At 38.2% G+C, this 244,617-nt stretch overlaps 1 protein-coding gene across 15 annotated transcripts; it reads right to left on the bottom strand.

The window, feature by feature from the left end:
• Positions 1-25,922: 25,922 nt before the first annotated feature.
• CPNE8 (copine 8) lies at positions 25,923-223,503 on the bottom strand. 15 transcript variants are annotated; one of them, XM_036301654.1, is made up of 21 exons: positions 223,076-223,174; positions 194,731-194,771; positions 193,286-193,696; positions 191,028-191,074; positions 173,700-173,803; positions 169,311-169,350; positions 146,430-146,506; positions 132,298-132,361; positions 126,546-126,649; positions 120,143-120,247; positions 118,659-118,700; positions 96,411-96,486; positions 93,328-93,381; positions 91,955-92,016; positions 73,852-73,898; positions 66,361-66,542; positions 59,478-59,605; positions 46,303-46,405; positions 43,886-43,943; positions 38,406-38,479; positions 25,923-27,812 (listed from the first exon to the last, which is right to left on the bottom strand). In XM_036301654.1, exons 3-21 carry the CDS (start codon positions 193,326-193,328, stop codon positions 27,624-27,626), a joined length of 1,599 nt encoding a protein of 532 aa, XP_036157547.1. In that variant the 5' UTR covers positions 193,329-193,696; positions 194,731-194,771; positions 223,076-223,174; the 3' UTR covers positions 25,923-27,623. The 15 variants fall into 15 exon arrangements, 14 of the variants coding, with proteins under 14 accessions (XP_036157547.1, XP_036157551.1, XP_036157552.1 ...); XM_036301658.1 differs by lacking the exon at positions 193,286-193,696 and having other exon boundaries at positions 223,076-223,503; XM_036301659.1 differs by lacking the exon at positions 146,430-146,506 and having other exon boundaries at positions 193,563-193,696.
• Positions 223,504-244,617: the final 21,114 nt, after the last annotated feature.

Below are 244,617 nucleotides of genomic sequence, written 5' to 3'. Positions count from 1 at the left end.
TTCTATTGTATCATTTTCACTGGCTTAAAACTATTTATTATACTTATGTGTCCTAACTTATCCAGCTAAATTCTTATTTTGGTTGTTTTCAGTGTTTCTCTCCCATGATTTTTTTTTCTCATAAAAATTGCATTATATGATTTTCCATACATTCTATAAAAAGAAAATCAAAGAATACACATAAAATAATAACAAAGTAAAAAAAGAAATTTCTAGAAAATAAATAACAGCAGTAAGGAAAGGGTTAATAAATGTGAGGGGGTACCAAAGTGTTCTTTTCTCGGTGACAATGTTTTAGCTACATCGAAAGGGTTTCTTTGCTTTTTTAGAAAGGTTTGTTGGTTTGTTTATGACAGCTATGAATGGCCCAGAAAAATGAAAGAATCTTGTAATAAACCAGGACCAAATTTTTTTGCTGGCACTGTATCTTGAAATGTGACTGCTATGCTCTCAGAAAAACATTAATGTGATTGAACCATACATCACTTTCTCTATTTCTTGCTGCCTTCTTTCTGCTTTGAGATGCCCAGTGGATGGAAACTTACTGCATCCTGAGAAACATCACTTTCTCAGTCTTGGAAACATGTAGCAGTAATGATTAGGGCACCTTGGCTGAAATTATGGTAAACTTGGAACTAATTCCCCCAACTGTTCATCACACCATAAAAACTAGAGTTGCTTATTAAAGCTGGGGCAGTCTAGCACTCTGTACATCTTCCAGAACTCTCTTTCATCTCAGAAGCAATCTATTCCCATTAAACTGAGTAGACATAGAACTATAGCTAAAAACTTCCAGAAGAAGCAAAATAAAATATTTTCTAAAAAATAAAACAAGCAACAGACTAACTGCAAGGAAAAACAACACATAAACCAAGAATAATATACAATATTCAAGACAAAATTGCTAAAATAAATGAGAGGAACAATTAGTTTTCTAATGCTAATTTTCCTGGGAGGAAAAATTAATGATATTCATTGGAAACCAACTCCATCCTCTTTACAATTAAGGTTTCTTTATAAACCAATAGTAAATCCAAGTACTTAATAGCATTTTTTTTTCCTGCTCACTGTGGTGTTTATGAAGAGCAGATCTAAGATACTTTAAGTTGAAGGTAATGTACCTTTTTTCTATTTGAAGGTCCTAGTTTTATTCCCACAGATAATGGAAAGCTAAACTGCCTTCAGCTATCAGTTGGTTAACTGATTTGATTGTCTTTTAGTCCCACAAAATATTCGTGCTTACTTTCAAGTTTAATTAGGTCCCTATAGTGTTATGTGAAATAGAGGACTCCTTAAACCATGGTACACATATAATTGAACCAAGCAGGACTGAGTCTTATAATTTTTATCTGGTCAATAGAGTTCAGATGGGTTAAGTGACTTGCCAGACTGTCACACTGTCCTCCCAGTTATTCAGGAAAGCCCTCATATGGGAGATAAATCCTGACCAATTTTGATATACTAGAAACATGCACTTTAAAAGGAAAAGCATATCATATTAACCAATGGACACAGACACTGGGGCGGTGGGAGCTTGCCCAGGTGGGAATGGCTTGTGGGGGGGGGGGGCAATTGGGGAAAAATGAGACATATATAAAACTTTAGACAATAAAAAAGTGAAAAAAAAAGAGGAAAAGCAGACTACTCTAAAAGGAAGAAATAAAATTTTATATTTTTATTATTATAATTATCAAAGGAAACTTTAAGAAAATGAACTTTAAGATCAGATTCTACTAGATCAGTATATCTTGAGTCATAAGATTTGAAGAAGTATGAGATCAGAGACGTCTAATTTTACTCCTGACTGCACTTGGGGAAATTCTAAAAGTGCATCTACTATAGAGTTATCCAGAACACATTTCCTAAGAGCCTGATATTATTTGTCTGGGATCAGGTATGGACACTGGAATACAAAATCAAAATAAAAAACTTGTCATTGATTCTACTGCACAGCCATCATGGAGAATCATTGACTCTGTCATAGCAGAAGACTGTGTTGGGGAGGCATAACTAAGTCCACCCGGAAATGATGGATGGAGTTTGGGTTGGTGGATAGAATAGCAGAGCAGAAATTACACATTTCAGGCCAGCATGAGGAAAGTGTCAATGTTTTTAATATCGATACTAATAAAAGCCTAGGTGGTCCTTGCACGTGACGTCGCCACAAGATGGTCACCACAAGATGGCCACCACAAAGATATCTGTCACAAGATGGTCCCCACAAGATGGCTGCATGCACAGTGGAGGCGGGGCCCAGTGGCCGCTCTGTGCTGTGAGGCCTGCGGGTCCTGCGGCTCCATGTGGGGTGGAGGAGGCCAGTCCCGGCATCTCTGCCCCTCGCGTGGAGGAGGCAGGTCCTGTTGGAGGAGGTAGATCATGGCAGGAGAGGGCAGTTGTGGGTGATCAGGCCTGCAGGGGAGGGCAGTTGGGGCGATCAGGCCAGCAGGGAAGAGGTTATGGGGTGATCAGGCAGGCAGGCAGGTGAGCAGTTAGGAGCCAGCGGTCCCAGATCGTGAGAGGGATTCCAGATTGGAGAGGGTGCAGGCCAGGCTGAGGGACACTACCATCACCACCACCACCCCACCACCCTCACACCCCCGTACACCAATTTTGTGCACCGGGCCTCTAGTTTCCTTATAAAAAGCCATGCCAGTCACTTAGGAATTTAGGAAAATTATGCATACATATCCCATCACCAATTCCACTTCCATCTTTGATCTTGTTTAGATTTCTTGCTTTCCTCTGATTATTTATATTCATATTCTTGTTTTTTTAGGGTCTTTCATGGAGCAGTTATCAGGGCCTCTATTTGATTTCTCTCTGCATCTGTCTCACCTCCTCATACTTCAATTATGTGTATACAGTCAATCCCAGCCAAATGTTATTTAATTCTGTACCCAACTTAAGTGCTATGCTACTACAACCACCACCCACCATCCCCCTGCATCCAGGGAAATGGAATGCCCTAGCCCGTGGTCGCCAAACTGCGGCTCGTGAGCCACATGTGGCTCTTTGGCCCCTTGAGTGTGGCTCTTCCTAAGCCTTAGGAGTACCCTAATTAAGTTAATAACAATGTACCTACCTATACAGTTTAAGTTTAAAAAATTTGGCTCTCAAAAGAAATTTCAATCGTTGTCCTGTTGATATTTGGCTCTGTTGACTAATGAGTTTGCCGACCACTGCAAAGCTTAATAGGTCTCCAACTCCTTTAGCCTAATTTATTTCATGTACATATTTTTAAAAATTATTTATTATTCCCAGCTTGTGGTACCCATTTTCTTTAGACATTATTTCATTTTTATCTGGATTACCTATCTCCATACTGTTCAAAGATTAGCTCCAAATTCTCGGTTAAGTTGTTCAGTGCAGCTAGAGCTGATTGGGAAAATGCCAAAGTTGGTAGAGAAGCACTATAGATACAACCTCTAGTCTCTGGTTGGCACTTTGAAGCCTTTCTTTATTAGATAGTCTCTGATTTAAGCTCAAAATGACCCTATGACAATATCTACTATTTTCCAAAAGTACTTAGAATTTAGTTAACTGCTTATTTCAAGTAGTTTTTTTTTTTCTCTCAAAATTGCCTTTCTTGTAGATTCAGGTGATTTTATACTGACTCTTTTCCAAATGTGCTGTACATTAACTCTGAAATCTCTCCTCCAGAGCTTGGCCATATAATTATGTTGATTGCATTCGCACTTCTTTATTTCCAAAGTGCAGCAGGTAATTGTAGAGGTGCAGCTAGTCTATGCTAGGTTCAAGTTCATTTACTGTGCTAATAAAAGGTTTAACCCTTTGGTATTGGCAGCTAAGTAACTCTCTCTCTGCAGATATGCCTAAATTTTGTAGAATAAAAAAAAACTCAGCACTGAGCGCTAAATTAATATTCAAAACAGAATTATCAATGACATTTCTTTAAAGATTAAGATGCTCAGATTTGCTGCTTCCCTTTCACTTGCCACCAGACACATAGTCACTAAAGCAAACTTAATTAGAAAATAGAACATTTTATAGGACTACCAAACACAAGGAAAATCACATTTCAAATGCAAAATATTCTAGAGTCTATTAGGTATAGAAAATATGACATAGAATTTAAACAACAAGCATTTGCAAATTAATCATAGTTATAAGTGCTGAATACCAAAAATTATTTTAAAAAACAAAGCTATGAACTATTTGAACTTTCACATGCATGTGCTGTGCCCATGGAAGCATATCCTGTATAGATAGGTGTTCACACTGGATGATCTGAGTTCGCATCAACATGTAGTTTATCCTGTATTTTATTGCAGAAATCATCCAAAAGTGTATGAAGTAGAATTTTTGACAATATGCCCTAGGACCACAAATGATAAGTACCACAAAATTGGCAAATATATTTCATAAAACTTTTGGATTTGCTTGTAGATCCAACTTGACATTCAGGAGTCTGAAACTTAAAAAAAACCAAAAACTAGTTTGTCCTTCTTCTAATGGCCCAGTGTCAAACTGTACTATCTTTAACCTGATTTTTTTTTTAATTTAAAAAAGGGAAATAGAAAATGGAATAAGGGGAGAGTATAACCATATAAGACACTGAGCATATTAAAATGTCATTTGAATTAAAGAAGATTGCACTGATGTAGGGAAACACAGAGAGATTAAATTAAAAAATGGAACTAAATATGCTGTATGTGGACTTTAGCATATAAGTGTCAGTGGGAATGATGAACTATTCAATAAATATTATTAGGACAAATAGCTAGATAGTAAATAAATCTGGTTCCCCTTGTCATCTATTATATCAAAATAATTTTTCCATGGCTCAAATGTTTAAATATTAAAACATAAGTACTAGAGAGAGCAAAGAAAATAATCTTTAGGTTAAAAAGTCCCTTCTACAAGAAAGAAAGAAATGGAAGCTATAAAGGAATAAATTTTTTTTACTGCACAGTTTTAACGTTATATAGAGCAAAATACCATAAAAAACTTTTTTAATCTAGAAAAATTAACTGCACATATATAGATAAAGCACAACTTCTCTTCATATATAAAGAACTCTTCAAATTAACAATAGCTCCACAATTTCACATTTAGGGATTTATCCTAGATATGCAAACATAAATGTGTGAATTAAGTTTACTGAAACATTATTTGTAATAATAAAAATCTGTGATAAATCTAAATACCAATTAATAGGAGACAATTTATTACATTATGGTATAGCCAAACAGCTAAAAAAAATATGAAACAGGAAAATAAATTATGGCTTAGTAGCAGTTATAAATAGTGTTTATCTTTGTGTATAGATAAGATGTCCAATATATTCAATAGTAAAGAGCTTCAGAAAAAAAAAGTATATCATCAAATGTGAGTATGTATGGGAAAAGAATAGCATAGGTATTTGAATAGGTTTTGTGAAACGATATGAAATAAACTGCAAATAGTGATTACCCCAAGGAGTGGCACTTGAGGAACTGGTGACAGGAGGCAGCAATGTGCTGTTCACTATAAATCTATCTGGACTATTTTATTGCACTCAAATTTAAAACGGGGAATGAAAACACTCCAAAGGGGAGCAGACAAACACATTGGGTTCTTCTACTGTGGCCCAACGCTTAATGTCCAGATATTTTACTTCCATCCTTACTCCTGGCTGACAAGTCTCTTTGGCCTTAGGACTGCTCACAAGTTACATCAATGGAGCATGTTTTTGTAGAGATGGACCCTAATTTTAAAATTTTATTTTTTCATTAACAACTGCTGCCCAGGCAATCTAATCCAACAAGCTGATATGAAGGTAACCACAGAGTAAGGTAATTAGTTTTTGGCAAGGACATAGGCATTCACCCCGAGTGTTCAGTACAAGCTACATTTGCCAAGCATATTGCTACTGCCAAGGCTTTGCATGCAATAATAGCCTTATTCAAAATTCCTGCCCTTGAGCCAAACCAGTAGCTGCTTTGTAGCACCCTCTTGGCTGACATTGAGAACTACAAAATTTTAGAGCTGAAAAAGACCTTGAAAATAATTCAGTCTATTCTTTTTTCACCTTGTATATTGGGAGTCCAAGACTCGGTGATAGTCTTTCTGGTCACTCAGCTAGGTGATGAGGACAGACATTAAATTAATGTTTCCTCACTCCTAGTCAAGTGCCATTGACACTTGATACATGGTGGATGGAAATCCAGTAATTTTCAAAAATGTAGACAGCTAACCATTTTACCTCTTCCTTCTCCCGGCCATTATTGACAGTCTAATTGAATGGTTTTGATAAAATTTTAATTTTCACATGATGACTCATAATAACTGCACAAGCCCCATGCCATCAGAAATGTCCACAGATCTCCATTTTTTGTCAAGGATTCCTTTGAGGCACAATAGTCAAAGGCAAGGACTGTAGAATCACAGGGTCTAATTTTGAATCCTTGCACCATAACTCTGTGGCTGTGTAATTTTGGGTGTACCAAATCTCTTTGTACCTCAGTTTTCTCATATATAAAATGGGAAAAATGATAATATCATAGGGTGGTTATAAGAATTAAGTAAAATAGCACATGTATGGATTAGAAAAATACCTGGCATATGAAGAGAATTCAATAACTACTAGCTATTTCTACCACTAATACTATTATTAATACTACTAGGGGCCCGGTGCACGAAATTCGTGCACTGGGTGTGTGTGTGTGTGTGGCGGGGGAGTGTCCTTCAGCCCAGCCTGCCCCCTCTCACATACTGGGAGCCCTCAGGCATTGACCCCCATCACCCTCCAATCGCAGGATCGGCCCCTTGCCCAGGCCTGATGCCTCTGACAGAGGCGTCAGGCCTAGGCAGGGGACCCTCATTTCCCCCCATCACTGGTTCTGCCCCCAGCCCAGGCCTGATGCCTCTGGCCCAGGCATCAGGCCTGGGCAGGGGACCCCCATCACCCTCCGATCGCCTGATCAGCCCCTTGTCCAGGCCTGATGCCTCCGCCAGAGGTGTCAGGCTTGGACAGGGAACCCCCATCTCCCCCCGATCACTGGCTCTGACCCCCGCCCAGGCCTGAGGCCTCTGGCCCAGGAATCATGCCTGGGCAGGGGACGCCCATCTCCCTCTGATCGCTTGCTCCACCCCCCGCCCAAGCCTGACGCCTCTGACCCAGGCTTCAGGCCTGGGCAAGGGGACCATAATATCCCTCCAATCCCCGGCTCCGCCCCCCACCCAGGCCTGATGCCTCTGGCCCAGGCATCAGGCCTGGGCAGGGAACCCCCAGCCCCCCGCCCAGGCCTGATGCCTCGGCCAGAGGAGTTGACCCTCATCACCCTCCGATCACCAATCACCGGATCAGCCCCTTGACCAGGCCTGAGGCTTCCGGCAGAGGTGTCAGGCCTGGGCAGGGGATCCCCAGCTCCCCACGGTTGCAGGCTCCGCCCCTGCCCCTGCAGGACGCCTCTGGCCTAGGGGTCCGGCCCGGGCAGCGGGGACCCGCAGCTGCAGCGGCCGCGATCGTGGGCTCTGCTTTAGGCCCAGGCAAGGGACTCCTAGCTCCCAGGACTGCCAGCTATGACCGTGCCCAGCTCCCATTGCTGGCTCCACCCCTACTTCCTGCTATCACTGGCCAGGGCAGCAAAGCGCCTTTGCCCTGCCCCCCACCTCTTAGCTCCCCCCTGGGTTTCCAATCACTGTCAGTGGCAGGGGACTTCTTCCTGCTTTCCCTTTCGCCTCCCTGCATTGTGCCTACATATGCAAATTAGCCGCCATCTTTGTTGGCAGTTAACTGCCATCTTAGTTGACAGTTAATTTGCATATAGCCCTGATTAGCCAATGAAAAGGGTAGTGCCGTACGCCAATTACCATTTTTCTCTTTTATTAGTGTAGATTCCTAGAATTTTTACCTATTCTCCTATTGTGAGTATATGATCCAAATTTTAATCTGGATTATTGAAATGATTTCCCAGCTTTCTCTCCTGACCACAATCTTTCTTATTCTTTCTCATTATTCCCAGTGTTATTAGTATGAACTTTATGTAATGTTAAGTATGATAATGTAATTGTCCTTGTAAAACCATTCAATGGTGTTCTATCACCTGGTTAAAATCTAAACTCCTTGGCAAAACCAAGGTCATTTGTGTTTTGAGAGAGAGAATAGGCATTGTAAAACAGTGGTCCCTCCCCACCTCATGCATGATAAAATTATAAGGAAGGAAGAATGGTAACTTTTTTCACTTGATCTTTTATTTTATAGCACAGCCTTTTTTTATAATCTTATCTAATGGCATTAAAGTGTGGTCCTGTGTAAAAGCATTAAAGATATTCACATTTAGGTTCATAAGTTATTAATATATTATCTTTTAAAAATATTTTTATTGATTTCAGAGAGGAAGGGAGTGGGTGTGAGAGGTAGAAACATCAATGATGAGAGAGAATCATTGATTGGCTGCCTTCTGCATGTGCCCTTGACAAGAATCAAACCTGGGACCCTTCAGTCTGAAGGCCAACGCTCTATCCACTGAGCCAAACTGCTTAGGGCAATATATTGTCTTTTTAATTTAACTTAATTCATTGTATTTAGATTAAGTAGGTCTGAAGATAGTGCACAATAATGCTAAGATGATACTACATTTGTTTGGTTATATTGTGCATTTTATAACCTTTTTCAACAGAGTAGGAGGCTAATGGTAGCACTGAAAATCCTTAAATATTGGTCCAGAACTAGTCCAGAGCTGTCTTCTCAGATGTTGGATATGAATGGCCACTGGACATCTCCCCAAGGAGATACCACGGGTATTTTAAACTTGACAGTGAAATTTTGCTCCACCTCTTTTATTCTCTGCCCCTATACCAAGCATCAGCTTATATCCAGTTCCCCCATCAAAACCTGGGATGGACTTGTTCTTCCTCACTCACCTCAAAAGTCAATCATTTACAAATTCCTTCCTGATTGCTTTCAAAACGGTTCTCTCCTCTCCCTTCTAACAATCATTACCCTTATCATGCCTCAGGTGCTCATCATTTCTTGTCTGGATGATTGCAATGACCTCAGAAATCTCCCTGCCTCTATCCCACTTGAGTCCACCATCTCCACAGTTACCAAATACAAATATCTAAAATATAAATCTGAACCTTTTACTCCCCGGCTCAAAATCCTGATAGTCTCCTTATAAAGCTTTATGACAAAATCAAAACTCCTCAATCAAAGATGTAAGATCTTTCATAAATTTTCTCTGATCTACCTCACTCAACTTACTTCTATATCCAAAATATATTCTTTACTCCATCTATACCTAAGCAATTGTATTTCTCTGAATGCTGTGCTGCTTCATGCTTTATGCCTCTGTACCCTTAATCATTTTATCTAGAATACCTGTGTCCTTTTTCTCCTGCTACCTTCCTCATTTGCTTAACTCCTTTCTACACATCTTAAAAAGTAGTGTCATTGTCCCTCCATTTCTAAGAAGCTTAATTGACCCACCTGAATTAAAACATAGTCTGTGCTTCATTAATTCTCCTGTGAATACCCATTTATAACACATACCACGCTTTCCTAAAATTATCGTGTGGCTCCTTGAGAGTAGGGACCACATATTACTTACCTTTGTGCTCTAATGCTTTCACAGTGCCTGGCGTAGGGAAATCCCAAGGGCAGCAAGAGTGAGGGAGCAAATTCTGCAAGGAAAGAGAAGCCCGGGCACCCCTCCATTGTGAACTTAGCCTGGGCTCTGTTACTTTCAGGAAGCCAGGAAGTTTCCTTATACTGGCACCTATTTACTTACATGGACACTCATGAAATACATGTTGAATGAATGTATGCATGAATGAGTGAATGACAAGAACGGAGTTCTACTGGGGAAGCTTCATACCTTTTCCCATATCCCTGCCCCTTCCCTGGCAGCATATTTTCAGATTCAACAAGAAGGACATCCCAGAGGAAGGGTGCAATTCTAAATCCGTTATAATATAGACTATTCACAGCACGTGGAATCAGAGGATTCTAAATAGCTACATGGGTATCCCAGGGGGCTGCTGCATTTTCAATAATTCCCATAGGCAGTTGCGAGTTAAAGACAGACTCTATCTCCTTTTGCAACAGTGAAAGAAAATGGCATTTGTTTAGCCACAAAATACTGGTTCGTGGAGAGTCGTTTTGTTCCCTGTCAATACCTACCCCCTCCCACATGTAAAAATATCAAAACCTAGAAGTTTAAATTTTCTCTTATTCACCTAGTTAAATGTGCCCTATTTTTATTCACCAAAGAGGCTTAGTAAGATAAGAGTGCTTTTATAGCAATTACCCGAGGCTTGCTTTGCCACAGATAGTGGCCTATGTGAAGGAGAAAAATGTCTCACAACCGAATAGCCCATCTAAGATTTTATGAGATATCGGGACGGTTTGAAAAGGACTGTTTCTCTTTATGTACATAAATCTTCTCATACTCAGGGAAATGGATGACTTATAAACATTTTGATGGATTTTAATCACTTAAAAGAAAAAGAATCTGTGTAGAAATCTTGTTAAAATGCTAATGCAGATAAATGTTCTCTTTAACACTGATAAAGATAAGGCCCTTCGATGTTAAAAATCTGTAGCTCTGAGCCTGGCCAGTGTTGCTCAGTGGTTGCATGTTAATCTATGAATCAGGAGGTTATGGTTTGATTAGGGTTGGAGCACATGCTGGGTTGCAGGTTCAGTCCTTGGTAGGCAGCTGCGCAGGAGGCAGCTGATTAATGATTCTCTCTCATCATTGTTTCTATCTCTCGCTCCCTCTCCCTTCCTCTCTGAAATCAATAAAAACATATTTTTAAAAAATCTATAGCTCCAAAATAAAAGATGGTAAGGCATATTTGGTTAAATTTACTAAAATTACTTAAATTTAGTTACATTTACTCTCCTCCCACCTTGATTATCTAGTTTATTTTTTTTTTAATTTTTTACAGTCTACCCAAAGAGTAATGATGCTAATTATGGTTCTCTGTCATTCTCACTAAGAAGGAAGTTCCATGAGAGCAGAAATATGTTTCTATTTTTCTGTTCACTGTTGGATCACCATTACATTGTGCAACTTCATGAAAATGGTGGGTTCTTATTAAATACTAGAGGCCCAGTGCACAAAAATTTGTGCACTCGGGGGTGTCCCTCAGCCCAGCTTGTGCCCTGTCGCAGTCTGGGACCCCTCAGGGGATGACCACCTGCTGGCTTAGGCTCGCTCCCCGGGCGGTCGGGCCTAAGCTGGCAGTCAGACATCCCTCTGACAGCCCGGGAGCCCTCTGAGGATGTCCACTTGCCAGCAGGGAGCAGGCCTAAGCTGCAGTTGGACATCCTTAGTACTGCTGAGGAGGCGGGAGAGGCTCCCACCACCACCGCTGTACTGGCAGCCGTCAGCCTCACTTGTGGCTGAGTAGAGCTCCCCTTGTGGGAGCACACTGACCACCAGGGGGAAGCTCCTGCATTGAGCATCTTCCCTCTGGTGGTCAGTGTGTGTCATAGTGACCAGTCATTCCCAGTCGTTTTGCTGTTAGAGTCAATTTGCATATTACCTTTTTATTATATGGGATTTGTTAAGTAAATAACTGGTAACCATTGAACTAAAAGATATAGAAGTTAGGAGGGCAGGAAACAACCCATCCAGTAAAGTTAAAGAGGTAATGCCCTATTATCATATTCAACTCCCCCAACAGGGGGTACATGTAATAGAGCAAACAGAACATGTATAAAACTGTGCACACTAATATCTGCACTGTTGTAATTTTATTTTAGGCTAGACTATACAACGCCAAACAGGCAAGCCTATAGGAGTAAAATTTTGTTAATATATTTCTAGGAGTATTAAGTAGAATTGTCTGAGAAAATATGTTTAATATGTAAACATGTTTAACCAGAAGCAAGGAATATTTTATGACAATGGTTTCTGAGGAAAAGTATTCACTTTTGAATGTACTAGCACCTTCAACTCAGTAAGTCTTTGCTCAGTAAAATCATGCATGGGGCAGAGTCCTCGGTGGTTCAGGGGAGAGCATTCAAATTATCCTCTACCAGTCCCTTCAAAGGGGCTTTTTGTTCATCTTTGTTCGATCATCTTTATTTCTTTAAGTTGAAAATGTCATTTTTTAAAATTTAACTTTGTCATACTGAGATGAAGCAGGACCTCCTGAAGTCATTCCAGAATTTCATGCATTGTTGACTTCTGTGATCATGACATTACTTATGTAGATCATCATATTTGAAACCCTTCTACAGCATAGCCTGCATAATATATGTGGAGAAATCTCATAGCAAATTGAATTTTAAACTAAAAAGGTTTAAAGCAGAATTCTTCTTTTGGGGTGATGAATGTCAAATGTTAATAGAAGCTCTTGTTGATCACTGTCTCCATAGTAATTTATGATAAAGCCCTCTGGGTGTGCAGATGAAAATATCAGTGCCGTGTGACTCCTAAGGAGATCAAAGCAATTGCTCTATTAAATTCAGGACAGTATATAAAGTATGCTTCATTATCACAAGGCATTCATCCTATATGGATTCTGAATCTCTGGTTAAGATATTGATTTACTGAGTACCTAGCCAGTATCAGATCCTGACTGGGCTCTTAACTCAGTGGTAAAGAAAGAGAGAGGCAGGAAGGAAGTTAGGAAGGAAGGAAGGAAAAAAGGAAGTAAGGAAAGAAGGAAGGAAGGAAGGAAGGAAGGAAGGAAAGAAGGAAGGAAGGAAGGAAGGAAGGGGGAAGAAAATATATTATAATACAATGTAACAAGCGAGTTCAGGAGCACCTATCAGGGTATGTGGGGCCAGGGAGTGTGTACAAGAGTAAATAATAATTGAAAAAGAGTAGCCAGGTAAAGGGAGAGGAGACAAAAACATTTCACATTTAATGAATTGAAAGGTTGACTGGTGTGAGTGTGTGTGTATGTGTGTGTTTGAAAAGACATTAAGGAAAGGGGAGAAGGGATAAGACATGATGCTAGACATGTAAATTGGAATCCAAAGGCCATGATAACAAATTACACTTTTTTCCAAGGGCAGGAGAAACGATGATGGACTTACTAGGAGAACAACATCATCAGACCGATGAAGCTCCCAGGCTGTAGTACGCAGAGAGGATGGCAGAGATTGACAGAGAAGAAAGGGAAATGAGTTAGATGGCAGTTGTCGCCCTTCAGGTGGGAGATAATGGTGCATTCATACAGAGTGGTGGCAGTGGAAAATGAGAGAGTTGGTGGATTTAAGAGGTATTCAAGATGTAGAATAGATAGACAGGAGGGACTGAGTGACAAGACATGGGAGAAGATGAAAAAAGGATTTAAAAGTGATATCTGGATTGAACATGTGTATTACTGTTGACAGAGCTAGTATTTATTTCCTTGTTTTGGCAAAAGCAAGAACCAACATTGTTCTAACTCCAAAGTCGCAACAGGGCCTTATCCAACAGAGCAGTTTCAGCACGTGCACTTGCCTCTCTTATTAAGTCATTGATGATTCCTGGGTCGATAGCAATTCAGAACATTGCTAGGTCATGGCAAATACATAATCTGGACTTTCAATGAATAAACCTGAGGTATGAGGTATATGAAAAAGTGGTGGTGACTGAGGCTATTAAAAATCCAAAAAGAACAAGGAGGAATTTGGTGAGTTTTTATGAATAGCTTCCCATTTATTCATAAAATATGATATTAAAGATACTTTTGGGAATTCCCTTAAAATTTTGTACCAATCAGGTATGGGACCACAGATAAAAATGAATTGACTTTGTATTTACTGATATTTCAGAATACTCCATCTGCCTTAGTATTTCAATACATAGTTCAATGAAGTATTTGTTTAACACATGATTACATAACCACTTCTAGTTCATTCCAGGATTCTACAACTTGAATGTTAGGTTTAAAATGAAGCCAGAAGTTTTCAATAGCCTGATAAGAAAAGGGAAGAGGTAAAAGGAAGGAGGGTTTTTTTTAAAATTTATTTTCTAATCACAGTAGTGTATACAGTATAGTGGTTATGTGGCAGGATAATAAGAAGCTGGGAAAATTCCTGGGCAAGTATAATGAGGAAACTGAGGCAAGAAAATTAAACAAGACCAAATAGTTTGGGAAGCTTGCAGACAGCTTGTGAATCACAAGACCTTATCTTCCCCAGCCAAGGACACTTGAGAACAAATGGTTTATAGTTTTCCTTCCTAACCAGAGAACACATAGCTTAAATCACCCTGGCTTGAAAAATATAGGGCAAAGTCCCAATTAATGCCATTTGTGCCAGCTAAACCCAAGGACAGATAAAGTCTGGGGGATACAGAGGCCCGGATCTTTGAGGAGACCCTGAACATCCTGATCTACGAGACTCCCCGGGGCCCAGACCCAGCCCTCCTGGAGGCCACAGGGGGTGTAGCTGGAGGTGGTGGGATGGCCCGAGGGGAGGATGAGGAGAACCGAGAGCATCGTGTCCGCAGGATCCATGTCCGGCGCCACATCACCCATGACGAGCGTCCTCATGGCCAACAGATTGTCTTCAAGGACTGATCTTGACCTTCTCCCTGTTTTTCTTCTGCCACTGGGACCCAGTCCCTCTTTCTTTTCCTCCCCTTCCCATACCTTTGCCCCGGCTTTGCTGGCCAAGTCGTGGGTCTCCCTTGTGTCCTTTTATTGCATGGTACTTTCACTTTGGCCCTTTTCCATTCATTCTCACTTTATTGCTAATGACACGGTACATTCCAGCCCCTTCCCTCAGTCAGAGCCCTTCAGAAGGCCTACATTCATTCCCTCATTACCACTCTGGCCCTGCTATTTTCCCTTACCAGCTGGTTTAAAATGATTTAGAGTTCTCTTTTTTTAGTACATTGTACATGCCAAAGTGTCAAGCCAGCCCTTAATAATACCCTCCACATTCTGAGCTGCCTCCCAACCATTGTGCAGGGTAGTTTGCCCCCTCTTTCCCTTTCCATTCTCCCTACCTCTTTAAGTTTGTATTAGGCTGGCCTGGGCCTGCACCAGCTCAGCTGTCTTCTCAATCTGTTTCATATTATTTATTATTTTAATTTTCTATTAAATTATTGAAATAAAGTTGAATTGAGGATCTGGTAAAAAAAAAAAAAAAGTCTGGGGGATAAATAAGAAACCCCCCAAAAAGCATTTAGATGGTATCACTTGAGGGAGAATGTTAGGCAAGAAAGAGAGCTGCTAGGGCAGGAGGAGAGGAAGAGGGGAGGGAATTTATCTCACCCACTGAACAAAGAATTCAGCAGTCTTGGGACTTGTCAAGATAAAATCACCAGATGTTCTCATAAACTTTGGGAAAAGCCACAGCAATATAAAAGGGGGACCTTGAAGTCTATTCTGTATTTTAAATTTAATATAAATTTATTCTTGAAACCTATAAGGGGGGGGAGTATAAAACCCTTGAACCCCCACCAGGTGGTGTGCTCAGACTAAGTGAATTGCCTGCTTGTGCTTTTTGCCAACTGTATTCTTAATAATTTCATTTGCTTTGCTTCCTTAATAAATTCACTTGCTTTGCTTCAAGACTGCTTTCTGACACTCATCTGAATTTTTTCTCATGAGTGTGACAAGAGCCAAGAAGGGGAGAGCTCCCTCAGACTCAGGTGGCTCCCTGTTAACAGTTAGATAATCATATACTTTACAAAGTGGTCCCCCGGATATTTCAAGTACTCACCTAGCATCATATTTTTTTTTTATTAAGGAGACTATGGCTATAGCTTAAGGCATATGAAAAAAATCAGATTTAATTAATGTCATTAGAATTATTTTCTAACACTTTAAAAAGGCTATCAAGATATTTATCCCATAAGATAGCTGATAAATTTATTAGTTTGATTAATTGTGCAAAGCACAAATATTCTTTATTCTTTCATTCCTTAATTTGACAAACACCCATTGAATACTCAAGTTTAAAGACAAATAATTGTTATTTTTCTCTCAAAAAACAGAAGTGTTTTTAGAAGCCATTAACTCCATAACAGCATTATGTCATAAATAATGTGACCAAGAATGTACAGAATAGCCCTAACTGGTTTGGTTCAGTGGATAGAGCATCGGCCTAAGGACTGAAGGGTCTCGGGTTTAATTTTGGTCAAGGGCATGTACCTCGGTTGCAGGCTCAATCCCTGGCCCTGGTTGGAGCACATCTAGGAGGCAACCAATCGATGTGTCTCTCTCATAGATGTTTCTCTCTCTGTGTCTCTCTCCCTCCCTTCCACTCTCTCTAAAAATCAATGGAAAAATATCCTTGGGTGAGGATGAACCAGAATGTACAGAATAGCAAGGGGGGGGGGGAGGCTATGTTTTAATAATAAAACTTAATTAGATGAAGAAGGGAGAAGGGGCAAGTGAGAAGAATAAAAATTTTTAAGTGAGAAATCTACTAACTCAAAAGTCTGATGTTCAAGGGCACTACAAAAAGTTCCAAATAATGAAATCAAAGGTTATGTGAGGACAATGGTGGGAAATGAGCCTGAAGTAGCAGGCAGGAATCAGCCATGTTATTAAGGGCCTGCAAGCAAAGGGTTCTGATTTTATCCTGAAAGCTATGGGGAATTATTGAAGGATTTTAAGCAGAGATGTGACATAATCCAATTGACATTATATTAGGAAAGTTGGCAATCAGACACAAAGTGATAGCCAGTCTTGAGAAGATGGAGAATTGTGCTTGCAAAAATCTACCAAATACAAGATGTGCAGGTTACATTTCATGAATTACAACACGTACCTACAATGAAGAATACGCTGAGCATCTGTAGTAATCATTCTGACATTGGAGCAGATCTGTTTTTTAAAAAAGGAAGAGTCTTAGCAATGGAAAGGCAAACTGTAAAAATAATTGTAAATATATATATAAATATATGGAAAACAGTGTTTGGACTACATCCTAGGGTGTAATAAGCAACTGAAGTAAATGTTTTAAATCTAAGAAACTGCTCTTAGATTTTAATCCCCAGAAAATGCCCTGTGGTCTGTTTTATTGTTAATCTCAGACATTGAGGAAAAAATAACTAAAGGTGTATTGGGGTTTTAGTGGGCCATTCAAATAGAATTGCCCGTGTGGGACACTTCCAGGCACAGTTCTTTTCTGCTTTAACGATCTTGCAACACAAACACCTAAAGCAGCATGGTCTTAGTTTCATGTAATATTTAGCTGAGAGATAATGAATTTTTTAAGTAATCATGGAGGAACTTATAGATCAGAATCATACTAATGGCCTTCCTTATGGGCCATATGCATATGCATACAATGTTCTCTAATAATTCGATGCATTTACTCAAGTAAGTTATGACATATTAAATGTTATGAAAACATTTTTAAACAAGTGTAGCAGGAAAAACTGGCTGAAAGTGAATTAGAACAAATAGGGAAATACATGAAAAAATGTAAATCCTGTATTTTTTTCTCTTATTAGTTTATTTTTATTTATTTCACTGCTTTTTATTTAAAAATATAAGGATATATCTAAGTTGTTTATGAAACCAGTGATAATAAAGAATTACAGAGAACTGTGAAATTCTATGGAGTAGCTAATATTCCAATATAGGAAGAACAGCCCCCAGAGATGTTCCCGTGGACCACGCAACAATCCAGCCAACTTTTTATCTTGATACACTTGCTATTTGATTATGTTTGAGTTTAATAAATGTTTGTCAATCTCCTTGTAAATTCATCTTGTCCCCATATTTCTTCTGCCTCTGAACGTAGGTCAGCATGTGGCTCCTTTTGCCAGGGAACTGCCTAAGAACCCATGCCGATGCTTTGTTTTGCAGATGGCTAATAAACTCATGCCACAATTGTCTCATTACTGGTAAAAAGTGGTGGGTTTAAGAGGGAGTTTGGGTGAGCCGCTATGACTTTCAGAAATTTATTACTCCTGGCCAGTGTGGCTTAACTGGTTAGACTAGAGCATTGTCTCCTACACCAAACGGTGGCGGCTGGATTCCTGGTCAGGGCACATACCCAGGTTGTGGGTTGTATAAGAGGCAACGGACTGATGTTTCTCTCTCACATCTCTCTCCCTCTCCCTTTCTCGCTCTAAAACAGGGGTCCTCAAACTACGGCCCACGGGCCACATGCGGCCCGCCGAAAACATTTATCCGGCCCGCCGGGTGTTTTTGCCGCCCCAGTGTGCATAGGAATTTGTTCATAGTTTTTTTTTAAACTATAGTCCGGCCCTCCAACAGTCTGAGGGACAGTGAACTGGCCCCCTGTTTAAAAAGTTTGAGGACCCCTGCTCTAAAACAATAAATAAATACAATTGTTAAAAAATGTTGGCTTCTATAGATCAGAGGAGACAATAGTATTTTTCTAGACTTAAAAAAAAGTTTTGTTGAAGTATAGTTTACATACCATAAACTTCACCACTTACAAATAATTACAAATTCATTGATATTAGTGAACTTAGAGTTTTACAGCTACTAGTACCACTATAATCAGTTTTAGAATATTGTCATGTTTTGTTGTGTATTATCTGGCAAAATCAACCTTTGAGACCTTTAATGAATAGAATAAGGTAAGAGTATCAGATGAAACCTAAGCAAGGTCTACCACTGGGCTCAGAAAGTCTGAGGTTATCGGACGAATGGAGGGACTGAACCACTAAACTGGCATCCTCTTGAGGAAATTCATTCTGAAGAACTAAAGAGCCCGAATAACCAGATGTATCAAGTAACTATGTTAGCAGAGGGACCCATGCTTCTGACTCCAACCTGGTGAATGTTGCTACGCATTCATTGCTTCTTCCGCTCCCATATTTGATTCACGCCCAGTGGCTTTTTTCATGTACATACAGGGTAGGGCAAAAGTAGGCTTATAGTTGTTCCTATGGAAAATAATACAATAATTAATAAATAATAATATAAAAGAATAAACTGTGTTCTGTGTACCCACAACTAGAAACCTACTTTTGCCCTACCCTGTTTTAGGCACTAAATAGGTATTTGTTGAATGAAATTTTTTCAATAAGATAATTTGACTTACACCGAGGGACCCACCAAAGAGCAGGTTTTGAGACAATAGGGAATGTAGTACAATTTAATAGACTACATCACAGAAAGGGAAAGGGGCATTTCCATCCACTCTGCAGTAGGACACAGAGCAGCTTTGGCATATGACAGTTCCATTAATTGGCTGCAGTGGGAAACCACATTACCTGCAGAGAGATAGCAGTACCTGTGAATAAAGTTGAACTTCAGAGATGTGGTTTGGTGAAGGATCAAAGAGGCGTTATGATGAGTGTGTCATCGAATTACCCGAACATCTCAGTGTGTTTGATCAATCTGAGACCTGTGGGGAGTTAGTGACCCTGCCCTCCTCCCCCACCTCGTTCTGTACCATCCCTGCCCTTGCTCACTAGGCTGTCACCAGAGTGGCTCCTTTTTCTGGTTTTCTTCCATGACAAATAGTTTCCTCCTCAGAGCCTTTTGGCTAGCTGTTTCCTCTTTGTGAAATGTTTTCTCCTGTATCTTGGAGGTGAGTCTTTGCTTTTAGATTTCAGTCTAAAATAAGCACCCAAACACTTTTAATTATATCACTGAGTTTATTTTCTTCATTGTACTTTGAATACAATATTATATATACAGAGTGGGGTAAACATAGGTTTACAGTTGTGAATAAGTGAAGTACAATTTATTATTGTATTATTACTATTAATTATTATTATATTATTTTCCATGTGAACAACTGTAAACCTACTTTTGCCTCACTGTTGTACTTATAAATATGATATACTTATATATAAATTTATACATAGTGTATATTTAAAATATATGCAAAAATGGCTATTTTGTGTATATATAAGCATTTCTAGAAGAAGCATGACTTGAGGGAAATACTAACAAAGCAACATTGCTTGGCTTAAAGCTTTAAGGTCATCTTATAAAAATGTATTCCTAAAAACTTTCTCCAAGAGGTCATCCAGCTCTATTGCTAAATAGGCCCAGCAGGAGAAGATTTGTATCTCTAGGTCAAGCCATTCTTCAGTTGAAGAATTCTAACTTTTAAAAGATTTTGCATATTGATACAGAATATGTTTCCTTGTAACTTTATAACTAATCCTGCTTTTTTTCCCCTTTGAAATTACATAAAGTACATCTACATACCATATTTACATGTTAGTCTTTCCCAGTATTCGATGGAATATGGGTTATTGCAAATTCAATTCTTAAATGGGCATGAGAATATTGTAATGTTATGGGAAGGTGGTTTCTTGAGAGTTTATTAATATATTTAGGAAACAGTAACCAAAGCAATGACATTATCGGATGACGAACAAACAAAAATGTACCGAAGACTCTGAAATGTTTGGTTGGTCTTTGATGTTGCTGCCCTAAAAATGGGTGGGGTAGGGAGAGGGGAAGCTTAGGCACAGAACAGAGCAGATGCAATTCCAAGAAACTGGGTTTGACTGGTGGCTGGGAGGCTCAAGGCTTCATTTTGAAGTTTATTTGAACCAAAGGGTGAGGAAACATCAACCACTGTGAACAGCCCCAGGCTTTCAGAGCTATTATTTTTAATCTATATGAAAATAGTATCTTTCTATTGGCTTGCTGCTTGACATTGAGATTCAAGGAATGATTTCCATTTTAAGAGAGGAAAACAACACAGTCTGTGAAGCTATTTACAAAACAGATTCCATCAAAAAGGGATCCGAACAGTGTGAAAACTCTGTTGAGCTTCATGCTTTTTCTAAAAAAGGTAGTAGAGTGGGTGGAATTAAAAATTTTCTTTCAAGTTATAGTGTATGCTCAAGATTCTCGACTATTTCTGTATTGTCAACTCACTGGACTTTAATTTGGTTTAATGTGTATTTATTGAGTCCTGAATGTGTACCAGGCCCTGTGCTGGCTATGGAAAATCAACACAGAGATGTAGGTTCTGACCTCAGGAGGCTCACTATGGTGAGGGAAGCAGGCCTGTAAATGAGAAATATTCTGTCCAAACACGGTTGTGAGTAGGAGTGTGAGCATTGGGCCCTGTAGGAGCATACACAAAGGACATCTGTACCAGTCTGACAGGCTCAGGGAAACATCCTCAAGGAAATGATGGAGAGTGGTGGATGTGAATGAACCTACAAATAAAAGATACCATGACCCCTTGAGACACAGCTAGTAGTTCAGTGTGGCTGAAGCATGTATCAAAGCTGAGAGAGATAAAATTATAAGGGCTAGACAGATGAACAGAGAGCAGATCTTGAAATGTTCCATGTTTGCTTATAAACTAAGAAGGAAGAAAATGCAAATGAATTCTCGTTCATATTTTTTGATGTCAGGTGATAGTGTACCTATGTAAGGCCTTAGTTTTTCCTGTGCTATATTTCACCATTTCAGTAGCATGAAACTCAATAAATATTTAAATGAATGGATAAATGAATTTTGAACCTTGACTCTACTATTCCTCAAATCAGATACCCGTTAGTCAATTTCTTTTCTTGACACTTCAGTCTCCTTACGTCCTCTTCCCACAAAAATATATTATTTGTCTTTAAGGAATTTTCATTATAGAAGGGAATAGAATGTTATAGCAGTAAGACCTCCCCACTGCAAACATGGTCTACCAGTAGGGAGGAAGAATGGCTATTTGGATCTTCTACAGGCTGGAGAAAAAGAGACATTGATTCCAAGTAATTCAGGGACTGCTGGAAAGTTTTGCTGAAAGCAGCATTTGAGTTGAGGCTTGATGGATGAGCAGAATTTTGACAGGTGTGGACAGAGGTTTCATGTGAGACAGTGCTTTGTACATGATTAAATGCTAAACCAAAGTCATTACTATGGTTTAGAAAATAGTTATAGGAAATAGATGATCAAATGTAGGCAAAATTTTGAATATTTATGTATTCCTTCTTAGAAAGTTAATTGGAGTTTAGTCATCAACTGGTGGGTGGATTTCTGAACTAAAACACAAATATATAATAACTACATGTCTCCACATTTCTTCTCTACAGCCAAATTCATATTAATCAAATCCTTTTCCCTTGTTCCTAAGCAGAAGCAAGAATACATTAAAAATTGTAAATATTAGCATAGAATTTGCAGTCAACCCATCCTATTACAAAGGCAGTTGCAAAGGTCTAACCTTCTGTGCTCTTGTCCACACTATGTGCAGGCCTGAGTACTTCCCCCAGGATGGATAACCAGCACTAGGAAAGACAGTAAATGCTTGTAAGCATCATCATTTCTTCTGTCCTTGTTTACTGTCCCCACATTTACTGTTGCCTACACATCTATGCAGGTACATGCATGTGTGAAGGCATGTAATCACCTCCAACACACACGCATGCGCAACCCACTTGGAAATACACAATGCACAGGTACAATTCAAAGGTGAATATACAGAACACTCTTCCAGTACCCAAAATATAAATTCTTATTGCTTTCATTTTTAAGGTAGAATGTAGTGCAAAATCCTGTTTCAAAAGTGTTTTATTTCATTTAGTTTTGTTTTTATTTACTATAATTGGTCAAAGACAATTTCAAATGTAAGATCCTGTCATTTGTGAATTCTTTTTCTCAGACTATCCTGAGTCAGGACCTATAGCTATCAGATGCCTCAAAGCTTCATTAATCTCTTCTCCCCTGCTGCCTGCCTGCCTTTTGACCATTTCACTTCTAATTAGCCTGAGAGCAGGTGGAGAAAAAGATGTTGCTAATTTCTATTCATGCTCTTCACAGTTCTGGTTTACAGGAGGGATGAATAAATATGGGAAAAGTATTGTATGCTGCTGTTTTAAGATTTTACTGATGTCTCTCAGTCTAGATACACTGAAATTTAGGCTTATCTTGAAATATTAAGTTACTAATGTAACATTCTTAATGATCAATCTTTCCTTCAATTCACTTTTAATAACTCAACTGATGACCTGCTGATAGAGACAACAAACAAGTAACAAATGACAGGAGGATAAGAGCTTGGACACACACAGGCATGAGGACACATAACAAAGAAACTCAGACATTCACAGAACAATGGAACTCTGGGTTGTTCTCCCATTTCCCCCTATCCTCCTGGTTCTCAGATCAAGAAAATGCTAAGAGTATGTGACTGGTTTGGAGTTATGACTGAGCTAATGACCTGCCTTTTTAATAAGAAGCTAAGATTTTTCACTTGCTGACCAATCTCCCAGAAGGCCCTTGAATAGCTCAGTCTATTAAGTTCATTAAGTAATCTCCTCCCATCAAGCTTCAGAGTGTGCCCTAATTAAAATAAATTTTATTGAGAGAACCACAGGATAGTGCTGTAAGGAGTTTTAGAATTATCACCCCAATAAATGGGTGATGAAAATTAGGTTTATGTATTTAAGTGATATTTTGCCCAAATCAGTTAGTCAAGATGAAAGCTCAGGTCTTTTGACTCATTTTATGGCATGTGAAGTGAGTTATGCTCCTTCCTACTGGTGAAGCTTCTAGAAGTTTTATAACCAGCCTATTTAAAAATGCCCAGCACATATATAATCCTTTGGATTTAGATTTCAAATCATTAATTTAAAACTACTATATGTTCTCAGAAAATTAAAAAATTAAAAGTACCTATAATTCTTCATCTCTCTATACTGTCATATGATGACCTAATCCATCAATCACAGTCTTGGTAGCTCCATGTAATGTTTAGGGATTTGAAAGTTTGTTCTTAATGAATTCAAAGGGTTTTTTAGTGATTGTTGCTGTTTTATCAGAGCTCCCTACTTTAAAAAAATAAGTTTATTGATTTTTTAGAAAGAGGAAGAAGAGAGAAACATTGATGTAAGAGCCTAACATAAATCAACTGCCTCCTACACAGCCCCTACTGGGGACTGAGCTCGCAACCCAGGCATGTGCCCTGCAAGCAACCTCTAGGTGCACTGGACAACGCCCAACCAGGGCTGGGCTCCTGACTTTTTAAAAATCTTCTGGTGCAGAGTTATTTTCTAAAGTGCATGTCAAATCTGCTTATCTCTAAATTATGGAATATGTCTTTTGCTATTGTTGAAATGATGGACTAGTCAATTTTGTTAATTTTAAGTACATTCGGATTTTAATATTTTTTAAGTTTTTAAAAAATATATATTTTTATTGATTTCAGAGAGGAAGGGAGAGGGAGAGAGAGAGAGAGAGAGAGAGAGAGAGAGAGAGAGAGAGAGAGAAACAGCAATGATGACAGAGAGAATCGGCTGCCTCCTACAGGCCCTACACTGAGGCTCGAGCCCGCAACCCGGTCTTGTGCCCTTGACAGGAATTGAACCCGGGAAACTACAGTCCACAGGGAGATGCTCTATCCACTGAGCAAAACCGGTAGGGCTTTTTTTAATGTTTTAATAATAAAATTGATAACTAAATAAAAGGTGTTTTATTTAGCGTTTGTCAAAATTATTTTTGTAGAAATGTTGAGTTACCAAACTTGTTCTCTGTCAAAATAACTGAACCTGTGTTATAATTTCCATTAACTTATTTCGTAAGATGAAGATCTCTGAAAGAGGAGCTATTTTTAAGCCAACCCTGAGCATATTCCTTCCTTCATCCTTCCTCCTAATTTGTAAGGTCAATGATATCGACCTCTTTGACTAAATAGCAAATCCTATCTCTATGAAATCAGCTTATCTAAATACATTAGGAATGCTCAGCAGCCTGTTTCATGGAAATTAAATTAGTGAATAACTTTGTGATGAGAAAATCATGAGGTCATGGCCACTCTTGCTTGAAACTAAATGAGCAAATCTTTAGAACAGTTTGTTTTTGCTCTTTCCATGATAAGACCTCAGTGGCCATGTCTCTCAGATATTGGTAGTCAGAGCATCTCCAAGACACGGGAAGTAAGAGCAATGCCAGGTAATGGGATCAGGGGTGGTTTAATAAAGTGTGAAATAAGCAACAATCCTTCCTTATGAGATTTGAAGATGTTTCCTTTAAAACTGTTCAGAGTTCTGTGATATATATTAGAACACTGTTTGGAGACTTCTGTTTATTATGTTTGAATTTTTTTTTTCTTAAACTACATACAAACATTTTCAGACAGTAAAACATTTTACTGTATGAAAAGAATTGTTGGGAGTCACATCAATGTAAAAAAATAATTTTAATATAGGTATTTACCCTACTCTCCATTGGAAAAACACTTCTACTTGGCGGGCCCTTACTCTGGTTGTGAGACTGAAATCTGAGTTATGAACATTGTCAGGATGACCATCTATGAAAAGAGTAGACAGCGTAGCCCAGGCTTGGACTGCGGTTTCTCTCAATTTCCCTTTCACATCTTCCAAAGAAGCCCTTTCTAGCAGTTTTGTACTCAAGTCTTCCCTTGTCAAAGGGAAGGGAGAGCTTAAGAAAAGATCTAATGAAGAAAAGCCATTTAGAAAAACAGCAGCAACAACAACTTGGTGCAAACTCTTACATGAGTATGTTTATAAAATGTCTAATTTTTAAAAGTCACAAGTCTTTCATCTCAGCACCTCCCTATATTCTGTGGAATGAAAGTTTTTGCTGTTTTTTTTTTTCATTTTTAAATATATTTTTTATTGTTGCCGGTTTTTACATAACTTTCAGGTATTAGCACAGGCAATGAAGGAATACTGGGTGGGAAGGTGGAGTGAGGTGCACAGCAACGGCAAGTAATCTTCTGTGGCATTTGTCATTGCACAGCCCCTAACAGCAACTTTCACAACATTTAGGGAGTCATAACCAGTATTTTCACAATGGTAACAATCTCTGCTCTCGTTATGCAGTCTTGGATAAATCTCTCAGCCCCTCAGTCTTGGTTTCATCTTCTAGGCAATGGCAAGACAACACTTGGTATTTACTAATCTTACCCACAGAACTAACATCATCTAGGCTTCTGATAATTATTGACAGCCATACAAAAGATAGATTTGTAACTGAGATTTCCCCATGCGTAGCCATTTACCCCTGCTAGGCTTGGGCACACTTATTTAGGTAAGAAAAGGCACATCTTTCATTTTCGCTTATCAATTCAAAGGAAAAAATCACTGATATTTGACAAGAAAGAAAGAAAAAAATAATATTGATTTCATTTATTTTTGTTATTTTGGACTGATGAAGATACATAAAAAATATGTAGGTTAATAAACTATACTGGCATAAATATGTAAGCTCAGTGAAGGAAGTCATCAGACTCCATGTCATTATGAATAAAATTTACAGAGCAAATAGTTATCCTTTTAAAGATTTTAATACATACTTAAAAATGGACACTTTAATATTACATAATTATATAATATTGATACTGTTAGATATGTGGATGTATATATTTTTCTTTTCAGTAAAATAGTTTCATGCTTATAAAAGTCACCCTAAGTCAACTTGGGACAAAGAGAACAACATACAGTAAAAATAAACCAAGTAGTAAATATATAAGTAAGGAAAAATGTTATAAAGCAGTTACATTGTTGACACAAAAGAAAAAAATAAATAAATACACTTTTCTATTATTTGAAGGCAATTCACAATCATTTCCAGGAATTCTGTGAGAATTTAAGGCCATTTGTTCTAAAGAAATGCTTTAATTTGGACACAACATCACAAAACTGTAATTCTTGTAAAAACTGTACGTGCAAAAACTCTTCACAATTAATTGTGGACAGGCAGATTCGTATATAGGAGTAGGTTATTTCACAAATGTGTTGTGCACTAAGTCACATGGTTGTGTATATTTCACTGGGAATTTCACAAAAGAACTTCCAGCTTGTGCACCCTGTGTGGCAACGTGGAAAGGTGATAGGAAACCAGAAAGAGAGACAGTATCCCTTTGAATTAAAATATCTAGACAAGATATAGTGGAATAAAAAGTTTTAAAACTTCTGCTACATGGTTCACAGTTAAATATTTTGGGTTTTAGTCTTTCTAGATAGCATTATAATATAAAGATGCTACTTTTTACACAAACACACAGTATTTTCTGTGCATTTACAGTTCACAACGTTTTGACTTTTTAAAAATGTCTATTTAGCAGCACAAAACATAAACTGACTGCAGTCTAAATTTAGAACCCAAACTCCATGGAAAATGCATGTTCTTATAGGATACACACCTGCTAAGCTGAACTCCCATCCTTGGCCAATGCAGAGGAACTGACTACTGAGCAGATGCAGCTTCATAAAACAACTCACTCACGGAAGAAATATGAAAGTATCTTCCCTTTCCTTTGTTTGCGACTGTATTTGTCCAGACAGTCATCCAAAGAGATATTGCTCTTGTAATTATAGCTATTGCAATTTAGAAGACAAAGGATTCATTATTCAAAACTCTTATTCTTAAGAACAGTTATAAAAGTATTGAAATTTAAAAAGTAGGAACATGTAAACATTGATACAGAGAGACTGCTTCCCAATACACACAGCAGTCGAGGACAATATTTGAGTTAAAAACAGAGTTTGTGCTTTTTCCCAACAACACATTGGAAATTAGCTGTTTCTGTCCAAAAAAAAAAAAAAAAAAAAAAGGTAAAGATTCAGAGAAGACATCCATATTTTGCATTCAAACAATGTTTCTGTTGCTCATGCAACAACCATATTTACAGTTTTGGTTTAGGAAGAGAATAAGTTTGGATCCCAGAAAGCCTATTAACCAGGACTGCTGAAGCCAAGCGGAGAACGGTTCCATTCCCTGGTTCCTTACAGAGCACCAGGACCAAGCCTGACTCAGCAGTTCCAACTGACATGTAGTTAACATGAACGTTTCGAGCACAGTCATATCTGAGTCTGTAACACGTGTGTAGGTGGGGTGTACGGGGGAGGCGCCGGCGATGGCTTGATTCCTCGGGCCCTCATGTAAGAGAGAAACTGCTCAGGGATCTCAGCTAGGACATCCTTAGCCAGTCTAGCCATGCTCAGTATGTGGTTTCCGCTTCTGTCGATATAATCCCTGAAAGGCACAAACTAGAAAGCAGAGGTGAAAGAAAGTTAGTTCACAGACTCCAGCATGGTAGTTAATAGACACAAAAAATCAGCACATGTCAATATCTGGTTGTAGGAGTATCAGAGAAGCTCAGAGTTCTGGTGAGGTGGACAATAATTACTGTGCCTGGTAAAGACATTTGGTTCATTACCAACAACTATAACAGTGACCATAACTTTCTAATATAAACTTTACCTAAAAAGGGATGTAGCCCTGGTTGGTTTGGCTCAGTGGTGAGAGTGTCAGTGCATTACCAAAGGGTTGTGGATTTGATGCCTAGTCAAGGACATGTATCTAGGTTTCTGGTTCAATCCTGGTTGGGCCATGTGGGAGACAACCAATTGATGCCTCTTTCTCCCATCAATATTTCTCTCTCTCTCTCTCTCTCTCTCTCTCTCTCTCTCTCCCCCTTTCATCCTTCCCTCCCTCCCTTTCACTCTCTATAAATCAATGGAAGAAATATCCTCAAGTGAAGATTAACAACAACAACAAAATTGTGTATTTGTGTTCTATGTCCCCTGCCCCCCAATAACTCGTCTCCTTGTCCTGACATGCCTATCATGTTGCTACCTACATGTGTTTTGCAGTTCTGAGTTCTCTACCTGGCCTGACTCCCAATAGGATAGAGCACTGAACCTCTTCAGGGCTCACTTTCTGTCCAATGGAGTTAATCCATGTCTAATTCAGATTTCAAAGCACAACTACCACCCAATGCACAGAAAAAAAAAAATGTATATCGTTAAAGACTCCTAAACACATGTAAAGTATTTTTCATTAGAACTAGAGCATCAAATCATAGGGACATGAATGTGAAATTCACAGTTCGCATTAGTGGGAACTTGAAATACATAGGGCAAAAGTAGGCGGAAGCATACCTATATGACAACAATTTTCCCCTCTCTGTCTGAGGAAGAAAACTCAACTTTTAGAAAGTGTGCTAGAAAGGTGCCAGAGCTTACTCTTACCCTGAAAGTAGCTAAGTAAGAGTAAGAAAAAACTAATAGAATATCATTTTCAGCTGAGAAGTGGAGGATGTGAACTTTTGTGAAGTTGCATTACCTAACTATATGGATAAAACTTGATGTTTTTAATAAAAAAAAAATCAAAGAGGTGAAAAAAAAAGCTAAGGTCTATTTTCTCTCTGAAACTATGATTAAACAAGTGAGACAATAGGAATCAACATAGTTAAGGGTTAATGAAAAAATATGTCTAATTGTAGCTATAATTTACTTCATCCTTATTTTAAAAGGTATAGTATTTTAAAAATTAACATTTAGTAATATTAGTAAGGTTTAGTGTACATCTAATTATCTTTTAAGCTGTTTCTTAAAGGATTCATCCGCCCCCCAAAAAAATATGTAGCTAATACCTGCATTTTAGGGAAATAGTTGATACTGCCTTAAGGGAGAAGGAAATCTGGCCTTCCTTGTCTTTCCTTTACCTAGAGTTTGCCTTGTATTTTTATTTAATTCTTTACCTTTCTTCTACGCCAGGGGTATCAAACTCACTTACCTTTTCACCACTATTCTCACAAACCCTGGAATTAGATTTCCTAGGTTCAGTGGCTGGTTCTTCTACTTATTAGCTGCATGAACTTGGACAAGTTATTTTTCACTCTTTGCCTTGGTTTCCTCTTTTATAAAATGAGGATAATAATAATACCTATTTATTAGGTTATTATATAAGTAAGTTACCATGTAAAGTGCTTAAAACCATATTTAACTCATAATATGTACTATATATAATAGTTATTATTATCATTATTCATCAATTTATATTTATTTACATGTTCAATATAAATATAAAACTACCTTCTTAAAAGTTTTATATTTATGCCCTAGCTGGTTTGGCTCAGTGGATGGGGCGTCGGCCTGCGGACTGAGGGGTCCCAGGTTCGATTCTGGCCAAGGGCACATGCCTGGGTTGCAGGGCTTGATCCCCAGTGGGGGGCATGCAGGAGGCAGCCGATCAATGATTCTCTCTCATCATTGATGTTTCTATCTCTCTCTCCCTCTCCCTTCCTCTCTGAAATCAATAAAGAAATATGTTTTGTAAAAAAGTTTTATATTTACATTCTTATTAATTTGATCTCTTTCAGATTTAAGTACAATGTCAGTATTATAATCTAAAATAGTAATTCATGGTCTTTTTGTAATTTTAAAACACCTGTTAAAAAACCCTCAAGATGAAGGACCCAGTTTGCACTCTGTCTCTGGGCCTTTCTCTTCCCCTTCCCTTCTTCTCCCCCTCACCTTCCCCCAGACCCCCTGCATTACCTTGCCTTTTCCTCTCCTAAGCTCCAGGGGCCCTTCCTTTGCTTTTATTGCTGGGGTCCAACCCCAGCAGGTCCAGGGGTCCCCAAAGGTGTGGACGGAGTCGGCAAAGAAGGAATGACATGGAGGCAGTGTTCAGTTGATCAGCAGCCTAGCCAGGATCTCCAGCCAGGATCTCCAGCCAAGTTCTGGTCTGGATCTCCAGAGAGGTTCTGCTTAGGATCTCCAGCCAGGTTCTGTGTCCATGTTCCCTCGCTAGGTTCTCCAGCCAGGATCTGTCCAGGTTCTCCAGCCAGGTTCAGTCACCAGGTTCTAGTCAGGTTCTCTTGCCAATTTCTGTAGTCAGGTCAGTCCAGGATCTTTTGCCATGTTCTCTCGCTAGGTTCTGTCTCTAGGTTCTGAGGCCAGTTTCTGTCCAGGATCTTTTGCCATGTTCTCTCCAGCGAAGTTCTTCTGTCTCTAGAGAACGTTCTGTGTAGGTTCTGTGCCTAGGTTCTGTCTCTCCTGGTTCCGTATTCTAAGTTCTGTGTTCTAAGCTCTGTATTCTAAGTTCTGTGTTCTAAGTTCTGTGTCTTGCTGTCTTATTACATCTGTATTTATACCAGTTGATTCAATCCTATCAATCTCTATTACAAAGGTTAGGGCGTTTCTTATCTCCATTCCAGGGAGTAAAGATTATGTAGCTTAAGCATGATTGTTCATAGTTAAAGTGATTAATTACCTGCCTGGCACTTAGTTAAGAGGTTTTATTCCCTCCCTAACTTCAGGGGAAAATCCCTACCTGGGGAAACACCCTTTCTCAGAGACCTTGGTTAAAACACATAGTGCCAAGAAGGTGAGCAAACATATTAAGAACAGTATGCCATATATGCCAGGTCCCTTGAAACAGCAAGCATGGACCGGCTCCCGGCAAATTCCCCCTTTTTTATTTTTTAAAAGCAGGCATTAAAAAGAAAAACCCCAAATGCTCTCTTGTATCCATTTTAAGAGTAGGATTGGCGCTTTCCGCTATTACCTGAGTCCTGATCTATCACCCCAGGGAGAGCTTGCCAATCCTGCACTTTCCCGGGGTGGAAAGGCTGCAGTGGGGTTAAGGATAAGGCTCCTTGGGCCTACCTTCTCCCATGCCTTTACATTTACCTTTCCTTCCTCAGAAAAGCATGGACATACTTCTTGTATAAAACGTTCTGTCTGACTGGGAGTAACCTTAATTCCTCTGCTAGCAAGCATATGTGTTAAAAGATCAATACAGAGTCATATTTCTTTAGACTCAGTATGGCACATCTTCTTAATCTAAAGATCAATACAGAGTCTTCTTTCTTTGGACTCAGTATGGCACATCTTCTCAATCTGAGAATCAATACAGAGTCTTCTTTCTTTGGACTCAGTATGGCACATCTTCTCAATCTAAGTTCTGTACTATCCACCTTCTTACCCTACTTATCCTCTATAGGGGGGTCTGCAGTACCCTGGTGGAGTCCTATCCGTCCCGAGTGTGGGGTTCTCAATGGGGGGGAGGGGCTTACCTAGGGGAATCCTGTTCCAGGGGTTCCCAAAGGTGTGGACAGAGTCGGCGAAGACTATCCACCCTCTTCCTACGGTGGAGTCCTATCCATCCCGAGAGTGGGGCGCTTACCTAGGGGTCCCTGTTCGGGCGCCATATGCCAGAGTCCAACCCCAGCAGGTCCAGGGGTCCCCAAAGGTGTAGACGGAGTCGGCGAAGAAGGAAGGACACGGAGACAGTGTTCAGTTGATCAGCAGCCTAGCCAGGATCTCCAGCCAGGATCTCCAGCCAAGTTCTGGTCTGGATCTCCAGCGAAGTTCTGCTTCAGATCTCCAGCCAGGTTCTGTGTCCATGTTCTCTTGCTAGGTTCTCCAGCCAGGTTCAGTCCAGGTTCTCCAGCCAGGTTCAGTCACCAGGTTCTAGTCAGGTTCTCTTGCCCATTTCTGTAGTCAGGTTCAGTCTAGGATCTTTTGCCATGTTCTCTCCAGCGAAGTTCTTCTGTCTCTAGTTCTGAGTAGGTTCTGTGTTCTAAGCTCTGTATTCTAAGTTCTGTCTCTTGCTGTCTTGTTACATCTGTATTTATACCAGTTGATTCAATCCTATCAATCTCTATTACAAAGGTTAGGGCGTTTCTTATCTCCATTCCAGGGAGCAAAGATTATGTAGCTTAAGCATGATTGTTTGTAGTTAAAGTGATTAACTACCCACCTGGCACTTAGTTAAGGAGTTTTATCCCCTCCCTGACTTCAGGGAAAAAATCCCTACCTGGGGAAACAACCTTTCTCAGAGAGGAGACCTTGGTTAAAACACATAGTGCCAAGAAGGTGAGCAAACATTTTAAGAACAGTATGCCATATATGCCAGGTCCTTTGAAACAGCAAGGATGGACTGGCTCCCGGCACTTTTATAACTTGTTTCCTGGGCCTACTCAGCCCAGCTGGCTTACTTCTACTACCTCAGTGACTTTCTAAATAAACTTTCTCTTATAATTTGAAAAATGCACACACACCCAAACACCTGTTGTTTCACCTTTCCAGCAAATGCTGTAAGATGTGTTAAATTTTTATTAAATTAAAATGTATTCTTAAGAATGTTACCAATATTCTGGAATATCAAAACTAAGAACCATGATCATTGTTCTCACAATGTATACAGTTATACTTACCTAAAAATAATTTTGTAAATAACAGATAATAATATATACATATATATCAGATTTAACATGCTTGTTAGGTGGCGGCACAGATATGCCCTGAGTATTAAGGGACTGCCCCGGGTTGAAAATCACTGTAATAGCAAGTTGGGTCTCATGTGTGTTGGGTGTAGAAAAAAATGTTGAGAACTTTCTACTCATAACCTAGGTTATCTAAACCTTTTCCAAAGAGACATTCATCAACTCAGTCATGTCAGGAAGTACTCTCCTGAGAAATGAAAAATGACAAGTCACTCTTCATTTCCTCTACTTGGTACTAATGTTCAATCTTACAGTTTTCATGAAAAATATATGCCCTCTTACTTAAACTATTGCTCAAACCCTTCTACAGTCACAACTTTCCCCTTAACATCTCAGACCATTCTGTTTATAATCTCTTTTAATCACTCATTTCTGATCATCATACTTGGGGACCTCCTCTTTGGAATAATGCTCACACATTTGTGAATGGAGATCGTTGACTATTATCACAAATTAACTTGGACCCTTAAAATGCTTGGGTTAGAGGAATAAATCAATTTTCACTTGCACTAATTTATCACATTCATAAGAAGAATAGCAATAAATGCATTCCGTTCTGTAGAAATATACTATGTCCTTGATACTCTACATCTTTCTCTTAGCATCTACCCACTCTAAGGAAAATGTTTTTCACAGCTGCTCTAATGGCCAGCTTTGACTATTTATGAAAACAAGTTTAAATTAGTTTGGGTAAATGGGCTTTTAGTTGCTGTTCTGCTCAATTTTACTAGATTGTTCCTACTGTGCAGAGCTCCATTAGTGATTTTCAAGTATAAGTCTTCAAGGTTATTATTCTCCATTTAATGGAAAATATGATTTAAATACAATTTTTAAGGAAATGATAGGCTGGCGAGCATCTGCAGGCAACCAAGAGAAATGGCATTGCTTCATACACAATGGCCAATCCATAGCCCAACAAGCAAATGAATACATAGAATTTAAGAAAATAACTCATTTAAGTTTTAGGATAGACACCGTAGGATCTTATCCTGCTTACTATTTATACCATAATCATATGAGATTGAATACCAAGACAATGAATATAATCACACATACGGCTGACCACAGTGTCATATGTCAAGATCCAGCCACTATGAAATAGTGACCTAAAATGCTTTCTGACTGGATTATGCCAACATACTAACTAATAATAAAAAATGGTACTGATATTAATGCATTTATTGAGCAACTGGCCAGTGGGAGGCCTTCTGCTAAGAGATCTTACACTATTTAATTTTTATAAGCATGCTATCCATATTTTGAACTTACAGAAGAGGTAACTGAAACTTAGACAGTTTAATGAATTTACCCAACATCAGAAAGCTATAAATATGTCATTATTTAAACCCAAATTAATCTTACTCTTTTACATTAACCCTGATAGTAATATGAAAAGGAGAACAGATCCTAATAATCTTCATTACAGAGTAGGTGTATTGATTACAAAAAGAACACAGGTTTTGGAATCAGAACTTTGTTGAAAATTTGGATCTACCAATTTATGATCTAAACAGCTTTGTATAAGTTGTTTAACACCCCATCTTGGGCTTCAGTTTCCTTATTTATAAATTATTACAAGGCAAAAACTGTCCAGGATTTTTATGAAGATATAAAGTGATAGGTGAAAAAAGTAGGGGAAAAGGTGGGGAAATTAGTTCAAGTGTGTGGAGACAGGACATTACACAAGGCTGAGAAATTTCAAAATGTAGAATTTTAGTCAGCCCGGTGAGAGGAAGATTATTCCAATAAAGTGACAATAAAAAATAAGAGAAAGAACAATAGAAATGTGTGATGCAAAGATAGTTAATAGTCCTATTTGTTTAGACAAAGTGTGTGTGTGTGTGTGTGTGTGTGTGTGTGTGTTTAGCTAAAGAGGAAGATTGGAGTCAGGGCATGGAGACTCTTAAATGCTGTTTAGGATTTAGGATTTAGAATCAAAGTTATACAGAATATTTGTTAAAAATTTTAGAATTAAACACCTTAAGATTAAATCGTGACTCCAGTTCTTACTGGCTTTGTGACTACGAACAAGAGGAATTAAACTTCATTTCTTCTTTTAAAAATATGGTAATCAAAGTACCTGTCTCACAAAGTCAATTAAGGACTGAGTGAAGTAATGCTATAGCTCTTAGCTTACCTAGCACATGAAGGACTTTATAAATGATTAATTAGAATGAAGTTGGGTGCCACTTAAGATGTGACAATATAATGAAAACCCTATCTATTACCCCTAATTAGCTACTGAAATTCAGCTGCCTACTATTATTTGCAGCCTTAGAGTTTTGTCCATTTAAGAAATGTGGGCTTTTGTTTGCTGTGCATTAACTTAATTAGCCTCAACATGTAAAAAACTTGAAAGTAGTGAAAAGGTAAGAGAGACTAAATGGACCCTATTTCCTGATAGTATTTTAGCCAGCAGAGTTTATAGCATTTTGATGGCTTCGATATTTTCTGATGATGGGAGGACTGGAATTGTTATTCTTGGTTTGCCCTTGTAACTCCTATATCCCCAACTATTCAAGGAAATGTCTTTTTATTTATTTATTTACTTATTTATTTACTTATTTATCCTCACCCACGGATATGTTTTTTATTGATTTGTTTTTTAGAGAGAGTGGAAGGGAGGGAAGGGAAGGGGGGGGAGAGAGAGAGAGGAGAGAGAGAGAGAGAGAGAGAGAGAGAGAGAGAGAGAGAGAGAGAGAGAGAGAGAAATTGGTTGTCTACTGCTTGCGCCCTGATCAAACCTGCAACCAAGGTGTCCTTGACTAGGAATCAAACCCCAGACTCTCTAAGGACTGAGATCTAACCAGACAAGGCTCAAGGAAATTTCTAGTCTTTTTTTTTTTTTTTTTAAATATATTTTATTGATTTTTTTACAGAGAGGAAGAGAGAGAGATAGAGAGTTAGAAACATCAGTGAGAGAGAAACATCGATCAGCTGCCTCCTGCACATCCCCCACTGGGGAAGTGCCCACAACCCAGGTACATGCCCCTGACCGGAATCAAACCTGGGACCTTTCAGTCCGCAGGCCGACGCTCTATCCACTGAGCCAAACCGGTTTCGGCCCTAGTCTTGAATATAAGTCATCTAAAAATATTTTAGTGGATGGTAGAGGCTGAATAACTGTTGGAATGTTTTTAAAATCTTATTTAAGGAGAGAGAGAAGATGCTAATTCTTCTTAAATACAATAAGATATATAAATTTGTACCTTGCTTACTATTTTTAAAAGACCAATCACCATTTAGAAATTTCTGCATGAAATTTGAGAAAACACATCAAATCTCCTGAACTATAGGCATGTAAGCCAAGATCTCACCATCACTCACGAGGCTACTAATTGTCTGGGAACATTCTAATTTCATGTTCAGAATCTGTAATATCTCACAGTTCTTTCAGTTCAACTTTATGGGGTAAAATCTCTTGAGTGTTTAGCTAATTTCTCCAGGTCCCTTCAAAACCTTTGGGGATCTCACTATCATTTTATGGTAGTGGACTGGTCTTAAGGATTCTGAGTGTCAAACAGAGGAAACATAATTATTTGCATATATATGTATGTGTGTGTGTGTGTGTGTGTATACACACACACACACATATATAAATATATATATATTTATATATATATATATACACACTATATAGCTTATACTAATAAGTAACAAAGTATTTCATGATTTTTAATTCCTCTGAGATTCACAACATCATAAGAAAGGTAAAGATGAAAGAATTTAGAGTTTAGAGGTAATGAAACAAAAGCTTAAAGAGATTTATTGACTTGTTCAAGGTCAGAGTGCCCACGATATAATTTCATAGGTTTGAGACCTATAGCAATATTCTGTCCAATATAGGATATCCATTGAGAGACTAAATACTTTCAAGGGAATTTTTCTTTTCTATTTATAATAAGAACTGCTGGTTGTCACCAACATAAGATATTAGCCCTTTTAAAGAAAACCTTAGCAATATGGACAATCTTAAGAAATACCAAGTTTCTCATAAGCATCATTTAGACAATAGTATGAGATACAGGGTTGCCTCTGCTAACTTTGTAAAAATGCATTACACCAGCAACATAACACATTCTAAAGGACTTCAAATTCATACTTCACTTTAGTAATTTAATTTTTTGAAACTGTGAGCTAGACATTGTGGAAAGCTTTCAGATAAGGTGTAATTACTTAAACCTATAATTATGCTAATGAGGTTCAGGTGAATAATCATGTGTCTAATTATGAAAACAAAACACCATGGGATTCTTAAATAGATGACCACATTACCATGTTCCCTTTCTTAGCTGCTTTTAACCTCATCATTCATGTGTGTGTGTGTGGGCACGTGTGCTTTTTACTCTAGTAAGAACATTAGGTTAAAAAATATGTCATATTTAATTATCTTAAAAAATGTTTCTCATTGAAAATTAAATTTTGCTGACAGACTAAGAACAATGCTTTTTAAAATTTAGCCAATTAATTTTTACAAATTACTTTATGTTATATTCTCCCTGAAATTATTTTAATCATTTTTTGTTGTATTTTACTATTTCAGGAATGCATTTCATATATGTTTTCTCATTTGATCATTATAACAATGCCAGTACACTGAATTTAGAAAGCTTGTCCAAGTTTTCAAGGTTGGACAATCCAGGATTTGAACCAATTTCTGTCGAATTCCAAGTTAGATTCTCTTAATGACTGTATTATGGTGAATATATAGTTTATTAATTAAGAGAAAATGCTGAAGTTCCATTGTTTGCTCCTCCCAAACTTTCATGTCATGTGCTTCAATGGTACTGACACCTTCTTCCCTTTTCTATTTAAGAAGGTAGACTTCATAGTCTTTTTTCTCTTCTGGCACCCTAAAAATATGGAGGCTGTAATATATGCAGAACTTTAGTTGAATTAACTCCTTGTTTTCAACTATAAATTTTAATTATATATTGGTTACTAATTATTTTCTTTCAAGCCACTCCTTGAATAGTAGGCTTTAGTTAAGTATTCTTTTAAAATTTTAAGAGAATTGTGAATCATATTTTATTATTTTATATATTGTGATTTATTTATGGTTATATATTATTTACATATAATTTATATATTTATACATAATTTTAAATGTATTTCTCCACTTTCTAATCATAATCTACAAAGAAAGTATGAAAATATCTACATTTTTGGTTCATTTATACTAAATTTATCTACTCTAAATATATATCAGTTGTCTAAAAATACTTTTAGTCTTTGTTGCAGACTAAAAAATGAATATATAAGCATTATTAAAAAGTTCATTATGTTTCTAGATTCTATTTTTACCAAAACTCTCACTATTTTCTGGTAATAATAAAGAAGGTAATAATAAAATAGTAATAAAAATAAATTATTGACAGTTTATTTACATATTGTGAACCGAAAGTCCAGGGGAAAGCCTGGGTGCTTTTTCTAGGCCCTAATACTTAATAGGCATCTCATAGATTAAACAGAACCTGACACTCATCACTTCAACTTCAACTTGTTTATTTAACAAGAGCTGTTCACTATGAACAAAATAAATAATTTTCATTAAATTTCTTACCTGCACAATGTCCCTTTCGGCATATTTTCCTCTGGAGGAAACTCTTACATCATCTCCATCCAACTCAATCATTGCTTGAAAATAAAAAGAATGATTTATCCAGTGTATTTTAGCCATATACTAACTGAAACAATGTAGGCAATACAGAAATCAAGATGTATGAAGTAGCAAAACATCCTATGTAAAGTCAAAAAGCTGTTGATCCCCTGCATCTTCTCAATCATTTCTCCCACAGAACTTGATTGAGGGTACACTTCACAAATGAAGAAAACAGGCCAGCACCTCAGGTGACCCTTTGACAGATGAGAAGAGCCAGTGCAGTAGAGAGCAGGCATTAGGGGCATCTCTCCATCCCAGGGGTTCTCAAACCGGGGTCATGTGCTTACAGAACTGAGCAATCGATACTAAAACATTCAATTTTAGTTTTTCTTTCTAAACTAAGAAGCCTGGTGCTAGTCGTCATAGAATTCCCAATAACAATTTGAACTTTATTCTTTTTCAAAATGTATATTTTTATTGATTTCAGAGACGAAGGGAGACAGAGAGAGAGATAGAAGCATTAATGATGAGAGAGAATCATTGACTGGCTGCTTCCTGCATGCCCCCTACTGGGGATTGAACCCACAGCCTGGGCATGTGCCCTGACCCTGACCAGGAATTGAACCCCGTGACCACCTGGTTAATGGGACAATACCACGAAGCCACATAGGCTGGGCTGAACTTCATTCTTATCAAAACTATAACAAAGCTATATATCCATATTGCCCAATTCCCACTTTAAACATAGATTGAACAATAAAGAGACATTTGCTCTGCCCTTGGACTGCTTGGATAAAGTACGATTTTTCTGAGGCATGATTTTTTGTTGGTTAAAGGAGAATTTCAACATCACAAAGATCAGAGGGTATTTGGGAATGCTGTGATATAATGGTTCATCTGCTGATACAGTAATGTTATGCTGCAATTAAGAACATTTTCCAGAGTTTATTAGGTTTTCAGCCAGAATTCTCTAAATAATTAATTACATAAGGAATGCTAATTTGTGCTTAAAGTATGATTTTATTGCTGATAATTCATTTTGTATATACATGACATTCACTAGATTACAGAGAGCCACTTGCAATTATAATGTTTGCCTCCTAACCCTCCAAAAAACATTGTTCAATCAGAATACAATCCTCACCATTTTTTAAAGATTTTTTAAAAATATTTTTTATGTATTTCAGAGAGGAAGGGTGATAGACAGATAGAAACATCAAAGAATCATTGATCAGCGGCCTCCTGCATGCCCCTCTACCTGAAATCGAACCTGCAACTTGGGCATGTGCCCTAACCAGGAATCAAACTGTGACTCCTGATTCAGAGGTCAACACTCAACCACTGAGCCACACCAGCCAGGCTTTTGTTATTTTCTTTAGTGCGTGGATAATGCATTTGGATTAAAAACACTGTTTTACATTTTACTTTTTCTATACATGTTCATGAATCAGTTTCTGGGCTAAAGCATTGCTAGCACACATAACTGATAGCGAGCCAACACTCAGTTAATATACAATATATAATATATGTCTTGACTTAGTAAATGTATAAGGTAATTAGCTTATTTTAAAAAAAAAACACTATTTTTTTCTTTCCTACTCATTAGGAATGTTAATAAGAGAATTCATTATACTCAAATATTTTTAAGAGTTAATTCCTCTTTTTGGTTTAGGTTTGTTTTCAAAATTTTCATATTACTTTGAGACATAAATGTATATGGATGATGACATGCCACCAAAACGTCTCCTTTATTATCTAATTTACTAATTAAAGAAAATGACAGTCAGTCAGGCAATAACTGAATAACTAGAATGAGATCCTATAAAGCAGTGGTTCTCAACCTTGGCTGCGCATTAGAATCACCTGGGAATCTTTTTAAAATCCTGATTTCAGGGCCTCATCCTCCGGAAATTGTTTCTTTGTTACTAATGTTGTGGCCTCACCCCATAACAAAGAAACAGAATTTCCAGAGGATGAGGCCCAGAAATCAGGATTTTGAAAAGATTCCCAGGTGATTCTAATGTGCAGCCAAGGTTGAGAACCACTGCTATAAAGGATCTCTCACTTTCCAGCATGTGTTTTGGGTTAAAAGTCTGTATGTAGCAATACTACACTTCTGCTAGCAAGGAGAAAAGAAATAGGGGGCAGGTGGTGGGAGGGTAACGTTCTCCCTTCAGGTTTCCAGACCATCGGGTCCTCAGCAGCCTGATGTTATAAGCCCCAGGTCCCCACCAGGACTTGCCCTTGGAAAAACAATGTGAGACAGACCAGCACTACTTTCTCGCCATGGGAGATGGGACGAAGTCCGAGCCCCTTTTAGGTGTCCCCTTCTCCTAATGATCAAAGCAGGTAGCCAGATGCTGCTTCAATTTGCCTTTTTGCCTTTTTAGGATAAAGAAATCCCACCTTGAAAAATCATCTCTTAATGACGGTGCTTTTTATAAAGGAATGAAAAGTCATGGGGGGGGGGATTTAGAGATGGTTGTATACTGTTCTTATTAAAATATAAAAAAATTAAAATATAAAAATAAGAAATTTGAATACTCACTAATCTAATAGTTTATTCCTATTTTCTCAACCTTCAAAGAATGGATGGCAAAATATTACCTTTCTTGCCCATGCAAACAATGCCCTTCTGGTTAAAAATGTGTAGATGTTGGATTTAGGTGGTTACCTGATAAAATCTGCAAGTTTTATGTCACTTTTTTCCTATGTCAGTGTATATGTGTGGCATATAAAGTTACTCTATGGTAGACTTGGAAGAGCCCGGAGAAAGGCTCTTCTGATAAGACCGCTGCAATTTGCCTTGTCAATGTGGCTCAGTGGTTGAGCGTTGACCCATGAACCAGGTTTGATTCCCTGTCGGGGCATATGCCTGGGTTTCGGACTCAATCCCCTGTAGGGAGCATGTAGGAGACAGCCAATCAATGATTCTCTCTCATCATTGATGTTTCTCTCTCTCTCCTCTCTCCTCTCTTCTCTCTCTCTCTCCCCCCTCTCAATACAACATACATATATTTTTAAAAGACAGCAGCAATTTGAATGCAAGCTGGAGATGTTCTATCTTAAACATGAGTATCCTGTCCTTTTCTTCTTAGCCATGAGAGGAAAGAAAAAAAAAATCCTTTAGAGAAGCATCTACTATTCCTGGTGGAATAGCCTACTTTTCTAGGACTGGGCCTGGAAGACTTTCCACCCTATTTAAACTTCCATCATGGTGAGAGCAGGACCCCAATTCCCTGTTCAAATGTTCCCCAGAGGAAAGTTTCACTCTAATTCCCAGGATAGAATTCTATGGGGTAGGCAACTTCCCTCTTTGTCTACAATCTTCACTCACTTTTCCACATGGGAAGAGGAAGGTTTCATAGGATTACTATTAGGAGAAACTGACCTTGAGCCTCTCTTTTTTGGAGCTGCCTATCCTCAGAGTGAAGGCAATTCCTCTCTGGGGCAGGTATGGAGTAGGCCTGGAGATAAGGGTGAGGTTATTTAATCTTGGGGGGAAAAGGTAGTGAGAAGTCTACCTCTGTGCACAGGTTAATCCAAATTCTCCAATTCTGCAGTGCTAGTAATAAAACTTATATTCTAGATTCTGTTTCCTGCATATTTTTTTTTTTTTACTTCAGGAAGTAAGAGAGGAAAATGATGAATTATCACACCTCAAATCCTAATAAATAATGCACTGGGAACTACAGAAAAGAAGAAAACAAATAGCTGTCTTGTGTAGTAAGTAGAAATACGGTATATGACTAAGAAGGGTCAGTGGCTTTGTATTCAAACATTATGTGTGGGGGTTGTTGATGAACAGGTGCTAGTGTTCACCATCCCTGAGGTCATACATCTAGTGGTGGACTTCCATGGGAGTCTGGGAGACCTGAGATGTGCCCTATCTGAGGTGTATCCTTGAGAGGCAAAAGCAAATTAGTGACTGAAGAAAAAAGCATGGGTTATTATAACATAGCAATGGGTGAAGTTTGTGGATCTTGGTCTATCACTAATTAATGCAAACAATCAAGTGTACAAAGCATTAAGAAGAAAGATGTGTTTTAGGTTTCCTGACTCCAGAGAAATGTGTCATATTGATGCCTGAAAGATGATACAAACAGATGCAAATACCCAGAGACAAGAAAATATCAGCAGAAGCAGCAGCCATCAGACTAAATGACTTTTGCTTTAGAAAATGGAAGATTATAATGATGAAAGGGATGACTAGCCAAGCATAGAATGAAAGAAAGGAATTTTCAGTCACCAATATAACTTTCCCTGTGGTTCTTTACCTGCGATGGACAGATCCATACTACCCTTACAGAGAAGGCACTGGTGGTTAACAGAGAATCAATCCAGTGATAATCATACTAACATTAGTACCTGTATGCCTAAATTACCTTGTAACATACCAGAGGTTGTTCCAAATAGTCTAAAATTATTTTCATTTCCAAAATGCCAAGCTAAAGGAAGTGTTATTGTTAATCTAAAACACCTGAACCAGGTAAATGTTACGAAGTCATACCGGTGTTGTCCAGTATAAAGTTCCCTTGAAGAAATTCACCAGATAACTAGTAACAGACTATCCTGAACGAAGTTTGCCCAGATTACGAGTTACACAAACACCTGTCACTTAATTAGCATCTGAACAAGGCTTAAGCCCAAACAAAACTTCCAGTAAGTCAATTTAGCATAATTATATAAGGTCTCCTTTCAGTGGTTCTCAACCTTCCTAATGCCTTGACCCTTTAATACAGTTCCTCATGCTGTGGTGACCCCCAATTTCATTGTTACAAATTGAACATAATTAAAGCATAGTGATTAATCACAAAAACAATATGTCATTATATATATGTTTTCCGATGGTCTTAGGTGACCCCTGTGAAAGGGTTGTGACCCACAGGTTGAGAACCACTGTATGGTCAGTTCCATTTTCATTCTGTTTTCATATGACAGAACTTATGTATTTTTAAAGCTAATGTCTATCAACTACCCAGGGTCTGAAAATCCATTCCCGAAGCATACTGTGCTGTGTTAACATTTCTATTCACAACCTAATGATTTATTAATTTAGTTTTTATTCCTAAAGGTTTTTAGGAAATTCACCCAGAGAGTAATTTGCCTTGGGAACAAAAACTCAATTTATCACTCTGTAAGTCTTTAAAAAATATTATCTTTAGGTACAAACCACCTCTACTAAAATGAAAAAATACATGTTGCACGAATCTATATTAGAAAGATAATGCTCTACTCAAAAGACAATATTTTAATTTGCTCACCTAAACAAACTTCATGGTGAGATATTTATATTTATGCCTAGTGTACATGGACATTATATGCAAATCTACATGCACACTCACATTCAAAATTTTTAAAAAGAATGATAGAAATTTAAAGGCATGATGACTCAGATTAAATAAACTCCCAAGGAATACTATTGAAATTGTATTACTTACCATCAAATTCTGCTGGTCCAACACCAACTATAATTATTGACATTGGAAGTTTTGAAGCCTTCGAAAAGAATACACAATTAGTTCACAATTAAGAAATTGAGTTCTTAAGAAAAGAATTAAGATTTAAGAAAAATTTAATATCCTGTTTTTAGTTTATATTTTTCACAGATGTTCATTAAAGTAGTTTTGAAGATACTTAAAATAACTACCAGATAATATACTTAATTCCATGTCTATGCTTTCCCAACTCTGTACATATGCTGATTCAGTGGGACAGTCCTCAGCAATGACCAGCCTTGGATAATATAAAAAAATAAAAGCTTTAGCCTTAGCTATCACTTGCTACTATCAGCCAAAATCTACATAAGATGACATTGGGTATCCTTGATCTCTCTTTTTTCATGTTCTCTCTCTTCTAAAATATCTGTTAGTTGCTAAAGGGGAAAGGGTTACCATATTTATGAAACAGCAGTATTCTAGTCTACCTCATTTATAAAAAGTTATTCTTAGTATGATTAAATTATGTATTAAATATCCATGATATTGTGAGGGATACTGAATATATTATGGCAGGCTTTCTCATTATATGTATCACTTAAATGACATCATCACATTAAATACTTTAATGGTAAAAATGTAAGCTCTAGCAACAGACAGATGCAATACTATAGCAATCACATCTTTATCTATGAAGGCCATTGAATTAAAAATAATTGTTCCTCAGTGCATCATGACTGTTAATTTAAATTTAAATTAGTAAGTCCATATTTTAAAGTGCACACTAATGCCACTGATCAGAATATTAGGGAAATCAAAATTTAAAAATAAAAAAATAAATATGTGAACTTTTACTCCTCCTCTTCCTTTTCATATTTAGTTTTTCTAAGCACATGTATATAAAGTATTTGATTTTTGCCCCTATATGAACCTATTTTCTCACAACAGATACCTAATTGTATTTTTTCCATGCTATTAATAATTATGAGGTATGATAAACATTCATGCAACCCATTTTTACTAAGTGTCTACTGTGTGCCAAACATTGCTAAACCTGAATATGAAAGGGGATTAAAATCAGAAATAATTTTATTAATTACTAGAGGCGGGGTGCACGAATTTGTGCATGGGTGGGGTTACTCAGCCTGGCCGACGATTGGGATCAATCAGGGCCATCTCTCCCAGTCCTGATTGGGGCCAATCGGGGCCAGCTGGCCGGGGGGAGGGACTGCTGGAGGTTGGCCAGTGCGGGAGGTTGGCTGTGGGAGTGCACTGACCACCAGGGGGAAGCTCCTGCGCTGAGCATCTGCCCCTTGGTGGTCAGTATGTGTAATAGCAACAAGTTGACCAGTCGTTCAGTCAACCTGTCGTAATGGTCGCTTAGGCTTTTATATACATAGATAATCTAGTAAATGTAAACTTTATAGATTATAGACTAACAATGAAGACAATAAAAAACCCTCCTATCTAATAAAAAGGGAATATGCTAATTGACTGCCCTGCCCTCAAAGATGGCAGCGCCCACAGTCACAAGATGGTGGCATCCAGTCCCTTCAGGCCTGCCGGGGTGGCAGGTACGCGTGCCTGCCTCTGGAGTCCCCCAGTCTCCTCAGCACCCCAGCTGCCCAGGGCTGGCCCAAAGCGCAGGCAAGCCTTTGATGGCGGCTGCCCAGCTGATGCCCAAGGCACAGGCAAGACTCATGTTGGCTGCCTAGCCGCCCTGGGCCAGCCCGAGGTTCAGGCAAGCTTTGGATGGCGGCTGCCCAGCTGTCTGAGGCTCAGGTAACCAGGGCTGGCTGAGGCTTGTGCCGCCGGCAGTGGCAGCAGCGGAGGTGTGATGGGGAGTCGCCTTCCCGATTGCCGGATCGCCTTCTGAAGGCTCCTGATCTGTGAGAGGGGGCAGGCCGGGCTGAGAGAGCCCCCCTCCAGTGCATGAATTTTCATGCACCGGGCCTCTAGCTAACTATAACACAATTAGGAATTATAATGAGAAACATGGTTTTGAATCAAGTCCAGTTCCCATCCAGTTCTATAGAAATAGAAATTAGCAAAGTTCTCCCATAACTGAAATGTGAATATTAAGAAATATTTTGTGCAAAATTGTAAAAATGTGCACATGTACATCAAACTAATATAGATAAACATCCTCATGCACATGAAGGTAGTGCTATTACCTTTAAAAAAAATTTTTTTTGAAATAATTTTGTTACAACTCATGTTATCCACACTCTTAGCTTAGTCCTTATGGATTACTAGTAATGGTACAAATGGGTCTGAGTTGTCTGGGTAAAGTTAAAATGCAATTGGTCCCAAAGGCACGGGCATTTTGTTTCACTGTGAAGCCAACTAGACGCTAGTCTCAACCTGAGTAGCACCATGCTGTCACGTAGCCAGCCCAAGACTAAATGACTCCTACTTACGTTAACTATAGACTCCTTCGTTTGAGCCATATCTGAGATAACACCGTCTGTCACAATCAGGAGCACAAAATACTGGGAGCCATCCTTTACAGAAGAAGCATATCTGAAAGGCAAGAAGGAGGTAAAAATCACCACAGAAAATAAAACAGTTCCTCTCTATGCGATGGTTGCTAAATACACTTGGAATAGTCAACAAACCTTTTCATCTCAAGAGAGTATTTAAATATATGTTAAGAGCCTATAACATGCAAACTCTTAAATATACATTTCCCTGAAATAGCACACTAGAATAATAGCAACATTTCTGGATGCTGGCACTTGGAAATTCCTGGCTGCCTTAGAAATTTATTCACTAACAAAAGGTAAGATGAATGAGGTATGTTTAGCACAGTGGAATGGATATAACTTTTGGAAATAGACATTGTGGGTAAGCAACATATTACATATATGATCTTCAGTAAATTACTTTATCTAAACTTTATCTTACTAGTCTTAAAATTAAGATATACCTTTATATTGTTAACTAGAGGCCCAGTGCATGAAATTCGTGCACTCGTGGGGAGGGAGGGTCCCCTCAGCCTGGCCCACACCCTCTCGCAGTCCGAGACCCCTTGGGGGATGTCTGACTGATGGCTTAGGCCCACCCATGGGGAGCGGGGCTAAGCCATCAGTTGGACATCCTTAGCACTGCCACTGAGGCAGGGGAGGCTCCTGCCACCACTGCTGTGCTCGCCAGCCATGAGCCTGACTTCTGGCTGAGTGGCGTTCCCCCTGTGGGACTGCACTGATCACCAGCGGGCAGCTCCTGCATTGAGTGTCTGGCCCCTGTTGGTCAGTGCGCATCATAGCGACCAGTTGTTCCCCTGTTGAATTTGCCTATTAGTCTTTTATTATATAGGATATTGAAACCACATGTATGGTACTCAATATATAGTACAGTTCTATAAGTTAGAAATAATCATAAATGCCTTTTGTTTTGGAAGTAGACAGAGTTGATGGTTGCACAACACCAAGAATGTGTTCAATGCCATTATACTGTACACTTTAAAATGGCTACTTTTATACTATGTGAATTCACCTGAATAAAAAAAAAAAATGCAACAGAAGAAAAGCTTTTGAAACATCTAGAGTTCAAGTTCTTAACACATGTTAAATTAATAAAAGCTGGGACAAAAAGACAAAAAGAAGGAAATCTTACATTTTGGGACAGCATATATGGACCTGGAGAATATTTTGCTAAGTGATATAAACCAGTCAGAGAAAGACTAATACGATATGATTTCACTCATATGTGGAATCTAATGGACAAAACGAACTAACAAAATAGAAAGAGACTCATAGCTACAGGGAACAGATTGACAGCTGTCAGTGAAGGGAATAAGCAAAAATAAAAACTCATAGACAGACAACAGTATGGTGATTACCAGAGGGAAAGTGGGGTGGGAGGAAGTAGAAGAGGGTAAGGGGGGGGATAAATGGTGATGGAAGGAGATGTGACTTGGCATGGTGAATGCAATCCATATATATAAAAGCCTAAGTTTAGGAGACAATAAACAAGAAGACTTTGGTTGATTCTTGGAATAATCATTGAGTGAGTCATAGAAAGACTAGGTTCAAAAAAACTTCCATGGATTACCAATGAAATACCTTCACAGCCTAAAGGATACTAAGGAAGCAAGTTTGAACAGGTCGGGGACAGATCAGTAGCATAACATTTCCGGATAAAATTTCTTTCTTGGAGAGCAGAATTAACTACCATATAAACAAAAAAAAATAGTTACCACTTTGCCATAGACTAGAGAAACTAATAGTTGCTCATGCTACTGATTAAACAATTTTACAGATTAATGAAGAGATGACAGTAAGTGAGTGGCCTGTTCACCCCCTGTAAAGATAGTGCTGAACTGGTCAAAAATACTCCCATGATATTGAACATTGATCTTGGACAATAAAAATTTGTATATTTGTATTAATTTGATGGCAACACAATGAATGGAAAACATTCCAAAGCAGATATGAGCCTCTTCTATTTTACCTTAACTTTTTCCTTAATAAAAAAAGTTGATAATCTCTCTCAGGAGTTTATTTTTTAATACATTTTTATTAATTTCAGAGAGGAAGGGAGAGGGAGAGAGAGATAGAAACATCAATGATGAGAGAGAATCATTGACTGGTTGCCTTCTGCATGCCCCCTACAGGGGAAGGAGCCCGCAACCCAGGCATGTTCCCCGACCGGAAATCAAACCCAGGACCCTTCATCCGCAGGCCAACACTCCATCCACTGAGCCAAACCGGCCAGGGCATACCCATTATTCTTCCAAAAGTATTTCTTACTGACTATGCTTCAGAAACATAGGATTTTATACTTCATGTGATTGATGGAAGGCTATAAATAGTAGTGAGAAAAGTTTCTATGAGTACAACAGTAAGGCTATTATACTTTTCTTTCCCTGTGATGTTCTTAAAAATAACAAATTTCTACCAGGTTCAAAAACAATATGAAAAGTTGAGTATTATGCAATCCTGTAAAAACCACTTCAAGTGGTTTAATGGTCTGTTTTCTGTGTGTGTGTTTACTTTTAATTCTCTTTCAATGCTTCTGGTTAACCATGGAGAAAGTCTAAGTTGTTAGTATGCCTCCTCCCCACAGTTCCCCAACTTGAGGTATAATTGGTATGCAGAAAATTGCAATAAGTACTGTATATAATTTGATGAATTTGAACATATATGTACACTTGTGACCATCAAAACAATCAAGGTAAATAAATATATCCCTCACCTCTGAAAGTTTGTATCCCTTTGTGTGTGTGTTAAAACCATTTAAAATAAAATCTAGCCTCTTAAAATTTTAAGTGCATAGTATCTTATTATTAACTAGTAGAAGCCTGATGCATGAAATTTGTGCAAGAGTAGGGCTTCCTTCCCCCAGCTGCAGGCACTGACTTCCCTCTGGCACCCGGGACCCTGGCTTCCTCCAGCTGCCAGCAGGCACCCAGGACCCGGGCTTCCCTCTGGCTGCCAGCAGGCACCCAGGACCCGGGTTTCCCTCGCAGCCCCGGCTTCGTCCAGAAGGTCGTCCGAAAGGATGTCTGGTTTAATTAGCATATTATGCTTTTATTATTATAGATAGGTACTGTGCTATACAGTAGAGCTCCAGCATTTACTCATCCTGTATATATGCTCCTTTATTCCCATTGAACATCTATTCCACATAAGCTTTTTCCCAACCCCTGGTTACCACCATTCTATGTCTATTTCTATTCATTTGACTATTTTAGAGGACTCATCTAAGAGGAATCATGCAGTATTTATATTATGACTGTCTTATTTCACATACCATAATGTCTTCCAGGCCCATCCATGTTGTCACAAACAGTAGGATTTCTTTCATTTCAAAGGTAGAATATCTTATATGTACACTAGAGGCCCGGTGCACGAATTTATGCATGGGTGGGGATTGTCAGGGACAATCGGGCCGGGCTGGCTGGGAGGAGGGGCTGCAGGCGGTTGGCCAGCCAGCCCCGTCCCTTGTCAAACCTCCAGTTGAACTCTGGGTCGAGGGGAAAATTTGCATATTAGCCTTTTATTATATAGGACTAGAGGCCTGATGCACAAAATTCGTGCACTGGGGGGAAGGGTGTCCCTCAACCTGGCCTGCGCCCTCTCACAGTCCAGGAGCCTTCTGGGGATGTCCATGAGCCTGGCTTCTGGCTGAGTGGCATTCCCCACTGTGGGAGTGCACTGACCACCAGGGGCAGCTCCTGAGTTGAGTGTCTGCCCCCTGGTGGTCAGTGTGCGTCATAGCAACTGGTTGTTCTGCTGTTGGGCTGAAACCGGCTCTCCCTAGGAGTTCTGGATCACAAGAAGTTGCAGACCAGGCTGAGGGACCCCACCAGTGCACGATTGGGGCTGGGAAAGGACACAGGAGGTTGGCCAGCCAAGGAGGGACTGCGGGAGGGCTCCAGGTTGTGTCTGGCCCATCTCTCTCAGTCCCGACTGGCCGGACCCCAGCAGCAAGCTAACCTACCTGTCAGAGCATCTGCCCCCTGGTGGTCAGTGCACATCATAGCAAGCTGTTAAGCGGCTTTAGCATAATATTAGCATATTATGCTTTGGTTGGTTGAACAGCCGACTGGACGACTGGATACTTAGCATATTAGAATTTTATTATATAGGATACCACATTTTACTTATTCATTTATTTTTTGATGTTATGTTTCCATATCTTGGGTGTTGTGAATAATGATGCATGTATCTCTTTGAGATCCTGATGTCGATTGCTTTGGATATATACTCAGAAGGCAGGTTGCCAATAGCACTATTTATTTTTTTTTTCAATCTTGATATTGTTCTTCATAGCAGCTGCACCAGGTTACATTCCCCACATCCTCCATATCCTCACTAACACTTATCTTTTGACCTTTGGATAACAGCCATCCTAACAAGTGTGAAGTGATAGCAGATCATTGTGGTTTTTGATTTGCATTTTCCTGATGATTAGTAATGTTGAGTATCTTTGCATATACCTGTTGGCCATTTCTATGTCTTCTTGGAGAAATGTCTGTGCAGGTCCTTTGCCCATTTTTTAAAAATTGGGTTATTTTTCTTTAGCTATTAAGTTGTAGGATTATGTTTTAGAATTTAACCCCTTATCAGCTATATAGTTCACAAACATTTTATCACACACCAGAGGTTGCCATTTCATCTTTTTTTTTCTTTTGCTATTGAGAAGCTTTTTAGTTTGATGTAGTCCCATTTGTCTATTTATTTTTGCTTTTGTTGCTTGTGATATTGGTGTCATACCTAAGAAATACCAATTGCCAAGACCAATCAAGAAGCTTTTCCCTATGTTTTCTTGTAAGTTTTACAGTTTCAGGTCTTACATTTAAGTCTTTAACCTATTTTAAGCTCATTTCTGTGAGCTAAGATAAGGATCCAATTTCATTCTTTTTCATGTGGATATCTAGTTTTCCCAACACCATTTATTGAAGAAATTTTCCTTTCCCCATTGTATGTTCTTGGCACCCTTGTCAAAGACCAATTGGCCATCTATGTGCAGGTTTTTTTCTGGGTTCTTTTTTGTTCTGCTCCTCCATATGCCTACTTTTGTGCCAGTATCTTGCTATTTTGATTCCTTTAGTTTTGTAGTTTATTTTAAAATCAGGTGGTGTCATACCTCCAGCTTTGTTCTTGCTCAAGATTGCTTTGGCTATTTGGGATCTTTTGTGGTTCCATATAAATTATAGGATTGTTTTGCTTCTATTTCTGCAAAAAAAAAAATGCCATTGGGATTTTGATAGGTATTGCATTAAAACTTTGGGTAGTATGGGCATTTTAACAATATTAATTCTCGTGACCCATGAAGACTGGATGCTTTTCCATTTATTTGTGTCTCTGTTCATCCATATTTTATGGGTTTCAGTGTCACAGTATGTTGCCTTCTTGCTTTAGTTTATTTCTAAGTACTTTATTTTTTTGGTGTCATGTCGGTTGCATTCATTTTTCTGATAGTTTATTGTTAGGGTAAAGAAACAAAAATTATTTTTGTAGATTGCTTACGTATCCTGAAACTTGACTGAATTCATTTATTAGTTCTTTAGGTGGGTTTTTTTTTGTTCTTTGGGGGAAGGATATTTAGGGCTTTCTGCATATAGGACTATGTTATCTGGGAACAGAGATCATTTTACTTCTATCTCTATGATCTAGAGGATTTTTCTTTTTCTTACCTAATTGCTCTGGCTAGGACTTCCAATACTATGCTGAATAAAAGTGAAGAGAGTGGGCATCCTTGCCTTGTTCGAGATTTTAGAGCAGTGATGGCGAACCTATGACACGCGTGTCAGAGGTGACACGCGAACTCATTTTTTTTGGTTGATTTTTCTTTGTTAAATGGCATTTAAATATATAAAATAAATATCAAAAATATAAATCTTTGTTTTACTATGGTTGCAAATATCAAAAATTTCTATATGTGACACAGCACCAGAGTTAAGTTAGGATTTTTCAAAACGCTGACACGCTGAGCTCAAAAGTTTCGCCATCACTGTTTTAGAGGAAAAGCTTTCATTTTTTTAACATTGAGTATGATGTTAGCTGTGGGCCTTTCATTGTCGGCCTTTACTGTGTTGAGGTCAGTTTCTTCTGTACCTAATTTTTTACTATGAAAGGTTGTTGGATTTTGTCAAATGCTTTCTCTTAAGATGATCAAGTGATTTATTCCTTCATTCTGATAATGTGGCGTATCATATTTATTGATCTGAATATGTAGAACTATGGCATCCAAGGTATGAATCCTCCTTGGTTATGTGTATGATTCTTTTAATATGCTATTGCATTTAGTTTGCTAATAACATGTTGAGGATTTTTCAATCCATGTTTATCAGGGATATTGCTCTGTAGTATACTTCAGCAGGAATAAGTTTTTAAATTAAATTTATTGAGATAATATTATTCAACATTATATCAATTTCAGGTATACAACACAGTAATTCAATATCCGTATACCACTCAAAGATTAGTTTCCTTCTATCACCATATATTTGACCCCCTTTACAAATTTGCTCTCCCCTCACTTCCCTTCCCCTCTGGTGACCACCAATTTGTGGTATCAGGGATATTTTCTTTGTCTGTCTTTGGTATCAGGGTGATGTTGGCCTCATAAAATGAGTTGGGAAGGGTTCCTTTTCTATTCTTTTGAAAGAGTTTAAGCAGTATTGGTATTAATGCTTCTTTAAATAGTAAAATTCAAAAATGTAGCCACACGGTTCTGAGCTTTACTTTATTAGCAGGTTTCTGATTGCTGATTCAATCTCCTTGTTATTTGTCTATACAGGCTTTTTATTTCTTGATTTATTCTTGGTAGGTTGTATGTTTCTAGGAATTTATCCATTTCTTTTACATTGTTCAATTTGTTGGAATTTAATTGTTCATAATAGTACCTTGTGATAGTTTATTTCTATGACCTCAGTTTAATGTCTCCTCTTCCATTTCTGATTTTACCTGAGTCTTTTTTTTTCTCAGTCTAGCTAAGGGTTTGTCAATTTTATTTATCTTTCCAAAACCAAAAACAAAAAAACAGCTTAGTTTTGTCATTTTCTATTGTTTTTCTATTCTCTATTTCTTTTATTTCTATCCTAATCATTATTATTTCTTTCTTTCTGCTAACTTGTGCTTAGTTTGTTCTTCTTTTTCTAGTTCCTTGGGGTAAATTTTAGGTTAAGATTTTTTTTTTTTTTAAATATATTTTACTGATTTTTTACAGAGAGGAAGGGAGAGAGACAGAGAGCCAGAAACATCGATGAGAGAGAAACATCGATCAGCTGCCTCCCGCACATTTCCCACTGGGGATGTGCCCGCAACCCAGGTACATGCCCTTGACCAGAATCAAACCCGGGACCCTTCAGTCCGCAGGCCGACGCTCTATCCACTGAGCCAAACCGGTTTCGGCAAGATTTTTTTTCTTTTTTAAAATGTGGTGCTTGTCACTTTAAACTTCCCTCTTAATACTGTGTTTGCTGAATCCCGTTAGTCTTGGTAAGTTGTATTTTCATTTTCATTTGTTTCAAAAAATATTTTCTAATTTCCTTTTTCTTTTGACTTCTTCTTTAACCCAATGCTCATTCAAGGGTATGCTAATTCCAATTATTTGTGAGTATTCCTGATTTGTGGTTGATTGACTTGTGGTTTGTTATTGATTTGTAATTTTGTTATTGATTTATAGTTTTTTTTTTCCATTGTGCTAAAAAACAATTGATTAGAATGATTTCAATCTTCTTAAATGTGTTAAAAAATTTTTTTTGACAGCATATGATCTATCCTAGAAAATATTCCGTGTGCTTGAAAAGAATGTGTATCCTGCTTCTGTTGTGTAGAATATTCTGATATCTCTATTAAGTCCATTTTGGTCTAGAGCAGCGGTTCTCAACCTGTGGGTCGCGACCCCTTTAGGGGTTGAACGACCCTTTCACAGGGATCGCCTAAGACCATCGGAAAACACATATATAATTACATATTGTTTTTGTGATTAATCACTATGCTTTCATTATGTTCAATTTGTAACAATGAAATTGGGGGTCACCACAACATGAGGAACTGTATTAAAGGGTCGCGGCATTAGGAAGGTTGAGAACCACTGGTCTAGAGTGTTTGCTCAAGTTAGCTGTTTCCGTATCATTTTCTGTCTGGATGATCTATCCATCATTGAAAGTGGGGCAGTGAAGTCTAATATTATTGTATTGCTGTCTATTTATCATTTTAGATATGTCAATTTCTGCTTATATATTTAACTGCTGTGATACCCCAGGCATACATATTAGTAATTATTATATCTCTCTGTGAATTAACCCTTTTGAAATTTTTTATTCTTTTTAATGAAAATTGTACTTATCTAAGGTGTACAGCATTTTTCATATGTATAGTGATATGAATATGACAGTAAGCTTATTAACATGTTATCTCCTCACATAGTTCCCATATATTTTTGTGATCAGTGTACCTGAGATTTACTCTCTTAGCAAATTTCTAGTACTCAATATAGTATTAACTATAGTAATCATGTAATATGTTAGATTTCTAGACATATTTGTACTACATAAACCAAAGTTGTACCCTTTGACCAATATCTCCCCATTTTCCCTACCTCCCTACTCTTGGTAACCACCATTCTACTCTCTGTTTCTATGTATTCAACTTTTAAAAATCTCACATATAATTGAGATCATGCAAGTTTATTTTTTTTCTTTTTGTATCTGGCTCATTTTACCTAGATTTATACTTTCCGTCCTTCAGATTGATCCATATTGTTGCAAATGGCAGGTACTCCTTTTTTTAAGGCTGATTTTGTATATATACAAAAGGGTGTGTATATATATATATATATATATATATATATATATATATATATATACCACATAAATTGACGCTTTTATTTTGTAATGACCTTCTTTGTCTCCTGTGTAAGTAATTAACTTAAAGTCTATTTTGTCTGATATAAATATAGACACTCCTGCCTGCTCTCTTTCAGTTACCATTTGCAACGAATATCTTTCTTCATCCTTTCATTTTCAGCTTATGTAGGTCCTTAAATATAAGTTTAGTTTATTATAGACAAAACTAAAGACCCGATGCATGAAATTCGTGCACTTGGGAGGGTCCCTCAGCCCGGCCTGTGCCCTCTTGCAGTCCAGGAGCCCTCAGGGCACATCCAACTGATGACTTAGGGCAGTGGTCAGCAAACTGTGGCTCGCGAGCCACATGCGGCTCTTCGGCCCTTGAGTGTGGCTCTTCCACAAAATACCACGTGCGGGCGCGTGTGTACAGTGCTATTGAAACTTCGTGACCCATGCGCAGAAGTTGGTATTTTGTGGAAGAGCCACACTCACGGGGCCAAAGAGCTGCATGTGGCTCGCAAGCCGCAGTGCAAACCACTGATTAGGGAGATTGGCCTAAGCCATCAGTCTGACATCCTTAGCACTGCTGCTGAGGCAGGAGAGACTCCCACTACTGCCGCTGGGCTCGCCAGCCATGAGTCCGGCTTCTGGCTGAGTGGCACTCCCTCGTGGGAGTGTACTGACCACCAAGGGGCAGCTCCTGCGTTGAACGCCTGCCCCCTGGTGGTCAGTGTGCATCATAGCAACCGGTTCTTCCAACTTTCGGTTGATTTGCATATTAGCTTTTTATTATATAGGAGGATATAGTTGGGTCTTGCTTTTTTTTTAACCACTCACTAACTCTGTCTTTAGATTGGTGAGTTTAATCCACTTATATTTTGGGTTTTTTTAATCATTAGAAAGTATACTAAAAAGAACAGGAGAATATTTTGATACTACCAAGAGAGTTAGGGTTAGATCCTGAAGCAGACAGTAAACTAGAAATTTCTCTAAAGTTTGTTATTTTATTTTAAAATTCATAGAAATTTTGCATTTTACTTTATAATAAATATGACTTGTATTACATTTCTTAACTTTGAGAAAAATTAATGCTATAGAAAGATATACAAGATTACCATGTTCTCACTTCTGCTTAGATATACTGCTTTAAAGCTAAATTAAATTCAACATAAGAACTATTCAATCCAATTTTATATTTATTACCATAAGCATCATAAGTTAGTTATTTTAAAGTATGCATTGTTTTTTATGGTGTTTGTTCTACACGTTCTCATATTGTGGCATTTCACAAGATAATTTAATTTTAAACAAAATCATACTTTGTACTAAAAGTATTCTATGTTTATGAAAAAATAATTTAAGTGCTATAGAAATGTGTAAAGTAGAAAACAGAGGCTGATTGAGCCCGCAACCCCGTCATGTGCCCTTGACCAAAATGGCACCTGGGACCCGTCAGTCCACAGAGCCACGCTCTATCCACTGAGTCAAACCGGCTAGAAAAAACTCTTATTATTGAAAAGCTGCTATCTTTTTTCAAGTATAGGATATCTTTAATTTATATTTTAATATTATATGACAAATCTGAGGGAGAGGTTCACTTTGTCAGGATTTTGGAATTCAAACACATTTCTTTGGAGTCTTTGTCAAGTAAGTTCCTGGGATTGTTTTTGTAGACTCATAAATGGTTGGCTCAGATTTGTGGAATATTCTTTTAGCTCACAACTAGTTCTCAGGAATAGAGAGAGCAAGAAAAAAGATAAGAAACTGACTCAGAGTCATAACAAGCTAGCAATACATGAGACTTCTAATTGTATTGGAAGAGATCATTCCCCAAAAGCCTTATCTTTGTGTTTCTTTTTTTTCTCATTAAAAAATAATAATACTGAACTATTAGATCACAGACTTTTTTCTTTCTTTAAAAAGTACTTGTTTTGATTTTTAGAGAGAGAGAAAAAGAACAACAAACAAATATCAGTCTGCTGCTTCCTGTATGCCCCCAACCAGGGATAGAACCTGCAACCTGAGCACCTGCCCTGACCAGGAATTGAACCAGCAACCTTTCTGGGAATGGGATGAAGCCCAACCAACTGATCCCCATGAGCCAGGGAAATAACGGATTATTTTTAAAGAGGCTGAAACCGCTAGCTGGCAATTACACCTATGTTTGAGAATGTTAAAAGTGCTGGACCAAACATAAAAAACAGTAATAGAGCAGGGTGAAGCCCGTCAGATGTGTGGATTAAAAAACTGTGGTACATCTACACAATGGAATACTACGCTGAGATAAAAAAGAAGGAATTCTTGCCATTTGCAACAGCATGGATGGAACTGGAGAGCATTATGCTAAGTGAAATAAGCCAGTCAGAGAAAGATAAATACCACAGGATCTCACTCATTTGTGGAATATAGAGAACAACATAGACTGATGAAAAGGGACAGATCCAGAGGCGGAGAAATAGTGATCAGACTGTCAATCTCCGGAGGGAAAGTAGGGGAGGGTGGGGGTAAGGGAAAGAGATCAACCAAAGGACGTGTATGCATGCATATAAGCCAAACCAATGGACATGGACAACAGGGGGATGAGAGCATGAGGGGGGGGGGGAGGTTAATGGGGGGATGAGGACACATTTGTAATACCTTAACCAATAAAGAAACTAAAGATTAAAAATAAAATAAAAAATAAATAAATAAAATAAAATACATGGCAAAAAAAAAATAAATGGCACATCGAAATGCACCTAGAAACTTTACATCTGAAAGCTTAAATTTTGTAGTAGAGATATACCAGGACAAAAAAAAAAGTAAAATTAATTGGTAAGCACCGATGGGAACATCTATAACTAGCATGAGCTCAGACAAAATTAAGTCCAATCATTTTTCTCTTATCTTTGTATATAAAACAGTGATCTGGATGGTCGTCTGTGACAGGAAGAGAGCGTCAACTATAATTGATCTTTCATTAATATTTTGATTCTGCTTTACTTGACAGCCATAAAAAAACAGTAGGAAAATAGGGTACAGATAACACTGCTTATACAAGCTAATACAATAAGCTAAGCTGTGTTTTTCAAATTACAGGTAATGACCCATTAGTGGATTTTGAAATCAGTTTTGTGGGTCAAGACCTGCATCATAAAAAAGTAATAAGAACAAAAAAGACACCATGGAAATAAAAAGAAAATATAAGGTAAGTATTATTCCATAATCTTTTTTATGTTGTATGTTGTGATGTAAAATTTACAACTTAGTACAGGTGGTGGATAAAAATGTTCAGAAAACCTGAGTTAAAGGGTCACACTTAGAGAATCGTCATCGATGTATCATTGCCAAACTGAAATGGAGTTCCATAGTAGAGGCCCCTGGGGTCAGCCCTGGGTACGGGGTTATTTTAGCATCTTCTCTATGTCCCTGATAATGAAAAGTAGAACACACTTAAGTTGCTCATGATGTGCAAAAGGAACGTGGCAAAGTCCCAGAACCTTCAAACAGGAACTGAAGATTCACGTTGCTCTTGTGCACTGATAAACAGATCCGAAAGCAGTCATTTATTCAAATGCTGACTACATATTAGAAAGAATACAAAAGCCATACTTGTTTGACAATCTGAAAATTGGCAAGGTTTCATAAGATTTGCACTGGGCCAAGCCAAACTTGTAAGTATTTCAAAAGTGATATCTAATTTATTTTATGCACTAATGAAAAAACGATAAAGAAATGTATATGGATTTTTACATTAAAAATTTTTTTTTCAGAACATGTATTTGGAATCATACCAATTATATCCTGATCTCAATATTATGTATTATATACAGGTAGAGCTCTGGGAATTTAGAATATTAACAAGTATATTAATTTCAGAAGAGTGAAAATAATGTGCCCTATATATCACTGAAAGGAAGTCGTCTTCATGGAATTCAGTTTCTTATTACTTCTATCTACTATAGAATGCGATAGTAGATCTGAATAATTTACACAGATGAGATCATGATTAATCTTGTTATTGCTCCCATGAAGGCCTTTTCAAAGACAAGAAATTTTCTTTGGTTGAACAAATGCAGGTCCTAACATAACTCAGTGTATGTTTCTTCACTCGAGATTTTGATGTAAAAGTTTTAGCAAAGAAATTATCATGATAACTCATTGGAGACTTTCCACTCAATGTCAAAATTTACCTCAATTTCTTGGAGGAAAAAAACCTTTCATCTGCGAGGGCATTCTAACAATAATGTAATGATTTCTCTGTGATTCAGTACAATAGAATAAATACCTTGTGTACTTCCAACTTACCTTGCTACGTGGTTAATGACAGGAGCAAAGTTGGTTGGCCCATACAGCTGCACAGATTTCAGACTCCTATAATAAGCCTCCATGACGCCCTCAATGCCATCACAATAGGGGTTTTGAGGGTTCCCATTCTGTAGAACGTCACAGTAAAAAAAACAGTAAAAAATTAAGGGTCAATAAAGGTCAATTGAAAAAAGAGAATAGTACGCACTGATACCCATAAAGAATTTTTGGAAGAATATTAATTTATATATTTATAATTGCAAAAATTAAGTGGTCAATAATAGAGTACAATGCATTTTTTAGATTGTGATATGATAACATAATGTGCACAATAGTTAAAAGTAGATACATTTAACACGTTAAGCGCCCAGCCTGTTTTGTCTTCTGGACGGAAAGTAGAGTGTCAGTCACCGGTGACTGATAGGGCGCTTAACGTGTTAAAAGCAATGGCAGGAGAAGATTTTAAGTAATCTTGAGAAGCTGAGTATCACATTCTATAATTAACAGTCTTAATTTTACACAGGCCTGTGTACATGTGGAGATGAATATGTAAAAATCCTGGAAAAAAAGTAAACAAAATATTAGATAGTTAACTCTGAGTGGTTATATAATTGGGGGCTTTTATTTCACCCTTTAAACAAATCTATATTTTCAAGTTTCATGCAGTTATGTATTAAAATCAGAAAAAAATGCTATCTATGCAGTTTTCCCTTATAGAAAGAAAAGTGTAAATCATCTGCTACATGCACACCTTCAGGCCATACTTGACAACTCCAACTGGAGAAGGGGTCAGAGGGAATGTAATTTGGTGTCAGAAATATCAAAACAAGGTAAAAGAAAAAGAATCCAAGAAATATATCCATGCTGTTCAAGGGAGATGGAGCTGCCACTAAGGAGTGATTCTGAAAGACAGCACCCAGAAGGGCAACTTTAAACCTGGAGACCTGGTCTAGCCTTTCAAACCTTGGATGCTCTGTGATCAGTAGGTTTAATTCTCCTCATCCAGATTCCACAGATAACACACATAAGGCAGTGCATTCGTTACCTATTTCTATGCAGCAAATTATCCCAAAAGCTAGTGGCTCAAAACAATAAGCATTCATTATCGCACACACTTTTGGGGTGGCAGGAATCCAGGTAGCACCTTGGCCAGGAGGTTCTCACTAAAAATCTCTCATGAGTTTGCAGTCAAGATGCAGACCTGGGCATCTGAAAGGTTGACCAGAGATGGAGGATGTGCTTCTGAGAAGGCTCACGTCCACAGCTGCTGGCAGGAGTCCAACAAGAGCCCTCCAGAGGGCTACTTGAGAGTTCTCACAACATGGCAGCTAAAGTCCCCAGAATGAACAATCCAAGAGAAGGAGCAAGGAGGTAGTCCCAATGCCTTTATAAGCTAGTCTCATACATCGCACACTATTCCTTCTACTTTAATTTGTCTGCTAGAAATGAAACACTAAGTATAGTTCATGCTCAAAGGAAGGGGAATCAGGCTCCACCTTTGGAAGGGGGGAAGAGATATAAATAAAAGTTGTAAAACACTAAACAGTAACAATGTTTAAACAGCAATAATTTTAGCATGTCTGTGTTTGAACAACCACAAGGAACTGCTAATGTGTAACTAAAATTTGTTGACTTCTGTATACTGAGCTTTATATGAAAATGTTTACATACATTATGTAGTTTTTATAACCACCCTAAGAAAGTAGATAAACGAGTGTCATTTTTGTCTGCTTTACAAATAGACTGAGACACCGAGAACTTAAATACTGTACCCAAAAGCCACACAACACAAATGAAATAGCCAATATTTGAACCCATGCAGTCTAACCCCAGAGTCCAGTCTCTTCACCACACTATGCCATCACGTTATGAAACCCTGAGCATATGGAAAGCCTGGGGATCTTAGGAAACTAAGCCAGATTATTATCAACCACTTCAATGTTGCCATTTTGTGAGATAAGAATGTATACACGTTTTCCTTTTATTTTTGTTTGTTTTTTCTTCAAACTTTTTATTAACTAAACCTCATGTAAATTTTAAAAGCATAGAACTCATAAAGACCTCTTTATATTATAAAATTGGTTACAGCAGTTGATTAAATTAAAATATAAAAGTTCAATATTTAGCACAAAGCAGTTAAGGGTGGTTTTGATGTTAATCTGAGCTGACCTATTTAACCTTCATTCAGATAAAATTTTACAGTGTTCTTTTCCCTTGATAAAGTATGAAGCAATTAAAATTAAAGCTCATTATTCATTTTGGGCATTAAAATGTATAATATATCTCTCTTGAAGAATAATTCTGAGGTTTACAAACGAGGATAATTCTGAGCTTTTTGTCTTTTTAACATTTGAGTGAGAGTTTATATTTCTATAAAACTATATATTTCCTCTATTTCTCTGGAATTGAAATTACAAGGTCACCATTTTTCTCACCATTTAATTTTCTTAGTGGAAAGATTTTCTTCTTAATGACAACATTGTAATGAGTTATAAAATGATTTTTAAGTCTTTTTAAAAACTCATTTCTTAAAATAATTATGTTGGAAATTAGTTTTTGCTTGTTAAAACAAATTAAAATAAGCTTGTATCAGGATCTGGCACACAAAAATACAGGACATTTTAAAAAATAAGAGGATTCATTTTCATCTTACATTAATGAAGATGGCAAAGGATGCTCTATTTTATATTCCCTTTTCAGAGTGCCAACCAATATCTAGGAACTATGCTAAAATTGCCAAGGCATTTTTGCTGATTTTACAGCAGTTTAGGAAAAAAATTATGGATCACAAGTAAATGAAGTTACATATTCAATATCTTCCACAAAATCGTCATCTTCACAGCAAGAACTGACATATTTAGCAATATCATCATCACTAATAAAAGCAGACTTAGACTGGACACTGCAGGAGGAGCGCGATGGCGCTCCAGGCACCTTTGGCGAAAGACAGGAGGAGCATGACCGCGCTCCCCGGCCCTCAAGGGGTTAACAACTTTTCCATTTATAAAATAATGAATGTCCATTGGTGGAACACATAGAAATATACAGAACAGAATTCAAAATGAGCAATAATCCTACTGTGCAGACTTCAGTGGGGAGGGGTGTCGAGCCCTCACCCGCTTTCCCTCCATTTGGCTCCCTAAGGGATTGTAATTGGGGAGTTAGATTCAGTTCTGGGCAAGAAGCCTATGGTCCATTGTTACCTACGGCCTATAATATTCTCCAGCAGGGCCAGCACACTGACCAAATGCTCTCAGGAGCCCGGGCTTTATTCTTTGAAATGTTACCTGTGGCTGCCCAGAGACTGCTGACTGCGGGGAAAAGCTGAGAGAATTCGCCCTTTTATTCAATAAACATCTGTGGAGCTGCTATTTAATGCAAACAGTGGTAAAGACGCTTGGCTGTTAAATTGTTATGTCTAGTTTAAAGAAAAGGCACACACATAGATATTAAATTGCACAGATACCTATAAATGCCCAAATAAGTGAAAAGCATTCAAGTTCTTTTAGATAGTTAGTAGGAGAAAGTGCTCAGACAGGTGTAGCATTTCTCTGTTGATCGATGCAGAAGGATCCTTCTTGTAAGGATCACTGGCCACAGGGCTATGAGAAATACGTCCTCTGAAGCCCCACGCTATTGTATGTTCAGTTACAACTCCAGAAGGAGTCACAGAGAATCATGAAGAGATGGGAGCAATGACTCATCATTTTCACGACCCAGAGAGCTTCACGGGTGATGCTAGGACTTCTTTCCTTTCTTTTCCCACCCCCTTTTCTTATGCGACTACATCCATTCTTACACATATTTCACATGGGAAGCCTGGGTTTACCTGAGATCTTTTTGATTCAGCAAAGCTCAATTTCAGCTTTTGAGACAACCCCAAGCTCACCAAGCAGGGAGTATTTAATTTTTTAAAAGGCCTCCCTTGCCACTTGAAAGATTACATGAACTTGGTGTGGATAAAAAGATTAACGGTTGTGACTACACATCACAATTCTTACCAGGGAAACCTGAGAGTTTATGAACATGAAGTGCCATACTGACATGGGACTGAAGTTTTTGTACTTGATATTTTGGGCACTTATAGAATATATATTGCGGTTATTTATGATGAGCTTAATTCAGAATATTTTCCTACAAATCAAGACAAATGCTCCCTCATTAAAGACTTATTTAACCTTCGTCTGGCTTTTCTAAGTAAACAAAAGTGCTTTGAAAAAAATTAAAGTGATACAACAATTAAGTAATATTAAAACTGAAGTATTATCATCAGCAGCAGCATCTCATTGTTTTCATAGTCATTTGGGAGGTTATTTTTTATAAAGTTAAAGGGGTATGACTCTATCCTATAAGTATTTGAATTGAATTGAAAGAACAGTTCAAGGTGCAAATAAGAAAAAAAACCCTTCCTTAGCAGTAGTTATTGGCATATTTTTGGATACAAAGAATAAATGTAGAGATAAAAAAAAAAGAAGAAGAAGAAGAGGAGGGGATTAGAGAGAGAGAGAAAGGAAGAAAATCATACACAAGGGTGAGAGGACATTCATGGAAGGAAAAGTAATAAAGCTCATTTAGTTTAACGTAATTATTTCTTCTCTTAGGCTTAAAATAGCTCGTGACCTTTTTCCTGAGGCATTTAAGACTTAGGATCACATGAGTGATTTTCATGGTCTTATAAGATTCTGGGAAATGTTAATTCTCCAGAAACAAAATCCCAACAGATACTCATTTTTATATGACATTGGGAGTGTGGCGTGTGGCCTATTTCATGGGAGAAAGAATTAAACCCTATAGCAACCTTTTTTTCTGAAATTGTGTGGGGGATAGAATAGGAAAGCAAGAACAAATACAGCAGTAATAATATTAAAATACTGTTCTTAAAACAGTATTTTATGTTACAATAATGGTGTTAATAAAACACATTTCTGAGCAGTAGTAATACAGGTATTTTATAAAATGTGGCTTAATAGTGGTTAAGAGAATGGATTCTAAAATAGGATGATCTGGGTTCAAGTCCTGTCTGTTAAAACCCTAGTTAATCCTCTGGGCCTCTGAGCCGAGTGATATAACTTTTGGATGCAGTCTTCGTATCATATTCAACGTGAATGGCACTTGCTACAGTGGAATAATGTGAGAGGTATGATATCTCTACCACACAGAAGTTTTATGAAGATTGAATAAGAAAACAAGTATAGCCGAACTGGTTTGGCTCAGTGGATAGAGCGTCGGCCTGTGGACTCAAGGGTCCCAGGTTTGATTCCGGTCAAGGGCATGTGCCTTGGTTGTGGGCACATCCCCAGTGGGGGGTGTGCAGGAGGCAGCTGATCGATCTCTCTCATCGATGTTTCTAACTCTCTGTCCCTCTCTCTTCCTCTCTGTAAAAAATCAATAAAATATATTTAAAAAAAAAACAAAACAAAAAGAAAACAAGTATAAAGGACTTAGATTGATACTCAGTAATTACTTAGTAAAGATAGCATATGTGTTAATGTTTGTCTACTTTGCTTATAGAACTTAAGAAATTCCTATAAGGAGCATGCATTGCTTTTGTAATAAGAATAAAAACAACAAAGACCTACAAAAATACGAGTGACTGGAGAGATTACCTACCTGTTATAACATGTAGTGAAGGCTAGGGAGGTACCTCTATTAGGAAAAATCTAAATTTTTTCCAAAATAATAGCTCACCATCATATATTGATTTCCCCATTATTTATCAGAAAGTGCATGTAAGAGTAAGGCTGGCTGGGCCTATCAGCATTATCTATGTGGAGTCTATTTTGAAGGTAAACTGTAACACATTGCTTACCTGCAGTCACACAAATGAAAATAGATCTATGTAAATTAAACATTAACTAGAGAAATGTTTTTATTCCACTCATATCTACTCCAGTATAATTAAATCTTAATTAATTATAGCCATAAGTGCTGCTTCATATTTGGAAAAAATTAATTCCAGCCATGACTAGTTCTTTAAATTTGAAATGCCATTTTAAAAGAAGCTATTTAGAAGATTTATAAATCAGATGCATTTTAGGTAGATTAAGTACAGTCACACATTCTTTGATCTGCCTTCCGCTGAGGGATAAAAGTTAATTCTCCTACCTTGAAACTGGGCTGGCCTTATTGACTTGTTTGAGCAAAAAAATGTGGCTCAAGGAGCTTTCCAGGACTTCTATCCTGTGGTATAAAGAGTCCTGTAGTCTCTGCCCCCGCCTTCTAGAATATTCACTCTGGGGAAACCGGCTGTCATGTAAGAAATCCGACTACCAGGAGACCACCATACCGAGGATCCCATGATGACCACGTGGAGAGGTTGTATGCAGAAAGAGGGGAAGATGTCCAAGCCACCCAGCTATCTCAGCCATCCCAGCTCAGTCATCAGACACGAGCAAAGAAGCCATCTTAGGGAGCATGCTAGCCCCGGGAGACAGGACATGAAGAACAGAGGAATCCAACTGTCAGCCAGAATCAAGAATATGGTTCCGTCTGAACAATTCCAGCCGTCTTTAGCCAATCAAGCCATCCTGGGGGAGACCCCAAACGTTACAAGTCATGAACAAAACAGAATGGTGTTGGTTTACACCTAAAACGTCTCGGGGGGGGGGGGGTTGTTATGCAGCGATAGAAAACCATAAGAGACCCCCTATTTATAAACCAGATGCACTTAGGTAGAGATTTATTGCTAATCTATTTAACTGTCTTTGTTTCCATTAATACCACATCCCTAAGTCAGTCACTGAGCAAATTAAGCAGAGTCTACTGTCACAAAAGCCTGCTACATGACTGACTAAAGAAGAAACAGTGAACCGATATTTAAAAATTCAACATGTTATTTATTTATTTTTTTTCAAAATATCCAATCCTTGTGACATATCCTTACCAAAGCAAACTCATGAGATATTCTTCCATCTGGAGGCAGTTTTGCACCAAAACCTAGAGCTGGGAACATTTTATCACTGTCATAATCTTGAACGATTTCTCCCACTGCTTTCAGCGCCATCCCATAGGCATTCAGTTGGTAAGGATTCATGTAGTGGAGAGAAGTGGGCTGGGCAGGGTTGCCTGATGACAAAAAAAAATATTTCAAACATGAGTGATCAGGCTAAAGAGACAATATTTTGGACAATATTATTCTTGATATCTATTTCAGAATAAAATATTTAAAAATTGTGTTTTTTCTGCCTATACCCATGGTATGTCAAATATAGTTGTTGTTTTTTTGGTGGTGGTGGGGGGGGGAGAATGGATACTAAAACAGATATATTTATTAAATTCAATCACATATGTAGACAATTTACCAAAGTTATGCCAAAGTATATGCAGATATTTTTTAGAAATTATTCTTCACTATCAATATCAAAGGCTATTATTAAAATTCAGTTCCAGAGTAGTATAAAAGTACTTTTGTTAATTTTATTTTATCATAATATTTAGTTTTTTAAGAAAAATATGTGCCTTTAGCTTGAATTCTTATGCCTATAATTAGAAGACTCAACTGAATTAATGAGCTTGAATAATTATGAGGTTTTTCCCAAAGTTGTATCACAAAAATAAACTGAATATTTCAGAAGTATTCCAATTTATCATTTTAAAAAAAGGAGAGCATAGTGGTTTTTAAATTCAAGCTAATTTCAATATCTATATCTGAAAAATGATTGAGAGTTTCTAACTAGACAAAGTAGGAGGCAGAAGGCCCAGGGTTGAGTATTGCCATTTGCAGGACAATATTTTTAAAATGCTTGTGATAAATTGCCAGGGTCCAACCCCAGCAGGTCCAGGGGTCCCCAAAGGTGTGGACAGAGTCGGCGAAGAAGGAATGGCGCGGAGACAGCGTTCAGTTGATCAGCAGCCTAGCCAGGATCTCTAGCCAGGATCTCCAGCCAAGTTCTGGTCTGGATCTCCAGCGAAGTTCTGGCTAGGATCTCCAGCCAGGTTCTGTGTCCATGTTCTCTTGCTAGGTTCTCCAGGATCTCCAGCCAAGTTCTGGTCTGGATCTCCAGAGAGGTTCTGCTTCAGATCTCCAGCCAGGTTCTGTGTCCATGTTCTCTTGCTAGGTTCTCCAGCCAGGTTCAGTCCAGGTTCTCCAGCCAGGTTCAGTCACCAGGTTCTAGTCAGGTTCTCTTGCCCATTTCTGTAGTCAGGTTCAGTCCAGGATCTTTTGCCATGTTCTCTCCAGCGAAGTTCTTCTGTCTCTAGTTCTGTGTAGGTTCTGTCTTCTAAGTTCTGTGTTCTAAGTTCTGTATTCTAAGTTCTGTCTCTCTTGGTTCCGTATTCTAAGTTCTGTGTTCTAAGTTCTGTGTTCTAAGTTCTGTATTCTAAGTTCTGTCTCTCTTGGTTCCGTATTCTAAGTTCTGTGTTCTAAGTTCTGTGTTCTAAGTTCTGTGTCCTAAGTTCTGTATTCTAAGTTCTGACTCTTGCTGTCTTATTACATCTGTATTTATACCAGTTGATTCAATCCTATCAATCTCTATTACAAAGGTTAGGGCGTTTCTTATCTCCATTCCAGGGAGTAAAGATTATGTAGCTTAAGCATGATTGTTCGTAGTTAAAGTGATTAATTACCCACCTGGCACTAGTTAAGAGGTTTTATTCCCTCCCTAACTTCAGGGGAAAATCCCTACCTGGGAAAACAACCTTTCTCAGAGAGGAGACCTTGGTTAAAACATATAGTGCCAAGAAGGTGAGCAAACATATTAAGAACAGTATGCTATATATGCCAGGTCCCTTGAAACAGCAAGCATGGACCGGCTCCCGGCAATAAATCCTACCACAGTGTTTACTGGGAGGACAAGATGAGATTGTGTGTGGAAGTGATTAAAAACAATAAAGCAGCCTGGAAATGTAAGGTTTAAATGCTTCTGTTATTAATGTTGGGTCATCCACAATATCCTGAATTTTCAATATCTTATACTATGTGGGATGCTGCCTGTGAAGAGATGAATGTGAGAGAAAGTAATATATGTGCTGCCACTTAAACACATTGAGATTCACACTGAATTGCCCTAATTACCAGCACCAGGAAGCCCGAAAGTCCATTAAGTTTCCTAAGTGAAAATGGAAAAGTTAAATGGAACTCTTAATAACACATAAAACTCACTTCTACTTTAAGACATTGCCTGAGGAAGGAAAGCCTCGAGGCATAGTTCTTCTCTGCTAAGGAAAAATAATAATAATAATAAGCACCTGAGATCCAGAGAGACACAAAATCAAGGAGAGATCTTCCCTTGGTTTATAATTCATATAATTATATCAAGGGAATTTCTGGTCTAAAAATAATTCACTGTGTAAATGCGTTTCTATTTCCAAAGGGTTACAAGCATTCAAGGGCTAGTTCCACATGACATAATGTCTAAAAAAAGTGTCTCCTGACCAAGATGGCCTTAATATTCTCCTCAGTTTGACTAAACTTTAGACAGGTTTCCCCTGACTATAGGCCCGAGCTCCCTTTACTCAGAGCACTTACTTTAGATAACTTGCAATTGTAAAACTCCACCTTCTGAGGCCTAAATCTCCTACAACCCAGGAATATCTTTCTCAAGGACCTGGGAGCCAGCCCTTTAAAATGTCATCATGAGAAAGAAAGAAATATCACATGATCTCACTCATTTGTGGAATATAATGAACAACATAAACTGATGAACAAAAACAGATCCAGAGACATAGAAGCATCGAACAGACCATCAAACCTCAGAGGGAAGGCAGTGGTGGTGGTGGGGGGAGGGGAGGGCGGTAAGAGATCAACCAAAGGACTTGTATGCATGCATATGAGCATAACCAATGGACACAGGCAGTAAGGGGGTGAGGGCAAATGCTGGGGGGGCGGGGGGGTGGAAGCAGCCAGGGAGAGGTCAATAGGGAGAAAAGGAGACATAGTTAATACTTTAAACAATAAAGAATTTAAATTTGAAAAAAGAAAAGAAAGATACCATCCCTGTCACCTATAGTCTCTGTGGGACAGTAGGAGCCTAACTTTAAGAAATATTAATCAGCAAATAGAGATGACAAAATCACACAAACCACCTCCTCTATAATGTCCCCCAGTACTTGCCTACTAGTTCACCACAGCACTTAAATTCCCTCCCTTCTTTTGTTTTGGAGGAGGTAAGTCAGTATCTTTCTTCTACTGTAATAGCTTTGATCCCTATTGTAATAGTTCTGAATAGAGTCTTCCTAGCCTGTTTAATTTGTCTGATACAATCCTTCTTTGACAAATTTCTTCTAAAGTAGGAATTTTGCCACTTAGTCAAAAGCCCACTGGAGCCACAGATAAGCAATACCATTCCTTGACTAAGTGGTTATTTAGCCACATTCTCAAGTATAAGAGTTGTTACCCAGTCGTTGCAATATGGCAACTAATTCAATTTCACTTAGAAAACCACAACCTAAAATAAAAATACCACTAATATACCCAGCTCGTCTAAACAACTTAGCCTCATGCACAACTGGGCTTGCTCCTACCCATTCAAAGATGTTGCTTAACTCTTTCCAGCAACTTCATCCAGACCAGTCTTTTCACTGGACCGCTAAAGGTATCTTCCTTCCAATCATGACCTCTCAAGTTACCACCCTGTCCTGAAATTTGCTTTCTTCTCCTCCAGCTTATGTCTTCCTTGTTTCTACCGGCACTTACTGGCCTCTCTTACTCTTATGGCTCTTGTGTTCTGCACCACAAAATACAGCAATTTGCCAAACTGAGTGTCAATTCCTGAATCCGAGGCCATGTTTATACCACCTCTGTATCTGCAACAATGTCTATGAAGAATGAATTAATAGTAGGTTGATAATATTGGAGCCCAATTAATAATAATAGTAATTATAATAGCATGGACTCTAACATGTATTGAACTCCTTACTTCATATCTCACTAATTCCTTTTCAATGATGCATGGGTATTTTTATTATACCTATGTTTTAGATTACATAATTTTCAGATTAAATAACTTGCCCTAAATTACAAAACAATACTTGGTAAAACTAGAATATGAATCTAGGCAATCGAGTTTCATAGTTCTTACCCTTAGCTGTAACTCTTACTTAGGGCTCTTGTAATATTTTAAACCCTGAATATTATCAAATTGACATCTAATTTTGCTTTAGAGATACACCATGCTTTTGTAAAATATAATCCTACTTGGATATGATTATTTTTTAAAAAGCTCTTTAAAAAAGCTTTGTCGAGATATAATTCATATAACTTATAATTCACCCTTTTAAACTATACAATTCAATAATTTTAAGTATATTCACTACAATCAATTTTAGAACATTTTCATCACCTCAGGATTTGTTTCTTGAGCCTACGCAGCCCAGAAGACTTAACTTCTTCTTAGGCTCACTTCTTCTACCTCTGTGACTTTCTAAATAAATTTTCGCTTATATTTAAAAAATAAAAAAGAAGAAGTTCTGTAGCTATTCACTATCATTTCCTTGTCAGTCCATCCATCTCAGCCCTAAACAATAACTAATCTACTTTCTGTCTCTATTAATTTGGGAATTCTGTACATTTCATATAAGTTGAGTTACATATGATATGGTCTTTTGTGACTAGCTTCTGTCAGTCCATAGTCATTTCAAGGTTCATCTATGTTGTAGCATGTTTCACTTCATATTTCATTCCTGTTATTGCTGAATAGTATTCATATCCACATACCACATCTTTCTACCAATTTGTGAGCTTGTGGACTTTTGGGTTGTTTTCACATTTTGGCTATGTTGCTAAAAATATTCATGTACAAGATTTTGTATGGAGGCATGGTTTCATCTCTCTTGTGTTTATATCCAGGAGTGAAATCGCTGGGTCACATGGTAACTATAATAACTTGAGAAACTGTGAAAGTATTTCCCAAAGTGGCTGCACCATTTTACAGTATCACCCGCAGAGTATAAGGATTCCAATTTCTCTTCATGCTCACTAATACTTGATAACTGATTTGTAGATTATGGCTAACTGAGAATTGTGAATCTTTTTTTCCCCCTCAAGTCTGCTTTCAATTGGGTCAGTTTCCCATTTCCCCAAATTTTGATAGAGATTAAATTGAATCTGGAGATCAAGTTGGGAAATATTACCATCTTAACAGTATCGACTTTTCCAATCAATAAATGGCGTTTTTTACACTTATTTAGACCTTTAATCTTTCAACAATTTTTTTCTGAATAGTTTTTAGAAGATAAGTTTTATACTCACTTTGTTAAATTTACTCCTAAGTATTGGATTCCTTTTGATACTATTGTAAACATAATTGTTGTCATAATTTCATTTTCTGATTGTTCATTGGAAATGTGTAGGAAAAAATTATTTTATATATTGATATTTTATCCTTCAATCTTACTGAATTCATTTATAGTTTCTAATAGATTTTTAAGAGGTTAATTATGATTTTCTATATACAAGATTATGTCATCTGCAAATAAAAATAGTTTAACTTCTTTATTTCTAATCTGGATATATTTTATATCCTTTTCTTGCCTAGTTGCTCTGGATACAACTTCCAGTACAATGTTGAATAGAAGTGGTAATAGTAGACATTCTGTCCTCTTCCCTATCTTACAGGGAAAGCATCCAGCTTTTCACTATTAAGTATAATATTAGCTATGATCTGTTCATTTAGTCCCTTCTTTATTAAGGCAACTTCTATTCCTAGTTTGTTAAGTGTTTTTATCATGAAAGTATGTTGGACTTTGTCAAATGCTTTTTCTGTATCAATTGAGATGACTGTGTGGTTTTTAAATAATTTTCTACTTACCTTATTTGATTTTTTAATATTAAGACAATGTAGTACATTCCTGTGAAAAATCTTAGTTGGTCAGAGTATATAATTCTCTCTATGTATTGCTGAATTCAATTTGCTAACATTTTATTGAGAATTTTTATATCCATTTTCCATAAAATATATTGATCTTTAGTTTTTCTTTTCTTGCGATATCTTTGTCTGGTTTGGGTATCAAGCTAATACTGACCACATAGAATGAGTTGGGAAGTGTTCCCTCCTCTTCTATTTTTTGGAAGAATGTATGAAGAATTTTTATTAATTCTCCTTTAAGTATTTGGTAGGATTCACCAGTGAAGCTATCTGGACCTAGGTCCAGATAAACTTTGCGGGTAGTGTTAACATTTTATTACAAAATTCAATTTTTTATTAAAGGTCTGTTCAGATTATCTACTTTTTAAGACAGTTTCAAAAGTTTGTGTCTTTCTATTGAATAGATCCTTGCTCTTCTTGCTAATGTTCATCAGTGAATAAAAGCTAGTATTTTAAACCAGTGGGGCTTTAGGTTTTACTTCTATGTTCCACATTTTACTGAATAAAACACATGAATAAAAATCATTAACTTGAAGTCATAATGCTGGAGAATAAATTTAATATGTAGTCTAAGGTTCCTGAATTATAGTTTGGTTTCCTAGTTTCTATTTCTAACTCAAGAATTAATAAGCCAAGATGTATTTATTACTAAAAAGATATTCTGGATCATTTTCCCCCATTGTATAAGAGGACAATTGAAATAAGTGATTTCCAAGGTGCTTTCTTACCTAAAAATTCTATTATTTTGTGATATGTGAGTCACTGTGAAAGAAATGTGAGGTAAAGGAAATATAAAGTGAGGACCATAATAAGCACAATAAATAATTTGGAAAAAAAACCTAGATAAATATAAACTGATGACAACTTCTGGTAAAAGTTAAATAATGAGATTCATGTTCTAATGATACATAATTGATATCAGATAACTGTCCTATTTGAAATAAAGTTACCTCAAAATAAAATTGAAAGTCCACTACTTTTCTTTTTAAAAATATTTGATATGCAAATTATAAATATCTGCACATGGACTATTAGATGACACCTCTTCTGGATTAAATATAAATGTGTAAACATGAATAATTCTTAAATATTCAAGTAAAAATAAAGCATGTCACCTAAGGTACAAGTACTTGAATTACATTCATATAAATTAATACTCATAGAAATACTATAAAAATGAGGACTATAATTAAACAAATTTCAGGATTATAATTATGTATGGAGAAGGGGGGGGATAGAAGAAATGGAGTGGGGTACATAATGGGCTTAACTAAATCTGGAATTATCTTTTTAAAAATATGCAAAACAAAAATGAGCATATTTTGATATTTAATAAATTTGAATGGGACTATTACATACTTTTGTTATATTTCTTGTAGCCCTCTCTATACCTGAACTAATTCATAATGTTAAAAAGAAAAAAGAAAATTTATCTGAATATCTGAATTTTATATGAAACACTTCAGAATAATGAAAATATAGAAATAAAATATCAAAACATCATGAAAATAAATATTTATATTTCACTTAGTTGCTGATCATTTTTATTAGGGGTTAGTCATAACACTCACCATTTGATGCTGTAAAATCAATAGCCACCGTGAAATTGATTTGCGTTCTAGAATATAAGTAAATAAAAATCGTTAATAATGAAATAATTTCACAAAAAGTTTGATTTCCATTTGTGTTACCATATTACTTAACATAACTGATTTTCTTAAATATTACTGGCAACTATGTTACAGTACATACACACTGGATAGTATCAGATAGGCAGTTTTCAATGGTAAGAACTTGGCAAAATACCTTTACAATTATACACCTGTAAAATAAAACATAAGGTGTCCACAATAAAAATGAAGAAGTCAAATTGCAAATAATTATTTGCCAGTCTCCAATGTCCACATTCATTTTTAATTTGCTTTCAAAATTATTCTATAATCCATGTTAAGTTATTATGCCCTTAAAAGTGTGACATGGCTAAAATAATCTCTAGGACTCTAGTAATATCATTTCTTGAACTCATTCTTTCCAAAATTAAAAAAAAAAAATCACATGATTTTCTCCTGCTCTCCTAAAAAAATGAAGTATTTCAGACACAGATCCATCTCTCAGTGATTACTGACTTCTGGGGTGTGTGTGTGTGTGTGTGTGTGTGTGTGTGTAGATATAAATGTTTATTTGGATGAAACTGGTTGTGTATACTTTCAGCAATTGATAATTAACCCAAAATGATTTTTGGGGGATTATATTGTTCCTTTTTTTTCTGATAGAAAGATATACCTCTGAGTCTTTCTATAAGTAATGTAGCCTCTTTTTCACCAAGTAAGGCATAAAAACACAAATATGTGACAATGATATGATTACTGGTATAACCTGCATCACAATTAATTTAAAAAATAATTTTAATTGAAAAAGCAAATCATTTGAAAACATGACTACTTAGACTATTTTTAGTAACAAATTACTTTGATACTGCACAATTGATTCACCACTTCAGGTCTGAAAGTGTTGTTTAAATGGTGGTAGTGTTGCTGGTGGCGATGATGACGTTAGGTATTTCAGCATAGGATCCCTTTTAGTTCTCTTAGCACTAACTATAGTAACATTTCCTTCTGTCTTTAAAAATTAAGCCTGAAGAGCCCTAAATACTATTCAGGTATTGAAACAAAATCATTATTTCCTAAGGAATGTATCTTCTATGCTTTACATTTAATAAAAAAAAAAAAAACTAATAAAGATTCTCTTTATAGCTACATGGTAATTTCTTTTTAGATTAGAAATTAGGTTTATAGGCTAAGAATATAGGTTAATTTGGAACATACACTAACTAGTATGAACCAAAATGAGTTTTAAAATTTTTAGAAAAAGAATACAGGGACATACTTGGGATACATTTTGAGATAATAAATCTTTTTAAGGAACTTGAAAGAACTGTCACCATCGGTGAATTACCTTGTCATTCTGCTGAAAGGGATTGAACTGACTGTACTACAGGGAGTATGGTGTATTAGAAAGGGTACAGCTTTTGAGTCTGAAAAAACTGGGTTTGAATTCCAACAATCTAGTTACTGACATTAGTCAAGTTTTAAAATTCTCAGAGGGAAGGTGCCTGGCACAATAACACTCTCTCTTTTTTTTTTTCTCTCTCTCTCTCTCTCTCTCTCTCTCTCTCTCTCTCTCTCTCTCTCTCTCTCTCTCTCTCCCCCCACCCCTCACCCGAGGATATTTTTTCCATTGTTTGCATTTTAAAGAGAGAGGAAGGGAGGGAAAAGGAGGGGGAGAGGGAGGGAGAGACAGAAAGAGAAGCATCAATGTGAGAGAGACACATTGATTGGTTGCCACCTGCAGGGGCCCAGATGGGGGCCGGACGACCTGCAACCTAGATAAGTGCCTTGGACTGGAATCCAAGGCACGATTTTTTGGTGTGTGGGCCGATACTCTAACCACTTTGCTATAAGGGCCAGGGCTCAATTCTCTTTTATAACAGTGTTTGCACAATGCTTTCCACATATTGGAATGCCCACCTGGTGGTTGATTGATTTCAAGATTTGATTGGTTCTTTGCCTCATTCTGCATGTCAGAAAGAATCTTACTGTTTTACTGTTTTGAATCAGCAGGATGCAAATCAGAAGAAAAATATGATAGCTCAATTCACAAAGTGCTTTATGGTTGTGACAGTCCCTTAGCCTGTTATTACACCATTTGGATTTTTCATTTAAAAAACTATAATTCAACAATTATTTATTGAGCATTTTCTGATGGTCAAGCCCCGTGTTTAAGTGATAAAGAGAAAGCAGTAGCAAACCAAACACTATCCTTGAAAACTCATAGAGTTTACAATTCCAGCTTCTTACTAACAAAAAATGAAAAAAACAGCACAGGAGTTTATAACAATTCATAGTTAATAACATAACCTAAATCTCAACTGTGCATTTAAAATTCCCATGATTTCTAAGAATTTGACATTAATAGTATAATGTATACTTACTATATACCAAGTGTATTTTGAAAAAAAATAATAAAAGCTTTTTTTAAGTTGCTAGCAAAACCATAACTTTAGACTATAAGGCAGATTTCTTCAAGACTCTGATAAATTATTTGTGTCATAAAATAAGCCAGACAAAACATCTTCATTATTAATCTTGTTACCCTTTTTCATTCTTCAATATTTCTTAAAGACTAATGTTAGAGAAAAAAATCAATCATGTGTCAAAATAAGAAATCTGAATTTACAGGCGATGATTGAATATTCATATTCAGAATATTCATAAAACTATCACATATAAGTCTCAAAATATTCTGTTCAGGAAGTGTCACTTTAGCTGTCATTTTGTTTTACTATAGTCTACATTTATGTTACATTATATTCTAGAGTATAAAAGGAGGCATGCCTGCCAAATTTCATGAGTTAGTAGTAACATCTTATGAGACTTCCCAATTCATACATCCTACTACTGCTAAAATATATACTTGGAAAAAGTCCTTATTTAACTCTGCCACCTTTCCAAAAGCTGTGAATGACAGACAAATCAGATGTCAAGATGGGAAATGCAACTAGCAAAGCAAAGATCCATAGAAAACAAGTACAGGTGTGCATATTGAAGAAAACTGCACATATGTATGCATGCCCACCCACATGCACACACAGAATAATACCATCTAAAATAACTTTCCTACAACTGTCTTTATACATTAATTCTTGAGAACTAACAACCGTGCTGGGGGTGTACAGAAGGATTGCATTACTTTCTTCCCAATTTCAAGTTCTGTTTAGTTGCACAAACTTAACATTATTAACATGAAAGATAAACTTTCCACCTTCCTCCTTTAAATGAATCTTGACAAGTGCAGATTCAGATCCACAAGCTGTTGGATTCTAGAACCCAAAAGTGCAGATGAGATGTCTTCCCACTCTTAATATCCCTCTCATTATTGCCATGCTGGTACCAAGACTTTGCTTCTGCCTTGATTTACTGGCTATGCAATCAGGTTTCTACTTCAGTTCTAGAACCTGCCCTACACCTGTTCACTTGCCTCTGACATTATCAACAGCCTAATCCTGCATAACCGCAGCTCACTGTGGGCTAAAACTTGAATCCTTTTCTGTCTTACCTTTTGCCTCTTTTGTAAAAGTAGTTCAACTACCTAATTGGCAACACAAACAGCAGCAAGATTCTAAGTTTCGCTGCATCTTCACAATCCCTGCTTCCCATGCCCATAAACTTTAGAGGATTCATTACCCTTGACAACTGATATCTGCTAGAATGAGGGCAGGCTTTGAGATGCAAATTCAAATATAAATACTTTCACCTACTTGCAATGTGATCTTGGGAAAGCTATTCAATCTCTTTGCACTTCATTTGTAATAAATTAAGAATAATGAAACCCCCCTTGGATTATTTATCATAAATACTCAAAGTAAAGTGGGAAGAGAGGGAACATACCTCAATGTAATAAAGGCCATATATGACAAACCCACAGCCAGCATCATACTCAATGGGCAAAAACTAGAAGCATTTTCCTAAGATCAAGAACAAGACAGGGATGTCTGCTAGTACCACTCTTATTCAACATAATACTGGAAGTCCTACCCACAGCAATCAGACAGGAAGAAAAAATAAAAGGCATCCAAATTGAAGAGAAAGAAGTAAAACTGTCATTATTTGTAGATGACATGATACTGTATATAGAGAACCCTAAAGATTTCACCAAGGAACTACTAGAACTGATAAATGAATTTAGTCAAATACCAGGATACAAAATACCCAGAAATCAGTTGCACGTCTATACACAAACAATGAACTATCAGAAAGGTGAACTAAGAAAACAATTCATTCACAATTGCATAAAAATACCTTGTAATAAATTTAACCAAGATGTAAAAGTTCTGTACTTGGAAAATTATAAGACACTTAGGAAAGGAATTGAATAAGATACAAATAAGTGAAAGCATATACCATGTTCATGGATAGGAAGAATTAACGTCATTAAAATGTCCATACTACCCAAAGCAATCTATAGATTCAATGCAATTCCTATCAAGAAACCAATGGCTTAGTCCACAGAACAATAACAGGTGTCACAAAAATTTATATGGAACCAAAAAAAGACCCTAAATAGCCAAAGAAATCTTGAAAAATAATAACAAAGTTGGAGGAATTATACTACTTGATATCAAGTTATACTTCAAAACCACTGTACTCAAAACAGCCTGGTACTGGCATAAAAATAGACATATAGATCAATGGAACAGAACAGAGAGCCCAGAAATAAAACTACACCTTTGTGGTCAATTAATATTTAACAAAGAAGACAATAACATAAAATGCAATAAAGATAGTCTGTTCAATAAATGGTGTTAGGACAGATACACGTAAAAAAATGAAACTAGACCACCTTCTTACACTGCACACAAGAATAAATTCAAAATGGATTAAAGACTTAAATGTTAGACTCAAAACCATAAAAATCTTAGAAGAAAACACAGGCAGTAAAATCTTGGACATTTCTCATAGCCATATTTTTTTCTGATAAATCTCCTCAGGCAAGGGAAACAGAAGAAAAAAAATAAACAAATGGGAATACATCAAACTAAAAAGTTTGTGCACAGCAAAGGAAACCACAATCAAAATGAAAAGACAATCCACTGAATGGGAGAATATATTAATCAATACATCTGATAAAGGGTTAATATTTAAAATTTTATAAAGAACTTTTAAAACACAACACCAAACACACACACACACACACACACACACACACACTCTTACACAAACAATCCAATTACTAAATGGGCAAAGCACTTGAATAGACACTTCTCCAAAGAGGACATACAAATGGCCAATAGATATGAAAAGTTGCTCAAAGTCACTTAGTCATCAGGGGGATGCTAATTAAAACCACAATGAGATGTCACTTCACACCTGTCCGAATAGGTATCATCAACAAGTCAACAAACAAGTGTTGGTGAGGATGTGGAGAAAAGGGAACCCTCATGCTTGTTGGTGGGGATGCAGATTGGTGCAGCCACTGTGGAAAACAGCATAGCGGTTCCCCCCAAAATAAAAAATGTAACTGCCTTATGATAACTCAGCAATCCCACTTCTGAGAATATATCTGAAGAAACCTGAAACACGATAACTCAAAAGAATATATGCACCGCTATGTTCACTGCAGCATTATTTATGATAGCCAAGATTTGGGAGCAACCCAAGTGCCCATCAGTAGATGAGTGGGTAAAACAAGCATGGTCATTTACACAATGGAAAGCTGCTTGGCCACGGAGGGGAAGAAAATCCTGCCTTTTGCAGAGATGTGGATAGGCCTAGAGAGTATTGTGCTGGGGGGAGTGGGCCAGTGAGAGAGGGATAGGAGCCATGTGATTTTGCTTATATGTGGAGTTTAATGAACAGAATAAACTATCAAATAGAAACAGACTCACAGCTGTCAAAGGGGAAGAGGAGAGGCTGGGTGAAAAGGGTAAAGGGATTCAACAAAAAGGAAAAAAAAGCACTACAAAACCTCATAGACTGGCAATAGTATGGTCATTACCAGAGGGAAAGGGGGTCATGGGGTGGAAGGAGAGGGTAAATGGGGGATAAATGGTGATGGAAAGAGATATGGCTTGGGGTCATGAACACACACTACAAAATACAGATGATGTATTATAGAATTGTGTGCCTTAAACCTATATGATTTTATTAACCAATGTAACCTCAATAAATTTAATTAAAAATAAAATAAAATAAATTTTAAAGCCCAGATTTCCTCAGAATCCCCTAAATCTCATGACATGCAGCTATGGGGCTGGACAACAACACGATGGGCAACCACTTGGCTGGACACTATCGAGACAGGCAGCTACTATTGCCAGAGGCAGCCTCCCAGCCAGGCATTATCGTGAGAGGAAGACGCTATTAAGATGAAGACACTACCATGAGAGGCTGTCACTGTCAGGCAGCTACAGGCCGGGCACTATTGTAAGAGGCAACTACCCAGCCAGGAACTATCAGGAGAGGCAGCTACAGGGACCAGACTATGTTAGAACAGGCATCTACATGGACCTTCCCATGACATGTAATAATAATAAGGGGGAAATAAAATATGGTCTTGATTGGAGAAAAACAAATTTAAAAAAAACCCTTCCTTGGATTGTTTTGAGGACAAGAAAAGCATCTGTCCTTTAGCCGACACTCAGTAAGTAGTTGTTATGATTATTATCACATTATTGATGCTAGTTTTGCAGGACTTGACTTTTGCGTACTTCTTTGAAAACTGGAGGATTCCATGCTTATTACATTTCTGGACCTGCCAGAGAGCTGCAGGTTATTCCTCAGCGCCTGACCCTCCCATGCCAGATTTCCTTTCCTCTCACCAGCCCCTAAGTCCCTAACATGCCCACCTCAAAATGAACCATGAGTGATCTAACCTTTAGAACTTATTTGGGTCCTTCCTCAAACAAAACCCCTCTGCATTAAGTAATCATAAGCTTTGAGCCCTGCCTTATTTTCCTTTCTATTGCTCCAAGCTTTCTGGATTTCTGAGGGATCAGTGAAATCTCAAAAAGAAGAATAAAACTGGAGACAAGTGATGTGATTCTTCAACTATTTATGCTAATAATCTTGGTCTTTACTAAATCTAATTTTCACAAATTAACAAACCTTTGTGCTTTCTCTAGACTGAAGACTGATTTCAGTTTTGTTTTTTGTTTTTAACACAATAAGAATGTTCCAAAGTACAACTTCTCAAGGTCTTACAGTTCAAGAACTCATCAAGGAAGGTATGCACGATGTCCAACTTTTTTTTCAAATCACTAGTTTAGAGATTATCTCATGAGTGGCATAATCAAAATATCAACCCCAAACAAAAAATATAAGGACTACCCAGCCAAATCCCTTTTTCACTAAGGTAGGTACTGAGGAGGCACTAATGCCTAGTAGAAAGACTATGAACTTCTGAATCACAGAGGAGTCTGAAACCCAGAATCACAACTAGTCCCCTTGTTGTGAATCCTTTGCAAAATTGCCAAGTGTCTGAGCCCCAATAATCTCATGATAAATAGGTAATATCTACTCTGAAGAAGTCCTCTAATTATCTATCTATACATATATATAAAAGCCTAAGCAACCAAATGACCAAACGACCGGTTGCTATGCCACGCGCTGACCACCAGGAAGCAGATGCTCAATGCAGGAACTGCCCCCTGGTGGTCAGTGTGCTCCCACAGCCAACCTCCTGCGATGGGCCAACCTCCCATGTTCCCACCCCCTGGCCACGATCTGGACTGGGCGAGATGGCCCCAATTGGCCCTGATTGCCAGCCAGGCCAAGAAACCCCGCCCATGCATGAATTCATGCACCTGGCCCCTAGTTAGAAATAAAACCCAAAATACCTGCACATAACAAATATTCTACAGGCTGTAGGAAAGCTACCTTCAGCAATCCACGCCATTCTCTCCTGGTTCATATTAATTCTTTCCTCCAGGGTCAGAGGAGTCAGTTCTTTCTTTACATTAACGTGTGTGTGTGTGTGTGTGTGTGTGTGTGTGTGATTAATTCTTCCCATTGTGTTTGTGAGAAACAAAGGTGGCTCCATCTTGAAACTAATACAACATTTTGACTCCTGAATGAACCCTGAGCCTTGACTGTGGGATGGGTTGTGGAATGTACATGAGAGCTCTGGGCTAATAACAAATTGCCATTAGTTCTGCCTTGTTGGGTTCGAGCCCCTCTGCCAGGGACTGGCCCTTCATGGATGCCAGGTATTAGAGAGATATGGGTAGTTGTAGGCTTATAGGAGAGTCTTTATTGCAGACCAAGTATTCATTGCCAACAAGGAGCTATCAGACAGAACAGTTCTTCAAAGTAGCCTTACAGAGCAGTAGCTGTGCAAAGCAGCCTCAGCAAACATAGGGGCCATTGTACACATAAAAGCAGAGTGTTGGCCTGCGGACCAAAGGGTCCCGGGTTCAATTCTGGTCAGGGACACATGACTGGGTTGCAGGCTCCGTCCAATGTGCAGGAGGCAGCCAGTCAATGGTTCCCTCTCATAACTGATGTTTCTATCTCCCTCTTCCTCTACCTTCCTCTCTGAAATCAATAAAAATACATTTTTTTTTTTAAAAAAAAAAAAAGCAGCCTCGCCTTGGCTGGTCAGTAACACATCTTTTTTAAACATTATATTTTATTGATTTTTTACAGAGAGAAAGGAGGAGGGATAGAGAGCTAGAAACATCAATGAGAGAGAAACATCGATCAGCTGCCTCCTGCACACCCGCCACTGGGGATATGCCCACAACCGAGGTACATGCCCTTGACCGGAATCGAACCTGGGACCCTTCAGTTCGCAGGCTGGCACTCTATCCACCGAGCCAAACCAGTCAGGGCAGTAACACATTTTTATAGCAACTTAGACTAAAGAGGCTTTTTTGCCAAATAGTGACATCAATACTTGGGTTACAGAAATACAGGCCTGCACATTGCATACAGTACAATAGTGGTGTCCTTGCTTTTGTAATTGCGTATGGTAACTTGGCCTTGAACATCCAGTGTACTCTGATCAGGGCTCCCACATGCCTCCAGAGCAATACGCCCTCAATGCTATCCATGACTTAACAGGCCCTGGGTCCTGAGCCTCCCAGCACCTGGTTCCTTTGCTCACCCAAGCAGTCCTTTCCCAGCATGGAGGCTTGCTGCTTAGGAGACATAAGCACACAGTCTGGGGGGTGGAAGGCACTAAGATACTCATGTCAAGGAGCACCCAAGAAGCACCTCCTATGTAGGGACCCTTAATGAACTCTTGATATAGAGATGGAACTGTCATCCTCTTTCTCTGGTTTTGGCCCCAGGAAATTTTACTTCACAGTGCTGGTCAGTGGTGTGTTGATGACGGGGCAATGAACCCCCCAGGCAGTAAGGAGTGTCTGTAGATAACTTAAAAACAATAGTGTAATCTTCTAATGTTCAATTCACATTCCAATATCACCATATACCAACAATCTGAGCAAAGTTAGTAATAAATTCACCCACCCTACCAAAACCTGCCCTTAGTAAGCTACCCTTGTTTATCTTTTTTTTTCCCCCCTGCAACCTTTTAATTGCCCACCAAAGAGATACTATTTTAGAGATAGCGTGGCTAAAAGTGCACACTCTGGTCATGAAACATAACTAAGAAGCAGCCTGATACAAAATAGATTATCGATATTTTGGCTAAACCAGCCATGGTTATGATGATGACACTATGTAAGTCTCCTCTGACTTTGAAATAGATAGCTCTGAAGACATCATTTGAAAATGAACTAACTGGCAATCCCCAAAGAGATAACTGGACATCTCTAGACTTCTAAAGCATGCATTTTGCATGTTAAAAAAATAGAGTCAAGTTTTAACCAAAACAATGTTGATGAGCCTTAATATGTTTAAAAGTTTCTCTTCTAAATCTTAGGGTAGATGAGCTTAGTTTATGTATGGTAATGTTCTATGTGAATGTACTTATAGGAGGCAGAATGGCTTTATTTTCATTAGATTTATCCCCACTTAGTGCTGCAGGGTTTAGCTCTCCACTGATTTGATGAAAGCAAAACACTTGGGTGCCACCACAAGAAGCACTATAAAAAATCCTGGGCATGTATATTCGGTTTTCCATAAGAAATTGGATTTGAAAAAAACCAAAAGCCTTATAGTGTTTCATGTTCTGGCAAGATGTTCTCCCTTAGGCAACATAACCAATATACTGCCACCAATTTTATAAAACTAAGGCAAACATTTAACAGCATCATTGTACTGGCTTCAAGTATTTTTTAAGGAAAAAAAGAATCCTTATGGAGCTTGCTGACAACAGAACTTACTGATATTCAACTCACATTTAAAATACACAGTATCAAGAAGCCCACTTTAGTCTTTAAAATTAGTTTACAATAGTAGGTAGCTCTTCCTCCCCTACCCCCCCCCCCAATTATTGATAAAGCTTTTATCAATAATGTCAGACAAATTTTAGGTTCAGGGTCACAGTTTGCATTGAGATCGACTAGAATCAAAAGAATGTCCTGGCATTCCTACAAAGAGAATTGAACTACAAAAAAATGTCTTTTAGTGACTTTGTAAATATGAATATATCTTTTTTCTCTCCATGTCTCAGATAAATAGGACAACTACCACCAATGATATTATGATGATCAAATGAGGTAAGATATATTGGAATTTCAAAGAAATTCAAATTATTCAGAAAAATGATAGTAGCGTTTACTGAAGATTAACTATATGCCATTTAATCCACATAGCTTATCTATGAGACAGGCATTTTTATTTTCATTCCTAGTTCATAGAAATGGAAACAGGCTATGCTAACAAGAGACAGATCTAGGATTTGAACTACGCAGTTAATGCCAGAGCCCAGCTTCTTAGCCCCTGCTATGCACTACCTCAATTATCAGCAGCCACCTCTATACTTGACCTCTTGTCAAACATTCACCTCTTATTTTCATTCTTGCCCAGAACTTGCCCACTTAGCATCTCCCTATTACCTTCTCTCATGTTTCCTTTCTAACATGTGAGGAGAATAAGCACCTGATGCTTCTAATCTTGACTTGCCTTCTCCAAGTCACTGCAAACCCAGATACGGAGTTAAGTTGAGAACATTTATGGCAGAGGCAACACCACGGCATTTTTTCTTATCCCAGAAAGCCTGGTCCATCTGTTTTGTTTGGTAATTGTGGCATGAGGCATGCAAAGAGAAAGGTCACAAGATGAGAAATTCTGAGAGAGACACACACGGGGGTTTGTTTTCCAGATCACTGAATTGTCACACTCTTTGTTTAAAAGCCCTATTTATTTATGTTTCATTATGTTAAGAGATTTGGGGAAAAGAGTCAAAAGTCCAGCTTAAAATGGCTTGTTAATTAAATTATGTTTTGTCAGTGGCTACTGTGTGTTCAGCTCGATAAAATATTTAAAAATTGCCAGTCTCCTTGAGAGACACATCATACAAACAGACAATTAAAATAACACCCAGGGAAACTAACCCTGGGTGTAAGTGGTAGGGTATCAGGACCAGCTGGATGAGAGTTTGGTGTTCTCACAGGAAGAAAATTGACCATTTGTAGACCTGCAAGTTTCTAATACACTCAATTGTCTGATGAAAGCATAGGCTAGGGTTTGTGTTGATGTGAAATCCTGGGAGCTTAGAGGGACTGGTGTGCATCAGAATTTGTTTTCCCCCTTCACCTGCCAGTCAAATACTAGTAGATGTAGAAAGCTTTACAAACATTTGTTCTTGGTCATGTTAGTGGTGGAGTAGTTTCATGAAGACTTCCGACACATAGAGGATGGAAGAGTAGATAAAACCAAACTGAAATTTATGATTCTGCTTTTAGATACCTAGAGTGTGAACTATTGGGAATATGGGAATATATTTTATAAATCTGTAGAGATCAATAAAGCCATTTCACCAATGATAATCAATGGTGTTACCCTAAAGGAAGTCACAGATTTCAAAACATTTCTGTAATTTTGTATGAATCTGACATGACCCTTATCAATAATAACTGGAATTGCCCTCGCCAGTTTGTTCAGTGGATAGAGCGGACCCAAGGGTCCCGGGTTTGATTCCAGACAAGGGCACATACCTCAGTTGTGGGAGGCAACCAATCGATGTTGTCTCTCTCACATCGATGTTTCTCTCTCCCTGCCTCTCCCACTCCCTTGCACTCTCTCTAAAAAAAATCAATGGAAAAAAATATCCTCAGGTAAGGATTACCAACAACAACAAAATAGTAACTGGAATATTGAATACCATAAGTTAATTACTGAATAAACATCTTTAGTTGCCAATTATATCAGACTTTTAATATTTAAAATTATTTCTCTTTTTAAAAAATGTATCTTTATTGTTAAAAGTATTACAGATGTCCCCTTTGTTTTCTCCCCCCATTGATCCCACTTCTACAAATATATCCTAAGAAACCCAAAACACCGATAAGAAAGAATATATGTACCCCATGTTCATAAAATTATATCTTAATAAGAAAAAAATTAAAAAACACTGCAATAATTGTACAGAGTGTGATTAAAAATAATGACCCTAAGATCAACAACCCAGAAGAAGCAAACAGGTTTTATTATTCTACAGTAAGACCTCCTCTGTGGATATTATTCTTCTTTGTAGAAAATAAAACTCTTTACTACTTCAAGTCATAAAATGTTTCTTACGCTACAGGAAAATCATGGTACTGCTTAAATAAAAAAGTTCCAAAATTCAGATTTTTATTTCATAAGATATTTACATAAAAATAGGATCTTGGCTGATTTTGAATGCATCTGTCTCATGCCTCCTCTATTCACCATGTACCTGAATCCATAAACCTGTAGACTGTAGCCAAAGACAGTGTTTTAGGAGCTCAGACAGTGAATGAACAGTAACAAGCTAACAAATGATTTCACAATCAAGGTTATATTTTCATGTAAATGCCTACTTCGATAATGATGAAAATAATGGACTCCTGGAATATGCAACACTAAAAATTAGGCCTGTAAAAACTTTCATTTGAAAGGGAAGATATTAAAGGTCTATGAAAACAGTTTTGTTTAGTATTTAAATGTGTCCATTCTTAACTCTGCAAAATTTCTACTTGGATTCATGAGGAAACAAATAACGTTTTTATAACTTTCTATTTTATAATATTTGTGTGAGATGAAACAAGAAGAGAGATGACATTTTAAAGTGCAATTTGAGAATTTCAAAGAGTTTAATCACAATCTACTAGTCCTACATATTCCACATCAATCAACGGTTTTGCCCCCTTTATTTTCATTCTCCCACACAACCCATGTAAGGGAAATAGTTTAGAAAATTCATGTAGAGAAAAAAAAATACAGGAAAAGCTCAACTAACTTTATTTTAAGTGACCCAGAGCTAGCCAGACTACCAATTTAATTATTGTTACTCATGTTTTATATGATGATTTTTCACCTTTATTGAAGACCTCTAGCTTTACTTGCCAATTAAGATTCAGCACAAATAAGCATAACTCAACAACAGTTTCTCCTAGACTACAAAGGCTATGGTGAGTAGGTCCCTGAATTGATGCCATGACAATTAGCAACAATGACGCTAACCCAAATTAACCACAAAACAATCCACAAATGCCAGTAACAAATGCTGATATTTGGGTATTTAAGTTAAAAGTGAGTAGCTTCTATGATTTATTATAAAAACAAAACTGAATTCAACACTTAGTTCCAATAGCTTCTGCAATATTATATTTGGATATAATGGCGGAGCATTTCTTCAAAAAAGCTAATGTTGAAAAACGAATCTTCAAATATGCTAATACAACCTCCAAAATACTATTTTGGGGTTGCTTGCTTGATTATAGCCCAATGTGTTAGCTTATTTTATTGTTCTTCTTCAATGCAATCACAAGGCAAAAAGAAACAAGGCCAGATGGCTAAATTAAGAAGAGTCTTTTTAGATGTGTGCTAAAGAGGAGTAGAGACCAAGGACCAAAATGTGAATATTGGGGAAGTTTAGCTGAAGTGTTGACAACACTAGGGATGTAGCTGCCAGTCAGCTTTCTGCCTTCTGTTCTCAGTTGAAAACACTCAACCTTTTTTTTGGTGGGACTGAGAGAAGAAGCAGCGGAAAAAACGCAAAACAATTTTTTAAAAAGAGTTCTGAAATCTGTTTCCAGAGACACCACTAGTTAAAAATCGGCCTTGACCAAGGACATCACAATTAATAAGCAGAGGTTTCACAGACAAACACTGACGATTTATAATATTTAGTTATTAAATTAGCAAAAATGAAAAAGGAGTGGCACTCTTCAGTAAGGATAAAGATATGGCACTTTCATATGCAAATGTCAGAAGTGTCAATTATTGCCCTTCAAGGAACACCATTTAGATATATCTAACAAACTATGAAATACACATACCATTTTCATCCAACAACACTATTTCTAGAAAGTAACCTTGTAGACATGCTTAATGAAGTGCACAAAACATATACACCAGGGTTTGTTTTTATATTGAAGCCTTGTTTATAACGGAGAAATAAAATAGTTGCAACTAAAATATGTAGCACAAGATATTTTTAAATTGTGTGCATCCATACAGCTAAAAACTGTTAAAATAAGGTACTGACATGGAAATATAAATATATATATATATGCGCAATATGTTTAATGAAAAAAATATACATTCTAAAATATTGTGCACAGTATGATCACACTGATATAAAACCGTGTGTTTGAGAATAAATTTCTAGCATTAATTATTTATACAGAGTATGATTACAGGGGATCTAGCTTCATATTAAGTTATTTTCATTTTACCTAATTTTTCTTTGTACCATTTCATATTTAATGTTATATTGTGAAACACAAATGTAGATATTTATGTTTAAAATTTGGGAGACATAATATTTCTTTCCCAAAACCTGAAAATAAAACACTAATAAAAGGAAAGTATTGTGTGGAAAAATTACTATGAGGAATACTAAATATTACTGAGGTGTTTAACAGTTTTCAGAATTTTTTTTTTAGTTGCAAAAGACTAGGAATTCTGATTTGATGTTGTTCAGATGAGATTCAGTATCCATTTTTGAAACTATACATAATTAATGGTCAATTATTATAATTAATTTTAATGTAAAATAAGTATAGCTCATTATATTCTATTTCGCTATTATTCAGAAGTTTTGTGTAATAATGTTTTTGCTTTTAATATGATTTCCCACCACTGCAGTGCATTTGTACACTTAGATCATCAATTTTCAACCGGTGTGCAGCAGTAGACATACTGGTGTACCACAAGGATTTTTAAATATGCAATAGCTGACTATTTAATCAGGGGCACAGACCTCTTTCTCCTTAGATTGTCAAATAAAAAAATGACAACAGTCAACACAATAGCCATCTGGTGTGAATGAATCAAAATTATACCTATCTTTTTTTGTCGGATTGGCAAAAAATACGTATTATGTACATCTTCACATAAAAATGTATTCTATGCAAATAATATTTTATGTCATCTATAATAATAAAAGCATAACATGCCAATTAGACCGGACGACCTTCCGGACGAAGCTGGGGCTGCTGCTGCAGGATCGAGGCAGCCACTGCGGCTGCGAGGAAGGGATCCAGGAAGCCCCTGCGGCTGCGAAGGCCTACTCTTACACGAATTTCATGCATCAGGCCTCTAGTTTTTAGATAATATGGTTATAATATAAAAGTTAATATAAGTCCAGCTAGATTAATTATGTAGTGAAATTCAAACTCTATTTCCCTAGGTCCCATTTGTAAATCAAAAATGGAGTCTTATCAACTCAAGGGAAGTTAGGATTGAAACAAAGTGTACCTCATAGATCGGGGCTCCATTTATATACTGATTTCTGCCGGGAAAAGGTCACAAGCATTTCTTCTAGCACAGACAGTGCTAAAAATAGGATGTATGTAAGCCAAAAAAATAAAATAAAATTGGAGGTTGGAAGCAGCAGAAAAATATGACAGTGTGATATAGTCAAGACTGTCATTGCACTAGGTATAGTAGGAAAATGTGAAAAATCAATAAAAATGATTTCTTTAATGTTATTAGATTTTCCCTGCTGACAAAACATATTGGGTATTTCTTACACACACACACACACACACACACACACACACACACACACACACACAAACACATACCTACACACACACACACATACCTAAAACATGCCCACAGAGTAAAACAAAAGACATTTTTAACATTTTAAAACTTCAAATTATTATTTCAACAGGAAAATAAGCCAGATAGAGCAAACACTTTATTTTTAGTTTAAAAAGACTATGCTGACATTTCTAAACATTTCTTGCCCTTTCTTTTACTTTTTTGCATTTGGAAGAGAGAACAGTGTCCGATTCTGCCCTATTTATGTTTCTACTCGGGAACAAACATTGGTTGTGTGCGTGCGTGTTTTTTTGTGTTGTTTTTTTTTTTTTTAAGAAATAGGAAGAAGAAAACTACTCCTCCCTTTCCTTGCTTTCTGCCCCTGCCCCCTCCGTTCTTCCAACAGACACCCTTCCACCTTTCCTCCCCATCCTTTTTGCTTTTTTCTTTTTTTTCGCCTCCCCTTCCCCCCCAGTTTTGTTTTGCTACGAGTCTACATTCCTGTTTGTAATACTTGGTTCGCCCGGTTTTCTGTTTTCAGTAAAGTCTCCTTATGGCAAAAAAAAGAGAGACTATGCTGAGATATCCATTGTCTTACCACCTTTCTTTATTGCTACAGCTACTAAGAAGGTATCTTTTTTTAAAAAAAAACCTCACCTGAGGATATTTTTTCCATTGATTTTTTGAGAAAGTGGAAGGGAGGGAAGGAGGGAGGGTAAAAGAGAGAGAGGGAGCACAGGTGGTAATTAACCTGCAACCCAGATACATGCCCTTGACCTGGAATGGAACTTGCAACCCTTAGGTGTATAGGCCGACACTCTAACCACTAAGGACACTGGCCAGGGTCTATGATTATTATTATTATTTTTATAAACACGGTGTTTTATTATCCCATCTTATAAAAATAAGAATATGTGCAGACCCGGGAATACTAAGGAGGGCTGGCAAACATTTCTTCCACTTAGTATGCTTTCCTTTAACTTTATTGAAAGAACCACCATAGCTTCTATGACTGTGTAGCCAGGTGGCAGGTTGCAAGTTGTCTATATATAGCCAAGATTCTCCACTTAGGCAAGCATTGTTTTTGTTTGTTTTGTTTCCTTAAATAAGAGCAAAATGGAGAAAGCTCTCTCTTTTGGGGGAAACTATCCTTGCTCCTCTTGCCCCCTCAGTCTTCCATCCTGTCTTCTTCTTCTGCCTCATGACAATTAATCAGTGAACGAGTATTAAAAATAAAAATAAACTCTTGCTGAATCGTAATTAGGAAGAGATTTACATGAGTTTTGTCTCTGTCTGCTCTTATTTGCCATGAAATTATGCAAAATTCAAATCTGTCTTCTTACCATTTTTATATATTGTAAATACAAGGTGACAGCAAATAAATTAGAAAATGTGGATATTTTAGACCATATGGTAATAGATGATTGTTTGCAATCTCTGGGGATGCTTGGTTAGATTTTAAAAAAATAGGAGCAAAATCCATAATACATTACCTAGACAGGGTCTGTATGGACTCTGGCAAATTTTAAGAATGATTACAACCACCAATTTTTTTTCTAATATATATTTCTAGAAGCTTAGGGAGCAACTAAATGATTATTCACCATCCATATCTGCATTATGATTTCATGGCAAGATACATTCTTTAATAATCTGGAGCTAGAATAAACATTTGCAATAAGCCTTCAGCTAAAATTTTTCTTCAATTTTAAAAATAATAAAAAGTGAAGTTAAAAAGTCCCAGGTGTCAGACAAATGAAAACATTCTATGAAAGCACATATACCTTTACAGCTTTTACTAACACAATAGTTTTTTTCTTTTGGTCAAAGAAAAGTTACAATTTTTTCTAAAAGTAATAGCTCTTGGCATATAAATTTATCTCATAGGTCTGAAACAAAAGTGCAATTCATCTGCCATCAAAACATAATAAAAGTGATTATTTCAGTTGTCTATTACCTAGTGGTAGCACTTGCTACACACATTTAAAGGAATGATTGGACAATAAAACAATTTCAGAAAATGACTTACCCTCCTTTAATATAGTCAAGGAATGAAACTTCTGTTTCTACCAAGAAAGAGAGTAAGGTTACCTGAAAAAAAAAAAAAAAAAAAAAAAAAAAAAGGAAAGAAAGGAAGAAAGAAAGGAAAGAAATAAAGAATGAAAGAGAAAAACAGGGCAGGATCACCAGCTAGTACTAATTGCAACCCCAAATGGACCCCCCGCCCCCAACTATTAGGGAGAAAATCATATTTTCTAGCATTTGAAATTCAAAGATATTCTTTATTAAAATCTGCAGGACTGATTTTTCTTACATTTAAAATTATCAGAAGGAAAAGGGCTAAAAATTTTTAACTAACTAATTTCTATGACCGGTTTAGTTCCTTTAAAGAATAGCATAAAAATTATTTTCAAGGACACTGTGTTACTTCTCATTTTAGATAAAAGAAAAGATGAAAGGGAGTTGAAAAATGGCTAAAACTAAAAAATCAAAATGAATAAGCTTCGTTGTGTCAAAGGAAATGTGTGTCTCTGCCATGGTTCTGTAATGAGGCCATCTAATATTTCAGGTGTCTTGCTTTATAGAAATGTTTAAAAGGAAACTTGGAGAGAATGCAGAAGTTGCTTCCCCCAAAGAGAATTAGTTTTAGGGTAAAATCTTCAGTATATTTTTTTTATCAAAATAGGATGATTTTGATTTTTCACAATTTTAGGATACTTTCATTTTTGCACCTTCTGCACTGATTTAGTGAAGCATTCCTACAGAGTTGTAAATGTTAATGAACTATAAACAAGTACTTTCTCATGCTGTAAAATGAGTCATAATAATTAAGGTTAGCCTATAAGGACTATAGTATTTTTCACTCCCACTTACATTTTTTCATGTCTGCCTGATTCTCTCTAGGGTGGTTCCAAAGAAGAATTATTCTTAACAAAACTTCAGCTTCCCTCACAGGCATTATGACCCCCTTGACCTAGAGCAGTGGTTCTCAACCTTCTGGCCCTTTAAATACAGTTCCTCATGTTGTGACCCAACCCTAAAAGTATTTTCCTTGCTACTTCATAACTATAATATTGCTACTGTTATGAATCGTAATGTAAATATCTGATATGCAGGATGGTCTTAGGCGACCCCTGTGAAAGGGTCGTTCGACCGCCAAAGGGGTCGCGACCCACAGGTTGAGAACCACTGACCTAGAGCAACCTGCAGAGAGCTGGCTCACTATCTCCTACAAGGTGTTCTCCATTAGAAACATTCCCATGGCAGTTTATTTTTCTATTATATACCTTCATATTAAAATTCTAAGTGAAGAGTTGCTTTGATTCTGATGAAAACTGTTATACATATACATTGTCATTCATTTGTTTGAATCCTTAAAGAATAACATAATACTTGACTTACTGTTCCCGAATTAATGTATTTTTTCTTTTTTACTTTCTTTTTGGGATTCACCACCTTAAAAAGATGAAAGAATTGCAATGTGTTAGGTTTGATACTAAAATTATTTTAAAATGTGTAGCTCAACCTGCTCCCTTTACTTCTTATGCCTTTCTTCATTCACCAATGCCTTTATTATGACTCCTGCAGTCATTTAGCCAAAATTCCTCTGCTATAGTTACTAGGGTTATTCATTCTTCTTAAAAAGCTTTATTTTATTAATGTTCTCAAGACGTTATGCATTGATTACTCTTACCCATCTGCATCTCTTGATATGAGAAAGACTTTTAATACTGAAGGTTCTAAATAACAATAAGTGCTTTGTAGAAAAAATATATATACGTTGTGACAGAAAAGTATAGTCAAAAGACTTAATTTTTCAGTAGGTTAAATACACTAACATAGCAGATCACCCAAATATGTAGATATATAAGGGCTCTATGGACTATATTGCTTTATTCTGGTAATAATGTCAACCAGACACCCAGGCTGCACAATAATTGGTAAAGGTAAAATTTGTGGACAAAAGACTGAATTTGGGGCTGTTTGTGCCATGAGAACTATTACTGCATTCTACAGTGCAGTAATATTCTCTCTATATGGGAGGATAGAGAGAACATGAAGATGAGGAAAGCCTGTTAATCTAATAGGATAAATCAATCTAACAGGATAAGTGCCTTAAGAAAGGATCTTTCAGCACGTCTCAATCCAAAATGTAAAGGGCGCATTTTAATAGGGAAATGAAGAATTTATAAGTAAGTATTATTTGAACCAGAATTTATTCATTTAAACTAGGACTCCAATGAAAGGGGATAGACAAATGCAATGGTCTAGAAAGAGAAAAAAGTAATTGGCCCAGGTTGGCTGAAACAGAGCGCAAAAAATCATAAAGATTAAAAAAGTCTGACGGCTTGCTGGCATATGGATCCAGCAGGACACATCGCCTTCTGCACTCTTGGAGATCCTAAAAGGGCCCTTTACTTGGGCCCAGCCCCTTCACAGCTGCAGTCCACCAACAGTCCTGCAGATCCAGGGTAATGGTCCTATCTGCAACTCCTTAGATCCTTAAAGGGCCCAACGCTCACTTCCAGACCCACCCAGCCACAGTTGTAAGCAATCTTGCTGACACAGAGACCCACTATAAAACATTCGTGTGCACCTCAGGAGATCCTGAAATATCCCTATATTTGGGTCCAGCCCACCCAGGGGCCTAACAGGACACATGCTCATCTGTGCCTCCAGAGCCAGATCTACGGATCTCAGTCTTGGCTATGGAACCTGAAAGAGCCACGGGGCTGAGTTCCAGGCCCTCTTAGGCATGGCCCAGGTCCGGCCCACTAAGCGGGGAGACCTCCCAGGCACCTGGCAGAAGCCACACCTACCTGTGCACCTAGTAACAGGCTAGCTGACTGAAGACCCAGTAGCATCCTACTGAGCAAGGCACTAAGCCAGTCTCTTCCACCTAGGGACCAATCGAGCCCCTGGTAATAAGCACACCAACCGAGGACCCCACTGTAGACCTAGCAATAGCCTCAAAATGAGTTCCAACCCAGTATAACTGCAATTCTGGAGATAATGCTATAATCCCACAAATCCAGACAAACTTTACCTGCCAAACTAATCTAGATTTTTAAAAGCTCAGGCATATGGCTGGGATCTAGAAGGTCAAGTATATGAGCAGGTCTCTGCATGGCCAGGAAAGACCCGAGGAAGCTCTAATTCTTAATTACTGGCTGACCACGAATCTGCTGAAAGGGCAGGTGAGGGCCAAGCCAGAGTTTACACTGTTGGGACACATAAGGAGTGCACCAACGCACGCAGAGTGGCTGGTTTGTGGAGGTTTATGTGGTGACTGGCAGTAGATGCGTCCAAAGTACCAGGAGCACTGGTACACAGGCCGTTCCTCCTCAGCTTTGAGGGTAGACAGAGAAAACAGGCTTCTATGTAAGTACAGCCTGTCTTATATTGCGTTCATTACCTGTTTAGAGCCTTAATATTCCTTCCTTGAAAGACTTAGATATAAAAATTGATCCATTACTCCATCTTTGTCCTTGCCTACAAAGCTTTCTTGGGTTGAGTTTGCCTCCAACCCAAATATCTCATAGTCTACTAAGTATATACTATTATATATAGCAGTTTTCAAAATACACTAAATATATTTCCTGCGTTTGTCTCACCCATCAGACACTGAAATTTTTATTCATCTTTGTGTCCCCAGGGCCGGATACAGAGTGAGAATATAGAAGCCGTGTAATAAATATTTCATTTATAAGTTAATGCATGAATGAATGCATGGAATACAACTGCTTTAGGCCAGTAAGGTGGTAGAAGGAGGTGGTTCCTCCACTCTTAATTAAAAGAGGTCAATTTTAGCATCAATCTGGCAGGGAAATAGTTACCATTATTGACTAAATACTGAGATATTCTCAACTGCTATCCATGTATTTTAAATTTAGAAATATAGAGAATGTACAGATAACATAGCTCAAGGATTAACAGTGCTAAAACACAGACCTGGCAGTTAAGGCAGAAATCACCAGTGTGTTTGCTTTAATAATTTAGATTTCTTTAACAACTGAATCATGCCTTGCCATTCCCTTTAGTCTTCATCTAAACCACAGTGAATGTGCACAAACACACTAAGCCAAGTACAGTTCATTTTACATCACCATGCTGACACAACTAAAATGCATATTTTACTCTTTATATTTAAAAGGACTAAGGAGGAGGTTGGTGGGAAGGCAAACATGAAGCGTGAAGCTTAAGAAAAAAATAAACTTGCATCCTATTGAAATTTTTAAAAATAAGAAAAAGTTACATAGGCAAAAACTTTAAATGTCTCAAAATAGGTTTAAAAGACCATGTCACTTGAAGAGAAATAATATCGTTTAATCTCAGAAACAAGTCTGTCAATAATTTTAAAGATTCATATATACATATATATCTGTACTAAGTTAACCTTTGACAACTATCCTTTGCAAAGTCTATACTTTTAAAGCATAAATATATTTATTCCAGAGGAAATAATAAAATAAAATTCCTCTTACCTCATACACATTGAATTGTGACTGCCCTCGAGAAAGTTCCCTGTAGCTCGTTGTAAACTCTCCAATGAAATCATGACTAAAATTAAGGGAGAAAAAAACATATAGTATTAGTTTTCATATATCTGTCAATTATGTTTAAAGTTTTTAAGAAATGTATAGTTTAATCATGAAGAAAATGCTTGATATTGTTATAAACATAGCTTAGCTTATACTTTAAAGGAGACTGATACGTAATTTCATTGTTCTTTAACCACAAATTTTGTGTACTCAAAAACTGCATTTTGTTAACATTTAAATAATATTTAATTTATCCCACCAATATTAATATTTTAAACAGGAACATTAGCTTAACAACTGAGATTTCAAAAACATTTCAACTCCTGTGTATCCAAATAATTATTTATTGGGATGAAAGTTTAAGACACTCAAAAATTTATTATTACACATGTGAATAATCACAAATATAAAAAATCACCAAACTTTCCTGTGATCAGGATATAATAGGACACTCTTTTTAAAAGTTTATCCCTTGTTAACATGGATAATAGACACCAAGCCTTATTTTCAATAAGGACAATTGAAAAGTATACCGTGAATATCCAACATGGTTATTCTGAGTTTCTTCACCTTTTAAAAGCAATAGCCACTGAGAAAGCAGGCCTTCTACAGATGCCTTCTCAGTTTCGGCGGGAGGGGGAAGGGTTGAGTAAGCATGTGTTAGCACCAACTATAAAATGCGTATCAGCATGATCACTGAGACTGACCTATGCAACTTTAAGACATGTTATGCATTCAGCAGTTTAGAGGGAACTATATTCCACTACTCTTTGCTAATTTAATGGTCAGCACTAGGTTGAACACAAACTGCTAAGAAATAAGGGTGAAATGTTGGTATCCGTCCCATGGTAAAATGTAGCGCCTCAGAGGAAGAAGATGAAGACTGTAGGAACTAAAGTCCTATAATAAACATAAGGGATCTTGCTGCTATTCTTATCATAGAAATTAAGATTGGTCCATTTGCTTTGCAAATGAAATCTGTTCATTATCATAAAAATGAACATCCCCCCCCCCGCCTGCCCCCCTTACCCCCCCCCCCCCCCCGCCACCCGGGTTTGGTTTAATGCTTAGCTGAGTCACTAAAATCTATAAACCTCCCATAGACCTGATGACCAATGACAAGCCACAAAAAGTTGTGTCTAGCCAAGCAAATACAATTTCTAAAAGATGGAATGTGGAAGAAAAACACTAGCTGTCATTTCATTTGATTAGAATTTCTGCAATAAGAAGTGTTTCTTTAAAAAGAATTATTGCCCAGCCGGTGTGGCTCAATGGTTGAGCGCTGACCTATGAAACCCTGGTCATGGTTCTATTCCTGGTTAGAGCACATGCCTGGGTTGCGGGCTCATCCCCAGTAGGGGGCATGAAGGAGGCAGCTAATCCATGATTCTTTCTCATCATTAATGGTCAACACTGTTTCTATCACTCTCTCCCTCTTCCTTCCTCTCTCTGAAACCAATAAAAACATATTTAAAATTTTTTTAAAGAATTATTTAAAATATAGCTCACTTAGATATCTAGCCTCCAGTTCTATCTCAAAGATCTTCTACATTATCACAGTATTCTATACATGGCACTCCTCTACCCCAGTATCACCTTAACCTCTTCAAGATTTAATTTTCAGAAGTAGATCTATACACATGAAAATGGTGGTGGTGGGGGGGGAGTTAATTGAAGGCTGTGATAAATATATTTGCATTTATGAGCCCAAATCCCTAGCACTCTCACTCTTTCAAGATACACAGGAAAATTATAAAACAGTACACATTTCTTTTTTTTAAATATATTTTTATTGATTTCAGAGAGGTAGGGAGAGGAAGATATTGAGACAGAAACATCAATGATAAGAGAGAATCATTGATCGGCTGCCTCCTGCACGCCCCCTACTGGGGATCGAGCCTGCAGCCCAAGCATGTGCCCTTGATTGGAATCGAACCCAGGACCCTCCAGTCTGCAGGCCAAAGCTCTATCCACTGAGCCAAACCAGCTAGGGCAGTGATACACATTTCTTATAAATAATTCTCTTTGACCTTCAGAAGTGCAAGTTAATACTTGTGATATCTTTCTCTGCAGATCTTAACAACTTAAATTAGGGAGATTCTGTTTTGAATCAATCCTCCTTCATTGTTATGCGTGTTTCTGATATCTTAAGTAAAAATTACTGAGATAAAGGTTCTATTTATAGGACTCCACCACAACACTTTGATATTGATAAGTATGGACAAGCCTAATATAACCAGAGCTCACCACATGAGTGGTAGGAATCTATTATAGAGGCCTTAAAAATAATGCCTGAATCATTTAAGCCATTAGGCAATTTTCTGATTTTACAAATCCTAATCCCACTTGGTTAACTGTTTAAATTCAACTCTTATTGTTAACATTAAATTCCTGCCACTTAACACTAATCAAAAACTTGGTAGAGATAAACAATATTTACTGTTCTCAAGTAAATGTAATTAATCAAGTCCCAAGTAATACATCCATCTAGATAAAGCCAGTCCAGTTGTAACTGGACAACCAAGGGGTCCGGGCTGCCTGTCACTACTTGAGCCAATTAAGCAGAGACAGGGTTGAATCATATGTGAATGTTTATTCCAATACTGCCAGCAGTACAGGAGAGCAGCAGGTCATCCACAAAGATCTGCTCTGCCTCTCCCCATAAGCCAGCTACTTATATTGGGTAGAAGGACAAAGATTATGTGGGAAAGTAGGAATTATAAGCATGGGAAAGTAGGCAAGGTAGAATCATTATAGATTACAAAACATGCAGGCTGGGGGGGGGGGCGGGGTGGAGTGAGGGCGGTCACAGAGGATAGGTGCCTCCAGGCACCCCAGGACCAGATTGCAGGCAATAGGGGCCAGGGTTGTAAAGAGTGGGTGCCTCCAGGACTAAACTGTTTCAGCCACAAGGTTTGTAAATCTTTCCATAATGATAGGCAGTTCTCGGGAAAGGAGGGTGGACTGCATTGCGTATCAGCTTCCGTGCCCCAGGTCGTACAACTCTCAGCCTGGGGTACAACTCTCTGCACTGTCCCCTACAGCCTTTTCCAATAGTTCTCCAATATTTTCTCCTGGCTTCAATTTCCTCACATTGTGTAGTTCACCAGAATTTACTATGTGCTTTATATAATACTAGAGGCCCAGCTCATGAATTTCATACACGGGTACGGTCCCTAGGCCTGGCCTGCAATCAGGGCCATCTTCCCCAGCTGCCTGCAAGCCGGCCCTGCCCCCTGCCACCACCGACTCCCGGTTCCCCATTCGCCATAGGGTGATTGGTGCCTGATGGCCAGGGGAAGGGACCAAGAGGTCAGCTGTTCCCGCCCACTCACTGGCCCCGCCCCTGTCTCGGGTGGCCATCAAGCAATCAGAGTCTGCCAGCCAGAAAAAGGGACTAAGACGTGGTCAGTGTGTCTCATAGTGACTGGTCCAGCGGTTGTTCTGCCATTAGGGTCAGTTTGCATATTACCCTTTTATTATATAGGATAGAAGCCTGGTGCACAGGTGGGGGCCAGCTGGCCTGCCATGATGGGGGCCCTGGATCGGGGTGGGGAGATCCCCACTGGGGGGCAGGGTCGCCAGGACAGGGGCCACAGGGTTTTCAGGCTGGCCCTGCCCTCGATCAGGGTGGGGGTCCCAGCTAGGGGGCAGGGACAGCCTAAACGAGGGGTCTGGGGCTGTTTTCAAGCCGGCCATGCCCCCATCAGGATGGGGGTACCCGCTGAGACAGGACAGGCTGGGCAAGGGGCTGCCAGGGGTTTGCAGGATGGCCATGCCCCCCATCGGGATGGGGGTCCCCACAGGGGGCCAGGGTGGCCTGGACGAGGGGCTGCAGGGAGTTTGCAGGCCAGCCACACTCCTGGCTTTGTCAGGAAGGAAGTCTGGAAGATGTCAGGTCTAATTAGCATATTACCCTTTTATTAGGATAGATGTTTATTATATCTTATTATAAGCTGCCTTGGATACTTTTAAGAATAAGAGGACATACATAAATTTAAAAATGAGTAAAAATGTGCCCCCCATTCTGAATCTTGTTCAAGATGGCTATTTTGAATAAAAAAATGAATTTGCATATCAAAAAAATGAAATGCTATTCTTGTGTTATAGAGGAGAAAATGAATTAAGTGAGTCACAAATTGCTTTTCAGCCTCTGAGACATTTCTGTGAAATTAAAAATGGATGATCAAGAGGTGAGAATGTGTTCAAAGTTCATGAACATAAGGCAGTAAGTAGCACAATAAAATAGTCATTCTTAGAAGTAAGACAAGGAGCCTTGTCTCCAGAATAAATCAGAGAATTTGGGTGGACAAGTAGAGAGATTCTCAGGTCAATTTTGTTATAGATGTCTCAAAATATTGGACATTTTTATAGTTTTCTTTGTTACCTGTCCTACTTAAAAAACTATATTAAATTATAGATTAGTACTTTAAAAAAGTATTAAACATGGTTTTCACTGATTTATTCTTATAATTATCTTTTCCCCCATCATCAATTATTCCTAGATTTTATTAAGATTAAAGGGAGGAAAATTAAATGTGCTATATATTTATATCTGTTCATGATTTTCAATGGTATAACATTGAAACAACTTTCACTATACAGAGAAATATGACAAAAGATTTTCATAATAAATCACAATTTCCTTGTGATTCAATAATACTGTTTCGCTATTTCCTATTAACTTAATTGAAACTAAAATAACTTTCCTGTACTATAAGCCTCTCTGACTACATTTACAAAATGAGTTTACTCCCTGATCTGATTTACATCTGATTCCTCAATTTTTCTCTCAACAAACTCTTAAAGCTTCAACTTGATTGACCCTTCCAGATTTACCTCATATTTCAGGACTTCTCCACACACATACCAGACTCTGGACAAAATGGGGCTGGGCCACATTCCCAGACATCCTGAACTTTCTCCATTTCACAATTTTACTAATGATATTTCAATATAAAATGTAGCCTCTATTAGAACAGAAAGATAACTGAAATTATTTAAATATTTATAATAACTAGAGGCCCGGTGCACGAAGATTCATGCATGGGGGTAGGGAGGGAAGGAGTCCCCTTAGCCGGACGTGCACCCTCTGTCACATTCTGGGGCCCCAGCCGCTCCGGGCCTAGGCACGGGCCTACAGGCTCAGGGTTGCCTGGCTCCCGAGGACGCCTATCCCGGGGACACAGGCCTTTTGGTGCTGGCGCGTGCAAGCAGCTGCAGAGCGAGAACCTTCACCAGCGCCCGCCCACACACTCCAATGGGGTGAAAGCTTCCCCCGCATCATCATGGCAACACGGGGGCAGCTCCCACCCCGACGGCGGCTCCCTGGAGTCCATGCACCCCGTCCCATCCCCAGCTCCCTAGCGCCCATGCACACACAAGCTCCCGCCCTGACCCTGGCTCCCTGGGGGCATCTGCACGCCCCACCCCACCTCCAGCTCCCCAGCGCCCGTGTGAGAGCAAGCACCTGCCCTGACCCCGTCTCCCTGCACCTGTGCATGCACAAGTGGCCATGGGGCTGGAACTTCCCCAGCATCGCCATGGCAACATGGGGGAAGTACCTGCCCCGCCCCCACTCCTCATTGGCTGGAGGGTGTGGGTGGTGGGTGTGGCTTAAGCGTAGTGGAGGGATGGCTAATTTGCATGTTTCTCTTTGATTATATAGGATTATAAGGCTAACATTTATTGAGCAATTACTATGTGTTCAAAACTGTGTTAATTCATTTACATAAATATATCATGAGCACAATTACGTGTAATAAATAACACACAGAGGTTGTTACCCTGATGTTACAGATGAGGAAACTAGGTCTTTGGGAAGTGAAGTATCTTCTCTAAAACAACTCAACTCCTAAGCGGTGGACTCACAACCCAAACTCCAACTCTGTCTGAATCCAAGGAGCACGCTGTTAACCACACATTCTAGGCTTCATCTATTGCGAATTCTAACTTGTGTTATAATGGTTTGAGGGTAAGTTTTATATCTCCCTGGTAAACTTTACACTTCTTGAAGAAAGCTAACTTTTGCATTTCTGAACACCCTCCACCCCCTAACACACACAAACACAGTTTTAAGCACAATGTTGGTGGAAGTGATATAAGTAAAGGCAAAGAATTCTACAGTAAAATGTCAATTTCAAGCCTTTTGATGAGTCTTGAATCCCTGGGAGGAGCACCCTTCCCCTGTCCTGAAGCTCTGCCTATGTTAAACTTAAATGTGCACTATTTTTGCCCGTCGGTAAATTGACAGGAAGCAGATTTGCAGAAAGAGCCAGTGTGTGGTGGGTCCTCCGCAGTTCTGCTCCGCCTGATCCCAGGTGGAAATGGCTCCCCATCCTGCACCTTGCTCTTAATGCTGTGTGGACAGTGTTGTGGCTTGTGAACACATTGGAACTAATGTTAATTTTCAAAAGTTACACATCCCCCAGACAATGTAAATTAGATAAACTTTAAAGGAACATATTCCTTGGGAGATTTCTTCTATTCCCAGTTCACACTGCCAGTAGTCAGGCTGAGAAAGTTGTATTTAAATCAAAGGGAGTTATTTGTATTATAACTCAAAGGATAAAATAAATGTCCACAACATAAATAAATGATTGGATAACAAAATAAATGGGAAGAAGAGACAAAACTCCAATGCAGAAGAATGCCAAATAATTTATGTAGATATTCTGCCCTTAAGAGGAGTGTAACTCCCTCTCCTTTAGCGTAGGCTGTGCATGGTGACTTCTTTCCAACGAGTACAGTGTAGAAAGGGGATCAAAGAGTAGCTGATAGTGGAGAAACCTGGCAGCCACTACCTCAGTCAAACGCTCAAGGTCAACATCAAAAGTGGTAACTCATGCTGATAGTGTGACATGACATGATAAAGATGGCACTTTACCTCTGGTTTTCCTCTCAAAAGTCCACATCCATAGCCTAGCCATAAAAAAACACACACATCAGCCAAGAGGTGCCTATAGGCCCATAAGACAACTAAATGTAATATGGTATCCTGGATGGAATCATAGAACAGTAAAAGGACACTAGGTAAAAATTAAGGAAATCTGAATATAGTATGGACTTTTGGTAACAATAATGTGTCAATATTGGCTATAAAATTATTATAATGTCTGGTGAGATTTAAAATACGTGTAGAATTAAAATATCTGACAATAGCAATATAGTAGTTGGGAATTTGGCAAATGCATTATCTGGGGTAGGGGGTAGGGTATACAATTATCTATGGTTGTGTTATTTACCCAATAATAATAATAATAATAATAATAATAATAAATTTTTTTTTAAATATATTTTATTGATTTTTTACAGAGAGGAAGTGAGAGAGATAGAGAGTTAGAAACATCGATGAGAGAGAAACATCGATCAGCTGCCTCCTGCACATCTCCTACTGGGGATATGCCCGCAACCCAGGTACATGCCCTTGACCGGAATCGAACCTGGGACCTTTCAGTCCGCAGGCCGACGCTCTATCCACCGAGCCAAACCGGTTTCGGCAATAATAAATTTTATTACAGTGAAATACTTATCATTTTCCATTAAAAAACACTACCTGCTAAGACCTATATATTTTTTATAGATAAGACTAATATGACCTCTGTAAAATAGAATGTCAGTACATGGTCCTAGATATAAGGAAGTCCTGGTCTTGGAAGTGGAAGCAACAAATCTTGCTTAATACCCTTTAATACTTACAATAACAAGCTTACAAAACATAAAATGCATTGCATAAACAACCTTCCCTTTAAAAATAAAACACACAAAAAAGCAGCACTTTAGGTTTCCAGCTCTGCTTCTGATTTTCTAAATTTCAATTTATACACAACTTTTAGAGAAAGTAGGGAGACTGGGGTGCACTTGTGTACTGCTCCTCCGAATGGAAATCTTAAATTCTCACCTGCAACATGGCTGCTATATCATATCACAAAGCTGGCACCAGTTAAGGAAGCAAGACATTGAAATGAGATTTTCTTCTTAACGTTTCAGAGAACACAGGGATTTGTGTGTTTTTCCCCCCACAGGGGTGTATGGATTGAATGTAATATTTCAATCATACCCAAAAGAACATGAGTTAATATGTCACAGCTACTTAATCCACTCGTTCAGAAATAGTAATGCAAATGTTTAAATATTTATGCTTCGTAGGCAAAACATGGCACCTTGAATTATGGTATTGTGCTCTCTTATGCCACTGACTTACAATTCATTTCAGATCAGGTAACCAGAAAATCACTGTATTCAACAGGGAGCACAAGCAAAAGTCTTTATACTCACAATCCTTTCATTTTTATTTACACACAAGCACAAGCCTTATTTGCCTCCTGAATAAAATTAAAATATCCATCAAAGTCAATGATTAAGGAAGAGATTAATGCTGTGCCTTTAATTGATTGATCTGATTATAATTTCTCATCATGTGTAAAATTCAAAGGCTCTTATGAGGAGTGATTCTACAGTAATATCCTATTATTCCAGACATAATGAGTACCTTCAATATAAACTTTCCACTTTAATCATAATGCAAGTTGTATGTTGGTTTTCAACCAACCCTGTCTTTTAATGCTTGTTTTGAGCACATGAATAAGGTCAGAGAGCAATCAAATTATTTGGAATGCTTTTTACTCATTTAGTGCTCTTCTTTCCACTATCACTATCCCCAGGCTACTGAAGCAGAAAATCAGGTTCAGACAAAAGCTTACCAGCCGTGGGCAAACTACGGCCGCAGCCGCCCGTTTGAAATGAGTAACACTAAAAAAAAAAAAAGACCATACCTTTTTATGTAATGATGTTTACTTTGAATTTATATTAGTTCACACAAACACTCCATCCATGCTTTTGTTCTGGCCCTCCGGTCCAGTTTAAGAACCCATTGTGGCCCTCGAGTCAAAAAGTTTGCCCACCCCTGGAAGTCTTAGACCTTTCAGAGTGAATTTCAGAGTTAGGAAGGGAGCTCAGGCACCATGAATGATTTCACAGAGGAATCTGTCCTGCTCTACCTTGTGGTAGCTTGGAAGTGTGCAGCATAAGTAAGACACAGGGAGAAGAGTTCATTATCTCCTACTTCCAACCCCTGTGACCTAATCCAACTTTGTCTCGTCAGAGATACATTTCCTCTTTTGTCTCTTCACTGGTCTAAACAATCGAACAGCATTGGGTGACATTTTCAAACCATATATTGTCATCAACTACCCCTGGATATGAAAACACTGGTGAGGACAACACAATAATGCATAATCAAATCTAATCATAAGAAAAATAAGGCAAACAAAAATTGAAAGGCATTAGCCAAAATTACTGGCCGATACTCTACAAAAGTTTGGAGGCTCGGAAAGACTGAAGCACGGTCACAGACTGGAGGATAATATGAAGATATAATGACTTTTTCCTATTAAGACTTTTTGTAAATTTAGATTTTCAGACTTTTGAGGCAATTGTGCAGTTCTGGATAAATGTTACCCAAGTGAATTATTTCTAAAGTTGCAAGAAACTGCAAACTTTGGTGAACAAATCATCTTGATGTCATTTCCTAGAGGGTTGATTGAATGTTTAGTTGACACTGGGCTCTCTTTGGCTACCGTTGCCAATTCACCTCCAAAGGCAGCCCAGCTGCTGAAGAATACATATACATATACACATTCATGCATATACCTATCTGTGCGTATACACACACATACATATACATATGTGTCGTCATTTTCTAAAGAGAGCCGAAGAGTGTTAATAATGTCTGCTACTCACAAAAGGCTCTCCCCAACCATGTAGAGGCAACTCATTGAGTTCTTTTTAACAATCCCCAAAACACACATAGATGTGTGTTGGTGGTAGTGGTGGTATTTTTAAGTAATGTTACTATCATCAGACCACACAAAAGAATCTGACCTATCCCATATCATGGCTGAGTAAGGGGAAGTTACACTCTCCTCCTCTCAAGACCAAACTGGAATTACCACTAAATTATAGAACAATCAACCTGGATAACCAACTGAAGACTAACTAAACAGAAGTCCTATAGCCAAGGATTTGGAGAAAAATTTACATTGAGACTGGAAGGCAGGGCAGAGATGCAAAAGGGCTGGCCTCCCACGCACGTGCAGTGGCTGAGAACCAAAGGGTTATCTCAGCCTCAAAGTTCACCCTGAGGAGCGTGGGGTCTCCACCTCTTGCTGGACCCCCCGCCCAGTGTACCAGAGCCAAAAAGAGGAGCCCGCATAACATCTGACTGTGATGATCAGCAGGAATTCTGACCTTCAGGGAGAGATAGGTGTCTGATACAAACCTAGCACCCTCTTAAAGGGGCAGCACACAAAATCTCATTGGCAGCCACTCACCCTGCACTACAGCAGAGGGAGGGTGGCTCGGAGGATGTATGACTTTGGGGAAAAGGCAAAAGGTACAGCTGCCAAGATCCCTGTGCAGAGTCCCTCACCCACACTGCCCACAGGAAGCTTGAGCTTCCTGCTCAAGCACTACTCTGCATATGGCATCAGCTAAGGGAATGCGCTAGCGTGACCCTCCAAACTCCCTGTGGCCCTGCCCTGAGAAGCTCTAGCCCTGTGGAGGATCAGCTGGCTGCCTCCAGTCTGGACTCCTGGGGCAGACATTCATGAAAGGCTCTTGAAGAGGTCCGGGCAGTCTCAGGAGGTGGCAAAGACTGAGTTGTGTAGTTCTAAATCAAGGACCATTTTTCCCTTGCACACTGGAACCACCACTCCTACGCAAAGCCCTCCTTCCACAGGGCTAAATCTTGGTCTTTGTTAGCCTGATGAACTCTTTTGTCCTCACCCTGAAAATTCCCTGAGACCCCGCTCTACCACCAAGGTATATAAGGCCCTGGTAGGTGGGGGCTGGTGTTGGTGTACCCTGACACTTTTGATGAGTGACCTCAAACCCAGAACTGGTGCCGAGTTTAAATCTGTATCAACCTGGTGAACACCACTGGTGCTGACCTGGTGACTCACTAAGAAGCCACCTCCCCCTAATCGAGTACCGCCAGAGCCTCTTTCTGTGACTGGGCTAACAGGCAGGTGGCAAGCAGAGGTAGATCTCGAGCTGTCTTGGGCCTTTTGCTGGCCTGTCTCTGGGCTCGGGGCTTGTGAAAGCTAGACTTGGTATGCAGCTTAGCCACTCCCATGTGCACTCAGACCCAGCAGAGGCAACCACAAATTGTGAATCACTTTATAGCCTGAAACTGGTAACCCAGGGCTGATCACAGGCAGTGCCTGACATCCACCTGCACTGGAATCCCTCCCAAGAGGCCAGGAACAACAGACCCAGTGGAGGACTTCAGACCACATCAGAGCATGACCCAATTAGCTCCACAAACAGCGCACTCAAAGGGAGATCTCAGCAGGCACCAGACCCTGCTGGGCGAATTCCGCTTCATGAATTCAGCTCCCACACACTACCTCATATACTGTGGTCTGAGTCAATCCTCATAGCCAGCCTGAGAGTTAACCCCACCCACGAATAGGCTAACAGCAATCAAAATTCAACTATAACAGGAGAACTCACATAACCCACACAACAGACATTCCTGGAGCACCTAGTGCAGGTGCTCAGAGAGACTGCACCATCAAGCCCCATAAGACACCTACTCCATAAGGCTACCATACCCAAACTGGAAGACATAGCTGATTTACCTAATACTCAGAAACAAACACAGAGAAGCAGCCAAAATGGCGAGACAAAGAAACATGCCACAAATGAAAGAACAGAAGAAATCCCCAGAAAAAGAACTAAATGAAATGAAAGCAAGTCATCTATCAGATACAGAGTTCAAAACCATGGTTATAAGAATCCTCAAGGAACTTAGAAGAAGAATGGATAAACTTAGTGAGAACTTAAAGAGATAGTAAGCATTAAAAATGGACATAGAAACCATAAAGAAGAATCTGTAAGAAATTAAGAATAGAAAATGTAAAATGAAGGATACACCAGAAGGAATCAACAGTAGGTTACATGAAGCAGATGAATGAATCAGAGATTTGGAAAACATGGCAGTAAAAAGACCCAATCATAGCAGCAAAAAGGAAAAAAAAATTAAATGAGGAGAGTTTAAGAGACCTTTGGAACAATATCAGCATAACACATCCACATCATATGGGTACCAGAAAAAGAGAGACAGAGAAAGGACAAAGGATTAAGAATTTACCTGAAGAAATAGTGACTAAAATATTCCCTAAGCTGGTGAAAGAAAAAGACACACAATTCCAGGAAATGCAAAGAATCCCAAACAAGTTGAACCCAAAGAGGTGGACACCAAGACGCATCACAATAAAAATGACAAATAGAATCTTAAAAGCAACAAGAAAAAGACAGTTACCTACAAGGGAGCCCCATAAAACAATCAGCTGATCTCTCAAAAGAAACATTTCAGGCCAGAAGGGATTGGCATGAAACATTGAAAGTATTTTAAAGCAAGGACCTACAACCAAGATTATTTTACCCAGCAAGGCTATCATTTAGATTTGAAGGAAAAATAAAGAGCTTCCCAGGCAAGAAAAACCTAAATGGGTTCATTACCACCAAACAAGTATTACATGAAATTTTATTGGGACTTCTTTAAGAATTAGAAAACAAATAATAAAATAAAATAGAAACATAGTTATAAACAATAAAATGGCTCTAAATATGGACCTCTCAATAATCGATTTAAATGTAAATGGCTTAAATGTTTCAACCAAAAGACATAGAGTAGCTCAACTGAGAAGAAAACAAGACCTATATATATATGCTGTCTATTCTCATTAAAAATAGAATCTTGGTTGTCCTCAAACAAATCGCCTACCTCCCTAGCAGGCCTCCACTTGAGTTTCTGTAGAATGTTGGGTTCCAAGAGTTATAGGTTTTAATACTAAATTATGTCTACAGACTAAATAAAAGACTAAGATTTCCAGATATCTTGTTATTTTTTATGCCAAAGAGTTAACCCTAATTCAGCAATGGTGGCACTAGAGATATAAAATTATTTATTTTGCAAAGGTGGACTTATAACCCCCATCTTTTCTCACACAAATTTATAAAACCTCAGCTCCACTCTTTTGCCCCATTTCAGAGTTCACTAGAATATTTTGTTCTATTCTTCAGTCCTTCACCATATATTTCCTTCTTTTTTTATAACTAAACTAGTGGCCCGGTGCAAAGATTCATGCACTCGGGGTGGGGGGAAGTCCCCCAGCCTGGCCAGTGCCCTGTCACAGCATGGAAGTCCCACAATCCATCGGCCCAAAGAGGTAGGCCCTGCCCACCCATCCAGGCTCCTCAATGGACTGCCCCAAAGAGGTAGGCTGGAGCTGGGGGACCAGCCTCCATGCCGCATGGCACCGAGGGACCCCCAGGCCTCGCCGTGTGGAGGCCTCCACTGGGCCATCGGCCTCCTGGTGATGGATTGTGATGGCGTGATTCAAGTCCTCAACGCTGCAAATCCCCGCCCACCTGCACCTGCTGCACACATAGCCTGCTGATCAGTTGTTATGCATGAGGGTGTCCCGACCATTTGCATGTTACCCTTTTATTAGTATAGCTAAATTCTATGACTTTAATTCTTTTTCTTCCATTTCTATGATTCAAACTTTCTTTAATTTTGATTTCTATTCCCTTTCCCTAAGCTGCATTGTAAAATTATTTTCTATGGCTTAGTTGCTCTCTTTACTATTCTTCCAGTATCTTACTATCATCTTCTTATGATTATCTTATTATTTCTATTATATTATAAAAATTATGACACTATTGCAAAAACTCATTTTAACTTTGTAATAAGTATTTATACTCTTTTTATAAATGCCCATATTTAGTCCATCTTTTAACCCAGTGGAGACTGTACATAATTTAAAATTAACTTTAAGAAAATCAGCATCATTTCACTGTCTATTTCTTACCGATGGAAGAGGCGGCAGTTGACAGGATATGGTGGATGAAAGCAAGGGAGGGATCAATATGATTATAATTTTTCAAGTCTGCAAGTTTGGGATTATGGTAATGCCTAGAGATTAGGATTCAAGTTGTGTGAATCAGTAGATTAAATGCCAATGTAAAAATTTAGAAACAGCCTGGCCAGTGTTGCTCAGTGGTTGAGCATTGACCTATGAACCAGGAGGTCACCGTTTGATTCCCAGTCAGAGCACACGCCCAGGTTGTAGGCTCGATCTCCAGCATGGGGCATGCAAGAGGCAGCCAATCAATGATTCTCTCTCATCATTGATGTTTCTATCTCTCTCTCCCTTCATCTCTAAAATCAATAAAAATATATTTTTTAAAAAATTTAGAAACATCTGTCTATTCTCACATTGATGCTTAGCCTCTGGTGAGAATCTCTATGTGCCTCCTACTACTCCAGCTTCTAAAGACACTTTCCTGAACTCTCCAGGTCACCCCACAACCTAGCAATTAAAAGGTTACCTTGGCAAAGAAAAGGGCTTCAAGTACCCAACCCACCATCTACTTGATAAAAATTTTGAACATCAACCCTGATCTTCTCACAATAAAATAAAATCTATAAAAGGAAAGGCAGATTTAGTGCTGAAATTGATGATTAATTCAAAATTGGAAATAATTAGACTCAGCCTCCTTCTTATAAAATAAAAAGCTAACTGTAAAGGTCCTATCAATCACTGAGGACTCTAATGTTATAGCAAAATTAGAAATGAACTTATATTCCAGTTTTACTGATGATATTCTAATGGAGTCAAATAAATAGTAAGGTGATCGAAAATCAAAATTTATTTTATTTGTTGACTTGAATTAGATAGTTCTACTGTTGAGTTGGTGAAAGTCATCAGTATTTAAATATGGAATAAAGCAGAAAATATAATCTGTATGACAGATATATGATCTTAATATAAAATCTAAGATGTCTGCAAATGTTGGAAAAAAAAAGAGACAAAAATGACAGCTGAATTAATTCCTCACTGCCTGAAATTTCACTAGAGAAATAAAAGCTCTCATACTATTCAAGATAATTTCATAGTTTCAAGTAAAGGGTGGAAAGGAGGAGATCTAAAAGCACTGATGGAAGATTGAGTGTTCATTAGAGAGATGACAGTTATTTCAAATGCTCTCTCCTATAGAATTGAAATAACACAGCAAGAAGCTACTGCATTAAAGGCACTGCAATATGCTTTGTGAGAAATATCAAAACAAAACACGGTCCTTAACCTCAGCAGCTTATAATTTCATATGAGAGATAAAGCAGAAACAAATCATTTCAACCTAAGTCATAATGTGTTAGATATGCTAATAACCATTCCTAAATGGTAAGCACAACACACAGGAGAATGGAATTCAATGAATTTAGATGCATAAAGGAAAGCTTTCTGACAATTGATAGCATTAAATTGGGCCTGAACAGAAAACCAACAGGCAAAAATGAACACAGAACAGCTTTCAAAGTGTCAAGGTTATCTAAGCAAGTTTATGGTGATAAAAAAGCACATGGCCAACCCTGAAATATCCCCAAATCTATCCTGCAAATATCTTATAGTAAAGGGTCAATGTATATATAATTTTCTTTTTACTGAAAATTAGAACAAGCTTTTTTCCCCCCTTGAAATATAGATCTGATAGAATCCAAAATCACTCCAGGTGAGTGGAAGAATATAACAAAACATATTAAGAAAAATTAAAAATATTATTATATGAAGATTGGAGTTTTTCATTAGTTGTTATCACCTGGAAAACACTTTAGTACATAATAAATGCTCAATAACAATTTTTTTCCAAAAGTGATTTAAAAAAATTACTTAAGCCCTAGCCGGTTTTGCTCAGTGGATAGAGCACTGACCTATGGACCAAAGGGTCCCAGGTTCAATTCTGGTCAAGGGCACATACCTAGGTGGCAGGCTCCTCCCCAGCTCAGGCCCTGGTCAGGGCTTGTGCAGGAGGCAACCAATGGACATGTTTCTCTCACGTCAATGTTTTTCTCTGTCTTTCCCTCTCTCTTCCACTCTCCCTAAAAATCAATGGAAAAAATATGCTCGGGTGAGGATTAACAAAAACAAACAAACAAAAAAATTACTTAAAAATTTAATAGGTGGAAGAAACAATAGTATGTCAGTAAGCAATATGTATATTATGCAATTCCATTTATCAACATTTTTTAAGTCTCAAAGAAGTGATAGGTAGTGGAACAAGGAAAGCGGCTGAATTTTGTCTATTGAATATGCTTTTAGGACACAGAGTTAACTGCAAGCAAATAGAGGGCTATTGTTAGAAAAGGGTTAATTAGAATATGTGAAGATATTTAAAATAAATGAAAAAATATAAAAGATTTACACATGCTCCTCTTAAATGAGTTATCATGTCTTAGACACCTTACAAGTAACACTTACTTCATTCCAGGATGATGCATAATCACAGGAACAAAACATCATTTTGTGCATTTATCAAATATTATCTTCAAAGGTAACTAAAAGCTGACAGCATCCATACACATTTCACAGATAAATGAAGTTTGCTCTGATAATAAGTATCACTATTTGCCGAAACCGGTTTGGCTCAGTGGATAGAGCATCGGCCTGCGGACTGAAAGGTCCCAGGTTCGATTCCGGTCAAGGGCATGTACCTGGGTTGCGGGCACATCCCCAGTGGGAGATGTGCAGGAGGCAGCTGATCGATGTTTCTCTCTCATTGATGTTTCTAACTCTCTATCTCTCTCCCTTCCTCTCTCTAAAAAAATCAATAAAATATATTTTAAAAAAAAAAGTATCACTATTTAAAATGACTAGATTTGATAAAATACAGAGTGATAATAGACATCAGAAGCAGTTCACTGGCTGAGCCCTTTCTTCACATCATCATTTTATGGGAGACAGTCACCCCTTGGTGGCCCTTTTACAATCAGTCCCGCATTAAAGCCACACGGACGTAATGCAGAGCTGTTCCACTCATGCTCCCTGAATTTTAATTTAAGCCGCACAAAGTCAGCCGAAGCAACTTCCATCAAGTGAAGCTTTTCAAGGATACCTCCACTGATTGCTTTGTAACCAAGGCTAGTCAGTTCCTCAGCACTTCAGGTTTTCAATTGTTAAAATGAGATTTAAACATTCATTTTGCACATTCCTTGAAGAAATGGTGGGGACTATGGGGGTGATTTAAGCAAAGTGGTTTAACTTGTGGAAAATTAAGTCCATTTAAACTGATTATTCATATCAAGGCCAAGTAATGCCTCTGCATGCTAAGCCACTGTTAATTGTTGAAATAAAAAAGGACAAATGACTACATTTCTTCTGTTCTAGAGGAACTCAAGGCAAGGTACCTCATTTCATGTCAACTGGTTATTTGCTCAACAGCATTACCACATTTTTGTAGGCCTCATAGACACCCGAGACGTTTGCCTCAGAAATAATTTCAAGTTGATGAATTGAGTCAAACACACCATCAGAATTGTGACTCAAGACTACACCACTTCTGAAAGTCTGTGAATATCATCATCTCAACTATCTGAAGTACCTAGCTATAGTAAAAGAAAATGTAATTGTAAGCAAGTAACACTGTCAAGCATTTTCCACTTGAATCTTTGAACAAAATATTCTCTCTAGATGAAAGATCACATTATTTCTTGGTTTCTTATGGTTAAATTTATACACAAAATAATATAGATATCTGAACAGTTTTTCCACATTTTATAAGGGAATAATTCTAAACTTCTGTTACATGCTGGGAAAGCATTTCATCTGATATGAAATTATTTAGGATGTAGACTGTATACTTCATTAAAGTTTACATGATGTTGTCCAACATGGTAGCCACCAACCATATGTGGATATAGGTTGGTTACTTGAAATATAGTTAGTCTGAACTGGGATGTGCTGTAAGCATAAAATACATAACAGATTTCAAAATTTAGTATAAAAAAAATGTAAGAAATTCTTGCCCTGCTGGTGTGGCTCCGTGATTGAGTGCCAACCCCTGAACCAAGGGGTTGGTTCGATTCCAGTTCAGGGCACATTCCCAGGTTGCTGGCTAGGTTCCTGGTGAGGGGCCTGCAGGAGGTGGCCAATCAATGTTTCTATCTCTCTATCCTTCTCCCTTCCTCTCTCTCTCAAATCAATAAAATAAAATATTTTTAAAATGTAAAATATATCAATAATTTTTATATTGACCCTATATTAAAGTAATATTTTAAACATATAGGATTAAATAAAAGATATCATTACATTAATTTCACTGGTGTATTTTTACTTTTTAATGTTGCCACTAGAAAATTTAAAATTACTTATGTGACTCACCTTATATTTCTATTAGAAAATGCTGGTTTATACTGTCAAAAAAAATCCACTGAACAAATAATCTTTTCTAAAAAGAGTGATAAGTGCACAGGATTTTTGACAAATGTTAAAGATGATGGGGAAAAAACATAAAAAATAGAAAACAATCTCTGCCGGTAATTACATTCATTATGAAATATAATGGGTATCATATATTCACTCTGACTTAAGGGAAGAACTTGGGAAATTATGTCAGATAAAAATTCATGGAAAAGGTATAATAACCTTATGTTATTATATCACACAGAACCACAAGCTGGAATATCAACTTATATAACAGTCTATACAGTGTCTATTTTTACTGTATTATAAAATTAATATATGGATTTTACAAGTTTTATACTTCATTTTTATTGGAGATTAATATGCTTTTATAATTTCCTACATATTATTTAGTTGAAAGGGTTTTCAATAATTATTTAATCATGATTTTAATTTTGCCTTTTATATTTCACCCACATTCTAATAATTTTGCTAACTTTGAAAAGTGCTGCTTTAGCATACATGAATTATATAGAATTATACACTGAAAAAAATTTTTTTACACTGAAATTTTTCATACAAAATGTAAAGCTATATTTTGGATCAAAGAAAGATAATTTTACCCCAACATTAAGAAGCTATTATACCACTTGTAAAATCACAAAACCTTCCTCTAAATATTCTACTAATCATAATTCATTTCCAAGAAATGTTTAAAGTACACCTAACAACCTCTCCCTCCTAATTTCACTCCCTTTATTATCAACTAGAGGCCCAGTGCATGAAATTCATGCACAGGTAGGGTTCCTAGGACTGGCTGGCAATCAGGGATGATCTGTGGGGCAACTGGTGGGCAATCGGGGGGCCCCGCTGGCACCCGCCTTGGCTGGTCTGGCGCTGCCCGCTTGCTGGCCCCACCCCCACCACTGGTCGCCTCCCTCTGTTGGGGAGGGAGGAGACCCCACTGGCACCCGCCTTGGATGGCCTGGGGCCTGTGGGCTGGGGGCAGCTCCTGCATTGAGTATCTGCCCCCTGGTGGTGAGTGTGCATCATAGCAACTGGTCATTCCACCATTTGGTCAATTTTCATATTAGGCTTTTATTATATAGGATAAGTCTTTAATTCCCCAGATTTTTTTTGAATGTGCTGTTATGGGTGGTATGTAGAAGTGAAATTTAAAAATTAATCAACACCATATCCACCAATGCCAATCTTTCCCCAAAGAGTTGATGATACAATGACAACATGAGCTTACAAAATAAATCAAAATATTTAAGTTGTTTCTAAATCCATGTCTCAAAAAGTAAATCATCGTTTTTGTTGAAAAATTTTTCCCAATATAAAGATCCAAATCCTTCACTTCTTTTCAGTACATTTCATAAATGACCTCTTTCTCTATCTCTATGTTTTCCCTATCTCTCTTTCACTTGCTCTTGATCTCATTTTAGCTATCATTCTCATAATCTAAATCAGGTGTTTTATACATTTAACTGACCCATTCAATGTCTATTAAGATTCTTTCAAAATATGTAATACTTCTCTCTACCTAACTGCCTGTTACACAAGACTTGCTTCCTGGGAATGTTTCATCCATTTTTCCAGATAATATAAAATGTCAGATAACATACTTATGTTAAAAGCTTTCTTAAATAGCCCTTGAATTCCTCTAATCACCACATTGTCAATTACCAAAGAATCATAGGATAAGACCAATGTCCAGGTTGAAGGCTTTTATTTAAGTGTCAGAATTTTTAATTATAATGTTATAGAAATATATAGTGTATTAATTATGAATGCACCACTGGAAGCATACTGGAGAGTTTGGGTCTTGGCTCCACCATTTACTAGTTGTGTGATTTGGGCATTTTACTTCTTTGCGTTGGTTTCTTCATCTATAAAATGGTATCGATATGGGGGGGGTGGGGCAAAAGTAGCTTTACAGTTGTAAGTGAAAGAGAGTTTATACCTGTATTATTATTTATTAATTATTGTAAACCTACTTTTACCCCAGCCTTTATAGTATTTATCCCTTATTGTGAAAATTAAGTGGGAAATAAAATAAAAAGTGCTCAAAGAAATCTGGCACATTAGAAACAGTCAATGTGTCATATCCTGTATAGAAATGCTCAACACTCCAACATCAAAAGAAAAGATAACTGAATTTCAAGGTAATTCTAACTTTCAAAGCTATTTAAAAATTTTGTGGCTCAGACGTAGACTGAATACAACAGGAGAGTAATGAAAATTCACCCGTCAAAGCAATACAATAAAATATCTACAGTTTGCAAATTTGGATTGAATTGTCATGGATACACATGTAATCTGAATTTATACCCCTAGTTTATAAGTTTTAAGTTAAAATTTCCCCCAATTTCCTGAAAATACTAGAAAAAGGCCACAACTTTTGCCCATTCTCAATTAAAATGTATATGATCTATTATAAAACTTTATATGACACACCCTAGATGTATATCATTGGATATATGATAGAAGGCAGAACGCCTGCTTTACACAGATTGGCATTGTTTCTTTCCTATTTATTCTGAGGAGCAAAACTCATTTTCTCAGTGAATAAAGTTTAGTGAAGCAATCAGGCATCAGTCCCTATGGAAACACATCAGGTTATCCTGTGAGATTTCTTCAGAATGCATGCAGAATTTGTGTAAAGAAACTCTAAATAAACAAATAATTAAGTGAGTAATCTGACAGGAATCCAAAGATCAGTGATAAAGCATTGATCATTTCTAGGTATAAACGTTAAGTCAAAAAACGTTAGGCCACGTTAGCACAATCATGTTTGGGTTATAGTTTGAAGACTGAAATCACTGAGTCTTATATAACTGTTTGGTAATTGCTGCCGTGTGGAGTATAATCTCTACCTTTCTCTCCATCCTCCCTTATCACTCCTTAGAAAGGAGAAAATGATAATTGGGCTAAATTCCAGGACACGTAATGGACCGTGTATGAGTGTATGTGTAAATTAGGCATTTTCCTACCCAAGCAGCAGAAGGGTGAGGGGAGGTGCCCTCTCAGGACAGGCCAATCTTTTTGATCCAACCTGTTCCCATATTAATAGGAGTGTTCAGGTATCCAGACCCTTACAGCCTGGGTGCTGGCTTGCATACAATGCAGAGAGAAAAGCCTTAGATCTTGAGCTTTAACCTCATGCTTTAGCTCCATTTACCAGCCACCTCTGGGCTGGAATTTAGGGCATGCAGCCAAGTAAAATTAAATGCCCTTTGTTTTCCAACTTGTCATTCTCCTTGGCCTCCCTGTGTTCACTTCCTGGAACCATCCGGAGAGGCTGTTTTCTAGGCCAAGGCGAGATTTGAGCATTACTGGGTACCTTGGCTTTAACATCATCTAAAAACACCTCAAAATCAACCCTATTTAAAACAATAGAAACAGTGGGACAATAGTTAAGAAAGAAAAAAGGTAGTACATTCCTTCTTTTTTAGTCTTTAACGTCTGCTGTGAGGTGCAGAGGGAGACCATAATTGCGGAACTCGGAACAACTATTTTTACTGGTAATCATCAGATATAACCCTTGCATTTTATTTTATTGTTTGTTGTGAGGGGTATGTCTGTTTTGGAGGGAAAGGGGTGAAGTCTCAGATGTGTTCCCATGGATGATATGGGATATAAAGATTATAGGAATCTTCGGAGAGATTGTGAGATACAGAAATAAAACAACATCTGTAAGTTGGATACCATGAGAAATATCAGATCCAAATGTACTATGTTACTGGAAATGAGGAAGACCTCTCTATTTTAATCTCCACTTTAAAGAAAATACACTCATTCTTAAAATCTCATGTAAACACTTCAGCAATATTTGGAAAAAGAGGACAAAATTAAAATGCAAAAACATGGTCATTTCAGTATACTTATTTTATTAAAGCATATTAAGTGCCAAGAGCAAGAATAAGAGACAATGTCTTACCTCCCATCTCGATCCCAGTCATACACCTGTACTTTGATTGTTCTGTCCATGAGAAAAACGCACACATAAAGTTACTTAGGAAGATCAAAAGGATATATAAACCCAAGAACTTATATGTCATAGCCCATGGACATGGGCCATAGGGTAGTGAAGACCTGGGGGGAATAGGGGCTTGGAGGACGGGGAGTTTAGGGGGGTAAACAGGAGACCTCTGTAATACTATCCACAATAAAAAAAAAATCCATCAAAAACAAAATAAATGAATTGTAGTTTTTAGAGACAAAATAGTGTACGCCTGAAGGCTTGACATAGTAATTTGAACTTGTCTTTGATCATTTTATTGCTAAATTCAATTTGTGTCTTAGCCGAGGTTTCTAAAATCTGCACTGATTCTGTAAAGGGAGCAGGCAAAGTATATGGGAGAGGCGTGTAGTGTGACAGAGCTCCCTCCTCAATAGGGAGACATTCAGCTACATCTCTCCTTTTGAAAACATTGTGTCAGAACAGGATTTCTTATCACAGCACAGACCAGAATCCCAGGAAGGGCTTGTAAAAACATGCATCCTTGGACCTCATCCCCAGAGTTCCTGGGTCAGTAACCTGGGTTAGGGCCTGAGAACCTGAATTTCTACAAGGTTCACCAGGTGATACTGAACTACAGTATGAAAAGCACCTTCTTAGAGAAAAGGATAACCAGTTAATTAAATTATAATCCAATTAAAGGAATAAAATGACAATCAAATGGCATGATACATTTTAGAATAAAAATAATGACATATTGGTAATCAATAGTTCCTTCTATGATATTAGTTAACAGAATAAATTCCCAGTTTCCTAATATACAAGTACTGAGATAAATAAAATAAAGAGACTGAGCTTTTACTTTCTATTTATTTGCTTTTCTTTTTGGGTGAATAGGGGTTTTTATATTATAAGCTTCCCATCAATGTTAATTTTTAAAAAAATACACCTTTGATATTAAGAAATTTTCAGGTATATAATGGAAAGATCTTCAGGGCCACCACACCCACCTACTAGATCTATAGATTCAGCAACCACGAAAGCAGTGCTGCAAATAGAATTTTAAGGAGTTTTTCAGGGTTGATAATATATCTAGTCATAGTCTTATATTTCATATATTTACTTATGTCAGCCTAGAAAGACAATACCAAATGAAAGCCTTGAGGCAGTGAACATTGTGGAATGACTTTTGAATATTAATATGTTAAAAAACTTAAACTAATATTCAATATCTTTTTAGCACTTTCCACATTTTTCTTCTTGGAAATACAGTCAGTTTAACCAATTTTAACTTACCAAATTATCCCTCTTCCCCAAAACATAAATAAATTATTCATTCTTTTGTGCATACACAATTACATCAGTAAAGAAGCTATTTTAATTTTTTAAGCAACTTAGGATTATTGAATACAGCATCTATAGTAAATAATCAAAGCTCTCAGAAAAGCTGTCATTTATTTTACCTGTCATAATCGCCATTACATAATGCTCGGACTGAGATCTTGAATGCTTGCCATACAGGATTCAGAGTATTTTTGACAACTTCTGTTTTATGGCAAATTGTAAAACTGTAAAAAAAAAAAAAAAAAGAATTTTCAGTTATTTCTGTGATTCAATTATAATATATAATTTTAGTAGTCATTCTTTCTCTCGGTGCAGAATAAATGTTGCCATTCCATTTTTTGCTACTGTATCATTTAATAAGAAGGGGTTTGTGGTTTTAAAACTTTAAAGATTAGCTCAATATAATATAAAGCAATAAGATTTTGAATTAAGTTTACTGCAAATGATGTTCTGCAAAATCAATACATTCTAAAGCTGCTTTGTAAACAACCTCTAAATACTGTGATGACACATTAATACCGGGGAAAATGTCCACAGGCCGCTAAAAATATGAGTTATCAAACCCTGAGAAGAGCTGTTTTGTTGGAGTATCGGGGATGAAAATCCGATTGGAATGGGTTTGAGAAAGAGAAGAGAAACTGAGGCAGGGCGTATGAACATTTTTGAGGAGTTCAGCTTTAAAGTGAAATTGGGGGAAAGATTAGTCAAGGGAAAGGTTTTGTTTTTGGTTTTGTTGGTTGGTTGGTTGGTTGGTTGGTTGGTTGCTTTTTAATTTTCTTTTTTCCAAGAAGGAGGCAACCACAGAAAGCTCGCAAGCTAAAGGAAACTATCCGCAAGGGGAACCAAGTTGTGAAGCGTGAGGGAAAGGGGAGGAAGGCTGGAGCAACGTCCTTTGGGCAATGCGAGTGGGTCCAGGGCCTCAGTGGAGGAGTTGCCCTTGGGAGCACCGACAGTCATTCTCCAGGAACTTTCAGGAGCCCCAGTATCACAGCACAGGGTCGATGCTATCGTGAGACCATGAGGAAGTCCTCCAGTTGCTGCCATTTTCTTATGATACAAGAAGCATGATTATCAGCAAAGAAGGAAGAGGGCAGCCTGCCGAAGAGTCTGGGAGAGAGGAAAAGTTGATGGATAGAGGAAAAGGAGTAGGACTCCTGCAGAGCCCAAGGGCCTATCTACAATTAACATCATGAACCTGGCTGGCGTGGCTCAGTGTTTGGGAGGAACATTGCAGGAATTTATTATGAGAGGAAGAGAGAGGGAGAGAGAGAGACAGAAATATATCAGTGGTGAGAGAAAAATCATTGATTGTCTGCCTCCTGCACACCCTTTAACCTATGGAACCTGATCTATTCCTGATGAGGGCACATGCCCGGGTTGCAGGTTCTATCCCCAGTAAGGGGTGTGCAGAAGACAGCCTATCAATGATCCTCTCTCATCATTGATGTTTCTATTTCTCTCTCCCTCTCCCCTCTTCTCTGAAGTCAATAGAAATATATTTTAATTAAACAAAATTAAATTAACATCATGAATTTTAGGAAGATAGCTCCATATATGGTTCCTTCTTTAGCTAAACTGTTGGCTCTATATATCTGAAGAATTCCTTGAGGGAAGATAACTCAAGAATACACAATAAGAATACACAACTGGAATCCATGGAGCCTCAAACTCAGTTTTCTGTGTTGTTTCCACCAAACCATGCAATCTCTAGACATTAATAGAGTCCTGTAAATGTTCTTGCCTGGTGTGAATTATGCAGCAGTTCATGAGCTATAAAATGTTTAAAATAGCCCTAAACAGTTTGGCTCAGTGGATAGAGCATCAGCCTGCAGGTTGAAGGGTCCCAGGTTCGATTCTGGTCAAGGGCATGTACCTTGGTTACGGGCACATCCCCAGTAGGGGGTGTGCAGGAGGCAGCTGATGGATGTTTCTCTCTCATCGATGTTTCTAACTCTCTATCCCTCTCCCTTCCTCTCTATAAAAAAAAACAACAATAAAATATATTTTTAAAAAATGTTTAAAAGAGTCTTGGTTAGAACAGTACATAAACCTGGTCCTCACCAATCCTTAGTCGTGATGTATTCTAAAGACAGGATTCTCTCTAACAGTCATGAACATGAGAATTGCCATAGTGAACATTGTGCACTTAACCCCCACAAGCAAATAATCTCTTTTGTAAAGCCTTTGAGTCTATCTTCTTCCATTACGGCAAGAAGGTTTGTTTCTATTAAGATGTCAAATAGAAATATTTGAAGAGATCAAGTATTCATTGTAAGAATTATGGCATAGTGCCGTCCCTTTCCTGGTAGTATCCTCACCCATCTAAAGAAACACATGCTTCTTACTAAATTGAAAGAGTTCTATAGTCAATGCTGTCAGAATTGACTCACTTACGCAATTTAGGGACCACTGGGGACAAAAGCTATTAAAAGAGAAGACTCAGAAAGGTGTAGTCAAGCTATCTAAAGCAGAGGGAAGAAAAACAGATGGGATCAGGGAGAGGTAGGCAGGAAAAAAAAAACCAACAGGCACTCAAATGAGAAAAAGCAAAAGTACACAAAAAAATGGTTAAGAAACATTCTTAGGGACAAAATTACATATATTGTTTTGTTTCAGAAAAAGATACCTGCCTTCCTTCTTAATATAATACATTCTTAAAGATCTACAAAGGGGCCTTGCCTTCTCTTCTTCTCTTGTATCATATTCTACTATGTATTAAGTCTTCGGTATGGTGATAGATTAGGTAGATAAATAGATGATAGATAGATAGATGATAGATAGATAGATGATAGATAGATAGATGATAGATAGATAGATAGATAGATAGATAGATAGATACATAGATACATAGATAGATACATAGATTATAGATAGATAGATAGATAGATAGATAGATAGATAGATAGATGATAGATAGATAGATAGAAAGAATGAGGAGCAACTAACTGACTATTTCACACCCACATGTTCAAAAATCTACTGACTTCTTTCTGGCCTCTTTGCTTAAGGTTAAATCAAAACTTCTGTTATAGCCCTAATATCACCAACCATAGTAATTAAATACTTTGACACTTGAAACTTCTTTCAAGACAGTGCATCATCTTCTTAGTGAGGTATTTATGAGCCAGGTAGTCATCTGTCTTTGACTAATCATTTTCAGTTGTAATACATGAGATGTGATACAGACAGCAAAATCTCACCAGAAATTCCAGTGCTACTGTCACTAATGAAAATTCTGACAGGAGTCTGATATAGCTCTTTCTAACATTCAAGAGTGTGTGTGTGTGTGTAATGTGCTAAGTGTCCAACCATCAAGGTAATGACATCATGTGGCAACGCCCCGCTTCCTCTTCCTAGCAACTAGCCTCCTTGCAGTTTCTTCAGCCCAGGAACACGGCTTGCTTTATAGCCAGGTGGAAACATTTTACACTGTAACCAGATGTCTGTGAAGTGTTTTCACGAGCCTCATCTCATTCGATCCTCCCAGAAGTCCCGGAGTCGGTAGATAGGAGACTTGGTGGAATCCTATTTTATTTTCATTAGCCGGAAAACAGAGATTTAGAAAGCTTAGAAACTTGACCAGACTGAAAAGAAGTAATGGTGGACCTTCAAAATGACTTCAGGTTTTCTCACTGCACAGAATATAGTCAAACACTGCTGCAGTTACATATTTTACCCTTTGTTCTCTCTGCATGATCTACAATAATAATCTGCTTCGTGTTGATATTTACTGCTGTGCTGCTGACAATTACTGGAAAGAGAAGTTGGGGTGCTTCGCTGGGCTGGAAAAAGTTTAGCTAAATCAGAAAGCAGGTTTAATTAAGCAAGTTTATCTATAGATATAAAAGGCTAAGTTGACTCGCACATGTGTGATACATATCAAGCTCTTGCTGGCACTATTTGCATGCACGTGTTTCTATCTGTCATTGTCGATCGTGAATTTGGTTGACACTTCTATTATAGAGAAAGGGCGAATAGCGATATTAAAATATTTCTTCTAATTAATTTCCTTTCAGTGTGCACAAATTCATGCACCGGGCCACTAGTTGTTTTATAAATATAAAGTGTATGCATATATTATAAATAGCATTATAAGAAAAACGTATTAAATAATATGTATTAAAGTACTTTAAATGAAGCCATTTAACAAAAAATAGCTATTCTAAAGGAAAAATATTACCTAATTATAAATACAGGTCAAGTTACCAAATTAATGGGAAAGCAGAAAAGAAAAATTTATAATCACATATTATTAAGGTTTTTAATAATGCTTCTGGTGGAAATTAGTTTTATTCTTTCCTATAAAATGAGCCTTAAACACATTCAGCAACAGGCAGTTTTTGAAATAGCTCCATATTCAAATAAATGCTAAAAATAAGACTAAAATCTTTACAGTCAAAAATAGAGACAGCCAGTTTGGCTCAGTGGATAGAGTGTTGGCCTGCAGACTGAAGGGTCCCAGATTCAATTTCTATCTGGGGCACATGCCTGGGTTGCTGGTTCTATCTCCAGTTGTGGGCATGCAAGAGGTGACAATCAATGATTTTCTCTCATCATTGATGTTTCTGTCTCTCTTTCCCCCTCTCCACTCCTCTCTGAAATCAATAAAAAAATATATATATTTTTTTAAATAGAGGCTTATAAATAGTGAAAAGTAAATGCATTTTTACTCATTTAAAACAAAACATATATATATTAATGTACTAATAAATATGTCTTAGTATTTATACTTGCATCTAGCTTGTGAACTAGTTTTATGTGTGTAAATACAGGGTGTCCCAAAACATGTATATACACTTTAATAGCTGATAGCTCAATTTTGAAAATAAAATGCATTTTAGTAAACATTGCCTTTATAGTTATTCAAAGTATATGTATACATTTTTGGACACCCTATATTTGTGGGAAATTTTCTGAAATGAGATTTATCAAATTTTAGTAGTAGTTGTTTTTTTAAATAATTTGAGATATTTTTATTACTTGTATGTACTTTAATTTCTTAATATTGAGATTTCATTTAATGACTAAGTTATCATTCAGACAAGCATAATAAATTCCTGCAGTGTAACTCTCACCAGTAGCATTAAATGTGTGATAAATTGAAATGTGTAACTAATCTTTATCAATGAAGAAAACTAGAAGAATAAAAATAGAAAATTCAAGAAACAAGTAGTTCAGAAAAGAGGAAACAAAAGAACATTGTGATTCAAGAAATTCTGAGCTCATTCTTTAATTTTTCTGTATCTTTAAAATGACATGCAAATATGATTATTTTCTTTATTGTCCAATATTTTTCACATGGATAAAATCAGTGTTTAAATGCAAATATTACTCTGACATCCTAACTACCAAAACAGAAGAGAAGTATGCAAAATTTAATAATAGGATGCCATGATAGCCAAGAATTGCCCAGTATCTGCATTAAAAAAAAATCCCATAATAAGAAAAGCATTGTTTTCTACTGCCCAATGTATTCATTTTAAATAACAAACTTTTATTTTTATGTAACATATTGCATACTTATTACATAACATTAACATATTATATAACTATATTTATAAGTGTAGCACTATCAACAGGTATTTTTTTTTATTCCAGTCCCCTAATTTTTAATCTCTAAATGATGTTTCCTCTTTAGCTCATATTTTATTATGCATAGTTAAGAAAAACAATATAAAAAACACCTTACTATAAAATAATAACAGCAGCAGCTAACATTTAAACTATTCTTATGTTATAGGTAAGCTTCTGAATGCTTTTTGCATAGCAACCCATGTAATAATCTCAACAACCCTATGAGGTAGATGTAATTATTAGTCCATTTACAGATGGGAAAACTGAGTTTCACATGTATTGAAAAACTTGCCTATGATCCCATAGCTAGTAAGTAGTAGCATCATGACTTAAACCACAGCAACAAAAACTTAGCCCATAATTTTAACTGCTAAACTTTCCCACAAATACTGACATTACAATATGAATCAAAGAAAACAATAAAATGTATTTAGTGGTAGAGTCATATGTATTACACTCTATAACCCATGGATACATTTTCAAACCAAATAGAAACCAGTCTAATAATGACTGCTAAAAATATTCAAATTACAGGAATGTAATAAAAATTTTTACTGAATGTTAGATGTTATTGAAAAACAACAACAACCCTATAGTATTAAAAAAATCAACACATAAAGTCCATTTCATTTTCTAAGAAAATAAAGTCTATAACAAAACACATCATATGTCTACAAAAATATAATTCTTCCATACTATTAAGACATTATAATTTTATAAAAAGTAAAGAGGAAATGTTTCCATGAAGCTGAAAATCATTCATTTTAAATATCAAACAGAACATATGAAACACTTAGAAAGTGATGCACTCTTATTGAGATGGAAATCATATCAATTTTTAAAATAAAAATATTGTACTCTGTTTATCAATTTAATGAGCTTCTCTGAGATAAATAATTCAAATAGCATCCTCATTATAGTATTAAAATGCATAAAATATAAATCTACCTGCCATCTTCATTACTTCGGTAAAACACAAGGAAAGGATCTGATTTTCCAAAGAAGTCCTTCTTGTCCAACTTGTTAGCACAAAATTGCATCAGAACAGCATCCTGAAAACAAAATGAATATAATAGCTCAAAATCTGGATGACAAATAACCAGAAACTACAGATCACAAATAAGATTTGAGAAGAAAACAAATTTGTGAAATTTTCTTGCAAATGGCCAAGTGTGTGAGAATCCCAGACAACATAAAATTGCTTTAAAGGACCATGAGACTGAAAACTTGACTTTGTGTTTGTTCTAGTCACAAAATTATAACTTTAAAATCTGTAACAATTTTCCTCTGAAAAGTGATATTAAGCTAGATAACTCTAGGTATCCAATATCATAAGACAAATCTTCATTCATTTCTCCTGTTATTCAAGTACACATTTTTAGAACATAAGAATTTTTTAAATTCCTGTGGAAATATTTACTAAACATCTATTAAGTATCTCTCATTTATTAGATGTTAAGATGTTTTAGATGATTAGATAAGGAACAAGACTGATACAGACTTTGACCACATAGTTTACTATCTGGAGGGGAAAAAAGTGTTTTTCTTAATTATACAGAGTGCTCCACAATATCTCCATAACTACATATTAAAATAATTTACATTGCATTGGACTTGAAGAAAAACAAAGCACCTTCATTTTCATTTGTAATTTAAATTAAACATGTAACATGTTGATCACTATGCCAAACCAATCATTTTTTTCAGTTTATATACTCAAGCATCCATAGTCTACGTAATTTAGCTTAAAGTTAATCAAACTGGGGTATAATAAATCAAAGATATGAACTATTATTCAATTAGGTAGTGTAAGCTTTTAATAAAGTAGAAAATACTAGCTATTTCAAGAATAAAATTACTATTTTGGTTTGCTTGCTTTTTTAACTGAAAGAAAATGCTAACAATTTTGGAAAGAGGTAGAGGGTCAAAGTAATTCAGATTAAATCAAGAGGTCATAGTTTCAAATCCTATTTGATGAAAATGTTAACAACGACTAAAAAGGCACTTTCTTATTCAACCATTTCTTTGCAGAGTCCCGCAATATTGATTAAGCATCTACCTAAATTCTCCTTATTTCCTTTCAGTAATTCCAGAACACTATACCAGAGATGATGCTCTCTGTTTTTCATTCATTCATTGATATACTTAATAAACACTTCTCAAGCAATCCTCAGAGAAGTTTATAGGTCTAGATTTCTCATTTTCAAAAGTATCGATAAGAGTGTCATTTTACTTCGTTATTTAGAATACAGATGTGATATCTTCTACCAGAGGAATACTCATATTAAAGCAGGCATTATGCTTCTAAGCAGGTATAGTTACAATACACATTTCAAAGAAAATTACAACGGGAACACAAGCAAGAATAAGAATATCATTAATAACTCAAGCTCCTCAACCATGATCACTTTTCAAATCTAAGGTTTCAAGATTAAAAATGGATATACTATCCATTAAGGAAGTAGTGAGAGAATCACCTGGGTGATCAAACTATAAAGTCAAATTGAGAAGAAAGGGCTGGGGTTTTTGTTTTGTTTTGTTTTGCGTTATTTGTTTCGAATGCCCTTTCATCTTCCTATATATTACATGCCCTTGGGTGAGAGTAGTTTTCTAATAACATGGGACGAGGACATTGTTCTTGTCACAGAAAAATAAATAGCCCCTTGAAGATATTTTCCCAAAGCACCTGAATCAAAACACAAACTCCCAAAAAACATTCTGATATACTTGAAAGGCATTAATAGATCAATAAAATGTGTATTTTTCAAACTGGTTGTGAATTAAGCTTCAAACAGATCAAGTATTGTTTAAAAATAAATTTTCACATGATCATTGGTGAATGTAATACCAAGCTGTAATTTTTCAAATTATATACCTTAAGGCTTACAACATGAATAACCAATTCAAAATAAAGATTTCTTTCAATGTATCAAATTATATAAATTTAGGAAAAAATATATTTTGCTATTATTCAGGTTAATAACATAGCGGGGATTTCATCTGTAACAAGCACAAAAGGTATCCAATTTATAAGGAAAAAAATCCAAGCATTTACTTATTTTCAGAAATATACAGGCATCACTGCAAAGGCATTTGTTTCTTTTTTAACCTCTTATGCTTAGTACCACCTGAGAGAATTTTCAAACTTTTCTTCAATGCTCCACATCAGTACAACAAACTTCCTATTGAAGAAATCCACTTGAATATTTCACAGGCATTTCTAGCAAGTTCAAATCTAACTTGCTTCTCCTATAATTTTCCCAGCTCAATTAGTGGTTCATCATCCACTCAAGTGATCAAAGAGTTGTTCTCAATTTCTCCCTCTTCCTTACCCTTTACACATTTCTTCACTAAGTTGTAACGTTCTGAGTCTAAAACTTTCCTCAAATTTTCACTTCAGCTACACTGGCACCACTCTAGCCCAAGCCCACCTCCTCTCTCACCTGCACTTGTACAGTGTGGCATTGATTCCTTTCTCCCTCTTCCTCTCTTGGACCTATCCAATCCAATCCATTCTCCATTTAGCAGACATGTTCTTAAAATGTGAAAGAAATACTTCTGTACATAACAAAAATGTTCCAAGGCTTTCTCCTGTATTTCAGATAAACAGGCTCTTAAAATGGTCTACAAAGCTGAACACCAGCCCTAGGCAGTTTGGCTCAGTAGTTGGACTATAGGCCTGCCAACTGAAGGGTCTTGGGATCAAGTCAGGTCAAGGGCACATACCTTGGTTGCAGGCCCCATCCCCGGCCCGGGTTGGGGATCATGCAACCAATCTATGTGTCTCTCTCACATCTATGTTTCTCTGTCTCTCCTCCTCCCTTCTGCTCTCTAAAAATCAATGGAAAAAATATCCTCAGGTGAGAATTAACTAACTGAATGAATGAATGAATGAATGAATGAATGAATGAATGAATGAATGAAGCTGAACACCAAATGGGCTCTGAGCTGCCTTTTCCATCTTCATCTGGCAAAGTATTACCTCAATCGTCCCCCACTCCTAGGCCCGTGTCACCAAACACCGGACACATTCCTCTTCCTCCTTAGGACCTTACAGGAGCTGTGCACACTGCAGGAATTCCTACTGCCCTGCAGCAGGCAAACCATTCCTCGGGGCTTAGCTTGCATGTCCTTTGTTCACAGAGGCCCACATGACATCCTCCCTCTTATAAGTTAGATTTTCCACTGTCTTTCCCATAATATATTTGATCACTTAGTAAACATCATGACATATTTACCTGCACAGTCATCTGCATTTCCCACAAGCTGTCTGCATTTCCCACAAGCCGTGTTCATTAAAAACAAGGCCCAAGGTGGTTGGTTGTGTTTTTCTCACCATTGTATTCCAAGCTTCCATTTCTGAGACTAGCACGTTTGTACAATATTGCTGAACCATTCAATCAGAATAACAAATATTCTTTGCGGATAATTTCAAGTTACTTGTAAGCTATGGCTTATACATCACTCAAATGATGCTTTTGTATTCCCTGCAGAGGAGCCATCTGGGGGAGGTCCTAAGAATATCAGCAGTTTGCCCTAGCTGGTTTGGCTCAGTGGATAAAGTGTTGGCCTGTGGACTGAAGGGTCCTGGGTTTGATTCCAGTCAAGGGCACAGGCTTGGGTTGATTTCAGAAAGGAAGGGAGAGGGAGAGAGAGATAGAAACATCAGTGATGAGAGAGAATCACTGATCGGCTGCCTACTGCAGGTTCCACGCTGGGGATCGAGCCCACAACCCAGGCACGTGTGTGCCCTGACTGGGAATCGAACTGTGACCTCCTGGTTCCTAGGTCAACGCTCAACCACTGTACCCCTCATGACATCCTGGCCATAAGATGCAGCCTGGCCATACGCAATATATGCCTCAGTATCTTGATTTTCTTTTGAAATAGATGAATAATAATGTGTTCACTGGCATATTTATACAAAATCACCTTAATACCAGATTTTGACAAAACAGCATGTTAATGTCACTGTAAAGAAGAAGTATCTTATTGACTTGGAACTTCTTTTTCCTCTTTCCTCCATCATTATACAAAACTCATTATCATCATACACAAAGAAATTCAGAAACAAGAAGTGTAATAGATGATTAGATGATATCATTAAAAGAAATCATTGTGCCAGTTTAACTGAAAAATAGGATGGTGGTGGGTATTATTCCTGTATTTAAATAACTGCAGTATTTTTGTAAAGTATTTTAGTATACATAAAATGCTTTCATATACATTAGATTTTCAGATTTAATGATATAGTAGTCAATTTTCAGAGATGGGAAAATTTTTAAAAATATTCTAGTTACCTGTTCAAATATTTGGCTCCCTCCCCCGCCCCCATCACCCCTTGTAAACATGAAAAGTGAAACTCAGAGCAATCAGGTGACTTAATAAGCCAAAGCACAAATTACTTGCAAAACCAAACCCGGTTCAAGTCAGGTGGTCTTTTACAGCTTATACTGTAAGTAGTTTTCTGGCATTTTACACATGAGAGAACTGAGACTGAGGTGGCTGTGACCTGCCCAGGGAATAAAGACAAAGAATAAGGAAAAAGAATAGGAAGGCCTTCGCTTTGAATGCATTTCTAACTGCTTAAATTCTAATATTCTTCTTTAATTATCTCCACAAGCCTCTTATTATACGTTCCTTTTGTTATTTCACTATCCCAGCCCCCAGAGTCACAAAGGTGCATAGTTAATTGAAATGCTCGTTTCAGCAGTTGCAGGCAAGTAATATGATGTTTTTCTGACCATATTGCCTTTATATATATACATACTTATGTATATAAAGCCATAGAGATTATCATAAATAAATAAATAAATAAATAAAACCTCTGGGAATTAAAGTGAAAAACTCAGGTACTAATTAATAGCTCTCTGTATAAAAACTACAGCCAATGTCAAAGTATTAAGTTTTGGTACTTTGGGGGAGCTGTTCGTAAAATCATGAAGCAAACATTGTAAATAAAGAGTACTAAAACGTAATTTCTTTTCCTCCAAAATAACAATTCCCAGGGACCCATTGGGCCACTCAGAACAGACAGCACTGACTTCTGATTCAGAACCCTCATTACTTCCAGCTCTCAGCTCATCTTGACAACAATGAAATCACTGAACATGAGTCAATGGCTGTATCAGCAAATCACGACTAAAAATAGCAGCTTTCTAAAAATACTGACTATGCACTTGTTTCTAGTTGGAGTGGTAGTTGGTCCTTCTTTCAAATGTGGACTTACCAAGCTAACAAAAGATGGGACTGTATATATTCTGAATTAATTCAATTAGAAATAGGGAAACATGGGTATGTCATGCAAAAGGGACAAGGTCAAATGACTAGAAATATTCCTTCAAAGTCACACATAAATCTTCAAAATTTTTGCAAGAACTAAACTGATTGGTACAACTGACAACTCCTTATATTAATGCCTCTCCCAAATGATAATGACATTAGGTTTTATTTGGAAATTTTCTATTCTATAAAAAGATCATTAAACTAACTGATTATTCTCTTGGGACTACAGAATATAGTCTCTCTGGTTAAAGTACTAAGTATCTAAAGTGATATTTAATGAGTTATAAATTAATTTAACACATACTTTCAATTAAATTTGCTACAATTACTCAAGTTAATCATTTGTGTAGATTTTCAGAAATATTATTTAAAGTTAGTGTTGGTAACACAATTTAAACCAAAGAAATTGACTTACCCTGCAACAGTTTAGTTCCTCTGCTGTAAGTATGATAGTGCCACATTTCTTCCCTGGAATTCCTCTAAAACAGCAAAATATATATGTATATACATTAATATTTTATATTTACAATACTATATATTTAATATTTGTACAACCAAATAAAGATAGTATTACTAATAGGTGGGCTCTTTCCTAACAAAATATATTCCCAGTTCCAGCATTGAGTTTATCCTATATTTCCACACACCTTGATGAAGCTAAACTTTGAACGCATTCAACATGTCAGCCCTCTGCACAAGAATCTTCAGTAGCTTCATATTATCTAGCATATCCTATCTAATAAAAGAGAAACATGGTAATTGGCATACGACCGCTACCCTTCTCATTGGCTAATCAGGGCAATATGCAAATTAACCGCCAGCCAAGATGGCGGCCGGCAGCCAGGCAGCTTGAAACTAACATGAGGCTTGCTTGCTTCAGTGACGGAGGACTCCAACGTTCCCCGCTTGCCGCTGCAGGCCTCTGAGCTGCAACTCTAAGCAACTATGTAACAAATATAGAAGCTAAACAAAAGCCCAGAAAACTGCTTTAGTCACCGGGATTCAGCCAGCCAGATCACAACATTGTAAGCAAAAGCCAGAAACCTACTTTCACCAGCGGAGGCCTAAGAGCTGGAGCCAAGCCTCAAAGCTAAAGCTGTCCCAGAATAAAAAGACAAAGGAGCGGTTGGGAGCTTTAGTTACCCCCAACCTGAAAACAGCCCTCAGACCCTCACCCAGCCTGGCCAGGCACCCCAGTGGGGACTCCCACCCTGAAGGGTGTGTGACCAGCTGCAAACAGCCATCATCCCCTCACCCAGGCTGGCCAGGCACCCCAGTAGGGACCCCTACCCTGAAGGGTGTGTGATCAGCTGCAAACAGACATCATCCCCTCACCCAGGCTGGCCAGGCACCCCAGTGGAGACCCCCACCCTGATCCAGGACACCCTTCAGGGCAAACCAGCCAGCCCCACCCATGCTCCAGGCCTCTACCCTATATAGTAAAAGGGTAATATGCCTCCCAGCACCGGGATCAGTGGAGCCGCAAGGTCTCCCGGCACCGGGATCAGCGTGACAGGGGGCAGCGCCCAAACCTCCTGATCACCCTGTGGCTCTGTGTGTGACAGGGGGTGGGGCCACAACCCCCTGATCAGCCCTGCTCTGTGTGTGACAGGGTGCGGCGCCCCAATCCCACCCCCCACGGGCCCTGCTCTGTGTGTGACGGGGTAGAGCCATAACCTTCCCATCGGCCCTGCCCTGAGTGTGAGAATGGCGGTGCCCCAACCCCCTGATCAGCCCTACTCTGTGGGTAATAGAGGGCGGTGCCCCAACCCCCTGATGGGCCCTGCTCTGTGCATGACAGGGGGCAGCGCCCCAACCCCCTGATTGGCCCTGCTCTGTGCTTGACAGGGTACAGAGCCCCATCCCCCTGATGGGCCCTGCTCTGTGTGTGACAGGGGGTGGCGCCGCAACCTCCCCATCGACCCTGCCTTGAGTGTGACAGGGGGCTGTGCCCCAACCCCCCAATTGGGCCCTACCCTGAGCATGACTGAGGGTGGCATCACAACCTCCCGATCGCCCTGCTCTGTGCATGTCAGGGGGCGGTGTCTCAACTCCCCAATCGGCCCTGCTCTGAGCCCGACCAGGGGCTGCACCTAGGGATTGGGCCTGCCCTCTGCCACCCGGGAGCAGGCCTAAGCCAGCAGGTCGTTATCTCCCGAGGGGTCCCAGACTGCGAGAGGGCACAGGCTGGGCTGAGGGACCCCCTCCCCCCCCCCCCCGAGTGCACAAATTTTTGTGCACCGGGCCTCTAGTATATGGTATAAATCTATAACAAAACTTTCTCCTGTGGTTACTAATATTTCTATTATGTAATTAAAACCTATCCTAATCTTGGTTTCATATTTCTTTCTCCTTTCATCAACATGGTAACTTATTTGCACTTATGTCTTTCTGCCATTCCCACGCCCTGATATACCGTAGTGTGTTTAACTATTCCCTACCCTGCCTCAAATTTTCCATATCTTTATATGAAACTCCATTTGTTCTATGAAACCTTATCCCAGTCAATTTCACACAAAGCTTGGCGTTCTCTGCACTCCCACTGCACTTACAGGCTAAGCATTTAATCTTTCCTAAATTGTTAGAATCATATATTCTTTCCCCTTGTTTTCTCAAGTTGATTATAAGCTGTATAAGAGCAAAACTCATGAGAACAAACCTCTTGTAAACCAAGAGAGTTAAATATCTATACATAGCAATTGGCCATACATATAAGAAAAATGTGTAACATAAGCAGAATTAAGCAAATTGCAACTGCCATTCAATTTTCCTTTTATGTGTCTCTGGTATATTTATGTTCACATAGCTTCTGGCTGACAGTATGAGAAAAGTTCAATAGGAAAATGCAAGGTATGTGCATGGTTTCCTGCTTTGCACAAGGGAGAAGTCAAGGAGAATTTTCCAAAGGGCAATGTTTGTTCTAACAGTATATTTCATGCTTCTTTTCTCACAAATCATAGTTCAACTCTTCTGTTTGTCATGGAAACTAAATTGTGAAATTAAAGCCCAATGGATGTTTTTGTTCTCAAATATATTATTCATCCCTGATAGTTTTATTTGTACCAGCAGGTATGCAACAAATGCATGCCCCTTAATTTCCACGTATACAGGGATTAGAGTGTTAGTATCTCGACTGGGGACAAGGTGTAAGAATGGAAAGTTAAATTATTCTCCATTGTGAATATATCAATGAAATTATACTCACTCTAAAACTGCTCTACCCTTTCTATCTTTCTATTCTAAAATTTCTTCTGGAGAGCACCACTCCATCCTGAGCTAAAAATGCCAGATTGTGCAGGAAACTACCTATCACAAAATCTCGTTTCCTCTATCTCTTTACTCCCCATTCGGGAAATTGTAAATGTCAGGATCTTCCATTTTCTCCAGGTCTTTATGACTAAGAGATCAATTAATTTATCCTTGTATGTTTTTTTTCTTACAATATTACAAGCAGCATTTCCCAGTTAATTTTTCTAATCCAACTGTACCTTCTTTTTCTTCTTTCTGTGTGGAAATCACAAAATGTATACTTTCGGCATTATGGCAAACTAAACACCTTAACTGAACAACCAACCACCTGAAAATACTTTGAAATGCTGATTACAATTTGCAAAAATTTTTCTCATGGCTCTGATAACCAGGCAAGGAAGTAAGAACCAATCAGAAGTGGAAACAAGCAGAGGCGAACCCTGGTGAGTTTGATCTTGGGCTTGTTTTTAATGGCTGCTTAGGGCATAAAGATAAAAGACCAAAAAAAGGGGGGGGGGAGGGAGACTCACAAGATGAGAAATTCAATAAATGGCCACCTCACAGCATAAAGCTTCACTCACAATGACTACATTGACTGGTTGATTGTAGCATTTATTAGATATAAACATCCCCTTTGGAGGTATGTACAAAATAAATCCCTGCCTGAAAACTTGGTGATGAATAAAAGAGAAAAATATGTCTCTTAGTAATTCAGACCTTACCCAGGCTTGCTGCCTTAATTTCTACTACCTGGGTGGTCATAAAAGCTTCTAACCAAAAATTCAGCAAATGCAAGTGATCATGAGTGCCTGGTAAATGCAAAACCTCTCTGAAAGAGTTTGCCTTGAAACTACATCTGAAAGTAATCTCACATTAAGAATTAAATATATATTTACAAAACACTGAAGGAAAAGTGTACCATGTGTTATAGTCTCCAGAAACAACCGACTGCAGAATCCAACATGGACATAGAATTGTAGAAATGATAGTGGGGAAGGGCATGTAATAAGAGTAGAGCCACAGTTGTTTAATAATTATTCACCTCACTAATTATAGATAAGAGGTTTTCTTACAGCCCTGGGAAACTGCAGGATGAAACAAGGCTGTAAAAAGATAAGATGTCTCGATGAGTCAATTACTAAGAAAAGAAATACATTTTGAGAACAGACCAAGGACAGGACACACTTTGATTTGGTTGCTGTGCCCGGACCCTGACCCCCTCCAGGAGTTTTTCTCAGGAATGCTGGCCATTCTCTGGTCCCAGGAACAGGCTGAGCTGTTTGTAACATCATACAAGATTAGCCACCTTGTTCCCAAACTTTGAGCTCCTGAGACCCGACCCTCCCCTTTTCCATGTTACACTTGCAGCTCACAGTTGCTCATAGCTAACTTTTCCCTCGTGTGTATACAATCATCCAACTGGCAAGTGGGGGGTCAGAGTAGAATTTTCCCAGGTGACCAACTGCTCTCCCCATGCTGCCGGAATTATTGGAATAAATGCTCAGATAGGATTCAACCCTGTCTCTGCTTAATTTGGCTCAAGTAGTGACAGGTGGCCTCCAACACATTGTGTCCAGTTTCAGAAGTATTATGCATAGTATACAAAATGTAAATATGGATGATATAACTAAAACTTATAGAGAAAAATGGAAAGCTGGGTAACTAGCAAAAGCCAATAAAAATAATCAAGACTATTTGGAGAGCCCAGCTGGTGTGGCTCAGTGGTTGAGCATCAACCCATGAAGCGGGAGGTCAGAGCTTGATTTCCAGTTAGGGCACATGCCCGGGGTTATGGGCTCAACCCCTAGCATGAGGTGTGCAGGAGGCAGCCGATCAATGATTTTCTCTCATCACTGATGTTTCTCTCTCTCTTCCTCTCCTTTCCTCTCTAAAATCAATAAAAAAAAAATTTTTTAATAAAAAATAGAAACAAAAATTGTCACACTATGTAAAAATAATAATAAAATGTATCCATTAGTAATTTACAATAGATATCAAAATTTAAGGCTTCAGAAAATTCAAAAGGAAAGAATGGATATACTCAGGGCGAGAAATCTAACCTTAATGAAAACCAGTGTATATACATTAATAGCAAACCTATAGATTTTAAACTTAAATATTTCTAGAAATAGTTACTGTGTCATAACAAAGATTCAATTAATTAGGGAGATATGATATCAATACTGAATGCATCTACAGTTATAGCTCCAAAATATATACAGAAAGAACTGATTGTACTACACAACAAAAAGTATGCCATTATGTGGAGCAATTTCACTAGTAACCTGGCAAACTACCTTGGCCAGTGACCCAGGCTACTACCACCAGTGGTAAGTCATGTTTATGTCATGTACCCCGATACGATGCAATAAGAAGGCACTTCACCTTTGTCTCCTTCCCCTCCAAACCCATAACCCCCATCTAACCATGGGAAAAACACTTGACAATCCCAAATTGGGGGACAATCTCAGAATATCTGACTATAGTACTTCTTAAATCTGGCAAGGTCATCAAAAACAAGGAAAGTTGGAGAAATTGTCAAAAAACAGAAGATACTGGGAGACAAGATGACTAAATGCAATGTGATATCCTGAGCTGAATTCTGAAACAGAAAAAGGACATTCATGGAAAAACAAGTGAAATTTAAATGAAGTCTGGAGCTTAGTTAATTCTAATGTATCAATGTTTGTTTCCTAGTTGTGACAAATGTACTAGAGTAATGTAAGATGTTAATGTTAGTGGAAACTGGATGAGGAATATACAGGAACTCCCTGCACTATCTTTGTAACTTTTCTGTAAATCTAAAGCAATTCTAAAATATAAAGTCTATATTTAAAACATTGTAAAGCAAGAAAAGACAATGACAGGCTAAAGAAGTATTCCAGTTTAAAAGAGACTAAAATCAGGACAACTAAATTCAATGTGTGATTCTTGATTAAACTTTAAATTGGGGGGGGGAAATAGCTTTAGAACATTAATGGAACCACTGTTGAAATTTGAATATGGAGTGTGGATTAGATAATATAATTGTATCACTGCGAAGTCCCCTGGTTTTGATCATCATGTTCATGGCTATGTAAGAGAGCATCCTTATAGGAAATATACACTCGGGCATTTAGAGGAAATGGGGCACAATGTCTCCACCTTACTCTCAGATGGTTCAGAAAAATCAACAAAATCTAAAATATTAGAGAGGAAGAGGTGAGGGATGGAGGTGGGGGAGAAAGTGATAAAGCCCATAAAACAAAGTTAACATCAGTTCAAAGTAAACATTCCGGGTGTAAAGATCATACAGAAGTTTCTGGTACAACTCTAGTAAATTTTCTATACAATTGAAATTATATCAAAGTAGAAAGTTATCCCAAAAAGATGTTTTGAAAAGTTTCCCAGACTTGTTTTTACTGTGATATTTTGTGGCATATATGAAAAACAATAGAACTCAAGCTCAAAACAGTTAAAGGTTTATCTCAAGAGAATTATTAGAGATAAGTAATTCTTTCCAAAATTAAGCGCACGAAGAATAAAAGGCCTTTTGAGAGACTGGGTGGCTTGTTTTCTGTTTGATGTGGTTTGTTTTGCTTTTGGTTGATTGTTACAGCTGGGTTTTTTCCTAACTGTAACATTTTTCGATAACGCATACTACTTCTCCATTACCGCTACCACTCTTGGTTCATACCTTTACACTTTTGCTTGGGTTACTGGACTTTTCTTGCTCCTATCTGGTCTCAGGCTGGTACTCCTTTCATTTATCCTCTCCATGATGCCAGACTGATCTGCTCATTAATGCTAATCATGAAGCCTTCCATCTTCCAGTGGCTCTACATACATCCTAGGTAATTTTAAACTTACTAATCAGGACATAATCACCTTCATAAAACCCAGCCACTGTTAAGTTTCTAGTTTCATCTTTCCCAACACTTTCAATAGAGCCACACTTTTCATCCCCTAAATCCATAACAAATGTTTCATTTCTCCCTGACCTCACCTGAAATAGTCAGCCTACCAACCACTCAAAGAATCTTTTCATCTCAGGGATTTCTACCTATACTTCAAATTTGCTTTAACTTATGGAACATTTGTAAAATGGACCAAATATTATGTCATAGAAAATTTACTAAAATATATCACATTTATTGGTCAAGAAATTTTGGTTAGACACTAATGACAAATGTCAATTTTTAAAACATTTTTAAAAACTCATTGTTTAAAAAAATAAAAGAATAGAAAAGAGTGAATACTTAGCACTGCACAATAATAAAAGTAATACCTGAAACATTATACTACCTTAGTATTTTGTATGTAAAAAATTTATAAGCAAAATGGCCACTCAGTGTATATAAAACTTTAGACTAAATAAATAAATAAGAAAAACTCATCATGAAATTCTATGAAATCTCAAGGGACTCCAAGTTGACAAAACGATTTTGAAAAAGAACCAAGTTGAAGGACTCATACTCCCTGATTTCAAAACATATTACAAAGGAGCTACAGTAATTAAAATAGTGTGGGTGCTGGCATAAGGACAGCCAACTAGACCTATGAAATAAAATAGAGTACCCAGGAATAAACCCTCACATATATGGTCAAATGAACAAAAATTCCAACACCATTCAATGAGGAAAATACCATCTCTTCAACAACTGGTGTGAGGAAACTGCATATCTACATACAAAGAATAAAAGTGGACCTTTGTTTTATACTATATATAAAAATCAACTTAAACGTAAGACTTAAAACTATAAACTTTTAAAAGAAAACACAGTGAGAATATTCATGACATTGGTCTTGACTGATTTCTTGAATATGACATCAAAAGCACAGAAAAATAGATGACTGGGACATCAAATTTTAAAACATCTGTACCTCATAGAACACATAAACAGAGTGAAAAGGCAATGGGAGGATGTATATGCAATCATATGCCTGATAAAGGCTTAATATTCAGGATTTCTGATATAAATTACTATATATAAAGAACCCCTACAACTCAATGGAAAAAATATCAAATAGGACTAAAAACCTTATCTCATTCACAGTCCAATATTCTCTGCCCAGTAAAATAAACCAGAGAATAACAGTAGCAGTCTAATTTTCAGGGAAGTTAATAAAGATGACTTTGAAGGTCAACTATTCCCCCAAAGTTCACGGTATGTTCACATGCAAAGATTGCACAGTAAAGACATGTACTGCTTCACTGTAAATTTGTATGTTTCTCACCTTCAAGACTAACCATTCTCCTGTCCTTCCTCCTCCTCTTCCTTCTCACACTGACTATTGATCTCTACAAGCACGAGGGCCACAGCACAGCTCTCAGAATAAGGCCACATTTGAGTCAGATTTTTAAACCAACCCTTTAAGGCTCAGGCTCAAGTTGCCCTCAAGCCCTATTCTTGTGCTTTAATGTCATGTCTTCTGCCTTATTCCCAAGCTTCCTTTCTGTTTTTCTTCCCCTCCCCATAATTCTCTCATTGAACTTCAGCACCCACAGGACTTCATTCTTGAGTCCTATGTCAGAGCTGGGATTCTGTGTCCATTAGACCACTGCAAGCTGGTCTTCCAATTATCACCTGCCTCCAAGTCCCTATCCCTGTAGTCTTCAACACCTATCAGGACACTTACTAATCCCTCTTGGATCCCTCTCTTATTTTCTACCTTCCACTAATCTCCAAGATCAAATGCTGCAACAGCCAGCCTACAAAGAACACAACCTGCTCCCTATGCCAAAACCTCTGCTAGTTCAGTCACCCTTGGAGTTCCAGCTCCTCCCCAGAGCCAGAATCGCCTTTCTCATCACACCAGTCCCTGCCTCCTTGCCCCATGCTCTCATACAGAACCAGTCAGTCAAGCCTGGATCAGAGTAACAGGAACAAACAGGTCTGTTATTTGATGAATGTAATAAATGCTTGCCTCCCAGAGTAGAAAATGGCAATCTTTCTTAAACTGGTACTGATCCTAGCATTCTGGAAGACTTTCTGAATCCACCACTGAGATCCCTAAAGATAGAAGAAGTATGACTGACAGCATCACGCAGAAAATTAGATACAATCTCACAGCATGAACAGACACACTGCCACTGCCGAGTGGGTATAATGCCAGATCATAATGGGATGATCTAAAAGAGAAGAGCTGATGAGTCATAGGAAGTCACAGTAAATGTTGCAGACAAATTAAGTAGCACAAGACTCATTTTCGGAGGGGGAGGGGAAAACAAAGTGTAGGACGGAATTAAGATATGAGAAATGTGTTTGCTAAAAACTTGAATCCAAGGGAACAGACTGTTGGAAATTGTAAAAATCCTGAGTTGCTATTAAAAAGTAAATTAAAAATAGCTAAACATCAATTTCAAAGTAGTTCACCTAAGTTTCTACAAGATATTAAAAAATAACTTTTTTTAAAATATATATTTTATTTATTTTTTACAGAGAGGAAGGGAGAGGGATAGAGAGTTAGAAACATCGATGAGAGAGAAACACTGATCAGCTGCCTCCTACACACCTCCTACTGGGGATGTGCCTGCAACCAAGGTACATGCCCTTGACCGGACTCGAACTTGGGACCCTTCAGTCCTCAGGCCGATGCTCTATCCACTGAGCCAAACCGGTAAGGGCTAAAAAATAACTTTTATTGTCATAAAAAATGAGAAAAATATTTTAAAATGACAACAATAACTGAAAAACAGAAAATAAAAAGATGAGTTTAAATTCAAATGCGGATTATTTAATAGGGCATATGGCTATGTACAAGAAACTATTTTTCCTTTGTAATAAACATAACTTAGTTCTCAAAGACTTGATTAATAATAAATAACTTAAAGCTCTACTACGCCTGCTTTGCATCTTCAAATTTTCTAGTTATCATCATTTTAAGAAGTCTACTTCTGAAGAGATATAACACAATTGCAATTAGGAAGCTAGAAGAAATTATTCTGAATACCTGAACAGAAAATAATTTAAACTGGGCCATTTAAAGGGAAAAAAACAAGGGAATATTATGAATAGTTTAGAATACAAAGGGGAAACTAATTGGAAAATAAATCTCTAATCTAAAACAAATTAGTAAATAAGCACTAAGTCACTTTGATGATGCCATTTAAGAAAAATAACATCCGGGACACAAGATGAGTCCATTTTGTGAACTGCAGGTGGATTATCTGCCTCAGGAGGTGTCTGGTGCTGCATTCGGAAGCCTATACTCATCCACAGGGGACAATCCCCTAACTCTTAACAAGACTGACAAAAGTCACGGCTGCAACGGGAGAGTGTACAAAATCTATTTCTACCTCCAGCCAGGAGGAACTGACCACAAAAACTGGTAGGATGTTCAGTGACCACCCTACAATGTTATCTTTACATCGCTAAGTCCTGGCCAGGACAGGTTCACAGGGGAAGAGAGGAACAGGGGGTGGCAAAAGGGACTATGAGCTAGAGATGTAAGAGATACATGTAAAATACATATCATTTCCTTAATATGAACTTCATTATTTCTATCATGCTTTTATCTATTCCACTATTTTCATATATTATATGGTAAATCATGAAGGCTTTAGAAACTGGGTTTGTCCTAAAGTTGCCTATCAGAGAAGAAAACACTTCCCTGACCTTATATTATTTCCAGTTTTCTCACTGGCTCCCTCCTTTCTTCCAAAGCTATTCTTTCTTCTACTGAAATATTCCGTATCGTCCACCCTGCCGATCTCTCCCCACCATCTGCCCATTAGATTGATTTTAAAAAGCAAGCACATGGGAAAGGATGTCACTGAGCAGGGGAAGCAGGGATGAGGGTGGAATCTGCACACATCCGTGGAGTGGACCAGCTGCTCTGAAGAGCTACTCTGACATTACAGAAAGAGAAAATTTCCATGCAAACAGCATTTCACTCTCTTCCTCACCCTAACTATGCGTTTTAAAACAAAGTGTATGAATGCTTTTGATTGCTTTTCAGTAACATTGAAGGAAAGGGGTCAAACCCCATTTGAATAGAAGCTACATCTTCTCTTAAAGCACTCGAACTCGCAAGAACCCAAGACAGCAAGCATGCTCAGTTCAGAGGACCTGGTTCTTCAATCCCCATGTTCCCCTTCCTCGAGACACATGCTTCTCTCTTAGCTAGAATTTTTTAATAAAAGCCATTATTTTCTCAAGCAAGAGGGTGAATGACTACAAAATACTCCCCTTCCCCCCAATCCACTGAGTCGGAGTAATTGCTCAGATGAGAGCATGTGACTATATTCCTCTATGCTTTAATTAATAAATCCAAGATATCCTTCCATTAGGAGGCTAATGACATTCAATTTCACTATCCTATTTTTGGTTAATCTTCCATTTGAATTCCTTCTCTCGCATTCTCTTTATCTCAAGCAGTTAATGTAATTTCCTCAGGTAGCAGGTCACCATTCTACCATTCTTATCGTTTTGTTCTTTGCTTCATTCTTTTGTAGCCAATCTCTTTCCCACTCGCAAGCCCTAGATTTTGTCATTTTGTCACCCATTTAATGCCAATATTTGCCTAGCTATACTTACTAAAATTTTAAAATATCCCACTGCTCAAACATTAAGCCCACCTTTAAATCCTTTCATAATGTCTATTTGCCTGAGAAGACTGCCCAATAAGGTCAACGGCTGAATAAAAGATTAGTTGCGCATAGTTTTAAAAAACTGAATTAATTAGAACTTTTTCAATAAGATAGATATAGTATCAACATTTTCCTAAATTACAAAATACCCTCAGATGACATGAAGTGTGCAGTTACAATACCTTCATTTTATCTGAACAGGGTTCTAAGGCTTTACTCATTTATGCTACACCGTCCTCAACAGGAGCTAGGAAAAATCTAAAGGACATCTCATCTCTTCCAGTTATGTAAAATGCTAGCAACTCAAATGCCAGCAAATACTCCCCACATTTGCATATTCTGCCAATCACTACTCTAGGTATCTAAGTAGCATGAATTTGTTTTCCTTAGTCTTATCTAGTCGGAATTGTTGAATTAGCTGAACAAGGACCACAGCTTGCACAATATGTGGGTGGAAAAAGACATGTAGGTTATGACTATTACAATATCTTTATTAACTCAATGTTCACATACTCCCAAAGTTAAACCTATTTTTACGAACTCTATATTCTGTTTACCATATACTGCAACCAATATAATTAAACTTTTTAACATGTTTCAGGACTAATATAACAATGATTTTTCACTGGGGAAAAAATGCTATGTAATTTAAGAGCTTTCTGAAATAAAGTTATGATTTCCTTTTATGGAGAAAAAATCAGATAAAAATCTCTAATAAAATTAATTTCAAAATATGAGTGCAAGTTCCATAAAAATATCTACTCTGTTGCTCAGAAATAAAAATTATAACTATCTTTAAGTTGTCACTGTTTATATTATTGATGTTTTTTCCTGAAAAAAAATAATAAAGATAGATTTTGTGATTTTCCAGGAATCTCAATGGACTTGAGCACTAGACTAAAAAATGCAATAATAATTATATTCATTAAATAATTATATGCACTTAATAAAATATTTATGCATAGTTGCTTTATAAATAACGTACTACTTATCTATTAAAGTGAACAAAATATATTTAAATAAGCTTCCACATCCTATAATTATATGTGAAAACAAGTTACACTTGAAAAGAATGTTTAAAAGGTAGTTCATAGCCAAATGTTTCCAAACCAACATTTTATAGTAATTTTCTAAGAAAATCAAATTAAATAAAGGCAGTTAGAATTCATAGACCTCTTATCTTAAGAAGTTCTTGCAGAGCACTGAACACATTAAGTATTGAATTTTATGCAGGGAATGTAAAAATGATGCCTTGGCCATAGTGTTTGATGTCAAAGGTGAATAGATATGTGGAGTTTTCACATTTATTTTGTAAGGTTAAGATTCTTAAAAGACTGGTGAAGATATAGATTCAAAATTCCCCAAACCTTTAGACATTGCATTTAGCTCTGCATATGCCTTAGTATTCTTCCCAGATCTTTTGATCTTTTATAAACAATTAGGTGCATCCAAATAATTAAAATTAGCAAGAGGAGAAGAAGGAGGACAGGGGAAGGAAAGAATAAGGAAAAAATGTCAGGAGTTTGTTTTCCGTGTTTTTGGAACTAGAGAAAATAGGATTATCCCATTCAACTAATAAAAAAATGAAGCATGATTCCAGTAATTGAAGGTGAAGGTGGAAGATGTAACCCACAGAAACCACCTTCTCTAACATTTACACCTATCTCCTCCTTTACAAACCAATTTTGTAATAAAAGTTAACACCTCAATCACCAAAAATGCATTTATTAAACATATGGTATAAAAGGTGGTGCTACATATAGTCCTGCACCCAGGAGTAAAATGTCTTTCAAAAAGTTGTCATTCCTCTCTTGAGGCCCTCTGCTGGGGAAACAGAATCAAGTCTCAAACAATGCCTTTAAAATTGTATCACTAGCATTATAGATGGAGGGCAGTACTACATCATACCTCTGTGAATGTAAAATATCTTCTACCTGCTTTATGGTGCAATAGTAGTGACCATGCTTTATCAGAGCTGGTTTTGATGATGTTATTCTAGAATGTTTTCTTTCCAGATGATGACAAAGAAGCTAATGAAAAAAAAAAAAATGGTGCCAGGTATCACAGGAGTAACAGAACTTTGCTGTTTTCTGGACCTTTTAATCTTTTTTCTTTTTTTTCAATGGTTTGTGCTAGATATCTCTATAATTTTGTTCACATGACTGCAGAACTTGGAAAAGATCTTGCTGCTATTGATGCATACCACACTGCTATTGGTCTTTTTATATAAATATATAAAAATACATTTTTTTTGAATTTTTGGAAGCTGTGCTGTCAACTTCAGAAAAACTCTCCCATTTGTACTGAGTTGGGTTGGCATTGTACAGAAATTAACAGCCATATCGGTCTAGAAACATTCAACAATGTTTCCATTGTATTAAATATGTAAGGTTTTAATCTACATGTGTTTGATAACAGAAACTAATAAAATACTCTCTAAATAAGAAAAAGTATGAAATCTAAGACAATAGTACACCAAAAGGAAAACAACATATCTCCTTGTTTAAATGTGCTCATTTCATTTTGTGAACATTTTGTAGCAAGGCATATGACAGCTGAAATATAACTTATCCTTTATGAACATGTCAAAATTATTTTTTGAAGTAAAACTCATAAATAAGATTTTAAAACCCACATTTTGTGCACAAGCATGTATTTATCAATTCCAAACTGCAAAAATAAAAATGAGAGTTAACATTTCATTGTCTGAATTTAAAAATACTTACACTATTGGCTTTTCCAGGCGACTTCCCTGTGAACCAACAATCTCCCCCAATGTACAAAACACCTGTCCCAGAAAGTCCTAAAATAGACAAAAGGATTAAAGTTTATGAGTCCCCAGGCTGTCTTTATACTATATATTTTGTAAATCACACTTGCATTGCCTTCATTACTGAAATGCTGACTTCTCTAACTTCTAATATTAAATAAAATAAGCTCAATATGTATTCATTTTAGCAATGTGATTCTCCCCTAAATTTATACAGCATTTTGTCCTTTTAATCCCAGGGCAGGTTTGTTACTGTGTTTAGACATTGCGTTCATTTTTCACATTAAAATGGAAATGGGAAAAAGTTCCAAGATTTGAAGTCGCCATTGGCTTGCCTTTGGATGTCTCTGAATCCGCTAAGCTTTTGGCTGAGGGGGCAAAGTGGGAAAGCACAGAGCAGTGGTGGCTAACAGTACCAGCGCCTCTTACAGAGAGGTCCTGGCTACAGCTGGTCCCGGAGCCACACTGCCACGTGTCTTTCCAGTACCACTTCCACTACCTGTGACTGTGCACGTGATTTCTCACCAGGTTCCTCTTCTCTAACATGTATTAGCCCCCCTCACAAACTTGTTTTGAGGGTTCAATCAGTTTCCTGCATGAGTTGATGTTAGTACATACGTAAGTGCCTGAAACTGGGTCAAGTATAAAACACTATAAAGTTCATTAGAGTACACTCGATGATTTTAATTTTCAAAATGCACGACCTGTTATTAATACTTCATTTCACATAAAAAGAAACTAATCTTCTAGGAGGCTGATGTACCCATGTTTTAAGCAGTCTCTAAGCAGCAAAGTCAGAGCTAACTCATATTCTACATGGATATGCTGCCTAAGAAGTTAAATATCATAAATGCAATGCAGCTTCACATGCCAACAAAATAAGGGCTCCAACATCATCTGGATATTTCGGGCAAGAAATATGGAGATGGTTTAGGCAGAGCCACTTTCTAGTTGAGCCCATATGTAACTGCGATCTGCCCTAAAGGAAAAAGTAGACGATCTCCCCAAATTTGTGCAATGAATGGGGCCAGACAAAGCTCAGAAAAGAAGGGAAAAAGAATGACAGCGAACAAAATGTTGTTTTAGGTTTTACTAAATAAAAATTTTAAATGACTAACAAGCCACAAAAGTAAAAACAATGTAATTCAGTTAAAAAAAAAAAAAAAAAAAAAAGTAGGGAAGTGAAGGAAGGGTGCTCTAAGGCCCATGTGAGAAAAAAAGACCACTGTAGGCTAGGCTAGTCAGGGAGCTATTTTCCCAAAGGAAGTAAGACTTGAGAGCCAGGTAAGAATAAGATCATGGAGAGGGGAAAGCTGACCACTGTAGTCCTAGAGCACAGATCAGAGCTATAGGCACATCCATAATGAGGAAAGACTGGGTCCAAATGAAAAGGCAGAAATGAAGATGAAGAGCAAGACTGCGGAGGGTCCCTTGGCCAGGCAAAAAAAAAAAAAAAAAAAAAAAAAAGTTTGCCTTAGGAAAATCAGAAGCATTCTGAAGATTATTTAGGTACCAGCTTGCAGAATGGACTGAGGAGGGAGGAAAACTCTGGAAGCCAGATCAATCAGAAGGCGATAGCAATTAATAAGAAGCATAGTGTTAAGGATCAAACTGAAGTTGCAGAAAATAGTAGGGAACAGTGCACAGAAAAGTGACGGGATTTGGTGTAAACTGTACTTGCACATTGTGGGGAGGGGATACAGTATCGAGAGGGAGAGAGAGACAGAAAATAATCTGGACCTGGAACGTGATGGCTGACGGAATGACAATACCTTCATAAAGTTGCAAATCATCTAAAATTTTGCTTTCAAATAGGGAAAAAGTACTTAAGGTAAAGCTGTCACATATTTAAATTAAATATTCTTAGTAATTCTATGTCTTTTCCATTTTCAAACTAGACTTCAAAAATGTTTCTGGGTTCTTTAAGCAACCCTAAATTTTTCTAAGACTCACTGCATATAGTTAGGACTAAATACTAAAGATTTGGAATCTATCATTGCTCTTCTGAATGAGCAGCAAAAATCATATGAGGGATCCAGAATTCTTTTCCAGAGATACTGATATTGATGGGAAGCTGCACATGCTACATATGAAAGGGTTCTGGCCAATGCACTAACATGTCTGAGTAGAAGTTATTCTGTGCTGTAGTTATCAAAGAAAATAAAACGGAAGTCTTGAGCATATTATCAATATCCGAGGAGACACATACTACTATCAAACAATGAACAGACAAATATCACCATTGCTGGACACAAAACGGAAATTAAAATAATAAAATGAATAAAATGTGCAACAAAAAGATATAGAATGCACCTACACACATTATCTCCATAGTTATTGCACACTTTGTCCCTAAATATTTATGGCATTTTTGTAGTTGTTTTACACTGTCTCTGTTAGTGTATTCCCTATCAAGGAACAGACTTACTACTCAAAATGCAAAGATCAGAATATAATATTTGTCAACACTGAACCCATTCTTTGGTCATCTCAATGGCTCACATGCCCTATGCATTTATACAATATTAGTAATATAATTAGTGTCCTATAATGGATATTCTTAGACAGTCTGTAGTTAGATAAATATAAAAATAAAATCTAGGTATATAACATGAACTGCTTTATTATCTCTTACTGTGGTGCTGTTTTTCCAGTTTATGAGTCATTATACTATAGTCATATTAGTATTTCCAGTAATAAATCTAGGTACCTTTCCCCAGCTCACAGACATAGACCAAATGCAATCTAGGGTGGCTGTCAGTTGAGAAAAACTTCAAAGTATTTAATCCTATTAACTCTTGGGCTTTTCCCAAACTGACCATGAGATCAATAAATATTTGCTGAGTTAATTTTTACGTTATAATCTAAATAATACACAGAACTTAATTTTGAAATTAGTGTAGACGTACATAAATCATACTGCTATTACCTATTGGATGCATTATATCACTTTGTGAAAAGCATCCTCATGTTACCCTGAATCTAATATGCTGGTTAAAACGGAAAGGCCCAGCTGTGAGAAGTGGAGACAAGAGGCATACTGCACAGCAATGCAAAGCATGACAACAATAATATGAGCTGTGCATTGCACAGGTAGTTAACAATATTAGCAAATCAGAGGGAGTGTTTGGATTATTCCAATACCAATATAATCTAGTTTTATTATTATTAGAGGCCCAATGCACGAAATTCGTGCAACAGTAGGCCTTCCTTCCCCCGGCTGCTGGCACCAGCTTCCCTCTGGCACCCGGGACCCAGGCTTCCCTCGCAGCCCTGGCTTCATCCAGAAGGTCATCCCGAAGGATGTCTGGTCTAATTAGCATATATGCTTTTATTATTATAGGTAACACAGCTCAAAATCCAGGAAGCATTGCTATAGCATCAGATTCCAGCTAATTATTACATACATTTATGTTTCTTTTCTCTTCCCTGTTAATATTCAGGGGAATATCTACTTTAACTGCATAACTGTATAAAGAAGCATAATATTCTAATTTCTTCAAAATTATTACTTTATTATTTCCTTTGTAACAATAGTTACTGATCAATTCTATGCATTTACATTTTATATAATGTAGCTACTTCTCTATGTTCATAAAAATTACATTAATTCTATGTGCTTTAATAATTCTACACATATTAAAAGGTAATACACTTTGCCTTTTAAATAAACTGGTATTGTTTATTGGTCTCTTTGCTCACTTGCTAGTTACCAGTTTTAATGACTCCTATATGTTCTTTTAAAAAGATCTTTCACATACATTTATTTTTTTACATACCAAAGCAGTATAATATATTCCTTGACAGTGAAAATTATGAGGATCTATACTGTATTACCTGTGTTTATATTCTGGCTGACCATTTACTAATGTCTCTATGCATCAGTATCCTACTCTATAAAATAGACATAATAAATAATACCTAGCCTAACCGGTTTGGCTCAGTGGATAGAGCGTCAGCCTGCAGACTCAAGGGTCCCAGGTTCGATTTCGGTCAAGGGCATGTACCTTGGTTGCGGGCACATCCCCAGTAGGGAGTGTGCAGGAGGCAGCTGATCGATGTTTCTCTCTCATCGATGTTTCTAACTCTCTATCCCTCTCCCTTCCTCACTGTAAAAAATCAATAAAATATATTTTTAAAAAATAATAATACCTATATATTATATTGTTAGAGGACTAAATAAGATAATATATGTAAAGCACTTAGAACAGAGACTTGGAACATGGTAAGTGTCTAAGAAATATATTCCCCTCTTCTCCTCCCTACTTCCCTGGGGTTAAAAGAATATTACCATATACTCAAAATGTATCACTTACTACTAGATGCCAGTACTCGAGATACACTACAATTATCTGAATTAAAAAATATATTTCTTTTCTAAAACTACTTTACATTCATGGTCAATATAAATGCTTATTTGGAGTGAGTGTAATTATAAAACCCGGACCGGGGGGCATAGCTCAGTGGTTGAGCATCGACCTATGAGCCAAGATGTCACAGTTCAATTTCCAGTCAGGGCACATCCTGGGTTGCGGCCAGATCCCCCATTGCAGGAGGCAGCTGATCAATGACTCTCTCTCTCTCTCTCTCTCTCTCTCTCTCTCTCTCTCTCTCTCTCTCTTTCTCATCATTGATGTTTCTAACTCTCTCTCCCTCACCCTTCCTCTCTGAAATTAATAAAAATATAAATAAATAAATAAATAAATAAATAAATAATAAAATCCGAATGTGTCTTATACACCAACTTTATCTAATATCTTAACTAATATTCTAATATATAAAAAGCCAGGGGCCATCACGACCAAAACAACTGGACGGATGACCAAACAGCAGGCTGCGTGGAGTGACCAGGCCAGCAGGGTGGTTAGTGAGGGACAACAAAACGACTGAACAGCAGGCTGTGTGGGGTGATCAGGCTGGCAGGGGGTGCAGTTGGGGGCGAACAGGCCGGCAGGGGAGGGTTGTTGGGAGCAAGATCAGGCCAACAGGGCAGGGCTGTTGGGGGCTAGATCAGGCCAGCAGAGAAGGGAAGTTGGGGGCAACCAGGCTGGCAGGGGAGGGCAGTTGGGGGCAATCAGGCAGGCAGGCAGGGGCATTAGGGGCAATCAGGCAGGCAGGCAGAGGCAGGTAGGGGCAATCAGGCAGGCAGACAGAGAGGTTAGTGGTGATCAGGCAGGCAGGCAGAGGCAGTTAGGAGCCAGCGGTCCCAGATTGCGAGAGGGATGTCCAACTGCCAGCAGTCGGACATCCCCCAAGGGGTCCCCACTTGGAGAGGGTGCAGGCTGGGCTGAGGGAACCACCCCCATGCAGGAATTTCGTGCACCATACCACTAGTCTATATATATAAAAGCCTAAATGACCAGAACAATCAGTCGCTATGACATGCACTGACCACCAGGGGGCAGACGCTCAATGCAGGAACTGCTCCCTGATGGTCAGTGAATTCCCACAGCCAACCTCCCCCAACCAGCCAACCTCCCAGTCCCTCCCCTGGCCCCCGGGCTGGGACAGGGAACCAGGGGTGGGTGGCAGCAGATGCGGCTCCTTTCCCAGGGGGGCCAAGGGCCACTCCCTCCTCGGGGCTGGTGGCCAACCTCCTGTACCCCATCCCTCCCCCCGGCCAGCAGGCCCCAATCGGTCTGCTGCCCAGCTGCTGGCAACAAGGGAAGGAGAAGTGGGGGAAGGGGGGAACTGCACAGTGGCGGGGTGCCAACAATGGCAGAGTTGGCGTTGGCTATCTGCTCCTTCAACGCCCGGCCCAGTGACCATCGCCTCCTCTCTGGCCCAGCCCTGATTGGCCTGGCCCCGATCAGCCCTGATCGCCAGCTATGCCTAGCGACCCGTGGACAAATTTTGTGCACCAGACCTCTAATATATATATATATATATATATATATATGAAAAAATAACAGTTTTTCAAACCACTGGTATAATAAACCAAGAGGCAATAATGGAAAGTGAAATTTATGATTTCTATACATTAGAAAGCAAACTAATGCCTGCAGTTTATCATTTGCATCATCATTAATAACTTCATAAGTATTCAATAGCATGGTATCTTTCTCCTAAAATGTCTACAATGCTAATCTTTAAATGGCTTTCTTGTTTTATAAAGTGGTCCAATGAACACCTGAAATATAATATCTCTAATTAATATATAATTTAAATTAAGAGGCATTGACTAGACTATTGATAGCTAGTTTTAATGCAGCACAGTAATTGGGTGCAGTCAACTATCCAGGAGTTAATCAATTTCTTGATAAGATAGAGTCATGATTTGCTTCCATTAATTCCTTCTACCTTGTGTTCATTATACTGATTCTAAACACAGTCACACTATGCCAGTAAGAGCAAGAGAGAACAAGTTATACAAAATGTCTTGCTTTTACAATATTTTAACCAAGTAAGAAAAAAAAAACATTGGTGAGGAAAGTTTCTATTGCCTTTTAAATTTTACTGTTATTATCTACTACTATTTCATTATTGGCACTCCCTGCTAATATTGCTGATTTACTTTGTTATTTAATTAATTCATACAAATCATATCAACTATAAAGATCAAGATGTGACTTTGTTATATTATGCACTATGTACTAATATAGCAGCAATTCCTAATAATCAAAAAAAGTGCTTCTTTACCTTAGTAATGACTCATACTAACTTAATGGTTGTTAGCACATGTATATATTATTTGGAGAATAAGGCAACCTTAATATGAAACAATTGGATTCAATATTTTAGTAGAAAAAAGATGTCACATTTTAGCATTACTATGAAAGCTTTTGTTTTCAAGCAAGAATTTTCTTTTTAATGAATAGATTGGTCTACAAATCAAAATGCTAATTCTATATTCAAGATTCATAAAAATTTCTACACTCAGACATCAGTAGTTAAATTATAAATACAATTTCAAAATTATTTTCTAAAGCTTAATTTATTTTCCCCCAGGATAATTGTTAATTTTCAAAATATTTTTTGTTTGCTAAGAGTCCAAATTAAGGCAGTTAAGTAAGGCAGTTGAATGAAATTTAAGCTTTCAACAATGAGTAAGTGGTCATTGATCTAAATTAAGCAATTTTTTAAAAATTATCCACAACATATATATATTTAACACTTGCTAACTATATAATATGAATAGATTTTAAAATAAAACTATATAATCCAAAAATATAACAAATTTATAGAAAATATTTACTTTAAGGGGGCACATCACTTTTGTAGAATACTGATACTCATTAGTAAATAAATGAGAAATGTAACATGCTAACAGAAAATAAGTAAATATTCTCACTATATAAACATGACAAGACAAATCAATAGGCCAAACAACTAGAAAAACTTACTAAATATTATTATTAAATACTATGAAACATATTAAATCATTATTAAATAATATTATTAAATATAACAACTATAGAACAATATCATTATTAAATACTAAGTCCTGAGTAAGGGCCAGTTTTACATATAAACAATCCTACCTAATATAACTTAATAAGTGCTGAAAATACTATCATCAAACATACCTCAGGCATTGTCCCTATCTCTGTCTCAAAGTCTAAGAGAGATCTACAAGGCCCTACTGAAAATGCAAATGGAAACATAATCCACTAATAGAGTATCAGTCATCAATTCTTTAGCTTGAATATAGCTTATAAGGCTAGCTCTCATCATCTAATAAGGGCCAGACAGTATGCTACATAGGAAAAGAAAGTTACTATTGAAGAGTCATCAGAGGACACTAGGCAGTCAGACAATGCTCTCGGTTAACAATTTAATAGAAATCTGAACAATGGGAGGGAGAGAACCAGGTGAATATTGGGGATAAAATCACTCCAGGTAGGAGAAAAAGCAAGAACAAATGCCCAGAGATAAGAATATACTTGGGGTGTTCAAGGAAAAGCAGGAGAGACAGTGGGTCTAGCGGAGAAAGAGCAAAAAAGAGAATGGCAGGAGAGGAGGGAACTGAGGGCCCGTGATAGACCATGAATTCCCTCATAGGTGTGGAGGAAAACCATTGGAGAGTTTGAACTGGAAAGTGACATGTACTCCCCCGCCTTTTAAGTTGATAATTTTGGTAATCTTTCACCAAAGTTCTAAGTGCTAAAGTTCCCCCTAGGGCCTAGGCTCTATCCTCCCCTCTTCTCCATTTATAATTTTATTCAATAACTTTATTGAGTTCAAGTTTATAGGTTGATAGCTACCAAGTCTATATCTCTAGTCTCCAGTCACGGCCTCATCAGTATCTCCAGTTGGATTCTATTGGAGTCTCAAACAATATAAATCTGCCCTAACCACTGATTTCACTATCCTCACTTCCATCTTCTCAATCTCTTCCTTCCCAATGGATCCCACTTTAAAAAAAACTGTATCACCATTTATCCAGGTGCTCTCACCATTAACCTAGTAGTCATTCTTACTTCTCTTATCTTCACACCTGCTATCTAATTCATCAGAAAACACAACAACAAAATATATTCCAAATCTGATCACTTCTTTTTTTTTTATTGATTTTTTTTTTACAGAGAGGAAGGGAAAGGGAAAGAGAGCTAGAAACATCAATGAGAGAGAAACATCAATCAGCTGCCCCCCACACACCCTCCACTAGGGATGTGCCCACAACCAAGGCACATGCCCCCGACCGGAATCGAACCTGGGACCCCTCAGTCCGCAGGCCGACGCTCTAGTCTAGCCACTGAGCCAAACTGGTCAGGGTATATCTGATCACTTCTTACCACTAAAAGGGCTATACTCACTACGTGTGCACCTAGCCAACCTGCAACAGTCTTTAACTGGTCTCTGTTGGTTCCCAATTATGGGAGTTCCCTGGGTGAAATCGAAAACTGCCCCCTAACACAAAAAGCAAGACGAGACCAAAGAAAGAGGCAGACCACTCCATACTGGTAGTGAGAGTTTTAATAAGCCAGGGAACTTACACACCAGACTTGTCTTGGGGAACTGAAAAACAAGTTGGTTGCTACCTCCGCCCTCCAAAATCTCAAAAGTTTATATAGAGGCCTTAATGGGGTTCTGTCATGTATTCAGTCCAAACAGTCTAACAACACATTACTCTCTCAAGAATGTGTTCTTGAAATGGCTCCAGCTATGGGGCAGAACAAACTTTTGAAGGGAGGGGGTAGGAGAGGAGCCTCTGATTGCCTGGGTCCAGCTTTGGGCCAATCAGCAATCACATCTTCTCAGACCTCCACCAATAGTCTCCTTAACTCCAGTCTGGCTTCCTAACCCCATTCTCACGTCAGCTTCCAGTCATTATTTAAATGTATCCATAAGATCTCATCCTCCTCCAGTGAAATCCATGAAAAAAATACCAAACTTGTTTTTAACCATGGCCTACAAATCTCCACATCATCGGAATCCTGTGTACCTTTCCAAACTACTTTATTCAGCTCTCCTCATCACTCACAATACTTATAGACGGTGGCTATCTTTCAGTCACTCCAATACTCCAAACTTTTTCCTGAATCAAGGTCTTTGCACTGCTGTTTCCTCTGCCTGGAATACTTTTCCCCTCGACTTTCAATAGTTTCCTACTTCTCTTTTATATGGTCCTAGGGTGAGAACTGATGCAGAATCATGCTGCCTGGTTGAGAGAAACCTAAGCTTCTAGTTAATGGGTTTCATCAGTCATTCTCTCTCAGTATCACTATCTTATTAATATAAGTGCTATAAAAAGTAAGTTATATTAACCATTAATTTACATTTATTTCTATTGAATAAATCTGCCCACTCCACCTACCCAATTCCAAAAATGTAAGCTATTTTAGAACATGGACATGTTTTTCTTATTGATTGCTATATTCCTCAGCACTAGAATGCTGTCTAGAATATATGATTGTTTGCCAGATTGTATGATTATACATTGGAATTCAGTTCAATTATTTATTATTTAAGAGGTCTTTTATTCTAATGAAAAAATCTTGCTCCTATGAGAAAATGCAGTTCATGACCCAAACAATTAACTTTCAAATAAAATTTTCAAATATAACTGATCTGCATGTGAGGGTTTATATAGATAACATTTAGAAAATATAGTGGCCGAACCGGTTTGGCTCAGTGGATAGAGCGTCAGCCTGCGGACTGAGGGGTCCCGGGTTCGATTCCGGTCAAGGGCATGTACCTGGGTTGCGGGCACATCCCCAGTGGGGGGCGTGCAGGAGGCAGCTGATCGATCTCTCTCATCGATGTTTCTAACTATCCCTCTCCCTTCTTCTCTGTAAAAAAGTCAATAAAATATATTTAAAAAAAAAAAAAAAGAAAATATAGTAAAGACCATACCCACCTTAACTGAAGGTTGTTGTTTTGTGGCCACAATGATCCAGTGAGCCATAAACACATTTAAAACAAAAATTTTAGTGGGTACCTTCAGAGGTTAACCAAATGGATAAATGCATTTTGGATTGCCTCATGGGTATGAAAATTTAGTGCACCAAGTACAGTTGCATTGTCATCTGATTCAGAACACCAAGCAGAATCTTAGATACACCAATTATGGGCCTGTTATTAAACTTTTCATTAATAATTTGGCTGATGCAATTATGCAAATGAAAGTATGCCATGTAGTTCTGCTAATGGCATTAAGATGAGTGGGTTGAACAGCAACTAGAGAACAAAGCTGCTGAACAAAATGTCAGATTTTGTTCACAGAATATAACACTTTGGGGAATAATATTTTAGTGAAGTAATTTCCTCAGAGAATCATAAAATGGATAAATCCTCTAAAGGAATATGTTCCAGATTTCACAAGTCAGCCTGGATCATACTGTTTCTCTACTAAAAACTTCTGCATCATCAATAGTATCAATTAAATTTATACTGATCCTTTATCAACTTACCAACTGTTCATTTACAATGTCAGAAATCTAAGGTACAGCCCTATATTTCCATTTTCCCTAATAGTACCCCAAATTTAAGACCCAAGATCTTTAAGTTCTAGAAACCAAATAAAGTCATTCTCAGAGGGGTTTCTTTCAAAATTATCAGAAATGAGAATGAAAAAGAAAACTATTTTATTATTAAGGAGTCTCTCTTGCTATTAAATTCCTTTTGTAAAAGCTGAGTGCCTGCGCTCCAAATGCAGGCCCAGGCAGTTAGAAATATTTCCTAAAAGGTTCCACTTTTCATTTCACTTTGCAAAATTGGCAGGTAGACAGCCGCGCTTTTAAAGAACTGTATTCTCAGGAAATTGACTTAGCTTGTTTATTGGTTCCTCTGATCTTCCAAATGTTTCCTGAGTCATTTGAGCTGAATGAGTTCTATGCTCTTATGTCTAAAATCTGTACTCAGATGTGTTCAAATAAAGAAGGACTTTTGATGTTAATTTCTAACAATATTCTTGTAGTAACCCAAAAACACTTTTCTTTCCACTTTTGACATGATTCATCCACTTATAAACTCAGGTTCCTATCAACTAACTTGTATGGCTTACTAAATACATTTAAGAAAACAGAAAAATGCACAGAAAACATTGAAATATAAGATAAATAAACCACAGGGACTATAGGAGGCTATGTAATATTCCAGGACAAAGGTGATGAGAATCTGAACTAAAGCAGTAACAGCAGAAGGTATAGAAGACAGAAGAGAAACAAGTCTTTGTTAGAATGAATAGAATCTGTTGCCTCATTATGTGAAGGAAAACCCCTATTCTGTAAAACTACTGTTTGGAATTCTCTGCTATTCTTTGGATGGCCTCTTATTCTGAAAAAGTAACTTGCTTTCTAGCCTGCTTGAATAGTGGGGGAGATAAACTTAGCTGTCTGACCTTGTAGGCCAGAGACTAGATACACCCAATGCCATGCCAGGTGCATTTTTTAATTGGATAGAACTGTATAGTTTTCAAGGCCGCCGCCAGCAAGCACACAAAGGGCTGGCTCTTCTATAAAAAGGGAAGTTCTGCTTATAGCTGTGCTTAGATTTGGATTCATTTCCCTGAGCCCGCCGCGGTGAATAAAGTGTAACTCCAAACTCTCAGAGCGTTGTTTGGTTCTGGTCCGGTTTTTTCTGTAACATAATTGGTTCCCTGACATTTCAGGAAGACCGGGGAACCACCCATCGTGGCCTCTTGGCCTCCGGTGTGGACTGGGTTTGAGGACTTGGGGAGCCAGATAGGCCCCCAGAAGGCGCCACTCTGCTGATTTAGCAGAATTGAACCGAGGGAACTCCGGGCACTCCCGGACCTCAGCCCAGGACCCGGCCGGCATCTGGAGAGTATGGACGGACAAACCTTGGGACCTGTCGACAGAATTGGTAAGGTAGGGGCCCCAATCCCCTACCATTTGGCCCACTTGGAATGAGTGGAAGGGGAGCTTGATCACCTCCCGGGAAGCCACAGAGCTCCCTTAGGAATTGGGGATTTGTTTGGAATTTGGAATTTGTTTGGAATTTGGAATTTGGAATTTGGAATTTGTTAGAATTTAGAATTTGGAATTTGGAATTTATTTGAATTTGGGAATTTGTTTAAACTCTGAGTGAACAGCTGTTTGTTTGTGTGGGACTAGCCAATTTGCTACCGAGAAGGGGGACTAGACGCAGTCTTAACTCCTCCGGTAGGTTCTCACCAAGACGTTGGTTGAGAATTCTGTTCTGGAACATGGGTGCCAGGAGTGCCCCCACGCCCATCTGGGGAGTTGGGCATTGTTTTATTTATCTGCTCAGCTCCAGTCTGGGCTAGTCTACTGAGAGAGTGTGAATACGAGTGTGTGGCTGCTTATTAACTCGTCTATGTAAAGTGAAAGCTACTTTGATTTATTTTGCATTTCTGTTAATTCATCTGGCTAAGCGTTTGGACTGGACCCGTGGTGGGCTGCAAGAATCTCTAGCAGTTCTCAGAGTCTTTTGCTCACCATTACAAAAGGAATCAGCCCACTTCACTAACAAAAACTTCTATCAGTTGCTCTTACCTGGGTTGTAAATTCGCTGTATTAAATTGAAATTTTGAAATGCTAGGGTAGATTTAAAGGCTAAAATAAAGGCTGACTAGGTTCCAAGATTGCTTGTAAAAAAGTAAAAGAGAAGTCTTTTCAAGTGAACTATTTGCTTAGTAAATTAACAGTAGTAAATTTCAAAGAATTTATTATTTATGGTCTTCTTATCTCTTTGGTGGAAAGGAAGGGCTTACAGCTCCGCAGGACGGATTTACTGGCCCTGACCCTAAGGCTGAAGTTATTATTAACTGTCTATAGACCCCGTTAACCCCTGATTGTGTGTCTCGTGTGGTCTGTTGTCTTTGTCTTTGTGATTATGTGTTTTATTTGACTTGCCGTTTTCAGTTATTTATTAAAATCCTCATAGGGGATATAACCTGGTCTTTCCCTCCCTCCCTTATCCTGATTCTGAAAGCATCTGTAACTGAATTTCAGATGGTCTCCAGGCTCTCTGTCTGCAAAAAAATCTCCCTATGTACCCGTTATCTTTCCAGGCCGACTAAGAGTCATGCTTCCCCACGGGTCAGACCCCAGCCTCCGGGAGGGAGGACTCTATAGGAGCAGTCTATAGTTTTCTTCAAAACTCCCACTGTTTAAAGAGAGACAAACAGCTGAACTGGGGGACAGCGGAATTGGTCAGAGAGATCAAAAGTAGGGGGGAAAGTCTATGAGGGAAAGAAATGGGCTTGGGCTGAGACAAAGAAGGGGGGTGTTACTGGCTGCAGACTGCTAGCAGGTGCATTATCAACAAACTCCAAGGTCACAAGTTTTCTGTGAGCACCAATACTGAATGTTCACTTTTAGTAATCATTAAAAGATTAAGGTTTCTAAGAATAAAAAATTCTAATACATGAAAAACAACTAAACTCCCAGGAAAAAAGCGGAGGAGAAACAGACCTGAAATCCGCAGCTGCCCTGGTGATTTAGAAGTTTAGAACTGTTTGCTAGGCAGACTCAGCCCCTGAGAGCCAGGTCAAAGAAGGAGGGGCTGATGCCTGAGCTGCCCGCTGCCCTGAAAGAAGAAGCAGCAGTGAGAGAAGTAGGGAAAGCTGCGGATAGAGCTAGCAAAAGCTCCCTGTTTGCAAATGTACTGAAAGGGTTCAGTACCTGTTGCTGCTGGAAGAGGAGGGGCTAATATCCCCTTCCAGTGCACTCCCTTGGAAGAGGCCTGGTTGTTACTCTGCCACAAAGGGGACTGGTGGGAAGTCAAGGATAGCAGGGCCCTATAACTAATAAACAGGGTTAAAAAAAGGGCAAAGAAAAGAGCACCCTCCCTGGACCTGGGAGCCATCAGGACTTTGAAATTCTCTAAGAGAGGAGGAGTCTGATTCAGAGACTGGCCGAAACCTCCTTAGGTTAGGAGAACTGGAGACTGCATATTGAACTTATAGGCTGCAGTTTGCTGGGCAGATGTCCGAGCCCAGTTGTGTAGAGGTTAGCTGCCTCTGTGCAGCAAACAACCTTCTCCTGTGCCAGAATACATTTTAAGAAAATTGGACAGACTGTGTTTATAGCTAAAAAGAAGAACTGGCTGCAACGCACAGCTCTGACAGTGGCCTACAGAAAATTGTATAATAAACTTAGATAATGCCTGCATCTTCATGGACATGGCTCCAAAGAGACAAGGACAATTTTGCCTTATATAGGAAGGTCAAGAGTAGACTTTAGTCACCTCTCTAAAGATGTTTATATAGCCCTACCATATCTCATGTGTAGTAGCAGAAAATTTAGCTGCCTGTAGCGGCCATGCTGCCAATATTATGTTTCATTGTATTAATATGTTGTATTAACCTTTGATTCTCTTGCAGGTTTGAATGTAGCTGTCAGCAGTTGCTGTAGACCTGTGTTGGTCTACAGTCCTTGGTAGTCTTTGGGAGTAACTGGCAAGTGTTCAATTTCCCATACTAAAGGCCATTGTTATGGCAATATGTTAACTGTCCTGGAAAGGGACTATGTGGGGTGAACCCCCAAAGTAAAGGATGTCTAGCTGCCACGAGGGCAGGTGCCCAACTGGGCAAAGAAGAATACCCATCAGGTTTTGGTCTCTATTATGAGACAGTTAACAGTTGGCAGCCTGTATACTATCTGGCAGGCCTGTGTGACCATGCCCATGTCAGGGGTGGTACAAACCTCAACTGTAGGAAACTGGGAAGGCCTGTTTGGAACAGAAGGAAGTAGTAAAGGGGTAAATAGTAGCCCTCTGTTACAGGAATTACAGACCCTGTGAGGTCCTGTGACATATAAGAACCTGTAAGGAAATATAGCTCCTTTAGTCCGTTCTGAGAAAACAAGTCAAGTGAGGGGAGCCCTACTACAGGGGGAGCTATAACTATCTATTTGAATATAGACATATTGTAAATTTCTTCTTGCCATTTGAAGACAGTTATATTACTCTGAAGAGTCCATGAAAAGGGACTGGCAAGGAAAATCAGGAAATCTTGGAGCATATCAGGTCAGTATATTTTTCTCCTTATATAATTCCTCTGAAATTTGGCAATGCTTAATAAATCATGGCAATACATTTCTTTGCATATATTCAATAATACTGGTTCCTAATAGTGGTTTTATTAATGGAAAACTTTGACTGGAGTATCATGTTTTAAAGAGACCTGTCTGGACTCTGAAGACTTGAAGCCAATAAGAGTGCCACGGGAAAATCCTGGTATCCTGCTTGGGAGCCCTGAAGATGGCTGGCGCTGGAGCGTCAGGCCCATGCCCTACCATCACTGGCAGTTGGTCAGAGTAGAAGGGGAGCAATAAGGGCGCCTCTGCGTCCCTGCGGGACCCCCACTCACTCTGGGCTGCAACGAGTAGGAGGGCTACTGAGATGGGCCTTAAAGCCTAGAGTGTGGGCTCAGGTGGAGTTGCTACAGGTGAGGGATTCACCTAACTCAGCAGATACTGCAGGCAGGCCTGATGACAGCTGGATGGCTTGGCTTCCTGGCCCTACGGGGCACATTAAGATTCAACCATGAAATTCCAGCAAAGGTAGTCAGTTACCATTCTTGTTTTATTTATGCAAACATCAGGCCAAATTGAATACAGTAGATAAATTAGTCTTGATTTGGCTTTTTAATAACCATAGAGGAATTTTAAGGAGAAAAATCCTATTTCAATAGAGGTTGTTAAAACTGAAATGTTTTCTTTCCCTTCCACCAGACCATTTGTTATAGTTTGTCTCTGCCAGGTCACAAGCCCAGCTCCTTCTGTGCCCAGGACAGCAAGGAGCCTGACTGGAAGGTGACCTCTGACCAGACACACCCGCTGCAAATCACCCACAAGAAGACAACGGACCTGGCTAATCAACCTGCTCCAAAGGATTCAGAGAACACCCTGCTGAATTCTTCCTTACACTTTGTTTCTTATCTTCTCTTAAAGGCAAAATGCTCTGGTATTTCTGGATAATCATTGTTTTTTAGCTTTCTAATAATTCTTATTTTATCTTTTTATGAGTGCCGCAGGAACCCGAGGCTAGTCCCAGGAGGAGAACTCTTCTGCCCTTGCTGGAATACAGAAGCACCATAAAATTACTGCTTCCTACATAAAAAAGAAACAAGATGAATAAAACAGAAGTTATCTGAGACCTGGGCTGCAGGGGGGGGCGGGGGATCTGGAAATAGCTCCTTCCATTGACAGGACAACTGTTAATGCTACTCATGGCCATAATCCTAGGACCATGTCTTCTAATTCTGTTAATTTGCTTTATCTCATCCCACTTAGATGCCTTTAAACTTCAAATGGTCTTACAAGCCAGAAGAATTCCCTACAAACCTCTCCAAGAGAAAGAAACGGGATGTTAACCCCTTGGACGTTGCCCTTTTTCAGCAGGAAGTAGTAAAAGATCGGTCAACGCCCCTGTTCACCTTAACATCCCGTGGTTGTTGTACCACAAGGCTAAAAAGCTTGTGGAACGGGGGGGGGGGGGGGGGGGGGGGGGGGGGATGTGAAGGAAAACCCCTATTCTGTAAAACTACTGTTTGGAATTCTCTGCTATTCTTTGGATGGCCTCTTATTCTGAAAAAGTAACTTTGCTTTCTAGCCTGCTTGAATAGTGGGGGAGATAAACTTAGCTATCTGACCTTGTAGGCCAGAGACTAGATACACCCAATGCCATGCCAGGTGCATTTTTTAATTGGATAGAACTGTATAGTTTTCAAGGCTGCAGCAAGCAAGCACACAAAAGGCTGGCTCTTCTATAAAAAGGGAAGTTCTGCTTATAGCTGTGCTTAGATTTGGATTCATTTCCCTGAGCCCGCCGCGGTGAATAAAGTGTAACTCCAAACTCTCAGAGCGTTGTTTGGTTCTGGTCCGGTTTTTCTGTAACAACTAGATACTGTGTGTGAGACAAAAAGAAGTTAAGGAAGACTGACCCTGAAATACAGGGGAAGGAAGATGTTAAGAGTTAGTGCTCAGTTTCCATTCAGGCAAGGAAATGGAATAAGATTCATAAAAAAAAAATGATAACTGAATGAGAAACATGACTGTAGAGGGCCCCTGGGAAGGCACATGGCCATTTCTTTAATAAATTGTCAGCTGAATCCAGGGCAGAATCATGTCCTGGATAAGCATTTTGCCAAAAAAGCAGAAGTGTTCTCAGCTTGACCTTCACTTTTGCTCAGGTGCTGAGGAGTGGGTTTTATTATGTAAATCCAGCCAAGCATCAGGAATGAATAGGACTCAGGCCCACCCAGAACTGACATTACAAGAATGCAAATAATCTCCTTTGTCTTGACCTTTGGTGCAACTTCCTGGTATTGGGGGTATAAAATAAACACTGTTTGGTGCTGGGTCTCTGTCTCTCCATCAGAAGAGGACAGCGGTACCACCCGGTCCCAGCTTTTTTCTTCCATCTTTGTGTTCTGTCTCTTTCTTTGATTTTCTCGATCCCCAGCTGCCCCTACTCAAAGAACCGGACCACTCTCTAGCCGCGTTGGATGTGGAAAAGAGAGACCCCTCCATACATGACTTCCAAAGAGATGACTTTCTGCAATTGACTCAGGGCTGCCAGAGATTTCCAAAATCTCCCCTGGGGTGGGACTACCACGATTCTCTAAAGGCAGCACTCCAGCCTTGGGTGGAAAGGCCCAGACATAATATCCCGGAGTCCCTGACTTTGATAGAGGTGGATTTAATGTGTTTTCAGTCAAACTCAATTTGGTTCTCAGTTCCTTTTGAAAGATCCCTAGAACACTGTGTTATGGTGTTCAATGAGCCAATATTGCCTGTGTTGTTGATTATTTATTTTTATTCTTGGTTGTTCAAGAGCTAGATGTATCATTTTTTAAGGAATCATTTCAGAAATTTGAAATGTGTTTGTCATAATAAAGACCTGTGTGGGTCAATAGCATCCATCCTCACTACTATGAATGAATAAATGAATAAACAAACAACCAACAATCAAATGAATAAATAAGGGGTTGACAATGCATCCAAATTTCAACCTAACAGCTTTCTTTTCTAAATGAGAAAGGTTAAGGAAAACAGACCCTGAGACACAAGGGGAGGGAAATGTTAAACAACTGCACTTGAGAATTCCACTGCATAATTCCACCAAGTAAGTATTACTATATTAGCGATAATTCTCAAGCTGGGTAGATAATATAGGCAGAGAAACAAAATTGGGATGGAAAAGATTATACATTTTATATATGTATAGGTTTTAATCTTCTACAAAATATCTAACAGGAAATATTTAACAAGCAGTTGGAACTTGACTTTGCTGAGGTTACAGGGGGATTAGACATTTGGGAGTCATCAGGATACGTCATGGAAATGGTTGTGTTCTCAAAAGAAGAGCTTGTAAAGGAAGATGAGATAAAAATTAAAAATAAAGTCATAAGAAACAGTAATAGTAAAAGATAGGAGAATAAGGAGAAACTAAACCATGGTAGATAACGAGTAAGCAGAGAGATAGGAAAAGCAAGGGAGATATTTTCATGGAAGGCAAAGGAGTATTTCAAATAAAGAATGAATAGAGGCCACTAGATTTTAATGTAACCTATTGAGATAGTTTAAGCAGAAATGGAAACCAGAATGCAGTAAAGTAGCTGGAAAATGAAAAAGAAGTTCTGACAGAAACCCAGGCTGTTCTGTAAAGGATGCTGATGAGAACATAGTAAAGGAGATATCATGTGGATAAAGCAGTCAAGAATGATTACCATGAGAAAGACATAAAACTTTTCTTATGGGAATAAAAAAGCTATTTTACAAAACATATATATTTGAAAAGATATGTACGTTCATGACTTCTACAAGACATAACTCACCATCAACAAAACAGAAACAACTTACTAAATGGTAGAAGACACTCCCCAATGATACATATGATGGGTTAAAATTCAAAATATACTAGAGGCCCAATACACAAAATTCGTACAAGGGGCTCGGCCCTCACAGCTGCCAGGGCTTGCCTTGGGTTTTGCATCCCTGGCCTTATCCAGAAGGTCGTCAGGGAGGACATCCAGAAGGTTGTTTGGATGTCTGGTCTAATTAGGGTATTATGCTTTTATTATTATTATAGATAAGGAACTCATATAACGTAACACCAAAAAAAAAAAAAATCCCAAATAATCAAATTAAAAAATGGGCAGAGGACCTGGATAGACATTTCTCCCAAGAGGACATACAGATGACCATCAGACATTTGAAAAGATACTCAAGATCACTAATCATTAGAGAACTGCAAATAAAAAACACAATGAGATATCACCTCACACTTGTTAAAATGCCTATCATCAATAAAGCAATAAAAAACAAGTGTTGGTGAGGATGTAGAGAAAAGGAAACTCGCATGCACTATTAATGGGATTGTAAACTGGTGCTATAGAAAACTATATGGAGGTTCCTCAAAAAATTAAAAACAGAATTACCATATGACCCAGCAATTCAACTTCTGGGTATTTATCTAAAGAAATTCAAAACACTAATTTGAAAAGATATATGTACCTCTATGTTCACTGCAGCATTATTTACAATAGCCAAGATATGAAAGCAACCTAAGTGTCCATTGATAAATGAATCGATAAAGAAGTTATGGTGGCTACATACAATGGCATATTACTCAGCTAAAAAGAGAATATAATCTTGCCATTTGTGGCAACATAGATGGATTCATATAATATTATGATAAGTGAAATGAATCAGAGAAAGACAAATATCTTATTATATCACTTATATGTGGAACCTAAAATACAACATAAATGAACAAACAAAACAGAAACAAACTCCTAGATACAGAGAACAGGTTGATGATCACGATATGGGGGTTGGGGGTAGGAAAACTGGTGGAAAAGGTGAAAGGGATTAAGAAGTACAAATTGGCCCTAGCCAGTATGGCTCAGTGGATAGAGCATCGGCCTGTGGACCAAAGGGTGTCGGGTTCGATTCCACTCAAGGGCAAGTCCCTTGATTGCAGGCTGCTCTCAGGCCCTGGCCCTGGTAGGGGCTCATGCAGGAAGCAACCAATCGATGTATTTCTCTCACATCGATGTTTCTCTCTGTCTTTCCCTCTCTCTTCCACACTCTCTAAAAGTCAATGGAAAAATATCCTTGGGTGAAGATAACAACAACAACAAAAAAGAAGTACAAATTGCCAATTGTAAAAATAGTCACAGAAAAAAAAAGTCACAGGGATGTAATGTACAACGTAGGGAATATAGTTAATAAGACTGAAATAATTCTGTATGGTATCAGATGGATCCTAGATTTATTGGGGTGATCACTTCATAAGGTGATCACTCTGTAATTTATATTAATATAAATTAATATAAATGTCTAATCACTATGTTGCACACCTGAAACTAATATACTATTATATGTCAATTGCAATTGAAAAATAAATTTAAAAAAATAAAAGAATGAGACTACTCAAAAAGAGACATCTCTTGCATAATAATATTTAGACATTACTGACTATTGAAGAAAGATAGACTTAATCAGATATGAGGTACCTTCCTATCCCACTACTACTCCCTGCCCTGAACTCAAGGCAACTAAGCAGGTTAGGACCACATGTTACCACCTTCACACTCACCCTCAAAATATCCATCCCCGTGGGAGTGTCCTTCACTGCCCAGCTATCATTCCCTCTGAAGATTAGTTTGAACAAGAAATGCAGAAACCACATCAGGGAGAGTAGGTCCACTCAGGGTTAAGGAGGTCATTTTCCCTATATACACAATAATAAACAGAGAACTGTGATCTTCAGAGAGAAACAGAAGCTCAGAGAGGAGTCAGTGCAAAGAATATGTGGCCTGAAAGGGATCAAAAAAAGACGGGAGAGAGAGAGAGAGAGAGAGAGAGAGAGAGAGAGAGAGAGAGAGAGAGAGAGAGAGAGAGAGAGAATGAATAGCTGCCTCAGTCCCAATCCACTATGCCTGTTTCTACTGCAGTTTATTCCCATAAAGGCAAGTTACACATCACACGAAATGCTCCTAAATCCCTTTAATAAACCACCTGCATGTGAGATAAGTGAATGCATTTTCTTTCCTAGCAACTAAGTAATTTTGCCTAAAAAACATGGCTCCTTTTCTGATCCTTCCAATGAAATTTAGAAAACTTTCCATACAAAGCTATGGATAATTTAAATGTCCAGCTACAATGCTATCAATCTTATCATGAGGAGAAGGAAGGTGACATGGCAAATGCACTGAATTTTACTTATGGAAAAGGATGAGCTTATTACAGTACTTTTCTTCAATCTGTGGAAAAGTAACTAAAACAGACGGTTCTTTGAATTTTTCTTCAAATGCTTCTATTCTATGCTTCATAACAAAAATAAATATTCCTTCCATGAAAGAAAGGATCAGTAAATTATTATTTTTACCACCATACCCAGGCTCCCAATTTCCCCAAATCAGTCTCTGAGCTTGGGCTCACCCCTTATGTCACCTCAATTCTCTAAAGAAAACATTCCTCCTCTCCAAACTGCACTGGAAATCAGATATATCAGATAACAAATGTAATCATATCTCATATATATTCGAGCCTAGCTAATAGCCTACAACCATGGAGGGTGGACAATCTGACCCTCCTGAGCCTCCAGGCCTGGACAGTGGTCCTGCTGGCCTCTCAGCCCTGGTGCAGCTGCCAATTCTCTCTCTCTACTCAGATTTCATGTGACACCCAGTTAAGTCCCTTTCAGGATGCTCTTTTCAACCCCCTTCAGCCCTTTCTGCTAGGTCTGGCCTAATTCCAATCCCACAGGTCAACAAACAAGCTGATCTGGGCCACCAATGACTAGCCAGAGAGCCCCACTCTCATCCCTCCCTTCCTATCTCTGCCTCTTTATCTGCCTCCCTCTGATGCCCTAAACCTGTAAATTCCCCAGGTGAGCAGAGCAGCTCTTAACAATAGAGGAATGGAAAGATCAGGAAAAAGAGACTGTAAGTGGCTTGAGGACAGACTCTATGTCTGTGTTGCTCATATTGTCCCCTCAGAAGCTGGGCTGGGAGACAGCACGAGGACGTACTTAGAAAATACTGATGAACAAATGAGCTACAAGGACGGCGGGATAGTAGTCACTCTGCCTGCACCCAAGTACGTACTGCCCATTCTCTCAGAAGTGAAGCCTCCCAAAAAGACACAGACTCGCTATTTCATCACTCTAAACCTCATCCAGCTTCAAACATTACAGGAAACTGACATCATTTCTTTAAAAAATAAAAAGTAGATGAGACTAATCCATTTCACATACTGAGGTATCTTTCTGTAAAAAGCTCTTCTAAATGTTATTCTAGGGTTCTTTAAAATTGTCATTTATTTTCTATGACAATTCTTACAGGAAGGTTATAGGCATGTAAGTTTAATGTTAATAAATCAATATCCATCAAAAATCATGATATTATGGTTTATGTTATTAAATCATCATAAAAAAACATAAAATATGAACTTACATGTTTGGACAAGTTGGGGCTCTTTGAATCAACATCGTACCTAAAAGATTAAAATGGGAAACTCAAATTATTTCCATAACACACAACTAGAGAAAAATATCAGCGTTTTTTAAAAAACATAAATAATATAGAAAGCATTCAAAATTATATCAGTGGGGAGAGAAATTTTTACTTCTACAACCTAAGTAGGAGTCCTAATATTTCAGTCATCAATTTTGCTGCTTGAAAATACAAGTTTAAAACTTCTCTTTCCTGCAAAGCAAATAGTGTTCTAATACTATTCAAAATTCCCCCAAAACTGCAATTCCTCTTCTCTGGATCATTAAAAAAGAAGCAGAGAGGCTGATAACAGGGTGCCATTTGTTTTTTGGGGGTTTTGTTTGTTTTTGTTTTATTTTTTTAAATCTATTTTTAAAGATTTGGACAGGGAGAGAGAGATAGAAACATCAAGATCAGAGAGAATCATTGACTGGCTGCCTCCTGCACACCCACTACTGGGGATCAAGCCCGCAACCCAGGCATGTGCCCTTGACAGGAGTCGAACCCAGGACCCTTCACTCCACAGTCCAATGCTCTATCTACTGAGCCAAACCAGGTAGGGCACAGGCTGTCATTTGCATGCATTTTAATTCTTATTTAATATCTTAAAAGCTGTTGTTAACTTGGAAAGTTGGCTAAAGTAAGGAGACATTATTTTTCCCCAATCACAGAACTTGGAGAAAACATGTATGTTATAATAAGAAAAATGTTTTTCTACAGGATTACTATATGTCCTGTTTAGACTAGTTGTACTGAAATAAATGATTTCTTGAAGAGATACCGGGAAGACATCATTCACTACCACTTTGGCCCCTCTTCTTAAAGAATTTGTAGAAATGGTAAAATCACTGATAGTCAAAACAACCAGAATTTGCCAAATTCTTGAATAGGAAAATATTTGTACTCGTTCCAGTCTTCCTCCCAAACCATATTCCTTGCACATCCCTTATGCATAACTTCCTACAAAAAATTAACTGCCTTTTTTTAAGGTTAATTAAAGTCTTCCCTCACACAAAGCAAGAATGTTCTCACAAAGAAACAAAGCATCTCAATCAATGAAAGGCCAAGAATGGGAGTTCACCGAGTGCACTGATGCAGGACAGAGGTGCACTTAACCCCTCGTCGAGACCGTTTACCACAGATTGGCTTTACAATGACGTGATGCAAATACCAGCCTCAGAAGAATTACACACCCCTGTCCTCCCAAACAGGGTGCGCTGGGCACTCGCAACAGCTGGAACCTAGAATTTTACATCAGCAAATGGCCAGCATCTATTGAAGACCAGCAGATGTTAGTACAAAAAGTACTTCTTACTCAAGACATTGTTCTTATTCAAGGCTTTTTTTTTTTTTTTTTAAGGCTAAGACTGAAATTAGCAACTGTAGTAACATCAAAGGTGAAACATAGCTACACTGGCTCCTTCCCAAGACTCAGTCCTTGAAACTGGTTTCTATAAAGGCTTTAGTGTGGACTGGGGAGACACTACATGGTGTGATCTGCTACAGGAAGCAAAAAGAAAGGCGTTTAGGTTTTCATGACAAAGATTTACCTTCAAATACAACCCTCTCCCATAGTCTTCAGCAAAGCTTTTTAAATGCTATTTTCTCAAAATGGGTAATTGACAGCATATCTCTAAAGGCTTCAGATATGTTGAATTATAATGCATTCCAAATGACAGTGATTTTTCCATCAATGGAATTTTCTTTCTAACATTTCTAAAAATATCAAGACTAACTGTGGTTCTCACCCTCACAAGTCAGAACATAAACACTACATCCTAATGGTTACAGAGTGTGTGTGTGGTCGTGGTGGTGGTGGGGGGTTATGAATGCCATACTCTGCTTAAGAGAGGATACATTGCAAAGCAGGAAGCTCCGTAGTTTACCCTGAGGACTGTGCACCCCGCTGTGCCTAAATTTACTAAGGGGAATTTTGTAAGCAACTTCATCTAGCTACCGAAATCCTATTATCAGAGTACCTGATTGGCAGTAACTGCTTTGGATGGATCCTAAGGGCTGTTTTCTATTACACTGTGGCAGATGTTGACTGGAATGATTCCTGTATTCTAAAATTCCTACTAAGGTCCAAAGCTGAAAACAAAAGAAGCCAAGTATCATGCTTAGCTTGGAGCTGCCACTGGATGAGTCAGACCCTTCTCCAGGAAGCTTGCTCATAAAGTGACAGCCTATTCCCATAAAGGGAGGGCAGGAGGCGCTTCATTCACTGCCCAAAGCCAAGGGAAGGGAAGCTCCAAAACCTGGGCTGCTCCTCAGAAGGGGAGGACAGCATCTGGTTCCCTGGACAGTTAGAGATTGAACCTGCCTGCAGGTCTACCCTGCAGCTGCCAGGGGAAGAGAATGTCAGTTCAGCCCCAGGAAATGCCTGCTGAGAGCTGAGGAACAAGGAACAATGGTCTATTTAGTTCCTCCTCCATGATGAGGAAGACAAGTGCTTAACACAGGTCCCTGGAGGTTGGTACCCTCTACTGTTTGAAATGAATAAAACTAAAAAAAAAAAAAAAAAAGACCGTACCCTTTTATGTAATGATGTTTACTTTGAATTTATATTAGTTCACACAAACACTCCATCCATGCTTTTGTTCCGGCCCTCCAGGTCCAGTTTAAGAACCCATTGTGGCCCTCGAGTCAAAAAGTTTGCCCACCCCTGGAGATTTTTCAAGAGGTAGGAGAGCCACATCTTTGCCTCCCACTCCCCTACCTTTCTGCTCGTCCACCTCCCTTTTCTCCTACAAGTAGCTGAGAGGGTAGCTCCAATGGAGAAGAGAGGTTGTGAATTAAGTTTGAGATGAAAGTTTTAAAGTAAAGAGTGCTTAACGATTCAAAGTAAGATGGTTCTTGCCCTAACCAATTTGGCTCAAGGGTCCCAGGTTCCATTCCGGTCAAGGGTATGTACCTTGGCTGCGGGCACATCCCCAGTAAGGGTAGTGCAGGAGGCAGCTGATTAATGTTTCTCACTCATCGATGTTTCTAACTCTCTATCCCTCTCCCTTCCTCTCTGTAAAAAATCAATAAAATATATATTTTTTTAAAAAAAGTAAGATGGTTCTAATAAAGTCACTCAAAAGTCATGAATTTAGAATATTAAATAAAGGAGCCATTAACCAATAGGGAAAACTGGAATTGACAGATTTGGGACAGTTATTGTAAAACTTAAAACAATTTTTTTTGGTATTGGTGTAACAAGAAACTTTCACTTTTTCAATGCCTATATTATTTAAAGTTTATAATAAATATGTTTAACTTCTAAATGAGAGAAAACAATACAGATGAATGAGAAAGAAGAAAGAGAGAAAGGGAAATAAAGAGAGAAACAAAGACTTATGAAATAGTGGCTGTTTTTTGGATAAAGTTAAGTCTAAAATAGAGGAGAAAATTAAGGGGGTACCATGCTGATGTAAGAAAAAAGGAAAATGGATTTTAAAAATTACTCTGAAGGCCCTGAACAATGGGAAAATCAAACTGCATTCGACCTGATTTATATGTTCTTAAATAACAACACTATATGCAATCTCCATGATAAACATGGTCAGGAAATCATGACATTCCACTAAGTATACTTCATTGTTTTCAGCTATTCAAAATAAGGTTGGTCTCTTTAAATACACATGATGTTCATAAACTCTCTTTAATTATTTCAATATTTTAAGCACATATTATAATATGACATACTTTTCCTTCTCAATACATTTCCTTTTAACAAAATCCAGGAAGTTCAACAATCACCACAGTTTATCTCTGTGGAACAAAAACTCAATGATACTATCTTACAAGCAGACTGACTCCAGATTCTCTGTGAATAGGGAGTTGATGTTAACAATAGTATTTTAATATGGCTGATACAGTATCAAAAATCACAGGAATATTGAAAATACCAAAATTATCAAGCATCCCGGGCCTTGGAAATATAAGGCCATGATGTGATAAAAAGAAACCATAGTTAGGCAGGGATGCATGTACTATATAAAGAGGCAGCTGAAAGAAACTTAAAGATCTGAGAGACATCCCCCATGGGTAGACGAGATCACTGTGGAGTACAGGCAGAACTTGCAAGATTAAGGCATAGGACAGTTTGAAAGAATGTCCATATATACTGCTCAGCATTTCTGCATGGTTAAATTGTTCACTTACTATTTCAACAGACATACAACCAAAAACCTGTAAAATGCACAGCAGTACTATGGCAATGCTCAGCTCACATGCTAAATAAAATTAATCTAGTTTCCTGACAATATAATCTAGTATTCAGTGCAACCATAGGACCCAGCCTTAAGTTATTAAAATTGCCTTTAAATATTAATTCTTTTAAATGCAAGTTTTAGTAGAACTTACAAGTCAAAACGAAGATTCTCTCTTTCTTCAAAAAAGTAGTCCAGAATAAATTTTCTTACAAAATCCGGGTTGAGTGTATTATCAATTACTTCAGTCCTTCCAAACTGTTGAGGGAGAGAGAGGTTAAATCAAGCCTTGCGTTACTTTTATAGTATCAACTTAGTATTAACATAGTTCCTTGAAAATATAAACAACAAATATCCAAGTGATTTGATAAAATAAAGCCCTTCAGAAAGGTTTTAGAGATCAAATCATTCCCTCTTATTTATGGGAATCAGAACAGGAGCACTGAGTTCATTCAAATTACTAGAAAAGCAGCTTCTGAAAATTCATATAAAAGGCTTCCCCTTTGCTCCCCATCTGAACGCCAAATCCCTTTCTAATCAAAAAAAGTTATTTCTATCTTAATTTAAATTCATCACATATATTTTGCCTAACCTAGTGCATAACTCATCTAAGCAACACATATTCTTACACTTGGAGGAGTCAAAGTATTCATAATCAAGCAGTCCTCTGCACTAGTGGTCGCCAACCTTCGGACCTCACAGAGGTGACAACGGCTCAGCCCCGGCTGATGAGCAGGAGTGGGGGGAGAGAAGTGATTGGATTCTTATACCTGGAGGTAGAGCCAACGGGATGTAGGTGTGAGAGAGGAGGTGAGGGTATAGCCAGGATATGTAGGCACTGGCCCAGAGAGCACTAGTGGTCCGCGGACCACCGGCTGGCAACCGCTGCTCTACACAATACAGTGATTAGCCATGTTTTGGGCAGAAGTTTTTTATACTCTATTATACACTTTAATCACTTGGTTTTTGTTTTGTTTTCATTCTTATGGTACCTAGACAGCCAACACGGAATCTATGATTCTTTACACATTTTAAGCTAGTACATTGCATTTTTACTCAGAAAAAATAAGTTTCCCCAACTTAGGGGATGTGAAGCCAAGAAACAAAACTCCACATCTAGACTTCCCTCCTTTCCTTTCAATGTGAAGGAAGGCCACCAGCACTGCCTCCTAAGATCAAGCAGACACTTTTTATCTCTTTTTTGTATTAGGCTCACATTCTTACCCTCCTGTTGTCATGGAATTCTAATGAGGGAATTTGAACCTCTGGTTCTGAACAGCATTATGCATGCTGTCTTATCAGAGAACCAACTTTTATTCAAGTTCAAGGAAAAACTATCCTTTTAATAGGAACAAAAGAACTGTGCTAATCCACTAAAAAGTGAAGGTCATGAGCTTACATAAATTTTGATAATGAAACGATGGTACAAAATACCAATGACAAAGGACTTACTATGGCTATTGCTAATTATCCAAATAAGAACTAGTTTGCAGAGGCTTATGCACTGGGCAATGTTTTAAATCATGGACAAATATCATATAGATAAACCATAACCAAGGTAACTAATTCAACATTTCCAAAATACTGAGCATTTACTTTGAACAATAATAATGATGACAGCCACTACTGAGTACTTACTTGGTTCTAAGCACTTTTCACACATTACTTTAAATTTTTATCATAACCCTGAATAGTGAGTAATGTTTGTCCCACTTTAAAGATTACAGAATTCAAGCAGAGGGTCCCGACCTAAGTCACTGTGGCTACTAAATCTACATTCTCTCTAGGTCTCTCCTCTATTTCAGCATAGAGCATGCTACCTGAAAAGCCTCCACAATGAGCTTATCCATGGTCCCCACTTTCAGGGAATGGGAACAAGAACGGGTACCTAATAACCCCAGGCAGGCAGTGCAGAGGTCAAGGAGTGCAAATCTGAACCAGAGACAGCCTGAGCCCTCCCAGCCTTCCTACCGACTGAGGGCAAAATGGATTCCAGGCCAGAGCATCAAATGGGCAAATACACAATAGTCTCAAAGAGACACTCAGCCAGTATTCATATTCCCCAGCGCCCAAATCCTTCTTGTGGATTTCAACCCGCACCCGCACTCAGTGGTAAGAAGATAACGTACAATTCCAAAGGGTAAACCCCATTGAATTGCAAGCCAGCGATTCCCAAGGGCCACTGAACCATTAAAACATCCACCCGCCTGTTTCTTAGGGAACATTGGCTTGTCAGCAATATGGGTGACTGAGCATATTCTACTATCTCAAGTGAAGATTAATATGTAGCCATTAAAATTTTAGCTAATCTCCTATAAATTATTAACATCTATTACTATAAGCCTCTAACACATAGCTCTGAAATTGCTTTTGATGATATCACCAATAACCTTCATATTGCTAAATCCAGTGGTCACTTTTGGGGCCTCCTCCCACTAGACGGCTCAGCAGCATTTGACACAGCTGTCCACTCCTTCCTTTCTGAAGCCAGCTTTTCTGGCTTTTTGACAGCACACTACCCTGTTTTCCCCCTCTTAGATTCTCAGTGCAATCTCTCCTTGTCAAAGCACAGTTCTTGGACCTCTTCATCTCTCTTTCTTCTCTCTTCAATTAGGTTATTTTATCTGCTCCATTGACTTTAAATCCCATCTACATGATAACTTCCAAATGTGTATCACTAGCCCAGACTCAACCTGAGTATAGTAGACTTATGCATACAACTGTCTGCTTAACTTACACATTCAGCTGTCTTACAGGCCCTTCAGAATTATCATCTAAACTTAAACGTTTATTGTAAACCACAACCACCACTCCAATGCTGGTGCTTACCAAATCTACCCTTTGTCAATAAATGACACCACTATCTACTTGATTCCACAGATAAATGGGAGTCATCCTCCTCAACTCCTCTTCATCACAATCTCAGAAATTGTCAATTCCAACTCTAAAACACATCTTCGAGCTCTTTACTTCTCTCCATAGCTCCTGTCATTAGATTAATTCAAGCTTTCATCTTTCTCATGATCACTTCAAGGGCCTCCTAACTCACATCTCTCTTTATTCTTTTTCTCTCTCCAACTCATCCTCCGTATAACATCCAGAGTAATCTTCTAAAAAATAAAAGCACAGAAATGCAATTTCATCACTCTAAAAGTCTTTATTGGCTTCCCATGGTACTTGACATAAATATTTTCTTTTGTCTACAGGGCCTGGGCCCATCTACCTCTTGACCTTCATCATGGGCCAGTATCCCCTCTTTTCGCTTTGCCCAGCCGGCTGGTCTTCCTTTAGGTCCCCTTGCACACCAAATCCTTTCCATCTTATGGCCTTTGCACCTGCTCTGTCTTCTTCCTAGGATTCTCTTAACCCCACTCTTGCATTGCGGACTTTCTTTTCATCCTTTAAGCCTCTGTTTAAATGTCAGCATTCTGGCTCTATATGACACCCACTTTAAAGTTGGTCCCTTCCTCTAAACTTATTCTCCTTATGGAACCTGGTTTTTTTCTTCCATAAAACTTATACTTTGGAATTATAGTTTTATTTGTTTGCTTGTTTTATATTTCCCTCACTAGACAATTGAGCTCCATGAAGACACAGAACGTACACATATTTGATTTACACCTGTACAAAATTGAACAAATGTTTAACTAAAGGAAATATGCAACCTATTGTTCAGAGAAAAAAAATCAATGTATAGTATATCAATTTTTATAAAAATATAAGTTTATATGTATACAGATAAAAAGAGAAGGTATACTAGAATGTAGATATTACCTTCGAATTATTTTTTATTATGTATTTCTGGGTTTTCCTAATGTCTTACAGTGAGTATGATTTACTTTTAAAATCAGAAACATAAACCTTTTAAGCACTGCTCCTGTTCCTCCGATATATTATGATTAGTTCAGCTCATGGGAAATATGTTGGTTCCTTCCCAGAGGCTGGAATTATATTAGCTACCCACCAAGTGATTAATCCTTATGACTTGAAATAAAATTTGTCTTAGCTAATGCCTTATATTACTAAATAAAACTTTTCTAATTGCTAGAAAAATGTAGTTACATACAATGCTATGCAGTTCCGAGGGGGGTTAGAATTTTGCAGAAAGACAAGTATTAATAACATTTATGATGGCACACATCTAAAAACAGCTACATTTGAAAGAATTGTAACTTATATCCTCAGAAGTCTTTTTCTGAATATCAATAATACTGGATTGTCAGAGGTACCTGCAAACCTGATTATAATAATCTCTGGCACAATGACCTTATCCGAATATGTGGACATCAAGCACTTTAACATAATTGTACAGTAGTAAGTTTCATCATCTCACAATTCAAACAATTGTTAGAGAAATGTTCTTTTGGTCACCAAGAGTGAAAGTTTTCAGTCATTTGGAAAAAAAAATATATACACTGTTATTTTTGAGAACACAAAACACTGTTTCTTGTAAAACTTTAAGCAAAATTAAAAAACAATTCGCAATCAAGACTTTGAAAATTTTCCTTTGTTTTGTGCTTGAGCTAATTGGATAAATATGTACTTTTCCAATTTAGGAACAAATCGTGTAGAAAATGATGGAATAGAAATATTCCTGATTTTTAAATGAACTAATTGTTAGACTGTTTCAGAGGAGCAGTACTGGGAAGAACATTCATCTATTTATGGCACAAAGCAGATGAACTCTTGTTTTGAGAAAAATGTTCAGAAATGTTTAACATATTGTGAAGGCCCAGAACAACCACCCGGTGTCATATTCATTTTTCAACTAAAGTAAAAATGATGAAGTTAAAAGGTCACCTGGACCAGCACACATCTTTAATTCAGTTGTTACATTAGAATTAAATCTTAGTAGTGGTGATAGAGAGGACAGTCGCCAGAGATCAGACTAGAGGATTAGATAAACTGAGTAGTGCAGACATATTATTGAGATAAATTCAAGAAAAAGAACCTCAGTTTAGGACTATACATATTTAACCTGCATAGAAGATACCAAGTGGAAATGCATGTACTAGTGTATGAACACAAACCAGAAATTGAAGATTTACATTCTTATACAATTCCTCTTGAATGTTAAACACCGGGATTACCAGAGAATCCATGAACCTTTTTTTCTAAGGGAAAGAAATATAGTTTTGTCATGTAACTCATTATCCAAGACCTTTTTCTTTGGCATAAATTAATAATCTTAAACTCAATTATAAGAATTCAAGAGGAAGGAACACTCCCAACCTCATTTTATGAAACCAGCATTACCCTAATACCAAAACTAGATAAAGACAACAAAAAGAAGGAGAATTACAGACCAATGTCCCTCATGAACATAGATGCCAAAATCCTCAACACAATTCTAGCAAATTGGATCCAGCATTATATCAGAAAGATGATACACCACGACCAAGTAGGATTTATCCCAGGGATGCAAGGATGGTACAATATCCGCAAATCAATAAACATGATGCATCACATAAACAAATTGAGAGATAAAAAATCACATAAATTGATACAGAAAAAGCATTTGACAAAATCCAACACCCTTTCTTGATAAAAACCCTCAGCAAAGTGGGAATAGAGGGATCACATCTAAACATAATAAAAGCCATATATGACAAACCCACAGCCAACAGCATACTCAATGGTCAAAAACTAAAATCATTTCCCCTAAGAACAGGAACAAGACAGGGATGCCTACTTGCATCACTCCTGCTCGACATAGCACTAGAAGTGCTAGCCATAGCAATTAGACAAGAAGAAGAAATAAAAGGTATCCAAATTGGAAAAGAAACCGTAAAATTGTCATTATTCACAGATGACATGATACTGTACATAGAAAACCCTAAAGACTTCATCAAAAAATTATTAGACTTAATAAATGAATTCAGCAATGTAGCAGGATACAAAATTAATGCCCAGAAATCTATGGCATTCTTAAACACCAATAGTGAATTTACAAAAAGAGAGATTAAAAAAAAAAATCCCATTTACCATTGCACCAAAAAATTAAGATACCTAGGAATAAACTTAACTAAGGATGTAAAAGACCTATACTAGGAAAACTATAGGGTACTGAAAAAAGAGATAGAGGAAGACATAAACAGATGGAAGAACATATCGTGTTTATGCATTGGTAGAATCAACATCATTAAAATGTCCATACTACCCAAAGCAATCTATAGATTCAATGCACTTCCCATTAAAATACCAATGGCATATTTCACAGATCTAGAATGAACTCTCCAAAAAATCATCTGGAATAATAAAAGACCCCAAATAGATGCAGCAATCCTGAGAAAGAACAAAGTAGGAGGGATCTCAATACCAGATATCAAGCTGTATTACAAAGCCACAGTTCTCAAAACTGTCTGGTACTGGCACAAGAACAGACATATAGACCAACTGAATAGAATAGAGAACCCATAAATCGACCCAAACCACTATGCTCAATTAATATTTGACAAAGGAGGCAAGAGCATACAATGGAATCAAGACAGTCTCTTAAATAAATGGTGTTGGGAAAACTGGACAAATACATGCAAAAAAATAAAACTATACCACCAACTTACCACATACACAAAAATAAACTCAAAATGGATGAAGAACTTAAACGTAAGACGGGAAACCATAAAAATCTTAGAGGAATCCACAGGCAGTAAAATCTCAGACATCTGTTGAAGCACTATCTTAACCGATATAGCTCCTAGGGAAATGGAAACTAAAGAGAAAATAAACAAATGGGACTAAATCAAAATAAAAAGCTTCTGCACAGCAAAAGAAACCATCAACAAAACAACAAGAAAGGCCACTGCATGGGAGAACATATTTGCCAATGTTATCTCTGATAAGGGTTTAATCTCCAAAATTTACAGAGAACTCATACAACTCAACAAAAGGAAGATAAACAACCCAATCAAAAAATGGGCAATGGACCTAAATACTTTTCAAAAGAGGACATACAGAAGGCAAGAGACATATAAAAACATGCTCAAAGTCACTAATCATCCTTGAGATGCAAATCAAAACGACAATGAGGTACCATCTCACACCTGTCAGAATGGCTATCATCAACAAATGACAAATGCTGGCGAGGATGCAAAGAAAAAGGAACCCTCATGTACTGCTGATGGGAATGCAGACAGATGCAGCCACTGTGGAGAAGAGTATGGAGTTTCCTCAAAAAACTAAAAATGGAACTCCCATTTGACACAGTGATCCCACTTCTAGGAATATATCCCAAGAAACCAGAAATACCAATCAGAAAGGATATATGCATCCCTATATTCATAGCAGCACAATTTATAATAGCTAAGATTTGGAAACAGCCTAAGTGCCCATCAGCAGGTGAGTGTATTAAAAAACTGTGGTACATCTACACAATGGAATACTATGTTGCTGTAAAAAGGAAGGAACTCCTACCATTTGCAATAGCATGGATGAACCTGGAGAGCATTATGCTAAGTGAAATAACTCAGTTGGATAAAGATAAATATCACATGATCTCACTCATTTTTAAAATATAATGAACAACATAAACTGATGAACAAAAACAGAACTAGAGACAGAGAAGCATGGATCAGACTGTCAAACCTCAGAGGAAAGGCAGGGGAGAGTGGGGGTAAGGGAGAGAGATCAACCAAAGGACTTGTATGCATGCATATAAGCATAACCAATGGACACAGACACCAGGGGGGTGAGGGCATGAGCAGGGGTGTGGGGGGCATAAGGGGGATAAGGACACATATGTACTAGTAATACCTTAATCAATAAAGAAAATTTAAAAAAAGGAACACAGAAATAAAATCTGAAGGCTTTATCCAGATCTTACATTATTATAGATTAACTAGAAGCCTGGTGCAAAAAAATGTGCATGGTCGGGGGGTGTCTCCTTAGTCCAGCCTGTACCCTCTCCAAACCAAGACTCCTCAGGGGATGTCCGACTGCCAGTTTAGACCCAACCGGACCTCAATTGGACATCACTCTCACAATCCGGGACCGCTGGCTCCTAACTGCTCACCTACCTGCTTTCCTAGTCACCCCTAATTTCCCCCTGCCAGCCTGATCACCCATAACTGCCTCTGCCTGCCAACCTGATCACCCCTAACTGCCCTGCCCCCTGCCAGCCTGGTTGCCCCTAATTGTCCAACCCACCGCTGGCCTGGTTGCCCCTTACTAGCCCCCCTCCGCCACCAGTGTGGTCGCACCACACAACCTGCTGTTCAGTCATTTGGTCATCCCTCATTAACCCCCCTGCTGACCTGGTCGCCCCACGCAGCTTGCTGTTCAGTCGTTTGGTCATCCTTCACCTACCCCCCTGCCAGCCTTGTCACCCCATGCAGCCTGCTGATCATTAATGTTACTGTGACGGTGTCCCAGACAATTTGCATATTCCTCTATTATTAGTATAGACTAGAGGCCCAGTGCACAAAAATTTGTGCACTCGGGGGGAGGGGGGGTCCCTCAGACCGGCCTGTGCCCTCTTGCAGTCTGGGACCCCTCGGGAGATAACGACCTGCTGGCTTAGGCCTGCTCCCGGGTGGCAGAGGGCAGGCCCAATCCCTAGGTGCAGCCCCTGGTCAGGCTCAGAGCAGGGCTGATTGGGGAATTGGGGCACCGCCCCCTGTCATGCACAGAGCAGGGAAGATTGGGAGGTTGCGATGCCATCCTCAGTCATGCTCAGGGTAGGGCCGATTGGGGGGTTGGGGCACTGGCCCCTGTCATACTCAAGGCAGGGTCGATGGGGAGGTTGCGGCGCCACCCCCTGTCACGCACAGAGCAGGGCCCATCAGGGGGGTTGGGGCTCCATACCCTGTCATGCACAGAGCAGGGTCAATCAGGGGGTTGGGGAGCTCCCCCCTGTCATGCACAGAGCAGGGCCGATCAGGGGGTTGAGGAGCTCCCCCCTGTCACTCACAGAGCAGGGCCGATCATGGGGTTGGGGCGCCGCCACTGTCACATTCAGGGCAGGGCAGATGGGGAGGTTATGACTCTACCCCATCACACACAGAGCAGGGCCCTTGGTGGTGGGGGGGGGGGGGGTTGGGGCGCTGCCCTCTATCACCCACAGAGCAGGGCCGATCATGGGGGTGGGGCGCCGCCACTGTCACACTCAGGGCAGGGCCAATGGGGAGGTTATGGCTCTACCTCGTCACACACAGAGCAGGGCCCGTGGGGGGTGAGGGGGGTTGGGGCGCTGCACCCTGTCACACACAGAGCTGCAGGACGATCAGGGGGTTTGGGCTCTGCCCCCTGTCACGCTGATCCCGGTGCCGGGAGGCATTTTACCCTTTTACTATATAGAATAGAGGCCTGGTGCATGGGTGGGGCTGGCTGGTTTGCCCTGAAGGGTGTCCTGGATCAGCGTGGGGGTCCCCACTGGGGTGCCTGGCCAGTCTGAGTGAGGGGATGATGGCTGTTTGCAGCTGGTCACACACCCTTCAGGGTGGGGGTCCTCACTGGGGTGCCTGGCCAGTCTGGGTGAGGGGCTGAGGGCTGTTTTCAGGCTGGGACTGAAGCTCCTAACCGCTCCGTTTTTTCTTTTTGTTTTTTTTTTTTTATTCTGGGCCAGCTTTAGCTCTGAGGCCTCGGCTGCTGAAAACAGGTTTCTGGCCTTTGTTTACCGTCTGTATTTGATACAATGTTGCGGTCCGGCTGGCTGAAGCTCCGCTGAGTAAAGCAGGTTTCTGGGGTTTTTTTAGTTTCTTTATTCGCAACATAGTTGCTTAGAGTTGCAGCTGAGAGGCCGGCAAGTCAGGCGGGGAACGTTGGAGTCCTCCGTCACTGAAGCAAGCGAGCCTCCCTGTTCACATCAGCTGCCTGGCTGCCGGCCGCCATCTTGGCTGCCAGTTAATTTGCATATCTCAGCCCTACTCTGTGAGTGACAGGGGGATTAGCCAATGGGAAGGGTAGCGGAGTGACACTAATTACCATGTTTCTCTTTTATTAGTGTAGATGTAGCTATAGAAGTAGCTATATATGTACACACACACATACACAGAGGGGGGGAGAGAGAGAATGAGAAATGACTTCCTTCTAACATTCTTGGTTAAGAAAGAACATCTCACATAAGGGATTATTTTCCTTTTTTAGGATCTTCTATTTTTAGGAATGAACCTGACTTATTAACCATCAAAAAAAGACACCTTGATCATTTCACTGTAATTGTTACACATAAAATATAGAAAGGACTAAACTCCATCCATTTTTAAAATTAGATGATTTAATGTTAAAACCTTATTTAAAACATTTTAACATTAAATTATACCTTTAAAATATATTAAGGAACTGTTTTTACCATGTCATTGCTTGCTGTTAATTCTATGATTAGTGACATGTTTTAACATCAGAAAAAGGAGGAAAAAAATGGAATCAATTTATCCATGAGGTTCTTACTGGTGATTATGGGTTAATTTTATCACAGACCTGTTAGCTTATCATTTATGTGATTCAAAATATTTTTAAATAAATTTGGCAGATTATTGTTTTAATTATTTTAAATTAAATTAGATTGCCCAATTATTTTAAATTAGGTTATTTTATTTAGATGGTTATATAAATTCAATTGAAAATAAACTTTAAAAAAGTCACACCAACCCTGTTACTTTTGAATATTTAAAAACAGTTCTTCACACATACACAATAAAGGTTGTTGCCTGATAGTCATTAAAATGTAGGCAATCATGTATTTAAAATACTCAAAATTAACATTTAATAAATTTCTCAGAAATCTTCCAAACTAATCATTCCTATAACTTTTCCTAGCTTAGCTATCTCCCCAGAAGCAAAAGTAAACCCACTCTGGAAAAATATAAAATCAACCAAAGCCTCAAGTTATCTCTAATTTGTCTTATTCAGTATTCAGTGATTACTACAAATTTGTCAATTATACCTTGAGAAAACTGGGCAAAATCTAAAAAAAAAAAAAAAATTCAAGACAAATCTACAGCACTCTTTCCAAGACTAGTATGGCTGACATGGAAATCCAAATGAATGTACATAGTATTTTCCTTAGGGACACACAATGTATTTCTGCTAAAACAGCAATGCCTTAAGACTGACTATGCACACCATAGGATATATTGGTTTTACGAAGTTTTTTCAACCACATGCTGCACAACTGTGCTTGCAAGAGAACACCAAATGTCTTCTGCTACAATCCCCTCGATCAGTCACAGTGGAGAAGTCATGATACCTACAGTGAGAACTCTTCAAATGTCTAAAGTAATATGACCCATGCGGAGCAAATACATGCTCAGCAGTATAGTGTAGTTTAAACGTTGTTTTAAAAAAAAGAAAAGAAAATCTAACCAAGCAAAAATATGTCCTTGTCCTGCAACCGGGCCCTCAGTGCTTTAGCCACAGTGTTGCCCAAAGACCGTGGGGAGCTTCCTCTCTCCTATATCAATAACTTGAGATGTTTCACTACAATATTTCTACAGAACAAAACAGAGAAAATGAATACCCCCTCAGCTCTAAGAGGTAAATAGAATGTTCTCACCAGATGCTATCATTCAAATTTTAAAATACGCTTTAACGTTAAGATAAAAAGCAGCCCAGCCCAGCTGACACAGCTCAGTGGTTGAGCACTGACCTATGAACCAGTAGATCACGGTTCAGTTCCTGGTCAGGGCACATGCCTGGGTGAGGGCTCGATCCCCAGTAGGGGGTGTACAGGAGGCAGCCGATCAATAATACGCTCTCATCATCGATGTTTCTATTTCTCTCTCTTTCTCCCTCTCCTCTAAAAAAAATTTAAAAAAATAATAAAATATATATATATATATATATATATTTTTTTTTTTTAAAGATAAAAAGCAGTACAATAAGCATTTGTTTCTCAGAAGTAATTAGCATCCCACGTAAATGTCCTCACATGAAAACTGTGACCTTTGTACCAAAATGATTCTGAAGGGATTCTTCCACCTCATAAATTCTGAAGCCATGAGCAGTGTGTGCCCATGTTTGAGGCTATCCTCAAAAGTATCCTTTCAACAAATATTAACTGAGCACCTTCTCAGATTATAGCCCCATCCCAAAAGCCGTAGCACAGGAGCTTGACCTTTCAGGAACACTGAGTTAAAAAGTGAAGATAAAATATAGGAGAAAATGTTGTTTGTTGAATGATATAAAGTAGAAGGTGACAAGGACCTGAAGAAAGATACGGAAGTTATGGCATTTCAAAGGTGCAAAGAGAAAATTCTAGTTGTGAAGGTCAGGAAAGACCAATAGGTAAAGTAACATGTAAACTGAGCTATGGAGAATTTTCTCATCCTTTCGGAAGATGCGTGTTTATATATCAGGCAGATATTATTCAGTGTGGAGATGAGGAAATGTGAAAACAGCTCAATGTCAATGGAATGAAGCAGAGACAGTGCCTAACTATTACAATCAGCATGTGGCAGTAGATTTGCCTCCAAACTACAAACACTGTGGGTTACAAACAACTTTCATCGCATACTAACTTAGGAAGTCTGGAACCAACTCTATAATTTTATATGTTTAAAAGTAATTCACAAAACAGATTACTAATGGATAACTAAAATTTAATGCAAAGGAGCTAATTGCAACATTTTCAGAAGCTTGCAAGTCAAGTGTGCATCCTTAGGGATGTTACTTTGCTAGTTCCACTTGCCACTAAGAGGTTTTCATATTTTCGTAATTCATGGCACTTAAGTATCATTTCTAGCTCCAAAATTATTATGCACTAAAATATAATTTTTGTTTTAAAAGATCCATTACTTTGAGAGCTTTTGATAATTCACAATCATTAAATAGAATTTACTGATATTCATGTAATTCTAAAAGTGTCAGACATAATTTTAAAATTGCAGATTTCAGCTATAGAATAACTTAAAATAATTTTTCTATCACTTTATTTGGAGGATTTGTTTCAACATGTTAGGCCCCTTTTTATTTTTTTTATTCCTTTTTAATATCTAAAAGTTCATCCCAGAACATAAAATCATGTGGCTAGTTACTACATATTTTTCAAGAACACATCTAAATTCAAACACAAACACAACCACTATATTATTGACACAGCGCTGACACCTAAATCAGTAACTTGATTGCATAAACATACTGACATTCCTGATAAAATTCTCCAATGATATTGCATGCTCCTTGAGGTAGAAATATTGTCTAATTTACATTTTTACACATCACTACCGCTGAGAGCCACCCAGTAAATATAGGTTAAATTGATAAGTGGATGGATATATTTAAAATTATTAATCAAGCATCTATAATATCCTTTCACTTGCCTGATGCCAAATATCCTGAGAATAATTATCAAGGCTGTTCAAACCAGTCCTCCTCAGGGTGAGGCACTTAGGCATATGAATTATTTCAAGCTGAAAGCAATCGAGACCCTGAGGGCTCAAGAGAACCTTTTCCCTCTCCTTTAAAGAATTTAAATAACGGCCCCAGCCCATAAAAAGAATTATCACCAGAAATAACTTTTTATGACCTGTCTACAGGACAGGGCAAACTTTTAATTATTGGCCAGGTGTGCTTCTTATCATCCTGCAATGACCTTCCTCACCTCTGAAGCACCAAGGTGCCTCACCTCATCCTTAGCTCAGAATGCCATATATGCCTCATTTTACCTTTGTGTAGCTGAACCCCTTGGGTATGTTGGGTCTGTAACTCTCTTATGCATGTGGGGCTCCCATATGCACATTTGTAATTAAATTTGGACATTTTCTTTTGTTAATTTGCCTCTTGTCTATTTTATTATTAGACCAACCAGAAGAAGCTAGAAGGTGGAGGAAAGCTCCCTGCCCCTCCTCCCCCCCCACACACACACACTTTATTATACTGATTTTTGCTATTATATATTTTAAAAATGTACAATGCTTAAAAGATACTTGGGTGAACTGATGAGTACCCACCATAAAATCATAGACTTGGGAGGAAATTAGAGCCGATCAAGTGCAACTTCTTACCTGGTGAATCAGTCTAACACCTGTTTGAATGCAGGACAACCACTAGAGTCCAGGGTACAGTTCTAAAAACCTGTTCTACTGTGGGATACTCTAAATGTTACCAATGTTGCCCTAGCCGGCTTGGCTCAGTGGATAGATCGTCGGCCTGCGGACTGAAGGGTCCCAAGTTCGATTCCGGCCAAGGGCACATGCCTGGGTTGTGGGCTCGATCCCCAGTGGGGGGCGTGCAGGAGGCAGCCGATCAATGATTCTCTCTCATCATTGATGTTTCTCTCTCTCCTCCTCCTCTCCCTTCCTCTCTGAAATCAATAAAGAAATATATTTTTTAAAAAATAAAAATAAATAAATGTTACCAATGTCTTCTTCACAGTGGACTATATAAAGCCTCTTTGTCCTTCCATCCTTTGGGCCAAATTTTTTGTTTCCCTTTTTGTTTGTTTGTTTGAATGTCAAGTATAGCCCCATTTCTAAATGAAAATAAGAATTTGAGGATAATAAGTATGACTATTCTATTCAGAATCTTTGTATTTTTCAGGTTACACATTCATTCATTGATATGGCATAACTTCCATTCCTTTCTTCAAGATGGTAGCCCTCCTTAAATACACACTTGGCATTTGAATGGTTGAAAAATAACATTCTAGGTTTGCTCACGCCAAAGCAAAATACAATAGTGTTTGATTCAATGACATGAAATTGCCAATACAACCATTTTTGACCTACAAAAATGACAATTTCATATAGCTCGACATTAACAGCATTATCCTCCTTGATGTAAGCACTGCACATCCATCAATGAATCCTCAGATTGCATTAGCTTTTTAGCAGCTGTATAACATCACAGCTTTATATTAGGTTTGAGGCCAAGTAAATCCCTCAGGTCATTTTCCCATCAACTTGTGCAATGAATTTTACGGAATATATAATGCAGGAATTTACTTACCTGCCACTTACTAGTTTTATTATGCTTATGAAATTTTTTTGATCTCTTAGAGTTCCAATGTATCCGAAATCATATAGTGCTGACTATGCCAGACACGTAGTCATTATGGGTGGTTCACATTTCATCCTCAGAGCAACCACATGAGCTAGAATCATTATCTCATTCCCCACGTTACAGAGGGGGGAAACAGAAACACTGAGAGGACAGGTGCACTCTCTTAATCGCTCTATTACACCAGCACTCAAAATAAGGAAACTGTCTTTCTCAAGCGGTTTGGGATAATTGAATAACATACATAGTGTATTTCATTTTTCCATCTCTTTCCTTTATCCAGCACGATCAATTAGCTGCTAAACGCAAGAGATTTTAGCTACAAAATGCTTGTCTCTTGCATCTGGCATTTCCTTTCTATTCTTGCAGATCACTCTCTAGTTCTTAACACTTTTAATTCTTCTGCAATTCTACTGAAATTGCCTGTTAACTGGCATTTCCCCATATTGTCCACCTGCCTTCCACTCACTCTATATGATTCTGCGTCCTATTTCTTGTCACTTTCTCAATTTCTACTTTGTTTGTATAACCCCATTTGAGTGTTATTGCCTCTTACTAGTACTTTCTATTCCTTCAAAGAGAAAAAATAAACAGGTGAAATATCGTTTCCTGTTTTTATTTTTATTTTTTATTTTATCCCATCACCATGTATCCCCCATAGACTTTCTTCCACCTCCACCCACCTCCCCTCACACCAGTCACCACACTATTGTTTGTAATTACACAATTTTCCCTTAAATAGTAGGCCTCCCTCTCCTATTGTCTTTCCTTCAGAGTCAAACCTTAAAGAGTAAGTATAAAGCTCCAAAGATCAATTTATAGAATGTCCTTCCATGAATAAAACCAAAACATAAAGGTTGGGACTAGAAAAGGGTTCTGGAAAGCAAGGTGGTCTAAGAACAGAGGCTCTGACGCCAAATGGCCTGGGTTGAAATCTCTACTCTGTGTTTTACCACTGGGTAATTCTTGTCAAATCACCTAAGCTTCCTGCGCTTCCATTTCCTCGGGGGTAAAATAAGGACGAAAATAATATCTACCCCTTAGGGATGTTGTGCAAATTAAATTAGTCAATATATCTAAAGGGCTTACAACATCAGTCATTATTATTACAAAAGACTTTGTAAATTAAGGATCTCATTGCTTAAGCATCAGGAAAGTCTCATCGTTAGGCATTTGCTTTGGTCCAGATGCCTATTCCTGTACCTATGGATCTTATCTCAGTTCTTTATTGGCCCCTCAAGTAATGCTATTTTCTAAACACCGCTGGTAAAGTAATGCTATTTTCTAAACACTCCTGACCTATGGTCAGTCAGCAGTTCCACCGCAATGTCCCAGGCCTTTGAGAAAATGAACTGTAGAGCAAATAACAAAAGGAAAGCATATCCCTCAGGAAAATAATCAAAGGAATAACTAGAGGAACAAGAGAGAGGGACAGAGACTCATAAGAAAACAAAAGATAACATGGGTCTGAATAAAGGAGACGGCTTATCTGAGATTTTTTTATGAAAAAGAATTCATAACACTCAATAACCGATTAAATGAAGGAGGTGTAGGAAGAAAGTCAAGGATGGCTGCAAAAACTGCAGTTGGGTATTTTGGCTGGTGATGTCATCAGCTACATTTTGGAGGGAAGAAGCAAGCCTGGTGAGCTGACACTTGTATGCGCAGAGTTTGACATAAATATCGAATCACCGGAAGCAATTAGGTAAGAGAAACTGGTACTCAGTATCCCACCTACCCATTATCAGTAGAGACATTTTTTGAATTGGTTTGCTCTCTCAGTTTCGAGGATAAATTATAATGATCTGCTCTTGCCCTCTCTCTCACGATTGAGACACATGGGTAAAATGGCTGGCTGCAAAGCAATCTGTGGCGACAAAGAGCACGGATCTCACCAGGGAAATCTCACCAGAAACTGTAACCTCATTAAAACAATGCACTAAATTCCTGGGGTAACCAGCAGCTACAAGCAGATGGAAAGGCCTTTTATTTGAATATGCTCCCCTCCCCTCCAGCATCCATGTTTGCATTGGAACCTAGACATGCATTAGAAAGTAAATGGACTAAAACAGAAATTCTGCCTCATTGCTTTTGCTTTACCAAACAAAGTATATTTGTATTAGGAAACTAAGTTTCTACTTTATTTTCAAATAATAAGTTGGCAATAAGCAGGTGATAGTTGATATCACGCAGCACACTTAAAACCACCCTCTTTAAAATGGTATTTTAGAAAATCAGCAGTTGACCTGCAAAAGTAAGACTTCAGTTACATAAGAATTGAAACACATTAAATTTACTTTTGACTGAGGAAAATACAAGTTTCAAGACTAGAATATTCCACAGGAAAGTCATAAATGAGCCTAAATGAGCCAAATATTCAGGATTATTAAAAATAAAACACAATGGTTACTTTCACAAAATGAAGCAGAAATTCATTTTGGATTTAAAAAGACTTAAAATAACTAAAACCAGTAAAGTATCATCCTCAAATTGTAACTTATACCCTGCCTTCCAGCACAGTGATTTTTTTAAAAATTTTAATTCTTACCTCTCTCCATTCTTTATTTCCAACTCCTTGTATATATAAGACACAAACTACAAAAGATGAAAAACATATATATGTCATTTATAAAAATCAGATATGAGTGCATCATTTATTTTTCTACTGTTCAAAAACAACACCAAAATTAATTCCTAATTCCCGGCCCTCCTCTTGCCAGAAAATTGCTAGTAAATCATTAAATGGCTGAATTTTTTGTGTAAAGAAACAAAGAACAAACTATATCAGATCTTTAAAACTTAATTAGATAGAGAGCTTGGCACATAAAAAAATGTAATGATAATTTACTAATGTCTCTACATTATGCTACAGATGTAGATAACTTTTAAAACTATGGTTTGAGACATTTCAGTATGCTACTAGACATGTCAGAAGTTTTTCCTAAATACCTATTGTACTCAAAGCCATCACCGGAAGAACAACCTAGAACAAATTATACTGCCATCCTCAATAGAGTCATACCTCATTTTATTGTACTTTGTAGATATTGTATTTTTTTTTACAATAAAAGGTTTGTGACAACCCTGTGTTAATCAAGACAATCGGTACCATTTCTCTAACAGCATTTGCTCACTTAGTGCCTCTGTGTCACATTTAGGTAATTCTCTCAATACTGCAAATATTTTCATTATTGTTATTTTGATTTTGGTGATCTGTGATCAGTGATCCTGGATGATGCTATTATAATTGCTTTGGGGTGCCAATATAAGATGGCAAACTTAGTTAATAAATGTTGTGTGTGTTCTGACTGTTCCACTGACCAGTCGTTCCCAGGCCTTTCTTCCTCTTCTTGGGCCTCCCTCTTCCCTGAGACACAACCAGAGTGAAGTTAAGCCAATGATAACCATACAATGGCCCCTAAATATTCAAGTGAAAGAAAGAGTTGTACGACTCTCACTGCCGGAAGCCGGTCCATCCTTGCTGCTTGACACAGTCACTGCAGGAAAGAAACATCTGCACAGCATATGTTTCAAGGGACCTGGTGCATATGGCATACTGTTCTTAATATGTTTGCTAACTTTCTTGGTGCTATGTGTTTTAACCAAGGTCACCTCTCCAAGAAAGGTTGTTTCCCCAGGAAGGGATTTTCCCCTGAAGTTAGGGAGGGAATAAAACCCCTTAACTAAGTACCAGGTGGGTAGTTAATCACTTTAACTACAAACAATCACGATTAAGCTACATAATCTTTACTCCCTGGAATGGAGATAAGAAACGCCCTAACCTTTGTAATAGAGATTGATAGGATTGAATCAACTGGTATAAATACAGATGTAACAAGACAACAGGACACAGAACCTAGAGACACAGAACCTAGAGACAGAACCTAGAGACAGAACCTAGCGAGAGAACATGGCAAAAGATCCTGGACTGAACCTGACTACAGAAATTGGCAAGAGAACCTGACTAGAACCTGGTGACTGAACCTGGATGGAGAACCTAGACAGAACCTGGCTGGAGAACCTAGCAAGAGAACATGGACACAGAACCTGGCTAGAGATCCTAACCAGAACTTCGCTGGAGATCCTGACCAGAACTTGGCTGGAGATCCTGGCTAGGCTGCTGATCAACTGAACACTGTCTCTGTGTCATTCCTTCTTCGCCAACTCCGTCCACACCTTTGGGGACCCCTGGACCTGCTGGGGTTGGACCCCAGCTTCTCACTTTAATCAAAAGCTAAAAATGATAAAGCTGAGTGAGGAAGGTCTATCAAAAGCCAAGACAGGCCCTAAGCCTCTTCTGCCAGTTAGCCAAGTTGTAAATGCAAAAGGAAAAGTTATTGAAGGAAATTAAAAGTGCTATTCCAGTGAACACACAAGTGATAAGAAAGCAAAACAGCCTTATTGCTGACATGGAGAAAGTTCTAGTGGTCTGGACAGATCAAATCAACCACAGCATTCCCTTAAGCCAAAGCCTAATCCGGAGCAAGGCCCTAACTCGCTTCAGTTCTCTGAAGGCTGAGGGAGGTGAGGAAGCTGCAGAAGAGAAGTCTGAGCTAGCAGAGCTTGATTCATGAGGTTTCAGGAAAGAAAATGAACGCCTGGCTTTAAGGCTTCAAAAGACAGGCTAATTCTCTTGTTAGGGGCTAAAGCAGCAGGTGATTTAAAGTTCAAGCCAATGCTCATTTACCATTTGGAAAATCCTAGGGCCCTTAGGAATTATGCTAAGTCTACAACAAAACCTAGATGACAGCACATCTGGTTACAACATGATTTACTGAATATTTTAAGCCCACTGTTGAGACCTACTGCTCAGACAAGAAAAGATTCCTTTCAAAATATTACTGCTCATCCACACTACACGTGGTCATCCAAGAGCTCTGCTGGAGAGATACGATGAGGTTGTTGTTGTTTTCATGCCTGCTAACACAACAGCCATTCTTCAGCCCACATATTAAGGGGTAATTTCAACTTTCAGGTCTTATTATTTAAGAAATATAGTTCATAAGGCTATAGCTGCCATAGAGAGCGATTCCTCTGTTGTATCTGGGTGAAACAAATGGAAATCCTCCTGAAAAGGATTCACCGTCTAGATGCCATTAAGAACTTCTTTGATTCATGGGGCAAGGGCAAAATATCAACATTAACAGGAGTTTGGAAGAAGTTGACTCCAATCCTCACGGATGACTTCGAGGAGCGTGACTTCAGCGGAGGAAGTAACTGCAGATGGGGTGGAAATAGCCAGAGGGCTAGCATTAGAAGTAGAGTCTGAAGATGTGACTGAATTGCTGTGATCGTATCATAAAACTTTAACAGATGAGGAGTTGCTTCTCATGGATGAGCAAAGAAAGTGGTTTCTTGAGATGGAATCTACCCCTACTTAAATGTTTTAATTTACCATTTACCAACTATTTCTGAGTCATGGTGTCTGCTTTTAGGGGACAGAAGTATTATTTTAATTTGATTTCTGACTGTCAACCATAAAGAGAAGATGCAAATGGTAGATTAAGGGTTTGGGATAAAGATTAAGGAATTACAAAAAAGTCCCACTTACTTATCAAATGAGCTATAGAAAACTTAATACCCACAAATTATAATACCATTTCCCAATGAGTACCTCAAGAATTCTAACATCTGACAAAACCTTTCCCCTATAATTAACCCACATTTTTTCATACATTTGTGGATATGGAGAGCAGTTAGCTATCAACTTTAAATAGTACACAATTTGTACTAACTGATTTATACATTAATTTGGCTGTTTTCTAATTCAAACTATCTTTTTTTATTTTACAAATTATCTCTGATTTTCAAAATCTCTAGGCATCAAAAAATTCAGCTCATATAAGATGTTATATATTTCATGTAGTTATATATGCCTCATACACTGCTTTTATTTACAAAAAAAAAAAAGGAAGAGTATTACTCTGTGACTAAAACACTTAAACACATATGATTGTTTTTCAAATATGATTTCTGCCACATGGCCATAGCATGAGACTGTAGTTCAAAGGTGAACTGTCCTGCATTGGAGTCATCTGCACTTCCATCCTACTTTCAAAAAGCTGAGCAACTCCCTCTTTAGGTAGAGTACTGCCCAGGGAGATGAGCACACAGGGCTTGAGTCCATCCCCCTTCTTTCTTTCCAGGCTTTAAAACAAATATTTAAACAAAAATTATGAGTTCCATACAATTGGTGCAAAATCAGAAAGTAAAATAAATAGAATATCAAAAGCAAGTAAACAGATACTTACTTGGATCAGATTTAGAAAATGTGTCTCTGTCAAGAAGATTTCTGTTGAATAAAACAGAAAATGTTAGATGAATATAAGGCCAAAATATTTATATAAATATATACATATACATCTAATGCATATATATATATATATATATATATATATATTGCATGTAATGTACTGCATATGTATATATAGTACACACACACACAACCAAATAAAAACTCGCCACAGACCTGCCTGTATTTATTCAAAAGATATCACTGGAGTTTGGGAAGCCAGGGGGGTTTATTTGTTCAGCCTTGCACTGAAGTTAGCTGATAACAAGACTTGCCACAGTCTAAGATTAAAATCCTTTGAGAGAATTAACTTTTAGGTTTCCTTTTCGTCCTTCATAAATGAGTACATAGATACTCAAAAATGTTTCCTGAATTGAATCGTGAGTTGTTACTAATGCAAAAGTGTTTGGGATTCAGAGCATGTGATCACATTAGTCCCCGCCATTAGAAGGCAACAGTGAAGCACCATCTACTGCCGTGCCTGACACCAAGCCTGATGAGCTTTATGTCGCCATTATGGTTTGGAAATTGAAGATGGGTACGCAAAGATCTTGCTTGAAGATTCTTCCCAGTAGAGGAAAAGATTAAAAAGGTAGACAAGGCCATTATTAGAACCTACTTATTCTTTTTTTACAGATATTTCCACCTCTACAATAAAAATGGGTATTCAGAAAATGTCGCTATCTGGATTTCTCTGGTACTAGAATATCCTCTTAAACTCAATGAGTAGTAATGCAGCCCTTTATGCTCATAATAACGCTGAGGAATATAAAAAAGTTAAGTTCACTATGCTCTGATTAATAAGGCAGATAATTATTTAAAAAAAAATATCTAAAACTTTTTTTTTTTTCTAAAAAGTCATCATTTGAAGCTATAACCTTGTCTAAAAAACTTGGCTGTCCAAAATGATGACTTGAAGGTTCCAGAAGTTAAATTTGTACTCCATACTCATCCTTCACTAATTAGTACTAATTTATAATTCATAAAGTATATTTCTATACTTAATACTTATAAGAATCCCATGTTTAAGCTGTCTTATTCCTCCAAAAGTACTATTACTTGTGTGCATTTATCTGTCTGCCCTTGGTATTTGAAAGGCCTCCTGATTTCATATCAATCTGATATCCTTTTAGTTGTTTCTATTCCTAGAAAGAAGAGAAAATATCTGCCATATCTATATTTGGAATTAAATCAGACTCAAAAATCACTAGTCAGAAATCAAATTAAAATAATACTTCTGTCCCCTAAAAGCAGACATCATGACTCAGAAATAGTTGGTAAATAGTAAATTAAAACATTTCCATTTGAGAAATTACTGTGATATATTTACAAAAACCAGTTCTCCACTTACGGAGAAATTCTCCAGCCCTTCCTGTGTTTCCAGTTTTTGCTAATTAAGTGTCCTAAGAAAATGTAATTCAGCTTTCTCTCATAGTTCATAAATATCAAGGAGCCATGACAGAGGAAAACATTGCAGAGTGGTTGGGACTCAAAAACCATCTTATATGCTTATTTAAAAGAAAATAATTTGATTTTAACCACAAATGCAAAATAATGGGCTTCTAGCAACAAAAAGATAAATAGTCTTAATCGGAGACTTTACTGGTCACGTTGTTTCTTCCAGTCATTATGATCCATAAAACATAATGGTAAAGTCAAAAACAAAGAAACAAAAAATCTTAGCTCTTTTATATGAAGAGAAATAAAACTCTTCATCACGTAGTCCCTGAAATGTACAATTTAAATATCCCATTGCTGTCTGATGATAAGTGTGATCTATTCTTTAGTCATATGAATGTAACAGGATCTCTGACTATATTTCATTTCCAAAGACTACTTACCCAAACATATACAATTTGAAAAATTTGGGAAAGGCAAGTATTCTTAAATAATATATATTTACTGCAAAATGCCAGTGATTGTCAAAATATGTCATCCAGGTTGGATTTATAGAAGGAATACAAGATTTTTACCTTCCCAAATTCTATTAGCAACAAAGCACACTCACACTAAGTAAAACGAGATAGGTATTGTTGCAAAGGCCGTTTCATCAGAAAATAAAGTATGCTGAGGCTCAGCGACACTGAGTAAATGAATAAGAGCACACAGCCCCGGACGGGATAATCCAGTGCAGCCAGCGCCTTCTGAATCTGATTGCCCTGTTCTTCGCAAAATTCCACACAGCCTGGAGACGTCCAGAAGAAACAACTTATTTTCCTGTGAATGTTAGACATGCAGAAGGCCTCAAAAATATGAGCTACTAGAGTGTAAAATAAAATACATTCTAGTTCATGGACTGATCTGAAGTAGAGAGGCTGCCTACAGAATGAAGAGAAAGAACTAGGGTGGCCAAACATAGCTGTTTTCAATAGAAAAATATTGTTGTTTTCCATTTGAGGCACTTTAAAAAAATAGCGCGCGCGCACACACACACACTCCCTATCAGCTTTTATATAGGGAGACTACTTCCCTCCAGTGGGGTGTCATCTGCTTGAGCTAGGATGCCTATAGTTTTATGCCTATAATTTTATAACATGTCAAACTTCACTAGGTGAAAAATCCTGACTGTGTCTTTCTAGGCTGTAAATCTAAATACAGCCCAAAAAAAGAAGAGAACAAATTCCTGAAAAGAAATTATGACAAAAATACAGCGTATAAGTTAGAAAATTCACCTGAAGAAATTTACAGTGTATGAGTTGGAAAACTATGATCTGTGAATTGCCTGGGTTGTTCTAGTAACCACTTACCCTCAAATGCCAATTAAATTGCCTGGACTGTGGATTCAACTGAACTAGCAAAGGCTCCATCAATTCAACTCTAACCTGCATGAAGAAATACTCGGTTAATGGACACGGCGTGTCTTGTATGAAGCCTGGAATAGGAGTAGAGAAGCAAGAATTTAGTAACATCTCTCTAGGACCATCCAATAGAAAGGCTTCCCCGAGTTCCCACCTTTCCTATCAATGCTCACAGGTATTTAGTCCCTTATGACAGAGACCAATGCACCAGGCACCCTCTCTGAGCACAACAGTCAGCTCGCGCATCCAATAACCCTTCCTGCTCTGGTTTTATGCTCAAATCACCTTTCAATTTTAAAATAGTTTCTCATACAGTTATTAGCACAGAACTGCGCTGTGGCCAACAATGAATATTATAGTTGTCTTGACAATTCTATTTTTATTCTCAATTGGCATTCCAAGACCCACACGGATCAGCCAGTTAGCTCTTGAAATGATATCTCAGGTTGTCTTCCTCTACCTGGAAGCTAGCCGTTCTCTTTAAACTTCAGTGCAATTTTGCAAGTGATTTTCAAGCAAATAGTCTAGGCCTAAGACCTAACTGAGCACTTCCGAAGACACCATTAATATTAAAGACAAGGCCCCTTATTTCAAGAAACATAGATTTTACTAGGAAGACAAACTCACAGAAATAATTAAATAGCAATATCAGATGGTATATAAGAAAACAGTTTATTATGGGAAGAAGGAACAATAACCTAAAAACAAACGCAAATTGATTCAGCTACAACTTTAAAAAAAAAAATAGGTACAATAGTTAACTCTTATTCCAACCATTTTCAAAAATATACCCAAGATGACACATTTTATAGGTATGTCTATATGATTAAAATAATTTAAACAGGGATCTAGCTCAAGTATCCTTTTCTTCTATATTTATATATAACAAGGCTTTATTGGTAGAAAATTAAAATGTCTAATTCTTACGTAAAATGAGCGTAACAACATGGTCTATTAAGGTAAGCGTGATTTGTCAGTTAAACTAACATTGCTAAGCGTGATTTGTCAGTTAAACTAACGTTGCAGGCCTGCTGCTAACTCCTCCCTACTTAGCAAATGACATCACCTAATAAATATCATTCTTTGATAATGTGGTAAATATAGAAGTTTTTAAAAATGCTTTAAAGAGAAAGCAAATATCATTATGCTAACAGATGCAATTTGAAAAAGAAAATATACTTGGGATATATTATGAATCTTAAACTGAATAATTTCAGATGAAAGGCAACCCTATTACTTGTGACCTTTTAAAGTGCTAATTTAACAAAACCTACCCTGTACTTGTTTTAGGGAATAAGTCCCCAAATTGAAGGTATGACGTGAGTTCCAGAAAGCAAGCTGAGACAACATGTAAAGGGCCTACGGCTGCACCTGGGTGGAATAGTTCTATTTATTCTTTTAATAAGAAAAAAGACATGGGTTATAAATAGAGCCAAACAAAAATTGTTCTATTTAATATTCCACAGGAGCAAAAACATAGCCTATAAATAGAGTCAAAATATGCTTAATCACTTTACAAACATTGTCCAGCATAAACTTCCCACGTGTGAACAGAGAACCACACCTCTGCATCATACAATTTCCCCTGATAATGGTTCTGTATCTACAAGCAAAATGATTCTGGGTTAAATCAAAATTTAAGAAATGATTAGGGGGCTTTTGTTTACATGTTATTCAGTGTAGTCTCAGGACCACTGACTACCGGCAAGGTGTTGACCAAGTCTCACTTGGCAACCGTGGAACCTAGCACAGGCTTGCACATGAGCAAGAAGGGCTCAACAAGCACCTCCTGAATGAATGAATGGGTTTCAGTATCCAAGCAAAAGCATCAGCTTTTTCACGTGAAATATAGTGACGTGTATGATTAGGGAGGTGGCATTTAGAGCCTTTGCCCTAATAAGTAACCCATTAACTGAGAATACCTGAGAGTGGCAGCTTTACTGCGATTGGAAACAAGCCCTGTGTCACTAAGCCACCCTGCCCAGGGCCCTTACTTTGGGCATTATATTGTTTCATGGATTGGAATTTGAGAGTTCTTGGGGGGAGGGGAGGGATACGCATTTTTAAATACACATACACACAAAATGATTTTCAGGGATGTGTGTTTTTTTTAAATAAAAACAATGAAATCAAACTTTTTTTTAACCAACTGAAAGGAAAATGATCAAATGTGGAAGTGATTTGAATGCAAAACTTAATCCCCTCATTTATTTATTCTTGATCTTATTCATTAAATAAACATTATCTCTGGAAACTTAGCATACAAATTTAAGGAAAAAATATTTTTCCTGAAACTACAATTTTTTTTTTTAATATATTTTATTGATTTTTTACAGAGAGGAAAGGAGAGAGATAGAGAGTTAGAAACATCGATGAGAGAGAAACATTGATCAGCTGCCTCCTGCACATCTCCCACTGGGGATGTGCCCGCAACCCAGGTATATGCCCTTGACCGGAATCGAACCCGGGACCTTTCAGTCTGCAGGCCGACGCTCTATCCACTGAGCCAAACCGGTTCCGGCTGAAACTACAATTTGTATGACAAGAGGAAATAGATCGTGTACAGGCAAAAAATCAAGCCTTAGAAATGAAAAAATGAAAAAAAAAATGAAGTATTTTGAAACTGAAGCTCACTGCAAAATCAAAGTCAGCTAGAATCTCAGATACCAAGTAATTCTGATGGATGGGGTCATTGGAAAGTACTTAACAAGATTATCTGGCTTTCAAGAAAATAATAGACTTTCAGATGTGAAATTGTACAAATAAACTAAAAATTCAGTTCAACAGCTTCCTCTCATAGCCTGAACATGCAAATAGAACTTTACCAGACATAATACATATTACCCCACAAAAAACTGAGGATGAAATAAACTAAGATATTCTCAGATTTTGCTGAAATAGGATATTTAAAGTATTTCTTAATTAGTACTAGTGAGCTAAAAAGGTCAGTGATAAAAATAGCAGTTTCAGCGTTGGCGTGGGTTGAATTTGGTTTAGATCCTAAGAAAATTTGAGGGGAAGATAATTAATAGATAAAATATTTATGATTTTCTTGCGGTCTTCACCTATGATTGATATTCTTGAAAATTGCTTCAAAGGAAACCCAGGTATTTTGCAAAATCTGACATGTCAGAGTTCTGGTTTGCCTGAGCTAAAATAAATAGAACCCATTGGTTTCATTATTTTTAGATTAAAAAAAGGTACCGAACCAGTCCCTGATTTCTGCTGGAGAAACACAACATTTATGTTAACAAAACTGGGCAGGATAAAAAGAAACTGAGAACAGAATATGGGTCTCCTTAAAAACCTGAAACACGCATACAAAACTAACCTTACTATCTTTTCCTCCATGTTGTGGCCCCTCTATTCCTAGCTCAGTGAAATGGCAGCTGTGACCGGCAGAATAACGCCCCACACCCCAAACATATCAGGTTCTAATTCCTCAAACCTATAAATATGACCTTATTTGGAGGAGGAGGAGTCTTTGCAGATGTGATTAAATAACGGATCCAGAGATGAGAAATTAGATTATCCAGGATTATCTGAGTGGGCCTTAAATGCAATGATATATATCCTTTTAAAAAGACAGAGGGATGCCCTAACCGGTTTGGCTCAGTGGATGGAGCGTCAGCCTGCGGACTTGCCGGAAGCCGGTCCATCCTTGCTGCTTGGCACAGTCGCTGCAGGAAAGAAACATCTGCACAGCATATGTTTCAAGGGACCTGGCGTATATGGCATACTGTTCTTAATATGTTTGCTCACCCTCTTAGCTTGGCGCTATGTGTTTTAACCAAGGTCACCTCTCCGAGAAAGGTTGTTTCCCCAGGTAGGGATTTTTCCCTGAAGTGAGGGAGGGAATAAAACCCCTTAACTAAATGCCAGGTGGGTAATCACTTTAACTATGAACAATCACCCTTAAGCTACATAATCTTTACTCCCTAGAATGGAGATAAGAAACGCCTTAACCTTTGGAATAGAAATTGACAGGATTAAAATCAACTGATATAAATACAGATGTAACAAGACAATAAAAGACAGAACTTGGCTGGAGATCCTGGTAGAGATCCTGGCTAGGCTGCTGATCAACTGAACACTGTCTCCATGTCATTCCTTCTTTGCCAACTCTGTCCACACCTTTGGGGACCCCTGGACTTGCTGGGATTGGACCCCGACACGGACTGAAAGGTCCCAGGTTCAATTCTGGTCAAGGGCATGGACCTTGGTTGCGGGCACATCCCCAGTAGGGGGTGTGAAGGAGGCAGCTGATGGATGTTTCCCTCTCATCGATGTTTCTAACTCTCTATTCCTCTCCCTTCCTTTCTGTAAAAAATCAATAAAATATACATTAAAAAAAAAAAAGACAGAGGGAGCTTTGACACAGACAGAGGAGAAGACAGTGTGAGCAGAGCAGAATGAGATTTCAGGTCTCTGCCCTGAAGACTGAAGTGATGTGGCCACAAGCCAAGGTATGCCAGCAGGCACCAGAAGCTGTAAAAGGCAAGGAATGGATGAATTCTCCACTAGAGCTTCCAGAGGGGGAATGGCCCTACCAATACCGTGGTTTCTGCCAAGTGGCACAGATTTCAGACTTCTGGCCTCCAGCACAGTGAGAGAGTAGGTTCTGTTGTTTTAAGCCAACCAATTCGTGATAATTTATTACAACAACCACAGGAAACTAACAGAGCAACACTGTCCATCCCACCTGTCTCCCAAGGGAGACCCCAGAGTCATCCTCCCTTTTTCTCTCTCCCTCTTCCCTAATGCGTCTCCCCACTTTGGCTTCTGATTCCAAGTCCCAACTACTTCCCAGACCTTAGAGCTCTTAACTGGTCTTCCCTTGGTCTCACCAAGATGCCTCCAACAGTAAAACCTGACCAAATGGCTCCCTTTGAATAAAAACCCATTACCTTCAGAAACTCCAAATTCTTTAATATAGCACCAAATACCTGCCATATTCTCACCTCGGCTTTATCTCCAGCTGCACCTCTACCCATATTCCATATCATCTACACTCTGCTCTAGACATGTCAGAGTTTTTGCAGTCCCTTAAACTAACATTGCCTCACAGTCCTGAGGCAATTTTACCCATAGCATTTTACCCATAGCATTTTACCCATAGCATTTTACCCATAGCATTCCCTCGCTCTGAAATTTCCTCGCCAACCTCATTCCTGCTGGGAAATGTGAACCTTTTTCACTGTCTCCCCACTGCTGTATCCCAGACAGGTAGAACTGATTACTCCCTCCATGCCCAACGGGAACCCCTATCACAAATTCTGCACCTACTAATCATGTACTGAGCCAGGTGCCAGGTGCTGGGCTGAGCACTTTAAACAAAACATTCCATGGAACCCTCACATAATCCTAGCAGGTAGCAATTGTTATCAGAATCCATTTTGCAAATGAGGTATTAAAATTCAGAGGGGTTAAAGAAATTGACCAAAGACACAAGAATAGTAAATGGTCACAGTGCATTTTTGTAAATTTTTCATTGACTATTAATTGACTATTTTTGTATCTGTTATATTGACTACATTATTGAGAACAAAATGAAATGAGCTGCAAATAACGTCATCCTTCAGCATCACTTAAAATATAAAATAAAAATGAAAGCATTGTAAAGAGAAAAATTAAATTTTTACTTGCAGAAGATTTAATTTTGTATGTAGAAAAAAAATAATAGACTTAACTAATAAAATCTTTCAAAATTAGTAAGATAATTCAGTAAAGTGATTGGTGGCATGATAAATAGGAGAGTCTATAATCTGGGGTGTATCAACAGTTACTAACTGTCCTATCCAATTCATACTTCTGGGCAGTTCTCTGTTGCCTTCCATTGCTGAAGTATGTGAGGGCTACGCAGCTCTCTGTCACAACAACCTCACTCCCGAATCCTATATGATGCCATGAAAGCAAGTCTCAGACCAAACTCTGCCAACTGGAACTCAAAACAGTCATGCAATAAGCTCTACGAATTTAATCAAGCCCCAGCTCTCTTTGCTTTCAGAAACAGCATCTATAGGCAGATGCCACAATATTTGGTGACATAAAAGAAGGAAATTCATGATGAAAATATGGAGATGTTTTATGGAGCCCAGAGTCAGGAACATAAATGACCTTATGGGAAGAACTAAACAAGAACAGAACTACAAAGACCCGGTAAATCAACGAGAGACCACACTGTGAAGCAATGAGCAGGGCTGCAGGGACAGCAGGCAGCTAGTCCATGGGGCAGGCCCTGCAGCAAAAAGGCATTACTGCAATTCCCCAGTGGCACTCAACACGGGCATTTGAACAACAGCAGTGAGGGCTCTGTGGGTGCAGCAGAGAAAGGAGGAGGGATTTCCCGGGATGGCAGCTGAGGTCATTTGCTCAGAGAGGAGCACTGCAGTTCCTGCCCTCCAGGCAGGGGGCGCCAGACTTGCAGAGAGGAAGCCAGGTTCCAGTATTAATATCTGGAAAAACCTGTGCCCATCTTCTCTAGTCATCAAAACATGGATATAAATGATACAAATGGATAAATGGATAAAATGGGAATAAATGATACCTGCTTTTTATATATGCCTACATAAATGCACAGAGAGGTATCTAATTGGTATGATCCATCACTGGGTTGAATTTGGGATGATTTGAATGGTCTCCTTTCTCCTTTTCAACATTGTTTGGCTTGTTTCTTTGTGTGTTTTTACAATGAGCATGTAGCACTTTTGTAACAATTATTGTAAGATTTTTATTAGAGAGCCTTCACTATCTTCAGGATGTGGGTCCATTATTTTTCAACTATTTCTGTTGAATGCCAGTATAAAAATAAGAGTTCCTGCCCTACCTGGTTTGGCTCAGAGGACAGAGCATCGGCCTGTGGACTCAAGGGTCCCGGGTTCGATTCCAGTCAAGGGCATGTACCTTAGTTGCAGGCACATCCCCAGTGGGGAGTGTGCAGGAGGCAGCTGATCGATGTTTCTCTCTCATCGATGTTTCTAACTCTCTATCCCTCTCCCTTCCTCTCTGTAAAAAAAAATCAATCAAATATATTTAAAAAAAAAAAAAAAAGAGTTCCTTGCTAAGTGATAGGAACTTTCTTCACACTTTATGATATCATAGCATACAATCCCCATAGCAACTATATGAGAAGGAATTTCTATCTTCATTTATAAACCAAAGCACAGAGAGATTAACTCTCAGCTGAATGCTCATTGTGGGTAATATATGGAGCTGCAGTTTAAATCCAGATGTTTCCATCTCTGAATTTGTGCTCTGCTCCTTAATACATTACACCATTACACTAATTAAGTTACAATTCTTGAGACTGTGAATCATTATTTTCCTCAGTCCCCCCTCCTGCCTACTCTAAAAGGAACCACTTTTAGCTCACTTGCTAACAGCAAAGTGGGCAATAAGCTTGCACCTATTTCAAATGATTAGCCCTATTAGCAGTCTTTCAGAATTTATTACTTCTCCCAGAGTCAATGCATATTTGTAGGTGACAATCACTGACCAAAAACCAAGAGCTGATGACTGTGATGGATCTACCCCAAGGTAAAAAACTGAAGGCTGACTACTCTGCTCAACATCAGCTCAGATGTCTTCCAAGCACCACTCCCAAAACATGTTGATCATAGGACTAGGTTTTCTGCTTCTCTACTATAGGATGTCCCAAAATTCATACAAGATTTGAATTTTGCGTGAGCATTAACAACAACAACAAAAATAAAAGCCTAATTTTACTTGGTTTATTGAATCAGATTCTAATATCTGTTGCCCTTTGATTTCAATCCCTTCAATGTGATAAGCATTACCAAGTACCAATTATGGCCCAGGAGCAGGGACAATGAAGGCCAATGAAGACCACGGCTTTGCGTATGTGCCAGCAAAGCCGTGGAGGCCATTTACCCGATGTGCAATTCCATACATAACCCTATACTGTATACTTTATGAATCAATAAAAAATTTACAATTTTTAATTATAAGCCTGTGTTTTCTGTCAAAATTACTTCTGGCGTGAATTTTGGGACACCCTATAGCTGTTGAGCAATATACTGCTTCAATATGGGGGAAAAGTCATAGGTCTCCAGGCTCAATATCTGTAAAGAAAATCTTTATCTATATGCAGGGTTGTCTGGAATCAGCTTCCTTTAAGATTTATCAATCAATACACAGGCTATACCAGTGAGAAAAACACTATGCCTATAAAGATAAGGCTAGGTTGGCTAGGTTGGCAGGGTTTGGTTTGGTTTTGTCCTCCATGTTTTAAGTAATACCTTCTGTAATTTCTTTAGATCACTAACCACTGAATAATTCAAATATCTGTAAGAGCCCTCTGAGCTTTGCAGGATCAACAACAGAATTTAAAGAGAAGGAATTAATCTGAAAAGGCAAGCACAAATGACCAACCAGCTGAGATGGAGAGATTGAAAACAGTTTTCTAACATGCATCTGCTATCCTTGTTACAAACGATTAGACCAGGAATTTGTCCCTGACTCAAAAATACTCACCTAGGTCCAAAAATAAAAAGTAATAATAAAATAGCAGAGTGAAATAGGCATAGGCCATTGTTTAGCCATGTCACCTTCATCCTGCCTTTATACAATTGTTTATTTTTTCAAGACATTTGATATTACACTCTTTCCTGTATTTATGCCTTCAGTCATGTTCAACTTTCTAAGATGTTCGACTTTCCTTTTTACAACTATACATTGAATTAATAATTGTTAAGCACTTCCTACATGCAAAACATTGGATTAGGTACAAAGCTGAAACAGGTGAATAAGACCCAGGTCCTGCCCTATGGGAATTTATCATTTAATAATTATCTAATACTCTTTCAAATGTTTATTCAACAAGCACTAAGCTACTAAGTGACAGAAAAAAAGGAGTGGTGTTGAAAACTGTGATATACACACATGGGCTCTGGCCCCAGATTATTTATATTCCATTAACGGGACAGATTTGTAAACAAATATGTGCAGCAAAATAGGGAATGTGTATAATAAATTCATCACAGATTACAGGAAAGGAGGGAGAGGCAATTCCATCTGAAGAATCAGGCAAAGTCTTCACAGTGAGAATGATGCTTGAACTATCAGTAAAGTCTATCGAGTCAGATAACAAAGGAAAGCAAAATGATTCCCACAGGAACCAAGGCGTGAGCACCATGGTTCCCTCAGGAAATGCAGGTGGACAGAATGGCTTAGTGTTCAGGACACAGCTTGGAGAGGACAGTAGGGAGAGAGAGGGTGGCATGACATGGACAGAATGAAAGAGAACAGGCTTGAAAAGCCAGGTCAGGGTTTGGAAGATTCTCGCAGAGTTATTACAGAGGCAATAAAAGGATTTGTAACGAAGGTAAAAGTATGACAGCATTTACCCTTTTTTGCCCTAGCCGGTTTGGCTCAGTGGATAGAGCATCTGCCTACGGACTGAAGGATCCCAGGTTCAACTCCAGTCAAGGGCACATGCCTGGGTTGTGGGCTCGATCCCCAGAAGGGGGTGTGCAGGAGGCAGCCGGTCAATGATTCCCTCTCATCATTGATGTTTCTATCTCTCTCTCCCTCTCCCTTTCTCTCTGAAATCAATAAAAATTAAAAAGAGAGAGAGAGTATGCCAATATTTGCTGTTTTTGAACAGATAGACCACTGTATAGGATTCATGGCAGGAAGAAGGTTTGCCCAGAGCAAGTGTGAGGTTGAAAGGTCCAATAATCATGTGCGATGGTCTCTGCCGGAGTCAGACAGGCCGGACCCAGTCAGAAGCAGAGTGGTCCACTACGTTAAAGAGACGATGGAGAAGTGAAAGTGGGAGATCAGGGATTGAGACTTAACTGGCAGAAAGTCTGTTTGGGTAGAGAAAATGGTGGAGAGGGCTTACTTATTCCCTGGTCGGGAAGCAAACTGGAATTTCAGGAGTGCCCATATGTGGTTTGAAAAATCTCTGGTGCAGTTCTGAGACGATGATAATCCTCGTTTAGAATAGCTGGTTTAGACCGTGACCCTAAAATGAACGTGACACAACCACATAATCATTTCATTTTTTAAATTACAGCCTATTCTATGTGTGCTGGAAATGTTCACCAAACATCATTAGCAGCAGCCTGTGTTACACTAATTCACCCATTCATTGTCTTCACTGAAACGAAGTGGTTTTATAATTTTGGTTTTTTTTCTCATTTTATTGTTAAACCACTATTGAGGTCAGTCTCTTGAAAGATCTGATGTAATCAGGCAGGGGGACATTTTAGGTTAAATATAATCAACTGAGCACGGAGGTACTTTCGCTGTGTTTCAAGCACTTGAGAAATTATTTCGGCAATCCAACAAATTAGCATAACCAGACCAATGTAAGAAATGATGTGTGATGGATAGTGACTTGACTTAAATAAACATGCTCATATGTTACTTGTGCACATGAAAACAAGTTCTGGCTCCCCCTCCCCCCTTTTTCTACAGAAAGCAGTTTCCTCTTCCATCTTCCCTTTCTCCACAGTTGTTTTTTGTTGTTATTTGTTTTGTGTGTGTTTTTTTTAGTTGAATTTCAGCTTTGCTAAAATTTAACACTGTGTGGCTCCAAGTTAAAATTGGTGAAACAAATACAGAGGGAAAGCACATTAGCAAATAAATACCTATTACTTCTTAAAGAGTCCAGGCCACCAAGCAGCTCTTCTTATCCTAGATTATGCCCAAATGAAAGCATAATGTCCTGTTGCCCTTTATGAGTTCAGCCCACCAAGTAATTTATTACAAACATCTTTCCCAAAGACAAAAATCTTCATTCGGTTATAGATATGTTCATTTATTTCCCTACTTAGAAATGTTATTTATGATATCATACATATAAATTCTATTACTTCTCTCTCTTTTTGCATAGTATTCATCCAAAATTAAATAAACACATTTTTCAGTAATAAGAAAATTCTAAGTGTCTTTGCTATGCTTGACGACAAAGTGAATTTGAAATTATTTGTTTCTCATTTCTTCAAATAAAAATGTATATAGCCCTGGCAGTGTTCTCAGTGGTTAGCGCATTGGCCCCAGCACCAAAGGGGGTCATAGGTTCAATTTCTGGTCAAGGGTTGCAGGTTGGATCCCCTGCCCAGGTCAGGGCGAGTGTGGATACAACCAACTGATATGTCTCTCTCATCTCTCTCTCTCTCTCTCTCTCTCTCTCTACTCTTTCCTCCCTCCCTCCTCCTTTTCACTTTCTAAAAATCTAAAACAAAACTTTTTATAAAGTAGTTTAATAAATCTTAGTTTATAAACGAAGATCAAAATATTATGTTTTACTAAATTGAACTAGAAAGTGAGTCATTTTAATGCTCTGTGTATGTAAACTAATATTTTTAAGGTTATAGACATACACAGATTCATGGATGTCTAGATTCTTTCTACCAATCTGTCCATCAGGCAGCAAACATTTCTCGAAAACTTCTATGTGCAAAGCACACAATTTTTGTGAAAATCGATGATAAAGCAAATATGCATTCTTAGAGTTGGTGGGAGAGACAGACATGCAGAAACCAAAATAATTATAAGCAGAATAAAATAAAAGGATAAGAATTGTGGTGTAGGAACTCAAAAAAAGGAACAATCCATTCCACTTCAAGAAAGCATCAACAATAGTAGAAAGTGAGAGTCCACACAAGACACTTGGAGATTAGCAAAGTACTCCACGTCTGAGCGGAGCCTGGAGGAGGCTGCGTGGGCGGGAGAGGAAAGACCCTGCACATCATATTGCTGGACACCTTGGTGAGGCGAAACATTGAAAGTTTCTGCAAAAGGAAAAATTACACAATTCAACCTTTGTCTAGGAAAATAACTATACAATATGTGAAAAACAGACCAAAGAAGTGAATTCTGGAGTCATGGAAAATATCCTAGTAGTCCAGGGGAAAGGAACAACTTCCTGAATAAGAATGATGACAGCAGGAATGGAAAGGAAGCAACAAACACGTTGGAGACATGAGTATAAGGTTCAGGGCCTCATCAGTCACTGTAAGTTAAAGATTGCAACTATTAAAAATAACAGCATACAGGCCACATCGTATTAGTTTGCTTTATTTTAAAAGTCCACTAGCCCTCGCGGGTTTGGCTCACTGTATAAAGCCCCGGCCTGCGGACCAAAGGGTCCCGGGTTCTATTCCAGTCAAGGGCACGTACTTTGTTTTTTTGTTTTTGTTTTTTTTTTTAAATATATTTTATTGATTTTTTACAGAGAGGAAGGGAGAGAGATAGAGAGTTAGAAACATCGATGAGAGAGAAACATCGATCAGCTGCCTCCTGCACATCCCCCGCTGGGGATATGCCCGCAACCCAGATACATGCCCTACGGGCACGTACTTTGGTTGCAGACTCCTCCCAGGCCCAGGTGCTGGCCAGGGTGTGTGCAGGAGGCAACCAATTGATGTGTTTCTCTCACATTGATATTTCTGTCTGTCTTTCTCTCTCTCTTCCACTCTCTCTGAAAATCAATGGAAAAATATCCTCAGGTGAGGATTTAAATAAATAAATAAATAAATAGCACCTTTAAAAAAATAAAAAATAAAAATAGACGTCACCTATAATACTCTTTCCCACAAAGGCCAAATGTCTCCTAAGAATTCTTCCAGGTACTACTTTAGGAGCTGGCATTTAGTGACAGCTAATCATTTAACACAAGATTGGGCCCATTTGCCATCTCTATTATAAACTATACTAGAGGCCCGGTGCACAAAATTCTTGCACTGGACTGGGGGGTCCCTCAGCCCAGCCTGCACCTTCTCACAGTCCGGGACCCCTTGGGGGATGTCCACCTGCCGGCAGTCAGACATCCCACTCACAGTCTGGGGCTCTTGTAATCCGGGACCCCTCGCTCCTTACCACCCGCCTGCAGCAGAGGTGGGAGAGGTTCCTGCCACCACCGCTGTGCTCGCCAGCCGTGAGCCTGGCTTCTGGCTGAGTGGCGCTCCCCCTGTGGGAGCACACTGACCACCTGGGGCAGTTCCTGCATTAAGCGTCTGCCCCCTGGTGGTCAGTGCATGTCATAGCGACTGGTCGTTCCACCATTTGGGCGATTTGCAATTAGCCTTTTATTATATAGGATGTCATAGAGATATAAATTGTGAAAACATAGTAAACACAGTACAAGAGTAAATTGTAAGTAAGACACAGATATCTAATAATATCAAAAGTTTGTTTTCAGGGTGAAGAAAGCTAGCTATAGATCCCTATTGAGAGGAAAAACTAGAGCAGCAACAGCAGAACACCTCTGATATCCCTTTGGGAGAATATTAAGTGAAATGAGAACTTTGAAGTAGGAAGTGGTTGACATTAGGAATAATGTACCTTAATATCCCTTGATGTTTCTATCCGTCTCTCCCTCTCCCTTCCTCTCTCTGAAATCAATAAAAACATATTTTTTTAAAAAACTGAGACACCAGCCTGGCCAGTGTGACTCCATGGTTGAGCATCCACCCATGAACCAAGAGGCTGATCCCCATGGAGGTGGCCAATGGATGGTTCTTTCTCATTGTTGCTTCTATCTCTCTCTCCCTATCACTTCCTCTCTCTCCAAAAATCAATAAAAAAAAACAAATTTTAAAAAAATTTAAAAAAAAACAAAAACCCAGACATTAGAATTAGGGCCTAAGTTTTCAATGTATTGATAATCACAAATTTTCCTTAAATCAGAACATCTTTTCAATTTATTTCAAGGTTCTAATAAGCTCTAAGTAACCTCCCAGGTCCTGTAGACCAGGGACTCAACCTTTCATAGGAACTCATGCCCAGAGAAGTGGAGGGATCGTCAATGGTTACAGAGCCAGTGTCAGAAACAGAATGAAACCGTGGGGTTTCCACTGTACTTTGCTGGCATGTTCCATAAGGAAGCAAGAAGTCAAATAAATGCCATTCAAAGGACAAAATGATTTAAGTGAAACAAAGAATTTAAAACCATTTAATTTAAATTGTGAGACAAATTTTGAGTTAAAAAAAAAAAATCAATCATCTTTTAGCTAGTATATTTTAAACTTCTCTACAAAAATAGTCTCTAAATTCACTAATTTAAATTATCAATTAAGACCAACATTCACTAACAACCTAATATATGTCTCCTTTTCCCAATGCCTACAAAGAGGCTTTGGATGAAACCAATGGCATGGAAATCAACTGCAGTCTAACTTCTAATATTGCCGCTTCTGCAATTAATTTGAAAGTTAAGATATCAAGATAAGCCAGACAGTGAGCTGTCTCTAAAATAGGTAACTTAGCAGGTTATAAAGGGTCAATGAGAGAAAAAAAGGGGTTATATGCAATACTTTCAACAATAAATATTTTTAAAAGGAAAAATAAAATATGTAATTTAATGGGATTAGCAAATAAAGTTATTATTCTGTATGTTCTCAGATATCACTTAATCTCACTCATTTGCTTTTACTCCACTAAGTCTTTGCTTTATAGCTGGAAAACATAAAAATCTATTGAAGACATCAAAGAAGAATGATTGAGCTTTTAATTATGGAGAGAACCACAAAGAATATGATGCTCCGTTTAGGAATACATTAAGGTTTTTTTAAGAAAGGGTTTGTAAGAATGCACACAGAGTTATACACATTGAGATGATGCACTAACAAGGATCTGTGGGCAGTGAGAAGCCAATTTCTCAAAATGATTTTAAAAGCACTACTGTGCTAAGTAAAGCTGAGAAATGTGTTGGTTTCAACTAGTTATGGTTGATTATAATCATATCTGGTCCATTACACTGTTTGACATTTGTGATCATTTTTAATAAAATTAATGTCATTTATTACATATAGAGAGATCAAGAGAGCAGCTAATTAGCAAAGTAGAAAATACTGACTTTAACAAATTCATGTCACAATTCACATAGAGTACTGTAGTGATATTTCACTACCAAAGTAACTACTTTATTTACACGGAATTCTGAAGAACACATTTGTCATAGGAATATATTTGAACATATTTGAAAGGAAACCTTGGAATTTATTATTAACAAGCTAGCATGTTTAAATGGTGACTTCCTCATTATTAAGAAAACGGAGGATTGAAATAATAGGACTTGAGGCCAATTTTCAAATCTTAACGACAAATATGAATGTCAGAGTCAATTCAATTAATTTTCCTCTATTTTTCATTTGCCCGGTCCATTACCTTTCTCCAGCATTTAGCTTTCATCTTATCCTGCCTGCTGATTTCTAGTGAAATAGTCTCCTCATTACTTAATTTCCCACAGCTTCATTAGGTAACTCAGCAGCAGAAAAAAGAATAGAATCAATACTTGGAAATTAGACATCAAATGGTTAACATGTATGCCACTCATCTGAATTGTGTTATTCACAGCTCTTACCAAATGGGGACAGAAACCCCCCTCACACACACACACACACACACACACACACACACACACACACACATGAATTTCATATTCCCCTTAGTAATAATATTAATATCATCTATTATAACTGTGTCTCCCAGCTTTGTAATTTTTCTTCAGTCACCAACACATGGACACAGATAGGAATGAGCCCTACCCTTAAAGCCTAAAATAAAGAACTTGTAGAAGAGTGACAGAAGATGGCCAGTTGTCAGAAGCATACATCTTAGAACTAGACACTGTTTATGGATTAGGATCTCAATCCTTTCTCTTCCTAGATGTGAGACTTAGGCCAAATGACTTACACTCCCTCTGAATCCCAATCTTTTCACCTGGAAAACAGGCCATAACATCACCTGGGTTACAGAATTGTTGGAAGGATGAGTGTATTGGCATTTAAGTGCTTTACACATTGTCTTCATAGATTTAGACTTTGGCATTAATTTAAATAAAATATATAGCAAATGTCCAAAGGTTTCATGTTTCTTGGGCTCATAGAACAACTTTTAAAGAGTTTTTTTAAAAATATGTTTTTATCGATTTCAGAGAGGAAGGAAGAAAAAGAGAGAGAGATAAACAATGATGAGAGAGAATAATTGATAGATTGCTTCCTACATGCCCCTCTACTGGGGATCGAGCCCACAACCCAGGCATATGCCCTGACATGGAATTAAACTTGTGCCCTTTTGGTTCATAGGTCAATGCTAAACCACTGAGCCATGCTGGCCAAGCCAGCTTTTATATTTGAATAGCTTCACTGACTGATAAATACAAATATTCCTCGGCGAACATCAATGATATTTTGTTTCTTCAGAGTTTCAAAAAGATAACTGATAATTTCCTCAGGATGTTTGGGGTATTATTCTTTATAAAATAAACTTGACAAAATATCTCACAATTTGAAAAAGAATGTCTGACAGCTAATATCCCTGGCTGGAGAGGCATTAACATTGATGGTTGTCATAAGGTTAAAAATATTAAGGTACTGCCCTAACTGGTTTGGCTCAGTGGATAGAGCGTCGGCTTGCGGACTGAAGGGTCCCGGGTTCAATTCTGGTCAGGGGCATGTACCTTGGTTGCAGGCACATCCCCAGTAGGGGGTGTGCAGGAGGCAGCTGATTGATGTTTCTCTCTCTAACTCTCTATCCCTCTCTATCCCTCTACCTTCCTCTCTGTAAAAAAAATCAATAAAATATATTTTTTAAAAAAATTAAGGTACTGTATGTCAGGCAGGGAACACTGACCATTGCAGCAAGACACCCTTTAAATACTTTATTTTATTATCGGCAATACATTTATTTTATTACCGGCAGTATATTCTTGCTGTCCCTTGGCCAGTGTTGTCATCTACTGTGATACCTGTTTTATCACATGTCCAACAGGAAAGAGCAATCAAAATATCAGCCAATAGCTTTTATTGATCACATGTAAGAATATGCTAGAAAGTGCTTTCATTCCAAACTTTGTTGTTAAGCTCTACCTCCTACCTATCAAATCTCATTAAGGCCACATATCTGTGTGTTTTGGTGTGGGGAGCCATGCAGTGGAATCTGTAGAAATTGTGCATGCATTTCCAAATCTATACTCTCTGGCCACTGTTTGATTCTGCATTTAGACAGTATTCGGCCTGGGCTAGGACATATAACCCTTAACATGCAGCTTTATACTAGTAATTGTCACCCTGCAGTTCATGTTTCTGTCCAAACTATAGGTAACTCTCTTCTGTGTTGCTATGTGCCACACAATAATATACCCCCCCAAAAATGAGATAAGACTAACAGCTATTAGGTGCTTTTCTTGTGATAAGCATGGTGTGGGGCATTTTATAGACTTGATTTCACTCACTTCTCCAAAAATCTTATCAATTTTTTTTAATCATTTCCATATTACTGATTAGGATATGAGGTTCCAAAAGCTGAGATAAGTTACCCAAAATAACATTTCAAAAAGGTATAAAAAAGGGATTTAAAGACATCTGTCTGGCTCCTAATTCCATTTTCTTGCTGCTACACTCTGCTGCCCCACATTCTCATCAATCTTTACATGCAAGTTTCTCAGGGAAATAAAAGTATTTGAAAGGCGCAGCCAGTAGTTTAGACTTGACTCTGCTTAAAGAGGAATAGGGAGGAAATAACCAAAACAAGGTATTCAATCTCTTTCAAAAGATACTTATGAATTTCTTTAGCTCTAAAAAACTATCCTGGGGTGGAGGGGAGGGGGATCCTAGGAGTTGTCAATTGTTGGTGAATAACAATGCTCATCCGTAATCTGTAGCATCATTTTGAATGTTAACTTTTTGGAATACATTTTGGAAAATAAATATAGTATAACCATATAATAGACTATTACACAGTCATGGAAGGTTATGTTTTCAAAAACTAATGACAGCAACATTTACATGATATAATACTAACAGAAAAGTAGAGAAGAAAAATTGTATAGAATATAGTATGGTTTCATTATACAATGTATGTGCGCATGGACACACGAGAGAGAGACGATAAATGTGATGTTATAAATGAGAGAAGTGAACTACATGCTCATAGTATGATGGAATAGCGGGTGGCCTTTGTTTTGTATTTATATCCATTTAATTACTGAGTACTTACCTCATGTGACAAGTAGTGCTTTAACTCAGGTATTAACTTATTTAACCTTCAAAACAAATATAAGAGGTAGAGGCTGCTATTATCCCCACTTTACAGATGAGCAAATTGAAGAACAGAGATTAAGTAACTCTCCCTGATTTCACAGCCAGTTTTAGTAAAGCTGGTCTAGTTTCACACCTATGCTCTTCAAGGCAAAACAAAACTGGCTCTAATAAGCAAGTGTTACTATTATAAACCAGGCTAACAACTGAATAAAACTTCTGTGAGAGGAACTGGTTTTCTTCCCTACCTTGAATAAACTCAAATAGGGAATGAATGCAGGCTGTTGCCTGTCAGGCCACAAATAATGTACCTAAGACAGCACAACTGTGAATAACCAACCTATTCTGTGGGGTCTTGCTTTGTGAATTACTTCTAGACTCCATTCTCCACATCCTAGGGCATTTTTGGAACACTCCAAGCCCCAAATGCTAACAAATGCAGGGTGGGCCAAAATACTGGTGAAACAACATGAGTAAGACTTTTCTCTCCTAAGATATACCTGGGTAACTGCCACACTTCGAGTTCAAAACCACTGCCCAGAAATATCACTACAACCAATTTTCCTAAAACTTGGAAGCTAAAAAAGAAAAACACCCCAGCATGGCCCCCCAAAAAGCACTGTGACTACGTTTTTGAACAAGACCTCAGGAACTGCAGAGCCATAAGAATAGATGTGAACTCCCTATCACAGCTTGACCCTCAATTTGCCTATCATATGCCTCATTAATGGGCTAACAGAATTCTAATTTCCCTAGCTTACAGTAACATAATTTATCAGCTAACATCACTTGGAAACCTACTTGCACACTAACTTCAAACTCTTTGACTAAAGAAGGGTAAAGTGTGTCTTAAGAGATAAAACCATGTGGATTGGGGTGGAGCCCCCAACTGTATTTGAACACGGATTCTCATTCACCACAGATAATCAGAACAGTAGAGGCATCTGCTTCCAAATGGGCCGATTCCCACTGGGCTCATCAGATTCTCCCCTTTGGAATGTGAATGTGCTTTCCCAGGCGGCCAGTTAATCACCGTGTAACTGGAACTGTGACACATAAACGTGCATGGTATATGCCAACAGTGAGTGGAGAAACAAACAAACAAACAAAAGACCTAGAAGTAAGAGAATAAAGAACATGTGGAGAGGACCACATGAAAAGGAGAAGAAAGTAAAAAGCACACACAATTTCAGTCTTCCTGTTGCATTGTACTTCCGGTGACAGTACACTGGCAGGCTGTCACAACCTTTCATGGATTATAAAATCATGCACCAGACTGATGTATTTCAGAGAGAAGGGGGTGGGAAGCAGGAAGAGATTACCCCATGAATGTATATGCATATATGCAGAAGCCATGGACAGATACTAGTGCTGGGAAGGCCTGAGGAGGGGAAGGGATAAGGGAGGAGGGGGTCTTCTGGGGTGGTGCAGGGGGGAGGTAGGGGACATCTGAAATACTTTGAAGAATAAAGATTAATTTAAAGAAAAATTACACAACTCACTTATTCCAGTAGAGAAGCAAGATCAGAGACAGTGCTGAATCTGACACTATCATTTCTAATAGTGACAGTCTAAGAGCAGCAATTTTCTTCCTTTGTATAATGCTTTATCTTTTACAAAAGGCCTATAAACAGTAATGTGAAAGTAGGTATGTGTTTAACAAGAGACTCTCAAAAAAAAAGCTAAATGTGTGTATGTATGTGTGTGTTTAGATAATTTATTACAAATTTTACTGATATAAAGTATGTGTAGCTGAGCACACAAGTTACAAATAATAGTAATACATCTAGACATTTATAATTGTAAATTTCATAGAACTAATTGATTCTCATGGAATGTCTTAAGGGCAGACAATAACAGAACAATAATCAAGCTCTAATTTGCAGTGTTTGCCAGTTTCCATGGTGTAAATATTCCCACTATGGCCAATTTCAAGCTACTAATGTGATGTCACTGAACACGGATTGAGAAGGGATGAACAATAGCATACAACTGCATATTTTCACCACATAGATGAAAAAGACTGAGCATAGATGATAGTAAGGAGTACAGATAATACTAACATATAGTAAAATAACTAGATGTGGGAAGTTTGGAGTATGTCTTAACTTTCTTTTAAAATGTAATTTATTTATTTTAGGTTTACATATTTAATAATTTCTTTATTTAACAACTGACACAAATTCCTGTCTGAATCCCATTTAAACCAGCTCCAACACACCACTGAAAAGTATCAATCTAATACCTTAGCAGGGTAGGTATTGCTAATCTACATCAAGTGACTACAGTCATTTGCTCATCAAACTGGTTGATTAAAAATTTTAATGTGAAAAACTAGTACATGGTGAGCCTAGAGATTTTGATTCAGTAAAGCTGGTGTGGGGGCCTTGGAGTCTGTATTTTAATAGGCAAAATGCCTTTCTCGTGCCAGATGATTCATCCAAAGAATTACAGAATTCAGCACTCATTGACTAAATATGCTGTGCCAAACTCAGAATATACATATTATGGATGAAAAACAGGTTCTGTAATAAAACTGACAAATCCAGTGATAGAAAGTAACCTTACAGAGTAATCCAATCATAGATTCCTAACTAGGTAGGTCACGGTGTAGAGTCACACCCCAGGAATAAATACAAATTCTCTACTAAAAGGTTTATCGTTTCCTTAAACAAGCCCTGTCCATTGTTTCTGTGCATCTAGCTTGACACACCTTTGAAATGCCTTTTTCAGACCCCTAGGAAATATAACCACCCTCAAGAGAGAGCACAGAATCTTAGCTATCCTGTAATCCAGTTTCCCCTTGCTTTCTCCCACTTTCATGTAATCTTCCTTATGTCCCTTCCTTAATTCCAAATGCATAAAAGAAACTGCAGACTGCCATTCTGAGAGACATTTTTCTCATTCTGTTGAGTTCTTGCTTCCAGGCATAGCCTCTGTTTGGCTCAAATAAATTCTTATAAAAATTCTTTACAGGTGTGGATGTTCTTACCTCAACAACATGGACACAAAAGAGAGAAAACTTGTCCTTAAGAAGAATACAAAGACTAAGAATTATGATGCAACTACTGAAGCGGAGATAAGTTGGCCACTCCAAAATATACCTCTTTCGGGATATTGATTATTTTAGGCTGGTTAATTTTAAGAAACAGCAGTTTTGGGAAAAGTTCTGAAAACGATGTACACCAGCCAGAAGAACCTTGAAGGGTAGAGGAAAATTTTTCCTCCACCAACACTATGATATTGCTACATACCAGCTGCTGTGGGAAGACAGCAAAATCCAGCTTGGGAGTCATAAGAGAAAATGATATTTGACCTGAGTCTTGAAAGAGGACAAGCTAATCAAGAAAAGAATGGGAAGGGAGTCAGGGACATTCAGGGCTGAGAGAGCAGCATGTCCATGGCCAGGTAGGCAAAAGAATTTGGTCCACTAAGATAACAGCACATGCTTTGGGACTGTACCTCTTATTTGTGTTTTGCAGCCACATTTATCTGGAACACATTTTTTTTTTTTTAATCCTCACTCAAGGATATTTTTTTCATTGGTTTTTAGAGAGAGTGGAAGAGAGAGGGAAAGGCAGAGAAATATCGATGTGAGAGAAACGCATCGATTGGTTGCCTCCTGCATGCACCCCGACCAGGCCGGCTGGGCAGGAGCCTGCAACTGCGCAGTATGTGCCCTTGCCTGGAATCAAATCCAGGACCCTTAGGTCCACAGGCCTACACTCTATCCACTGAGCCAAACAGGCTAGGGCTGGAACACATTTTGACACATATTTGTTAGACTATGTTCAGTCGGAGCACATAAGCGGAGTGCTGGGAGATTAGACAAAAGAGTTATGGTCAGGTCAAGAAGGACATTTTAGAATGCCTAGCACAAAGTAAGTGCTCAATAAAGTCCCACTTTATACCCTTCCTTAGACATTAATGTTTAAAATTAATTTTACCACCGTTCTAGGATTATTGCTGAGAAAGGATTTACATAGGATAGCTAACCTACAAAGCCTACAAATACAGAATTCTCTCAATGCGTTTGTAATTGCTAACTTCTCAATCAGAGAAAGTGACAAAAATCACCAAAAGGATGTGTTAGAAATGTGCAACAAACAAAAGTCCCAGGGAAAACATTACTGTACTAGAGGCCTGGTGCCCGGATTTGTGCACTGCTGGGGTCCCTCAGCCTGGTCTGCGCCCTCTCGCAATCCAGGACCCCTTGAGAGATGTCAGACTGCTGGTTTTGGCCCTGCGGGGATCGGTCGACCAGTTGCTTAGGCTTTTATATATATGTAGATATTTTTTGCTTCTGCTTTATCTCATTCTAATTCACCTGTTTTCAGAATAAAATGGGAATATTATAGACATTATTTTCTGTTTCTGATGTTGTATCATTATAGCTACAGACATTTTAATTAGGTAACCCAATTAACATAAAAATCTATGAATTAACATCATGAAGAAAAATGAATCCAAGAGCTAAATAATGGGTAGAAAAAATGTCAAAAGAGCAGGAGTTTATTTCTACATAAACCCAGCAAGAAAGGTATGCTTGTCATCCTAACGCACAAATTTTGTAGCCCTACAAAACCGCCATGGATACAGTCCCTTCTCTAAAGCAAACTATGCCCATCTGTTTTGTCTCCCCTCAAGTCCCATCTCCTCTTTGTAGTGTATTCCAAACACTCCATTCCACAGTGGCCTGTCCCCTCCCTGTGCATGAACCTCATCATTGGATTTAATTTTACATTTTCAGAGAACTTCTCTTGCACACCTCATGGAGCATGGCGTAATGCCAGACACATAAAAGACACTCAAATACTTAGACAGTGAACACACAAAATGATTTCCAGGAATTATATTTAGCTTCAATTGATTTTCTCACCTCCCCCAAAATGAAGATGAAAATATTATCAAGTTTTTAAAAGTCTTGGATTAGAGACAGTGAAAAGAGGTTATCAAAAGGGGTTTTATTGAGTTGCTTAAGTGTCAGCAAGTCACCAGAGGGCTCTGATGAAAAGGGTAAGGGAATGTTTTGCTCTGTTTGCACATGGTAAGGCTTAGGGGCCTACAACTGTGCCCTGAAATCCCCATAAGCATTCTAGGATATATGCTTTTTATGCACACCAAAGAACAAAGAAAAAGAAGGAACAGGTATCTCAAAGCTGTTTCTATCCTTGTCTTCTTTAACCAATTTATTGAACTTCGAAAGAGGACTAATTACAGGTGAATCATATAATACACTTACTCAATAAATACTATTGCCAGTGTCATAACAACTTAACATTTTAGCACTTTCTTTGTGTCATAATGTGTAAGCACTTTTCAGTCATCATCTTATTAAAAACTCCTGACAACACTCTACTAATATATGATAAATACCATAATTTATCCTCATTTTAAAGACAAGGAAGCTTACTAGCAGATGAGGTAAGACCTTGCCCCAAGTTAACAACATAAGAAAGTCACAAAGCCAGAATGTGTAACTAGGTTTCTTATGCCAAAGCCCAAAGGACACCACCATCTATGATTACAAGATTCAATTCTTAACAATGTAAGTACTTGGGTCTCGTTCAGAACTTTTTTTCTTCTATTTGAAAAATTAAAACCAAGACACCAAATCAGTGATCTGAAAAAAGGCTGGAACAAGGGCATTTCCGGGTCTGAGGTAGCAAGCTGAAGCAAACTGCCTTAAAGCTAACAGACTTCAGGATTCCCAGCACACTCACAGCAAACAAGCATCCACGGGGAAAAACACAACAATAATAATAACCCAGAGTGGTTAAACATGGACCCTATTGGCAGAAAGACCAGTTAAGGTATAATTTCTCTAAAGGTATAATCACCCTAAAGAGTTTATGGGAAATTCAGATTTAATTTACAATATGTTTATATCCATTCCATGTACAGGCCACATGGCATTCAGATTTTATAGGATGTTCGGCAGAGGGTACGAGCTCTAGAAAATGCTGTTAATGTAGGACTTTTGACTCTGCAGTATCTGTATGTATTAATAACCTCCCTCTAGCATCCAAAACCAACTTCAGAGAGAAAAATTAAGGCTTAGAAATTAATATTTAAAAAGAGTTTTCCATAAAGTTTCACCTGTTCAATTGACAGAAAGAAATGTGTGGAAGCACTTAAAACTGTGGCCACACCATAAGACAAGAGGCTAATGCTTAGCTATCATTAGCAGCATTATTGTTTCCACAGTTTGAGGTCAGCAGTGAGAGGAATCAAGCAATCAAGGATTATACATCGTTTCAGAGATAGCTAATTAACACCTCAGTCCTGGGTTGGTGCTTGAAATTCCTTTTCCCCTCCACACCCCCCCCCCCCATCTACCCCCATCCGCAAGAAAAATCATTCCTTTGGCTTTAGACTTTGTCTTGTAAAAATGCAAAATCAAGTACCACTAGGTTGACAGCACTTTAAGCTCCAGGTCTTATTTACGTGGGAGATCCCCCAGGTTTATTAGATTTCTTTAAGGCGAGTTTTACCCAGGAAAGGAAGGGGAGGATTTCAAGGCATGAAAAAACAATCTTGGGGAGGCAGGTGGACACGTGAGAAGAGAGTTTTCCAACGAGATCAAAATGTGCCAACAAGGCAGTGAATTATAACTGGCAAATCCTCCCCCTCCTTTTGCTAAAATCAGTTTAGTCTTACCCCGCCCATTTCCTCAAAATCGGCGATAGAGCAACTGGGCTGCTTTGTTTACGGGGAAACTGACCCAAAGAACACAAGGCAAAGGAATCTGATATTTACGGAACCTTGGGCAAGGGTGTCGATTGTTATAAGCACAATGTGTCTATTTGCTGTTAGAAAATCGTGACTTCCCAGCTTTTAAGTAAGACACAGATTCTTCTGCAACCACTGGGCTGGAGCCGAAATCTCTACCTATCAGGCATGAGGCAGGCGCAGAGCCCGGAAAAGTGTGTGTGCGGGTGTGTGGAGGGAAGGGGAGGGGAGGAGGAGGGACAGGCGAACCCGAGGGCTCCAGGAAGTGGGTGGGGAGGAAGCCGCAGAGGTTGGAGCCAACCGGGTCAATAGCAGGGCTGCAGACGCCTAGCTGGGGGAGTCCCGGGTCACCGCGCGCCGCGGTCACGAGCGCTTTTGGCAACGCTGTCCCCTTCGATTCCCGTCATCACCCAGGCGTACCGCTCGGGTTTGGGACGTAAAAAGGGCTTGCAAAGTGGGCGGCGGCAGGAGTTTTCCCCGCTGAGTCACAGCCCAGCCAACTTTTACAGCATTTCCCCAGGAAGAAAACAAGAAGTCTCCGTCCCGTAGCCCCCCGCTCGCTTCTAGTTCCCGCTATCCGCCCGGGGCCGCTCGACCCAGGGGTGACTCCAGACCCACAATTGGGCTGCTGGCCACTCATCGGACAACTTCTCACCCGCTCCAAGCCTCGGAGTATCCCGGGCGCTTGCCAAGCGCTCCCAGCCGGGCGCGGGGAGGGCAGGAGGAGGGGGTGTAGGGGGGAGGGGAGAGGCTGCGTGCTCACCTGCAGGAGACGGACACCTCCACCCGCGTCGCCGGGATGGCCGCGCTCAGCTGGTTCAAGTCCCCGATGCCCGCGGTGCTGGTGTAGCGGCTGTCCATCTTGCGGGGAGGCGCCGTGGACTTGTCCGGCGCCCACTTCCAGAGCTCGAGGCGACTGAGGTCTCTGAGCTCAGCTCCAGACAGACGGGGATAGAGGTGGAGGGTGGAGGCAGCGGGAGGCGGAGGCAGCTCGCTGCAAGTAGGAGGGAGGAGGCTGGCCGATCTCCGCGCGCTGCCCCGAGGGAACCGCGAGTTAGTCCCGGCGGAGGGCGAAGCTGCCGGGCAAGTGACGCCCGGGGCCGCCGGCGTCCCTGCCCCCTTCTTGCAGGCAGCAGCCCCCGCGGGGGGACGCTCCGTCAGCCTCTTCTGGCTCCGCGAAGCCTCCGGGCACCTGGGGGGATAGTGGCCCCGGCTCCAGACCGTCTAGGAGCGCCAGCCCCGGCCCGCTGCGCGTGCGGTGGAGGTTTTGTCTCCGCCTCTACACACCCACACCCGCTTCCTGGGCCGTGACTCCCTCCTGTCAATCAGGTGTGGACGGGAATGTCACGCAGTTTCCTCGCCTGGGATGGAAGCTGGAGGTGTGGGCGCCCCTGCGGGTGCCGAACGCCTCTATCACAAGTCCACCCCTCCCCACCCCGCGCTGGCCCTCACGTCTCCCCGAGCCTCCGAGGTCCCTCCCACGCTGCCCTCTGCAGAGGAACCGGGTCCGCGGCGGGACTGCCCACCCTCTGCCACTTGAGGGTTGGGTGACGATGGGACGTGAGGCCGATCTCCGACCTTCTGGAAGAGGTGGGAAAGTGACAGATCGATAGGTGGGACACGGTGGGAGCCGGTTGGACTCTAAGGGGTGGGGGGTGTTGGGGATTTAAGGGACCCACCTAGTTTCCGAATTCTTCCCCCATTTCTTCGGAACGTGGAGGTCTAATGGTGACAGTTCTTCTCCAGTCGGAGCTCTTCTGCGCCCCCTCCTTTCCAAATGCATGTAAGTTCTGTCCTGAAATCCGGAGGTCACCCAGAATCCCGGCGGCAACACCTGAATGGAACAGGACGGATAGAAGCGGAGGAGCCAGAGTGAGCGCTGCGTGTGGGTAACCGGGTTCCAGGGCAGCCAGGCTGGTGCCAGGACACAGAAGCGGCGAAAGCACCGGGAGGTACCAGCCGCTCACCTCCATGTCAGGGACCTTTATTGCCCGCACCTTTCCGCCAGCCTCGCCCGTGCGCCCGCAGGTCCCGGGTGCTCGCCACCAGGGGCGACCAAGAACGGGAAGGGATGCACCCTACTGCAAATTAGGGGAGTAGAGGGAGGTATCCTGTCCGCCTTCATTTAGTGCGCCCACCACGGAGTTTGCGGCTGGTAGGACTAACTCAGGGAGGAACAATTTTCCTGACTGAGGACCTGCCATAAGTTGTAACATTTTAACCCACTTGGAGCCACTTGCCTTAGCGAATCTATAGACGTGTGGGTCAAGATGTGATGGCACAGTTTTGTCATCACTCCTGGCCAGGTATCCTTTCAGATTTTATTCTTGGTTTCCTTTCCTGCTCTTCCCACCCACCACTTGTCACACCTGAAGTCCAGAAGTTCTCTGTTTCTCCTCCTCTTTCCCTATTACAGATTAAACTGTAGTTTATTACTATTTGGGAATGTCCTAAAACTCCATACATTTCTATTATTTTGCCCAAAATTAAATTGGGAGAAGAGACCTACTGTATTTCCTTAAGCTCACCAGACTTTTATTTTATAGAAGCCTACTGAAGAAATAAAAGTTGAGGACTTGAAAATAATATTCAATCCATAAGACCTTTACTTAAGTTTTCCACTTTATTCATTTGTAACTGATATATAATAAACTGCCCATAATTCAGTTGTACCACTTGATAAATTTTGATGCCTATATTTTCCTGTGGAGCTATCTCAATCAAGATAATAACCCATTCCATCAGCCCAAAAGTTTTCTCATGTTCCTTCTGTAATCTGTCCTCCCTTTACCACTAAAAAATCCCTCCAGGCAACCATTGATATTCTTTATATAACTGTAGATAAGTTTGCATTTCTAAATACATATATATATATATATATATATATATATATATATATATATGGCATATGGAATCCTACAGCATGTACTATTTTTTTCTATAGCTTCTTCTGAGCAAAATTCTTTTGAGATTCTCCCATGCTGTTGAGTTCATCAGTAGTTAATTCCTTTTCATTGCCTGCTAGTATTCCGTTGTACAGATGTGCCACGAATTTTTTATTCATTCCTGCATTGCTGGACATTAACTTGTTTCCAGGTTTGGGCTACTACAAATAAAATAGCTATGAACATTTATGTAGACTTTTTATGTGGACATATGCTTTCATTACTTTTGGGTAAATATCTAGGAGTGGAATAGCTGGGTCATATGAAATATGAATATTTAACTTTTTAAGAAACTACTAAATTGCACCAAAATAGTTGTACTACTTTCCATTCCCACAACATTATATGAGTTCTAGTTGTTTTACATCCATACTAACACTTATCATATTACTTGTTTAAATTTTAGCCAATGGAGGATGGGGGGGGGGGGGGGGGAGAGAGATAAATGGTGATGAAAAGACCTGACTTAGGTTGGTGAACACACAAAAGAGTGTACAGATGATGTGCTGTTCAATTGTGCATCTGAAATCTGTATAATTTTGTTAACCAGTATCACCCCAATAAATTCAATACAAGGGGAAATAGGTAAATAAATTTTAGCCAATCTAATAGGTGTGTAGAAGTAGGTTAATGACTAATGATGTTGTCATCTGGGTCCCACTGTGGGTTAATAACTAATGGCAAGCATATTTTCATGTGCTTATTTGCTATCTGTAGATCTTCGTTCATGAAGTGTCAGTTCAAATCTTTTGCTCATTTTTACTGAATTGTTTTATTATTCTTGAGTCTTGAGAGTTCCCTATATATTCAGCACTCATAAGTTCATTATGTTGACGTAAGCTTTAGGTGACAAAACTTTTAAAGTATATTCAAACTCTGTTAATGTAGTCAGCACAATAAAGAATTGCAATGTTTAAAAGTAACTTTTAATAGCTTAATAAATACCATGCATCATGACATGTCTATTTCTTTAAGCTTTTATTTTAAAGAATTTTTAATAAAAATTTATATGTATTAAAATGTATTGAGATAACATAAATGACTTTGGAATGTGTTAAAAATTAAAGATGAATTTTATTTACTAAAGTGTATAAGCAGCCATTATTCACCAAGTCTGTGATCCAGTAAAAATTATTTGAATGTTGACTGTGTGCTTAGCCACTGTGCTAGACCTGGGAGGTAATGCTCCTTGCTGGCAAGGAGATGGATGACTGGGTAGAGATTATACTGAATTAATCATTGAGCTTTTGTTTTTTTGTGTGTGTGTTTTTTAAAAATATATATATTTTATTGATTTTTTACAGAGAGGAAGGGAGAGGGATAGAGAGCTAGAAACATCGATGAGAGAGAAGCATCAATCAGCTGCCTCCTGCACACCCCTACTGGGAATGCAACCAAGGTACATGCCCTTGACCGGAATCGAACCTGGGACCTTTCAGCCCCCTGGCCGACGCTCTATCCAGTGAGCCAAACCGGCCAGGGCAATCACTGAGTTTTTATCTCTGAGATTTTATTATTCCACAAGATTCAAGAAGACCTCAGTTTGTAAATTAAATTGTCATTGTCCGTTTTATTTCAGAAGCATTTATTTACAAAATAGCATGGCCAAAAAGAATCAGCTTGTCTGAAAGAGCATATATCCTTATAAGGACAAAGACCATTTACCTCATCGCGCAGGTGCTGTTTCAGCTCACACAGAAATCCCAAACAAACTGCGCTGAGCAGTTCTTCAGGCTGTAGCTACATCAGTGGAAAATTCGCTCGGTTGGGCCTAACTCTTCCGCCCCAAGATAAGTCAGAAGTGCCAGCATTGCCATATGCTCACCTTCAAAATGTCCTCAGGAAATTGAAGAAAATAGGGAGCTGCAGCATTGCTTAACCTCTATGGATGGCTATATCAATTTAGCCACATAACCTGCTCTATGTCGGCACAGCTTATAAAATAAACGTATGTAATAGCAAGGAAAGGACTAGCTGTTTAATTAGGGGAAAACAGCTGACAGAAGACATTTGAATGAGTGTCCAAAACATGTTCTCTGAGCACCTGCCTTTTTTCTAACCTGCTAACCATTTGGAGATGATTTACCTTAAATGAATCAAGTCTGCACATAATTCAATAATTTCAGACAATAAAATAGCTTGAAGTTACCTTTGTGACTAAATAAAGTATTTATTTACCAGTATCTGATTAAGGCAGTCAGAATAATAATATCACTTTTTAAATATTACAAATAATAGCAAGATTAAGATATGTTGTGAGTAAGTGTCCAGGAACATTAAATCCAATATTTTAATCAAGTGACACTTTTCTAAGGGATCTTGGGTGGTTCTTTAGGTAAGCCTAGTCTCAAGCACTTTTTTTCTGTTTGATAAATAAATTTTATATTCAAGAGGCCATTTAGAATACATAATGCTTTCAGTTTCAGAACTTCATATATATATAAGCATACAGAAGAACATATTTCAAATTACATTTTGAAAGTCTTGGGTTGGTTTAGGTAATATTTAGTTTTCCACTATCACAGAGTCATTGGGCTCAACCACTAAATATTCAATAAAGAGACACCATGAACTTGTGAGGATTGGGGAAGGGGTAGATCAGGAAGGTGATCAAACTGAGGATAGCTATCTTACTATGACCGAAACTTTTTTTTGTTGTTTAATGATAGTATTTCAGTTATCTATTGGTGTGTAATAAGCGAGTCCAAAACGTAAGCACTCAAATAACAATAGTTTTACTCCTTTTCATGATTCTTTGAGGGAACAGTTATGGAAGGGCTTGGACAGGCAGTTGTGCTCTATGTAGTGTCAGTTGGCATCATGAACATGGTTGCCTTCAGCTAGAGGCTGGTTGGCCTGGAAAATCTAAGAAATCTTCTTTACCATGTCTGGCAGCTCAATGCTCTTCTTCCATGTGGCTTTCCTCTTTTCTCTTCATTCAGTTGTCTAGCCAGAACTTCACATCATGGTGACTGGCTTTCCTACAGCCAAAGTGGAGGCTGCCAAGCCTCTGAAAAGCTAGACCTGGAACCAGCTCAATGTCACTTCCACTGTTTCCATTTGTCAAAGCAAATGATAAGGCTAGCCAGCCCACCTGCAGGGCAGGAGTGGTGGCTGAGGTGACTTAAAGGGTAGAGCAGCATACACATATTGTAAGGGAAGGAATTGATAGCAGTCATCTTTGGGGACTACCCACTAAAAATAGTCAATTTAATTAAGGCTAAAATAATTTTATGTCCCTCATTAAAAAAAACACCACACACACTGATCTAATTTTTCCACTACTTTTAATTTGTTCTATTTGAAAAAAAAAAAATAAATCTATATAAGGAATCAGAAGTCTTATAGCATACATTGTAATGAGTAGGATCATAGTAGTAAGCAAGGATTTGTCTTCAAGAATGGCTTTGCTATCTACATGTGAACAAAGAAGGAATAAATAGAAAACATGAAGAATATGCTCCCTGCTTTTAAGCATCAGTTTAATGTGCTTAAAATAAGTTTAAGAAAGAGCAATAAATAAGCTATGTTTTGTCATGAGATCATGTGGTATAGACCAATGTGACTAATGCTCAAGGAAAGGCATATTAATGAGAGAATAATCGTTAAAACATTCCTTGGAAAATGGGACTTAATATTTTTAAATAGTAAAAGGAGAGGACAGAACAATATAGGTAAGGAAATATGAGCAAATATAGAGGTAAAAATAAGTATTGCATATGTTTGTACAGTAGTGAGAAGACCAAAGTCTCCAAAGAGGAAGGCTGTAAATTTGGATAGAGAGAAGTTATCTTAAAAGACTTTGTAATTTCAGAGAAAATATGTAAAAGGAGGGTAAGCTAAAGTTATCTCTCTGTCCAGTAGAGTGGTCACAAGTGGCTATTTAAGTTTACATTAATATTAAATAAAATTAAAAATGAAGTTCCTCCATTACAGTAGTTCCATGTCAAATGCTCAATAGCCCCATATGGCTAGTGGCTACTTCATTGGATAGTACATATTACAGAATATTTCCTTCACACGCTAGAGGTTTATTAGACAGTACTGACAATCTATTCTACTTCCCAATATTTCTGAAATCTATTCACCGTTCACTTCCCCTCTGCCACTCCCCTTAGTTCAGTTTACTTGGATTTCACTTGGGTTATGCAACACTCCCGTACCTGTCTCCCTGTTTCCAGTCATGCTTTTCTCCAATCTGCTCCCCATTCTGCAGATAGAATGCACTTTATAAAACATTCATCTGGTCTTCTCAAATTCCTGCTGAAATTACTCATGTCATTCTTTGCCAGGAATATTCCTCTGTGCTTCTTTCCTTAACTAACACTTATTCTTCAGGACCCAAGTTAGATGCCACTTCCTTGACAGAATCTTCTCAAATATCTCTGATCTTCACTATTCTTATCTTTAAAATGATGCTATCACCTATGATACACAGTTGGTGAAAATTAATGATAATGAATGTAACTCAGTGAATGCTTAGCATTTAAAATGAGAGGAGTGTTAACGCTTATGTTGAGAATAATAATTTTGTGATGATGGTTTAAATTCTCTAGCTCTATTTCCTCATGTACCTACCCAAAGTTGCATCATAAGAAGTACCACCAATCTGTCAAGTAATCATTTAAAATGACTTACAAAGCTCATATGACATATACTATAACTCAGTCGCATAACTAATCTAACAGAATAAGTTACTTTATGTGCAGAGAAGAGATAGAGATTAAATTCTAAGATTCTTATATTTATTAAGGGACAATGGCAGTTTACATTTCTTATAGAGGTATAGTCATTCATTTGACTATGATTATCTAATGATAATCAGTTAACATTAAGAACTTTCCTAGAATAAACCCTATACGTCTTGAAATCCAGGCGTCTTTAAAAGGGGCCTTTTGTAAGAATTTTAAGGATATATTTTCATGGTTACTAAACACAAAATAGTTCTTACTTTTGATGAATGTTTTCAGCCTTCAAACTTATCTAAAGTTTCTTCCAAGTAGAAACTGCTAATTCAGAGAGTTTGCTTTTTCAAGGCTGCCAGGAGAAATCCATCTGTAAGACTAAGTCAGAAAGAGCAGGCCTAAAAACTTCTGAAACTTATCAAAAGAATATAGGAAAGAAAACATTCTTAGAGTAGGATATGAAGTCTAAATTATTTCATTCCTGCAGGGGCCTTCCTAAATGCCCCAAATAAGCACCTTTTACCTTTAAATATATTATTAGAATAAGTATTGTGTGACAACTTCCCCTGCTAGACTTGGAGCTTCAAGAGCGTCAGGACCAGTCTCTTTTTCACTGGCTCTCTCCTGTGCCCAGCATATTGACTAATATGAGTCAGGTGTTGGGTGGCTAGCAACTATTGAAAGTTGCTTTGATATATTGAGTTCAGGAGAGAGCTGAGCCCACAAGTGGAATGTCCAACAGGCATTTAGGGCTAGGCTGAGGGAACAGGATTGTCTAGATTGGAGTAAATAACTTAGAGTTAGTAGTAGAAGCCAAGAATTTCGGTGAACACTCCAGGGAAAAGGAAAGAGGAATAAAAATAAAATCTGATGAGTAACTTCCCTGCGGAGAGGAGGACAAACAAGGGTCCCACTGAAGAAATGGGTGGGGAGAAGAACTGGAAAAAACAGGAGAGAAAAACTCCAGGATGGGGACACTAAGGACAAGGAAGAAGATGCTTTTAAGAGGGGGCCAGTAGGATCATGACAGCAGAAGCTACAGAAGTCGTATTATTGCCTTGTTTCGTTGCCACTGCAGATTGCCAAATTCTCTCTCAGGAAGTTTCCAATGTTATAGAATCCTCTAAAATGTTTCAGTTATCACTCCAGATCTGTCTTTCAGATTCTTATACTTAAATGCTCCTGGCTCACCTCTAGCCCTGCTTCACTTCCTTGAGCATGAAGCCCACCCTATACCAGAAGTCTTCAGTGCAGAAAATAGATCTCCAGTAAGAAATTGCATGCTGAAGTAGAGGGTGGTGTGGGGCCTGGAAATGCATTCCCCTGGCTGCATGGACCCAGAGCTCCATGTCCAGCATCTCCCAGCGCTGACTCATTGCCTATGGCAGAAATAGTCAAGTTAATGAAACTTGATGTAATGGATGCACCAAGCCAGCTGTAGCTGATGACAGAAAATAAATGATAAAATCTTTTTATGTTATCGATCCTTTACCCTGAAGAAGATACCACCTTAAACTGGTAGCTAGGAGAGAAACCAAGATGGCAGCATAGGTAAACACCTGAAATTGCTGCCTCAAACAACCACTTCAAAACTACAACTAAAAGAAAAAACAGATATCATCCAGAACCACAGGAAGGCTGGCTGAGTGGAAATTCTACAACTAGAAGGAAAGAGAAAAGCACACTGAGACTCAGAGGAGGTGAGGAAGTAAAGTATAGAGGTACGGAGGTGCTCGCGGAAAGAGCTGGCAACTGAGGACATGGTTGTCTTTTTCAATCGGGAGGGAGTCACAAGCTCCCTACTGCTCTGAACTCCAGTTCCGAGCGAGTTTCTGGGGATTCAGACTCATATGGGAGAAACTGGACTGTCTGGCAGTGGGCGGAACTCAAGGGCAGCTTTCTCTCAGAGGTGCTTGCAGCGATTACCACGATTACCACGGGACACTGAGACCTGGGGCCTCTTAGGGCAGGGCTGAGGATCAGCCATAGCTGTTTGCTCCACCCTGTTGGTTCCCTGAGACCCCGCCCCACCCAAGCTGTGTGCAGAGGCTTTTGCATATGAATGACCTGGCCCTTGGCAATCTAAATTTACCTAACAAACTGTAGCTGAATCAGAGATACCCAGAACATCCAAAAGAAGGCCCAAGGCCCCACAGCAGCTTGCATTGCTTCACAGCTGGGCCTCATCTGGGTACCTCCAAACCCCAAACAAAGAAGAGGAATCTGCAGATCTCTTCGTAGCTCCTGCTGGGTAGCCTCAGGAAGAGGCTAAATTAGCACCTCCTTAGAGATCCAAGAGCCAGTGTACCCAGTGGTCAGTGTGGGAACATCCAGACTACAACTCCTCAGATCCATAAGGGACACACTCAGGGAGCAGACTCAGTGAGTACCAAAGCCTCACTGAAGCAAGTCTTGCCCCATAAGGGTGTCTCCAGCACAGAAGTCCTTCTGCTGTAGACACAGCTGATTCTCACAGCCAATTGGCCTGGAGGTCAATTCCTCCCAGTGATACCAACTACAATCAAGGCTTAACTACAACAAGACTGTGCATACAGCCCACAAAGGGGTGCACCAAGAGTGTCCACCTCAGGTAACTGGGGAGGCTGAGCCACTGGGCCCTATAGGACACCTAGCACAGAGAGCCACCCTATCAACACAGGGAAGTATAAAAAATGAAGAGACAAAGAAACAGGTCACAAATGACAGAAATGGAGGAAAACAAACTAATGGATATAGAGTTCAAAACCACAGTTATAAGGTTTTTCAATAATTTTCTAGAAACCGCCGATAAATTTAGTAAGACCCTCAATAAGTCTAGTGAGATCCTTGAGGATATGAAAAAGGACCAACTAGAAATTAAGCATACACTGACTGAAATAAAGAATAATATACAGAGATCCAACAGCAGACTAGAGGATCACAAGAATCAAGTCAAAGATTTGAAGTACAAAGAAGTAAAAAACACCAACCAGAAAAGCAAAAAGAAAAAAGAATCCAAAAATATGAAGATAGTATAAGGAGCCTCTGGGACAACTTCAAGTGAACCAACATCCGAATTATGGGGGTGCCAGAAGAAGAGAGAGAGCAAGATATTGAAAACCTATTTGAAGAAATAATAACAGAAAACTTCCCCTACCTGGTGAAAGAAATAGACTTACAAGTCCAGGAAGCACAGAGAACGCCAAACAAAAGGAATCCAAAGAGGACCACACCAAGACACATCATAATTAAAATGCCAAGAGCAAAAGACAAAGAGAGAATCTTAAAAGCAGCAAGAGAAAAACAGTTAGTTACCTACAAGGGAGTACCCATATGATTGTCAGCTGATTTCTCAACAGAAACTTTGCAGGCCAGAAGGGAGTGGCAAGAAATATTCAAAGTGATGAATAGCAAGAACCTACAACCAAGGTTACTTTACCCAGCAAAGCTATCATTCAGAATTGAAGGTCAGATAAAGAGCTTCACAGATTAGAAAAAGCTAAAGGAGTTCACCACCAAATCAGTATTATATGAAATGCTGAAAGGTATCTTTAAGAAGAGGAAGAAGAAGAAAAAGGTAAAGATAAAAATTATGAACAACAAATACATATCTATCAACAAGTAAATCTAAAAATCAAGTGAAAAAAATCTGATGAACAGAATAAACTAGTGAATATAATAGAATCAGGGGCATAGAAAGCGAGTGGACTGACAATTCTTGGGGGAAAGGGGTGTGGGGTGTGGGAAGAGACTGGACAAAAATCGAACACCTATGGATGAGGACAGTGGGGGGGGGGGGAGGGCGGGTACGGGCAGAGAGTGGAGTGTGAACCGGGTGGAGGGGAGCTTTGGGAGGAAAAAAGAGGAACAACTGTAATAATCTGAACAATAAAGATTTTTTTTGAAAAAAGAAATTGCATGCTGAGGAACTCACACAGGAACAACCCCTCTGGCATTTTATGGCCGTGATCTGTGAGGAATGAATGCCTAATTTTCCAATCTGATTTAGATTCCTTCTAGAGCAGGGCAGATACATGTTAACTAGTGTGTGGTCAGAGTCTACTCTGGTTTCTTTCCAGCTTGGACAATTAGAATGTGCAACCATGCAAAAGAACAAAAGTTTTGTTGGAAATAGAGAGACACACACACAAAAATATGAATCTATTTAATACCTTGGTAAAATTAACATTCTTCTAGGATAGCCCAGCCTTTCATTTTATTTGAAAATAGTTATTTTAATGCAAAAATGCTAACATTTTGTAACACCTTTCTCTAGCTGTCCAAGAGATTTGGCCAGAACTTTGCAATTTACAAAAGCGTTTTTCATAACCATGATAATTGCTGTTAAATTTACCATGAGTTGTCACAGTAGATGGCGTGTTTTCTATTCAAGTTCAGATCATTTAGTTATTGTGTTTCCAAGGTGAGTCCCTTATTGTATGGTTTATAGAAATAAATTGTTTTTGTTAGGCTTTTAGATGTTGAGGAAAAGTTTTCGCAGTCACTGGAGTGGTAACTGCTTTAAAAGGAAGAACTTGAGTTACTTATTCTAAAAGAATATGTTGAGGTTTAGTTTCTGCTTTAACAAAAGGATAATTTATGGCATTTATTAAGATCTTTTTATTTAAAATTTATCTATGAAGAGCTACCCACAGAACAATTATTTTTAAGTTTACATCATAAAATCTGCCGGTTTTTGCCTGTTGATGTTGAGGGACCAAATCTCCATAAATGATACTTGTGCTAAAAAACACTGATGATGCTGTTAAGGAGAGTGACAGTCAGAAATCCTTCTGTTGAAGACCCACACATATTTTGTTGACTGGAGCCAAGTTTTTGTATTATTTGATCTTGTTTTGCAAATACAGAAAGTAAATGAAAGTAAAACATTTAGTCTATTTAAGTCAAAGTAACTACGTTCATGGCCTCACTGTGCCTCTGGACTTTTCAAATGCTGGTCTAGTCAGCCATGCCATTGAAAATTAACTTGGCGAATTAGAATTGACTCTTAAAGTGCCATATTTAACTCAGCAATAGTTTTCATCATTTTTGTTTTTAAAGTTTAAATGCTTTTTCCAAACTTAGTATACATGTGTTACACTCTGATCTTTTTTTATTTTTTTAAAAAGCATTCAAATAGATTTAAAACTTTTAAATTAATTTACTAAAACAGAAGGAAAATGACCAAAAACCCAATAAATTAATGAGCAAAAGACAGAAATAGATAGTACACAGAGAAAAGAAATGCAAATAGCTCTAAAATATATGAAATGTTGCTCAACTCATAATTTTAAAAGAGAGAATTTAACAATAGATGAAGACACTATTTTTCCAGGTAAATAAGAGTTTGTGAAACTGTGAGAGACATTATCATAAATGGCTGGTGGAAATGTAAAAGTTAAAAATAGTGCATTGGATATTCATTTGAAAAAAGAATGTACTTTAACATGCACCTTATACCATATACAAAAATGTACCCCAAATGCATCATAGACCTCAATGTAAAGCCTAAAATTATAAAACTAGGAGGAAATTTTTATGATCTTGAGTTAGGCAAATATTACATAGATGTGACACCAAAAGCATAAAACAACAAATTGATGCATTGGACTTCATCAAAGGTAAAATTTTCTATTCTTTGAAAGATATTGTGAAGAAAATAAAAAGACAAAGCACCAAAGTGGAAATAATTTATAAAACATATATCTGATCAAGGACTTGTATTCAGAATATATGAAGAACACTCAAAACTCAATAAGAAAGCTAACAAGTTCCCCAAAGAAGATATACAAATAGCAAGTACATATGTGTTATTGGCTACTGAATGGCATTTTAGAGCATGGTTAAAGTGTAAAATGTTTGCATCTGGCTATAAAGCAAGTTGTGTTCCTGGGATGAAGAAACTGCAAGAGGCTAGTCGCTAGGGAGAGGAAGCTGGGTGTTGTCATTACTCCTTGCCCACAGCGACCATTTTTAGGCTGGGTTGGGCAGTGGGCCTCATTTTGCACCATGGGGTCTCAGCAGTGTTGGCTGCGATTTGGTGGACTATCACTCCAGGATGGTGGCGGGACCTGTGTCCCACTTGGGTGAAGCCAAGTGTTGCTTTGTAGGTGCCAGGTCTGTGGTGCTGTTTCTATTTAAATGGCCAGTGCATGTCATGGCAGCTCCTGTGTTGAGCGTCTGCCTTGTGGTGGTCAGTGTGCATCATAGCAACCAGTCAGATTGTCAGACACTTAGCATATTAGCCTTTTATATAGATAGATTTCATTTTGAATCCATCTATAAACAATTGATTATTTAAGAATCTATCTTTTTTCCAAAGAGTTTTTTTTACCTTTATATTTTTGCTTAATAATTTAGTTGCAATATTGTGAGATAATATGGATTATGTGATAACAGTTTAGAATTTGTCAAAGACTTCTTTTATGACTTTGTATATGATCATTTTGAGAAATGTCCATAAATCTTTGAATATCATCATGGGAAGACTTGACAAGCCACCTATTATGTATCCCACCTCAGGCCATTATGGAAAGATAGAAGAGTCTTCTCCCAGGGATTATTTCTATAATTCAGTTGAACATTCTCTTATATATGCCTTAGAGCAGTGGTTCTCAACCTGTGGGTCGCGACCCCTTTGGTGGTCAAACGACCCTTTCACAGGGGTCGCCTAAGACCATCGGAAAACACATATATAATTACATATTGTTTTTGTGATTAATCACTATGCTTTAATTATGTTCAATTTGTAACAATGAAAATACATCCTGCATATCAGATATTTACATTACGATTCATAACAGTAGCAAAATTTCAGTTATGAAGTAGCAACAAAATAATTTTATGGTCGGGGGTCACCACAACAGGAGGAACTGTATTAAAAGGTCACGGCATTAGGAAGGTTGAGAACCACTGCCTTAGAGGAAAGGAGATTCAGTAAAATAGGAAAAACAATAATAACATCAAAGTAGAGTTTATATTTGTGCAGAAAGTGTATTTCAATTCTATTTCAATTTATGAATTGCTTCATAAATTCAATCAACAAGACATTGAAAGTCTAATTTGAGGATTGTGCTGCAATATAATACCTCCTTTTAGAACAGGACAAAATAAAAAAAGGCTACTCCCAAGAGGTTTTGCTTTGTGAAAATAGATCTCCACTCTTCAGACTCTGACTCATGCTTGTAGCATAATAAGAATACTCACAGCTCACACTGTCTGACCAGCAGGTGGCACATGCCTACCTGCTAGTGAGCACAAATAATCAGTAACCAAATTATCTTCCAGTGCCCTTTCTTCCTGCTGTTGTGAGCAGCTGCGACTGTTGTGACTAATCAGACCTCGATATTTTAATTACTATTGTTTTCCTAAAGATTTTTTCCTTTTCCCCTTAAGTCAAATAGAAATAAGAATCTGTTTTTTAAATAATTAATGATATTTTTAATGTATAATGTTTCCTCAAACTCTATACATAAACTATCTATATATATAAAAGCCTAAGCGACCATCCAACCTTCCACCAGTAGCTATGATGCACACTGACCACTAGGGGGCAGACACTCAGCGCAGGAGCTGCCAAGCTGCGGTGACTTGGCTGCTGCGGATCTCGGGTGACGCATTCAGAACCAGAGAGGAGGGAGCCCAATTCTGGGATGTGTCATTGAGAACCACCCTCTCACAATCCAGGACCCCTCAGGGAGTGTCAGAGAGCTGGTTTTGGCTCGATTCCACAGGCCAGGCCGAGGGACCCCACTGGTGCACGAATCCATGCATTGGGCCTCTAGTTACATATAATAAGGTTAAGTTGCTTGGATCAAGTTAATTTTAAATTCTAAAGAACTGATTAAACTTATGATGTGATAATGTAAATTTACAAATAAATTGGCAGAAAAGTTGGTTGGATTTCTTTTTGTAGATTATTTATAGTAGAACAAAGATTTTTAATATGCTAGCCAAAGACTCTAAGAAAGAATTAATAGATAGGCTTTAAGGAGTCAATAAACATTATAAAATTATGTGTAAAATATTGTTTGGAGAAATGCTTTTCCTAAAGAGATACATATAGCTTTTATTAGTAAGCTCTCTGGAACACAGAGAACACAAACTATATATACAGGAATGGCTAAAAGTAGGTTTACAGCTGTAATACAAATAAATAATACAATACTCAATAAATAATAATACAAGAATATACTGTTTTTGTACTCACAACTGTAAACCTGCTTTTGCCCACTGCTGTCTATTAGTAGACATAATTTCTTTAAATTACTGTAAATTCTTATATCAATATAAATAACTTGGACATTTTTGTTATTCTCTCTTGTACATGTCTAGTGCCTCTAAAATCTTTGGGCTTTTTTTTAAAAAAAAATCTTTCACTAAATTATTTTATTTTAGCACCAAGTCAATTTCAAGAAGCCTAAAGTATTCAATATTTTCTAACCTTGGGTATTAATACTTCCTGTAACAAATATATAGCAGTTTTAACTTTATTTGACTGGTGTTATATTTAGCCATCTCTGAATTTTCAAGCCTAAAGCAATTAATTAAAGGTCCTTTGCCAGTTGTGCTCAGTCTTTTGCTTTTTTGTTTTCTCACACTGACCCAAAATCTTCATTAAAAATAATATTTGGTAAACCACTAGAACAGAAAAAGAAATTGAGAGTACTCCCCTTATAAGAAACCCCCAAAATAATATATAAGAAAAAATGTATTAATATAGGAAAAGCCAATCTCATTTTAAAGAACTTAGAATACCCATAAATGATTTTTTAAATGTTATAGGAGACAGGTTCTTATAAGTTTAATCTAGAAGTGGGATGGAAATTCCAAGGCTCATATTCAGAAAAGGAATGTAATCAGGGAAGAATGAAAAAATCCTTGTTGTCAGAAGAATTGGCAAAACCTCTCCTTCTGACTCCACATACCTTTTTCTCTCAGAGGAAGGTTTTAAATCAACAGGTCTCATTGGTCAAGTTATTTAATTATAAGCAACTAACGCTCTGATTGACTGAAGCAGAAAATCAATTAATTGGATATTGAATAGCTCCCAGAATCACTAAGAACTCAAGAGAATCAGTCTCAAAGGCAATGAAATTAGAAGCAATGCCCATAACTAGAAGAGGTTAATAAAAGAAAATAAAGGGGGGGTGGGTGGGGGGGGATATGTAATGCTTTCAACAATAAAGAGTTAAAAAGAAAAAATAAAGAAAAAGAAACAATGCCTAAAAATCACACCTTAAAAAGAGTCTAATGAGCACATCATAACTTCTCTAAACAAGTATTAGATATTGTCTTGGTATTGTTGCTATAACATAGGCTATAAAATACTGCCCCTAGAACCACTTGATTATTGTCTCTGGAAAATTGACCTGCAGGAAACACGATAGCCCCAACTGCTATCTTGCTACCATTGTCAACAGGTCTTCCACATCTACTGCTATATTTTTTTTTAAATATATTTTATTGATTTTTTACAGAGAGGAAGAGAGAGAGATATAGAGAGTTGGAAACATCGATGAGAGAGAAACATCGATCAGCTGCCTCATGCACATCTCCTACTGGGGATGTGCCCGCAACCCAGGTACATGCCCTTGACCGGAATCGAACCTGGGACCTTTCAGTCCGCAGGCCGACGCTCTATCCACTGAGCCAAACCGGTTTCGGCAACTGCTATATTTTCACCATTGCCATCACCACCTACACCATTGATACCACTGCCAGCACTAGCAAAGAAAGAATATTCCAGTTTCTTTTCCTTAGAGACACTAGGCCAAGAGAAAGAAGAGCCCATTTTCCAGATGCTAGGGAGAAATCGCCTATATCTCCCACTAAAATTCACAAGCTGAGAATAATATAAATGTAGAACAGGATAATGGCAGTGAACAGCCAAAAAATACCCAGTGAGGTTCTTATCCTATTATAATTTCTAAATAGGTATTGGGATGCATACATCTACATGTATAGTTACATATAACAAGACATAAGTATGCTTTGCACATAAAATACTCACTCATTCCTTCCACAAAGGTTTATTAGTTACCACATCCCATTTCAAGATTTCTAGAGTATGCCTATTTCTTTTCCTATTCCAAGATAATTCTGCTTCAATAACTTTTAAAGTATGGACTAACTAATAAAATAATATAGAGAGAGGGGGGAAACATAGAAGGGAGGAGGAGGAAAGAAAATGGAAATTAGTTTGTAATGTGTGTTATATACATGACTCTGCAAGGAAAAAAATGTGGGTATATCCCTCTTTGAATCTACACTGGCTATAAGGTAATAGTTGGTATTTATGACCTTCACATCTCATTAATTATCCCATTTCCACATTCTTTTTTTCCTTCAGCCAACACTTTATCTGGCCTGATTTCTTTGCCTAAGCTTTTGGCCTAAACCTTCATTTCATAGAAACCACACTCTGGAAATCCTGTCTCGATCATATTGCATTTTATTCCATTTAATGGACGTGGACGGACCAGAACCCATTCTGGGTTCTATCTATACTTCTCTGTGTCCCCACTATGCAGTAGCAAATGTGTTTCCTTTGGAGAGTTAGGCTACATCACCCAAGCCTCTCAGGTAGTGGGAATAGTAGCCTAAAATTGCCAGGCAGCTATCTCAGCTTCAACTTAATAGAACTGTTATAGTAGCTCCAGGGAAAACATTCCTCTTTAGATATATGCAAACCTGTACAAGAAGAATGCAGAGTTGTATACATAAGAAACAAATACTATGACTATGAGAGAAAATGTGCCATTCATGAATTCAGAGCATATAAGCCATCCTGTAGAAGAGCAGCACAGCCTCACAAGACTTTGTCTCCCAGCTGGCACGGTAACTGAGTCTTCTCTTTTATAAGACAAACTGCTGCTCAGCCTTAGGGTATATGGTAAACCCTCTTTGTACCACAAATCTGTATCTTCTGAATAGGCTCAAAAAGCCAGGCAAGAAGCATCTGTCTAACTGGGAGTAACAGCTTCTGATTCAGCAGAACCATTACTGTGTTGATAAGTTGAAAGCGTTCCTGCCTTGAGTGTTAATACATCCAAACCTTAATTACTGTCATGGAATACCATGTAACACGCTTCTGTCCAAGGAACTTAAGTTACAGGAAAATAAATAATGAAGTAGAAGCCAGAGATACAAGAATAGGAATCAGACATGAATAGATTCTTAGTTTTAATATTACTCGGAGACATTCAATCTTTTGGATCGTGGACATATGCTTTCATGATGCAATATAAGACTCTAGAAATTAATTGCTAACCTAGGGAGAGAGGACAGGAAGAGAATACCATACAGTGATTGAGGTTAGCCTAAATTTGCAGGATTAGGCTTCTATGACAGGCTAGAATAGAAACTTGAGACTGAGAGTAAGTTCGGTTTTAGAAAAAATAAATTTGTTTTGGGAGACTGAGTTTTGTAAAATAAGAATTTCCTTTCTCTATATAAGCAGTTGAATGTATGATACCTTCTTAACAGACAAAATTCCCCCAAACAGGTATATATAGTCAGTGACAACACCAAATTTAAATAAACAACCATTGAAAGTCTCCTCCTATACTGAAGGTAATATTTAACACTCACTATACTGTATTAATTTCTGGAGATCGAGGACCATGTCTTAACCACTTCTTTATCTACCCTCAGCACCTTTGATAGTACTCTTAGCATAGAATAAATACTCAAAAGTGTTTAATGAATGAATGAATAAAGTAGGGAAGTAACACATTAGCAAGATGATTCTGTTAGTTGTATAACATCAACAGTAATGAACGGTTCCACCCACCCCATTATCATACACACATAACGAAAATTTATTCTCAGTGAAAATTAAATTGAATATTATGATTATTTTTAAAATTTAACTAAAAATCAGTAGAATCCCTTTCTCCCCAGTTCCTAAGTCACTCATTGTTAATAAGTCTGGAATTTAGACTAGAAAATGTAACCCATACAGGCCAGTTGGCAGAAAAAGGCAGTATCACAAGTCCAGTGTTCTGAAATGGTAGCCAAATGACCCAAAGACGCTGAATCCAGAGAACACCCTCTACATATCTTCCTTACAAGATTAAATGCAATTTCTTATTTCCAACTTTGATTTTTGGCATTAGTACCACTACATAATCATGCCTAAAAGTTGGTGAAAATAAGGAGCCTTATTCCAAGATTTGCTTTTATTGAAAGATGGTGACTTGACAAGTTTTATTTACTGTACCCTTTTATATAGTTCCTACCAAGTAATTGTAGGAAATAGCACAGTCATTATCTCTATTTTGAAAGGCCGGAAAGGGTTTACATGGAGAATATGTCTTTGGAAAAATATATTTTCTACTATGTACCATGTTATGACACTTGCTCCAGAGGACCCTATGCAAATGACTTAAAGAACATAACAAAGGGGAAATTGAAGAGGAAATTGAGCCAAATTTAATTTTTGAACCAAACGAGGTATTTTTACATGAACATTTGTTTCTATAGTAACACATTAAACAGAGGTTAGGTAAATATTATGTAAGTACCATAGTGGTAGCTGTAGATGACAAGGTATCATCACAAATAATAGACTCAAAATGCTGAGTTCTCACCTACCAAAAAAACATAAAAGGCCTTCCCCTCCCCAGCTTGTAAGCAACCCACCATATGAGAAGTTGGTCTTTACAGCATGGCATTGTTCTAGATTTCAATGGTATAATTGAACTCAAGTGCCACAGGATGTAAGTATCAATCACTCCCCCACAACCTCCTGCTTTCTTTCCATTGGAAGTCATTAATTAACACATCTTAGAGATCTTTTTATGACTCAGAATCTAAGGAGAGACCTAAAAACTATTATTTGGTGAAAAGGCTAGGAAAATCCAACAATTGTCATGGCAAGAAGGGTTAGTAATCCATCCATTTATGGGGGGGTGGGGGGGGGGGAATCTAAGCAACTAATAAACTTAAGTCTTGCCATCAGAGCATCCTAAATTTATGACAAAAATCAGTCTATAATATTAGCATAAAATTGTTACATCTCTAATCATACAATTGCCATTTTCAAAATGTATTTCTAACATATTATAGTGTGGGAGTATCTACATAGAACCAAAAATTCTAATATTTGTTATGACAGGATCCTGAGAGGTTAAAACTGGAGATCCGTATTTAGGAATCCTGTGTCTAAGCTTATAGGCCCTCTATAAATATTAGTTATTTATAGAGGGCCTATAATTAAATTGAATATTATGATTATTTTTAAAATTTACCTCCTCTTTCCTTTGTACTGTTTCCTTCATCTGAATTGCTTATGTCCATCTGCCAAAATCTTATCATCCTTTTATGTCCCATATCAAATGCAACCTCATCCATGTCTTCTCCAGTCCCTACTATAGACCTAGACAAAACACACTCTCAACCAGAGTAGAAATATACTCTCAGATCTCTAACACTTTACTTTTCTATCTTAAATGATAATTATCATTCCTTCTGTCTTCTACTTTAGCTATTTGGATAATGTCTTAAAGCCTTATTCCAGATTAGGGGTTCTCCAACTTTACAGCATGGATTAAGTATCACCTGAGTCAATTGTAAAAGATTAACATTGTTACTCACACAAATTCTGAATCAGAAGATCGATGGTGGAGCCTTGGACTCTGCCCTTCCAATATGTTCCCTATGATCTAAGTTTTATTTTTTCTTGATAACATATATCTGTGCAAATCAGGTATTCCATCTCTATATTTTAGCCATGTCATATGAAACATATGACCTACAATCTCTTTATGGTATGAGCATATATATCACTTCACAGATTTCAGTAGCTAGAACTAATTATATGGCCCCAAACTTAACTGCAAGGGAGGTGAGGAGCTATAGGATATTATGCATATACTAAGACTCTCAGCCCAAATTAAAATGTCAATTGCTTGGCTTTTAATAATATCCTACAGCAATTCCAACTCACTATGACCAAAAGAAGATCTACCAGCATGATAATAATCATGAGAGCTATTATTCCGTGAGCATTTACTAGATTACTGTGGTAAGTACAGTGCAAGACTAAATTCTTACACAACTCATGAGGTGGGTATTATTTGATGCAACTTTTTGAAAGACCCTGACATTTAGGAGGTGTGGTGATAGAACTTGACCTAACACACGAAGCATGTAAGTTGTGAAACCAACTATCAAACCAATCCTATATCACCAAAGCTCATCTTTTAAAGGAATATTTTATATTTCTTGAAAATCACTTAAAGTACTTTTTATAAACCACAATTATTACTCTTCATTGATAGTAGAATACAGCCTTTTGTGATTTCTTTATTTAAAAAAAACCTCTCTGATCCACGCTATCATAATCACACCCCTTTAGCAAGTTTATTTCAGCCATACTAAATAATGTGCATTCTCATACTAGCCCTGTTTTTCTCTCTCACTTTTATCACTTTTTCTGCTACACTCCTTGTCTTTTCTAGCTAATTCTCATCTATATGCCAGGTCTTACCTTAGACATCACGCTTATTCATAAATGTGAAGATATAAAAAAAAGTTGTAAAAACTTAGGAAAAATCAACATTGTGAAAGAGACAACTGAATTCAGTCAACAAAACAACCAACATCTGAAAGGGGGGAATAGAATGAGCAGAATACTACATGAGAACACATTCAAATTAAAATAATGTCTTAAAAGAAACTAAAAAAGCCAT

Source organism: Myotis myotis, unplaced genomic scaffold, assembly GCF_014108235.1.
Source record: "Myotis myotis isolate mMyoMyo1 unplaced genomic scaffold, mMyoMyo1.p scaffold_m19_p_3, whole genome shotgun sequence".
In the NCBI taxonomy this organism is placed as follows: domain Eukaryota; kingdom Metazoa; phylum Chordata; class Mammalia; order Chiroptera; family Vespertilionidae; genus Myotis; species Myotis myotis.
The sequence above is the reverse complement of the archived record's forward strand: the minus strand, read 5'-3'. Positions and strand labels throughout refer to the sequence as shown.

Bases quoted from the DNA above. Each gene is read 5' to 3' on its own strand.
- CPNE8 (XM_036301658.1), bottom strand. From the start codon at position 223,173: ATGGACAGCCGCTACACCAGCACCGCGGGCATCGGGGACTTGAACCAG. The intron at 93,382-96,410 runs GTAAGAGGAATT...CATCTTTTTAAG, and splicing joins CACAATTCAATGTGTATGAG to GTGGTGAATCCCAAAAAGAA. The intron at 59,606-66,360 runs GTAAGGATATGT...GACGTTCTACAG, and splicing joins TATCTCATGAGTTTGCTTTG to AATGGGAACCCTCAAAACCC.